This window comes from Pleuronectes platessa, chromosome 14 (genome assembly GCF_947347685.1).
Source record: "Pleuronectes platessa chromosome 14, fPlePla1.1, whole genome shotgun sequence".
In the NCBI taxonomy this organism is placed as follows: domain Eukaryota; kingdom Metazoa; phylum Chordata; class Actinopteri; order Pleuronectiformes; family Pleuronectidae; genus Pleuronectes; species Pleuronectes platessa.
In genome coordinates this window covers 9,926,309-10,214,666 of record NC_070639.1, presented here as the reverse complement: position 1 = coordinate 10,214,666, position 288,358 = coordinate 9,926,309, and the positions used below count along the sequence as shown (strand labels likewise).

General features: G+C 42.2%; 9 protein-coding genes across 17 annotated transcripts; 4 read left to right on the top strand and 5 right to left on the bottom strand.

Annotated features, from left to right (window-relative positions):
- The first annotated feature begins 13,230 nt into the window (after window positions 1-13,230).
- On the top strand, window positions 13,231-92,825 carry myo16 (myosin XVI). The gene is made up of 35 exons (XM_053439400.1): window positions 13,231-13,648; window positions 17,850-18,119; window positions 28,478-28,548; window positions 28,925-29,068; window positions 34,754-34,862; window positions 36,893-37,017; window positions 37,199-37,324; window positions 40,443-40,518; window positions 42,415-42,565; window positions 42,667-42,817; window positions 42,991-43,101; window positions 45,355-45,420; window positions 46,632-46,759; window positions 48,437-48,542; window positions 49,775-49,892; window positions 51,316-51,463; window positions 52,159-52,276; window positions 54,206-54,323; window positions 54,977-55,048; window positions 56,660-56,801; window positions 57,438-57,510; window positions 61,924-62,076; window positions 62,564-62,764; window positions 63,490-63,565; window positions 64,475-64,671; window positions 65,638-65,718; window positions 67,965-68,170; window positions 75,957-76,059; window positions 76,918-77,014; window positions 77,094-77,367; window positions 79,320-79,702; window positions 79,818-81,074; window positions 83,384-83,536; window positions 84,769-84,854; window positions 91,476-92,825. The coding sequence occupies exons 1-35, from the start codon at window positions 13,621-13,623 to the stop codon at window positions 91,644-91,646; spliced, it is 5,889 nt and encodes a 1,962-aa protein (XP_053295375.1). The 5' UTR covers window positions 13,231-13,620; the 3' UTR covers window positions 91,647-92,825.
- Window positions 92,826-117,454: 24,629 nt separating this feature from the next.
- irs2b (insulin receptor substrate 2b) lies at window positions 117,455-131,929 on the bottom strand. The gene is made up of 2 exons (XM_053439706.1): window positions 128,107-131,929; window positions 117,455-120,358 (listed from the first exon to the last, which is right to left on the bottom strand). Exons 1-2 carry the CDS (start codon window positions 131,471-131,473, stop codon window positions 120,354-120,356), a joined length of 3,372 nt encoding a protein of 1,123 aa, XP_053295681.1. The 5' UTR covers window positions 131,474-131,929; the 3' UTR covers window positions 117,455-120,353.
- Window positions 131,930-156,181: 24,252 nt separating this feature from the next.
- On the bottom strand, window positions 156,182-195,143 carry col4a1 (collagen, type IV, alpha 1). The gene is made up of 52 exons (XM_053439695.1): window positions 194,886-195,143; window positions 176,465-176,518; window positions 173,546-173,635; window positions 173,202-173,246; window positions 173,035-173,079; window positions 172,778-172,840; window positions 172,624-172,677; window positions 172,296-172,322; window positions 172,116-172,190; window positions 171,945-172,007; window positions 171,734-171,769; window positions 171,608-171,646; window positions 171,398-171,490; window positions 171,239-171,274; window positions 171,072-171,131; window positions 170,779-170,814; window positions 170,627-170,671; window positions 170,481-170,513; window positions 169,636-169,696; window positions 169,495-169,530; window positions 169,259-169,405; window positions 169,062-169,145; window positions 168,818-168,901; window positions 168,587-168,657; window positions 168,253-168,444; window positions 167,801-167,969; window positions 167,560-167,652; window positions 167,226-167,330; window positions 166,994-167,091; window positions 166,622-166,772; window positions 166,398-166,511; window positions 166,096-166,263; window positions 165,302-165,391; window positions 165,051-165,203; window positions 164,127-164,225; window positions 163,852-163,941; window positions 163,574-163,713; window positions 162,674-162,800; window positions 162,474-162,554; window positions 161,778-161,876; window positions 161,249-161,299; window positions 160,979-161,164; window positions 160,683-160,816; window positions 160,485-160,557; window positions 160,242-160,313; window positions 159,767-159,895; window positions 159,547-159,645; window positions 159,253-159,465; window positions 158,939-159,116; window positions 158,692-158,806; window positions 158,077-158,249; window positions 156,182-157,824 (listed from the first exon to the last, which is right to left on the bottom strand). The coding sequence occupies exons 1-52, from the start codon at window positions 194,955-194,957 to the stop codon at window positions 157,743-157,745; spliced, it is 4,923 nt and encodes a 1,640-aa protein (XP_053295670.1). The 5' UTR covers window positions 194,958-195,143; the 3' UTR covers window positions 156,182-157,742.
- On the top strand, window positions 195,111-250,108 carry col4a2 (collagen, type IV, alpha 2). 2 transcript variants are annotated; one of them, XM_053439693.1, is made up of 48 exons: window positions 195,111-195,384; window positions 195,631-195,729; window positions 195,824-195,875; window positions 215,486-215,566; window positions 233,839-233,973; window positions 234,068-234,112; window positions 234,214-234,330; window positions 234,416-234,484; window positions 234,617-234,652; window positions 234,741-234,794; window positions 234,884-234,919; window positions 235,056-235,097; window positions 235,962-236,039; window positions 236,183-236,227; window positions 236,342-236,383; window positions 236,478-236,513; window positions 236,606-236,650; window positions 237,610-237,673; window positions 238,407-238,520; window positions 238,607-238,756; window positions 238,882-238,953; window positions 239,035-239,186; window positions 239,315-239,387; window positions 239,491-239,597; window positions 239,737-239,920; window positions 240,329-240,373; window positions 240,672-240,746; window positions 240,826-240,924; window positions 241,047-241,268; window positions 241,406-241,567; window positions 241,671-241,841; window positions 241,961-242,104; window positions 242,224-242,349; window positions 242,444-242,625; window positions 243,021-243,084; window positions 243,194-243,268; window positions 243,361-243,468; window positions 243,599-243,706; window positions 243,807-243,878; window positions 244,525-244,650; window positions 244,777-244,893; window positions 245,120-245,281; window positions 245,749-245,847; window positions 245,947-246,093; window positions 246,185-246,301; window positions 246,699-246,890; window positions 247,832-248,118; window positions 248,864-250,108. In XM_053439693.1, the coding sequence occupies exons 2-48, from the start codon at window positions 195,692-195,694 to the stop codon at window positions 249,116-249,118; spliced, it is 5,022 nt and encodes a 1,673-aa protein (XP_053295668.1). In that variant the 5' UTR covers window positions 195,111-195,384; window positions 195,631-195,691; the 3' UTR covers window positions 249,119-250,108. The 2 variants fall into 2 exon arrangements, with proteins under 2 accessions (XP_053295668.1, XP_053295669.1); XM_053439694.1 differs by lacking the exon at window positions 240,329-240,373.
- Window positions 250,109-250,420: 312 nt separating this feature from the next.
- Window positions 250,421-254,744, bottom strand: rab20 (RAB20, member RAS oncogene family). Its single transcript, XM_053439704.1, has 2 exons — window positions 254,312-254,744; window positions 250,421-251,615 (listed from the first exon to the last, which is right to left on the bottom strand). The coding sequence occupies exons 1-2, from the start codon at window positions 254,499-254,501 to the stop codon at window positions 251,014-251,016; spliced, it is 792 nt and encodes a 263-aa protein (XP_053295679.1). The 5' UTR covers window positions 254,502-254,744; the 3' UTR covers window positions 250,421-251,013.
- On the top strand, window positions 254,273-262,586 carry naxd (NAD(P)HX dehydratase). 8 transcript variants are annotated; one of them, XM_053439702.1, is made up of 11 exons: window positions 254,273-254,727; window positions 256,159-256,292; window positions 258,321-258,471; window positions 258,567-258,612; window positions 258,714-258,802; window positions 259,476-259,584; window positions 260,294-260,344; window positions 260,456-260,560; window positions 260,662-260,782; window positions 260,938-261,061; window positions 262,082-262,586. In XM_053439702.1, exons 2-11 carry the CDS (start codon window positions 256,238-256,240, stop codon window positions 262,230-262,232), a joined length of 1,002 nt encoding a protein of 333 aa, XP_053295677.1. In that variant the 5' UTR covers window positions 254,273-254,727; window positions 256,159-256,237; the 3' UTR covers window positions 262,233-262,586. The 8 variants fall into 8 exon arrangements, with proteins under 8 accessions (XP_053295677.1, XP_053295676.1, XP_053295675.1 ...); XM_053439701.1 differs by having other exon boundaries at window positions 254,273-254,780; XM_053439700.1 differs by having other exon boundaries at window positions 254,273-254,816.
- Window positions 262,587-262,705: 119 nt separating this feature from the next.
- ing1 (inhibitor of growth family, member 1) lies at window positions 262,706-266,588 on the top strand. Its single transcript, XM_053439926.1, has 4 exons — window positions 262,706-263,060; window positions 264,370-264,540; window positions 264,984-265,132; window positions 265,555-266,588. The coding sequence occupies exons 2-4, from the start codon at window positions 264,402-264,404 to the stop codon at window positions 266,185-266,187; spliced, it is 921 nt and encodes a 306-aa protein (XP_053295901.1). The 5' UTR covers window positions 262,706-263,060; window positions 264,370-264,401; the 3' UTR covers window positions 266,188-266,588.
- Window positions 266,586-271,354, bottom strand: ube2al (ubiquitin conjugating enzyme E2 A, like). Its single transcript, XM_053439927.1, has 6 exons — window positions 271,154-271,354; window positions 269,820-269,900; window positions 269,667-269,692; window positions 268,664-268,753; window positions 268,495-268,583; window positions 266,586-267,374 (listed from the first exon to the last, which is right to left on the bottom strand). The coding sequence occupies exons 1-6, from the start codon at window positions 271,195-271,197 to the stop codon at window positions 267,246-267,248; spliced, it is 459 nt and encodes a 152-aa protein (XP_053295902.1). The 5' UTR covers window positions 271,198-271,354; the 3' UTR covers window positions 266,586-267,245.
- A 1,187-nt stretch (window positions 271,355-272,541) lies between these two features.
- ankrd10b (ankyrin repeat domain 10b) lies at window positions 272,542-288,037 on the bottom strand. Its single transcript, XM_053439137.1, has 6 exons — window positions 287,647-288,037; window positions 286,647-286,799; window positions 285,082-285,173; window positions 275,880-276,133; window positions 275,320-275,427; window positions 272,542-273,152 (listed from the first exon to the last, which is right to left on the bottom strand). The coding sequence occupies exons 1-6, from the start codon at window positions 287,842-287,844 to the stop codon at window positions 272,935-272,937; spliced, it is 1,023 nt and encodes a 340-aa protein (XP_053295112.1). The 5' UTR covers window positions 287,845-288,037; the 3' UTR covers window positions 272,542-272,934.
- Window positions 288,038-288,358: the final 321 nt, after the last annotated feature.

The following is a 288,358-nucleotide window of genomic DNA, read 5'->3' as shown; positions in this document are numbered from 1 at the left end:
TCTGTCCCTTTGCTCAAAGTGCAATCCTGAGCAGCGAGGTAATGCCTGGTTAAAGAGACACCTCAGAGCATACTTTGTCGTAAATTACTCGGGCTTCAGATCGTAGGCTCCCTCCTAAGGTGTGTGTGCGTAGTCAGTGCGAGTGTGAGCCTGTGTGATTCAAACTACTACATGCTGGTAATTTCATGCCCCTGATGGACCTCAATTCCAAGATTTAATACTCACAGTACTTACTCTGTCTCCATCTCCCACCTCCCTTCACCTTCTTACATTTTCCAATTGACCTTATACCGGAGTCGAGGGCTTTTAGCTCAACTGGAGCTCTGACCACACGCTCACCTCTGGGACTGGGACTGGGGGTGGGGGGGGTAATAAATAAATGAGAGCAATAAGGACTTGTGGGAGGAAAGTGTGATAACTTGAAGGGTTCATGCCGTACCAGTGAAGTGCTAATAGATTAAGGGACATTATGACAGATTCTGAGAACAGGCAGTTCCACTCTGTCACAGACAGTTAGGATGGGAGGATCATTAACCTACTTATTGTGCGGCTGTTAAATAATCCACCAGGACTAATAATTAAGTTCATTAATTAATTCAATTAGTCAGTTCTGATTGGTTCTGATGTGTTTCTAGCACTGCACTGAGCCAGAAGGGGAAGGAAAGGGTGGAGTCAAATCCCTGCAGGGGAAACAGAATAAAACCCAGAAGGTGCATATGTTGTTGAGGTAAACCAACTTCTACACAACACCTGCTCCAGCAGCCTGCTCATGGGGCAAAGTGATTGAGTTAAAGGAGAGGACACAGGTAAAGGCTACGAGCTGGATGGATGGAGGGATGGAGGGATGAGGGATGAAAGCAACACAGCTTTCAACTCTCACAGAGGTAAAAAAAACTGTTAACCTAGCTCCACTATGCTAACACTCCTGCGACATCACAATACCAAATACAAACTAGTTGGATGCTAGCTAGATGTTTATGCTAATTATAACTAGTTACATCCTTGTTTGAAGCTAAAGGAGGCTACATAGGGATAGTAGAGACCATTCAGAATCGTTATGCTAGTTAGAAGCTAGTTGCATCCTACTTAGACGCTAGACAGGGCTACGTAGAAGCTAATGGAAGCTAATTGGAGGTTTATACAGTTAGAAGCTAATTACATCCTAGCTAGAATCTAGTAGAGACTTATTAGTAGTTTATACCAGATCGAAGCAAGTAGATGCTATTATGAAGATAGTAGACACTTATTAGAAATATATATGTTAAGTGCTAGTTAGAAGCTAGTAAATGCTATTTTGAAGTTAGAATGGGCTAGTTTTAAGCTTATGCTAGTTAGATGCTAGTCAGAAGTTAATAAGAATGAGTTAAAGTCTAGTCAGGCACTAGTTAGCAGCTAATTAGATGTTAGTCTGAATTTAATTATAAGCTTTTTCGAAGCTAGTAAAGGCTAGTTAGAAGCTAGTGAGGTTGGATAGAAGATTATAATCCATAATGTACAATGAATGAATAGTAAGTGGAGAAAGGTGTATGGCTGTCTAAAATATAGTTTTGAGCTCTAATAATAATGATACAAAGAGAGCTACATAGATTTTGGAGAACATGGTGTTAATAGTGGACAGTTGAAATAAACTATGAATTATGATGCATGCAGAAATAGGCTGAGAAGTTAGACCGTGCTCTTTTTTAGTAGGATAAATCCCCTATTAATTATGCGAGAGGGAACCATGAGATTAAAAAATGTAAGGGATTTGTGCAGATGGAGCGATTTTCTCCCATTATAATAAACCAGATAAAGTATGTAGAGACTTGACACAAAGGAGATGCATCTTTTTCCAAAATATCCTCCTCTGTCTCTCTGTCTTCCATAAGCACTCTGTAGTTTACTTGGAACAGACGGACACATACCGTTTATGCGTCTATCTGTTCCTCTTTGCGTGAGTGTGGTTAAAAGGCAGAGCAGAGATTTTCATATATAAGAAAGGCTAGTGTGTGATAAGTGAACAGGTTGAAGGGGTTGAAGTAAGGTAGTCATGAGCATCTTAAGCCTGTGGAAGTTATGAAAACAGGGACTAGCCTCAAGAAGAAATCTGTTCGGAGGGAGAAGGCAGCTGGTAATTGAATGGGGGGGGTGTATCTTTGTTGGATTTGTCTCTCGAAGAGACAGGTTTCCTCCTGCTTTATCAAGGTCAACGTGAGGATTATTAGTGGATGTTCTGTAGTAATGACAGCAGTGGTCATTAACTATTCATCGCCTCACACTGTACCCCACTGCAGTGTTGAGCGTTTTGGGTTTGTGTGGGCGTGTGGGCATTAGGGAATTTCAAAACACATCTGTGCAACAGCTCTCCGGCTCCATTGCATGTTGTGTTTTTGCTGTATGTCTGTGTGCAAACGGGACAGCTGGCTCATGTCTAAACAAGAGATTCCAGGCAAACGGTCTCTGTTGTGTCTCCCTTGTCTGGCAGTTGTCTTTGTCTGCCTTGAATAAAAGTGCGTCTGTTTGACCACAAACTCTGCAGGGCGTGCACGCTACATGAGGTGAATCTGGGCCACTCCCCTTTTTGTGTTTTGGACCATCCTACTCATTGTTTTTTTTTACACCAGCTCCACGGTGTGATCTTGAGGGGGTGGGCGTGGGGGGGTGGTTAATGATGCAAGTGAGGCTGGGGGTGTAACTGTTCCCCTCAGATGGAGTAAGTGGGCTGGCTTCACTGGGGTCTGGAGAGGGGGAGGTATGTAGAAAGAGAGAGAGAGGGGGAGAGAGAGAGAGAGGCAGATGTAGAAGAATGAACAGCTACAAGCGGCAGAGTTGCCATGGCTACGGAGAAGCGAATGAATGAGTGACATCACAGTGGCGGGGAGGTGAGAGAGTGTGAAATTGATTTGGTGGCGGAGCACGGGGTGGTTGCGTTTTCCTCGCGCAGACACATTTCTTTTTCGTCTGTACCCTGGTGTCTCCTGTGGTTGGGCTCTCACCGGTAAGGCTCTTGCTTTTTCTCCACTCCCTTCCTCCCTCCTCTGTAGAGTAAATGCTGGTTTTGGGATACGACGGCGGGTGCAGGTGTCAGTGTGGCTCCGGTAACTATCTGCATGGTCTTGACAACATGTGAGACGAACCTCGAACGTATAGAACATAATTTGCATTAGATGGCATGTGCTGCTCCCGGCGTTCCACAGGGAATGAAGTGAAGGCAGATGTGCTGTGCAGTTGTCATCGGTCTAAATATATCATCAGATGCCTAAGGTGGAAGAATGTGTGCGTTTCTGATTGGGAATGAACAGCTGATTGAGCGGGGCTGATTCAAGTGTGCCGTGAGAAATACAGTGTGCCCATAGGTTGTCACACCAGAGCTGTAGTTGAGTTTATGTGTGAGAGACACATGCTGTCTTGTTGGGCGGTTGTTGTCAAGCAGCATGGTGTGCTGATACTTCCAGTTATCATGTGATTGTGCTCGGAACACTTGTCCCTCTCCACAGATTCTGGATGGCAGCTTTGGAGCTGGTGTAGCCTTACTAAAAACACTTGTGCAGAGCAGCTGCTTGTCCAGCACTGGGAGTGGTACCCAGGCTCCTATTATTTAAGGGTGGGCTTCCTTTTTTGCAGTGTCCCCCCCTTCTATGAGTTCATTGGCAAAGACTATGTCAGTCATCTGGATGAGTGATTAATGATAAAGTTGACCCGCATTGACCTCTGAGGGACAAACGCCCAGAGCTGAAGGGTTGGGGCTGGAGATCACAGCAAAGCCAATCAGAATCCTTAGCTCAGTGTATCTTCTCTTTGGCTGGCATCCTGAATGGGCAAATAGATTACTTAAGGGATCAGAGGATCAACATTAAGTCTAGATTTGCAAATCCATTGCTAGGACGATCAGTTAGCCTACGTATTTGGTGTTGTTGAATGCATCATGTCTAACGTTGCTGAGGTGAATTTGGGGTGGTGTTTTGTTTCACATGTCTTTTAGTGGCTACCATCCAGGCCACATTGTAGTTAAGAAGAGCTCCAAGATCGCTGTACTAGGCAATCTAGTACATTAGCATCCGTTGACAGGCATTTGTGAACCATGCTGTGTGTTTGTATCTAGAGAGGAAATGCAAAGAGACATTTGAATTAGCATATAGTAATTAAGCTGCTGTTTCTAACCAGGCAACCAAGGACTCTGTGCAAGGGTTCAGGCTTTGTGTCCTAACACATGTAACACATTCACATGTACTCTTACAGCAGAGAGGTCAAGATCACACACAGAATGTGTATTTGCAAACACAATCGTGTTTGATGGGGAGGGACATTGAGCCGGGGTTTGGGGTCAAGTGAAAGTAAAAAAAGAAAAGAAAAAGAAAAGTAAAGAGACTCTCATTACAGTTCAAGAAACACAAAGGAAATGAAAAAAACACACAATACAAACATATAATACATCTTATACATGTATTACTTCTCGGTAATAATGAAAAGCATGGGCACTTTCATTATTGCCACTGGCAGAATATTACCATATATAACATAAACAGAATAAACAGATAACAGAATATAAAAATAAACTGAGACATATAGATTTTTTATTATTTGGTCTGCTCTCCCTAACTCTTTTTTCTTCTCACACTGAAACCCACACAAATACATTAACAGACACGTTAAATGGCACAAAACAACACTATTTGGTTTTTCATAATAGAACTTACAAATCCATGTATTTTCATATAGATTCGAGAACAACAGACACACATTTTATTGTCAGTTGTGAACAGACAAATTTAGAGCTTTCAACATGTGCTTGGATCTCTATGGATGGAAGTGAATGCCAGGTTGTAGGTTGCAAGTACAAATTTGGCAGTGAGAACGTGGGAGATGCCAAAAACCTCTCAGTCCATCCTGAGCGGTGCTGTTAGGCTCTGGGCATCATTATGAATAGAGAGGGGATGAATACACTTATTCAGACAGTCAAATGTGAAACTGAAGAAATGTGTCCTTTGGTTTTTCGCTTGTGCATAGTCTTTGGGCAGAGTATGTATTGAGTGACAAAATCATAGGGATGTTAAAGAACTCCAGTACTATAGCATATAGCAGTTCTGACAAGTGTTTTAAGGCACATTAAAAGCTCAGCTGAGTGAATGACTGTGACTCTGCCAGATTTTTGGGATCCCATGGTTGGTGGCACAAGTGGGTCAGTAGTGAGATTGCTCTCTGTTGGTCTCTCTCCATTCTGAGAACAAAACTGCCCTGTAGCAAAAAAACAGTGTTTTTTTCAGTGCTGTTAGTAAATAATCTGAATTTGTCTGGAAGCCATTCCACTCTGGGCTTCTCATACTTGCATCCTTTCTTATGTGATTTGGTTTAGTGTTTGTTTGGTTCCTTTGATCTTTCAGTTCACTCCAAGCTGCTCATGTGTGTGTCTGGTGTTGTGAATCTGTCAGTGTCTGTGTGCAGTCAGTCGTTGTGATGTCAGCTGTTTGGCCAGGCTCTGGTCAGATAGTAACTGGACCTTCACACCAGCACTGTCATGTTTCAACATGCCCACAGACCGTGTGGAGGGGTTAATAATATAGCTCTACCTTGTTATGTATGTGCTCACTGAAAGCAAGTGTTAAGAGTGGGAAAGCAACAAGTTTCATCATGATTACTGTTGCATGGCTGTATGTGGCCAATCTGACCTATTAACTCAGTGACATGGATGACTCTCTTACAAGCTAATAATGCACTCCCTACCTCATTCTTTTTCAATTTTTCTCTCTTTGACTTTTTTCTAGGAAAAGAGTAATTTATTTCTTAGGAAATTATAATTTACAACCCTTTAGCCTTATTTAAAAGCTGAGTATGTACAGTGAAAATTTGTTGCTGGGTTTGACCTTGTCACTTTTTGCAGGACTACACCAAACTTGGCACAGAGACTGAAGATCGATAATAACTCGTCCCAGGGGAAATGTAAAACCTAAAGAATGCTGAGATCAATGCGAAGCTGGTGATATTATATTTGAACTCATGCAAAAGCAGCAGTAATCGTTCTCAGATCATTAGCGCAACAGCATCTCTTGGCAACAAGAAAAATACAAACACTGGGCTTAAATACACTGCCACGTGCCCTTGAGTGTATCAGTTAACTCACATAGACTGCCATACCTTTCAAGGTAGGGTTTAAAGCAAGGCCTGGTTTTTAATAGTATTCATGATAGAATTTCAGATGTAAATGTAAGGTTAGTGTTACTGATGAGCTGTGGTGTGAGAGGGAGACTTGAGTGAGACATAATCAGAACAGCGGACTAGAGCAGAAATAACAGATAATTACTGGGAACTGTAGTACTAGCCTTGCTGCCTTTTACCATCTCCTTTCTCACCTCAGTACAGCTGCCCTCTTGTAACAGATAAAACGATACACAGTCATGTAACATAAAATTATGAAGATAAACTTAACTTTATAAGATACATAAGGATGGGCTGTTGTCTAATCCTGTACAAAAATTATACCTGCATCAAGTACTGTATGTCGCTGTTGAATCTTTTATTTGTTTATTACTGCTCCCGTCAGTGATCCAAATCTCTGAACCCAGAACATCCAGTTTTTTGGGGCTTCCTGTGAAGTAATGGATACCCGCCCAAAGACTCAGAACACAGTGATACTTTTTGTAGGTGTTAAATGTCCAGACAACATTTCGGGTAATCCCCAAAATAGCTATCTGCATTTAAATTTAGAAATATAAAAAAGCTGATAGCCGATGTATTTTGGTCAACGTGCGTCTTTTGCTGTCCACATGGACTGTTAACCTGCAACCAAAGGCTACTCAAATGTGATCGGTCAAACTAGTAATGGAAACCAACGATTTCTCACAGTCGCTTTTCTCTTTCACCTCTTTCTGTTTACTTTTCTGCTTTTGTGATGCGGTGACTCCTCTTCTCCAGTCTGCAAAATGGCAAAAATGATGCTGAACTTGCATGAATTGAAATGAACTGTTGTCGATGGCACTGTGGCCAAATATCTGTGTGTACTTGTGGTGTTTACCTTGATATCAGCTTTTTTGATGATACTGGATGGGATAACTTCTCACAGCTTAAGCAAGTCAAGCCACAAACTTGAAACAAGCCCATCCCACCTAATCCAACTTCTAGACCTGCAGTCAGTAAATAAGCAAGGTCTGCATACATTTCAATATTTAATTTCATATTTAATTTCTTCATATCTGTCTGATTAACATATGGTCCTGATTGTCTTCTCTAAGTAATTACAGAAATGCTTAAGTTGTATAAGTTTATCATGATAACATGAGCAGAATGTTTATGTGGGTTAGTATCCAACTGTTCATGAGTCAGAGTACAGTGTGTGTCAGGCAGTGGTCATGGTTTTCACTCTGTCATTGGGGACCATAATAAGGTAAGAGTAGGACGCAGTCTCTTTAGTCTGGAGCTGCTCACAAGCAGGGTTGTGCTGTTCTTTTGTTTGTCTGGTTATTGAGTGTGTTTTGCTGAATGTTGCAGGCATACTTAATGTTCCCGTAATGTCCATTGCATGCCAGCTGCTTTGAGCTGGGAGCTAGGGGTGACAAAGGATAGACAAAGGCACAAAGAGATGGATGCTTCCAGTTTAAGAGATTTTGGAGTAGATGAGGGGAGGGGAGGTAATTTAGAGAGAGAAAAGGAAACACAATTATTGGCATAAACTCAGGCATTCAGCCAGAGAATGCGAAAGAGGAGAGAACGGGCTGATTAGTTATTAATTGTTAATTCTCTCCTCAGCCTCTTATTGCCTTGCTCATCTACTAATTTACTTTGGCTTTATGTTTAACTGCGCCTCTCTCATGATTCCATATTGTTCCTTTCTTTTTTTACCCTCGTTCAGTGGTGATAATTAGCTTGATCAGCCCACCAGACTTCCATTTGATCCGATGTGCAGTGTGGTATTGCTGTTTATAGTATTGCTTCACGTGACATTTGTTGTTTGTACTTTGTTTATCTTTTATGTATCAAACGTATCAAACAGATCTGCAGCCGTATCTGTTTGATGGGGGCCTGTGAGCTGTTCAAAGCAACACTCTGATCTCTGTCAACTGGCTGCAATTGCGTCACAGTGGCTGTTTTTACACCGATGCCATTCTTACCTTAATCTGTTCAGTTTTGTCCATCATGTAAATGGCCAATGGACTGTATTCATATAGTGATCTTTTCCAGTCTTACTGACCACTCAAAGTGCTTTACAGTATAAGCTGCATCCATGGCATTTTTTCCAGCTTTGGTGGTTTGATTAATGAAACATACCAAAAACTAAAGAGGACTCCAGTGGGATGAATGTTGCTTTTTATATTTTTGGGATTTATAAGTGGTCAGTTGTATCTTATCCATGAGCACTTCATTAAGTATTAATGTATCAGGGCATGTTGCTATTGGTTGCTTGTGCGTCTGTCTTCCTCCAAATGATCGTAAATTGCATAATGCAGCATTAATTGCCTTCTGTGGACTTGAGCAAGGCACATAAAGCTCTATTTGATTCAGTGGAGTGTGTCAGTGCTCTACAGCATCACGCTGAGAGGCATTTAAGTCCTCTCGCAGACAACGATCCACCCCGGAATTGACCAATATTGCTGTTGGCTATTACCTAGTATTATGAATATTAGAGAGTAGTGCCTGTTGTTGAGTTGGAATGAGCGGTTTATCTGGAGGAAAAGTGGTCACCCATTCAAGGAGAGGTCTGGAAACTGTATATGTCATGATCTATTTAAGGATTTCGTCAATTATTAAGCATTTCATCAAAAAAACGTAGAGCATTGCAATTTCATTCGTGCTGTTTTCAGTCTGTGCACTGAAAATTTAAAGACTGTGATCTAGAGATCTAGAAATGTGTAATTTATTTTGTAGCTCTAATCTTTTGCTTCAGTTTTTTACACTTAAATATATTGTTTTTGGATGTTGTTGTTTTGATGGCTTGTTCCTGTGCAGCTGTTTGTCAATCAAGTTTGTAATTCTGGCTCAAGAAAATATTAGTGTAGAGGCTGCTTTGCTTTTTATTCATTTATGAATAAAGTTTATTGTATTTATACTTTATGTGGTATACTTTTATATTATAAAAGTCCATTAGTACAACAATCGTAAGAAAAGGAAAAATCATATCAAGAACTTAATATTCAGTTGTTTAATATACAGCAAATATATAAATAAAAACACTTTAATACCCACTTGGAGTTGTAAACTATGTCTAAGAACAGCAAGGGAAGCAACGATAAAGTATCAAAGGATATGTGCAAACCAGGTGTGACAGCAGCTGCTGCAGAATCATATCCTTGTATTTTTGCATTGCCAAAGGATATTTGTTCAGTTTCGTCGCCTACAACTTCAGTTGTAGTTGGTCATAAATATTTTATTCTTACATTTTGTTCTTGCACATTTTTATGTCTCTAGCCCGGAGTATTTAACAAATATCTACCAGGGTGTAACAGCATTATGTAGACCGTCTGTCTGCACCTTTGTTGTTGTAAAATCTAGATATTACATAGTCTAACTTATGTTAAAACAACAGCAGACAAAACTTTTATGTGCACTGTGTGCGTACGGTCATAATACTAATCATAGTGTTTAGGTCTGAAAATACTTGAGTCAGTTGTCAGATTAACTGAGTCTGAAATGACTCACAGTTTTCTGTTTGGTACCGTATGTTATGGAGGTGTAATGATTCGGTGTATTGCCTAAGAGTGTGTCTCACTGTTCCATTTTCAGTCAGTTAAAACCTAATAAAGACAGAATGTCTCACGTAAAGAAACACTTGAAAATAAACGGTGGACCATTTTAGAGTGTTTTGTAAGCAATAAAATGTAATGAAGTGACGACAACACAAGCTGTCATCTCAGCTTGAAAAACCACAACAATTGTATTGCAACAGATTTCAGACAAAACACACAGTAAATTAGGAAATTCAATGCATATTTAATGGTGAACCTTGTGTGTAACAGCAATATACTATAGTACAAAGTAGTGTTTGGTGGTCAAGGACAATGGAATTATTGTGACAAATAACACTGGTTAATTTGGAAGCGATATTCATCAGATTAATTTAAGAGCTGATAAAGACTGAAAGAAGCCGGCAGTTAACTTGATTTAGTGCATAGTAATCGACTGGATTGACTGTGTAATCATACTTGAAATGGTCCATTTGGGCTTGTTTCAGGAGTGTTTTTTTCAATGTGGATACAGGTGCACATGTCCAGCTTGTGGACAAGGTACACAACACACGAGACGCTGTAAGCAATCAATAACGCATGGAAATATTCAAAATTTTAATAAATAAATATTTATTCATGCAAATCATACATGATGAAAAATTCATCCTAAGAGATCTCTTTTCATGTATAATGCATCACCCCAACACTTACAGAGTGCCTGTGGCTTTCCTGTATAACCTGCAACATTTCCTGCATCAAACACATTCATCATTTGTGTCATCCAAATATATTGCATGCAAGCATGGACATTTAGACCCAGTGAGGTGATAGACATTGATTTAAAAACAAAGCAAGATGGTGAATATCCATTGTATGTTTAAAGGTCTTGATGATGAGTTGCCAACTACCAGTAGATGTTAGGGATCACCAGCAGATGTTAGCAACCATCAGTTGTACCCATTATCATTGGTATTTCAGCCTTTTTATCACGAGATACCCTCTGCCAAGGCAAGCCCACCACAGGCTGAGCAAACCTTGGTTTTTGTCCCTAACATTTTAGAGCCTAGTTGAGGTCTGTCATCCTGATCCATAACCATTAGCGGCAGTGTTCTGCAGTACCTAACGTTTCTTCATAGTCTGTTGCAGAGCTTGTCCGTGGGCTCCTAGCTCTTTTTGCAACCCGATGTCGGATGTTGCAATAAAGCCTTTGCAGTCAACCTCCACTGGGCAAACTATTGCCCTCTAGCGTTGTTGTTTTGCTCAGATTCCCTCTCCACACAGAGCCGCCTCTTCGTCTTTGTCACTTCATCGACAGCATCCTCCTTAGGTGTACGGTCGACTGACGAAAGGCAGGGTACCCGAGTACCAGGTCTGGTTTTAGGGTGGTGGTGACAATTTGAGATTGAACTGTAAGCACAAATCAGGGTAGTAACACAGTCACGGTATTGATCGACACCTAAACGTGTTGAGGACAGTGCGAAAGCTGTGGCATCAAAGCTGCTGCAGGGAGATTGAGTCACTGCTCCGAGAAAGCAGAGAGACACAGTGTCAACATAGTTAAATATAACATGCGCTACAGCATGAGCTACCATTCATCACATTGGTTCTGATTCTGTACAGATGTACACAGAGTGAAAACGGTGAGGTTATTTTTTGGCACATTCACAACAATTTTTTCTGTACTTGGAATTAGAGAGGATTATTAAACTGACGTTGATGCATGTTATAACAGAGCGATATCATTTATCTCCCCCTCTATTTTCTTCACTTTGCGTACCTGTGCACCACCTAATTGTGGCAATAAAGTGGTAGAAACTAGGACATGACAGCAACCCTTAATCCTGTCGCTGTTGTGCCGCAGATTAGTTGAATTGGCTTCTAGCAGGATGTCTCACAGTGAGACCTTGTGTTACCTTTGTCCCCGAGGTTCCAGCACGTCTCTGTTCCCTGATACTGCTCGTACGTGTCCATCATTGCAGGCACGGGTCGAAAGATTTAACATGAGCCGATAAGCTTCATGACATTTGGATGGAAAAACATCAACATTTTGTGTCGTATCCACTCTGAGATCTATATTTTTCACAGGTAAAGTGTTGTGGGACAGTCAATGTGTTATCCATGACCAAAAATACGACTGCCTGACTATTGAGGTCAGCCGAGGTGTGACTGTGTGTAGTGTCTGGTGTTCAGCAATGTGACTTGTTTAGTATTCACTGTAGTGGAATCTTTGCAGACAGGGGCGTACAAGAATGCATATGCACACACACAAATCTGCCAGATTATCTTACTCAGGTAGACGTTAGAGTTGTTGCCCCGGCAGCGTTTTGCAGAAGATGCAGCAAGTTGCTTCCCTGACCTGATTTCCTATGACAGAAATTACTCGAGCTTCGAGTCTGACACACGCACACACATCCGTCTCCCAGTCTCTGTCTTCCTCTCCTTCTCTTTCAAGCTCGCTCTGCAGCTCCTCTCCCTTCGCTGCCATCAGAAAATGAACCTTACCTGCTTCTCACGGTCTTTTATCGCATCTACACATGCCCATGTATGACAGTAATGAGAAGTAACAGCACAAACTCTCCCAGGGAAAATGCAGCATGCTATCCAACCTGCAGATGTTCCACCGCTGTGGCACAGATATCCTAGATATGTGTCACAACTCTACTTATTCATTCAGTGCACACACTGTTAAGTTGTTTTAGGCTCAACCATGTCTTGTGTGTGTGCCTGCCGTCGCCCTGGTTTCTCGCATCTCTTTCTCCCTCTCTCCTCCTTTGTTCATCCTCACCCTCAGCCACCTTGTGCAAATCCTGTTTTTAAGGCAAAACTTAGGTATTCATATATGCAAATCAGCCTTAAAGCACAATGTCATAGAGATTGCCCTACAAACACACAGTGCACATTCTGTCACTTCACACTCTATGTATGTGTGTGTGTGTGTGTGAGTCTCGGAGCATGATAAACGCATGATGAGTGAGTGTTAATGTACTGGTCTCGAGCTCCATCATTTTAGTAAACTACACTTATGTGTCGTTAATTTGTGGCCAGTTCAAGCCCGATGATGAGCACTTAACCTGTCACCGCACCAAAAGCCGCACTGCAGCAGCATCTCTCTCTCTTTAGCTGCCCCTCTATCCAATTTAACGCCCCCCTCTCTGTCTCCTACCAGCTCTTGCTTATTCCTCTTTCTCTTGCTCCCCCTGCTGTATCTGCATTTCCTCCATTTTTCCTTCCTATCCCCATCTTTTTTCTCCAGTGACCTCCCTTGCTCTCGTCTCTCTGTCTCAATGATTTATCTACAGTATAGGGAGGAACAATTACTCCCCCCATCCCCTTTCTTATTCTTTTAGCTGAGAAGGTAGAGGATATTCCAAAAAAGTGTGCATCTGCGTGAGTCACTGCTTGTGTGTGTGTGTGTGTGTTTGTGTGGCAGGAGGAAATCAGGAGGGGTGTGTAAGGAGGTGAAGAGCATTGCGTCATTGGGGGTGTGTTGAGCGGTAGGTGGGTTGAGCCGGCTGTCAGTCAGTGACGCGAGTGGAGCACGTGCGTCGGTCATGGGAAGACGTTGTGCGGCGATTATCTGGCTGTAGGCGAGGAGTGCTCGAGCCAGCCGCAGCTCCACTGACTAACAGTTGGATCGAGGGAGTGCATGTCTGTGTGTGTGTGTGTGTGTGTGTGTGTGTGTATGAGGAGGGGGGGGCGGCTGCGTTTGTAAGTCTGGGTTTATGTAGATGCTACTTGGGCTGCAACTGGAGCTGCTGCTGATGCTGGTGAATAATGCAGACAGGGGGACGGAGTTTGGATAGCATGCAGGGAGCCAGATTAATAATGCATCCTGCCGGGTTACAGGCTCTGCAATAGTTAGTTTTGCGGGAACCTGTAGCTGCCTACTGTCTGCCTGCCTTCTTGACTTAACTGACTCACCACCTACGTTTCCGCCTGCCTGCCAGGCTTTCTACTTTACTGGTGGACTGTCTGACATACTCAGAAAATGTCTCACTACCATTTCATCAAATGTTGTAAGTAGCCAGTCAGCATCTCTTCATATGTGCATGCAAGTGAGTCTGCAAGTATACTTGTGTGTGCCTCAGCTATGGGTGTGTGCCTGTAGATTATCACTTACTATATATGTAGGGTGTCATGAACGTATGAGTTTACATGCATGAGAATTCTTGTCTGCAGCTGTCGACACAGCCGCACAATTTCAACTTCAAATGTATGTTTGTGTGTGTGTGTGTATGTGTGTGCGTGCAGTAAGTGGGTGTACGAGCTTGCTGCAGAGAGCTGCTGCAGATGTGTGAAGTTGACCAGTGAATGCGGCAGGTAGCAGCAGAGGGAGAGAAAGAGGAAATTGAGCCACATAAGATGCAGTTCCCATGAGCGTCTGGCACATTTGTAACATACTGACAGAGTGACAAAGAGAGAAAGTCATTTGACTGAGAGAAGGACAGATGGAGGAAAACTGAGGGTGATTCAGAGGAGTGCTGGAGGGAAGGGGAGAGCAGGTCTGGAAAATGGAAAGAAGGGGAGGATGGGATGAGTGACATGTGAAGAACATGGCCAAGTCGTATGAAGAGTGATGTAGAGTTGAGGAGGAATGAGGCACAGACATGTGGAGGTTGTGTCAAGGATGAAAGTAAAGAGTGATTAATAATAACATACGTGAACTGTATGTCTGAGGTGACGGAGGATGTCATAAAACACCTCCTTTTTTCCACTAACTTTCCACCTGTCACATGCATCCTGCATAGACATGCTATCTACATATTGCAGTCCATGTGTGTGTTTCTGCATGTATGTGTGCTGTTTTCTAATTTAGAGGCTTCTGCTGTGTTTCAATGTTATTATCTGGAGCCTGCGTGGGATATTCCACATGCAATCAATAACTGATATAACGGAGATGAGATGGCAGGAGGGGAAAGCTGCTTCTTTCTATCCCTCTATCATACTGTCTCTCTATCCCTCTCTCCACCAGCTCCTCCTCTCCTCAGATCCATTCAGCCCCATTTCCCATCAGACTCTGTCCTATACTGTCCTTTCCCATCCTCATTCACATTCCGTCTCTTTGCAGTGCTGTCCATCGCACAGCAGCATATGTCAGCTTCATGTGTGTATTTCTATTCAGTGCAGTCTGAATGTCATTCTGTCATAATGTCATACATTTTTCAATCACACCAAGTACATTTGAATTTTGTCTTTTGTTAAATGAAATAGGAATGATGTGTGCTGTCTTCAGATACAGACGACAGCAGACTGTGACAAACCATTCACAGATTCCTTTTAGCTGTGCAACTAACGTGACCCTTTTATCACACCGACCCTGTTGTTTACACAAGTATCCCTTTATGTAAATATCTTAATGTTATTTTACTCATCTGTTTTGTGATAAAAATCATTTTCGTTATCTAATGCACCGTATATCCACTGACGACATGCCGTGTATATGAGTGATGTCTGCACCAATATGCCATTTTATGTGACATCTGCCACAGGCTGGGACTTTATGGGCGGATGTTCCTGCAGCCTTGAATGTATGCTTCATAGATGTTGTGTGAGGGTGACAGAGAGTGTGAAGGATATAAGTGGCCAAACCGAGAAGGATAAGTCATTGAGGTTTTGTGTGGTTGAACCGACGACTATAGTTCCCTATACTGTTGCTGATAGTTGTTTGGAGCCAAAAATAGAAAGGGAACAAGATGAAAATCTACTTTCTCTATAATATTTTTTTAGATTGGTAAATCTTTCCATCGGTGTGGGATCTGTTTAGAGCTGAAATAATACGTTGATTAATCATTGACTTGATATAGGGCAATAATTGGCCACTGCCTTGCAGCTAATGTTACACAAACACTATTCTAGTCTCTTGAAGCATAGTGATTTACTTGATTGACTTACTTAGGGAAGTTTAGTGCAGTTTGGTGCAGGATCCTCCCAACTAAAACAGAACACACAGTGAAAGACCCTTATTGCTCTGCTGAAATGTGAATATGGCTTCAGTCAGGCTCAACTAGCAACTAATATCGCCAAATGTCTACAAACTGACCAAACACCGCAACAACTACTACAAGTCACGTATCTTAAAAGGCTGAGAAGAAGAGATGGTGAAGGGTCGAAATATGTGAGAGTAGAAATACAAAAGGAGGCAATAACAGGGGTAAACTAAACTGGACGGTCGAGAGATGGAGTGGCATGATATTGGAAGAGGCAGTGGGCTGAGTAGGTTTTTGTTTTCGTATGTGTACTGTATGTGCGTATGTGTGTATCTGCCCAACCTGTGGCCAAGTTCCAAGAATGAATACAGCAGACACCTGGCATGAACTGTATAATACACCCCCCCCCCCCCCCTTATCTGGAACCTGAACACAAAAGAACCTTCTTTACATATCTAAACAGAGCAGATGGCATTGGTGTATTGTGCCCGAGGTGTGTGTTTTTTGTGTGTCTGCGTGACAAAAGAAGGGTGGAGTGGGCAGGTGTTTTAATGAATGTGTCGATATACAGTACATCAAAAAGAAAGAACACAGCAGCCTGCCTTGATGACTTTATTTCTGGTAGATAAAGATCTAGTCCAAACACGCCTCAGCCCTTATACTATGTAAAGTAGACACAAAGTACAACAGTCCATTCATATCTGTTGGACGCTATTTTTTGTCCCTTCTGGATGTTAACACTGTTCAAACACCTAATGTACGCCACAATAGACAAAAAGATGAAGAGAGATGATAAAGTAGAGCGAAATACAAAGAGGGGGATGGGAAACCATGGTTATAACATAAAGTACTTCAAAGGTGTACGACTAACAATTCTTTCCATCTGACGAACGGTTAGATGTGTACGCAATCACCCCAACAGCAGAGAGAGAGATGAAATACATAGACAGGGACAAAAAAAGCCACATTCAAACAGATCAATTGGAGAGATAAACTGGAAGAGAAACTGAGAGAATTAAAACAAAATGGGCCCAAAAGAACGAGAATAGCAAACTTGAGTTTGACAAAAGAATGTGTGACGTATGAAGACGGCAGGGCCATGAGGAGTTGGTGAGTCAGAAAGAGAACCACGTTATTTCTGTAAATAAGACATTCTTTAGCTTGTCTTCTGGGCTATTGGTGACCTGGATTTGTCAAATTCATGATGCCACCAATGCCAGATTGCAAACGCATAACATGCACACTGAATTCATCAGCTGGTGCATGTATGCCTGCTTTTCAACTACCTTGTGTCATGGTTTCTTTTAGTGTTTACTGCCTGTGATTTAAAGCCATTTTCAGGAACTTTTAAAGCCATTTTCCTGCTAAAGTCCCACATGGGCTCACTTCACTTTCTGGACATTTTACGAGGGAGCTGGCAAGAAAAGTTCAGCAAAATAAAATATCTGCAGCAACTGATAAGTGTGCCTGTGTTTTCACTCTGACATTTATTACGAAAATGTCCGGAGTTCATGGCATGTGGAAATCTAATTCGGAGCATACCTACTATATAAACAATGGATTTGACAATGGACAGCAGCTGTCTTGTGATGTGATTTGTTTGGCAAAGTTCCACTGAGAGGCAGACAGTTTATGCAGAGTCAGGAGAATCACCACACTCTGTTGGGATAAGACAAACAACACAAAACTGCTTCTTTCGAATCACCTCAGGGCTAAACAGACACAAAATGTTTCTAGTGGCCTGCCGCAAACTGACATGTCAGCATACATGTATTCACACAGAACAACAACAACAGAGATGTTTAAATACAGATCTGTCAGGAGGTGAAGGAAACAGCATTTGTGTTATTAGTGCAGTATCAGAGTAAACACGATGTTCACAGATTCACTAGTTTGTCTTCCACACTCATTCCACCACATAGATTGTAGATAGCAGACCTAAGCTGGTTTCAGACAAAAGTTTGGAAATGATAATCGGGTTCGGTTTGGGTTTGGTCATGTTGGTTACACTGTTATGTGATTTTAACGCTGTACATACCTGTTATCAGGCAAAGCATTGGGCTCAGGTCAGATTCGGACACGAAAACAGATTATTGAGTTTGGCTTTCTAAGTTTTCTCTCTGATTCGGGCGAGTTCGAAAATTGCAGCCTGAGCTGCGCTCTACACCACCACCACACCTGCCACCACGTCTTAAATGCTAACAAACAATTCCTGAAAACTGTATATTGCATTTGCCTTTAATTTTATGTTTATATAATTGTATCTTGATCCGTCTCTCTGTCTCGATAGGTTGTTTCCAGCTATGTAATGTCTTTCGTCAGAACATGGAGATAGACCAGTGTCTACTGGAGTCTCTCCCCATTGGCCAGCGCCAGCGGCTGGTCAGGAGGATGCGCTGTGACCAAATACGGGCCTACTATGAGCGGGAAAAGAGTGTTCAGCGTCAGCAAGGTGCAATCAAGGTTCGATCATGGTCCACCCACCGCAAGAAGTACCATGTCCGCTTCAGCCCCACCGATGTCCTGCAGGATGCTATCATTCGCCATGACGATAAAGAAGGTGTGTATGCAAATGAATATACAAGTGTGTCTGTGGTGGAGTGAAAAGCAGTAGTGTGTTTTGATGTGTAGACAGTAAACATTTGATGAAGAGGACTTGCTATTCGATTTTCCTTGCTTGCTAGTCACATGCACACACTGAGAGCACTTGCTGGAACTAAACAGTGCTGCTGACTGCAGGTAACACAATGTGTTCTGCTGGAAGCCGTCCACTTGACTGAGGGGAACACAGTGGAGCTTTTATCCCGATACAAACAGATCTGAAAGATATAAATACCCCAGCAGCGAGGATAATGTCTGCTGTTGAGAGCACACTCAGCCTGTTCACTTTTGTTTTCTACATAGTTCAGCAGCAGTGATAAGGGTATCTGAAGTATTCTCCAAAGATAAACATGTGAAAGTAACAAGAGCACATATGACATAGCTGCTTGTTTGGTTGTTTGGTAGCTTTGCAAAGAAAACAGCTGGTTTATAAGATTAATGTTGCATTGTTTACAGCGTCATGGTCATTTTGACATTCCTAATCCAAGCACAAAGGAAATACGTCAACACAAACATTAGCTTGTTGAAATATCAGCTCAGGAACAATGAATACTGGGCATTTTTTCAACCATTCAAACATTTGTTTCAATCAAATCGCCTGCCAATACTGGTGTACATGAATGGTTGTTAGTATCTATAAATTAAGATGACTGAAGAAATTAACATAAAAATACAGTCTGCAGAGCAATACAAAATATGATTTGATAAACTGTCCTTTTTATTCCATTTTCAGCAGTTGTGTTATTTTAACTGCCTTTAGTGAACATCTAAAATATCATTGTATGCCCTTCTGTGTTTGTATTTGTGACTGAAAATGTTGATTTGTTTCTGTGGGTTTGTTTCTATTTGTGTTCAGTGCTCATTTGCACATTTATCAGGCAAATGGACAATGAGAGCTTGTGTTGGACAAACAGTAAATTATATCTGGCCTCAGGCCTTTAGTTTAAGTAGGACTGCAGCCTTGTTCCCACTAAAAACACAAACACATTTTCAGACTGTTTTTATGTGATCAGATAGTCAATGAACTCATATGATTCCAAAAGAGGTCTTTACACTTTGCTCTAAAGGGCTCTGATATTCGTTCCAGCCGCACTGTCTTACTTTTGGTCTATGCCAGTCATTTGTCAGTCATTTACCCAGCTGTCTGGTGCATCTGTGTCAGTAATACAAGCAGTCTTTGCAGGTCACTGTGTTAATCTCTGCTCGCTGGCTGCCAAGGAGGTTCAGCTGGGGTCTGTGGAAGCAGCTGGTGCTCCAATGCAACAGCCAGACTAAAACCGGGGTTCCTTGGCTTGGAATGAATAAAATGTGATACCCCTCTGCCGAATGTCTACCTATCCCCCCATCTCCACCATGTCCCACTAAACTGATACCAGACCACTGCTTTGCTTTGTGAGGCCTTCTGACCTTTTGATGGTGTTCAAGGCAAGAACTGGCTCAAGATTAAACAAAAGAAATAGACTCATGCAAAGAATCCCCTGTGTGAGGGGCAGATTCACTTCTAACGGACTCCTTGAGTCAAGGGACTGTTTGAGAGCTTTATGGTCTATTCATGTCATGTTGGCCTGTCCTGTTCTGCTGACTTACTTTCTGCATGTCTCTTTGTGGGGGCCTAGGGGTCTGTCCAAACCACTCTGATCCCTTTTGATGGTGGTTCTTGAGCATTCCTCAGTGGTGTTGGTGCACTGAGTGGTAACAGTTATTTTCACCATTGCTACTTGAGTTTGCTCTTTACTTTTTTTGTACTGAGTGATACGATTCGCCTCAGGGTAGGACCCTCCCCAGAGTAATGTGTGAACATTTCTGGATCCCCTAACTACAGAAGCATTTGAAGAGAAAAGAGAATGTGTTTAAGCACATGTTACACCCAGAGCATATGGGTTAATCTGTTGAATGAGAGTAAAAGAAAAAGGAAGTTGAATTGACATTGCAAGAGTAACCGAGTCGTTTTGCCTAGAGAGCAGACTGCAACAGAAATATTTCTAAGGATATGCAATGGTTGATTTCCTTTTTTATGATTGCAGTGGCTTCATCATATCTATATCAGATTTGATTTCCAGAAAAATATTATAAAGTCATAGTCTTATTGTTTAACCTTGTTAACCTGATTTTATAAACTCCTTCAAGGATTAATTGCAAATGGAGATTTAAACTGTTAAAACATAATATTCATGCCATCTTTAATGAACTGTGCACGACTCAACCTAAGTTGAGCCCGACCAAATAATAAAATGGCCCATACTTGCTCCCTAACCCTTACCCTAACCTAAACCTAAACCATATCCTAACTCCGACCCTAGAACCAAGTCTTAACCCTCAGAATGAAAAAGTGAGGACCGGTAGAAATGTCCTCACATTCCAGAAATGTCTTCCCCCTGTAGGGTCTATGCTTAAAACGGTCCACGGATATACTAGTAAAGGAATACACACAAACACACACACACACACACACACACACACACACACACACACACACACACACACACACACACACACACAAACACACACACACACACACACACACACAATCACACAATCACACACACAATCACAAAGGTTTTTTTTCTTATCAGTTGTCCTCTACAGGAAATGCAGAGAAACAATGAGATAAAGTGAATTAGGGTGAATAAAAGAGGAGAAAGGTGAACACAGTGAATAAATAAAAAATTGGACATAACAATAAATTGAAAATGAGAGGGAAAATATTGTAAGGTGAAGGTGAAACAATTGTTATAGTACACTGCCTATAGGTGGATAGGAGAACACTATACCTCATCTCGCGTCTTCATCACTATCGGCCATATGCAAACAACTGGCTCGCTTGCGTTTTGACATTTGGTGAAATTGTTTTCCCAAACCAATATCCTAACTTCATCAAAGCCAGACACCATGGAAAGTCTGCAGCTGGTGTCCTTGTAGCTGCGAAACCTAGAACCAATTTTCAACAGAATATTGATATTATCTGACATCTCGGTGTCAGCTGTTTATACTGAGATGATCATTCCTGGTAAAACAAACTATTAGAAACATGAGTTGTCAATGATTAAGTCTTGGGTGAGGTGAGCAAACAGGTGAGCAGCAAGTAGGACAATATTACATTCAAATTGACAATGGAGATGATTTTCTCAAGATAATTTTAACCTACACAACCTGCCCCGGAGAGTCAATATCTTTGCAAGCTTTGGAAGGAAGCTGTGAAAGACATTCATGTTAACCAGAGAAGGAATCCTGCTCTCTGAAATTAAGTTAAAGTTTATTTAGATCCCAATCAGTCACTATATTATAACTATTGTAACTTACTACTTTTCTTGGGGTCCCTACATGTTTTTTGGCAATACCGCAAAAACAGAAGATGCACAACCATATCTATACAAAAAAGAAAATACGTAACAACCATCATCAAATCAAAACCTTTTAACACAAAGGAAAATATATGTCTTTGTAACTTAAACCACAGGATTACAAATAGGAAAATGTAGTTCTCTACATTTACATCAAGTCTTCAAGATCAACAAACAAGGAAATTATATAAACAAGAAAACCATTTGTTCCCCTGATTTCTTATTTACCACAGTCTGTATGTTAAATATCATTCGAATAACCCATAACCACTTCCAATTCTCTTCAATGGGGATGTCAAAACCAAGCCAGGAAAGTTTCTGGTGTTGATGGTAGAGGTCTCTGCATTAATGGACATATGCTTGCCCCCTGTGCTTATACCATGTGAGCGTTTGGTGTATGTGTGTGCCAGCATACATGTTTGTGCATGCAGAGGTCTATAAAGTCTGAGATATTCTGAAAAGTGTAATTATTGTTGTACAATAACTGTTCTTGTGTATGTGCATGTGCAGGCATGAAGAGTTGTCTGAATACCTACGTTCCATTATTGATCAGGGTGCATAGATCCTTCCCGCAGGCACAACACAGTCAGGGACTCACAGACTCCAATCAGAGAGAGTGAATCGAGCAGAGGTAACAGTAATAGCTTTAATTCCCGAGTGGTGTTTTGGAGCATGGTTTTAGACACAGTTCATAAAATTGAATTATACAGTAGCAGAACAAATATCAGAATGCTGTGTGCACCACGCCACATTACTTGTGTTGATTCAGACTCCAGATCAGTGCAGCAAAGCTTAGTAAAAGTACCCGTTGATTCTCTGCAATTTTAAACAGGCCTTGTCCAGTCGTATCTAGCTCCTAAATACCTAGATGAATTCTTCTACATCGTGGCACCGCTGCTCTCAGTCTTTCTCAGTCCTCAGTAGTGAATGCAGATCGATATTTTAATGATGAAACAGTAGATTTAGATCAATTTCATTTATCTCAATCTCACGCAAAGACATTCATGCAGTTTAACAATACATACATTTAAATGTATCTTTGTCTTTTTTCTTTAATAGGTTGTGTGTTTTGTCAAAAGAAGTCATATTCTCCAGACTTGCATTCTTAATTGTGATGGATGTGCTGGACATCAGTGCAGCTGAAGCTGAAAATCAATGTACCACCTAGAGAAGTAGTGCTGTAGTAGGAAACTGCAGACATTAGGCTGCATGTCTTATAATAATCAGTCAGCTTGCCGTCACCACATCTCATCGACCCAACTCTCAAGTGTCTTGTTCAGTGGAGGAAACGTGTCACACTATTAAAACTAGCCACTGAGATTATATATATATATATAATTCTCCCCAGATGGTAAACGTGAAGCAGACAGAGACGAGGACAGAAGGAGGAAGAGATGAATGTGGATGTTAGTGGAATACATTGCTATTTTTTTCCAGTAGACTAGGCTGGGACTAAAAGCTCTTGTCAAACACCTGTCACATTTTTGACAGAACGGGGTCTAGGCCCTCAGAGTCGGTAAAGAAGGACGTTGGGATTTCACTGGAATCCAATTTTAAAAAACGTACAACCTTCAGCTTAATACAGCAGGGATCTCTTTTTATGTCAACTGCACCATCAGGCAGCATATTGAAAGTTTTCACTGGCAGTGGGGTTAATCTGGGCGCCTGATATTAAACCTTTGGTTCACTCGATGACTCATCATTGTTGCTAGGGGTTCAGGCTTAGAGGTTCATATAAAGCCTTTTTCAGACATGAGTTTGCCGTCCTGCATGTGAGGAATGCAGCAGGAGACTGTGCAGGTCAGACGCGTTCATAAAACCAGGAAAATGTGGAAGGCAGGACATGTAGTATAAATTCCTTGGCGGAAATCACGCATTTCTATTTAAGGCAGATCAACACAAGTTTTGGTCCTTTTCACCCAAAAGTCTAAAATCGCATTGTTTTTTCAAGTTGACCTCTGTTCAGCATCTTCCTCATTAATTTCCATTCTTAAATACGTGTCTTCCTTTTGTTTGTTTTTCGAGATTTCAATTTATCCCTTTGAGAAGCTGGTAGGAAAATGTCTAGATCGGAAATTTTGTTCTCACACATATAGCCCCTCTAGAAAAATGCATTATGTGCACTATTGTTCTTATAGAGGTTAACATTCTATTACTTCTTTGTTCGAGTGTTGAAATAGACACTTATTCCCTAAATATCATCAGCCCATAAACTAATTAAAACACATTCACTTGTTTTTACTCCCTGTAGTGTTTCTCGCCACTGCTCACAAATAAGCAATTGCACTTTCCTAGTCAATCTGTGCTCGATCTCCTCAGGAGATTTCCCAAGTACTAATTTCCAAATAACGGGAAGCATAGAGAGGACCTTATTTTGTATAAGTATATTTATTTGTCTTTATCATGAGGCCAATTAACACAATGATGAGATTAAATGGCGAACCACCAATATCATAGTGGTTGCAGATAAGTCACTAGAAATGCTTGGCATTACATGTGAAAATGCATTTTCACCCTGGGGTATTCGCTGTAAAATGATGGCATCGTCATATCGACTTTTAACACCTGAAATACATTAAATCATCTTGTCACTGAATAAGTAGACTGGAGATTCCCGATCCGTCCCATATAACTCATCAAAAGATAATCTGCATTTAGAGTTAAACATTATTCGAAAGCCGTACAGTACCTTTATTTTCATCAGGATTGAAACACAGGAAACATGTCAAAGCTCATTTTAGAAACATGGGGCAGTGAGGTAAGACGGTCCCTCTTGTGGCTATGACTGCGTGATAAGGACAAACGAGACAGATGCATTTATAACGCTGAGGGACTTGAACAGAATCTCATATGGGGCTGCCAAGGAATGATGCTGCACAGAGGGGGAGAGTATGTGTGGTTGGTAGATGAAGAAAATTGGCAATTCATCTGTAAGTGGCATATTATGGAAGCTGCATTACAGGGACTGTATCAAATGCATGGAATATCATAGGCCTGTAAGATAAAGAAGGGCAGAATCGAAAAGAGAGTGAAGAAAAGTGCAGTTTCTAAAGAAGATGCTTGTTCAGCGTGTGCATCACATCTACTCCAAGCAGCTCAAGTTCAAATAAGAATTGTCTTGTTGTCACTGGCTCGACATGCTGTGGATGTTTGTCATGTCGTTTCTTAGCATAGCAAGGAAGTAAAATAAGGTCTGAGAACATTTAGAATTGTGGGCTTACCAGGTCATAAGGGTGGGGGGTTTGTCTGGATACATCGTCAGTAGGGCGGCCTGGTAACATTTAGCATGCATTGACCTTATTTAGGATTTCCCCTCATCTTCTCTGGTTCTGCCTCTTCTACTCTTTATACCAGTTCCTAGCTGGTTGCCATGGTAACTCCACATATGTGTCAAACAGCTGTTTTGTAATTTTCCACAAAATGACAGCCGACTTTGCCTCGTGCCCACTCTCCTTTTCCCTACCATCGACCTTACGATGGCGAAAAACAAGCACACGTATGCACACACACATACCAACACACACACGACCGAAGCTTGAGATCAGCATATAATCAAACACAAACTGACATATAAAGATTTCCCATAAAGACAAAATGACTGTGGTTGCTGTGGGACAAAATCATATTTTTGTTCTTCTGTGCCTGTGTAAATCACTCTGGCTATAAATCTTCATTATGACCAGGGTTGCTTTTCCCTTTCAGCTAAATTACAACACAGGTATATGTGGTCATTCTTCACTTTAAACCTTCTACCTCTGAACAGTCACCTTAACCAATGTAAATGCTTTTACCATTTGCTTTATAATATTACTGTCTCTAATTCACTGCTGAATAAAATGAGTGTGCACAGCTGGACATCACCTGGATAACTAAATGTACATTTTGCCATTTTCAGTCGCTTAAGTGCTTAAATGCCAGATAACCATTTGATCCATTCTGATGCTGACATACAGTATGGCTGTCTGTCTCTGTTGGTAAAATCCAATACACCAATATTAGAAGAGATCACTTAAAGGAAAGTTGTTTGGTATTAATACCTGACATTTCTGGTTTTCTGGTCCAAAACCAATACTAAATTGATGCAGTGGCTTACAGTGGTTGGTCGTGATACAACTGACAATGGTACAACAGTGGTATTGATTCCTGTTGTTTATACTGCTATACTGCTTTTTTTTAAAGCCTGAGGGTCAATATATATCGCTCTTGACCTTCTGCCCCTATTTAGACACAGTCATTAATATGTCATACAACTCACACTGTCTGTAAAGATTGCCAGTTTTTCACAGACCCCAAATCCTTAGCGCTGGCAATTGCCAAACTTCAAATCGTACAGTAATTTGTTTTTGTTTATAGGCAAATTATATCACACTATCCATGCTTTAAAATTGTCTAAAAGATGAGACAAAATAAAAGTCCCGGACTCCAAAAAGTGAATGTTTGTTTCTGTGGCTCTTGTTTCAACCCTCCACGAAATTGTATGGAGAACAGTTCAGAAATGTATGTGCAATCCTGCTAATAGACAGACAAACAATTGGCAATGAAAACATCCTTAGTGGAGGTAATGAGCAGCTCTGTCAGATACCGTCTGGTAGACAAGAGGGCGAGAGCATCCTCTATTCCCTAGCAACTACTTAAGCGTTATATGTGCATTAATTGTTGGCTTAGAGTCCTGAGCCCCCACAGTGTTTTGAGGAGTCGGGAGATAATTGTGCTGATTGACTCTAATGTTGGTCAGTTTGTTTCTCATCAACCATTTAAAGACCATTAAGCACTGAAGGCCATTAGAGATCTGGAAAAACAGTCTGTGTACAGTGTATGTTGGGCCTGTCTGATTCGGGAACACGCACAGAACTTCTAAAATGGTTAAAGGATTAGTCAACTGAGAGAAAATGAACAAATCAATGCATAGACTTTTTTATTAATTTCTCAAATTGAAATAATAAGCAAAATAATAAGAAATAATATTTGCTGGTTACGTCTTCTTTAATATGACAATATATTGCTCTGTTTTATTCATTTCTTTGTGACTTGATCACCTTTGGCTGTGCAACTAACAATTTGTCGAGGGAATTCACCCAGACACGTAACAATGCTGTAAGAACTGAATCAAACACCACACATACACGAGTACTCAGTTTTTACTTGCAAGGGAAGTCCGCACCTCTGAATAGGTCGCAGCCAACTTCAACGGACCTTCCCTAACACAGTGTATTTGTTCACATAGCTCAGTATTACAACACATCGTGGGTGGGGTATTATAATTTCTTGATAATTCCTTATTCTTCAGGGTTTTGCCTAATTTGGCAATACCACATTCAGCACATCGCGAAAATAACATTTATGGTTTCATAACAATAACAGACAGTTCCTCAAAGACAACTTCAGGCGAGGCACATTAGTGGTTAGTCCTTCTACCTCTGGTGTAAGAATGTCGCCACACAGCCCAGAAGCTTGTTTCAGCATACTCCAGTCATCATTGCATAACAACTCCAACGCAGGGTCATATTCAGTTCATGATAACTTATTTTACAATTATTCCAACCCAAGTTCTCACTATGCCAGTATTAATAGGAATGTCTCCTGGAAAATATATCCTGGAATTAAGAAAACTTATAGCATACATTTTTTTTCTTGATAAGTATTTTAGTGTCCTTAAATAAGTAAATGAGTGGGGGGTGTCAGTGCATGGGTATCAATTTGTACATTAGCCATGATTTTCTAGTGCTTTTGTGCAGTCTCAGCAAAAACAGAATATTAAAAGGTCAGGTGTATTGCTGAGCTGCTGTAGAACTGATAAGTTTGACCATGGTGTTCCTGATAAATTAAATTATGCTCATGAGTATGTGCTCATGAATCAGAGAGTTTGGGAGTTGGCCCGTGGGGAGAGGTTAGTTTATCATCTGAAGCCTGTTAATGAAGGTTAGAGTCATAAATAGAGGCACACACATTCAGTTATTATTGAGATTGTGTCAAAGAGGTCATCATTTGAATATATATATATATATATATACTAGTGTCTGAGACAATATTTTGATTTTGTTGTATTTAATTAGTGAGTATTGTGATGTGTTATACCTCTGTGTGTGTGTGTGTGTGTGTGTGTGTGTGTGTGTGTGTGTGTGTGTGTGTGCTTATTTAAGCATGTCTGCTTAGATAATAACCCTTTCAGTGAAATTACCTCTCGGGGGTCATCAACAGGGTTCATTAATTGGAAAATATCACCATGCACATTGCCATGGTTACTATCCTTCCGAGCCATTGGGTAACAGCTCGAGTGTGTCTCCAGTTGGACAGTGTGACATTGTTGTTGTTTTTATTCTTACATGGTCATACAGGGTTTAGTCAGTATTCATGTGAGGCTCTTATTGAAATGGAATATGTCCACACCATAGCACTCCACCTCCCTCCCTCTGTCCAGCCCACTCTATTTATCTGTCAAACACTCCAGTACACTCCCTTGCTCCTTCTCCCCCTGTCTCCAGCTGTGCCCTGTTTTATTTTTCATACATGTTGTATTACATGTTGTATTAAGCAATCTGTCTGTGGTTTGGTATAATCACTGTGATCTTGTACCGTTTACTACTCTGTGTTTTCTTCAGTAGATCTGTGTCAGTGTGTGAGCGGGTTGTGTGGCTCACTGGAGCTCAAAGGGTGTGATGTGAATCTGTGTAACCCAGAGGGTTTGTGACCTGCTGCTGAAACAAGGAGCTAACACGCACACACACACACACACACACACACACACACACACACACACACACACACACACACACACACCCTCTGTAACACTTAGCTGCACTGATACGTCAAGGACATTTAAAGGACACTTCACATATATTGGTTTTGGCAGGGAATGTCACAGATCAGTATGCGTGCTATATGCTTGTTTGTATGTTTCTGTTTCTCGTGGCCTTAGTGTCATGTCTGTGCTCACATGCTCGCAGGTGTTAACATACAGATGTTTATTCCTTTGCAGTGTTGCGTCTCCTGAAGGAAGGAGCAGACCCCAGCAGTCCCATTTCTTCTGGGGGATCCTTGCTACACTTGGTAAGTTACAACTCATCAGATAATGATCACTGAATGTAAGAAATTCCTTTATTTATGCCAAAGAAAGAAGATTGACATTATGCTGCAAATAACTATGCTGAGTAATATCAAGAAGAGAGAGGTTGTCATTCTTCTCACACAGCGGTATACCACTAACCATTCTTTGTGCCTTTATTTTGTAAATGTACGCACTCAAGGCACCCCTGTACCAATACAAAAATGTGATAATTCAATTGTTGCGCATTATATATTCCACATTTATTTGTTATTATGCATTGGACCACTCATGTGTGCTATTTACTGTTTGCGATGCATCGGAAAATATATATTTCTGCAAACTAATATTAAAGAAATCTACTGTCCTTGCCCTTTGCAGTGTGCTCGCCATGACAATGTCTTCGTGGCCGAGCTTCTGATTGATCGAGGCCTGAATGTCAACCTGCAGGACGAGGACCAGTGGACAGCTCTGCATGTAGCGTGTGTGTGTGACCATGCCGATGTCGTGCTATTGCTACTGCTGGTGAGAAACACATGCACACACGGGCATCCTGCATTTTGGGGTGGCTAATTTATACTGTACCACACAGTCGTAGCATGAATGTACTTTTTGGACGTGGCTAGTATAATTTTCTTGTTGATCCTTGGAATCCCAAGCGTTTTTGGATCAGTGTTTTGGAAAGGCTTGGCATGCAAGCTTCATATTTTGAATTAGCTTTGAACCATAGGCTCTATTCACATTAGTCATCCATAATTTGCTGTCCAAGTGGAGCATATTCCATTGCTGACGGGTTTTGGATTATTAAAGGTCCAAAGTGTGACTTTGCTTCTCTCTTACAAGCCATGCCGAATCACTGAAAATGACAGTGCTTAGATATTTGGTATTTGCCTGATATCAAAGAGAGAGCCCATTCTGTGGAGAACGTCTTGACAAGAGCTGCGGTTTTACTGATTAGGTCCATAACGAGAGCCCGGCCAGCTGCAGGGGCGGGTATGCATATCCAGCCCAATCGCTCAGTGGGCTGGGTCCACTCTGCTGGTGTTGATTAGACCAAGGGTGGGCTGACTACAGTCTGGAGCGTGGTCGAGTCCTGCACAGTCTGGCTCTGTTGATTGGGTCCTGGGTGACTGGTGCCTGTCTGCAGGGCAGGAAAGAGATGTTCCTGTGAGGAAAGGAAATGTTTGAAGAGCTGCCAGGCAAAGGGTGTGCAGAGGGAATCTGTCAGCCTGTGCTGGCTACGTCACTATTGGATTCATGTACTGTGTGCATTTAGAGTTTGCAATATTTCCTCGAAACATTCATGCAGACTGCAGCTTATATAGCAGGGTGTGATATAGATATGCCATATGCAATTTTTCCAGTAAATTGGGGCTGGGCAATATGACCACAAATCAATATCATGGTTATTTCAAACTTTTACCTCGAGTTCACTACAGAACTAGAACATACCTCTGTTGGAAGAGATCGGGGATGAGGGCCTAAGATAATGTTTTTAAGAAAAAATTGATTTTTCAACTGTGATAGTATGAATGTCCTTTTACAAACATATTTGTGCTGGCATCTACATCATCATTGGTTTTGAGGAGAGCTAACAATTAAATTAGAAAACTTCAAGTGTCTTTAATTTCTAGAACTGTGCATGTTTTTTCCTTCAGGTATGACAAACACTTGTATTCCTTTTTCTGGTCCAATCAGCTGGGTCGATGGGTTCTGAAAAGAGAGCCCAAGTCTGTTCTTGTCTGCCAGGCTAAAAATAGCTCAAGTCATGACTTATTTCCAATAGAGATGCAATGGTTCTTTTCTTCTGTTTATTAATTTTGACAGCAATGTCAAAATTAATGCCCACAGTCCGTCTGTTCTGTTCTCAAGCTGCTCCCTTATCAGAGCTGTAAGTGGGAGATCTTCCCTCTAAGTACAGAGTAACAGGTTTACACTTTAATGAGAAATGGAACAGTGGTCTCGCAAGAGCAGCTTGAGTGGCAGCCTTATCTTTGATTGGCACAGGAAGGAATAGTCCTGCACATATATACTAATCTATTATGTCCTATTCCACCATCTCTACCTCTGTTTCCCCTCCCCTCACTCTCGACTTTCCGTACCTGATTTCCCGTCTCCAGTTCCTACTCAGAGAAGCAGAGTGGTTTTCTGCTGACAGAGATGTTACCAAGCTCATCTTGTGGGGAAAGTAGAGGGGTTGGTGAGAAGTCTGGGTGCATTGTCGCGCTGTGTCCGGATTGGCAGTAATGTTAATTCTCTTATCTCCTGCCTCCAAACAGCAGGAGAGCGAGTAAGCCATTTCTAAACACTCTCATTCCCAGCCCATTTCCAAACCCATTTCTAAACCTATTCCTAGCTCTAGCTGTGGTTAATATTCATCACTGCGACTCTTGCAGGATTAACTGGAGGAGCAGAGACACAGTGGCTCGTCACTTATAGAAAATAACAACATGACAGGGTGTGTAGTCTTAGTAAATAATTACACAAAAACCGTACAATCTCGGTATAATATAATTGGGGCGTGAAAACAGTCAGTGATCAAACAAAACCAGACGGAACTCTGTTTACATTTCCAGTATTAAATACATGTGCATGCATCAGGATGCCTTTATAGAGGTTCATGATCTCCATCTGTTATATCTGAAATGGCCCTCTATTCAAACCACAGCCCACAGGATACTTATCAAATCGTATTTCTTCTACAGGCTCAATTATTTCTATCCAATTTAATTTCTTGTGAAATCCCCAAAAGCATGTGGTGAGTGATTAGGGTGACTTACATACTTGCACTCATTTTGCTTCAGTATATGCCAGAGTGAGTTTCTGACACAGTGTTGAATATCTTGACTCTTGGAGAACATAAGAAGAATTCTGATCTCTTAAATTGTTAAACACTACTTCACTTAAACTATTTAATAACTGATGGTTGACTTTCCTCTTTTTTCCAGACATTGCGTAGCTCCACAGGAGATAATGACTTCTAACTTGTGCAGCTGAATATGTACCTACGTAGTCATGTGATGGACTGGAAACAGGTTCTGCTCCTTCGTAAAGTTAACAACACGTCTAGGTTTGTAGTTGCAGGATTGACCCACTTTCCGTTCTTGTAAATGATGAGTTTAAAACTTCTGAACTCTGAGTTGTTTGAAGTCAAACGATTTCCAGCAAGCCCCTGGCAGCGCTGAACTCCACTTCATCCCAGTAGATTTTTTTTTGTGGGGGGTGGTGTATCTACTGATAATGTAGCCCTCACTCCTTAAGACATGATAATGGTTAAACACACTGCAGCAGTTTTTTAATAATTTATGGATCAAAATATTTTCAGCCAATGCAATTTATTTATTTTTCACAGACACATACTACTACTGCAAGAAATAAAAGACAAAAAAAAATAGTCTGGTAATAACCATTCATTACCAAACGCCATTTATAGTATCGTAATCAATATAAAACTTGTATAAACACAAACAGGCATAAAACTTATTTAGAAAAAACAACCATCAAATAGTACACACTTCCATATAGAAAAGGAAATGCAAGTATTGTTAACAGACTACTGATTTTTGTGTTGATGCACATGTTACAGAATTGCACTTTATCTGTTGAAACGATATGAATACATTGTCCTGTATCAGTATCTGTCAAATCGTTTGTGCAACAAAAATTTTGGGTAATTTTGATCCTTCACACACATGCGATTGCAGAAAGTTAAATGATCTGAGATATAATAGATCCAAAGGAGAATTGATCTTTGAAAAACGTGTGTGGGGACTCTATGTGTTGGGTACATGTCCACTGTGCCATGACGGTGTCCAGCTCAGCACTAACTGCCTCTGGGAGTGCTCTCCGCACACAGCTTGTTGTTTTTATTGATTCTGTGGCAGTCACTGCATACAACAATTGCCATTATGATCCACAGGCAGCATGGTGTTAACAGATTTCCATCTCTGGGACGTCCACAGTGGATCCATCATATTTTGGCGGGGAGTGCGTCTGGGTCAGAAGTCAACTTGTTAACCCCCTTGTATCCTGCATGGCTGGTAGCCGGCACTAACTCGTTTATATCTGTCAACCCTTATCATGTGAACTCACACTCATGATTTATGTCTCCTGATCAATTGCCTACACATCATATCATGCTTACCTCGGCGTAATACATGCGTGTCTGTTGGTGGTGGAGCTTTGTGTGGCACACAAGGAACTCTTGATTTAATTATTTCTGTAGTCACAGTTTTCTGTTATTGTCAGAGTGTATTTAACAAGGCTCAGGAGAGCAAGCATAACATTTCTACATTTATTTAGCACATTTTCACAGTGGATTGTTATGTTCAACAATGTCACTGGAGGATAATGACATCTGTTTCTATCAGGCTGTCACAAAATTACATCCCAGGGTGGAATGCAAAATTAGACTGTATTCATAGTTCAGAATTCTCGAGGCACTAAATACGTTTTGAGTTTTGTCCAGCTGGTTATTGTGCAGCCGCGAGTGACATTGGTCAGTGGTGAGAGTGACAGAGCAGTATGTATGTTTCAGTCAGCTGATAACTTTATCCATCCAGACTCCTATTGACTTTTACTGGACCTTGAAGTGAATCCTCTGGGTTGGCACACATCTATCCCACGACACACACGCACGCACAAAAGCTCTCACATTAGCAGATGCACCCTGAGAGGAGCCTTCAGGTTTATGAGGTGATCTGATTCGGGGGTGAAGCACAAATCAAAAGTGCTTAAATGGTGGTTCAAATTTGGCAGGAGTTGTATAGAGAGGATTCAAGGTTGGAGTGTGTGTGTGTGTGTCTGTGTGTGTGTGTGGTGATAGGCAGAGGCGGTATAATTTTATGCTGTCTCTCTCCGACTCACTCATCACCTCTCCTCTTGCTCCTCAAGCCGTGCTCCACATTGCGATAAGGTCTCCAGTTTTCTCATGAATATTCACAAAGCAGCTGCAGATAGTTGTTAATGTTAATTAATTCTCTTTGCTAACCCCCAATAAACCCTTGTAAGTGAGGGAAATCGGCTCTAGACGACGCAGATGGTCGCACAATGAAACTGCAAACCTCAACAGAAAAGATTCCCTGATAACTCAAATTGACAGCATTGTAGGCTGCCTTCATCACGCCGTAATTGCTTGGCATTTCTTGGCTGTAAAATATTTCCTCTGAATATGTACAAAACACATAGCGGAAGTGAAAAACAAAATCCAGTTGCCTAGTCCACTGCATCAAACACTGTAAGGTTGTTTGAGGTTATTTGTGGCTCAGTGTCCTTCTGGTGTTGCTGATTGGTTTTTCGAGCACTGAGGTTAACCACTTTCGTGTTGATCCCTCAACTGGCTCCCTCCTGGCATTTTAACCCATTTTCCTTCCATTTCTCCACTTTCCGTACCCCTTCGCTCTCCGGCTGCCTAAGGACACGGCCATAAATCTCTTTTCCGCACTGCAACTGGGTCGTTGGAATTCTATTAGCTGTAAATATTCAATAAGGATCCTCAATCAGAGTCTTCTGTCCCTGTTATCAGACTTGGTCCAGCTTCGATCGTTACCCCGGCTTGTTTTTTATGGTTTAGTCAAACAAAAAGATGCGATTTACAGCTGGATGCTGACAATTGCCCCTTTAAAGGATGTAGGTTACTTTTATTGCCTGATGATAAAAATGAGAAGGACAGGATAAAGTCCACATCAGTAACTAAAGGAAGATTTTGCAGGGCTTGTACACATTTCTGCTCTACGGCTAAAGCTCTGTTAGAAATAATAACTGCAGTAGCAGTTTGTTTCCCCACAGAGAAGCAATCAATCATAACCATTGTGACCAATGACTGTTCTGTAGTCAGAGTAACAGTCATTAAAGGACCCCGAGGCAAGGTCCCCCCATGTTATCTCATGCTTTAGCAGGGTCCTTGCTGAGTAAACACACATTTATCTTGTCACATGCACACATGCGGTCCCCCCCACCCCCAATGATCCCAGGTAATGGTAACCAACGCCCTTGCTCTTCACTGCCTCCCCTGACGTTATTTAATGAGTTCTTTATTTCAATGTATTGTCTGTTAATGTCTTCTTGTATCTGCTCAGAGATGCGTCTCTGGAAAGCCAAGATAATTGTTTCTACTTTATCATTTATTCAAGTCTGATGAATGGGCCCGGCTAAAACTCGCGTTTGCGTTTCTCTTCTCTTCTTCTTTTTTTTCCGCCCTGCGTCTGGAAGACCGGAGTGAATGTTATGCTGCAGGACGTCAACGGAAACATTCCTCTGGACTACGCCTCCGAGGGAACAGAGAGCAGCTACATCCTCAGAAAACACCTGGAGGAAAATGGTAGAGTTCACCACACATCTTATTAAAAGAGAAATATTTACCATGAGCTCTTTTTAAGTGGATCTCTGCCAAGTTTACATGTCAAAGTCCGGTTACAGGTCATAATAATCTTTATCTCGGTATCACTCCAGTATCAGTTGGTTTGTTTTGAAGACAAAACATTTGAAACTTGAAAAAGAGAAAAAGAGTTTACCGAACTCCCTCTCATCATCTTAGCTTAAGGCAAATATCCACATTAGCCACTACTAGCATAGACATAAACATACATGCAAGTTCTTTGAAATCAGTGTTTTTATTTCATATTTGCCATAGGAAGAAGAAACATTTAAATACTAATTTCACTATGCTGGTACATTGACATTTTTTTGGCCAATTTCAATGTTATTATGCCCCTATCAGAGACAGTAAAATCAATGCAATGAGTAAAAGTTAATATTTATTGCCTACGCTTAAAAAGTACTGAAAATGTCAATTCTGCAGTTAAAATTAAGGGGTTTCGTGTGTGTGTGTGTAAAAGTGAAGGACACTCACACACCTAATGATGGTGGATTGCAAGCGGGGCAGTCGTCGCCCATTGAGGATGGAGAAGGTCAATGGGGGAGCTGCAAATAACAGAGTTTAAGGCAGAGGAGCGTTGGAGTCACACAGAGACAAAAGTGTTAGAGGCACAGACATAGAATGACAGATGGAGGGCTGGGAAATATGTCAGAGAAATATAGAGAGACAAGCAGAAAGGAGGTAACTGGAATCGTGCTGACAATGTTAGACAGATACAGACAATGATGGAGGGTCCACATCCATCTGTGCTTGGCCACACATGAGGCTTCACAGGATCACATGACAAATGCGAGCCTTTAGAGACAATAACTCATCATAGCTTGGACAATCCTACAAACACACACACACACACACACACACACACACACACACACACACACACACACACACACACACACACACACACACACACAGACACACTCTCTAATGCTAACCACATCATTAGTTTGAGACTTTTCTCTGCTTCGGTATGCCAGTCCCTGTGGTGATATCTATCCTCCTGCATACCTTCAGCTTTCTTGATACCACCCCCCCCCGCGCTGGGCTTTGCCACCATGAAGCACACTCTTACTCACACAGGCCTGCTCAACCTCTGTTGCTATAGCAACTTGGTTGCATGCACTCTATCCCCATAAAATTTGTGTGGTTGTGGGTAAGACATGCTGTCCATGTGTCTCTACATCAGGGAAAGAGGAGCCGAAAGAGAAATAGTTTTTTTTCCCTCTCAGTGCTGTTGCTTGGTGGCTTATATTTCATGTATTACTTGATTCTTACATGTATTGGTGCCTAAGAGAATAACATTCTCATGTCTCAAAAACTCACGAACCTTGAGGCACTTGTGTTAGCAAAGATAAACTTATTGATTAGTTGATACAACCACTCTATTTGGAAAAGTCCCATTAGTTATTGGCCCAGAGCTCATCCCAGTGAAATAAAGATTGATTGATAATCAATTACAGCAACTGAAATCAGGTCCATGGTATTAATGTGACTGTGGAGCAGTGCATAGCTCTTGATTGAGATGCCCTTTTAGATCTCTGTCGGCCCACAAGAAAAGCTACAATGGCCTTTAGAGATTGGGGCTTTGTTCGAGTGTAGGATGACCTTCTGATTTGTATTCAAGTGTCATCGGATCCATGGCTGCGTACCTCACGTGTGTGGCTTTGGTATTTTGCATGATGGTGTTTCCTGTTAAACATCAGTTAGTGCTCTACGGACACTGCACTACTTCTGTAGAATCTAGGGAATCCTTGCTCCTCAATGTAACTTCTTCCAAGTCAACTTGACATGTTTTGTACAGATTAAATGAATGACACGTTAATAGTGCTTTTTAACTTATTTATAGTATATATATATATATATATATATATATATAGTATCATAGTATCACCCACACCTTCTGACTATTCTTTTCTGTGTAACAACTAAGGGCATATTGAAGCATTATCATGCTAACTGGTTTTTTTTCATAGGTGTGGATGTGTCCTCCATGCATACCATGAAGACACAGAGACCCAATACCATGTTGTCTGATGTTAGACAGCTTGTAGCCACAGGCGTTAGCCTCAGCCAGCCCAACAAAGAGGGGGTCACTCTGGTGAGTAAGGTCTTGTGTATTCCTCAGTTGACCTTGTTTGTCTCTCTCGCCTTCTGTCTTCTGTTTGTTCTATTCTCTAGACTCTTTCAGGCCAGATGCAACATATGCATATATCACCAATTAATGATGGGTGCCTGCTTACATTTCCTTCCAAATGTGTGCTTCCTCTCTCTCTCTACAGCTCCACATAGCATGTGCCAGTGGTTACAGAGAGGTGGTGTCTGTGCTGCTGGGGAGTGGAGCGGACCCCCATCCTGCTGACGACAACTTTTGGACCCCTCTTCACCTGGCTGCTAAATATGGACAGGTACATCACAGCTCAGAATGTTTTTAGGATTTAATGATGCATAGTCCCCTCATTTCAACTCATCTAGCTGTATTGATCCAATGTGATTGCAGTCATTAGTTAAATAATGAGAAAATTATTGATGGATTGCTCCTCAGAGCAACTTGCCCCAAGATATCCTGCACACACTCTGATAAACTGCTCTTTTTGGACGTATTGATCTGAAATAGTCAAACTGTTGGCACACACTAGCACTACATATTCATCTGTTACAGCATTTTAGATGAGCAATGTAATGGTCTCTCTTAGAGGGAAGGAGATTGATTTCCAGAAGGGGGGAGGTGTGTTGTTGGAGTGATGGGAGCTGGTGGTTTGGAAGTCGTCCAACTATGAGGGATGGGAAGTGATCACGTTCAGAACTTGCTGACCCAACTGGATATTTAATTACATTTCTGGGCTGTGTGCTTTTCTGCCGAGAGGAGGAATTTATTCATTTGGTATTTAGAGACACTCCTTTGGTTCATTCATCTTTTATGTGTTTAAAAATGATTTATTCCCTTATATTACCTCACAGCCTATCTCTATTTCATTCATACAAATCTGTTCCTTTCTTTATTTTTCCTTACACAATCCCTTCATCCAGTTATTAGTCGATCAGATGATAGTTAATCAGTAGAACAGACAGCACTCCCCTTATAACTTCCTCATGGCGCCTTTCTTGCTTTTCAGACATTGTGCCTATGCAATTACTCTGTATATGACTCTGTGTGACTGTGTGTGTGTTCTTGTGTTTATGTGTGTGAGTGTCTATAAAATGTAAGTGCATTTGACTTAAGAGTGGCAGTTTAGAGGATTGTAGAATCGATTAGGCTTCCCTTGCAGTGCTAAATCACCACAGCCATCAACTCTTTTCTGGTACCAGTGCTTTGCCTCCTGCATACCAACTACTCCATGAGTCCTCCTAACACTCACCTCCTGCCACCCTTCCCGTATAACTACTCTGACAATGACACGTCAGTTACACAGGATATTAGGGGTTCAAGATGTGCACATGTATTCAGCCAAGTAAATCACTTGTACCCTTAATTAAAATGCATTTGCTGCTATGAGGCAGAAGCAAGCTGTTGGCTGGCAACTGGCACACTAGCCGGTACACTAAACCCAAAGACACCTTCTGCAGCGTGGCACACGTACTATGCTGACCCTTTAAGAAGATGTATGACCCTATTACTGCAGCTAATTAAGCTTCCCTGCTTGCTCTCGAGATAAGCTAGACCCCGACTCTCGGCTTCCCTTGTTTGAGTTAGTGGTTTTTAAGATGTGGTCTCCCGAGGAAAGACTTTTTAAATAGTGCTCTGCTGGATTTTCAAACAGAAGTGACCGGGTGTTCAAATTAAACACTTCAGGGATCGGATTAATTCAGTCAATTCAAAGAGTGAAGGTACACATGGAAGCTGTGGCAATAGAGCAACCACAAGATTAGTAAAACAGTAACATATTTTAAAGCACTTTAATTTTAATCCCAGGATTAATTTTCACGTCTGACAAATATTGTTAAAGGAAATTTACTAAAGTTCCTCACAAAATAAATCTACATTAGCTTCAGTTACTTTGGTTAGGTGAGGTCACTTTGAACCCAGCGATCCCTGTGTTATGATGACCTTTTCTTGGTCCCCGCGTAAAGTTGGACTCATTAAATACTTCAGATCGTGTGGTGCTACTGACGTGGTGTCAGTATTTATAGGGTGTGAGTGCAGCTGAAAGGGGGCAGTAGAGATGCTGTAGACTCATGAGTGAACAGCTGTCAGTATGGGTCAGCCAGTCCGCTGAATGTGTGTCAAGTTCCTCCGTCCTGCAAACAATGTCTTATCACTCTGCTGTGGAACAAAGACACTCTGCTACTTCCTGAACTGTTTGAACTGTGACTTAGAGCTCGGATATAAAACAGTATCATTTATTATGACAATATAATTTGTATCAATGGCAATGTAGCTAAAGTCCAATATTTGACGACATCATGCTTATACATTATGTAAGTGAGGAGGTACAACACATTGATCTGTTTGAGATGTTTTGCTGTTCATCAGGTGTCATTCTCTGCTTATAAAGAAAAGTTTAATTGATAAAGATAATTGTGGATATTGACTGATATGAAAATGTTGTCTTGATATAATTTGGGGATTTATTGCCCAGCTCTGTGCCTAATGGTAAAGTACTGATATTTTCTTCGTTGAACTTCCATAAACTACTCAGAGGTTGTATTAAAACAGAAAATAACCTGATTTATAGTCTTTGGAACCTACATTCCCAGCTATGATAATCTGAGATAACGTGAAAATATCCTCCGGAGCTACAGACAACATTTAAGTAGAAGTACTCCCCATAACGAACAAAATTCATTTGAAATTATGCATTCATATTTATTGAGCTGCTGAGATAACTCAACTGAGTCATGCCATCAATCTTACATTATAACAAAAAATGATGTAGAAGACCCTTCAGATATGTCAACCCATCACAGATCAGCACTCACAAATCACGCTGTGCACTACACTTCTTGGATTCAATACAGATGTAAATCTACAGAGGCAGAGTGGGTTGGTGAAAGAGGCGGAGCAAAAAGACGAGAAAATGAAGGAGTAATGAGAGGGAAAGGAGCAAAAGTCAGAATGTAGCCTGTGTGAGACGAGGACAAACTGAGAGAACAATAGAAGACAGGGGTGACAGCCATCACATGTCACCGTGTGCAGAATTGAGACTGGGTGACTACAGGGGTCTTTGACTGTGATGTTTGATGGAAGATGGGCCCATTGTTAAAGGATCTCCTCAGTCTGGGGTAACACTTGTGTAGCCCTTTCATATCTGTTATACACTGTATATGTTATCTGCTTAGTGTGGGCATTCTAGGTCAGGTTGACAGTCTATCTTACATCATATACTGTATCTACACCTGCACTGTAGCAATACACACAGGTTTAACCACCTTAACTCCTCTGACTTTTAAAAGAATGATATTCAAAAAAACATCACAATTCTGCTGTTAACTGTTTTTAGTGTTTGGTTAATAGTGCATTGGAAATGTTTGAATTTTTCTCGGATCTGAAAAAATGGATCTGGGTGTTTCTTCCATCACTTACAGACAAGCATCGTTAGCCAGCTCCTGAGACACGGGGCGAACCCGACTCTGTTGAACTGCAACCAAGACAAGCCCTCAGGTAACACATTTACACATCCACACAAATATACACAGTTGCACACACACACACAAATATTGCAGTCGAAACGAGAAAGGGTGTTTTAGAGATGAGGAAGTAATGAAGCAAAGAAAAATGGATTTTGACTTGAGCTGAGCCTTTGCAAAATGCATTAATAATCACTTTGGTGATATGAAACAAGCTCATAAACTCACACTCATACCCACGCACACAGCGCGCACAGTGAATGAGACTCCCTCATAATCAGTCTCTGATGAGCCTATCTGTGCACATCTGAGTTTATCTCCTAGAAAAAACTAATTTCTTAATGAATGGAAACATTAACTCCTTGCTCTTGCCTGTATACACATTGGGATTTGCTAAATGTGGGTGTTAGCAGGGATCATAAGGGGCTGGTTGGATTCATTTGCTAGTGGGCATAATGGTGTAATGTATTTTCTTTAATAATGAAAGCATATAAGACTAACAGGGGAGGGCTAAATTAAGCTAATTTGCACCAATTCATTTCGCAGGGAGATGTGTGTTTACGGATGTCTGATTAAGAGGTTCCTGTTTTGACTGGTAGACAACAAATATCAGGAAGGACATGAATAAATAATGATATCCAAATAGCAGAAATACATCTGTCATCTGGAAAACGATGGCCGCTTGTGCAGTGATAATGTTTTTATCTCTTTATCTACTTTTGTTTTTTTCTCCCTCTGTAAGACTATCTGTAAAGGTAAATTGAAAGTGGCAGGATTTCCACACATATTTTATTCACTCTGAAGGAATCTGATGCGACTAAAATGTGACTCCAAAGCTTTCAGACATGCACGAAAGTCTAAAAAAATTTTAAATGACAACATTAATGTCAGAGTACATGTTTCTCTGTAAAAGTTTAGTGTTTAGATAAGGCTACAATTCTAAAATTGGAGACTCTAAGTGGACTGCATTTTGAAGAGAAACACTGAAGTACACACGGGACCTTTAAGTGTGAGTTGGCATTTCTATATGTAAGTTTACTGAAAGACAACAATCCACCCTCAGCTTCTCAGAACAATACGTATTCTCTCTGTGGGTGTGTTAGGGTAAGTCAACATATTTTTATTAGATGTAATTAGAATATTGTAGAAGTAGAAACTGTATGCCATGGTCTAATGATCTTGATAAGTAATTTCTCAATTCCCGTCCTCCTATTAATATACATGGACCTAGCAGGGGTGGAAATCCCCTTTGTCTCAAGCCCTAACAAAACCAAGCCACTATAGGTTTCATTGTAATTGTGTGTGAGTAATGAGATGCGTCATAGAGAGCATCCGTCTATACTATCATAGCTGCCTCCCACCAGTTCTCCCGATGTCTTCATCACACTTCTCTGACTGCCTCGCTCCAGCCTAATCAATAGTCCCGTCCAGCATGAAGGCTTAGAAAAGATGCAAGACAAGCCCCTAGAGACTCACAACACCCCCCTTTCCGAATGGAACCACACACCCCTCTCTTTCTGCAGCCACATGACGAAAGAAAGACAAGGCAAGATATGGGGGTCTGGGGGGTTGTCAGTCTCCAGGAAATAAAAAGACAGGATGAAGCCATTCCCCTCCCTGGAGTCCTGTTAAACCTCATTACAGACAGGGAGGATCTTTACCCCCCCCCCCCCCCCCCCTTCCTCTTAAGCACAGATGGATTGATCAACAGTGGGGTCTGCACCAGCACTGGCTCGTCCACACGGATTGCGAGTGCGAGTGTTGACATGGCAGACAAATAGAAAAGACAAATGTTCCTGGTTGTTTCACAGCATAGTATAATGATCTTGTTTTATTAATTGAATCACATTCTATATTCTATATTTCTTGTGCTTTATTTCAAATGAAACCAGTACTCTGATTAGCCTAAACTATGTTTTCCCGTCTCCAGGCATCGCTGCATCAAAGCCTATAGCTGACATGCTTCTGAACGCAGAGGAGAGCTGGCTGCAGAGACTGAAGGACCCCTCCGCTCCTCTACCCCCCACAGACCAACGCTACGATGGGGGATCACACGACCTCACCACACCTGTCAAAAACCTGTGGGTTAACAGTCTATCATTCACAACTTTTCCCCAAACCTTCTTCCTTTCCTTCTACCTGCTGTTTTTTCCGTATCCTTGACTATCCACTTTATATATAGGAACCCCTTGGGTCTCTCTATCTCTAAGCGGGACAGTCTGCTTGAGAAATCTGCCATGTTCAGAGAGGCAGGTGGAACGCTGTGCGGACAGCAGTCCCAGGATAATTGCCTAGATGGCCCCTTTAGCTCTGGAGGCAGCAAACTGGAACAGGTACCTACTTTCTTTCAGCTCCGGCATCCCAATAAACAGTTAGATAACAAGGACATTGATAAGCCAGGCTGGTTATACAAGTAACAAGAAATTTCACGTTTTGTTTACATTTGTGTTTTTGTCAATTTATTATTGCATGTTCGTTTTAAAGTTTGCATTGTATTTTTCTTCAGGTCAAGCTGATGCCTCCGGCCCCTAATGATGACTTGGCCTCACTCAGTGAGCTGACTGACAGCAGCCTGCTCTATGAGATGCAGAAGCGCTTCGGCAATGATCAAATTTATGTAAGGCCCTACAGTCCTTCTCTCCTGTTCTTTTCTCCAGTTCCACTTTTACAACATCTTACACATTTAACAGTTGACCAATTTAAGGATGCAAAGGATTCGAATCGTCCATTTCCCTTGGAAAGGTGTCACCAAACTTTTGATTTGTCACATTTCAGTGTAGTGAGTTGTAGCTCTTCCTCCTGCATGACAATGTGTTTACAGGAATGCAATTATTTAAAGATTCAATATTAATGGTCACATTTTTAAATGATAAAGCCATAGGGCCTTTTGATCAATGTTTATCGTATAAATCAGATTTTAATGATTCCAAGTTAAGACTTCCTCCTAAAAAGTATATTGTGTTTTTTCTTTTTTATCGGGTCAATGTAACTGTGAAATTATTTTCTTGTGCAATGATGCAAATCTGTAAATCTTACCATCCCTAGTCTGCACACCAGGTTTTTTCATGAGCAGACACATGCACTCACACTCAGATACACATACTTAGACTGGTGACAATTGCAAAATCAATACATTTTAGATCACTTTTAAAGATAGATCTATTCCGATATTCAGGAGAAAAATACCTTCAGCTCAAACAATTGGCCATTTTTATATTCCTGGCATATTCTGCTTTCCTTTAAAACTGTGGCCCATCATTTTCCATCGGGACTCAGACTCCATAGAGACTGGAACTAGATCAATATGGAGCTATCCGGTGAGCTCCTTTGTGAACAGGCAGTAATAGACTGTTTTTATGGAAACCCAGATGGGCGACAGACATTCGGGTTAGCCACAGCAGGGGGCACACACAAAGGGAGGACATTAAAAGAAAGAAGAGTGGTGGCTGAAAAAAAAGAAACAACCACGGTTCAGATTAATTCATTTATTTATATAGAAGTAAAGTCCCTTTGGAAGAAGTGCTGAAAAGAAAGAAAAGGACGCCTGATCTGATATAATTCCTTGGTCATGCAGGTGGACAGGACAAAGTAATGCATTATACTCTAGTTCGTTATGTCAAAGATAAAAGTAAACAAAACCAGGTAAACTGATGATGGCCTGACTTTAAGTAACTTCATATCATCCCTTCTTATCGTTCTTGTTTCTATATCTAATGTAGAATATCGTAACAACTTATTAAAAAGGTAAACGAAGCAGATCTGGTAAAGGAAAGAAACGGTGAGTGGACAAAGGCAGTGAACGCTCCATATGTTCCCAGCATGGTGGTCAGGGACGTGCTTTTGATGAGTGATCTGCTGCCTTCTGCCAGGGTAGAGGGACCAGTGCTCCACGAAACCCCCGAGGAGAGCAGCAAGAAACTGGGGATGGATATGAGAGAAGACAGTGATGAAGGCTGGATTACTGACAAGCATGTCATGAGATTAAATGAAAGAGTTAGTCTGGGAAAAAGTGGCTTTCCATTGTACCCAAGTTTACCCAGTTAAATAACAAAATAGTTGGAAAGTTGGGAGTATTTCTGTTTGTGTCTGCAAGCAGAATAATTCATTAACCTTGAGCCAGGGCCTAAGGACAGAGCAGCATGTTACAGAATGTTAGCAACGCCTGCACTTTCCCAAGGGACAGTGTTAGCTTTCAAATAGCCCCCAGGACTATTTGTAAGAAACAGTGTTAGCAGTTTAATGGAAAGGGTCAGAAATTGCGAGTGGGTTATTTTTATATAAAGTGCCTGTAGGTCTGTGTGGGAGGGCAGGTCTGTTGTCTGTTTAGGAAAAAGGTCATTACGGAGGTTATCACTAGGAGTCCCTTCCCGACCTGTATGTAAACCATTCTGAAGGTAATAGAGATGTGCAGCACCACCGATGATAAGGAAAGAGTTGGATAGTATCTTTGTTTTAAGTCTGTGTTAACATAAGCCCATTTAGAATACAAAATTCAACTCAACTCTTTTGTCTGCAATGGGGATGGATGCAATCGAAACTCACTCCTGGGGCAAATGACTAAGCAGAACACATGGGTCTTTTAAGATCCAGTACCGATCTGCATTCATGGAAACGAGAGACCAAAGTGAATGCGTTGATTTGGCGAGACAGCAAGTTGGGAGGGGTTCTCCGTTTTTGGGTCATTTTTGACGTTGAACATGACGCACCAGAGGAAAAAACAGAGAGATAAACTCCTCTACCGGAATTGGGAAAGGAGTTAATCCTCACATCACATCCAGAAGATAAATATTTTAGGAAGTAGGCTGAACTTCTTATTTTTCAACAGTTCCTGAGTTAAAGACAACTCGTGTGTTTTTGTGCTCTTTTGCAGACGTTCATTGGACACATCCTTCTGCTGGTCAATCCAAATAAAGAGCTGCCCATCTATTCCACTTTGGTAAGCATGTATTTTTAACTACCTTTTCTTAACACAGCTTTAAAGTATTATGCAGTGCTGAGCTAACCTAGTGTTGAATTTGCAGGTTTAAATATGTCTTTCTAAATTATGCGCGTTTACACTGTAAAAGGTTATGCATTGTACATGGAAAATCATACTGTCAAGGAGTGTTTGCTGTATAATAAGCAGGATGTGAACAGATGAAATGGACCTTGTGGTTGATAAATAATGCAGCTTTCCTGTCAGTGATACACAGCATAAGGCTGACTCTGCATCAGCCAGGAAATAGAAGGATCCAGTTTAGGTAGACACACACACACACACTCACGCTCAGAGTCACATAGAGTTCATTACACTACCTGTCCTCTATGAAGAGAACATGATCACTGAAGATGAAAAGCATTATATTAAACACCTCCAACAAACACCCCGTAGACAGTTGATGACAGAGAGTCACTGATTCTTTAAACAAATTCACGTGTTTCACATTATTTTGAATATTAGATTTGTCATGTTTGAAATAGCAGAACTAATGCCAGTCTGGAGTGTGCCCATCTTGGTCCAGAAGGTGTTGAATGGAGGAGTAGATGTCTTGTATTGCCATGACACATTGAAGCCCCCCCCCCCCCCCCCCCCCCCTTTGGTTGTCCTATTCCTGCCTGTGTCTGGATTCACTCCAGGCATCTAAACCCAACTGAGAGAGAGGCTGTGTGGACGAGCAGGGAGGAGCCAGACTCAGGAGGGCATATGTCATAACATGTGTGATCTGCTGGCCGTCTGTCACCCCCTCTGGTCTGGTGGTCCACAGCCCATCCATCTTCACTTTTCTAAAGCCACGACCAGCACTGGTACACACCTGCTGGCCTGGTTAGAGACAGAGGTGTTAACAGCACATATAGCTCACAGTTCAGTATGATAAACCGTCTCTGCTGGCCTTATGCATACCTTATTTGACTGTCCTTATTTAAGGCATGCATTGTGCAACATATTGAAGTTTCACTATTTTAAAAAGCAATATTTTTGAAGCAAATCAAACTCCTTGGTGAACAAGGAATCACTTGACACAGGGATGTAAAGTGATATGCAGCATGGTTTCACTGTTAGGTTGTAACCTAACCGTCTGTTACTCAGCCCATGTTTGTATCCGTGTTACGTAAGGTTGTAATCCAATGTCTTAATTGACTGTGTCTACTACTCTCTCTCTCCCTCAGGTGAGTCAGTTGTACCTGAGCTCCACAGGTCGTCTCTGCTCCTCTTTGCCCCCTCACATCTTCTCCTCAGCAGAGAGAGCTTACCACATGATGCTGCAGGAGAGACGCCCGCAGTGTTTCATCTTAAGGTACCCCCCCCTGAACTTTGTGCTTTGGGATGCTGAGACAAAACAGTTAACTACTTCAGTTTGCCCCCTGGTTTGTCCACACACCTGTTAAACGCTCCCTGAGAGATTAATCGCTCACACTCTGAGCCGAGCTGCAGACGTGTGTAGTGTTCACATGGAGATGAATGTTTGCTCGGAGCATCACAGCGTCTTGCTCTTTGTCCTTGGCTGGACCGAGATAACTCCCTGATTGCAATTAAATCCCGTTCCGGCTCTCCAGTGACATTCCCGCTGAGTTATAACCAATCTGGCAGAGAGTTAACGTGCCCTGGCCACGGGCTATCCATCTCACTCAAACACACAATCACACACAAACATACAGGCATTCATGGACATTGTACAGTGCTTTTGCACGTACACCCACTCTGGTTTCTTTGATTCTTTCCCAACTATACTTATCACTACTTTTCCTATTTCTCTTCCATTCAAGCTTTCTGTTTAACTCTGTGTCTCCTCACACACACACACACACACACACACACACACACACACACACACACACACACACACACACACACACGTTGAAGAACACACATACACACAAGCTCCTGCACGTAAAGAGGCAATCAGCAGCCATGGATCCCAAGAGGCTCGTGCGCTAACAAAATGCCCTTGAAATCTAATAAAAACTGTTAAATGAAAAGACAGTGAAAAGGCCTGTAGACTGCGCACTCAGCAGGGCCATTAGTAAGAGATATAGCAACACACATACTCACAGACAAACAGGGTACCACAGCACAGTGCCGTCATTAGCAAGGGCTTCTGACCTTCTGAAGCCATCTGCTTGGTGCTACTATGACGGTCTCAGCTCTCTGCATGACGGTAAGTGTCAGAGCGTGTACTGTAGAGTTACCCTATGTCAGGTTTAATATCCACTCCATGCCAAATTAAAAACAGGCCTCCAGTGTCAGATCATTTGTGGCAGTAGCAGCATGTGGAAATTGCAGGTCAACAGAGAAACGTTAGTTTTAGTGTTGCAAAGAGACACATATTGGAGGTTTAGTGTAAAGAGTCTCTGAAGGCATCATGTCAGGAGGGTGGAAACATGTCACTGAGGTGACGTGTAGGAAACACCCTGATGACTAAAGCATCACACCTATTCTTCTGAGACACACACAGCAGTGGAACACACGAAGTTGCATGATTTTTGATTTCCTTTAATGCTTTTAATGAAATGTGTCTTTATTTTGAACGAAAAGCACGTATCAAGATATAAGTAGTTTATTTCTTTCTTTTTTTATATCATATGGAATCAGATTAGAGCCAAACTGTATATTGGTTGGCCGATGATATCAATCAATATATCAGTATCAGATTGTTTCCAGATATTTACTGATATAAAACTTTTTATTTTACACAATAAACAAATAAACAATGCAGAACATAATGTGAATTTAGGTTCACATTTTATGCAAAAGAAATAACGTTTATGTTTTTAATTGAAGTTCTGTCACTTAATTAAAACTCCGGGATTTTTGTAATACCTGATATCAGCATAGCCCCCCAAAATGTGTATATTATATTATACAATATGGTACAACTTAAGTGTTCTCATCTCAGCAGTATAAAGAGTGCAATATTAAGACATGTAACAATGCCTTAAATATCAATTACATTTTTATGTCTTTGTGTCTTTAGTGGTGAAAGTGGATCTGGAAAATCAGAGGCATGCAAACACATAGTGAGACACCTGACAGCCCGCTCCAGCGCCAAAGGCTTTGCACTGGATCCCAGAATGAGACACGTAAGTCCAGACCTGTCTGTGTGTAGGATACTCTTCTATTTGACACTTCAAGCAGTCTTCAGCTGGGTTTTCCTGGAGGCTTATATGGATGAAGAACATGTGATGTAACTGCAGAGTCCTGGGCAACGAGTTTTGAATCCTTTATTATGACCTTGTTTCTTTACTTCGACTTTGCATAAGAGGCAAAGTGCTAGAGAATACTGTTATTGTATTATTCATTAAATTTGTTTCTATGCTATGTGGTACCCAATGAATGAGCATTTTTTATGCTCTTCAAAACGGGGTACTGGCTGAATCTTACATCCTCTTGTGCTTATTGTTCCTTCCCTCATATTACCCCTGCTATGAAAGAGCCATATAGCACTCTGCTGTTTCTCGTTGCTGTAGTAGGGGGAACAATAGATGTATGGATTAGCACAGCACATTATGAGCTATCGCTTGGGGTCTACTCCTTACTGGTCAATAGCTGATTATTTGTCATACACATAATTTTAACACTCACACCAACTCTGATGTTTGATTGCATCATTATAAATATCTATCTCTGTGATGCTGGCTCTTTATGACAGAACAATTTTCTCTGCAGCGAAGGTTCAGAGATATTCTGAGATGGGAGGTCATTTTTTTTTACTTCCTTTCAGCCAATAGTGAGAGAATTGATTGTGGAGTGCAAAGAATAACAAAGTAGGACTCGATTCATTTTGTTAGAATCGATAATAAGCATGAAATGTTTGGAGAGACAACAAGGGCTTAGAGTTTAGTGTCCTTCCTCTGTCTGTATCTGAAAAATGGAAAGAAAGAAAAGATTAATCTGTAATCTAGGGCAGCACTTTTGTCACTGCCTCTTCTTGCATTCATTGTTGGTGCTTAACACATGATTCACCTGCTCTGCACTCAGGCTGTCAGTTGGGTAAAAAATCAGTTTATAGCCTGGAAACACAAGTGCTGTTTTCTGATGAAGTCATCGTTATGTCTTCGATATCTGGGTCAGCTCATTCTCTGATCATCCTGGGACAGAATTAACACAGAGAACCAAGATTATGGATGCATATTGACATCTAGTGGTAAAAAGTGGAATGGGAGTACAACGAATTTTGTTCAAATCTGTGGAAACCTTTGTAAGAGATACTAAAGATAAATTGATTAATATAAAAACAGAGAAAATATCTATTCTGTTCTAAAATATGTCATAAACGCTGTTAAGTTTTCTTTTGCTTTGACATGATACACAGGTGAACTGTATTCTGGAGGCCTTTGGTCATGCAAAAACCCAAAGGAACATCAGCTCAAGCCGCTTTATCAAGTTGTTGACCATTCAATACTGTGACAAGAGGAGGACACCGCTCAGAGGTAAACTACATTTCTGTCACTGCAGCAGTGAACTAGTTACAAGCATGTTCAGTGGCTTACCAGAAAGTGTTCTTACTCCTTTACTGACTGCACATTTTAGTGTGTTCTAGATTAAAATATATAAAATTGCCAATCAATTTGCACTCAATAATCTGTTATGACAAATCAAATATATGTTTTTAGTTTTTTTTCACCGAAATGCTGTTCAAGTGACTTTGTGAGTCTAAGGAGACAGATTCTCGGGTGTGCGATGAGACAAAAATTGTAACTCCTCATCACCCAGCGATTTCTGTGGTGAATCATGGTGGTTGCAGCATCAAGCCAACGGGTAATTCTGAGCAGCGGAAACAACAAGACTGGTTAGAAATGAGTGATAGAATGAGGCCAAAATGTGCCCACGACCTGAGACTGAGGAAATAGTTTCCCGTTCAGCATGACAACAACATGAAGCTGAAGCCAAGACCATGCAGGAATGGCTTTGGGACAAGGGTGACAGTCCTTGAATGGTCCAACCAAATCCCAGATTTACACACCATAGATCAAGATCTGAAGAGAGACTTGAAGATGGCAGGTCAGACACCTTAAAAGGATGTGCAAGGGGAAGTGGGATAACCTGCACAAAACCAGGTGTTCAAAAGTTGAAGAATTATACTTAAAAGACCTGAAATTTTAAATGTTACCAAAAGGGAATCTACAAAGTCCTGCATGAAGGGGCTGATTAATTAGTTTTAGTTTTATTTTGATTTATAAGTTTCTAAAAACATGTCTTCACTTGCAGATGATCAAAATGGCATTTTTAACCATCTGGATTTAAATGTACATCAAAATAAAGTGTGCAAAATGTAAAGCAGTCTATATTCTCCCTGTAGCCACTTTAGAGATAATTTTATTCCACATGAGAGACAGGAGAAGAATGGAAAGTTAAGGGTGTCCCAACATTGTAATTAATTCTCAAATTTGACTCATCATAGTTTTGTTATGTTTTTTATATACAGAAAATCTATAGTTTCTGTAGATATTTTATCCCATTTATTTCAGATTATTTGAAAGCAATTATATATTGTTAGCCAAGTGAGGATCCCTAACTTTATGATTATTGTGTAGTGGCTGTGAATATAAACCATATAACATTCATAGTTTTACTCAGGCTCAGATAGAGTAAAGGTGTAGTTTTAGTTTTGAATCAGGTGCAATGCTATGTTATCACCAGCAGGGGGAAGCACAGTCTTATGTTTTGTACCAGCGTTCCATTTTTACAACCATGCTGACCTTAAATTACCTCAGTGAATTTGATCAGAGAGCCCTTGATGTTGAACATTGGACACAAATGTAATGCTCAGGGCTGACAATTAGAGTTAACACTGCTGAAGACTTGCATTTGCACCTTCTGTTATTGAAGTCTGCGTCTTCTTTGGTGTTAAAGCCCGTGTGTACACGTACATGTTGGAGAAGTCTCGTCTGGTCCAGCCGGCTCCACACCAGCACAACTTCAACATCTTCTATCTGATGGCTGAAGGCCTGTCCCCTGAGGAGAAGAGCACACTTTACCTCAACAATGTCCTGGCTCATAGGTATGTTGCTGTCAGGTGCCACATGCATGTCACTAGTTCCTAAAATCATTAATGAAAGAAGTGTATTGGTTAGAGCTGGTCATTTTGTCATCAGGAGCACCTCAGTTTAATCATGTGTTTGGACTCTAAAAATAATCAGAAACCTCACTTTTCACATGAAGAGCAGAAGCTGCAGAATCCAATTTAGTACCCTCATATTTGATAACATCAAGGATAGTGTGAAAGGTACAGATACAATCAATGTACTTTTTAATCAATTTCTCTTCATGCATCTAGGAATGTACAGCCTTGTGTGTGTTTGTGTCCTAATTCATACAAATGTGCTTGTCTGCTGATATATGATTTTTATTCTGCTACTGTACCAAGAATCCAATAATCCATCAATCCTGAATGGAGCTTAAGAAGCGCAGTAGACCCTCTGGCATCATACCAACCTATTCTGTGTCCGTATATCTTTGCTCTGTTTGTGTAATCTAGTCCTGCAGATTAATAATGCTCTTCGCCTCTCCACAATATGACAGACTAAATATAGTCCTGCACAAATATATTTCATAAATCTTTTGGTTGTAGGTCTCTTCTGTCAAACCTGTGCACATGTCACTTTTCACTCACCTTAGCACAAGGCCTCACATGCTTCTTCTGTATTTGTTTGAAGGCTTGGTCCTTGTTGCCTCAGCTTTCTGTCTTTACTTCAGGTATCTTAGTGGAGGATTTCCAGGGGAGAGCCCTCCAGTAGCTAAAGCCTCTACCCAGAGCAGGGAACGCTTCGCAGCAGTCATACAAGCCCTGCGAGCCCTGGGCTTCAACAAGCAGGTATCAATTTGCACTGCATAAACCTTGTGTTGAGCATCTTTATTCAAACACTATGGAGAGCTGGGATTATTTAAGTGTTAAAATTAGATATTCTGAGATATCCAATTATTGTGTCACTGATGAGATTTCACCCCATATTTTGCTGCACAAACAACTTTTTAATTAGTAAGTTTTTGACAATTTTTTAAGTCAAATATTTCAAATTTCATGGCCAAAATGTTACTGTCCCAGTAATCAAACCCTGCAAAACGATATGGATATGGCGGGCTACAAGAAGGACACTACGTTGTGTCCTAACAGGTCAGACTCAAGAAGCATTTAAAATGAGAAAGGCTTCATCTTTTAAAAGTTAGTTTCCACAGATAGGGGGGGTTCTTAGGATTCACATCCTGAAGTAACTAATCATGTGTTATAACTATTTATTTTAAGGCCCTCTAAAACTACTGACCAAATACAGAGGACAGGACACTGATTCTTGCATAAAGTGTGCATGTAGTGGGCCATGATAGCACAGTCTGTCCTATACCCGACCAGCTTTGTTCCCAGCTCATTATCAGGTTCTATTCTTAGATTTCCAGTCAGCATCTGTCAGCAGTGAGTGACCACTATCTCACCTTTTAATCCAGCAGCAGTCAATACACGCAAGCAGGCAAGGGACAGAGGAGTAGAGTGGTAGATGGTGTTATTATCAGAGGGCACTAGCGTCCACTCTATAAGAGCGAGCGGGAGAGAGAGAGACCAAGGGGCAGAAGAAGGAGTGGGGGAGTGGAAGTGCAAGTGGTGGACCCAATGACAATGGCACCCATTGGTCTATGTCTAAGCTCTCATCAGGGGACGACTCCCAGTCCAGACCCAAAGGTCAATCGTCATTAGTGCTCCCTATCGTTCCTTTTCTCTGCCTCGTTCCCTTTCTTCTCCTCCCTAACAGGAAGGGGGGTCTATCTCTGGATAGAGTGTCAGACAGAGACTAATGCTTGTGTTTATCTCCCAGATATCAGCTCCAATATCCTGCCTTGAGAGAGTGCACACGCAGACATATTCACATACACTCACATGCACTCACATGCACACACACACACCCTCAAACTCAAACATCCCCCTCTCAGAGCAGTTGGTAATGGGGTATTCCATTAAGCGTCCTCTACTCAAGGGCACAGAGGAAGGGAGAGTGGGAAGTGTGAATGGAGGGAAGAGGGTTGATGTGCTAGTGTTAAATTCACATTACATTTACAATTTTGTATTACATGGAACAATAATGCCGGTTATTCTTTATTTCTGTTATTGTCAAGAAATCCCATCAAAATTCCAAACAAATAATGCTTATGTCAGTCGATCAATATGGTCGTCTATCACTCTCAGTCCAAGGCCCATTTATTCCTACTGAAAATGGAAATAGGCTTAAAAAACATAGGATTTGTTCAATAAGAGTTGAGCAGCATTAAGACAATAGTACTATTGCATTTCCTGGGGACTATTTTGAGTTAAGGATAATCACACAGTTAGTCTTAAATGAGTATTTTCCATGTGGGATTGGTTCGAAATAAACTCAAAAGGTCACGGTATACAAGGAGTTTAGTTATTGTTTTTTTCGAGAGGAATTTCGTTTTTTGCTCTCATTAGATCTGTTGGCATTAATACGAATCTGAATAAGGCTGTGTCATGTGGTGCAAAGTACCGAAGGCGCATTAGGGGCCATGTGAAGACAATTTATACTGAGGTTTCAACAATAATTTTGTGATTTAACAATCACACGTTGCAAAAGTGGCCTTAATATTCCATTGTATAAATTGATATTAAATATTAAATGGTAAAAAAAAAGAAATGAATTGCACCAAGATTTTGCCAGTTTCCAAAGTAAGCTATTATTTTACTCTAATGTCCTTCTCTCTCTCTCTGTCTGTGTGTTTCTCTTCTCTTTCTCTCTGTCAGGAGGTTGACTCAGTGTTCACGCTGCTATCCGCTGTGCTCCATATTGGGGACATACGTTTCACCGCATTGACAGAAGCCGATACAGCCTTCCCTTCTGACCTGCAGCTGTTGGAGAGAGGTCAGTGCCCTGGTCACAACTGGGGCCACATTTCCAGTCTAAGTGGAGGTGGTGGGGAGGAGGGCTGCATCATCATAGCTCCTCCTCTCGCTGTTTCTCTGCTTGGCAGCTAACCAGCATGAGCTAAACACCAGACAGTCACCTGTTTTATAAGCTGCCTTTCTGCCAAAACGTAACCTTGGTGAGGACAGAACACTTCATGCACTTTCTCACTATTGGGACAGTGATTTCTCTCTGTCTGGCTCTTTAATTCTACAGCCACCACATGAGGAGCCTCTGACCCCTGACCTTTCTTGAGATGGTAAACAAATGACATCAGCGCTCGAATGGGAAAGAGCCAGGCGTTGTCAGGGTGATGCGATGTTGAGGCTAGTGATATCAGCAAAGGGGTTCCTGGGTTGCTGTCACCTCCCGCTGCTTGTTTATGGGCTCTGCTCAGAAATCCATTGATGACTAACTGCTTCCAGCTCGGCCGATAGATTAAACAGGCATGAGCCGTCGTAGCACTCAGCTGATTTCACTGTCAGAGCTGCACGGACCTGATTGTGTTCCGGGATGGCATCAGCACCACGTCCCTGATGCTCGGTTTCATCCTGTCATCGTGTCAGTGTCATTTACTCTGCCATTATCTCTCTTTGTCCGTCTCGCCACAGTTGCTGGATTGTTGCAGGTGTCCGCCAACGACTTAAGCACCGCCCTCACATCTGATGTCCAGTACTTTAAAGGTAAGGCCTCACCAGCTTCCACCATCACTTGGCCCTTCCTGTGTTTTTGCCTGCAAAGACATAATGAGAAAGAACATTAGCAAGATATTGATAGAGACTTTAAGAAAGTGCAGCAACTTACATTTCATCGAGCCTCAGGATGACTCTTAAAAGTTATTTACAGCCGGTTAACAACAAATAATATCGCAGCCATAAAGATATAGTAGAGCATTAGCATATTGAGGATCTAGTCACACCCCCTCTGTGTGTGTTGTTATCCCTGCTTCTGTTTTTTTGTGTTGGGATCCAGTTCAAGCACAAACTGTTGGCCCTCCCCACATCTATAAGGTTAAAAAAAGCGAGATGCCCCCTGCTCAGGTTAGCAGTGACGTAGACATGACAGCTGGTTGGACACCCTTATTTTCACCTGTCAGACCACAAAAAAACAAAATAGACACACCAATCATCACGGTGCTGTTAAGCCACAAACACCACAGCTACATCTTGTGTTTATAGAGTCTGTGGGCTAAAAACAGAACAAGACAGCAATGCTAACGGTGCTAGCAATGCTATCTACCTGCTTGTCACCGTGCATGATCGCTGAGAGTATGCTGCACTCGGGGATCCCTTCTGACCTGCAGCTTGTGGAAAGGGGACAGTGCCACGAACACAGCTGGGGCCATATCTCCAGTGTGTAGGTGGTAAGGAGGAGGAGGAGGAGGAGGAGGTATCACATTATCTCTTCTTGTTTACCTCATCATAGCTCCTCCTGCTCTCGCTCCCTTGGAGTACTACGGTATTTGGCAGCTTACCAGCATGAGCTGAACACCAGACAGTCACCTGTTTTATAAGCTGCCTTTCTGCCAAAACGTAACCTTGGTGACGAGGGAACACTTCTATACATACACACTTTCCCACTACTGGGGCAGCATTTCCTCTAACCTATAGACAAAAATAAGGTGAAGCCATAGTGTTTAGAGTTCAACAGCACAGTTGGGAGCAGGTGATGTATTCAGTGTTTATGTCCTCTGCAGCATTGAGCACAGTCGTGACATTTGTTTTAAAAACACAAGGTGACGGATCAAAGCGTCTCAAGAATAAGACATTGCTGATCCCTTGTGTTTTTGATCTATTTGCACTGGTTTTTGTTGGCTCTCCAGTATACAAAGTGAATTTAATCAGTTGGGCTTCTGGTTGTGTGTTTAGAGGCTGCGTTCACTGTATAGACACCACCTTTCTGAGAGGATGCAGAGGGGTGTAAAGTGTGGCCCATGAAGCATTTGTTTTGACCTGCTAGTACGGCATCTGGCAATGACTATGTTTGTATGCTTGTGTGTGTGTATATATATTTTTTTTTTTATCACATAATATTAACATGAAACAACAGGGCTCTCTGGTGGACTTGTGAGATATTTATAAATTTTGTCAGAAATATATTTCTATCACCAACATAGATGCGGATAACAAAATAAATGTGATAAGCTAAAATCAGTCTCATCCAATCTCTATCAAGAATATGTCTCTTGAAGCAGAAAACAACACTTGGCTGCAATGGAAATGATCAAAAACCTTTAAAAGAAACTTAACAAATTGTCAGATGCTAACACTTTGGTGTTTTCCTCTTTGTATCAGGTGATGTGATCACTCGCCGCCACACTGTAGAGATGTCAGAACAGTACAGAGACCAACTTGCCAAGGCCATCTATGGACGCCTCTTCAGCTATCTGGTCAACAGTATCAACCACGACCTTCAGGGACAGAATGACCACATTGGGTATAACTCTTGAGTGTGTTTGTGCACACTTACCTGCTTGTTTGTTTATGCCCATGTCTGCCTAGGGGTGTTTATACTGTAACCACCAGAAAAAAAATATTTCGAAACCCAGACCGTTGATATCTGTTATCACAAACGCCACTAATAAAGTTTATCTGTCATCAGACACAAGCACTAACTCTTGTGGTGTCGAAACTCATATCGTAGCTTGACACATATATTTAGAGTGGAGGTTAGTAATAGTTTACATTGCATGACACACACAAATAAGTTTGTACACTGAAATGGAATAACAGTGCAGAGGTGGAGGACACACCCAAGGTTTATGTGGAGGTCTCAAACACACACACACACACCCAGGTGGAGGCCATAGGATCCTTGGCTTTGTTGATGTTGGGAGGTCTTATCTCACCGTCAGAAAACCCAAACCACTTCTTCTGGAATGTGTTTGTCCTTGTTTACACACCAACCATAGAAAGTGATAAACACATTAGTTATGGCACATCTCCTTCAGATGCACAAACACACACTACTACATGATCATTCTTGATGCGATAAAACAAGCAAGCAGCGAAGTTGTGATGTAACAAAAGTTGTGTCATCTAAATATCCTTTGTAAACATTTATCTCTTCCAGCGATCCTGCCCTGGAAATTGGGATCTTGGACATATTTGGGTTTGAAGAATTTCAGAGGAATGGATTTGAGCAGGTGGGATATTGCTTACTTTAATTGATATTGGTCAACTCTTCCCCCAAAGACACCACGTGTTCCTGTTGTCCCCAAGCTGACTGATTTCTCCTAATAAAACCAAATGCATTTATGACATTCCTTGAATAATATGATTGGCATGGATGGCCTTCCAGACCTATAAATATCTCCATGAATAGTATGTGCTATTGTAATTTTCAAACAGATCCTAATCAAATTGTTAAAATATTTGGGGCCGCAATCTGTTTTCGCCCAAACATTTAAGTATATAATTGTAATGAATGAGGTGAGGTCTGTGGCTGACTGTGGCGTGATTTTCAGATGTCCCCAGTTGAACTGATAGTTGATACAATGAATGCCTGTGTGTGACAACATGGGGTAATACACAGCCGTGTGTGTGTGTCTAAAAACATGAGAAAATCCATTGTGTAATAGTTCTCAGTACGTTACATGAAAGTAACACACCAGGTAACAAAGTAACACACTTCTAGGGGAGATTATTAGATTGTATATTAAGCAAAGATCAGACAAGTTTGTGTATTTTTCTTTCTCCACTGCATCCTGTGGCAGCTTCATCTGACTGCACAATGCAGACCTACTGTATTAAGTGAGGAGAGGCAATGATCTTGTCTAATGTACAGAAATCGATTTTTGGAATGGGAATTTAATCACTTGTCCTCTTCTCCACCTCTAGTATGTTTGTGTACCTGTTGTGCAGTTTAGTAAGTGTGCCTCTACACACACCCTGTACAAATGGAGCAGCATGTCACCACTGCTTGTTGTCAGTAGATCAGTGTAATTATATTGCATCGTGTACTGAGTACAGCGTGTGCAGCTCTATGCTGCTCACCTGTTATCACTGTAAATCAGTCATGTGCTCATCAAGCACCCACTGTTAATAGAATATATTGTCAAATGATTCAGACATCTTTTGCACAATACCTTCATCGCAAACTTATTATAGCTAAAGTAATTGTATATATGTGGATACATGATCTTTGGCAAGCTGGAGCGAATGCGACATCAAAACAACATCTTTCAGTTTGATAGATAGCTTCAGTGTTTCCTCTGCGATAGAGTTGTAAAAGCGGGCGGTAAAGCACTCGCGCACCCAATCCCCCCCCCCCCCCCAGTACAGTCATAACAATCATAAATAAATAAATTAGGTGAAAAAACAGGAAATTGTAGTATATAGAAAGAAAATTTGTTCAATCAATCAATGACCTATAAATATTTTTTTTTTAAACTTGATGAGCCCATATACACATGTTGCAATTGTTTGATATGGTCATTTCATGTCTCTAAAATGTTCCCATTTGCCCCCGGCACTTGGGTTGTGCCATAGCAATCGCCGCCAAATGTCTGATACTGCTTTATCATGTTATGAAGTGTTACTGACCATTTTGTGCAGGTCATTGATGACCAGGCTCATTGCATGGCATGAACACCAAACCTTCACTCATTACTAAGCATATTCAGTAGATAACGTGGTTCTTTTACACCATCTTCATCTATGTGTGATGAGCAGAGAAATGAGGACAACACCTACGACACATGGGTCTAACGTCTGTGTCACTGTGTCTATATGCACATTGGTTTGTGTTACAAGGTTTGGTCAGATCATAGTTGACTTCCTTCATGGCTAAGAGGTATCTGACATTTGTGTGATGTTAGTTTGACGTTAGTTTGATGTTAGTTTAGTACTTGTTCCTGCTACTCAAAGCTTCCATGCCCTCGCTTTTCCGTTTCCCAGCCTTTGTTAAAGCTGCTGTGTGTTTGTCTTAGCTTTTCCCAGTGTGTGTGACTAGGATGTGTGTGTGTGTATGTGTGTGGGGGGGGGGGCGCTAAAATGTCAGCTGCCTTACTCTACCACTGGCTCTTCTCTGACCCAAATGGATGTGATGGATAACATAACCTCTCTTCAGGTCACGAATAGAGCGAGAGCAAGTATGAGAAGAGAAGAGAGAAAAGGAGATTTAGAACAAAATGAGCAAAAACAGAGGAGCTATGTCTGCCAGATGGCTGCGGTGCCCACTTCTTCTCCCTCATACATTTTCTCAGTTGTTGCTGCTGAGCTGCCTATTAATATATCCGCCTGCTCATAGCACACACATTAGCCACCACCCACGGAGAACAGAAGAGAACAGGAGGAGTAAGTTCTGGATAAACAAACATAATGACCTCTAACAGTAGATATTACGGTGGCCCTGAGAGCTCAACAAACAGCAACTTAAGAAAACACATGCAAGTTGACAAAACACATGCAAGTTGACAAAACACAAGTAAAGTAAGAAAACATCTTCATCAATTTCACAACACAACACAACACATTACAGAAACGCGCTGCAAATAGACAAACGCGCTGCAAATAGACAAACGCGTATGCACAACACTTTACTGTACAGCCACTGCAGAGGGGCTGAAGTGCCGCATTCGGCTCCAGAGCCGCGGGTTCCCGACCCCTGTGCGGAACCGAATTTGTATGGTGTATTGGACGTTTTTGTGTCTCCTGTGGCAGCAGTGTCCATCCCTTTTAGCTGTCCTCTGGAAACACTTCCGTTGTGTTTTCCCCTCTATTTGCAGCGCGTTTGTCTATTTGCAGCGCGTTTCTGTAATGTGTTGTGTTGGGAAATTGATGAAGATGTTTTCTAACTTTGCTTGTGTTTTGTCAACTTGCATGTGTTTTGTCAACTTGCATGTGTTTTCTTAAGTTGCTGTTCGTTGAGCTCTCAGGGCCACCGTAAGATATGACATAAGTGACAAACAAGTCCTGACATGTTTGTACACACATGTATCCGCACACATGCAGACACATAGACAGGCACGCTCCACATGCGCAGCATGATCAGGGTCATTAGTGCTTGTTAATTAGAGCTGTGTTTGTCAGGGCTGTGTTGTATCTGCTCAGCACTTTGCTAATGAGCTAACTCAATCAACCACCTGCTGGGACTGAGCCTTTAGTGGACTAGACTAACCTGAAGACGACGAATAGGCGAACGTTGTGGAAAGAAAAACAGGACTTTAGCCGTCTGCAGTACAGAACAACACAACTCTAAATCAGCACTTCTCAATCAAGCCGCCTACGAGACTAAATGTAGGTCGTAGTACTGTTCTGAAGCAATCACTGGCAAAAAAAAAAAGTCATGTAAATGTCACCTTAAAGCTAACAAATGCAATTGAATACAGCATCAGTATTTTGATTTTTTCTTCATTTTTTGCCATATTTTTTGTAAGTCTTGCTTGGTCTAGCATCTGCACCAGTGACAGCTGCAGCTGGAGGCATTATGTGTTCAGTTTGTCTGTCTGTATATCCGGGTGCTTGTAAACCCAATATCTTAGGAACACCATGGGGGAACTACTTAATATTTTTTACAAAGGTTTACCTGGCCTCATTGATGAAATTTGATTTATGGTGGTCAGAGGTCGAATTTTAAGTTCACTGTGACCTCACATTTTTCACTTGTAGATGAAATATCACTTAAATCTTTAGGAAACCCCTTAAAATTCAGCATAAATGTTCGCTAGGGCTTCCAGAAATACTGATTCAATTTTGTTGGAAAGGATTATGAGTTCAGATCAATGTCACCTCATGTCTTTGGGCATGATTTATCAGGTTTGTCCTCAGAACAATTCCATTGTATCTGGTGCAAACATTCACTTAAACTCAAGGATGACCTGATCAGAATTTGGTGGTCAAAGGTCAAGGTATCTGTGACCGCACATAACACGCATGACATCAAACTTGGTTCAAATGTTCACTTAGACTCAAGGATGAACTGATAAGATTTAGTCACAACGCAACATATATTTTGGCCATAATCATTAATACACATATGATGTAAGAAACTCACTCAAACTCAACTTGACTGGTTGGCAGGGCATTCAATAGCAAGGATGTTATTATTGTTTTCATGTTAGATGTGAAAAGTGTACAAAGGAAACATGCACGAGATCCTGGGTTGAAAAAGGGGTCAGCTCACTAAACCACAAGTGTGACAAGCACACACATCAGACAAAACCCATTTGATTGACTCCTCCCTGTGCTGTGGTTGGTTGACTGCCGGGTGAGGAAGAGTTCATATGTCTCGGCAGGAAGATGCTTCATATTATTGTGGGTTAGCAGAAATGCCGTACAGAGGGGTACCTATTGCTGTGGGCCCCATGCAGGAGATGTCCCTGTAAACAGTTCTCATGCTTTCTGGGTCAGGTGTGTTGTCAGGCAGTCCATTTATGCCCAATTGACTTCCCTGTTTGTGCCACAGCAGGTTCTGTTTGAGAAGGTATTCATGCGTTTGTTTGCTTTAAAAACAAACATTCAGCCGCATGTCCCTGAGGAACTTCACAGTGTACATTGAAGAGTGTGTTTACAGGTCGATGTGCGTGCGACTTAAGTGTGTGTTGTGTGCATTCCAGCTGTGTGTGAACATGACCAATGAACGGCTGAGGCAGTACGTCTCTGAGGTGCTATTCCAGCAGGAGCAGGCTGAGTGTCTGCAGGAGGGCATCGCCATGGAGACCCCATGCTCCCACAGCAACCAGTCAGCCGTTCTGGACTTCTTTCTTCAGGTACTGTATGTTCCTGGTTTGGACCAGTCCAGGCCAGTTTGGTCTCTCACGATGTAATTTGACATTTTGATTCCACCCAGAGTTTTGAAAAAAGTTTACAAATCACATGGGTAACTTCAATTCACAGCAAATTCCATCACTTAATAAAAATGGGTTTAGTCTGGGACTTTTTTTAATCTTTTTTTTCCCTCTAATTCTGGGAATGTTTTAAGCAAATTTCACTTTTTCCTTTTTCCCTGAATGAAATTGTATTCGGAAATCAGATGTTACGAAAAAAGTAAGATGTTTTGTAAGAAATAAAAATATAAATCAAATTGGATTATAACTGGCCTTTTGTGGTTAAGATGCTTATAACATAATTGTAACATTTAAACTAATATGATAATAATATGCAGTTTGATGTCAGGGGGACACACTAAAAGTATCAATGAAAAGATTCTGAGAATGACATATTTTTCATTTGATCATTTGTTTGTTCCTCTTCCAGAGGCCTCAGGGACTTCTGTGTGTGCTGGATGAGGAGAGCCAGAGCCTGCGGCCAGTAGAGCAGACCCTGTATAAGAGGCTTTCCATCCAGCTGGACTCCAGTCCCGTTCACGGCCTTTCTCTCACCACCAAGGATGGCAATGGAAACCCCCCACCTCAAGATCAGGGCCCAGCCTTCATTGTCTGCCACTATGCTGGACAGGTCCGTCTGTGTTGCACTCATGCATGTATGTAGTAATAGGCAGTACAATATGTCTTTTACACCAAAATTAGCGAGTATATGCAGGTTTGTCTATTTCTGGTAAAGCCACCACGACACAAAATTCTCACACCTCACTGTTTTGCCAGTGTTTTTCCACATTCCTCCCAAGATGTACAATACATACACAAAGATCATGGATATTTATGCATCTGCAAACATGCCCAGATCAATGTACTTCATGACGTTGTTCAGAAAAGTGCAGTGTCTAGACTGCCATATGAAAGTAGAAGAATAAGACGTCATTATTGCGCATCCCCGGGTGTCAGATTTGTGCTGATTGGATCCGGAGCCGATTAAAAAAAACTAAAAACTACTGCAGAGTCATTTGACCAAGGAGTGAATGATGATTGTATCCATCTTCATAGCAGACAAAAGCCAGATGTGACCTGGTTTCTTGACCAGTGGAAAAGGGGCTTTAGATGCAAACTAAATCACAATTCACTGTTTTTGCTTCCAAATAACCCTCCTACTAGAAGCTGTAGTTTTCCACAAAACATTTTTTAGTACCACATCTCACAGTAGATTGAAATTCAAATTGGTGCTTTTACAACGATATGGATTAGTCTAAATTAGTAAATTGATTGGTATATTTTATGTTCTATATAAAAGTAAATGCACTGCATGAGTAGTTAATGTGAATGTCCATTAATATGTTTTTCCACCAGATTTCATATGATCTCACGGGATCAATCACAAGAAACAAAGACCTCCTTCCTCAGAATCTGTTGTTTACGATGAAGTGTAAGTACCCCATTAATAACACACATGTAAGCACATTGTGGCGTCAGAGCACACTCCAGCACAAAGATGCACTCTTGTGCAAACTAACAACACACAAAACCACTCTTTGTGTGTCTGTGTATATATTGTCTATAGAAGGTGCCAGATGTGGGGTGTTGTGGTTAGCGCGACACAGGCAGCCGTTGTGTTACTGCCAGGCGAGTCTTGCGTCCAGCAGCCAAATTGCAATAATTTCCATGATGAGGCTAATCTTCTCAAAGCTCGCCCTTCACTCACACTTGGCCGGTATCCCCCCGTCTGACTGCGGAGATGCCTCTCTGCCTTTCATCCGTGCACGCTGAAACACACAATGTGGTTTCTTCTTATCCATCCACTCCTTCATCCCCTCCTTCCTACTCTGAGTTTAAGTCAATATTCAGATGGTTCAGATGATTGCTTTAAATGAAAAGATAGTTGCTCTTCGAGCTGTTTGTAATTAAGTCCTTAAATGTGTCCAACTTGTGTTTGTTTTACTTGGTTAGTACGCCTACCCCTCATCCTTTCCTCCTCTCTTTCTTTCTCTGTCTCTTTTCCTCAGCACGCCTTTCACATGCCCACGTTCTCACACATGTTGTTTGCCTTTCTGAATGAGCTCATTGTTTTTGTGGACCACTCCACGTGTTGTCGAGTGGCGTAGTCCACCCCCTCTCGTTGCCTGACTTATTGTTTATGTGGTGCCTAACTTTATATGTCCTCGCCAGCCTCTTCCCTTCCTCCTCTTTCTTACTTTCTGTCTTTCCATGTCTTTCTCTTCATCCAATCTGTTCTTTTTCTCTCCTCCACCCCCTTATTTCCACCAATGCTGTTGCCTCTTTTCGCTTGTATTTTCCTCCCTTATTTTCCTCTCTCTATGTGCTTTGTGCCCGGCAGCTAGTGAGAGTGTGTTATTGCAGCAGCTCTTCCAGTCCAAACTGACTCAGACCGGGTCGTTGGTGCCAGCCTCTCAGGGCCGCATGGGACAGAGGGGGCCTAAAGCTGCCCTGTTACTCGACAGGATGCCATCAGCCTCACTTTTTACTGCCAACTCCGTCCCCCAACAGCCTCGGCGGTACCATGACCTTACCAAGGTACAGTATACTGCTCACAGTGTAATGAGCCTGGAGTTACACTGATTTGTTGCCAATAATTGCCATTTAAAATTAGGGTAAACATTGGGAATTTGCTACAGGGAACACAGTCTTTCATAAAGTGACACAATCACAAAGTATATTTTTGTTTCAACTGGAAACTGACTATTATACCGATGAGTGAAAAAGCAGGGATAGTATTCTGGGGAGAAAACAGTCTAATTTAAGATACTTCCCACCACTGTGCTATTTATCCACTTTTGGGAATTGGAGAAATACAAAATCCACAAGCATGCAGACACATGCAAACAATCAGAGCACCAGTGTCGTTCACTTTTCTCATGACTTTTAATTTGAAAAGCTTAACTGACAGACCTGGTAACATCATTCTGTATATGTTGATTATATATTGAGTCTCCTTCAGTCTATCCTTCCCATCTCTGAGCCTCTCTATATATTGTATCTCCTTTAATGTAAGTTTTATGTGAATTCAAGTCCAGTTCTTTAGTGTTTTTGTCTCTACTGTTCCAAATGTTGATGTTTATAAAATGTCCCCCCTGCTTTTTGTTATTCACCCACGACACCCCCTCTCACAAAAATAATTTGAGATATTCGCAGAACCATGGATTTAGACTAGTATTGTTCCAGCCCTACTCAATAGACATCTCCAAAATACATATACCTCTTTCACTTTTTTGTTCTGCCCCTGCAACCTTATACAGTAACATAAGGCAATGAGATGGTATAAATCAAGTCAATTGTATTTAAATAGTCCAATATAACATTTATACCTCATGGGACCTAATAACCTGTGCAGCATGGACAGTAGCATCTGTCCTGAGATATTTGAAAAAGAAAAAAGTGCCCTAAATAACAGCAGACAGACTAATTTGATGATCTTCACATGAAATTTGTAGGAAGATGCACATAATATTTGTTCTCCCTATTATCTACTTCCATTGTCAGATCTTGAAGAAGAAAGGCTCGAGCTCATTCCTCCAGAGGCTCGAGCGATGTGGGCCCATCACAGTTGCCGTCCAGCTGAGGGTAAGAACTGTTATTTCATACAGGTCTTCTCCCACAGTTCAGGTCAGGTGACGGGACACTAAGCTACCTGCAGTTGTGAATGCGCTTGTCTGTTTGTGCAATTAATTAGTGACCTGACGACATTGCACTGACTTTTTCCCAGTGCATGCTGGGACAGGCTTGAGCTACTTCTGATACCCATTAAGCATATACTGCAAAATAAAAAATATGTTAAAAGTAGCTGCAACTGAACAAGCCTTCAACTGACCAATTGTCTGGAGAACCAAGTTTTCTTTTCTGTCTTATACTTATTTAATTAATTACTGCTCAGAGCAATAGAGCATATCCTTGTTTAAGCATCTGCTAATTGGTACTGTACCACATGTACAACAACGATTAAGTAGCGGTAAATCAAAGGAAATTTTTAATTGGTCGTTTTACTGATGCAAATCACATGAAACCAGCCTGTTCACTTTATCTTAATGTTTTTTTTAGGTTATATTTTTACTGAACTTCTTAATGAAGCTGTTTGAATTTTGTCCTCATGTTAAGCAATCAGTGCTGTTGAGGCATCCTCGCACACCCACCCCTTCACATTACTCATCATAACACTGAACATTAGTCTTACTCATTAACAGAATACAGCTGTTTCAACAGTACAACTCCAAGATCTGCTTAATGTAGAGTACTGTGATTTTATAACTTTGTGAAGCAACAATAACAATAAGTTCGAGAAGAGCAGTTCAGTGTCTGCTGGTGACGCAAGGAGGCTGAAATGTGCTCCGAGAGGCAGTACCTTTGGTTTGAAAGAGGCCAGTGTGTTGCACAATCAGAGTTGTGGGCTTGTGGTCGATGAGTCCCTCAGGGAATGGCAGGAAAGGAGAAAGTGGGCTGAAAAATGATGTTGTATCAAGCCGAACATGAAACCCGCCACATGAATGAATGAACAATGAACAACAACCACTGTGTGCCATGCACACGCATTTGTGTGCGCATGTTTGGAGGGAATGTGAATGCTGGTAGTGACGTTCAAGATGAGGGATGAGGTGTAATCATTGTACATAAGGGTAGACAGACTGCAGACTGACGTCAGGTTGAGAAGTGGCAAAAACACAGATGTAAGTGTTTACTTGTATGTGCATGTGGGTCTGTGGATGTTTAGGGCTGATCCAATAACAAGTGGACAGCTCTGCCTACAGGGATGTCCCGATACCAAACATTTTCTAGTTGATACCAATACAATTCTCGATACCCAATTCTATAACACGTCCAAAAAACTAAAATTACACAATAAATCCAATTTACTTCAACACACAATCCCACAAAAACATTTGAATACTCTAAAAACACAATTCCTAAGTAGTCTTCAAGTAATTCATAAAAAGAAAATACTAATATCATTATAAAAACAGTAGCATGTAGAAAAAACTGGTAGAGCTCAATGACTGTAAGAAAACAGTAATAGCTGCACACGCAATGTACTAACACACACACATACAGCTATATATTTGAGTGCAAGGCTGCAGGTCCAATCACACAGATCACATATTGAGGTGGTCTGGAACGCAAATTCATAATGAAACAAAAGAAATAATGTAATTTCTCAGAATTTGTCATACTTTGATTATTTTGTGCCTGCCTGCCACAATATAAGCATTGATAGACTCATTGATTTCCTATTTTATAAATATTTACAATTCAGTGCATGTACTCACAAACACGTACGTGCACCGACCTGTCTGTCATACTCAGGCTAAAAACAAAAAAAGACAATTGGACTTTAGAATGGTCTCAGAAGTGATGCACTAGTTGATTTTCATAGAAGTGAAGTAAAATCAGATCACAAGTGGTCACTGGAGAGACGTGGAGATGTTTTCTAATAACAGGTTGGAACTGATGCACATAGAGAACACAACAGAGCCTGTGTGACCTTGAAATGGGCATCTTTGAATTCAGGGTTTCTCGAAAACCTCCCTCGCTCCCACACACTCAGAGGAAAAGCAAAGAGCTCTATGTGTTTTCTTCCAGGGAAAAAAAAAGATGCGTGATTTCACTCAGATCGCTGTGGCTCGCAAATCAAGTTACGACATCAAAAGAAAGTGTGAGGGAGCCCTTTCACTCACTTACTGTACAAGCACAGTCACAGTGCTCTCCCAACCCAAACACTCATAAATATTGTTGACCAGGGAAAGTTCTTCATTCTGTTTTCTGATTGTAAAATTTACCGGTGCCTTCGACTGTATCCTCTCTCCTTTTCCCTTTTTCAGAACTCGCTGTCAGAGGTGATCAGCAAACTGCAGGCCTGCACGCCTCACTTTGTGGAGTGTGTCCGCCCCAACGCCTGCAGTCAGCCAGACAGTTTTGACAGCCTCCATGTGTCGACCCAGCTGCAGTACATTGGGGTGCTTGAGATGGTGCGCATGATCCGTTATGGATACCCCGTCCGCTTGTCCTTCCCAGGCTTCCTCAGCAGGTCAGTGCCAGAGCAAGTTGTGTAATACAAAATGCTGCAGAAGTCATTTCCTGCAGTTCTGTCTTTAAATGATGATTCATTCACCCCATATCCTGTTCTTCTTTAAGGCAATGCTGAGGGTTGTTCTACTGTTCCTTTCTATCTCATTGATGTCACTTGTTTGAATACATCAAACTCACAGACACTTTGATCTCGGTCATTTTATAAACACCTGGTCCAAAATGTTTCAGCACCTGAAAAGGTTAGAGGTTAGATGCCCCCAAAAAGTCACCAAAAACGTAATAATCATGTTTACTTTTTGCACAAGCACAACCACTGGTCTGAGCACATTCATGTAGCAAGGGCTGTGGAGAAACACCCACATTTTATTTGATTGCACACACAGAATTAACTGGTAGTGAGCCTGAGAAGATTTTTGCTGAATTTGACAAAAGAAACGGGATAATTTGATAATATTGAATTGATAACCTTTAACAGACATATCCTAAAACCTTAGAGGAAAATAAATAAATAGTGGCTTCACATTATTGAAGACAAGCTCAGTCTCCAGAGGTAAACCACTATGGAACTGATTTGGAGTGAACTTTACAGATGGTCAAAGCAATCCAATCTAAAAGCACAGCACAATTGTGGGAATTTATATTTTAAGAAGAACTTGTTCGGTTGCTGAATCGAGGATTTTGATTTTATTTGGTTCATTAGATCTTGCAACTCCTGGTTTTTCAATTCTCCAATTGTTTATTTAGTACAGTATATGAATTTATTAAAAAAATATTTAAAAAATTGATTCATGTAAATCTTAAACAATATTTGAAAAAAATTGATGTATTCTATATCCTTTGACCACTGGTTTATATAAAGGGTTGATCAGGAAACTGACAGCAAGTCCCTTCGCTACATCTGTAAATGAATAGAGGGACATATACTATGGAGGCTTACACACTCACATGCCGGCTGACACATTAACAAAGACAAGTCACAGCAACCTCATTGTTAGAAGTATAATTTAACCTCAAATGGCTTGTTTTTTGTTTCATGGGAGTGCACTGCAGCTGATGAATGTCACTATAACATTTCCCGTGTCAGGCCGACACACATCACTCAGTCTGTTGTGTGTGAGGTCACTTTGTCCCACACTTAACCAGCATCATTGCTTTCATACCTATTATACCATGTTCCTGGCTTTCCCTGTCTTGCAGTTGATTCACTCCTAGACTCCCCCCCCCCCCCCCCCCCCTCTTGGTTGAGAAGCAGAGAGCCCTCACTTTCAGTCTCTTGGTCTTCTGATTCTGAGAAATTGTGGAATACTGAGAGGATTTAGCTCTCTCTCTCTCTCTCTCTCTCTCTCTCTCTCTCTCTCTCTCTCTCTCTCTCTCTCTCTCTCTCTGTCTCTCTCTCAGCCCCTCTCTCTGTTTTTCAGGATAAAGGGATTAACACAAACATTCCTGCCAAATAATAAGAGAGGACAAAGCTGGTCACATGACCCCCCCCCCTCCCAAAAAGTTTCCACTACTCTGCTGTAAACATCTTCACATCACACACACACACACACACACACGCACACACACACAAAACCCTAACATCCAGGCATCTCATGTCCTAGTTTTTAATTAAGAGAAAACAGGATGAATCAAAATCCCATTTGTTATTATCACTAATACGGCGCACTAAGCAGCTAGATTTGTCTTAATTGTCCAAATTAAATAAGAGCTAATAAAGATTTTTAATGCTAAGGTATTCAAAAAGCTATGGCTCGAACTCTTATTTTGGACAAAATGAACTGAAAGGCTTCTGGTCAGATCCGTGGTTCCAAATTAATAGAAGTAATTATGCGAAAATATATAATATATAGGTAACAGGATGTGACTGTTTAGTTTTGGTCACCTTTGAATTGCGTCTTAAGCTGATAACTTGATTGTCTTTGCGATAACTTCAGAGGCAAACGGCATGACGAAGGCAAAAACACACTGCTAGTCAGTTAGACAGTTTTTTTTTTGTTTTTTTAATTTATTCCTCTGTTTTTATTGGTCAGTCGTAATGGATCACGACTATTCATTACTGCTTGCTGAGCAACGTGAATGAAACTTTAATATGTTGGCTCCTCCATGAACATGATCTGCAGCTGAGTCACGTCAGGCAGATTTTCATCGGCAATTGTGGTAGAGATGACAACCGATCCCACGTTTCTTTGTGATATCATCAAACTAAGTCTTTTGTGAGCCGATGTACACACATTGTACATTTAAAGGGATTTATAGTAAATAAGGAAAGGCTGCAATCCAAAAGCTGTACAATATATTGTGCAGATGGTAGTTGTGTGTACAGTTAATAGTAGGTGCAATCCACAAGTACATTTTTTTTTTGCTCAAACTCGCTCACAAAGTAAAAAAGACGCTTTTAGGTTTGCCCACATATAGGTTTTCATGTGGGAAAACCTGATTATTGAATCAGGAGAAGTAGGCCCATGTCAAATGCTGAAGTGAATTCAACAGATTGTAGAACCATCACTCATTGTTCAAGCTGTGATTGAAAGATTCCTGTTGAGGCTTTAGTGAATGATGTTTTTTGACAACCATTTGTGTGTCGGAGCATATGTATGTGTTAGTCTGTGAGTGCCTTTCATATATGTTTTAGGCGGCCATGTGTTGTGGGATAATCTGTGTGTGAGCAACGGGTGTGACCAGCAGATAACTGAGCATCACAAGAGCCAGCTGCCTGACAAAAAACGGAAACTGCACTGCTGCTGGACTGGGCATAAACCAGAGCATGTGAGGTCAATAGACTGAGATTATTTTCAGACACACAATAGTTTCAAATTATTTTGGATTGAACATCACTCTTGTCTGAGATTGCAGGCTGGCTTCCGGTACTCCGGTTACACATTTCTATTGTCCCTCTTTTTGTATCAGAGGTTGATTTCAAATGGTAGAAATGGTAGCAGTCCAGAGGTGCTGGAATCTGAAGGCAACAGTTCGGTGATCATAGATAGAGGTCAGTGTTTAGTATATGAGCAGAGGGAGACATCATTTTAAAAAACAAAGCAGAAACCTGCTCCAGCTGGTGCAGTGGATGGATCCCTAAACCCCACCCCGAGGGCCTTGTTGATGTTTTCCTTCATGGCTGCTGTGTGTGGAGTGGAGAGGTGACAGAGATGACTCAGAGGTGGACAGGCAGTGTAATGGTAAGGTGGTAACTCATGTATTGCCACACACTTTCTAAAGGATGAATCTATAAAAAACTTAATCCCCCCCTCTTGATCTAGCTTGAAACTGAATCACACACTTGATTTGCAGAGACAGGATTGGTGAGCTGTTGGTTGACTGGCAGAGCTTCTACGAGAATTGGCAAACACGATTTGGAACTCAGTGTACACAGTTTAGCTATGAGTCTAATTAGTCATGGCAAATTACTGGCCATAAAACCACTCCAGCATGAGACTTGCCGTCTGGTATAAATTACCAAATACTGGGCTCAGACAAAAAATCCTGCTTTATGTGATAGCCCTTATATTACATTCTCTAAGTCAGCCTACCTCCATCATGGGCTCCTTACAGCCACACCACAGCCGCCGCATCCTCATGTCCCATCCTTCCACTGTATAGGATGGAAGACGCATCTCCTCTTCCTCCCACGATCCAGACATGAAGCCAAAATATTCTGCCATAATGCGAATTTGGACCCAGAGTGTGTAAAGTTGTGATGGAGCCAAGGAAGCAACATCCTATTGATACACGCACTCCACTGATTGTGAGTCAGTGTCGCCTGACAATAATGACATTTCACCCTGTTCTTATAATATTGAATAACTAATTAAAACCAAACTTACTGTAAAAGTATAATTTGGACAAACATCATTATGATTTGAACTTCCTATTGGTTTGGTCCATGTCCCATCCACCGAAATGGAGACAGGATTTATGACCTTTACTGAGGCCAGCCACCAGGTGTCAATCAAGATACTTTGGCTTCACTTTGGGCTGCTGTCGTGTCGTCCTTCTTTATCACCATGGTCTCTCGTCTCAGGAATTGAACTTAACTGTAGAAATGGAGCAGTTCTCTTTTAACAAGCAGTCGGACAGTGTTTTGCATATTTACCATATTAACCATAAACAGCTAGCTCAGGCCCGCTGACAGCCCACAGTGCTCAAGAGGTCACATTCTCCCAATAAAGCCACAGGGGTTTAACTCTCAACAGAGCTTGACACAACTTGTCAAGTTATTTCTTCCAGCCCTTGCACCGAGCTAATATGACCCAGACCAGTGTGTCAACTTAGGTAATTGAGATGAAACTGATATTAATAATCTGGTCTACCCCTTCGTAAATCAGCAAAGTGAATCCTAAAAATATTGAAGTAACATAATGTTATTGGGACTGGAAACTGCTATTTGATTAAAGAATTTTAAATTATTATCCTGTTTATTACTGAAAAATGAATCATACAAAGTGTTCATACAAATGGACCTTTTGTGTGTCTGACGTCTGTCCCTTTTGTACTGCTCACACATTAAGGCCGGGCTTAATTTAAGTGGCGGCCACTCACAAAGACACCAGTCAGCTCAGCCCAACTGCCATTCATATCTTTCTCTTTTTCCTGCTCGGGTCTCAGCACAGACAGGACCAATGAATGAACCCAGAGGAGCGAGCTGCAGCAGAGCGGGGGTGGACTACACTGCTGTCCTCACTGAACTCTGTCTCACTCGATTTCTCACATGCTGTCTATGCTAAACCGCCATTTTCTTTTGATTCTTTCATCTCTATTCTTCCTTCCAGATCCCAATATTTTCTTTCTTTTTTTCACTGACCCTCCTCGTTTACGTCGATATCATTCCCTTTTTTCTCTGCCTGTTTCTCTCATTTACACACACTGTCTTCATTTTGTTCTGTTTCTTATCCCCTTTATCTCTTTCCATTTGTCACTCTTCTTAAAACAGGCCCAGTCCCTTCTCGAATCAAAATGACAGGCCAATAAATCAGCCATTAATCTGGAGGTTGCTATATTCTCATGAACACAAACACGGTAGTGTGTACACACAAATACACACATGCACTCTGGAACCATGCAGACCACTTCGCTAAGTCACAGAGGCCGCCTGCAGCGAATTACATTAGTGTCCTGGTAACCAGAATGATTTACGAGGAAATCTATTTTATTGTTGTTTTTATTTGTCTTTTATGATACACTATGTGTTTTGTGGCCAGGTTTATTTTCTAGCAATGTGTAAGGTCAACCGCTCCCACTTGAACCTAGTTTCTTTTAATCCCAGCCCTCCATGTGCAGTGCTTCCCTCAATTCCACGTTTATTGTTAGAAAGTGGCTGCGCTAAGCCTCTGTATTCATAGAACATGTCATTAAATGTCATTTTAGCTGCTGACGCTTTTATCCAAAGGGACTTCCAATTCATGCATTCAACATCTATAAGGGGCCACTCCGGGCTCAGCATCTTGCCTTAAGGACACTTCGGCCACCGGCCTCGTGGTTGGAGGACAACTGCTCTACTCCTCAGCCTGTCATCAAGCTCCCAAGCATATAGGTCATATTTCCTAAATTGCTACCTTCAAGTGGGTCTTCATCCTCTCCTTCCTCTGATGTATAAACACACACATTTGCAGGCTATTAAGTTACAGACAGATGCATATCCATCATTTCAGTCTGACCCTTTGAGGGGATTATCCATGACAGAACAAAGCCAATATTCTTTGAAGATATGGCAACAGAAAGTTTGTCAGATGGATAAGAACAGGGCCACAGACTAAATGAGTTGTTTCATTTCTAGTTGTCTTCTACCTTGCCTTTATCCCCTTAATGGAGCTCCATAACAGTGGTCAGTGATGGCCCTTTGGTCCCAGGGAAGTCCGTTAGCGCCCCGCAGGCCTCCATTTCAACTCTTATCGAAGGGGTAATTTCACTTCTCTGACTCCACGTGAAGCTCCCTTGGGTCTTGTAAATGCAGGGACCATCGATGGTTTTCATATCCTCATAGGGAAGGTCATGGGTTTACAGAGTTCCTTTGTGTTTTATGGGCTCAGGGGGACAGCGTGTGTTGTCTGCGGGGCTGGTATTACCATACAGAGAGAGGGTTAGGGAGAGTTCAGACAGACCCCTCTCCTGCAAATCAAATACATCCCATATTCACCCGTACTCACTTACTCATCATTGACAATACAGGTGGTTTATGCCCCCAGCCATCTGCTGGTTAGGTTAGTATCATCAGATGTGGGACATTATCAGCTGGCTCTACCCGTCATTGCTAACAAAAGAGATACAGCACTGACTGATAAAATGCACTGAGCTCTTGACATTTTGGGGATTTGTTGGTTTACTATTTGTTATTGTTTTTTTATTATTATGAAGTACAGATACATTATTCACTCTTACATATCCATCAATAAATTTCAAGTTGAACGCTTATTAAAACTGAATGCATGACTACAATATGACACCTATAATCCTGAATTATTTACAGATTTACATTAGCTATAGGTCACATCCATAGTCTATTTTTAACTGTGCCTGACATCCTTTTCTAACTTCTTTGGGACTTCTTCGTAATGTCACTTTAGTGTTTCCCATAAATTACCATTGACTGTAGGGGCCCTTCCATAGTCTTATTTGTCCCTCCACAGTGGCACAGTGATACGAAGTTATTTTCGCACAACATGAAAGATCTCCAACAAAGTGTTTTGCACCATTCCCCCATCGTAGAGCTGAGTGCTTGCACTTGCTGCACCACTGTTGTCGGTATGTAGGCAGGATTCGGCATAAAACCTTGTAGAGACTGATTTCATGCTCTCGAGACAAGCATACCGTTCTCAACACCGGCTCTGCTATGTGAGCGTTCTGTGTGTTGTGTATTGAAATCCCAATCCTGAGATTAGTAGACAACTCTCTCCATCTCCTGAGCCACAGCTGCCCATTAATATTGACGAGGCAATTTTCACATTAGACATTTAGCTTGCTACAGCAGAAAAAGCACAGGTGTTTGTGTATAATGAAAGGAACAATGTCTGAATTCTGCTCTGCTGCTTCAGGTTCAGGGTCCTGTCACTGTCACAGTGTCATGGTGAATTGGGACTTATTGGGAATATCCGAAAGACAGCATTATTGTTTTGTTTTGTCTCATGATGAGTCAACATATTTGAAGATTCGGTTGTATTTACCATATGGCTCGTGATTCCACCTTCACTTTAGGGTTAGGGTTAGGGTAGTTTAAATGAATAACTTAAAATCATAACTCATATTATCAGGGATATGTTCATTCATGTTCATTCAGAATGGATGGAATATTTATAACACACTCACCTAGTGTCATTACAAACATAGAGAACACTCACTGGTGGCTGTTTGCATCCAGTTCGGTATTTTATTTGACCCCCATTGTACTTTCTTTAAATCAGAGAAAAGGATGTTTTAATGTTTTAATTCTTGAAAAAAAACCTTCCTTGTTCTTCTTTTGTACTATTATGTTTTAACGTAAAAAACTGTGTGGTGGTCAAGTTATACAAAAAGAACGGGACTCATAACTGCACTTTGGAAGTTACAGCTTATGAAGTAGAGAATATTTTGTGTTTATTTTTATCCATCCAGCTGACCATTCACAGCAACGGTTGCCCAGGGCAACTCCAATAGGAACAGATGCTGTTTGGCTGAGCTGCTGTATGACCCCACTGACCTTTGAACCCATTGTTTCTGAAAAGAGGCGGTGTCACCTTGTCTCGTCAAAGTTGTTCGATTTGGCCCTGTAAGATCTGTTGCAGCTCTGATGTCCTCTGTTTTATTTGTTGTAGATATAAAGACCTTGTGATCCCAGCTTTGGCAGACAAGAAGAAATTGTCACCAGAGGAGAAATGTCGCGCAGTTCTGCAACAGTCCAAACTCCAGGGATGGCAGGTAGGCGTGTGTGTGTGTGCTAGCGTGCGTTCATGCTTGCGTTCATGCTTGCTTGCTTGCGTCTATGTGTGTGTCTGTGTATGTCTTGTGTCCTGTGTCTTTTCAAGCCTCCATCAACAACAAAAGATTTGCCAAATTACTTAATCCCTGACCCTCTATTTGAAAGATCCCATGGAATCTTTGACAGCTCGTTCCAGCTGTCCCACCTCATCATAATTCTTCTCACACACACACACACACAGACACACACACAGGGAGTAGCATGGATCCCTCCACCCCCTCTCTGTCCTGTCTGCCAGACTGCTGTTGTGTCTGAGAGTGTGACCCTACAGGTCACATCAGCTCCTGCCTCAAACAAATACACACTCTTTCAACAATGCTCTATAGCCACCTTTTCATACAGCCCTGCTTTAAACACACACACAGGCACACCACATATGCGAGTAGAGTGTGTTGACTTGAATAGTGTCTGTCTGTGGAAGTATGTTACCCCCACAGAGTGCTGTGCATCTGGTGTAGAGTGACCTTGGCATCCCCCAAATCCTCCCTAAATTCAGGAAGTGAATGCAGTATCAACAAACAAACCCCACACCCACCTATTACCAATGCTACATCACAAGTCACACTCTTTGTAACTCACATTCTGCTAAGGTTTCCAACAGAAAACAAGCCTCACAGGGTCTGCTGGCTTCTTCCAGAGAATAAGCATGAATGGTGGTGTGTTACGGTACTTTTGCGAATATATTTGATTGAATACTTATTTTGGTTGTGTGTCTGTGTGTGTGTATGTGTGTGTGTGTGTGTGTGTGTGTGTGTGTGTGTGTGTGTGTCTGTGTGTGTGTGTCTGTGTGTGTGTAGATGGGCAGCAGTAAAGTCTTTCTCAGATACTGGCAGGCAGACCAGCTTAACGATCGCTGCTACCAGCTTCATAAAAAGATCATCACCTGTCAGCGAGGTAATTATATCAAAATAATAAACCAACAACCAAGTTGTCTTCTCCATGTCTCTAACTTGATCTCCTTGTTGTGTCTCAGTGGTGCGTGGCTGGCTGGCCAGGCAGCAGGTTCATCGCATGCTGTCGTTACAGCAGAAAGACGAGAGCAGTTTGCAGCGTTTCCTGCAGGGAGCTGAGGACAAGGGGCTGCGAACCTATGACCAGCTGGTCATTCAAAATGCATCCGACATTGCACGAGAGAGCGACCGTTTGCGCTGCCACAGCAACAGCCTTCGCAATACCATTGGCAACAGTCCACCACTTGGTGAGAGGCCGGAGCCAGTGGGGAAGGAAGAGGATCAGCCTGTTAGGAGGTAAAATAGCAAACACCTTCACAATTTACACACCTTCATTCAGTTATTGGAATATTAAAGCTATGTTGATGAGTGGAGGGAAGGTTCAGTGGTTACTTCCTAACACAGTCCACAGACATGCATATTGGAGCTGGGTTTAATAGAGACTTTATGTTTTGTTTGTCTTATATGCAATGGTGCCCTGTCCCGGGTATAGTCCCGCCTCTCGCCCCAAGATCTCGGCTGAGATTGGCTCCAGCCACCCACAGCTCTCAAAGGATAAGCAGTATAGCTAATGGTCGGTTAATAGATGAGCAGTTATTCATTTTTATGTTAAATGTTATTGTATCCGGAGGATACACTTGCTACCGGTTACTTCACACTAATGCAGCCAATCAATACTGTGGTCACTCTCAAATAAGGCTCTTATCAATCTCTACAATGTAATTTATAATACTAAATGGGAGGAACTCCTTGTGACTGCAGCATCATTTAGCCTGCACAATAACAAACTATCTGCAGTTACCAGGATTTATGACTCCACGACGGGGAAAATGATTGTCTGTAAAAGTGTGTTGTTATTTATGCGTGTGCCTGCGTGGCATGTGTTTTCTTGATTAATGATGTGACGGTATCCCTGTGCACGGTAGGCTTTTAATTGCGAGTTTCATGATGGATAGCCAGATAATGATCTGCGTTATCAGATTGTATTAGTGTTGTGTTGCACCTATGGAACGCTATCCTTATCTCCTCCTCACCTCATTCTGATATAACATATCAAGCCTGCAGAAAAGGGAAGAGCAAGAAGGTGTTCAATAAGAGACTCTTTAGGGGAAATGCTAAATGAACAGTCACTTTCCTGCTTTAAAAAAATAATAAACCTCTAAATATGTTGTATTTTTTTAGCTGAATAGCTGAATTATTTTATTTCAAAAGTAACTTTCCATCTCGGCAGAGGAGGCAATGTCATTTGTCTAGCTTGTTGCCGCTGTTTTAATTCTGAATTTTACATCAGGCTGATGGTGAGTGGTGACTAATGTGTTAATAGCTCAAGGCTTTTTGACAAAATGGAAAATAAGTGTATGCTTTGTTTAATTTTGAAAGATTTCTTGCCACAAATCTTCGAAAATACAGATTTTTCCCTATAGAGCATAATCTGAAAAATAATTTGAAGCTATAAATGTGCTGAAATACATTCAAATATAAACCAATACAGAGGAAAAGAACTACAATTATTCATTTATTTTTATTGAGCAATGGCCACAATTGGAACCTGAAAATGTCTAAAGGCATCACACTTTTTTTAATACATTTTGATATATTTTAAAACTTAAACCAAGGGTTAACATTAGGTCAAAGCAATACATCCTAAAAGATAAAAATAAATATACACTCACATGATTTCTGTATCCTCTTTACGTCCTTGTATGTAACATCTGCTACTGGGACGGGAGACAGGTGGGCAGCCAGGCCTGGAGCAGGGGTTTCAGGCTGCAGGCACAGAGAGGCATTATAGTAGCTCTATTATAGAGGGGATTCATTGTCACATAAACACTTTTGCACACTAACTTACAAATGCGCTCACATGCACACCTACAGGTTTTTAAATGCCTTCCCCTGTCACCTGCACACATGCTCAGCCACTTCCTGCCTGCAATCATGGAACCAACAGATGGCTCACTCAGATTAGTGAAGGAAATATCAAACTGTTATCAAATTACTGTCAAGAGATTTGATTTGAAGCATAATCGCTTAGGTCTTTACTCTCCAATTGGCCTCCTTATCTCATATTTGTATATTGAGTATACTGCTGATGAAACGATATATATTTAACTGAATTAAAGAAAATAACTACATTGGAAGATACTGGAATCATCCACAAATTGTGTAGACAATGTAAATGGTTTAACATTATAAATTCAAAATGTTTCATTTAAACATGAATCCTGTTATTCCTTATACCCAATTTTTAGGGTTGTTGAGAAAGGTGGGAAAGTCCACGAGGGCCTCATCAATGGGGGCGGTCGAGTCATTCGCCACTTTCGGTCCAGCTCAGTACCCATCCCCCTCGCCATGGAGATTATGGTCCCTTTATCTGCCAGTCCACCCATCAAACCAGTCCTGCAGCAGGTCACTCATGCCAATGAGGATGGGGCAGGCGGGGGGAGCCTCTCATCTCCTCGGAAGCAACCTCCTCCCAAACCAAAGAGGGACCCCAACACACGTCTGAGTGCATCTTATGAAGCGGTTAGTGCTGGGCTGATGATGGCAGCTAAAGAGTGCCACACTCCAGAGGGCTACTGTTCACCAGCTGGAAGCCCCCCTAAGTCCCAGCTGTCCCCCACAGACCCTGCAGGTATATCACCTCCTCTGGTCTTTAGACAATATGACAGATGGTGTTTTGTCAACCACAGTGCTACTGCTGCTGCTTTCTCCCAGTATTAAATTGATTTTTTTCCTAATTTCCCCAGCCTTGTCCAAGCCCCGCCCCCACAGTGATGACTACACCACCATGAGGAAGGTACCACCCCCCAAACCAAAGCGCAGTCCCAACACTAAGCTGACCGGCTCGTACGAAGATATCACTGCTGTGGCGCCCAGACTCAGCCAGCTGCGTCCTGCTGATGTAAAGCTGGCCTTACTGTCCCGTGGTGGTGGATTTGGAGGGTTTGGGGGTTTTATGCAGAGAGCAGCCTCCATTGATGCTCCACAAGGGGTGGCGCTGAGCCTGTTCCAGGGTCATGATGAGGAGGATGTGTACATAGAAATGTTGGGCTCCCAGCCACGGGCTCGGAGCCTCCAGGAGCCGCCTGACAGTCCAGAACAGGCTTCTGACTCAGAAGCTGTCTACGAGGAGATGAAGTATTTCCCTCATGAAGATGGTGGACCTCTTGCCACTGTGATTACCAAGGCAGCGAAACTGGAGGCTTTAGGCTTGGGCTTGGTGGGATTAGTGACGTCTCCTCCTCAGAGTGGGGAGACTAAACGTGTGGCAGGAGGGCTGGCTGCTTCCATGGACATAGCTTACTCACACAGCACATCTAGTAGTGTCGCTAACAAAGGTCAACATGGCAAAGATGGCAGCTGTGACATCCCCGCTCCCTTTCCCAACTTGCTGCCGCACCGCCCACCTCTCCTGGTGTTTCCCCCTTCCCCCGTCACCTGTTCCCCTGCTTCAGACGAGTCACCCCTCACCCCACTAGAGGTAAAAAAGCTGCCAGTGTTTGAGACAAACCTGAACTATGCTACTGGCCCAGACAGCCCTTTGTCTCCTCAGTATGCCCGCCAGAGGGCTGACTCCTCCCCTAGCCTCACTGTCCTGATGCCAGAGAAGAAGCCTACACCTCCACTCACCCCTCCACCTCCACCTCCTCCACCCAGTGCACCCCCTCCTCCCTACAGACCCCCTTCACACTTCCCCTTCCCCCCTGAGGCCAACTTCCTGTCTCTGACACGAGCAGCATCTGTCACTGGGGGCTCGGACTCTGCCAAAACGTCTTCACAAAGGGCAGTGGGGGAACCCCTTGGGAAGCCACCTCCCTACTCCCCAGTGAAGATGTCTCGTCCCGAGCCTCGGAGAGCCCACTCGTGCTCCTCCTCTCCACTGCTGTTCAACCCAGCCAATGGCAGACCCTTGACCAGTCCCCTGGATGAGCTCAACACCCTGTTCAGCTCTGGACGCAGCCTACTGAGGAAGTCCACATCTGGCCGGAAAAAGAGAGATGGAGGTCTGTCAGTAATGCTCATAAACACACAGTTACACACATCTTAAACACAGCGGATTAAAGAACATTAACATAGAGCATTTCTAGAATCTAAAATAAGCTTTTATCCTTCAAACCTTTCTTCAGACATATCATCGGTTAATTGTTGACCATAAGTTGGGATAATCTGAGTCAGATCAAACCACAAACAAATATGTGAACCTGTTGGGCAGAAGTTCATGTGTCTGTTTTGTGTTTCATCTCCTTTGATGATTTCATGATAAAATTCTCAGTTTTGTCTGTGCCAGATGATTTATTGGGTACTGAGTGATAACCTTCAGTACAACAGGAGGAGTGCAGGCCTGTCCTGTAGGTAAGTAATAACCCATTGTATTTGTGTGTGGGTCCGTAACACATGTCCTCACATGAGCTGAGATGAACCAGCATCCAAAAGCCTTCCTCATAAATCCCCTTTCTCTACATTGGAAACGCCTTACATTAATTCAGGTGTTGTTTACAGCCACCCTCTCTGGTCCCTCTGAGGCAGCCCATTTGTTACCGTCTCCAGTGCAGTGCCCTTTGGCTGCTGCCACTGAATTCTATCATTTTAGCAAATGAGCTTATCATCACACTGCACTGTAGCAATGATGTAGCTGTGTAGATTAGTGCAAAAAATGCAGAGCACATACAGACTCTGTGACACTGATGTAACGGTGGACCTTGGCTAAAAGAAGGCAAACGTATTTGTATCATATGATACAAGAAATCGGTGGCTCCTCAGGTCAGTTGTTTCAAACCTTCAAGAAATTTCTCTTGTGTTGTTATTACGGCAGTGAATTTCCCATTGAAAGTCATTTTGAGAAAGTACAGGCGTCAGAGAAGGTAGAAACTGTGTTGTCCCTTTCTGAGTCTCTGTTTCCTTCAAGTGTATTAGTTGTGGCTGGGTAAATAATACATTAGCAGCAGCATGATGAGGATGAGCATCAAATATTTAACAGCTCACTCATGTTCTGCTGAAGGGAGTGTGACTGCTCGGTAACAACTGACAAAACGTCCTGGACAATTATCTAGGAGACAAGTTAGAAAAATTACAACCTAGTGAAAGTATTAGCTCCAGTTGTCAGGAGTCAGTCATCTTCCCCGAGGCTTGTTGTTGTGGAGCTGCTGGATTTGTCTGAGAGACAGTTGTGTCATACTTCTATAATTGTAACAAGTTCAAAGGGCAGGTAGCTGAACTCCTTATATGAGACGGTATGAAAGCAAGTGCACATGCTGACACAAATGCCTCACATGACATCTTGCACTTGACTCTTCATCTGCACCTGGACCTGCGCAGGAAAAGTGCTGGCGTCACGGAAACAGCGTGTGTGGCACGGGAACCTGGAGCTGGGGTATTTTGAGTGGGCAAAGCTGAGGCGGTCCGCTTAGATCAGAGCACACAGGGATGCCGATGGGCTTAACAGGATGGCCTACTTCCGTTCCCTCTCGGCCGTTAAATGACTGAGTGTGATACCTGACGCTCTGGGAGTGGCCAGGGGTTACAGTTGCTATCCCAGACATCTCTGTGAAGAGCAGCTGCCTATCCTTCCTCCTCCACCCACAGGGAATGAGAAAACCACAGGAATGACAGGGTAGGCTTTAGGAAATCACTGTCACAAGACATCTAATGCTTCAGCGACAACATAGAGAATTTAATAAAAGTCAAATCATGTCTCACTTATGTCATAATTTCACAAATACTCACTGTGACTCACAAACATGTGACCCTCACATCAGCTCTGTTTCTCTACCTGGACTTTTGTCCCTCTAATTCACACACCTACCCCGCTGGACCTCAACTACAATTTGCTAAGTTTATATTTAGACATCTTGTGACTGTGGAGGACCAGGAGGCACACATTCCCACGGTGGGACAGCAGCTGACCAATTCCCATTCACACTTCCACACACATACTGTTTGTAGCCAAAGTCATTTACTCATTCGGTGTGTGAGAGCATGTGAGCCCTGAGGTGCAGAAGCAGGGGCAGAGGCAGGTCATGTGGAATCACCTTCCCACCAGACAAAGCTGAATGAACACATTTTTAAAACATTAAGATAAATGTACAAGGAAGGAGTGGGAGTAAGAAGAAAGTGCTCGTTATTAATTTGTAATATTTTATCAAAGTTGATATCAATATTATCAGTTACAGCAGGAAGCTTCCTCGGATCTTTGGGGATTTGCTGAACCCCACAATTCCTCTAATGACTCTGCATGATGGAATCTAATGTCTTATGTGGATTGTAAATAGCATGCACTGACTGTCAATGTGTTTTCTTCTGATTATTTTCCCAGGATACAATTCTAATATAAACCTGCCAGGGAGGGAAGAATGTGGCTCCGCCCCTAACTCGCCATCCCTGCCCCTACAGGACAAGAATGCCAACAACCACCATCCCCACTCCTCAAGCTCCGCCCCATTGGAGAACGGCAACCAGATTTCCAACGGTAACAGCGCAGGATTTGCATATTTACAACACAGTGTCACAGTATTTCATACCAAAGACTTCCTATATCGATGAAGAAGAGATATTTTAAATAGTAGAAATTATATAGACATAGAGAATATCATGTCTAGATTGAATGTATACTTAAATTACTCCAAAATCATACAATGTACAGCTGAGCCTCAGTAAACAAAGAGATACTCCTGACTACAATTGATGGGTCCGCCTCATGTACTGAGACTACAGTTTCAACCACCTCAGCCAAGGCTGATTGGCTACTTTATCAACATTTTGCATATACATGTATTTACATCCATCTGGATCCTTATTTGGATTCATACCAAGTTTTACTTGTTCATAGGTTTTGGCATTTTTACATAAAGATATCTAAATTATTGCCTGAGAAACTCACAAAAATTTAGGGGAAAAAACCCTGATTACGGACCCAGGATTTCTATGTCCCCAATGTATAGAGACATATATAAAATACAATATATAAAAAAATATTAAATGCTAAGTTGCCTGGTAAGTCCGTCTGAGCGTCCCTTATTATTACAGCAAACATTGGTGCAGTAGTCTGTGAGTTTTTTTAATTAACTTAAATATAAACCTAGTAGAGCTTATTTAGTTATGAATGCGTATTGTCATAAACAACTACTAATTATTGACTTTAAGTCAAATTTTATATTATCTGTTATCTGCACTCTATTTAAGAGCTCTGGTTTTCTATTTCAAAACAGTGTGCTGCAACATATGATGAAGCCCCTTCCAGCTACAGCACTGTTGAAACTTGTTGGTGTGTTTCTAAATATGCAGAGAGCAGAACTAAATGACACAGAGTCTGACTCCAGCTGAGTCACATAAGGACTTAAATGCATCTGTGAGATGCCTAAAATATATATGTGGTGCACAGGCAGGGAAAAAGAGGGAAGGGTTACAAAGACTGAGAGACAAACAACACAAGAAAATTAAGTGACCTCTGAAGTAAGGTAGAGGGACTACAGATATAAAAAAAGATGACCATGAGTTCTTTATCTGCAGTTACGAGTGTGATTAAAATCAGAGATTGGCAGAATTAACATTTCATTCCGTGTGTGGAAAGGATGGTAACCTCCCCTGCCACATGGCAGGGGAGTTAATAGTTAGGTGTCCTTCAGTCTGTACCTGTCAGTGTGTGGGAGGACTTCCAGTCGATGCCTTTGCTTCATAGCGTCCTTTTGATATTGTGTTCAGGGTCGCTGGAGGATGAGAGTCACAGCAAGTTAAACTCTTCCAGTTCCAGCTCCATGCACAGACACATGGACAGCCATCACACTCAGGTAAACACACAAGGGTGGGGACTTAGCATGTGTCAGATGTTTTATGTTGATGGCAATAGAGAGCCTTAATTTTTATTTGTAGCCCTATATTCTAACACTGTATGTTACCCTGGGACTGTCTGTTTAAATTTCGAATGAGAGTGGCGTGTGCATACACATGCGTACACACTTCCACCCGCACAAACACAATTACAGCACAACCATATCAGGCATGTATATTGTTTTGGGTTTCTTGACGTTGTGAGTGGACCGGAAAGTGGCCCTCCTTGAACAACACGTATCACTCATGACATGTGAGCTTTCTCTGGCTTTGCAGACAGGTGCACGGTTACAGGGATGAATTTACTGTCCTGTATCTATGTGCAAACACACTCTCTCTCTCTTTTTTTCTCTCAAACAGGAACACACACACACACAGCGTCATTATTGAAAACAGTAGAATCAACCAAAAGAGCCTAATCACACTCACAAGTTGGATGTAGCATAACAGACATCCACAGGGAGAACCAGTCAGGAAATGAAAGACAGGAAGCTCTTATGACAATTGTCATGTGCTGTACCTTCACCTCAGGCAGGAACATACTATAACAATAAGATCTTTTATCCACAAAGACCAGACTCAAATCTCTTTTGATCTGCTTTCTCTTATCTTAATAATCTAACATCCAACTGAAAAATGTCTACACTTGCCCTTTAAGATTAAAATAAAGCAAATATAACTCAAGCACAACAGCATTCTTAGAACACTCTTAATTCACTTTGTGAACACTCTCCTGAACAATAAACCTGATTGCTGTTACATTAATTCATCCTGCTCTCAAAAGAACGCTTCGACTCATGGAAACTGATTGAGATTCTGCTCAGTGATAGAGTTTCACTGCCAGTAGTGCATGAAACACAAGAATGAGCAAAGTACGTAGTGTCCCACTTTGGGAGCAGCTCAGGACACATCGTTCGCAAGACGCCACCACTCGAGATGTGAAGGCACACCGTGTACACAATCCTCAGGTCAGCTGAGTGTTGTGCTGCTGCTCCCACAGCTGGGGTGAACTCACTTAATGCATCTATTCAACACTCTTCTATGGGTGTGAGATGTAATGATGAAGTGTCAGCACAGGCTGTTTAAGGCTGCCGTCTATAAAAAAACAATGAGGTCCATTCTAATATTAAAGAATATGTACTGGACGGACAGTTTTGGGGTTATCCATCTGTATTTCCTTTTGTCTGTTCCATTCTTGTAAACGAAATATCTGAAGAACACCTTGAGGATATTTCTTCAAATTTGGTCAAGGATGAAGTGATAAGATCGTTGTGGTCAAAGGTCAAGGTCGCTGTGACTTTACAAAACTTTCTTCTTTACCTAGTGAATGCAATATCTAAGAAACAACACATTTGATACAAATGTTGACTTAGACTTACGGATGAACTGATGAATCTTTGACCACTACTGAATTTGGTGGTCAAAAGTCAAGGACACTCTGACCTTTCAAATCCAAAGCCATGGAGATTATGGTTTTGTGGTGGACATGTGTTTGGTCTTGAAAATACAACAACTCAAGGACATGTCTTTAAATTTTGAACAAATATTCAGTGGGACATAAGGATGAACTGATTTGATTTGGAGGTCAAAGATGACAGGTCAAAGTCATGGTGGCCTCACAAACTCGTTTTGTCCTCTTGAACATGATATCTCAATATATTCTTCAAAGTTTGCTCAGTTGTCCACTGGATTGAAAGATGAACTGATTAAATTGCAGTTGTCAAAGGTCACACTGACCTCATATTACTATGAATGCAATATGTTAGGACTGAAACTGCACTGGTAAGTGAAGACATACAACTGCAGGGTGGTAGTTCTAGTGGAAACTACATTTTTTCAGAATATATGAATTATTGTGCCGTTCTCTTATGCCCAGGTATCTCTCTTTCTCTCTCTCTGTCTGATTCTAATGAGATTGGCTGTTCCTCTCACTCCCTCCTTTATCTTCCAGAGGGGACATCTCAACTTTTCTCCGTTTGGTGCCGGGGCTGCCCTCTAAAACAGCGAGGGGGGGCATGGGGGGTTCACAGGAGTCACCGTTCACATGTAGAGATGTGGTGAGTGTATGTCACGCCTCCACCCTTAATGTCAGTGTTTTTCATAGACCCAGTAATGATATTAAAAACTGCCTCAAAGGTTTCGGCTAAGTTGACCCAAAGTCTATTTTTGGTTTTAAGATTTACTTCCTTTAGACTAAAAAGATTTTCTTGTTAATAATTGCATTGGATTGAACAGATTTGTGCCCAAAAAAAAAAGATTGTGATCAAATCTTCTGAAAACATGGGTCTTAGGAGGAATAACCTTGAAAACCACTGCTTTTGCAGGACATCATCTCAGCTTTACCTGCTCACCTTGTTTATTGTGCTCGTTGTCCTTTGTCAGAGTCGGGCAGCAAAAAAAGCTCATCCTAGAATCAGCGACACTGAATCACTTTCCAACGTCCCACTCCTTTTTTTACCCTTTATTTTTGGAAAGAAACTGCAGCTCTTAGGTTCAGAAATACTCTCTGCAACAGTATTCCTGCAGTCTTGCCTCCTCATTTGAGGCATCAGCATTTACACCGATTTCAAAACTATTGTCAGTTTAGCTCGATGCTGTGTGTATCAGCTCTATGTAGAAAATAGGATTTTCGGAAGGTACGTTTTTATGTACATATTATATACAGATTTTCTACATTTAAGACAGCAATGAGACAGTGAGCATCTTACACGTTACATTTTACAAGCAATAAGAGAGAATCAATTGGTGGTGTATGCTAACACCAACATTGATACGAGTGGATTTACCTCTAACAAATACCTGAGTGTCCTCAACAAAGCAGAGCTGCAGTTTTTATCGGTACTTGTTCATCTGCTGGCATTTTATGTTGCTGAATCCATCACATGAACCCCTTTATATTCCTTTCTCAGACTCTTTTTTCTCCGCACCACTGGTGGTGATACATTTTACTGAGTGTTGTAGAGATCACATGATCTTCATCCATTTGTGTCTGACATTATCTCCTTGAAGTAACCAGATAAACTGTTGCCTTCTGTGTACAATTGGAAACATGGAGACACTTTAATCTTGGATCCTTACTTCATTCATTATTTTCGTTATCATATGTTCAATCAAGAGATGAGAACAACTGTGACCCAGAATACCTTTCAATTAAATGCATTCCAGGCAGTGTTTATGCAGGATTATCAGATCTAATGAGATAAATAAAAAGGAAAGGATAAAGGAAGTGGAAGGGGGAGGATAATTCAGTTAGGAATGAATGGGCTGGTTTGTTTTTGTTCCTGAAGTTAGTAATCAAGAACAGCAGTCTACACTAATCACATAAGGGCTAAACTGGCTGCTAAATGCTTGAACGATGCAGATATGGATATTCTTCAGATGATGTCTAAGCAGAAGTTAAAAAGGTGAAATTTTCAGGAAAGGATCTGACAAAGAGAAGTCATCAGTGAGCACCAACATCTCTCCCTCCCTGCAGTCTCTCTCTTTTTCTGCCCATTGCACTCGCTTGTCTGATCCAATAACACGAGCAAGATTATTCTCGAGAAACAAGATGTTCAGTGATGCTTTGTTTTAACTAATTTAAAAGAAGCACTGCAACATGTACTGATCTTTCTCCTTCTCTTCTTGTGATAATAATGAAAGCTATGTTTATCAGAAGCAATGTTATGTTTTCATGTCACTGGGTGAGATTAATCAGAGAGTTTGACAATTAACAACATTGTAGCCTGACAAATCCAAGTTTACATGCTTGGATGTATATATACAGGGTGTGTTTGTGTTTGTGTATGTACAGTTTATGTGTGTGTGTGTGGGTGTGTGTTAGTGTGGGTGGGTGGTTGTCTGTGTCTGTGTGTGTGAGAGTGTGTCTTCTGAGTGGATACCGTTACACTCTTGCCTCAGGAAACCCGGTCTGTGAGTGACAGTTTTAAATGACCACTAGTCGTCTTACATTATCATATTATTACCATAACATTACCAATTCATTAACATGTACATGTGGCTTCAGATAGTGGCCCCCACCCTCTTGCTCACACTTCCAGAGGTCAGAGGGTGTTTCAACAGAGGAAGGGAGTGTCCTTGAGTGTCCTCAGTCAGAAAATCTTGTATTTAGGCTACTGCAATCTTATTTTCCTTCAAATCATCCATTAGTTTTGAAACACAAGATCTTAATGGCAGTCATGTGTTAATAATACAGACGAGACTGCATTGGTTTGGAGTTTTTCATATCTGGTACCAGTGAGACAAAAAATACTGTCAGGAAATCCATTTTGAGTTAGTCCTATAAAAAAACCTGTAAATAACCTTCCAGGAGTTTACACTTGCACTTATGTAAGTGTCCAGCACATACAACACCCTGCTCGAGGACATTAAATTAAGCCGGGCTCAGAGTTCTATCAGACAAACCTGTGTTTTGACTGGCAAACTCCTTTGTATCCCTCCACTGTCGATATAGTGGTCCCATTCAAATGAATGAGGCCGGAGGACATAAAACTTGATAGTTTCCTATAGTCTCCATTCTCTGTTTGAAACATAAATTCTGTAACTGTAAGGTACACTATATGTTCCAAAGACAACCCTGTACTCTGTGTGTGTGTGTGTGTGTGTGTGTGTGTGTGTGTGTGTGTGTGTGTGTGTGTGTGTGTGTGTGTGTGTGTGTGTGTGTGTGTGTGTGTGTGTGTGTGTGTGTGTGTGTGTGTGTGTGTCCATGTGTGTGAGTGTGTCCATGTGTCCATGTAAAGGCACGTGTTGTAGAAGGACATGGTGTTCCTACTCTTCCAGTAGCTGGTCTTCCAGGCTGGCGCCAGAGCAGAGAATAGCCTGGCAGGGAGGTGTAAATTATGGATTAGGTCAGTCAGTATTGGGCTTGTGCAGGCAGTCAATCTGAGAGAGGGTGGGGGGGTGTGAGTTTGTGTCTGTACAGTATGTGTGGAAAAGTTGCATTATACTGTATGTACCACTGAAACTCCAATAAACATGAAATATGTAGGGGGGGGGGGGGGGGGCAGCATTAAAACTGGTCATTGGTTTTACTGTTATGGCTGGTGTGTGTATATTTTTTTAACATTTTTTCTTGCCAACAGGCCCCATTAAAAGACGGGGGGGGGGGGGGGGATTAAAATATCCAAATAACAGCTACTGCAGATATAGTCAAAGTCTATCATTTGACCGAATGAGCCCATGTGAGAATACAGCAAGAGATGACAAAATCCTGAGCGAATGCGTGTGTGTGTGTGCTGGGGACGTTTCTAACACGTGACAGATGCATTAGTGGAAAATGACAAATTGATTACAAATATATCAGGAAAAATAGTTGCCATACGCGTAGAAGACGCAGACGAAAGCTTCAACTTGGAGAGAAAAAAAAAATTGAGAGCTTTTCAGAATGGCTGGAAAATGGCTGGACCCAATTTTCAAGACACTTCATAACAGATATGTGGACATTCTCTAATTGATTGTTAGTCAATCCAAAATTTATCTATAAATTCTCACTATGCAGTGAATTAATGAGCAGCTGTTTTGGGAGAGTATTGAGCCTTTAAAAATAAACTACAGGCAGTATTTGTGAGCAGGTCTTTTCCAGATTTACACCTCTGGAAGGAACCAGGGTGAGAGTTACAGAAAGGGTAGGGAAGTCAGAAAGCATTTTTCACTTGTTAGTTTCATGGGATTTGTTGACAGTAGTAAAAAAATCGGGTACACGGTGGAGTAATGTCTGCCTCATCCTTTAAATCTCATCTTAGACCATGAGGGAACAGTTTTTTCCCTTTAACAGGCCATCACCTGCCACCATTATAACCTCCAGCACCTAATCTGATCTGGATCATCAGGGCCCCATCCTGTTGCTGGTATTACTGACTGAGGGAGATTGCAGTTCCCTTCTGATTGATTTACCTGGGTATTGACTGGCAGATGATGGATGATGCGCTCTGCACAGACAATTGTGTGCGGGCCTGCGTGTGTGTGTGTGTGCGTGTGTGTGAGAAAGTAGGAGAGTCGCTCAGAGGGTCCCCACTGTAATTCAAAAGATGGTCTTGCAGTTGATGTACACTACGCGGGCTCCAGAGATAGAATATGGAAATGAGGCACCGTTAAGGCTGTCAGTCAAAGACGGGATTTCCCCCCCCGTGCTTCCTGTTGTATCTCCGGTCTCATGAGATGGCTCGGCGCCCGCCCCAGATTCATCTCTGTGTTGTTCATTAGGATGATTCATGAGGAAAAATGTCCCACTTTAAGAAGAGAAATTCAGCCCCTGATCACTGACGCTTTCAAGATGATGAATCAGACGAGCCTGTCCTGTTCCTCTGGCTCCGCATGTGGTCTCTAATCTCTAATGGAGACGTGTTGAGGAGATGAAACTTGACATTTCTCTCATCTGCGTGTAGCCTAGCGCTGCAGTGACAGGGACATAAGCCTTTTTTGTTCTTAAACCACTGCTTCTCATGCACACTCTCTTTCCTTTGCTACTTCCCGTCATGGCCCGGTCATTTCAGCTTGTCATCAGCTCTTCTGTCCATTCAGTAGAAAGACTTCACGCTGTTTGATTTGGCTGTAAACCTGATTTATTCCTCCATCCTCCCCAGGTGTTCCAGAGGCTACGTTTGTCCAATGGCAATGACAGCTCCGCCCTGGGAGAGCTTCTGCGATGGCGGCGAGGGCAGTGTGAGGGGCGGGGCAACTGGAAGCATCGTCCACCTCAGTCCCCGCCCCTGCCCCCCACGCTGCTCTGGACCAATAGGAAGGCCTCTCCGTGACAGAGGCTGTGTCTCTTTCTCTTCAACCACCCTCGCACATGCTCTTTACGTTTTTTTTTCTGTGGACCAAGTAACCTGAACACCCAGAGACTGGGCTGAAGCTCCGAGCCCCAGGGCATGAGCCGAGTCTCTGGGCTGAAGGTCCTGCCTCTTCGCCTTTGACATTGACTGTGGAGAACGCCCCAACCTATGAAATAGAAGCTCAGCACTGTGTGACACTGAGAGGTGTAATCCATGAGAACTGAGTGGAGCGCACACACGGTAGAGGTTCACTGGGAGCTTGGGGTTATTTTATGATCAAATATTTTACTAACAAAAATTATACAGATGATATTATTTACCTCAGGTCTTCTGAGATAAAACCTATGATGTCCTTCGATGGATGTAAGAGCAGAGCAGCAGCGTTTTTGTGGTCACATATGAAATGAGCTATATCTTCAGTCATGATTCACTGCTGCACATGAAGGAGCTTCACCCAAAAACATGGTGCTGATTATACTTAATGCTGTTGTGTAATATTCCCATGATGTGTGTGTGTGCACCCCCTGAGTCTCCGACCTCTCTAACGTTTACAAGTCAGCAGACACCGTCGGACTCTTCCGGTTTTTAGCATCAGAGTACTGGCTTCGACGAGGCACCGTTTTCAGGTACACAGATCTCACTTAGCCTCTCACGTCCAGGCTCGAAGTGAATACTACAGCCCTGGCAACGTGTGACCAGGGGTCAGGGTAACCTCAGTAATATCCCATGGTGCACTTCTCCTCCCCATTGTTACCACCAGCCTTTGAGGAACAAAGTGCAAAGGACTGCACTTACCTTTCTATGAGAATGGATCCATCATAAACACCTGAAGGTAAAATAACAGAAGTTAAGCAGTGAGGTATATAGTTCATGTTGTGAACATGAAACTTTGTGCCAAAGTGAAACAACTAATGAAAGATATGTCTAAAATAACAAGTAATTTAAAACCTGATGTGTACAGTTGCCCCCATATATGTACAGACTGACATAAATGACCAAATCACAGGTATTCAGTGACGACAGTTTCTAATTAGAAACAAATGAAATGTTGAAAAGACGGGACAGAAAAAATTCTGCTCTTGAAAAGTAGCAGCTCAAATCTCGTGTGTCATCAGCATCTGAGCAGTCCACTGTGTCGGGTGTTGTTCAGGAGACTGTGACGAGCTCAGGAACTCACGCACAGACGAACTGGATCATTGTACAGCCCCCCCCCCCCCCTCCGTGTCCTCTATCAACCTTTCCACACTTGACCCAAACAAACTGACCCGCTCCTCTGAGCTCCTGCCCCCCCCCCCCCCACCTCCCTAATGGATCAAACCGGCTCTATGGGTGTTTCCATGGTAACAGCTATGTAAACTGTGACTAGTTGGTTGTAGCTTTTCCCTTTGGCAGAAAAGCACAGAGATCGAAGTGAAGGACGAGGAGGAGATGAAACTTTGTACGAAGGTGAAACTGGGATGTAAGAATGTCTTGGGTTCGATGCAATGACTAAGGTAAAGAGAAGAGGTTTATTTTAAAATGTGAATATCTTTTTTTTTCAGAATGATGATTGTCTATGGCTACGAAATCCTTTATACTCTATTTAATATTATTTGTTGCCCCCTCCTGAACCCGTTGTTCTGTTCCTATGATGCAAGGCGGATGTTTTCGTTGTATATGGATGTTTTATTGCACAGTGTTTATGTGGTGTGGTGTTGACTCCGGTAATGGGCTGGGTGTGTCTCGACAGGGTGGTTGATATTTGCAGGTCGGTTCGGGATTGTTAGAGCCGCAGAGTATCAGTAGCTCTGATGGATTTCTCATTCCCACTGATCACCCGCGATGTGTCTGATTGATTCAGCCTCACAAATTAGCAGCACCATCACAGGATCGATCTCGGGCTGCTGTCGATGTGCGAAGGCGCACAAATCTTCGAGAGGACAAAGAAACCAGTGACGATCACAACAGAGACGGAGAATCACACCTTTTTTTCGACTGGCTGGCTGAATGTATAAATGCGCATTTTAATTTCTCTGCCTGCGCACATCAATAAGACCCTCTGTAACTTATTACTGGAACATGCGCTTGTATCTAACAAGTGTACCTGACTGCTTGATGTGATTATTATCTTCAAAAAAGTTATGTATGCACTTGGTTTGATTTAAAAACAAATCAAGTTAAGGATGATGAGTTATTTAGTTGCTCCATGATTCACACGTCGTTCACTGCGACTGGGGCTGCATGTGCTGCAGAACTGTGTCGGACGTTTTCATCGTGGTGCGATTCAGCTCATTCACACATGGATTTAAACTCATCAAACACAACAGACAGGAACTAGGATCAAGCCAGTCGACAACATCAGTGCCAGTGAAGGAGCCTCTGTATCTGTCCATCATTATCATCAGGCTTCTGGTTTTCATGTGGGAACATTTGACAGTTTACTGACATGTGATGAGGAGAGTTTTTATTGTCTATTAAAGCGTATCATTACTGTTTACCTTGCATGGCCACGTGCTGGACCCATCCCAGTACAACATGCTCGTGCTAAAGGGATTTATATACAAGCAGGCTGTCTAATGTGAAGAACTGCTTCCCCCTGCACTGTGAATCACTGGCACTGTTCCCGTCTCTGACCGCTCCATGCTCGTATCTCCTCCATCACATCCGACCTCTTGTGACCAACCTCCTGTCAAACCCCGGCAGCCAGATTACTGCCAGTCATCTCTGTCAGTCAGGACTCAGATCAGCTCTGTGGTGCTACAGCCAGCGCACAACGGCCATTCTGTTGTTCCCCAGTCCATGTGTATTTGTCCAGAGCGACACGATGTCTCGGCACCTGAAGAGCAGTATCTCACTGCCTTTCATAGTGTGCGTTTGTTTTTGTTTTTTATTGTACATAACATACGGTTTATATGTTTTAAACCTGCATACATACGTGTTTGTGGAAAGAAAAAGATTGTATGTGATATTTCATAATTATTATGTTCCCAATGTTTTATAAGAACTGTACCTGTACAGCAATAAAGCACAATTGTGTCAATGCCAGTGTGTGTGTGTGTGTGTCTACACGCTAGGAGCAGCTTTTAAATATATTTTCTTATCCTGTCATATGCAAAATGGCCCTTATCAGTTTTATTTTATTATATATCAGATCGACTGGGCACGGTAACAACCTAACTGGTCAAGGTGACAGACTGTAAGGTATCATATTTTATCCCAGTATCCAAAAAGCAAGCTTTAATATCCAGTCTGCAAAGTAGCGATGGGGGGGTGGTCCAATACACGCACTTGACCAATCACGAGTCAGTCTCAGCTGTTACTCATGACGCTTCACAAAAATGTTTACCTCATCAAAAATAAACGAATCAACGTCAATGTGATTAGAACTAGCTGTTAACATGGAGGAGGCAGGATTTTTAACCCATATCGTATTCCATCACCAGGTGGTCCACGTTGCATTGTGGGTAAGGCAGGCAGCAGGGAGAAAATAAAGGAAAACGTATTGACTAACAAAGATCGTATCTCGGTGCCAGTTTCTGCTGCAAACGAGATTCTGACTGTTCCATGATCAGTGGAGCTGAACAAGTATATGAAGGTGATTAAAGGTGTGGCTGATAAACCACAGTTAACTAGTTCACTCATCTCCTGAGTTGAAAGACATGCTGCTGTTGATTTTTAAATGTGTGCATTACTTTCAGGATAAAGGAAAACTCTAATTACTCGAGGTGGGAGATGTTTCATGTGAGCCAGCCCCTTGAAGAGGTGGAACATGTTTGCAGTGACATTACGATGAATGATGAGCGGTGACATTTCCCAGAGCGACAGGCCGCCCTTCCAGGTATTTGAACCTGTGGTGGTTTTCTGTTCACAATCAGGTCAAGACAAGTAGCAGCTCCGCCAACTCAACAACCCAACTGTATCTTCCCACATAAATAATCCACTGAGGTAATTCCGAGGAATCCTAGAGTGTGGGAGAGTGCTGATTCATTCTCTACCCGGTGTGTGGAGCAACCCAGGATCAGAACAGCAGAGGAGAAGGAGCAGAACATGAACTCTTCTAATCTGTATCTGCTCTGTTGCTCGAGTTTATATTAAACTGCAGCAGGCACCTGTTCGATATATTTTGACTCAACCAGCTCCTAGTTAGTTTAGTTTAGTTTAAAAAAAGATTTATCATATTGATAATTTCTTAACTTCAAATAAAATGTTCCATCTTTTATCTTAGTACATGGACATTTAGGTATTTTCCAAAAGACAAAAAGACTAGAAGGTTCTGACGAAGACTCGAGAGGTGCTCAAGATAAATGCTGGTAGTGATGTGCTGTGAACAAACACATTTGATTCCTGCAGCAGACTATATTCATCATGTCCTGCCTCTTTCATGTTCTACTCAAACTGAAACAGTGTTTGGCTCCCTTCAAAGTGAAACTTTTCCAAACTGCCACTGCTATGGCCATGGAGATCACATGGAGATCACATGGAAATCACATGGAGATCACATGGAGATCAGAATCCAGCTCACAGGTTCCCCAGCTCATCGGAAGCAATGGGATCGACTGAGACCTCCCTGGCTGGGAGGGTATATAAGGAGGTTTCACGTCCTAAGTTAATGTCAGAGGGTCAACACCTTCAGTTGTCTCTCTGGGTTTGTGTTGTTGGTTTTAATTGTTATTATTATTTACAGCTCCCTTTCTCTGTGACTCCCACTGTCATTAGGTCAAATTTTTCTGTTCTATCAGTTTGATAGATTTAGTGGATGACGGTTGGAAACTTCATTTCCCAACGTTACCTTTTAGAACCCAAGGACCCATCGTGTTTGTTTTGTTCATGTGTTAAATGAATAATGTAATGTCATGTTATCATTATTGATACAGAGGCCTCCATGTCGTCCCAACCGGACAAGCTAAAGTACCTTCTGCGTTTTATGACGACTGAATGCTTCCACAGGTTCATGAGATGAAAAGAGATGACATGAGCCAGTTGGGGATGTTTGCTAGTTAAGTTAAGAAATCTTTTCACTTTGCCTGTGATTGATCATTTCAATGTCAGCTGTTATCGACGTGTTTCTTTTACCAGCCTATTATAAATGAATGACGTTATCTCTGCACCTCAGCATCTTGGGAATAGTGGAGGTCAACGTGTTGTGTTAAAGAGCTGAGATCTATATTTTGAATCCCTCCATTTAAAAATCTGTATAAGTGATCATACTGGATAGAGTCAATGAAATTCAAATTAAATTTTGTATTTAAGTGAAAGGCTTTATACGACTCCTTTAAATTGAGATAATGAATTTACCATATACAGAGACAAATATAGTTGAAGGAAGGAAGAAATGTACGTATAAATGATATCTGGGAAGGATAGATGCAACATCAGGCTGAGGTAGTTGTGCTGTTCAGAGAGTAATAAATATGATAGATTGGAATATAAAGAAATGTAGGGACAACAACTGATAATCTGTGTTGATTATTAACTGTTTTGTGGTTTGTCTAAAAGAAAAAAATGACGAGGAAGAAGAGATGTGGCCGTTGTTTGTTGTTCAGGTCACTGCGAGCAACTGTTAATTTATCCCCGCCGCTCTGAAAGTGGCAGCGGGGCCATGTTGTCATCTATTCCGGGTTGAAAAGGTCCACCATTACACAGAGGGGGTAAATGGCCAAGAGGTAATTTGGACCAAACCGCCCCTGATGCTAAACCAATAAGCCCTTAATCAAACACACAGCCCCTTCCTCGCAGCCTCTCATCTGGGCCACTGGATGTGGTCACCTTGGCCATATATCTTCTGTTTCCCCTGATTGTCTTCAGTCTCCATCGCCCCTGTAGTCATTTATGAGGTTGCTGAGGTCTGGACCTCGCTCATTTCTTTTCTGAGATGTGGGTTTTATTATGAAAGTCATTAAATAACCACATTAACCTTTTAGTGCTGCAGAGATATGGCGCAAGATCAACTTTCTCATGTGACTTTATGGCATCATTGCTTGTATATGAGTGGTTTGAGTAAGAGACAATGTCGCAGCTACAAAAATCTCAGTGGTTTTTGATTATGTCCGTACACTGGGCAGAATCCACTTCACCATGATGTAGCTCACTAGACATTTTCATCTACAGACAGTTCTTGGTTTGGCGCCATCAATGCTAACTAGTTAAAATAAATTATACCGATGAAATACATGCTGAAGAAATGCCGATCTTTCAATACAGTCGTTGTAAGGGGTTGAAATGCAAATTAAAAAAATTACACACACCCTTACTATTCATTATCACATTTTTATCTCTTTTCCAAAACGGTTTGATTACACTTTTCAGATCTCTCCCTCCCTGCCGCCCACTCATGATCATCATTTTAGATAAAAACCATAATGATAGTTTTCTAATGATGAGAATAAATGACCAACTTCCTACTTAGCCTAATTGTAAACTAATTTGTAGAACAACATTCGGTTTACTCACTTCATTAGCTTCTATCAAGCTGCAACAAATTGCGCACACACACACACATCAGTCCTTTTAAATATGACAGATTTTCTTCATTAGGATCCTATACTATTCTATTATATCACACATATATATATATAATTTATTAAAATGAAAAAAACTGTTAATGGTGTATCCTCTTTTACACAAACTGCACAGATACACATTCAAAATGCTCATCTTTAATCTACTTACTTAATCTAATATATATATATATAATGTATATATTTTGAACCCTTGTAGTTTAGACCCTAAGTATTAAAAAGGACTCTATATCCTACACACTCTTTTTCTTTGATTTTGATTTAATATGCATTTATACTTTCAGCCTGTACAGTGAATCCTCTGCTGTAATGCTCATTAAACAAAACAATGAGGGTTGGTTATTTTTTTTTAATGGTTCTCCCATTTACAATGTTCAGACAAACAAAAATACTGTTTCCAAAATGTTTGCATCCCCTCATGATGGCGCTGACCAGATGATTGTTGCTCCAGCACTGAATGTTTGCTGCAGGGATGTTGAGGAAGAGGGAACCATTGCATGTGTTATGGATGATGAGCGGCAGGGTATCGATCCTGAGTCGTTGTTTCGGTCGACAAACCACCTCTACACATCCACCAGAGACACGGACATACTGTACTGTTTGTCTTTTGTGTTTGTTTGTGAGAGACGAGGCAAATGAAAGCTGTAAGATTTCCCTCCATGTGAGACATTTAAAGGCCATGAACCACGGGAGTAAACACAATTCCCACCTCTATTGATTACCTGAGCTGTGGTTGGAGGGTTTGTAGGTTTTATGTTGTTTATAAACAGCCTGGGGACTGACATGCTCCAGTCTGATCGATGCTGTAAAGAAAAGGCAGAGGCTGGAAGGGTTACTCCTCGAGCTCTGGGTCTGCACCAGCTTTATGATAGCCAAAGGTTTAGGGTTATACTTGTAACCCACATGAAGGATGGCAGCTCTTAAAGGCCCCATAACGTCCACGTTTCAGCCCCCACTTTACTCCTCGCCCTAACCTCGTAATCCCCTCCTCTCCCCTTCCTGCCTTCTCTGCTCTCCCTCCTCCCTCCGTCCAGTTTTCTTTATCCTGCTTTGACCCTCGCTGTTGTTTCCTCTTCCCCCCCGTCTCTCAACAGCGTCGCAGACTTCCACACACCATGCTCGCTGTCGGCGGGAAAATCAATAACATCATCTCAACACTGTCTCAAATTTCAATTAAGGACTCTGAGCTCTGTCTCCTCAGACACATCCGTCGCATCAGATCAGCCCTAGAAACATCAGATAAGACACAGAGCCGCACAGGAGGAGACACTGGCACAACACACATTCACACACACACACACACGATATGTCCACAACAACAACACCGCTGCCTTTAATAATGTTTTGGATCAACAATGGATCACGGCTTGCAGTGGAAAAACCTTCAGTGAATGATATCCAACACAACAGTTCCTCATCTGTAAAGAGCATTTTAGTACCAGAGACCTCCTTTCTCTGGGGGGGGGGGGTTGGCATCAGGGTTCTGTCTCGGTACTCACACGTTTTTGTTTAGGTTATGTCGACACCGCTGTTGATTCTTATCTCCTTAACAACTTGACATCTTCCTCTGGGTCTTCTTTGTGTAGGACTTGTCTTTTCTGTCCGGAGATATTTGTAGTATTGTCTTCAGCTTTTTGCATTCGTTAGAAATGTCATTGACACTTTCCTGCTCTATTCTCACATGGGCTCACTCTGACATTTTCCTAATGTCTTATTAGAGGGCTGGCAGAAAATAAACCTTAAACTCCATCGAAGGCAACTGACATTTGCCGTCTCACATGCAGCCGCTCTGGTAAAATCAGGAATATGTTTATAGTTTAGTTTATTTCTGGAAGTAGCTCAACAAAATCTCTGAAATTAAGCAACTAACCAGTAAAAAACAGTGGGTAAATTAGCTTCAGCTGCTAATTTTTCTCTTAAGAGTTGGTGGAGACCAAAAACGGAGCTAAAAGGAAAGTGAGTGTTAGTATTATACTATTCTCATTAACCCACATAGCGAGGTAAGTAGTGTTTGTAAATCTAAACTCGATCATTATCCAGCGAACTCTCGTGTTATCTGCGTCTTGATGTAGAATCACAATGACTCTATAGGAAATGAAAACAAAGTGATAAATCACTGACGGCAGATCAGTAACAGAAGATGAATCCTGTCTGCTCCACCCTCCCTGAACAGAGGCAGCCGCCCCCGAAATCGTCCTGCGTCCCTTCTGCTTTTTTTTCCTCAGCAATCAGCAGATTGTCAAACTGTCTCTGATGATAAAACTAATTAACAAGGCAATTACCAGAGCTCTGTGCTGCTGACGAAGTCGCACAGACACAGACACACTGTTTTGTTCCTATAGACACAGACATGCACGTTAACACATAGATGTGCGTCGGGCGAGGTGCTCAGGAGGACTCATAAGGGAACAATTAGCTGTAATTAATGTGGCTACACACTCATTTAGGGCACATTTCATAAATTGAAAAGGGAATCAACAGAAATTTGACCTCAGCACCCAATTGAACACCTGCTCTCATGTGTATAACATTAGAACAGTTTGTATAACACCACGCGCCTTGTGTGTCCGTTTCTCGACCACTGATGCATTAAGGAAATTTATGAAATATTGCAACGGTGGGATTCCGAGGAACTAGGAAATTATGTTGATAACCTCTATGGTTTCCATGGCAACGGGAGGCCCTGTCAGTGTTGTGCTGCTTCTCTCCGCTGAGTCGTCTCTCCTAGGAACTCTCTTTGCCGTGTGTCATATTTACATTAACCTCCAACAAGCAAACTGCCTTCTATGAGCCGGCGAGGAGCAGCAGGGGGGGAGGGGGGGGGGAATTCCTCTAAAGTGCACCCAGCAGGGGTTTGCACACCCTCCACTCCATGGCCGCCGCACGTTTAGGCATGTGATGAATTGAGCAGTATGCAAATTCAGAAGAGACACGTTTAATGCGGTACGAGATTCCACCCGTGTGCAAACTGCTCGGCAGCTCGGTCAAGGGGGGAAATGTCAGATGTTTCTGTGCTTTGTGCTGCGGGCCACGCCTCTGTGCGGTGGCCGAGCCTCCTTCCTTCATTTGTCTCTGCTGACAGCGGTAAAATGACAGATTAGAGAAAACCCCAGACCATTTATACCCTGAACATCTGGAGAAGATACAGTGAGAAACGTAGGGAGGAAAATGCCCAGACATTTTTATTTGATCCCACATGAACGCACGTGTGTTTCCATAAAATAATCCAAGTTCCCATTGTGCCTATAGACCCCCCCCCCCCCCTCCCCCGACTGTAAATGACGGTCAGCGCTGTAGCATTTTTAATCAAGCATTAGTTAACTATCCAATCAGCCATTCAAGAGCTAATTAAAGCTCATAATTGCCCTGCTTAAGAGCTATAAGTAATTTCATTAGCATGGCTGGTTCCTCTTTACGGCTGAGAGAGGACTTGAATGGTACCACAGTGAACTGCTGGCTCCACTCTAATTTACCTTTTGGAGGCATCAACAGCCCATCTGCATTTATTGTCTGTCAAGAAAATTAAGTGTTGACACCTGATAAGCACACAATGACACGTGTGTGTGTGTGTGTGTGTGTGTGTGTGTGTGTGTGTGTGTGTGTGTGTGTGTGTGTGTGCGCACACTCTCAGCAGGGTTCTGGTTTACGTGTGAAAAAGAAACGGGGAGAAACTGTGTATTCATCCATCTATTATCTACACCGCTTACCCTTTGAGGGTCTCGAGGGGGGAGGCTGGAGCCAAACCTGGCTGATAATGAGTGGGAGGCGGGCTACACTCGGACGAGTCGCCAGCCTATCACTGGAGGCGACTCACGCAAACCACGCTCGCACCTCGAGGCGCTAACTGACCTCAGCTACGTGTCTCTGGAATGTGGGAGAAAGTCGAGCAACGGGGAAAAAACTCACCTCCATCCCACGGTCACTACTGCGCAGAATCTGGTACCAAATGTACAAGATGGTGGATATTTTTAATTCAATTTTTTGGATTGTGGGAGGAGCAGATGCTTTGAGCATTTTTAAATAGCCTGTGATGACCAGGTGCTAACCCCTGTGTCACTGTGCCGACAGCTGACACAGTGGAAATCAGAAAATGTCCAAACTAAGGGGCTCGAGCTCAGTCAAGGTCTTGTGACAAACCTGTTTCGGTGTTTTGCGTTTGTTTTTTGGCCGCTGAGCGTCTCGTGGTAAAGATGGCACCATCATGCTATTGGTTAATGTTTACAACACAAAACAGAAGTAAAGGGATCATGACAGTTAGGAAACCTGAACTGTGCAAATGCTAACGTCACATTAGCTATTCTGTTCCTGTTTTTCACACAGATGCCCAACAAGTCCATGTTAAGGATTGAGGCAGGGCCGCTGCAACAGGGTGGGCGAGGCAGGTGATGATAAAAGGGTTACAGGAATGAACCCCCTTCAATTTCCAGGAAGCGGCACTAACACCATTGTTGGAAACCCTACTATTGTCCCTTTTACCTGGGAGCCACAACGCATAAAAACTACATAGTTAAAGTTATGGAAAGGTCATGCTTTAAGGTGATACAATAACATAAAGAAAATATTTAATTGCAAAGCTGTTGCTGTGTGGTGATGGACCGTTCCTTAACGCTGTCTTTACTTGGTCATCAAGGTCTTGTGATGTTTGCAAAAAGCTGTTTCAGAACATTAACATAACAGACGTGTTTGAAAACCTGAAGCTTCTACAGATACAAGATACATTTATTGATCCCAAACACATGCACAGTCACACCACATGCAGATGAGGGAAATTTGTCCTCTGCTTTTGACCCATCTGGTGAACATCACAGGACACACAGAGCAGTGAGCAACCATGTACGGCGAGCAGATGTTGGGGGAGTAAGGTGCCTTGCTCAGGGGCAGTTAGACAGTGGGGGTAGGCTCTTTGGACTTTGGAACAGATCCAGGTGTTGTCCATCCAGGTATGTTGGTTTTTTTTTGTCACTGCGAGGAGTCAAACCAGAGACCTTCCAGTCCGATGTCCGTGGCTTTCTGCCCATAGCCCAAAGTACTACTACTCTTGACTCCCTCCCGCTGCCCAAACGGCTGACATGACACCAGTAGGTCACCTTGCTCTCTTCGGATGAGGTGTTGAGAAGCACTCCAGCGTGTGCTTGACACTGAGCCAGGGGGCTCCTCGTTCCCAGGGCCGGGAACAGAACGTTATGCAGCCAAAGTGGATCTAATTTGGACTGCTTAGCACCCGGCATTCTGCAGAGCTGTCAGAGCAGCGTGGAGAACAACTCTTTCTCTCAGTCATCTGAGGTACACGGAGTGAAGCATTTACAACACACACACACACACACACACTCACACACACACACACACACACACACACACACACACACACACACACACAGGAAGATTAAACATAGAGCAAGACAGAGTGTTCCACCCTCAGAACAAATACCAGGGCATTCTCGACAGGAACATTTTTGATAAGTGAAGAGTTGTTTTTCATATACACTTAAAGATTGCTCCACAGAGCATGAGCTCAGCGATGAAGTTCGGGGATTGTGATTCTCATGCAGTGAACGTCCCCTTTTCGTTTTCCTCAAGAATTCCGTTCACGCAGACGCTGGCACATTTCCCCCCCGTCTGCGTGTGTGCTCTCGTAAGACAAGTGCCCATAGTCAAATACATGTGCGCAAACACACACATAAACCAATTGTGCTTCGGGTTCACGGTCATGTGCTTTCCATCGCTGAAGAGAGTGATAACGCAACAGCCTTATCTGTAACCATGACGACGCTCTGGATCCACTGGGGCCCCTCTGACGCTTGTTCTGATTCGGCAAAGTGTCTGAGCGGTGTGAGAGAGGAACAGAAGGACTGTGGGGGGGGGGGGGGGGGGGAAGGGAGATAGCAGGACCTCTGATAACTCGTGTTAAAATCTGGAGGGATATTTATAAGGAGGGGGGGGGGGGGGACTTCACCACCTGATGACCTGGATTGTAAAGGTTTGCGTTCACCTCGAAACTTTTCACCCATTTGCCCAAGTTGGGCGTGCAGCGAGCGTTTGTCTGTCTGCTGTTAATATTCATCTCTTTACACAACATCTAGTGTTTGGACCCAAAACAGGCCTGTGCTTTTTTGAGTTAGCCATAACAAGAGGCAGCGGCCACCCAGCCCCTCCCCCCACTGTCTGTCGTCCTCCACCGACTGAAAGGTCACCCGGAGAGCACCATAAAGAGGAGGAGAACTTGGTCATTGAGTTCCTCTAAAGTTCAATTAAATTCAGCTGCCCCCTCCCCCCCCCCCCCTCATGTGTGTGTGTGTCTGTGTGCGTGGTTAAGAGGGAGAGAGAGCGAGCTAATAGAGACTTAGATTTTCAGATTGTGTTTTAATAAGCAAACGGCAGGATACGCTGACCCCTCCCCGAGGCAGCGCGACCCCGGGGGTCAAAACAACAGGAAGGAAGTCACATGAGCCATTCAGACGAGAAACACAGAAAAACAGTGAGGGAGACACCGAGCGCTGGAGTGAAAGGTCAGAGGGGTGGAAGGATTTGTTCTTTGTTGTTCAGTCTTGTTTTTCTCAGGCGGCCCGGAGCAGGTGTCGACACGCTTGGCGCCCGGCCAGGTGTGGATTACAACATCAAGACCACGACAAAGAAAAGAGGAAGTGGCGTGAGGCAGCGGAGGAGAGAGCGACAGAGCGACACACTCAGAGAGAAACAGAGCGACAGGAATGAATCTATTAACTTTCCCTTTTTTTTTGCTTTGTGTCTATGAAATCGCCAAGTTTGTGACAAAACAAAGCTCTACACACGATTGTCTAGTATAGAGATAAATATAAATGAAAAACTGAAGTATTCTGATGAGATCAATTATTTGCTTGTAAATAGATCATGATTCATAAAAACAGTCAAAGAAAGTGTAAAAAAAAAAAAATCCTGCGTGCACCAAAATATAATGTGCCAGGGAAAAGAATCCAGAAGTGAATGGGTTCTTCCCTGACAGACATCACATCCTTCCACCAAGATTCATGATCATTTTATGTAAAACTGAAAAACCAACAAAGCTCCATGAAAACAAAACGTCCCTGGTGGAGCTGATGAAACAAAGTGATGAAGCTGCCTAGCGTCATTTTGCTCAGTATGGTCTCACGTGCTGTTCTCGTGAATAAGATATGAATTTGTTTGTAGAGACTCGAACGTTGGAAACTGCCCCCCGCTGTCTTCTCTACTCCTCGTCTTTTAACAGGACATGTCCAGGTCAAGAGGAAGGATTAGCAGCGGTCATTAATGACACACGTTATTGGTCCCTGAAGTCCTCACAGAGTGCTCGTGTGATATTGGGTCATATAAAAGCAGGTTGTAAGAACTGCTGGTTTATTGGTGGGTTGTTAAACTCTGGCCTCCTGATGTTTCCTGTGCGGGACATCTCTGTGAGATCACTTATACCATCGGACATGGAGAGTGACCCCGCGCTCACCGTTACCACCAAGTGGACATCACAGCTGGTATCAGGGAGATACAGGATGTTGTTCTGGTCATGAACGTGTAAAAAAACAGTCATTTTCTGAAAGAGCGACTTTAATAAATGATGTGTATTCTATTTCTCACTGATGATCATTGTTCAGTGAAATCGCACTTGTTTACATCATGTATACTTCAGATTAGGCATACAGACCCTTTTCATAAGCCAACAGAGGGTAATAGAATAAAGTGGAGATGGAAAAACTGGTTGAGAGACAGAACACAGTAACAAAACGGTTGCCGTTGCCAGCACTTTGTTTTTCTCCATATTTTCATCGAGCAAACAGTTTAAGATATGAACCTTCATGACTGTGGCCTTCAGGCTTTGTACTTTTAAAGCAAACGTTAATAATACATGAATAACTCATATTTCTGTCACAGATCCTTTTTAGCTGCGGATTATTTATCTTTTGTGCAGAAGCAGGTTTAGAGTAAGTGTAATGAGTTCCAAAGTAGATATGCAAAACAGTGGCACAGAGGAAAATGGTGTGGCTACACAGGCAGAGTCAAATTGGATTAATTCGTTGTTGATTTTGGAATTTCAAAGGATTTGGCTAACTGAAGGTTCTCAGTGGAACCCAGCGCTCCGCCAAGGCCAAACAACCCTGCACACGTCAGCGGCTGTGATGCAGGAGCGAGAGCGGATCATCCACTCATCAGAAGGTTGGTGGTTCGATACCGGGTACCTCAGAATTCCAAAGTGTCCATGGGCAAGAAGGATGGGCCGACAGTGTATGAAAGGTGGTTGACAAGAAAGAAAAAAGCGCATTTAAAAATACTTTATGAATGAATGGGTGAATACAACTTGTACTGTAAAGCACTTTGAGTGGTTGCGAAACAAATACTTCTGTCTAGCTCTTATAACACAGATAAATCATTTGCAACAAATTTATAGATTTCTGCCCAAAATCCGAAGAACAAATGGACACAAATGAAAACAGACCATGACACTGAAGGTGACACTTTGCCAATTTATTACAGTCGATTTAAAGCAACAGAACTTCATAGGTTTATATGCTCACCTCAAATCGGTTGAATCTCATATGGAACTTTCGGTATGTTACATATGTCACGTAGAATATGTACAATGAGACTCAACGCCATCACATTTTAAACCAGTGTAATGGAAAATTTCACTGATCAATGTCTTACTACTGTGAAGAATGTCTTACTAATGTTTTGACTGTTTTCTGTGCACTGAGCTGATACAACATCAATGTCTTCCACCTCCTGATGACCTTTATTTGTGCAACTGTGCGCTGGATTTGATTCCTCTTTTTGTAACAGTGATGCCAGACAGCATCCTGTCTGCTTTCTGTTTTTTATTTCCTGTTTATCTTATTGTATAAAAACCTTCCTTTTTAACTTCTCGTTGTTGCACTCTGAGCCATGCTGCTGGCTCTGCAGAGCTAATATTTAAAACTCTAAGGCAGAGAAACTCATTATTTCAAATCTCATGATAAATTTCCACGACACCAGTTTCCCAGAAGACATTGCAAAACGCTGCGTCTCCGCATCTTGTCTTTAATCCTCTAACCGCAAACTATTTGGCAGCTTAACGGCAGCAGCGCACTAGAACATATTTCCAGTGAATAAAACTCGTATGTCAGGGTGATGCTGTCATTCAATCACATCTCTGTCATGCAACTGTAAAACATACTTTTACATTAGTGTGGTACAACCACATCGTCCAACTGACACCGCCTGGCATTCAGTGACATTTAGAAATAATGGGAGTGGTTAGTGGAATCTCCCGCCCTCTCAGGCAGCAGCTTTGTTTGGGTGTCAGTGCAGCTCGGCTCCAGTGTTTCACACACACACCCCGTGGCTGTATTATCTCTCCACTCCCTCTGTCTACACTGATAGCGATCAGCGGAAGTCTTTATGACTTCCGTTATGGCTGAATAATCAGTGTGCTCGTGCGTACACACATACACTCGCGCAGCCCTCGAACACACGGGCTCTGCATGCTGCCACGGCCTGTGTCAGATACAGGAAGGAGATTATTAGCTTCCTGAGCTACTGATGGGGCTGGTAGCCGGGGAGCAGCGGACACCGAGGAGAACAGGATGAGGTCAGCGGGGCACTGGATTGGTCGGTCGGAAGCTCTGAGTATCCGTTACTTCCGCGACGTGAAGACGTGGAGAACTCGAGGAGCTGGGAGGGCTGTGGTCAATGTAGTGGACTGGATGGATTCAAAAGACAAAAATGGGGCTGTATGATGGGAAATGTCCAAACCCGGGGCTTATCCACCAAAATCAATTATGGTCCCGCTCAGAGTGATGAGAGGACGGGGAGTGAAAGTGATATCTTTCCGGGCAGGATGTAGAGGTCAAGAGATTCTCTGAGCACCAGGATACACCTCAGCTCCGACCGGCCTGACCTTCAACCTGCCGCCTCTGTCAGGGAGACTGTTGTTTGCACGGATAATTATCAAAGTGCAAGCACACACAAATGAAAGGCCGTCTCCACAACAAACAAGCGCCGACTGGGACAGCGCCAAAAGGTCCGGCTCCTCTTATCAGCTGTCCTATGCTAATGACTGTGTGTGCACTGTGCAGCCATGTGCATGTGTCTGTCCGTCTCTGTGTGTTTGTGCGGCAGAGACCTGAGAGGGCAGGTACAGTCCAGACAAGGTCACAGTGTACCCGGGGATTTCAAAGGGATCTGGAGCGCGGAAGACAAACGAGACAAGATGGACAGAATGCCAATAACAGGGGGAGGAGGAGAGGAATGATAGGAAAGCATATGATATGATATGATACAAGCTCCTCCGCACGTTTGGGTTTCAGGTGGTGCAGCCGGGCAGAGGCCGAGCGGTGGGAGAGTATAAACTCATCGTCACCACAGAGAGAAAAAGCGAACGCACATCCTCGTAAACACAAACACATCCCATCTCAATCTCTCTTTCTCTTACGCGCAAACACATTTCTGCCCGATCCTGCCCTCAGCGCGCCTTTGTTCCAGCGAGCAAAGTGGGTTTAAAAACAAATGACGTGCTTGGCCTTTTATTATGTTCCGGACACTGTTTTTCCTGAGGCTGGAATGTGGACAGGAATGTGTTGTTGCCCTGCTAGCGCTCAAAGGGAGAAAAACCTATCGCGCTCGAGGAGAGAAAGTGAGTGAGACGAAAAGAGAGAGGGAGAGCAAAGAGAAACAGAGTGACGCAACCATGGAGGGGAAAAAAAAGATTTAAAAAAAAGGAGCAAAGTGGCCAAAAGACAAATAGGCCGTTCACGAGTAAAGTGGAGAGTAGTGAACTGTCCTCGGTGTTGTTGGGGAGCTTTGCTGCTTTTCATTGGCCGATGCTCTCTCTGTCTCTGGTTTTCATTAAAGCTGTTATGATGCTGGGAGCTCGGGTCGGGCCAACGCTTGCATAACTCCGGCCTGTTATTGGTCTGCTAGTCTAAACCTCGCCCCTGCCAGCCTCTGTCTGTTTTAATGTACCTGTGCTTCATTGGGCCTGTAGCTTTTGGGGGGGGGGGGGGGGGGGGGGGGGGGGGGGGGGGGGGGGGTGGGGGGGGGGGGGGGGGGGGGGGGATGCATTACTCGTACAAATATGGTGGAAGGAGCGAGCGCTTTCAGAACCTCCTCCCCCGGAGGCATTTGTAGCCGTTGCACTCGAAGAACCTCTCAGGAGCACAATCTGATTACTGATGAAAAAAAAAGAAATCACAAATCTTATCTACAACTCCCGGTTTGACCTACAAGATAAAGCAGACATTGATAGTGCAAATAATAAGTACATTGAGGAAAGTGCTTACGCAGTTGCCGGGATAACAAAGTTTTAAAAAACTAAAAAAAAATGTTCAGCTTTCACCTTCTTCGAGAGAACAGCTAATGTGGTGTGAGGGTGACTGGGGGGGGGGGGAAGACTTATCTGGCAGGAGAGTTTGGGTTTGAACACTGATGAGGAATCCTGGATTAAGTTAATGTCCAATGAATCGAATTACGAGAGATGCTCTGGGAAAATTCTAAGGAGAAAATATGTCATCCATATTATTTTACATCATCTCTCAAGATAACATTTTAGATTTTACGTGAAAATAATGAGAAAATGTAAAGCAGGTGAATTCTCCTTTATTCGTGCAGCATGGGTCTGTGTCTTGGGGACAGATAATGTTTACATAGGATAACAAATCTGTGTGTGCCCACCAAGCACTTGAGCTGAAGCATGCTCATGACACATACTCCTCAGGTGTAAAACCAGGTGATTTGGTTGCTTCGGGTGTTTGCAGGTCGTCCACTCCATGGATCCATTTGGGTTCATTCTCAAGCCGGTGCAGAATGTTCATACATGCAGAATTTCTACAGCACACGACACTATGTCAAGACAAAAATGTAAACATGCGTCAAATATGATGTAAGTAGCCACTGAGTCGGGTCCTGGAACACTCACACAGAAACACTGTCACTGTTATTGCGTTGTTTATTTCTCATAAGTTCTTCAACTGTCTGTCACACTCTGTCTTCACAGCTCAAACACCTCTCAGCGCTGTACTCTGTGTTTTCTATCATGAACAGACAGTATGCACAAATATAGTGGGAGCCCTGGGCAAGGTAAGACAGTGGAAGACTGAACTAATGCATTTTTAAAGGATATCCCTCATTTAATTCAGAGAAAATGAAATGTGCATATGTCACATCTCCATTTTCATATTAAAACGCTGTCTACTGTAGAAAATCAATTCCATAGACATTACACAAGCAATCATGAGTCGTACAACATTTCACACACATCGACGGAGAACTCGGACATGACACATATTTTACTTAACAGCAATAAGGTCCTGGTTGAAACCGTTTGAACTTTGTGTAGATGTGTACACACCGCAGATGGAACCAGTATGAAGAACATCTCACTACATCTCTGACAAATCCCTTAATAATGGAGCGGAGGCATTTGTATGGAAAACGGGAGCTGTGTTCCATGTATCTGGATGTATCTTACATGCGTGCGATCTCATACGTCAGAGACACGGGAAATATTAACAAAAAGAAAAAAAGATAAAGAAAATGGTTGTGCGTTTTAAACAGGCTCATCTTTCACCAGGGGCGCTCAGGGACCCATTTGTCCCCACAGAGAAAGCCGGGTGAGGGATGGCGTCCAGAGAGCCTCGGCCCGTCTGGAGCTCGGAGCGGGGCAGGAACACCCAAGATGGATGACACCGAAGCTAAACAAGAAAAAGTGGATCAAAGAGAGCGGCGGTGGAGGAGAGGATAGCTGGGGGGGGGGGGGGGGTGAGGGGAGGAGAAGATGAGCAATGGGCGGACGGTCTTTCTCTTTATCCATCATTGAGTGACGCTCCATTCAATGTGTTGACTGAGACCACCTGGGGGACTCCGAGGGAGGAGACCACCTGGGGGACTCCGAGGGAGGCTGTGTGTTTGTTTATTAGCGTTCGGGGGGGGTGGGGGGGGTATCACTCGGCTGGGGACGGCTGTCAGCGGCTCGCCACGTCGCGGTGATTGAAGGAAACGGATGGCCCACTTCCAGACGGTGTCAGTCTCTCCAGAGCGCTCGGTAGAACCTGCTGTGAGACCCGACTGATACAAGAGAAGCCAACCAGGGAAACCTTTTGTATCTCGAGCTCCATTTTGTGATCGTTGTCAGAGAGATGAATACTCACGAGTGGGGGAATCAATCAATGCCTCTGTTTTATGAATGATTTAACCGGCCCTCGGTTTTTTGCCTGGAAAAGAAGAGGCCTCGTATTGTTCGGCCGTGTGTTTCCCTAATTATTTATTTATCCTCCTCCCTTCACCACTGCCGGCCTCCATCATTCATATAATAATGTGATCATTCCCAAATGAGACGTCCCCATCCCCCCCCCCCCCCATCACTCCTCCACCCCCTCTCTGCAGGCTGCCCCTCATGTTTATCGCTTGTACTTTTCAATGAGAATTTCTCACAGACGCAAATGACCTCATCTCGGGGTCACTGCACAGGCTGAATATGGCTTTTGTGACCCGAGATGTTAAAGATGTAAACGGTGTTAATGTAAATGTAAAAGAGCGGCACCGTTGTCCGTCAGCGCTCTTTTACTGTCCGTCGCTCTTCCTCTCCATCATCCTCCATGATGGCCACTGTGGATGAGAGGTAGAGCGGTCGTCCTCCAACCAAAAGGTCGGCAGTTCGAGCCCAGTTTTCCCCGATCTGCGTGTTGAAGTGTCCTTGGGCAAGAGGCTGAACCCCGAATCGCATCTAAAAGAAAAAAAGCTTCGCTGATAGATGCACCGTGTGAAGGTGAGTGTGAATGGCAAACTGTAAAGCGCTTCAAGTGCTCATCAAGACTAGAAAAGCGCTTTATACACACAGAACATTTACCATTCTCCAGCATGGAAACGTTTTGAAAACAGCGTGGGACCGCTGTGAGTTCAGACGCCAAGAGGGAAACTGAATAGAAAGCGTGCGTCCTTGCTGAGCTCTGTGCGTCACAGAGAGCGGCCCGAGATAAGACCTGAGCCATGAGAATTCAGAACATTATCAGAAGAAAAGGTGAATGTAGATGAAGGTGACACAGAGATTAGAGGAAGTGAAACATGTGGGGTCCTCACTAAAGATGACAGATGAATATCAAGAGCAGGTTCCAGAGAGAAAGTAATAAATATACGTATATATAAAGAGGGAGAGAGAGGAGAGATATAGAGGAACTAAGAGATGCTTGTGTTATATATTAAAAATTCATGTCTAAAGATGTATTGTCTCATTTTCTGTATGAATAGATGTATTATTCACATAACATGAGCTGCATCAGTGTGTGCTCCTCAAAACATTTCAACGCTTTTAACTGACGACCTTGTGTGTGTGTGTGTGTGTGTGTGTGTGTGTGTGTGTGTGTGTGTGTGTGTGTGTGTTTGTGTGTGTGCGTGTGTGTGTGTGTGTGTGTGTGTGTGTGTTTGTGTGTGTTTGTGTGTGTGCGTGTGCCATGATGAAGTCAGTATCTGATGTTATATAGTGAAGCCATGCATTCGATTTTGAAGCCAATAAGATTAAAGAAGCATGCATTTTCTAAATTGAAACCATTACTTAAATCGTGGATTATCAAATCTTTTATCAATGAAAAATGGCCAGAGGAGGCCTAAGCATCATTGGTTACTAGTTGAGGCTTTTAAAAATGTTATATTTCAAAAGGAATCTGACAAGTCAATGCATGAACAAGTTCCATTTCTCCACGTGCTTGACTATAGACAGCTCAGGTAGTACGTTTATTGTTTATTATTATTTATTGATCAACTTTCATGTTACCGAAGACAAAATAATTGTTTTGTTGTCTTGGATATGTGTATCACAAGCATTTGTGCAATATGTGATGTCCTTGCCATGCTCCAGATCAGAATCCTCCACCACTCCAATGAAAAAATGTGTTGGAATTGTTGTAATAACCACAATATCATACAAGAGGAATTTCATCAATGTCGACCTTGTGCCGAGGGTAAATTGATGGCAGATGACCGAATGTATTTCTTTTGGGTAACAAAGATGCTCCAACACATCAGGATTTCTTCTCCAAATAGAAACATCAGTTGACCCAATGAGAGCGATGCATTCATATTTGCCTCAGGTGATAGAGTGACAATTAATTTCACCTAATCCAAACCTCTGGGTTCACGTGTCATCGTCATAAATTCCACACACAGACCCGTTTGAAAATGAAACACACACCCATGCGTCATAGACACTCAGCAGCTGAAGAAGCAGATGGCGTTTCCTTCTAAGGAGCTTTTGGCCGTGTGCTGACTGCAGGTCGTGTGCCGTCTCCTCCAGCCACATCCATCACTCTGAGGCGAAGGCAGGGAGGGGAGCACAGGACGTGTAGTCGGGGCCCGCTCCGAAAAAAGGAACCCTCACACTGCTCTCTCCAGGGGGATGTGGTCACTTTCAAAGCGCTGCATACTCGAGGGTTTCCAAATTTGCCGTCCTTACACCACACACTCTTCAGGCTTCTGTTTTCGGAATCATCTTGCAGAAACTGCCATCTTTCTGTGGCCGATCCTCACGTACGCCATGAACTGTGGAAAATGTCGGGAAAATTGAGAGAGGACATTTCCCGGAGTTTGCTTTTCACATATGGAGAAGGCCGCAGGAGATTGGGCTAGAGATGCGTTCACAACAACAGGAACGTGTGCGTATCTTGCGATCTTCTCCAGTAATCCTCTACGTGTATTTCTCCTCTTTTTTCAACCTGAGATCTTTGCATTCTTTTAGTTTTGTTGAGTTTTGCATCTGTCATGTGTTAGAAACTGGCTCTGGATCATTTCTCCTGCTGCATTCACACATGACCTCTCTCTGACTTGAGTGTATATACCTAAAGGGGGCGGGCGGGAGAACTCCAGGAGTATGTCCAGACAGCAGCTATAGGTTTGACCCGCTGGTGAGTGCGGTAACACCGAAGGGAAGCCGTTGGAACGCTGGTGTGATGAATGGCTCCACTTGTGCTTGAGGAAACATGTTCCACAGTCGTGTAGCGAGGACACACCCTGCGCTGACCTGCAGCTGCAAACACACCTGCCAAGCATGAGTCACGCAAGGTGGGCAGGGGCAGGGCCGTGAGAGAGCATGAGCTCATCCCGTTGGTTCCTGCACATTCCCACATCTCACCTCCACCTCCCCTCCACCTCCCCTCCGTGCGGCCTTTGTCTCCCCACCCCTCTTACGCAGATCTACCTGTTTTCCCTTGTGTGTGTGTGTGTGTGTGTGTGTGTGTGTTTGTGTGTGTGACCCTGTTGTCTTTGTTTTGGTAGCTTCTCTGTCATAAGAGACAGGAAAGGGGGTGTGTGTGTGTGTGAGGTGGGTTTTTGTTCACCTGGTGGCCAAGTAAAGAGGCGGAGTACTGTGTGTGTGTGTGTGTGTGTGTGTGTGTGTATGTGGCCAACCAGCGTGAGAAAAAGGAGATGCACAAGAAGCGTGAGAACACTACCTGGAATGTCGGTTTAATAGGCCGACCAACCATGCATATACACTACGGATAGATACACACTCATACATGCAAGGAAGAAAAGTCCTCATGATACACGTGTGTCAATAGTTGTGGGTCCCCACAACACGAGTAATACCTGGACCACACACACATTCCTGTAAAATACATGTTGGGTCAGACCCAACTGGGGCGACCACACTGACTCATTTTTTAAGAATCCTTCTTTCAGTGGTTACAGAGGAAAGAGTTTTCCTAACAGCCTGGAAAACCGCCACTTTTAACTTCAAACTAGGTTCCTGATTCCTCCCATCCTTCTACTTTCTTTCTCTATATATAGAGATATATATTCCCTCTTTAAATGCACCCTCTCCTGTGGTTAGCTTGTTTGAACACAGCCCTGACAGAGGTTCACACAGTGTTTTTGTTTGTGTGATTTTGCGTGCATGTGTGTGTTTGTGTGTAAAAGTGGATGGGAAGAGACAGTTTCTTCCTTCTCACGTTTCACTGGAAAGAGGAAGTTAACCCTTGTTTACTGCAGCTCTGCAGGCACATTATGCAACACAGACGAGAGTGTGTGTCCTCACGGCACTCAACGTGTCCTGTATGTGTGTGATGGACACAGAAAGAGAGAGAGAGAGAGAGAGAGAGAGAGAGAGAGAGAGAGAGAGAGAGAGAGAGAGAGAGAGAGAGAGAGAGAGAGAGAGAGAGCGAGAGAGAGAGATAAGGTGTTGATAGTCACTGTAGTCATATATACAAATAGGAAGTGTTAATTCAATAGGTGGCCACTGCTCAGTTAGAGACACACACCCACACACACACACACGTTGCCTCCCTAGCAGGACACAGTATACACACATATGGTGAAAACATGGCTGCATGCCGATGTGTTTGCATTCCTGCTCGTTGGATCTGTGGGAAATATCTGGGAAGCTGGATATAGATGCAGCAGAAATAGTCGGGCTGTCCCATACATGTTGACAGATGCAGGATAAATGTGTTGAAATCTCTGGACTGGTCCCCCACACAGGGTCCACCAATGATTTCCCTATACTTTAGATATATATATCAGATCAGATAAGAAACACATGTTTTACTAAACTCCATGAATGAAATGTTTTTGGATCTTGAAATAGTCAGTAGCAGTTTATCCATCCCTTCCTCTGGTATAGCATTTGTTTTTGTACGTGTTTTCACATTGGTTGCATGTCTGGATTTTTGGGTGTGTTGTCCTTGTGCTTCCTGTTTTGTGTGTGTTGTGTCCTCAGGGGCTACTGTCGTAAACCTCTCTCTGCTCTGTAATGGACACGTGCACTGTAATGCAGGAAATGCGTTAAAACGGGTTGTTGTGGGAGACACCAACAAATGGCCAGAGAGCATGTTTGCTTTTTAAAGTGCACAGACAAACACACACACACACACACGATCACACACACACACACACACACAAACCCAGGACAGCTTTTCTGGAATTTCCTGCAAAGCTTGTGCAGGTCTCTGTCCATAAGGCCGATGACTCCTCGGGGCAATTGGTTATTTTTTACGCTGCTCATAAGGTCGTATCCGGTGTTGCACAACAAACCCCCGAAAACTCATTCACTGGTTTTTCCATTAGATTACTGTAAGAGTGATTTGCAGGGGGTTGTTTTGAGTGGTTCACTGTCACAATAGGTCAGCGTTAAGGCACAAGTCTGAACGCGACACATCTGTCCACGCTGCGTCCTAAGATCAGACCACTCGTGGTTCGTTCAAACATGTGCTGACCACTCAGGGCGGATGTGAATTCCGGGTCTGAACGAGGTCTTCGGGTGGTTGTGTGCTCAGGTTTCTTTGTTTTGACAGTTTTGTGTCTCGGTTTTCCTCCCAGCTACCAAGAGCATTATATAATATATAATATCAGACAAATCCAGACTCCGTGTTCTGCCGCTGACACTCTGTCCCCTCTCTGAGTCTCTGAGTCTCGTCTTTAATTAAACTTTAGGAGCGAGACGTGTCAGAGGCTGAACAGGAGCGATGAGCGGAGCAGTGATGGATGAGATTTGGTTTGCAGACACTGTCACACTTTGCTCTCTCATTAGCCTCCTAGCTCCCACATATGCTGCAGGGACAAATCTGCCTAATGGAAGAGCTCTGCCTCCAGGCTGCCCCCCCCACCCCCCCTGCCCTTCCTCAGTCAGTCTAACCTGCACATTTCTCTGCACATTTTTCTTCTTTCCAGCTGTTCTCCACCACTTTACCGCTCACATGCCGCTGCTAAGGTTTAAGTACAAGCATGTCGTGTCCCTCGACCAGCACAGACACACACAGACTCACACATACACACACACGCACACACACGACCCCTCCTCCCATCCCAAACACACACCACCACCCATAGCAGGACAATTAGACCTATCTCTCAGCATTAATTACCATTTTAATTAGCAGGGCTGTGAGAACGAATAATCTGACAGCATATGGCTAAGGGTGCAAAATCATAATCCTATCACAGTGTTATTTATTCCCTCCCAGTTCGACGGGCTGTTTCAACACGCCGGTCTAATTACTATTGGCTGGGGGTGGGGCCTGGGAGGCAGGCAGAGAAAAACAATAACAATGTTAATGCTGGAGGCAACGCTAGTTTAGGCCTACACCCAATCCTTGATTCATGCCTGCTTAATGGGATGAAGGTCTATCATACAATAAAAGAAATGGAAGATTCAAGATATGTCCTCTCCTCCCTTTTTTTATTCCTAATTGGAGGATACCTAATGAAAGGGAGGAATCTGAACCAGAGCAGCTGCTCCACTGAGCATCCATTCAAATGAGAGATGAGAAGCTCCTGCTTGTTTGTGTTGTGACGGCGAGGAGGAGAAAGAAAACAGAGGCGAATGGCTCTCTTAAATAACAGCATTATTTATTGCATGTGTCTATAAAGAATCAATACATACTAAAGCAATGAACTGTTTAAATTATCATCTCTTAGTAGCGTCACAATATGCAAGATATGAAATATTTACAATGAAAGACACAGCAGGATAAGCCGGGGCCCATATTGTAACTTTAGATGCTGAATAAAAACTTGAAATATTATCCAAATGCAAAAAACACTGCTCAAAAAACAAACAAAGTTTCCATTTCAAATTTGAAGAAAAAAATATGTACAAACAGCAAAAGTCCGATTTAAGGTTTTAACAAACATTATTAACAGTATTTATACATTTGGTACATCTTTGTAAACTAATTTTTAAAAGTGTAAATATTGCATATATGCCATTTGTGTTGTACCGTGGTAGCGAGAATTAATTATGTCAAGTATTAATGATTTCTCTTAAAATCGTTTTGTTATCAGAATTACAGCATTAGAAAATGTCCTCATAGTGGCATCCGTTTCACAAGATTATCCCATGACAGTTTAAAAAAAAAGAGAAAATCAAAGCCAAACCATACTATTTAGCATATAACTTAATTAGTGCTTTTATTGTATCAGAAATTTCAATCAAAAACATACTATATACAATACAAACAACATAAGTTATTTAAGTTAACATCTCTCAAAGTCTTGCAGAGTTTGCTTGGATGTAATTCTCTGTAACATTGTGTTATTTACAGTATAGAAGCAAAGGTTAGGTACCAGTGAATTCAGATAAATAACAAGATACTTCCCCTGGTTTGTCTCTTTTCATTCGGCTTGTGTCTGTGGTACAGTCTCCATTCTCTACCTCTGCATGTTTCACTACTGTTGTCGCAGATGCTGTGGTGTTTTGTTAGGGTCGTGTGTTCCCAAACTTGGAACACAGCGTGTACTACATTCAACGTGTCTTGTGTTACAATCTTGAAAGTTTGTAAGTGCAAGACCATGCAGTGGAGGCCGTGAATTCGAGCTATGGAGCGGCTCGTTGGACCGACTGCGTCCGGCGTCCGCCACATTGCTCAGTGTTGTCTGGTGTGGTGTGACAAGACGCCCACAGCGAGGCATCAGGTGAGAAAATGTACAATACTGGGCTGTCCAGTTGCTCCGTACAAATAACTTCAAACATTCGTGTGCCCATCCCTTGTCTTGACAGGTCATATACTTCCTGCAGGCTGTGCAGGATATCACAAGTGAACAGTGAGTTGGTAAAGTCTATAAAGATGCTGAGACTTGGCCCTCGTCTACACGACTGCAGATATTTTTTTTTAACAGAAATGTTTCCCTCCATTTAAACAAAAGAACAAAAAAAATCTCCATCCGGATGACCGCCCAGACTTGAACGCAAAATGTTCAAATGCTCACACAAGCATGCCGGGCCAGTAGGTGGCGATATAGTCTACATTCACGATCCGTCTCGCAAGAGAAAACCCTGTGAATGCCGACGCAGTGATGCTAAATTTTGCTGCATTGCTGCCATTGATGTTGCCGTTTCTGGTGCATGCTCATTAAACAAAACAAAATGGGTTTGCGCCAGGTAAGCTGTGATGTCATCAAACGTTTTACATGCACACACCAATACACACAAACATGCACTTTGGAAGACGTTTGTAAAAAAAAATCGTTTTATTGACTTAACGTCATTTCGTGTTGGCGAGTGGCCCAAACGTAGAGGGTAAAGTTTGTTTTGCAAAATATCCGTATTTGTGTGGACAGGGCATCGGGCTCAGACAGGCCACAGATCCGGTGCTCAGGACCAGGCGGACCTGGTCGGTGTTGCATCGCTCGGACACTTGCGTACACATGTAATGCAATGCAGTATCAAGAGTTCCACTGTATGTATTCTTTTAGTGTGTATAAATCCTCCATCTCAGGCATATTGATAAATATATTACTATGGATTTTTTTTTATACATTATATTGTCATAGATGTGTGTGGGGAGAGAAGGAGCTCTCGGAGAGGCCATCTCTCTCTCACTCTGCTCTGATGCACATTCAGTCTCTAAGAAGTAAATCTTTGATATACTGCGTGTTTTATAGGTCCAAACTAAAAAAAGGTCCATCATACAAGGGCTGATGGTAAGAGTAAGGCTTTGGATTGGTGATTTCTAAAAAACATTCACCTCCAAAAAATAAATATTTGATATATATTTCTACTGTGAGAATTGGTACCAACCTGGTTTTTGCTGAGGTAGGGTTTTTTAGTTTTTTTAAGCAAATGTTAAATCTGATTTTAAATATGTTCATAAATGCCACCTCTTTGCAGTACAATCTGTATAAAAATTGACACACTCATTTCATTTACAGCATACAGACATGATAGATAAATAGATAAATACATGTGCTCTGTATGCATGTAAGGTTCTTTGTGTGTGTGCCCAGGTGCTCTCCAGGTTTGGTTCACAGGTTTTCAGGTGAGATTTTCTGGCGACGATTGGCTGAAGCCAAAGGGAAGCCAGTTGAAAGTGTGAGAATGGTCACACTTTCACAACAACAAATAACAAACATTTGACTGCAGAATCATTTTGCAGGCCTACGTACAGAGATAAATAGATAAATAGTTACCTATCTATGGTTAGAGTTAGTAGTCCATTTAAGCTCTTGTCATTTTCTCTTTAAAAGTAATCTAATACTACAGCAGCGATGGCGCCTGAATGTTTCGGTGCCAAGAGAAGCGGAGGGAAGATTTGGGGCAAGGGTCAAGTGTCCATGTTTCCATGGTGATGGCAGTCCCTGTGAACCTTGAAGGCAGCGAAGAGGTCAAAGTTCATCAGCTGCAGCGCATGGTCCAACTGTCGCTGGGATGACCTCGTCACTCGGCTGCAGCCAAATCCGACATTCACAGGACAGGGAGGCAGGTGGGGGGAGGGGGATCCATCGACCTTCATTCTGAAAGAAGGAGGAAAAAAACACGAGTGAGTTTCTTTTCATGTGACTACAGACACAAACCTGCATGTAATGGCATTTCCCCAATCGATACTACCGTCAGAAACTGAATTTAAGTGTGTGTATAGAATAGTATATATATATATATGTTTCATTACATAGGTCAAAGCATTAGAATGAAGGAAGAGGTCAAACGGATGCCCCCACTCTGTTACCAAGTAAGGAAGCAGTGCTCTTGGGGCCTGCCGGTGTGTGTGTGTTAGATGTGTGTCTACGTGTGTGTATGTGTGTTCCTCAGCTGGTAGACACTGAGGTGGCAGGTGCTTTCACGATAGCGGAAAAACCGAGTGGCATTTAGCACTGTGCAGCTGACACAGGGCCGCCACAAAGTACAGCAGAAGAGACAGTGACAACACTCCCACACACCAACACGATAGTAAACCTGATTGCATATCCACTGGAGCAAATAAACAAAGATTTATTCCCACACACTAAAGCTGTGTATTTTCACCTACTATAAACTCGAGAGCTTTTCTCCTATAGCGGAAAACTGCCCTGACCCTTTCCCCTGTGTACTTGTTTGTGAGGTTTCATCTGCATGCAGAGCTATCGAATGGGAGCGGAAGTCTTGTCTGACACACACACACACACACACACCCACACACACACTCAAACACACAGAGCCCTTCTCCCGGCTGCATTTCTTCCCTCGCTCGCCGTCTCCTCTCCCTCTTCCCCAGCCGTGAACAAGAGCTGTTTTCACAAAGCTGGATGTGATCGTTATTCTCTAAAACAAACCTTTCTTTCAGTCCTCAGTGTCCCCCCCCCCCCCCCCTCAGCTACTCCCACCGTAAACACACACGCATGTCTGTTCTCTCTCTCTCTCTCTCTCTCTCTCCCCCTGCCCTATACATTTTCGCTTTAAATGAAAATCAGATGTTGAAGTCAAAGCTCTACGCTTTATCGACGCAGGCTTCATTGACGACCGAAACCTTAGAAAACGCCTCACATCACAGAGGCTGAAGCATTTCTAAAGATGCTCAGGAATGCAAAAATACAGACCTAGTGACGTAAAGAGAGACCGTTTAGAATCTAAAACTTGAACAGCAGTGAGTAGAGCGCAAACCTCTGCCAAGGACCAACAGTTCCCTTAAAGCCAATGAAGCGTCACATGTGCATCCTTCCACCAAGTGCAAACATTTTCAAACTCACAGACAAACAGACAAGGTTGAAAACATAACCTCCATGGCAGAGGTAATAATTGATTTCACTCCTGAGGACACCTGGGGTTGGTGGGCTGTGTCCCCTCACAGCCATAGGTGTCAGGGACCGAAACAAATGGAAACGATGGTGTGGGAAATGCTGGAAAAACCACAGTAACGGAATCAACCTGACAGAGAAGAACGGGAATGCGGTGAGGTCATGGGACCGGCGGTCCGCAACAATCTGAATGTGTGTGCATGTGTGTTTTTTTTTTTCTTTTTCTGGAGGGGCCGGGCTAGTCTGCCGACACTCGGGTGGGAATGACTGAGATCTACCGGGAAGGAACGCTGAATCACGAACAGCTCCGATTAGCAACCAGGTGGAGACGCGAACGTTGACACTGTGAAACATTACGATCAGCCTATGAACAATGGTGCACGCGGGCAATGTGACATGCAGGGACTCGCCCCACACACACACACACACACACACACACGCTGCTACTGAAACACATGCTGAGCGGAGAAAAGTGTGGGTGGGCGGGCAGATTTTTTTGGGGGGGTGGGGGATTGGGGGGTGTTACTGAGAGACCGGGGGACAGAAGTCTGCTGGGGGGAATGAACCCAATGGCTCCTGCCCCTCCTCTTTTTGTGAGCACATATGCATTTCCCTCTACCCCTGCCAAGCCATGTCTGTGCCCCCCTGACTGACACTCACACAGTCTCTCTCTTACGCGCACACACACACACACACACACACACACACACACACACACACACACACACACACACACACACACACACACACACACACACACACACACACACACACACACACACACACACACACACACACACACACACACACACACACACACACACACACACACACACACACACACACACACACACACACACACACAGGCGCTGTTCATTATTTATTTAGTTCCCACATGCTAAATTTAGCCGTGCTCCATTCACGGCTAGGACACACACATGCATTAGCAGCCTCCTCTCTAGTGCTTCGGAGTCAGTGTAAACAAGTGCCTGTGTCTGTTGATACATCGCCTGCTTGAGTAGTTTCACGCTGTGGCAGAGCTAAGTTAATGGGTTGTAGGTGAACTTGTCCAACCGTATTTGTATAAAGCATCGGCACAACAGGAAGGAGTAACTTTGATTTTGTTTTTATCATACAGACGCTGGAAATGGAGCTTCATGCGAACAACAAGGCTGATGTTGAGAGCTGGTTTTCCTATGACAGATAGGCAGAGATGAGCAGGCTCAAAAATGCTGTTTACATTCCTGCCCTGCTCGCTCCTCCCTGATCTACAGCAGCGCTCCACCAAACAAACAGACTGACTCCTGACCTCTGACCTCAAACATCCCTGTCCGGCCAACAAAACAACAACAACCACTACCAGTAACACTGTCCTCCTGCTGACTCATTGTTACATATTACAAAACATCTGTGTTTTTAAATCATGTCTTATTTAAAAAAAACACTACTAGTCTGGTCATAAAATAAAAAACAGTCATTTTCATTATTCATGAATCTTCCAAATATTTTCATGTATCATTTGGTCGATAAAATGACAAAAACAAAGTTTCCCACAGTCCAAGTTGCTATATTCAAATGTGTTGTTTATTCTATCCAATATGCAAATATATTCAGTTATATAAGAGAGATAAATGAGCCTACTTTCCTAGCTGACCATCTGGAACTATAGATGTTTTTTTGTGATAGAAATTACTTTAAGAATTACCTCCTTGTCGGAAGGAGCTCCTGATTACGGTTCTAAAAGTAAATATTTAAATACATGCATACAAAATTACATAACTGTAACTCTAAAAACCCTGTATGGAGAATCAATAATAAAGCCCCATGCAAAGACTTCAGGAGAGTTTAAGCTGAGCTGCTCCATTTATGAATAAATCCACCTGTCACCACTACACTAGGCCAAACTTACTCAGTGTAAGTGTGTGAGTACTGTGTGACATGCGCACTCATGTCACACACAGAGACGCTCTATCTCTTCCTCTACCTCTGGAAAAACAAGCTAATCAACAATGTCTAATCCTGAAGTGAATGTAATCCTTCTTACCTCCAAGCTAAATTGAGGATACGCTAGGTTAACTTTGTTTTTATGTGGCCCTGGAACATCCCGCCCTACTTTGCTCAAAGAGTTATGAATCAAGCGGCCAGGAGTGCTGCATGTGCACGTCTGCAGGGGAGGCGTGCACGGGACAGGTTAGGACAGAGAATAAAGGTTCCTACACAGTACCTTATTCAAGCAGCCATGTGGTGCGATTGTTTATAGAGTTAAATCTTCCTGAAACTGGTTCTTTCAGTATTATATATATATATATATATATATATATTGTGATTAACTATTAAACAGCAGTTTCTACAGTGCGCAATCTCACTATGAGCAGTGCTGTATATAAAAACAATGCAGATGGATACTGATATTCAAATTTCCGACTTTCCCACTAGCTCATGAACTCATCTTAACAGGACATTTCTAGGTTAACAATCAGTATCATTGTTCACGATTGATTTTTCCTTATCTGTGATTTACTTTTAATGAATGTTATTTCCCAGACTTACCAACTACAAGCCCAAAGGAATCAATTTTAAATAATAAAAACACAACAACAAACAGCATAAAAACTACAGACAGGAAGCTAGTCAAATTTTTTCAAATAGGACTCAATATCAATAGTTCACAGCAGATGGCTGTTATCTTGCTTGGCGGTGTGAGATAAACCAAGCAGCAAGAGGAGTGAGTCTTGTTAGTAGCTCTGATCAGATATGATTAGCTAATTGTTTAATGCACTGTTAGACAATCCTCTATGGCCTCTGGTGTCAAAAGCCAATAAGAACCGATCTGCTGAGGTCAGATAATAACAGATACACAGCTCCAATGCGCCTGTGTGTTTGTGTGCATAGAGGGGTGTGTTTGTGTGTGTTTGTGTCTATTGGGAGGTGGGGGCTGAATCACATGATTTCTGAAAAAAAGAAACCAATGCCTGGAGAGAGGAGGCGGAGAAACAAGGGGGGTTGGTGCAAGGCTCCTTGAAACTGCTTGGCCACACCCCCACCTTCTCCTGGTTGTTGTTGTGGCAGATGGTGGCCAGTCATTAGCGTATTGTCACTCTCCTCTGTATGGCCAGTGAGCACTGCTTGGCAGGGCAGGTGCAAAACCCCTGACCCCACTACCCCTCCACCATCTGCTGATGGTTGTGTACGCACACAGGAGAAGACGAGACAGGAGACGAAGACTCACAGACTAAATGGAAATAATGTGTGTGTCTGTGTTAGTGTGTGTGTGTTAGTGTCTGAGTGGTGCTTGGGGGGGGGGGGGGGGGGGGGGGGGGGGGGGTGCGGTCTGAGCCCAAAAATGGAGAGTGTGAGTCAGTTTTCCCTCACTTGCCCCCTCCCGTGCAGGATCATTTTCAGCCAGAGCCAAACATAAGATAAGTGAGGACAGAAGTGGAAAAAGAAGATGAAATGAGGATGATAAAGAAGCTTTTGTAGACGAGGAAAAGAAGCGTCAACGCAAATGTACTCTAAAAGGAGAGGTTCAAACACAAGCGTGTAAAAAGTTGTAAAAAATAGCACACATACACTAAACTTACTCTTTACCATAGCTGAGTCGGGGGTGTGGGGCTTCCGGGAAATGTCTCTCTCTCTCCCCGAAGAGCCTCTCAAACACACACAGTGCGGGTTCAAAGGTCAAGAAACTGACATTGGCGGCAGGGCCAGAAAGCGTGCACTGAAAGCTAAAAAAACCCCAACTCCTATGGTCCTGTTGCCTCCCCTCTCCCCTCTCCCCTGCTCGTAATGTCAGGGCCGAAACCCAAACAACAACGGCAGTGCGACCTACAAACTAATGGTATGGAGCATTCCTCACTGTGACAGAAACCTCCGTAAAGAGACAGGTAGGACCTGCTTACATATTTGCATGTTTGTCGAGTTGTGAAGCCCCCCCCCTCACACTGCAAGGCCAAATGAGGACAAGTGATTTGTTTTCCTAATCTACAAGTTTCAGAATGATACAGTGCAGGGGATATGAACTATGGCTCCCTCAGCGATAACAAGAGAATGCGGTTAAGCCTGTCATCTTGTAGTAAACGGGTGTGCATGTTTTGTATTTTGATGTTAGTATCAATGACTTGCTGCCCTGGACACATGTCTAATCGGAGTGGAAAGGTTCACTATAATTAATATAAATATATATATATATATATATATATATATATATATATATATATATATATATATATATACGAAGACATCTGTTTGGAAAAGGTTGCATAACAAATATACAGCAGCACAGATCAACACTTACCGGAACAATACTGATCTCTATGTCTTTGTATTTTCTTTCTTACTCCCTCTTTCTTCCCCCTCACTCACTCTGTCCCTCCCTCACTCTGTCCCTCCCCACCTCCCTGAAGCCAAAAGCCCGATTGTCTATTTGGTTGGACATGAAAAACAAAACAAGTCTTTCCACCCCTCCATCCATCACCATTGTTCTTTCAGATCCCTCTTTGCTCCTCCTCCGCTTTCACAACCCACTGAGGGTCAAAATTCAATATCTGGTGTCCTGAGACCAGGATGAAATAAACTGATGACTTCCCAATACATGGGAGGCTCTAAGCAGCTGTGAGGGTTCACAAGTGTGTGTACATATTTTGATGATGTCATGAAGCAGTGGGGGATTATGGGAGATGCTGATGAAAATCTACCTGATGCAACTAAGGCCCGGATCATTGTTCATGGATGAGTTGCGCAGCCAACGGCAATAAATAATTGTGATGCATTAGGAGTGACCAAGACCATCAGTGGAATGTAAAAACAACCGACTGTCTATCTATCTAGATGTTGTTTTTTCTTCGTCATACCTCGTTTGTCCTGGAAGTTATACCAGAGATGGGCAAAGCCAGGGGTTAATATAAGTACACAAGTCAATCAAAATATAAAACAGGTCTGGTAGTCTTTCGACATTTTAAAGAAGAATTGTGACATATTACCCTTATTCAAATCTGCTGCTATGTAAAAATGTTTCATTTGCATGTTTATGAAGTTGCTCATAGTGAGAAAAAAAAGAATATCCTCCCATCCCCCCTCTGACTCCATCCCACCAGGTCAGAAAAACAAGTGAGCATTCACCTCTCCCAGCAACCTTTGCACACTGCCCGCATTCCAGTCCTGAAACCCAGTACCTGACAACTGATAAACAACTGACTCACTTGTTTTTCTGGGGAACCTGATGACTTCCACCAAGCCTCACACTGGCTGCGCTCGCAGCATGAGAGCCAACAGAGACAGAGACAAAGCGAGACAACTCGGTTGTGAAACCACAAACGGCAATTAAACTCTTGAATTTCACCATCAGGAACACAGACTCCTGACTCACGATTATCCTGACATAGTGTGTTTTCTTTTCAAACAACAGCAACTTCTGACATGCCCAAGTCAGGTCATCTATCTTGGTAAATAATCCCTTCCTCTTAGATGTGCATGAAAATCCACTGATGCTACAGAAAATGAATGAGGTGAAATATAATATTTTGAAGGCAACCGTTCTTTCCCACAAAGACAGCTAGTCATAAGGAGCTCACAACCACAACACTGACTCACTCAGATTAGATGTTTTTTAAAATATTGACGTGGCATTTTTGAAAGCCCTCTTCGAGGGAGACAGACCATTCACACAAAGATAAAAGGAGCATCAAGCCAAACAGAATAAGACATGACAAAAAGTCATAGCCAAAGTTTTTTATTTCATTATTTTTAGTTGGACAACAACATCCAATTTCAATAATTCTATTCTGAATTGAAAGAGTAAATTTATTTCAATTCAATTAAACTTTCTAATTCTAAGCTCTTATTTATGTATAGGAACCATATTCTTTTTCCAGTCCTGCCTCCTTTACATCTCTGTGCAGTTCCACACAGATCAAGAACCAGGCAAAAAGTCCTCAGCATTGCAGAGCTTCAATATTTGTCCATGTGTCATGGGTGTGACGAGTAAATGACTAATGCTATCTAAACAACACAGCCTACACCCAACAGCAGTGTGCAGAGCAACTTCACTCCCCACGCTCCTGTAGCCTGTGTTTACAGACTGAAAACAGCTTTCATAATGCACAACATTTATCAGTATGTAATCACTGTTACTGAAAACGAAAAGGACAACAATCGATTACATAAAAGTTAAGGTTATCATTTGTCAGGGGTGTTTCTGATACGTTTAAAAGCAGAGACAAAAAACTAAAAGAAACAGTGTGATGGCAGTCAGTGGATTAAATCCACTCGGTTTTAAACATGCAGTTTAAAAAATGTCAGCCCTTTGTTTTAGGATATAGTCGCTCATTTAACATACTCTTAACTTTGGAATGAAAAGCCTCTAGTAGCCTATCAGTGAAGAGTAAACCGGGCCCATGAGGTGGATCTCTTGTGTACTCAAGCCCTGACATCACTGCCTTCATGAATGAAAACCCAGTGAATGGGTGAGTGTGACATGTTTGAAAAACACTCACCTTTCACAGCAGTAGCAGTCTCCTTGAATCCCATGCTTGCGTAGGGGCTGGTGTTGAAACAGGTCATGCCTCCCTTGCAGCCACAGGCGGTCTTGAAGCTCAGGAGTCCATCACAGCCCCCTAACCGGCATCCTCCAAAGTTTCCCTCCATCAAGTTTAAGGCAATGTAGTTAAGTCCATTTTGATAACCAGCTGACATCTCTCTGCACATGGGGCTGTTGTTGCCACAGTCCTCATCAGGCGCCTCAGAGCTTTGAACAGTCCGAGATACATTCTCCACAGAGGCTGAGCTGTGACGTTTGGTGTCGTGCGCAAAGGATGGGCACACAGGTGTGACAGTGGTGGTGGAGGAAAAGGTCTCTGAACTGTGCCGCCGGCGACCCTGAGGGTCAGCCCTGATCACTTTGGCCCCCCTGTGTGGATCCACAAGCGGGACAGATAATGAAGGACCTCCTATGAGAAATGAGTCCTCTGGGACATGGGGCACCCCGTCCACAATGCTGCTCCCAAGGTTAAGTCTCTGGACAGAGGAAGTAGGGCTGGTAGGGAGGGGAGCAGCATCAGTGCTGCAAAGAGCAGGGAGAGGGGCAAGAGGACTGAACGTCATCTCAGTGTAGTCATCCTTGACTGATGGAGGCTGACACACCAGACTCACCTGCTGTTGGAGAGGATATTCCTCTACCATCCCCCTCTCCTCTGCCTGTCCCCCTATGCCTTTTTCCTTTTCTTCCTCCTCACCACCCTGCATGCCCTGCTGTTTGTTCACTAGAGGACAAGTCAAGGCTTCAGGCGTATGGTTTAGGCACCCTGGCGGGGGGGAACCCGTAGCTTTGTGTGAGCCAAGGTGACCTGGGGAAGTGACCTCAACATTGGTATAGTCTGAAAGTTGTAGGGCTTCCCTCTTTCCTGACATTAAACTCACTGAGGTCTCGGAGCTCTCTGACACAGTGGATGCCTGAGGGTTATGGCTTGCACTATTAAAGTCTATGTTGATGTATTCTCCAGGGCTGCGAGGCTCTGAGGGAAGGGGGTGTTCACTCATACATGGTAATGTTCTGAGGGATTCCAGAGCCAGGCGGGTAGGTCGACACGCCCTGCTTCGGTGTTGCATGCCTCCATCTACACGAGCCAATCGGAGAGGCGAGACAACAGAGGACACCGTGCCTGGTTTCCCTGGACAGCTGTTGGCCACACGGTCTCCTGGTGAGATAGGACAATAGTTGGACTCCTCTTCTATCCGCTGTCTCTGTAAGCTCATCACAACATACTGGTCTGTGTCTGTGGACCCATTGCGCTGCAACGGAGCTTTAAGTGAGCGTGGTAGAGAGCTGTAAAAATAAGGCTGTCTGTGAAGCTGTTGGGGGTTGGGATCTCCTCCTGATGGACTAAGGATGTAGTCCGGGGGTGTAAAAGACACAAGAGGGTCAACAGGAGACATATTCAAGTACTCTCCATTTGTGAGCTTTCCGTCAGAACTCTCCATTGACATCTTGGTTCCGCACCACATGCGCATATAACCACTGTCCTCCAGAGAAACACTCCCGGGGGAGTCTGTGTGCGGGGCCAGCCCTGCTGAGGAGGAGTGTGAACGGGGGTTGATGATCTGCTTTGGAGCAGAAACACACATGGGGCTCATTGGCATGTAGGGATCATTCTTGGACCTCGGTGTCTGGGGTGCCACACCTGGCGTCATTGGCATATAACCACTGTCAGCTTGAACACCGTTCGATGCGATCTGGACATCCCTGTAATCCTCGGGAAAGGTCCCTTTAGGAGAGGCAGTGTGACACCTGCGGGAAGACTGGTTACCGCTGGTGTATGTGGCCCTCATGAGAGTGTACTCATCCAGTGAGGTTGAAGATACTTGTGGAGGGGCCCTCTGTCGGCGGGGGGTGGTGAGGGAGTAGGTGCGCTTCCTATAAGCCTTGTCCAGCTCTGGTAACCGACGGTAACCATTCAGATGTTGCCGCTCCATCACCATGTAGCCACCTAGCTCACTGCCATCCCGGGAGGGGGGGGTCTCTGCTCTGAGAGACTCGGGAGTGTTGCTACGGAGGGTGAGCGACAGCTTAAGGTCCCGTACATCTGCAGGGCTGGAGCCATACTCCTCACATGATATGAAACCAGCATCACTGGGTGAGCCTGAGAAAGAGGCACTGCAACTGGAGGGGCGAGGAGCACTGGTGTCTTGGCAGGAGGACAGGCTCACTAGGCTAGGGGCGCCCATAGTGGGGGAATGGGACAGGGGCATAGACATGGACTTACTGTGCTGCAGGGAAGAGGATTCAAATGTCCTAAACGGGTGGGTTGTAATGGTGTGGGATCTGCTCAGGAGGGTCCTGTGGATCCCGGGGCTAAGCGGGCTCCCGGTTACTGACATGGGGCGTGTCATGGTGCCGTCTCCCTCGCTGGCCGTGCGTATTCGACAGGAGGAAAACTTGCTCACGGGGGAAGTCGCGGCCATGCTGTCAGTGCGCGACCGCCGGGTGAGCCCGGTCTGGCTGGGGGGGAGATTGTTCAGGTGCCTCCTTGTGGGCACGGAGATCGGGTTCGTACCGGACGACTGGCTCTTGCTGCGCGGGCGGAACTCCGACAGCTCCTTCATGGCTTTCATCGCCTCCAGGATGGTTTCGTGGATGTTTTGCGCCACCACGGAGTCGTCAGCCTGCATCCACAGCTCCCCGGGACCCGTGGCTGCAGAGCGTCCAACCTCGATGAAGAAGAAGCTGTCCGAGTGGCCGCACCGCCGGATGTTCATCAGCTGCAAGACGACGGAGGCGACCTCCGAGTTGAGCTTGACGAAGCCGATGGTCCGGCTGGAGAGACACAGCCTGTACACCCCGGTCAGATTCCTGCTCTGCCCCAGGCCCTTGGATTTCAGAACCACTTGCCATACCTCCTTGTAGGCGGCGGCGACCGGCGTGATCACGCCGTAGCTCTCCTCGTCGAAGCCAACCAGCGAGGACGCCGAGTTGGACGTGGAGCCGTCGTTGACTTTCCCCTCGGCCATTAAATCCGCGAGCAGCCGGTACCAGCTCTCCTGCTCCGGCTCGCTCTCCGCCGCCACCGCGAAATACTCGTCCTTGGTGTAAAGAGCGATGAGGAATTTGTGTTTGGCGTCGGCTCTCTTGTTGACGTTGAGGCAGCAGTCGAGGGGGATCACTCTCTTCGCCGCCGATTTGTTTCTCCATTTCTTCTCGCTCTCGTAGTACTCCAGCCGCGCCGGGCAGCCGTCGCTCGGCTCCCTCAGCACGAAGAAGCGCTTGTGTCCGTGTTTCTGCTTCTTCAGGTATCCGCTCTTCTTCACGTCGCTGCTCGCCCCGCCGGCCACCGACGGCTGCTCACCGGTGTGAAGCGGACTCGCCATCTCTCGTCCTCGGCGCTCAGACACAAAAGCCGCCGCTGCTCGTTCCTCGGGGTGCCGGGGAAACGCTCGAGCCGGTTGTTTTTGTTTTTAATCCTGCGGAGTTTCCAGAGCCGCTCGCGCGTCCGTTCGTCCCGTGGCACAGCTGAGCGATAAATAACACATGTCTCCCGGTGTCCGGACTGAGGAGGAGGAGGAAGAGGAGGAGGAGGAGGGCGAACAACATGTGACGGTCTACACATCCAGCTCTGCTCGGAAAAAAAACAGAAGGGGAACGGAGGAGGAGAAAAAAAACTACACACACACACGGATAGTGGGTGGTGCGCAGTCAGCTCATTGGGCCTATTGGTGGAAACGGCATGAATGCTGGAGTGAGATGGCTCAGGTTCATAGGAGAGAGAGAGGGAGGGAGGGAGAGAGAGAGGGCCCTCCTACTATCACTCTGCCCTCTTCCGACTCTTTTGCGCGTAGCCAGTCAGCACTGAAGCTTTATTTATAGCAGCTCCGCTCCTGTGAATGATCCAGCACTTACTTGGCTATTGCGAGGATATTTTTTCTACTTGTGTATGAAAAAAAAAAGAGGTTCTTGACCCATAAAGACGTCATCTGCGTCATTGTCCCTCTGTCCCATCCCATGTGCAATTACCTCTGACAATGTGTTATAACATGTTTACTTTGGTTTCACCCATATCACTTTTGCTTTTCATATTTGTCAAATTTAGCCCTATGGGATTTTGTTTATTTGTGGAGGTCCTATCTGACAATCCGTCCGTCTGCCTATTCCTCTATCCATCTATCAATCCATATATACGGTATATATGGACTAAAATGCTGAACCAGTGCCTAATAGAAAGAGAACTAGACATTAACACGAAAAAGGTTGGCTCCATTTATTTGTTTTTTATTTGTTTGGGCCTAAAGAAAACTTCCTGACCTGTAAAGACTATATCTGAGTCATTCAGACTCAATGTGAAACATCTTCTATTTCCACTTGTCAGATAGGTTTTGAATTCTCACACTTTCGATCTATTATTCATATATAACACATTCATATATAACACTTACTCCACATCATATGTGATATGCGTTAATATAAACCATATTGATACTATATATCATTTTATACAATAATACTGTCTTTTGCACACTCTGTCTACATATTCTTACACTCATAGTATATTATATTATCTATTGTATCGTCAAATACTTATATTTATACCCGTACTATATATCATGTATTATATCATACTCTTTGTATATTCTTTGTATATATAAGTCTATATACACATATTTATACATGTGTACATGTTATTATTATTATTATTATTATATTTACTATTATTATTATATATACTGTTGCTGCCATTATTACTATATACTGCAATTATATTGGTATAATTACTATCATATATAAATATATATTATGTTACATTATATACTATATATACTGTACTATTTTTTATATACTGTCTAACAATAACATTACCATCATATCATCAGTACTATTACCATCATCCGCCACTGAACCTTATCTACCTATTTATCTTGTGTTTCTGTTTTTCATTCTTTCTGCCTCAATATTTTTTATTTTATTGTATTGTATTGTATTGTATTGTATTCAAATGTACCGGCTGCTATGACGACTTAATTTCTCATTATTTGTCATTATTTGTATTTTCCTACATGTAATTACTATTTTTGCTGAGTTTGCTCGTTCAAACACTTTTCGTCGTTGACCATGTGGAAACCTACATAATACTAAACTTGAACTTACTTGAAACAGCGCACGGCGACCTGCAGCATAATGAACAAACATATTGACAAAAGTCGTGTTCTGTGTTATTGTGTCTATTCTCACTGCCCTTATCTCTCCGTGTTGTTTTTGCGCCGCCCCCTGTTATTTCAACGTGACTGTAGAGGGAGTCATTCCAGTCTCTCGCTCTCTCCAGCTGGTAAACAAGCACCAGTACACACAGCTTCACTGGAATCTAATATTCACCCAACCGGTTGTACGCGTTCACCAACGGGATTCTCTCGCCCGTGCGTCTCCCTCCATATGTCCCCGTGTGTTCGCGATAAACAAGCAGACACAGACTCACACACCGGGCTGATTTATTATTGCATAACGCGCTGCTGCTTTATTCACGTTCGCCCGGAGCTGAGCGGAGTCCGGTTCTGTCCTCTGCGTCTCCATATCTGTCCTCCATTCACAAATACTGTGTGCGCAGGGATTTAATTAAACGGGGGATATCGAATCCCTGTGTCCCAAGTGTTTAAGGTTACAGCAGGTCAAAGCGTAATCGTCCCAAAAAACCGCCCTCCTTCTGAGAGTGGAAACAGGGGAGTGACCCATATATGGTAATATTATAAAAATAAATATCAGTGATCCTGATGACGCAAAAAAAATTCTCGTGATCTTGATGCGTCAATGCTGGTGATGTGCGTAATGATGAAATGCTGCAGCCAGCTGGGTACCGCGCAGTGAGGTGGTGGTGATGCGAGCGCATAGCCAATAGTGTGTCTGTGACTTGAGGGGAAGGGATCCATGCACCTCATTCTGCCCAAAAGAGGCACTGACGAAAACAGGCTGAGCAGAGTAGATCAAGAAGAACAGAAAAATTAAAAGACAATACAACATCATTTATCCACAAGGCATGGTTCCGGGCAATTAAAATAAAAAACAAGATACAGACATGCACTAAACAATAACACAATAAAGCACCACAAAATAGTTATTCAGTTGTGTGGAGCCTAACAATTCTTTAAAAAATACCAATAATATCTTTTAAAATAACAAAATCTAGGATTAATAAAGAGAATAATTCACAATATTTCTTCATGTGTGAAAGGTAACCTCCGGGGGAAAGTCTGGACCAAATTCTGCGGACATTCTCCGGTGTTTGTGTTTGAAAGTGGCTAATGATGCCCTGTGCCGGTGTGTTGATCACCTGGGGAGGAAAGACGCCGTGTGAGAATCTGGAACTGGGTGTGCAGAAGATGTGTTGTGTCTCACCGGCCTGCTGAGACCATGCAGGCTACGTGGGGCACTCCAGTGAAATCACACTTTATACTTTACTACTATTACATTACCGATCAATAATCAGCTCCTTGCTATAGTGCCACTTTTTTAATCGTCAGTTGTCCTATGATGAGAAGATGGTGAAGAGCCCCCCCCCCCCCCCCCCCCCCCCCCCACACACACACACCGACCCAGTCTCATGCACCTTCAACAGCCCCCTTCTCCTTTCACATCCCACAGTGCTGGCTCAGCACAACACCATCTTGTCTCTCGGCGGCAAGGTCAATTACCATGCCCCTGTGCAGGTCAGTTATGCCACCTGAAGCAATGATTTGATGACTGCCGCCATTGGAAAAAGAAATCAAGCAGCAGCCCCTTTGCGATCCATACCTCAAACAACATTTAAATGAAACGATTGGCTCCAAGGGTATAGGGATGCATATTTCCATGTCTGGTGCTGTGTCCTTTCTCATTATTTTAGCTGTCGTCCGTTTACCTTCGCCATGCCTAAAGTGCTATGGATGCATACTGGTATAAATAGATGTAGCGAAGTTGGCTGCCTAATGCCCCTTGGCTCAGATATCTCCCTCTAGGATAGGAAGGGTTCCCTCAGTTTATATTAGGTTTCCTACATGACGAACGCAAGCTGAGACCTGACCTTTAATAATCTGATATAACAGCAACTGCGGACCTGCTGTATTGTGGGTGCACTGCTTTAAATATGCAGTGCCAACACTTGGCCAACAGTTTTGCTCAAACCTCTGATAAACTATGAGTAGACTGTCCCTTTCGGAAAATGTCCATGACAAACCGCATTTTATAATGCCATGACCTGACACTGGCAAGATAACCGGAAAACTGAGTGGGGGTAGTGTGGAGTGAAGAGCAAGGGCAGAGGGAGTGACGGTTTCTTTTTGCATAACCCATGAAGCATAAGAAATGCAAATCAGCTGTCTATAAAATACCAATAAGGTGGGCGATTGTCCCTTAAAGTGTGCTGCCTGCAAACCCAATCTGGTTACGTCTGTGATATGTCCTTGCCCTTTCTTAGGTAATAACATGAATATTTATCACCCTCCAATTTACACCGCATGGTGCATTAATTTACAAGTTAATTAAAGGGCCAACCGAACCTGATTTACAAGGCTTTAGATTGGCTCTCTCATAATCTCCTGGTATGAACCCATTAGGTCTTTATAGGTTTATTTATGTCCAGATGGAGAGGGCTGTGACTTTAAGGGGGCATCCTCTCAAGAGAAATAGGCCTTTTCTCAATCTCTGGATTTCCTTTTCACTCACAGTCCAAGAAAACAACCAAACAGGGTTAAACAAAGTCGACTTGATTGTCTTTAACTTTCACTAAGGCCGTAGCGTTGAGGACTTAATCTCATTTAGTCCGTTCGGGCTGGCCTTCAAATATAAACAACCGCGGTTGCCCCATTTGCTGAGTCACAAGCACATAATGTCTCACAGTCACCCACTGCACTGTCACTGCGCGCAACGATTCGTTTCATAAGCTTTCATAAAGCAGATTAGAAAAGCCAATCTGATGAGATAAGATTAAGGATGAGCCGGAGCAGGGGGGGGGGGCAAAGATTAGGTCCAGTCATACCCCGCTCGCTGCCTCATAAGGCCATCAAATGAACAGCATAAACATGGATTGTTGGCATCCAAACATGACACGTACTCGTCACCCAGCCGCTGCCTCATCTCATTAGTCAACGTCAAAACAGATTACAGCCGTAGCCTGGGGTGTCTGATTCATATTGTTGTGGTAGTGATGTTTTGATGTTTTTGTTATTTATTATCTGGTGTCCGAGGATATTTTTATGTTTTCTGTTAGGTCACAGACCGAATTGGATCTGTTAACCTTTGTTCCAATGGTGGATAACTTAAGTCTGATGATCCTAATGTTCAGTTGGGGATCCAGGACACAACAGGGTATTAACAGCACTAAAAAATATAATATTTTCGAATCAATTTATTAGGATTTCCGAACCAAGAAAACAGGGTGTAAAGAAATTAGATAACATAAATCCCTCTAAAGCCAAATCAAATTAGAGGCTAGAATAAAATTAATAAAGGTATATTGTTGAAAAGAAGAGACGTAGTGTGGTGATACTGATTAGCCTGGATGCCAGACGAATTTAGCCCCGCCCACAACATTTTTGGTCGGGCAGTTCGGTCTGGAGTCGCTCCATTGGGAAAAAATTATGGCCCGACCGGGCCAATCAGATTGTCAGGGCGGGCTTTATACGATGATTGACAGATGATCAACGGTGACGTAATCAACCACGTCATCAAAGTGCCCTTGGGTTGAATTCGTTTTCAACAAACATGCCTGCCGCTGGCGAGCTGAGATGTGTAGATGCTGCCATTGAGTCTGTTTTAGAAGACATCGACAGCGCATTCATTTTGAAAGAGGAACACAGAACGTGGAGGCTACGCCAAAGCACCGCGCTAATCCCTATCGCCCCGGCGCTTGGCTGTTCACAACGGACACTGAAGCGACGCTGAACCGCCGGGCAGCGCTAATAATATCACCCGTTGATCCAGTAGATCGCTGCACGGCTTTGTGCCAGTCACACCGGAGGCTGAAGCACCGCGCTGCGCCAAGGCTGCCTCGCGGTGCTTCAGCCTCCGGTGTGACCGGCACAAAGTTTTAACATGGGAGTGGATGGGAGCCAGCTGTTATTTAAGGCTTGGCGCTGCGCTGAAGCGTCCGGTGTGAACCCGGCGTTAGTAAATAACTCACAATGCGTTGCTTAGCATACGTCACATACTACGTTGCTCTGATTGGTTGTAGGTCTATCCAATTGAGCGAAGAGGAATTTTACTTCCTGGTCAGTTGAAACACGCCCCATAATTTTTTCCCAATGGAGCGACTCCAGACCGAACTGCCCGACCAAAAATGTTGTGGGCGGGGCTAAGTTCGTCTGGCATCCAGGCTAGTAGATCGCTGCACGGCTTTGTGCCAGTCACACCGGAGGCTGAAGCACCGCGCTGCGCCAAGGCTGCCTCGCGGTGCTTCAGCCTCCGGTGTGACCGGCACAAAGTTTTAACATGGGAGTGGATGGGAGCCAGCTGTTATTTAAGGCTTGGCGCTGTGCTGAAGCGTCCGGTGTGAACCCGGTAAATAACTCACAATGCGTTGCTTAGCATACGTCACATACTACGTTGCTCTGATTGGTTGTAGGTCTATCCAATTGAGCAAAGAAGAATTTTACTTCCTGGTCAGTTGAAACACGCCCCATAATCACAGCCCAATGGAGCGGTCTCAGACTCACATTCTGACTAGAATTGTGAGTCTGACAACGTCAGGCTAGATACTGATATGAGGATTCTCAAAATGTTTTTTGGGGGAAAATGGATTTTGGGAGATGGTTCAGACATCTCAGGTTAGAAATAAATGAGACAAAAGAAAAAAATAGAAGAAAAAATAAAAAATAAAAAAGGGATTTGGAGAGCGATTCCTTCTGCCAAATCTAAAGCACTCGTTATTCCCCCTGTGAAACTTAATTTCAATCCACTAGATCAATGGATCAGTGAAATCAACGAAAATGTAAAAAGTGTCTCGCCATGTTAAAGAGACAACAATAAAAGAATGGATGCCTGTTTATCGATTCTAAGTACATCCAATACGTTTTCTTAAAGGGTTGTCTTTGTTAAAATGTCTTTATTTATTTTTCGGGGTTATTACTCCCCTCAAAAAGTCAGTATGTCAATATGTAGGGAACCATATTGTGTATGTTTTATCAGTGCATTAATACGTATTTGTTCATGGAGTGCCTTTAACAAATTTAACATGAATTATTTCCACATTTGAGATTAAACAATATTTTATGTTAATTTCTGAATTTTGTTCCTTCATCAAATATGTAAACCAAGTCTGTAGAAAAGGAAAGGATAACTATTTTTTATGCTTTCCATTAAAATGCGAAAATTTGCCAGGAAAACTTTATTGCATTATTACAAGGAGGCAGCATGGTCACCATTTAGGCTCACCTCATTTATTTTTTCTTTAAACATCTGTTCCCTCCCACCCCTGTAATTTCCTTAATCCAATATTGTAACCAGTAAATGGTAATGAAAGCTGTTTTCCGTGCTCTTGAGCAAATACGATATAGATTGCTCTGTTCAATCTCAGGTTGTCAGCCGTAATTGACTCAATTCCCTGATCAATACAGCCGAGGAAAATTGACATTTCTCTTCTGGTAAATTTTTGTGCTGATTGATCACCTGGCTGACCTGAAGGAAAGACGGCATGTGCCAATGGAGATCCTCGTGCTATTGGACACGGTCGCCCGCGGCTCTATTGACCCACAGCATAAGTGATTAGAGTTTTGATTCCTTCAGTTAACCAACTCATTGGCATTGACTTAATATATATTTTTTGATTAATCTGCAAATTGGGGACAGTTGTTGTAGAACGGTCCCAGAAAGTCAATTATAGCTGTTTGTGATGGTGTGCTCAAGGCCTCACCTACATTGTGTAGTAATGGCTTTGCAGGGGTTTGCGTGTTGTTTGTTGCCCTGTGCAAGCTTCTCGTTTTTACACATTTTACGCCTTTCTGAGCCATGAAAATCTGACTCTTTCAGAGGATCCCCGGCTTATCTCCTCACATTATTACCAACCCCTTTTAGGAATCCATTGTACAGAGAATGACTCGGGTTTTCTCATTTCACAGGTCAGTGAGACAGATATTTATTTGATAAGCTCATTAGAAGGGACGGGAGACATATCAGTCAGACACGGTCGCAGCGTGCTTATGTGGCCAGGGGAGAAACCAATGATAATATGTTTATGTAGGCTGAAGACATACATAGACAACACACTTATTCATGAGCACGTTTCACCCCCCAACAAATTACTCTCCTGGCCACACGGAGGGACATAACAGCAGCCTGCCAGCTGAAATCTTAGCTCCCTGTAGCCTTGATTAAACGGATATGAACCCATGTGATATTCAGGCTCCATAATACCGTCATCAGTCATTTGTCACAATTATGCCTTATCTGGAGTCACATGGTTAGATATAAATGACAGTGATACATGAGCCCCAATCCCTGCTTCAATCAAAAAAGGGGGGGGAACATGTCTGGGAAAGAAAGAGTGTATAAAAATCACTCTTATGTGTCTGTGATCATAGAGAAATAATATATAATCAACTTTTAAATGACATTTGTTTTGGTCTCTATTTGAACAACTGAGTCTGAAATACAGATTCCATGACGGAAGTGAGATTGCTGATATTTGCCAGTTTATTCATGGTGGAGGAAATTGGGGGCAGTGTTTGGATCGGGGCCGTGATATTTGTTGCCCGATGCAGCATCATGACAAATCAGTTTGTGAATGTTTTTTCCTTGGGGTCAGTCCCAGGCCACACATAGATTAGAGGAAGAAAGATTAGAGGAATGTAGGTGGCCTGTACAGTACTTACAGGAGAAAAAAAACAAACACAACTGATCCGAGTGGGAGTGTGTAGGAAGTTACCCACTCATGTGTGTTTGTGTGTTTTCATGCGGTGACTTAGCATCAGCTGATCCACTGATCTAATGTTCTGTTCTGTTCTCTGAAAAACATCCCGTCTCTCACACCAACAAGTTCACACATTCATACTGTGGACACACACACACACAAACACACACACACACACAAACACAAACACACACAAGTTTGTACATATATCGTGATTAGGACTTTGCATTGACCTCCATTTATTTTGAACAGCCTAATCAAAGCCTTATCCTGACCACAATTCAGATCTTGCCCTAAGACTCAGAAATGATACTTCCCTCATTAGGACTGAGCTTTGGTCCCAATGAGGTCTACTGGTCATGAAAAGGTCAGTGTTAATGCTGTAAAAGGTCTTAAAGAGGCCACTAAAACCAGAACCACACGTACAGTGTCGACTTTAGTCTCTTAGAACTATTTTGAGCGGATCACATCAAACAAAGACAGATCTGTATTTAACCTAAAGGTAAACCACAAGGTCTTTAAAAGTTGTTTTAATGGTTGTTTTCAGTCACAACTCAACTAACTGTCAGTGACAGTTCCATCTTGTTGTCGGTCTAAGAGAGGAAATCAATGGTTTTATTTTCATCAGTGCTGCTGTTCAGAAGCATGAATGTGAGCATATTTCAACAGTTGGGGACCTTCAACTTTGAGGCATAAAAAAATATCAATCTCAACAACTCCACAACAAACACCGAATCCCAACCAACACCTTCTCTTCCTGAATGGTGTGCAGTTTTTTTTCTCTTTAGCAGTAATTGTCCCAGTTTCCCATGGATAAAATGGAACGAGGGCAGGGAAGCAGTAACAATCCAGTTACTGATGCTCCCTTGAGACACACGATGATTATAATCCACTTTAACTGGCTGTAGAAAACAATCTGAATGTGAAGGACACAATCTGAATGTGTAGGACACAATGCCCAAAGGATTCGGCCACTATGGTTCAACAATGACGACAGCAAGGAACATAGCAAATATATTACCTTTCTTTCCACTGCCGACCATTCCACTTTCCATATATCTGCCAGACACAAAACATAATAAAATTATGAACTTTGCAAGGTTCTCATGCTGTTGTACATGGAATATATGATTCAGCAGTTGCTTCACGTAACAGACAGTCACAGGCCGAATTCAAGTTTAACTGTGTCAGAGGATGATTTTGAAAATACACAAATAGCGTATTTCTGATCCTGTAAGACCCGCACAGCTTGCTTAAAAAAGACACAATGACAATCTGCTGGGTTAAACATAACTACTGGTTGAGGATGATCTCAGCTGTCGGGATCACATGATGTTAAAGGTCAAGTTTTTTAACGATAGTACCAGGTGCCTCGGAAAGACTGCTGAAGGCTGAATGCTACTGTTGCAAGTCCCTTCTTGACAAATTCTTAAATATAATTTAAAAAGCAGATTCACATTCGTATTAAGAGAAAGTATCTCAAATAAAGACCTTATTTGTTTTTTGTTTGTTAAAATTATGAGGAATAAGGCTCTACACTCGATCTGCATAGTCCGGAAAGTGGTGGTAAAACTAGTAGGTGTGGTGTGTGTTTGTGTATGCGTGTGTGTGTGTGTGTGTGTGTGTGTGGGTGTGTGTGCCCGTGCGTTTGTGTCTCACATGTTCTAATGAAGAGAGAAAAGAGAGCGAGGGAGGTCACAGAGTTAAATTATGCATGTAGTGTAATTAGCCAATCAAGTGTTTAAATTAGACGTTGATTACTTTTTGCCACAAATGAGGGGGTGACACTCGAACAGGGTTTCCCCCAACAAAAAGAAAATCACCCTCTCAAATGTTTTAATTACCTCTCACAAAAATAACTTATTAAATTTACTAAATTTATTATGACGATAGAGCGCAGGATGGTTGTTTGAGTGTTAATCTAAAATTAGCTCTTGTTTTTATTTGTTTTCTTATGGTGCCATTAATAGTTTATTGGCTTATCCAATATATGTTTTTAATTACTTTCTCATTACATATGCATCATTTTACTGTATACTCCCATTAATGTCAAGTCAATCACCGATGTCCCAATTAAAGTTTTACTGATTTCACCTGAAACTAATAAACAACACATATGGCAAACTCCCATTGCTGAAATAATTAATTTTAATTATACTTAACTTTCTTATCCCATCATTTCATTTCAGGTGTAGTAACATGGGTGAGATGTAATCATATATTTTTTTACCTATAAATTATTTTTTTTATTTTACTTATAATTAAGTGCATTTTCTCATTCATCAGCGCTGAATACATAATGGCAATGAAGGTTAAAACTTTTGCTGGCTATGCAGTTATTACCTCCACCAGGGAGGTTATGTTTTGTCTGTTGGTTTGTCTGTTGGTTTGTTGGTTTGTTTGTCAACTACTGAATCCAAAAGCTCGGTGAGAGGAAGTGACTTGGACAAAAAAAGAACCCATTCAATTTCGGAACAAATCCGGACAAAGGAGCAGGACTTTCTTTGCAGTAATTCAGGATGTTTCTTTCACATTTTCATTAATTTCCCAGTGAATAGCACAGGGGTTATGATGGAAGCGGGCATGATCAGGGGACTGAAATCTATGAGTATGTGTAATTTGGTGCAGCTTGATTGAGTTTCAAGGACTGTTTGGCCTTGGCGTCGGGTATGGGCTCTGTCCCAGTGTCATTCTGTTTGACTAGCAGGAATACTGAAACTACTGAGCTGATTACCATGAGTTCTGTGGAGGAGTGGAACACGACCATAGGAAGCACTCGTTCCGTTCGCTTTCTTTAACATTGCGAAATAGGGCTCTTTAGACATTTTCACCATTTTCCCAGGGAATAACTAATGGATTTGTACAATTTTTTAAAAAATAAACAAGGCCAATTTTGAGGACAGATGTTTATGAGTGTGTGAAGATTGAAATAAAAATCTGGATCTATGGATTTCAACGTGGTTTCTAAAGGCGACTGCTGGGCCTTGGCAGAGTCGTGCACTCTACTAGACTTTGTTCCGAGAGGAATCATTCTTGTTTTGGAATGTCATTAAATGTTATTAGTCAGGGCAGATAAACTTCAAATTATTATAAATAATTTGTTGAGTGCCACCCACGTGCACACACAATTTGAATCATAATCAAATTTCTTTGAAGTGAAACATGGTACAAGTTCAACGCGATATCTAATAAATTGGACGCTGATAGGGGTTGTAATGAAAATCTATATGGAGACAGAGGGGCCCACATGGACACATGCACGCGCAAACACACACAGCGTACACAGCCACATACACAGTCATGTATAAATCCATGCTACCACAAGAGGCTTTGCTAATGAAGGAATCAGTCATAATAGCATATTCTAGACGCAGTTACATACATAAATACATTCATCTAACACTCCAGAGAGCACGTTCAAGCAAATCATTTGAAAAATGAGAATTTGCTTTTAAGGTATCATTAGAATTATTGATATGAGTGCCCCATCTCTTGCAATTAAAGTGGAAGTGATAGGTAATATGTATCATCACTGGCTGCACAGTACACACACAAACTCCCACACGCATGTAATGGCTGCGCTGTCACATGAATATGTAATGAGGTCTACATTGAAATTAGAAGGCCGGAGTTTTATATCATTCTACCCTCTTTTCGCTCATATTTCTCACTTTCATTCCTCCTCCCCCATCTCTCAACCCTCCTTCCCCCTCTCCTCTTTACCCGCCCCTCCATTGCTCCGTGGCCTGCAGCTGTTAAATATTTAACATTTCAGAATGATCCCCGTCCGTCTCTCTCTTTTACATTGAATCACACTGGTTGGCTTTAAAACAGACTCAAGCTACATATTTCTCTCATCATGTTAGAGCTGGTGGTGGGTGAATATCACATACAATGTGTAGTAGGGTAAACTGTCAGCCTGTGCATTCATCAGTCACAGGCTGCCTGTGTGGGTAGAGGAGTAATATAGTGTTTTTTGCAACCACAGGGACAGGAGGATGTGAGGAGGTGGACCGATTGCCAGAGCTACACAGGAAATATCCTCCTCAGTCACTGGACACCCCCTGCGGGACAGACAACTACAACTGTCTGCATCCTGAATCACCAAAAATGCTACAAAACATCAATAAGCAGCTCAATGCACCTAAATCTGAATGAATCCACCTACAGACACTGAAACATTGAAAATATAAATCTAAAACCAACAAATCATTCATTCAAAAAAACACAAAAACAAGTATTGTCAGCTTATCCTGGTCCTAACCATGATATAACACATATCTCTTAGTTTATTAAGACTGAGATCCAGTTATGCTTTTGGCTGTGTGAAGTTCAGCAGGTGTTTACAATGTTTTCCAGCTTAAGCCTATTTAAAAAAAAAAAAAAAAAAAAAAAAACCAACAACCATTAACATCTGGATCTTTGTCCCGAGCGTCAAAGGGGACAATCAGAACTCAAAATCTCAGGTCACATGATCCAGTGGTCAGGGATTTGTATCGGCTCTAGCTCTGATCAGCAGACTAGCCCGCTCTCCACGTAGCAATGTTTTTTCAGAGACCTCAAACAATGGAAACTGTCACCTACCCACCAAGTTGCTGTTAAACCAGAACCACCTGCACCATATTTTTATACAGACTATCTGATGCCTGGTGTGCAGCTGTCAGGGCTACACCAATAAGCCAGTTGAATGCCATCCAAAGCTTTTCAGACTGAGTCGCGGACTTTGATGGGCAAAACCAGTCAGCGGATGAGACTCATTGATCCATTTACCAGTCGGCAGCTCACATCCTGCTCTGACTCCCAAAACAAAGGTAAACTACCATTTTTTTTCTTACGTGCTATTAACGATTTTGACGATTAACTCATATAACTAATTAATGTAACTCAACACAAAGGTAATGTGACACAGATTTGAGTTTTGTGGGTGTAAACCAAAGAATTTGACAAATAAAATGTTTTGACCAATTTATGACTCTAGTTGAAATGCGAATCACTAAAGTTGTTTCAAGTCATCGTGAGGATATCATGAATGTCAATAAAACAAATATGGTAAAAAATGGCAATATATCCCGTGGTTGTCGAGATACAGGATTTATCGTTCAGAACCACAGACGTAAGTGTTTTTACAATTTCATGACAATCCATCCAATGCTTGCAAATCTCAATCTGGACCAAAGTGGTGCATTGTTCAATTAAAGACCGGCAGTCAGTCATGTCATTGTGCAGCTTGATGTGTTCTTTTGTTACGGTGAAAATGGGCACTGCAATTTATTTTGAGTCAATCCCAGTTGAATACACTCAGATACTATTTTTATACATAAAAATCAAACTGCAAATTTGTGACCTATTTTCTTTTTCGTCTTTGGTTGGAACAACTGGGGATGGAGTCTGAAGTCACAGACGGGTATAGGAAAGTGTTGACAGACACATTAATGCATCGTTGGTTTAGATCTTTTCATTTGATTTTACTGAAAAGGACAATAATATGTGCAGCTTCATCCTGTATTGACACTGTCTTCAACATGAAAGTGTGTAGGCCTTTGCAAAGTCTAAATCAAACTTGTGAAAAAGACGACTGGGCTAATGATAATTATTTTTTTTCTTATTAAGAACATTATACATTCGGCAGCACGGGGGCTATAGGAACAGACAAAAGAGAAGCATTAAGATCTTGATCACTTACTCAATAGTGAATCCATTGTTTAATTAAGATTAACACAATTGATTCAGACAAGGCCTAATTGTGCATATATTAAGCACAATTCTACATTTCAGTTGTAATGATTTTGTAGAATTAAGAGAATGCATGGAATAATGAGATGAAGTCAGAGGGTTCTACTCGAGGGGGGCAGGGAACCTTCGGGCCGTGGCATCCAGGTTTTCTTCCTGCAGCCAGCGCAGCACTGCCAGTGTGTCTGACGCTGCAGCACAGCTCTTCATTTACATACATTTACATACACACATTTTATTCGTCCCATTCTCCGTTTAATGTGGTATCGACAAGATGGCAAGAGTGAGGCCTCTTTAATGAATATCAAGGCACAAACATTATGTGCATGTGGAAAAGTTCATGTATGTGTGGATGGTAAAATGTAACAGTAAATGCACATATGTGTACTAAAGCGATAGGGGGATGTTTAAATACCTTATATGACAGTAAATTCCACCCCAAGAATAATCAGAAGATCAACAGCAGGAATGGAAAAAGCTTTGTGTGGAAAAACAGTGTCGAGAAGAGGCAGCGGGTTTACGCATGGCTGCTCTTGTGTACAGAATAAATTATATATCGTATTGAAAGGATATATAGGAGAAAGTCATTAGATATATACATTTGCATTTGTAGGCATTTGGGATGTGAGTAATGGCGGTCCTGCAGGTTGCGGCCTCCTGAGATGGGCCTTGACAGCGATACTGTGTGGGAGGAGCTTTGATATGCAAGAAACGATCAGAGCCTTCATGTGTGACAGCGTTGAAATGGAAGGATTTACTGCCGCCTTTCACGCTTTCACTCTTCTCCATCAGCAGCAATGCCTTTTCTTTAGTTACACACTGTCAACCTTTAATAAATGTACACCAGACACAGCATGACTCTGTCAGCTGCAATTCAGATCATTTGGGAAGTTTCAGTCTGGATAAGCTCCCAGCCAGTAACAAGGCCTCACATGCATTAATTGCAATAAACCTGAGTCCTGCTGCATAAATTAATTTGATCCACCGATTGAAATGAAAGCGTCACACATCCCCTCCACACCTCCATCTATAAAGAAGAAAGATTAAAAGATGATTAAGATTAGAACGTTATTACGAGCTTGAACTAAAGTAGTGCAGAGCACAGAAGACGCGAGACAAAGGACATGAACAGAGACAAAATCAAATGGGCAGAAATGATCATATGACAGCACGAGGAGAGATGAAATAAATGCAAGGAGAAATATTAGATGAATAATTTATTCAACCTAGAGTATTAGTCACGGATTAGCTTGGAAAATAGTCATAGCATCACTTCTGAAACCAAAAAATCTACATTTTGAAAATGTGCATCATACGTCTAAGACCTAGTTTGCTTGACCACAGACTTTTTATAAAGGAAGTATACAAGCCTGTTTGGTGCAAGAGCTATGAAACCTTTGAATGGCTGATAAGCTCTAAACAGACTATATATAGAGATGTACGACACCTCCCCATATCCCGCTGTTGTTAAAAAATGAAGCCAAAAATATCCTGGCGGTTCAGCCATCTTGCACTGATGATGCCATTTGGAGCCAGCATCTGTGCAGTAGTTGTCTTGATGAACAGCGGCAGCATTTAGGTCCCACCAATAAATGCCCTCAGCCTATTATGAGTCAGTCTCAGTTGTTTTTATAGCGTCAATAATAATTCAAATGTAGAAAAAAAAGAAAAATTAACGCTTGAAGAAACATCTTTGTATCTAAAATGACATAAACCATTTTTGAGAAAAATTTATTTGGCTGACTTTTAGTTCGACCTATGTCCCTCATGACCTATACTGCAGGCAGCCATAAGGGGGCGATCAAGATGATATGTCTTCACTTTTTGGGCCGTCATGTCGTCAATCTTTATACAGAGTCTTTGAGAGTAATACAACAATGAAACTCTTTTTTTAATGTTTGCTCTTCATTAGTCGGTTGTGAGGCTGTTTGGCCTGAAGCTTGTAGCTTTAACCTCAGTCTTTCATTTATGTATAATGCATGTAGCCCTCAGGGGTATATACAAGTCCTACTTTGAGGGTCTGTGTGCATGTGGGAAAGTGAAATGGTAAGGGTGACCAGGTCAGTGAGCAAAGCACATAGTGGCCATATTGTTGCCACTATGTCGCCTTATGTAACAGTTTGTCAGCTGATGGAGGAGCAGGGGGAGTCCGTGGTGGAGGCTGCAAACAAGGAAGTTTCCACAGAGCTCAGTGAAAGGTCAAAGGCGTCCCTTATCTCTCTGGAGGGGATCGCAGTTACCGGCCTCTTTATAGCTTTGCCCTCATTGCCCATGATGATGGAAAAGACCCATGCCAGACAAATATAAAAAGGTCAGAAACACACATGCGTACACACACAGAAAATAACCCCGGAAAGGTGAAGTCTTTAGGGGTCTGTAACATCCTTCATACATGTTGTCGCCACAGGGCTCCTGCATGTGATTGTGTGTTTAATCTGAAGTCTGCTGAGACACTGAAGGACAGCTACGTTCCATAATACTGTTGAGCCAGCATGTGTTGCCATGGTGTAAGCACATTTTCTGACATGCGCCCGACCACTGCTGAAAAACAACTGAATCCCATGAGGGTACAGCCCCCCCCCCCCCCCCCCTTGCAACAAATCAATCAATCAATCAATCACATTTTATTTGTATAGCCCATATTCACAAATTACAATTCATCTCATAGGGCTTTAACAGGGTGTGACATCCTCTGTCCTTAACCCTCAGCAAGAGTAAGGAAAAACTACTAAAAACCCTTTTAACAGGGTAAAAATACGTAGAAACCTCAGAGAGAGCCACATGTGAGGGATCCCTCTCCCAGGACGGACAGAAGTGCGATATATGCCACGTGTAGGAAACCCATTACATCATCACATTCAGATCTCTTTAAGACATTCTAATAGGGGTAAAGAATTAACCAAGGACAAAAAAACTAAATGAAGACTTCCTTGATTTCTTGTCTTTGAAGACTTACTTCGAACTTGTAGTAAAAACAAAAGGAAACGATTGTTCATAGGACTACAACTAAATGCATAGCATCCTTAGGTGAAATCTTTTTTCTACAAATCTGTGACAACGTTTGTGTCTGCAAGCGTGTGTGCACGTGAGTGTGTTTTTGTTGATGCAGGTGTTACTCTGGCCTTCAGAAAAGCTTTTGGAAGTGTCCATTAACACCACAACACGCCTAATGGTACTGTAAATACTTGGTCTGCTGGTGTGATGATGGCTTTGCTCAATAATTCAGCACCTGCTGGGAAAATCAACAATGCAGCTTTCTGAGAGAGCAAACAACATTGCAGACAATGTAATCGGCTAGCCACGGTTTGCACAACACAAACAGGGAACGGCAGATGATGCTCTGTGACCATAGACTGTACCGTATACAAAGATGGACGACACGTTTCCACCCCTCGTCCATTGTGCAATAATGAAGCTACAATATCCCAGGGCGTCGTATTAAAAACAGTGCACAGGGTTATATTTGGTTAAATTTGAATGGCGAACATTTACACCAGCTTTAGATAATTTTACTCAACAATTTATCTGTATCTCGTAAGTTGGTAACATTAGTTGGTAAGCTTTTTTTTACCCTACAGTTATAGATCTTCACCAGTAGGGGAGGCTGCAGCCCATTTAGCACACTTGCTTCTGGAGTTCCTGCCACCATCTTGAACTTTTGATGTCATTTGGAGCTACAATGTGCAGAGTAATGGTCAAGGTGGGGCCAGGTAGTCCCGCCATTCGTGAGTCGGTCTCAGCTGTCAATCCTGATGTTTCAGCTTTATCAGTTTTTGTAGAATCCAATTAATAATTAAAACCAAGAAACCAATCAGTGTGAGAATAACCATGAATGACAAAAACGATCTTTGAGAAAAAATTATTAAATGTGTGATTTTTTTTTTGAAGGTGGTGGGCTAATCTGCAGCCAGTCACCAGGGGGTGATAAAGATGATTTGGCCTCACTTTTGGGAAGGAGTCATGTGATCCATCTTTATATACAACCTTTGGCTGAGAGATTCAGTGCAGCCTGTGATGCAGTGTATAAAAGTGAAATTAAATATCCAATGGTTTAGTTTGACCCTCTCCTCTAAAGGTTACATTTTATAAAACAATTCGTTGAGTTCAGTCTATTTTGAACGTTCCACTGAGTGGTTGAAGATTGTCAGTGTTAGTAAGCTGATGGAGCCTCAGCCTGAATGGCCTTTTAATTTGTCGTAATTGGACATCTTTTAGTAGGAGCACATTTGTTAATGGTGCTTGAGGTAAGTGATGACTTCACCCAGCATGTAAATGAAGCAGCCAAGTTGTTAAGAGATTCCTGCATCCAGCTTGTAATATTAACTGAGGTAATTTAGCATGAAACACGTTAAAAGGTTATTTACTAAGTATGATACGCTGCTGCAGGCTCGTCTGTCCAGGAAATTGAAACGTAGGTTGCGATGTAGTCTTTAAAACACCCCCAACGAACACTGTGCAGTGAGCCAAGAGCTCCCCCCCCCCAACCTTTAACACGAAGAAGTGACATTAAGACTGATGGCAGTGTCATGCATAATCAATTGTACATTTTGTCTCAACACATAGTTTAAAAATCATTAGTTGGTAATTTAAATCATGATGTGACAAGAGTATGTAGCTTAAGACAGTGTTGCCATCACTTTGGGTCATCATGACGGAAATATTGGTCGGTCATGGGCGAAGTGTCTCAGTGGCCATGTTGATCTTCATGTACAATGATACAAATCACTTTCAACGAATCACGTCTGTTCTTTATTGATGTATCTGGTTTAGGAAAAGTGGTGTTCTCATGAAAATGTATTTTTTAACTATGAGTCTACACACCCTTAGCTGCTGTTGTTCACACAACACCCACAGTCCTCCCTCCTACTCTGGAAGAGCAGTACTCACCACTCCTTGTTGGTGTGAAGACTGGACCGTACAGAGTCTACCTTGTTTTCCATAGTGCAACACTTAAATTGTGAACTATATTTACAACCAAGAAGACATGCATACATCCAGTGTCATGTCAAAGAACATCCTGTGCGCAGATAAATAAACTACTGTATATTCTATAAATATTAGTCAACATTAAATAATTGAAGGAGACATGATGTTCATATTCAGGTTCATAATTTGGGATACTACTTGAAAGGCTTTACATGCTCTAATGTTCAGAAAATACTGTCCATTGCTGAAGGTCCTCTTATCAGCCTCTGTCTCTAACACTCTGTTCTTTCTTCTTTTTTTTTCTGGTTTATTGGCGAGTGGCAACCAACGTCAAGGTGCATTTCCATCACATGTAACACTTTGTCTTAGCTTCTATCTCTCTAAGGCCCCCCACCCCCTCCCAATAAAGCCCAGTCCGCCCTGATTGACCAGCCGGCCAACTCTGTTGTGATTGGTCAAGTGCTCGGAGGAAATGTCGGCCTCTGCTCTTGCTTTGCGTGGCTTTTTTTTGCTGCATTATGCAAATGTTGGGAAAGTGATCGCATGTGACATCACAATGGTATGGAAGTGTCTGTCGGACTAATAACCAGGCATTTCAGGAGCTTCACTCTAACGCAGCTCATTTTTTACCTTCTCTCTTCCATCTAGCAGATTTGTCTCAAAGGACGGTGTTTCCATGGTTCCCATTTTTTGTCTGACTTCCACAAACATCACGTCCCATGTTCGCTCTCTGTTCCCAGGCCGAGACTTGAACGATCCACGACTGCCAACCATCTGATCACGCTGACGGTCCAGAAGGGCCAAACAGACCGTCCTGTGCTCACTGCCAGTCATTGTGCCACAGAGCGGCCGTCCTTAATGCTTCACTTCCCCCTGAATCTGAATCCAGAAACAAAAGTTAAACAGAAATACACTTATTGAGTGTTAAATGAGAAGGTACATTTACTGCATTAACTGCTTAGCCTAACTCAGCATTATGTTGAGAGCATAACAGGGAGATTCAGCAGTTATTTCCGGAAGTCCCTGCTAAAATCCCCCTAAAAACCCAACATGACCGGTTTACACTTTCACATTTGTAAAGATTAAACCTACAAGATATAACATGTATATTTCAGAGCTCTGTCGGTAATGCCAGGCAGATTTTGTTCTCTTTGGACAGAATAGCAGTCTCTTCCTGTTTCAAGCTAAGCCCACCATCTGCCGACTTGAGCCCTCACCTATGTATTTTCGCATGAATTAAGACGATGACACTGAGAGACGTATGAAGAGATCCTTACAAAAATTTCAATTATTTAATTGAGAGGAACAGAGAGCAAAGACAGATTGAGAGCTACACTGACATGTACTCCCACAGACGCACTCCCACTCTTCCCCTCTCACCCACGCACTCTCTGTTACTGTGACGTCCACTCATCCTTTTTACTCCTCCGCTCGGCTTGCGGAGGCGCTCTTTTCTCCTCTCATTCATGTGCTGCCATTGCTATTTCCATATTTTTGAGTGGACACTGTGCATTGACTTGAAATTTCTGTGGAGGAAGAGGAGGCAGATGAGGAGGATGGAGGAAGCACCATGTTTGGCTTCATCCGAGCAAATCGGAGTAATGATCCTGCTGAAATCCTGATCAGAGCCAAACTCTGCTGACGGGCTAATTTCCTCTGTGTTTGAAAGACTGAGGCTGGGAACATAAACAGTTAACACAAACTAGCACAGTTTTATTGTTTTATTTATCCTTCCTCCTCCATGTTAGTGGATTGGACATTTTATACTCTGTTGTTCTTTTATGTTTATGTTCTTTTTTTCCTGGTATGTTGGGGTTTAATTAGTTGTTTTATGCAATACAAATAGGGGGAAACGTAATGATAGTATTTGCTCTTCTAAATTCTATTCTTTAAGACGGCAAACATTCATGCTCCACATTCGCTGGTGTTTTCACAGAGATAACCTGATAAGACGTCTCTAGATGTGGTCATGTCGATCCCCATTTATCTCAACAAGCATCAGGGTGAGACATGTTCACTGCAAACTGACCATCACTTCGTGAAATCCGACAGACTGACACTCAGGATTGCAGCACTCACCCACGTACAGGAAAATCTATTTGTCTAAATACAAGAGGCAGAGATGGGAAAAGCTGATTGGCTGCAGTGATAAAGTTTGAACACATTAAAGACGACTGTTTGAATGTGCACAAACTGCAATTGATCGTCATCTGCCTCCTAACTTTTTATTAGGTTTGGTGACTTTACACAATCGTCACACTGGAAAACGTTTCACTCACCGTCCAACTGACTTTGACTTTCAAATTTATGTGTAGTTTTTAATCTGCCAGAATAACTAAAGACAACTGGGAAGCTGTGCAGAACTTTAAAATACACCAAAACACTGAATACAAACAAACTAGAAACATAAATAATACAAATGCTGTCCAACCTATTAAAATGTAATTGTTAAGTTTAATAGCAGCTGTAGTAAAAGGACTTATACATAAAAGCCACTTAAATCCAACTAAAAACAGAGTTCTTACTGGCAACTTTCAGCTTACCAGTAAACAATGTGATTGGTGGAGGTGTTGACCTACTCGGCTTTAAATTGCACTTCCCAGTCACAGTCCATTTTTACTTTGTGTGTGTGCGGACTCGTGCACATTCGTGAGCCTGTTTGTTTGTGTATTCGCCCTGCATGGCTTCTGTTGCGTTTAGGGTTGCGTGCTGTGCTGCAAGCTAATCTGTATTAGGCAGAGCTCAGGTCAGAGGGGGGGGGGGGGGGGGGGGCGGTGTAGGTGGTGACCTCTGCGCATGATCCATTGAGGGGAAAGGTCAACCTAACCTCCTGACACATTCCCAACCTGTATCGTAAACATGTTCTGGAAGAACACGCAGTAAATTGTAGGAATGACATATTCTAATTTAATGCATGCAAGAGGCAAGGCCAGTGTTTAAGAAGCAGTTGTTTTTTTCATTTCAACGTCGTGTGAGCGAAAAAACAGTCATTACCCATTTAAATTCAGTCTTATTATTATGCGTTCAAATCCCCTTCAGTCGATTATTTACTTTTGTCCACTTGCAACTTCCCGGGCATATTATTGCAGTGGAGTTTTACCAGCGTAAATCCCAGCTCTATCACGGTGATCCCTGCTCTAACTCGGGTCTCAATTTAGCAGTATCATTAAAAAGCCGATAGATTAAAACACTTACATGAGGTTAAGGTGTTGAACTCTGAAGCCCCTGAGCATTGCTGAGCGCTGACTCTATAACACCTGGCATTGATGTGTTTATTTACATGTGAATTCCCGTTATTTATGGGCTCCAGATGTCATATCTGTATTATATATGACATTCTATTTCATCCGTCCACGGCGGTTGTGCTTTCAGCTCTGTCTGTGGTTTGTTTGTTTGTTTGTTTGTTTGTTGTCAGCAGGATTACACAAAAGCGGCTAAGAGGTTTTACACATAACTTGGTGTGAGGATTAAACATGAGCTGAAAACGAACTCATGACAATTCGGATCAACACAGAGAGATACAGAAAACACTTTAACACAATTTAACATCTATGCAACATAGATTTTTGACTCGTGTGTAGTTAATATGATTTGGATTCAAAAGGGAATGAACAGTTGTACAAATCTTCAAAACTTTCAGAACTGTTCAAACAGTAAATATAGTGAACCAATTCCACAAAACTTGGGTGAAGTGATAAAGCCTGTGCCTGAAGAAAACCTATCAAAGTTTGGCATGGATGTGGATGAAGGGTCGGATCCAGGAATTATTTTTTATTTTTTTAAACTATGTTTCATGACAAACAAATCAATGAGATTATCAGACCACTTTACTTTTACTTTTCTAAAATAAGAACAAAACACCATGTGTTGCATTGTTCGACCTTGGTGAAGGTTGGCACTCCTCTGACTGCCACTCTATATTCACCATAAAGTAATACATGCGTTTGTTGAGCGTACAGCGTGCAGCACATTTCATGGTTGAATGACTTCATGTTTTAAATTGTTTTTAAATGAATTACTTCACTTACTATAACAGTCACTTTTCTTAATTTTTTTTCCAACCGCGTATTTGCTTATCTGTTCCTTTTAACTGACGTATTTTAACTCCTATGTTAAAAAGACTGCATAAAATGTATAAATCAATATTTCACTCCTAATAATCGCATTGATCTGCAGTTATTTTCAACAATGATGACTAAATCCTACTTCAACAAAATCTAGATGCATTTTTAATCACATCTTGACCGAAACAATGTATAATACTGATTTGGATTTGAAAATAAAAGTATATATTGTCTCTTGAGTTACATTTGACCACTTATTGGTGAAAATGACCTTCTCATAAGTGCAAACACTTACAGTAAGTATTGCAACAATGGTCTTGATCGTGGTCATAAGGCCTTTGCTCTCAGTTGTATCTGTCATTTGACCACTTGACCTTTCTAGTTCGGTGCACCATGCTGTGTGACTCCGACCTGAGTGACCCTGTACTGGCCATTTGGAGGTCAAGGCCTTGTTAGTCGTGTTTATGAAGATAGTCAGGGGTCAAGGCCCTTGTTTCCCCGTCGAATGACAAGAGAGGAAACAAGGGATAGGATTCCGGTAATAGATGAAAGACGAGAGTGGAGATGAAAGGAGGGGTTATCTGTTTCTCTGCGGAGTGTATCGATCTGTTTATGTTTTCATGGGGGGTGAGCGGGTTTGTTGGCCACCGTCCCAGTAGAAGTGCTGAGGTAGTGGCTGCATTGCCCTATGGAAGTGTTGCTGCAGAGGCTTGAGTTCGAGTTAGATCCAGGCTCGGCTCGCGCTGTGTTTTAGAGAAATAATGGCCAGTGACAGTAAAACCCATAAACACTGTGGGCTGGTGAATCAGCCGGATGGAAAGCAGTGACACCATGAACAGTCAGCAACTTATTTACTAATCGTGCTTGTGCTGCACTCTGGTGGCCATTTTTAGGTACTTTTAGAGAAACCTTCATATTTACAGACCCAGTAAAACTAGAAGGGCACTTAAACGGCACATACCTCCGCAGAGGCACAACAGTCCCGTAAAACCATATATCAAACACTCATATCTACCATCATCCAAAACATGCCTCACTTTCATCATCAAGATCCATGAACTATATCCTCTAAGAAATTAAGGGAAATGTTGAAAAACGTGTCTGTTAAAGAAAGACTAAATCCAAGATTTAATGGATTCTTCCCTGACACATTCTGGTATTTGGTATGGTAATTTGTGCCTAGTCCTGCTCAGTAACGGACGAAAAAAGAATCTGCTTGGTACACAGTTTTGTGTGCACCAAATTGCACTTAATTTAATTAATTGAATCCATAAATTATGCCCATGGAAAATGGTAAAAAAAAAGATTTGTATGAATTCCCCCAAAACTTCAGTTGGATCTTTCTGGGCCAATGTCCCATCTTTCAACCAAGCTTCTTGGAATTTTTTTTGTAGTTTTTTCACCTAATCCTGCTGAAAAACAGGAAATAAGTGGAAACCACGGAACAAAAGGAATAAAAAAGGAAAAAACATTTGGCGAAGGAATTAATACAATTATTCTACAAATCACTTTATTGCAGGAATTACACAGTATGAGATCCGGAAAATATAAAAAGTTGATGATGTGTGTTTGGTTGTGTTTTATATGAAGATCATCCCCACTGTTTGTTCTATGACGGCCAAACATGCTGATACTGTGATCAGTACTTCATGGAGCCTTTTATCATAAACAAGCACAACAAATATAGACAGGTTATGGTCAGCGTAGGGTAATTACTTCACCAGTAGAAAACGTTGCATCTTGTCCGTTGCTCTGAAAGGGGGACACAGAAACTAAGTTCTCGCATGACACTGTCGACAAAACACAAACCTATGTTAAGACCTTTTTAAAACACGGCAGCCTGCAGAGACACTTATAAATACAATCCTCCTCATCTGTACGACTTTGACTTGAATGTGCAGCCGTGACATGAAAACCCTTTCCTACTCATCAAAAATAATTCCTGCGTAAAATTCAACAGGGATAGAAACAGTCATTCACAGACGGGAACAGTCAAGTACATGAGCAGAATAGCGTGTTATGTGTAAGTATACTGTGTATATATATATACATGTGCATTTCTTTGGGATCGGAGATCATAAAGATTTGGTTCATTTAATGTGGGAGGAGTAGATTCTTAAACACACAGCTGTTACATACAATGTTCTGACAGAGAAAAGGCAATTTTCAATTTTTTTGGTCTATTTCATTGCTTTTGAAACAATTAGCTGTGTATGCAAACACACGCTTCACTTGCAAGCAGCTCAAAGACACTCATGCCTATACATGTACGTACACACACACACCTGCTAATGCTATTTCAGTGCTGTTTTGTAAGTTAGTAAGGCGTCGGTTGTCGGATGTCAGAAGCACGGTTTTTCGGATCAATGAAATCTCAGATACTCTCAGATACACTCAGATATATTCTCATAAATCTTATAAATAAAAATGGAGCTAATAGCACACAAAGGAATTCAATAATAACCTGAGGAGAGTATGTTGAATGTTAGAGAGGAATGCATCATATTTACAACAGATTGTGATTGTCTGTGGGGGCAACACGTTGTGATTTAGAGCTTCAGTAACCAGTGGTGAGTCCCATCCTTTACATTACATTAGTTATAAGGTGTGAAAATCTATAATATGAATGCAGCTATATCTTTTAACGCTGTGGCACTTGTAGTGAAGGAAACTTTAAGAGGAACAAACTGGAATAAGGCAGATAAGTACGATTCAATAGCACCTGACTTACACTAACAACCCTTTCCAAATGAACACTCATTTACCAGTTTAGTGGGCATGTACTCAGTGCAGTGGTAAACTGGGCGCCATTCTTTAAAGAAGCATTGTGATCATGTTAGTTTTTTCTGCATGGAGCAAAAGGCCGCTCAGGTCTCTGTGTTCTGGTTTGTAAAAGTTTGATCTCTGGATTTCTGCAAACCACGTCTCCGTCCCTCTCTCGTCTCACACACGCAGGGAAGTAGCACCATCCTTTCAAAACAGGAAGTTGAGGAACATCGGTGTACACTGTGTCACTCGCACGTCAGGATGGAGGACTCGGGCCTGGGGGGGGGCTTATGTCCTCTTCATGCACACCTGACAGCGGCTGATGTGTGTTCTGAGGCTGCCTGCTTTTAGCGTCGTCGGGACGGGTTTCCTGGAAAAGAGGAAGAGAGAAAAACATCAGAGCTCCATCCTGCACTGCAAAGTTCCTCTCGCTATAAATTTGGGAATCTCTGTCTCTTTGTTTTTACGATTTCCACAGCAGCCACTCGTCTGCTCCACCTCAAACTTTACAAGTGTCCAAAAAATGAGGTGGTTTGGTCGAGCAGTCGATAGGAAATTGATACTCAGCTTCTACCTTTACATTATTGGTTACAATGTGTAGGTGCGAGTGTCTCTGCCTTACGTAAACATCTCATTGTCTTCGATGGTGGCGAGCCAGAAGCTGTAGGAGTTGGCGTAGTAGTTGCAGGTTCCGCGACCGTGACACTCGATGAACGGAGCACTGCGGAACTCCTCCAGACAGGAGCCTGGAGAGGCCAGAGCCTGACCAGAACCCTCAGCACCGGCGCTGGTGTGCTACACAGACACACACAATAAAAAACATCAGCAGGACATTTTTTTCTATAACTCAATTTGAAAGATAGCCTATCAGTCGGATTGGGTCTAGATTGGATTTTTTTCTTTTTTTTTTTCTTTAAGAGCTTTTTCTGCCAAATCTAACTGTATAGGAATTATTTGTTGTCTCCTGCCTGCTCTGATTGAATTGAATCAATTCCCCTTGTTTTTAAACTACTTTTAAAAACAATACAAACTTGTTTGTTTACATATACATTTATATATATATATATATATCAGACATTTGCTCACGGTGGAGTAAAGGTGAAGAGAAATATATTTAAATTAAGTACAGATACATGAAAAAATTTACTTAAGTACAGTCACTACGTAAAAGTACTTTGTTACAACCAACCACTGCAAATAGTTGACGTGCAGTCAGACCTAATCCTGGGAGTCTTACCATGACAAAGGAGTAGCCAATCCACAGAGAGTCCCAGCCCAGAGGGCACTGGGGGATCATGATGGATTGACTGTGAACTGCTATCACCATGGCTGGAGCCTCACACACAGAACACCTGTATACACACACACACACACAAACACACACACACACACACACACACACACACACAGTAATTTATGTTGAGTGTCACACAGGTATTGAACAAATCTTGCACAGAGCAGTGGGGACAGAAATATGAACGTACCTGCTGATGAAGGGTTTGATGCCTTCACCCGTGATAGGAGCCATGCTCATGGGCATGGGCTCGGGGGAGGTGAGCCAGTAGGAGTAGTCGTTACGTGAGGCAAAGTTGCACACATTGTTGATGTTACAGAACAGGAAGGGCATGGGGCTGAACTTTCTTAAACAGCTGCCTGCCGTACCTAAAATAAAAACATAGCACCATGAGAAAGACAAATTATCTCACAAAACTCCCCCTTTGTGCGTGGTAGATCATTTCAATCTTGTATCAGTGCTTATTTGATTTTTTTTCCTGTCATTTTATGTTATGTTTCTTACCTAAGTCCTGTCCATGAGACCGCTCATTGCCTTGTACGTAGAGCAAGGAGTAGCCCTCATATATGAGCGATGTTCCCTCAGGACAATATGGCACCTCCACCGTTTGGCTGTGACGGGTTACCAGAAACCCATGCTCCATGGAGGAGGGGCCAGGATGACCCACTTGACCTGGAACACCGTCGGGTCCTGGGGGGCCCGGATATCCCCTGGGTCCTAAAGATATTGAGTAATTAATAAGTTGTAAAAATTAAAGCACAACAAAACAACATCTTTATCCATGCGAGCCTCTCTCACCTTGTGGCCCTGACAGACCAATCTCTCCTTTGGCTCCATTCTGACCATTGTATCCAGGAAGGCCGTCTTCACCTTTCGGTCCAGCAATGCCTGTCATACCTGAGAGGAAAAAACGAGCACGAGGAAGCGATTAGAAAACTGGATGTGGAGCACAGCTGAGCAGAACAGTTGGATCACAGGGAAATTATATGAAGGGACGTGTTTGAAATCAAAAAGTCACCTTGCAGTCCTTTCTGTCCAGGGAACCCAGATGGCCCCTGTGGTCCTGGGTGACCTTGAATACCTGGGAAGCCAATGTCTCCTTTGACGAAGGTGTGGGGCCCAGGGGGACCAGGGGGGCCTTCACTACCTGAAATATACAACATCAACCCACTTGTTATCTTCAACTTTACCAACATCTTTTACCCTACTGGTCAAACACCAGTAATCTATTCCATCACTTCAAACACTGAAGAGCATTAATGCATACAAAATGTGTACAGGACATTGAAAACATTACATCATGTTAGTTTAATGTTTATCTAGTCAGTGCATTTTATTAGAATAATCAAATAATAAGAAAAGAAAATTCATTCAATCAGTCATTGAGAAAAGTTTGAGAATTATGGAGTACAACATGTTGATATCGATATATGTTGGTTTATATGTTGATATATGTTGGTTTACACATTTTGAATATACACATCCTGAATTACCTTTTTCTCCAGTGAATCCTCTGTCTCCAAACTCTCCTTTGAATCCAAGTTCCCCGAAGTTCCCCTTTACACCTAGAGTTAATTTAAACATTGAGTGTGTTTTATCTGTTAATTATCACCATTGACACACACCCTTACAGACATACTGTAATTTATTCACACACACACACACACACACACACACACACATACACACACACACACACAAACACACACACACTATATCACACTGTGTATAGTCACCTGGGAACCCTGGGACACCATGTAGTCCCATCTCTCCTTTCTGTCCATCGATACCTGGGAGTCCAGGTTGTCCCTGTTAGAGACACATGTGTCAGTCTCTGCAGCATTAAAGATGATCTTACTGCACATGCATCAGCTATCTCTCATCAGAAAGCACATTGATTGATAAGTATAGTAAAAAAAAGCCTTTTGACCTACAGGATTTCCAGTAAGTCCGGGGTCACCCTTCGTTCCTGTCTCTCCCTGGTAACCAGAGGAACCCTGATTTCCTCTATCTCCCTTTGGTCCATCTCTGCCTGGCAAACCACCAGGTCCCGGTGCTCCTGGGGATCCTGTGTGATAAAGACATTCAGATGATGAGGAGATATTTAAAAAAATATATTTTCATGCAATTGTGACGGCAGCTATGTTTTGTGACATCTATCTTATGCATATTTAGGAAGCAGGCTCTCATGTAATGCAGTTTATTAGCATGTCAAGTATTCCACAAATACCTGCTTCTCCAGGTTGTCCTGGCTCTCCCCTAACTCCCTTGGGGCCCTCGAGAGAGATACCTGGGAGTCCCGTCTCTCCTGTCTCACCATGTGGTCCCTGTGATCCTGAAAGTCCCTTATCACCTTTGATACCAGGGACTCCAGGGTGACCTGGAGTACCAGGGAAGCCAGGACCACCTTTGTCACCTGGAAAAGGAAAGAGAAGAGGGTCACATAATGAAATTCTGTTAAGCTCCAGTGATGAATGAGTTATCAGATCAGGACTCTTACCTTTGCCACCAAATTCTCCAGATGGCCCAGGGAAACCTCGGCCAGGGAAACCTGCAGAAGATAAATAAAAAATATATAAATTACAGGCAGTTTTTTTGTGATATCTTTGTGATGATGTCTACAGGTGCAAGAGCTGCCCAAGTTACTCATATCATCAAATATTTAAGCCTACGGTTAGTGTTCGACAAATTTCTAAACCCTTTTTGTCTTCCATTATTTTATTCCAAAACACAGTCAGAAAATAGATAAAATTCTTTAAATTTGTGTGATGTGTTTATATCTTTGAAAGGATTTAATTTAAGGGTTTCTATCGCACCTCTTAAAGGGGCTTCACAAAATGAAATACAACTGCAAAGTGATGCAACGTGAGATCATCATCAGAAATCCAATAAAACAAAATAGATAAAAGAACAATAATAAAAACAATAAAAGAACATCATGAGAAAAAATGTACAAATATATCATTTAGTCAGCACACTAACAGCTGATCAACAATTCAGTCATGCAATTAACTTCCTCTGACACTAACCTGGCTCTCCTCTCTCCCCTGAGGATCCTGGGATGCCATCCACTCCATGCTCTCCCTTCTCTCCAGGAGCACCGGGGGGTCCCTGCAAGCCGCCTTCACCTGGAGGAGAACAATCACACACTAACTGTCAGTGTGTGTTGGGCCGACACAGGCACAACATTAGGGCGTTCCTTCGGACAGTTATATGACTGGAAATCTGGGCAAACATGGCAGATGATCTTAAAAGTTTCTGAGAAATGTTCATATCTCACTGATTAGTTTCTAGTAATTTCTCAGACTGAATAATCTTAAAGGTTCAGTGTGTAGAATTTAGGGCCATCTAGTGGTGAAGTTGCATGTTGCAGCTGAATGCCCCTCAACTCAACCTCCACTACCCAACATGGAAGAGAACCTGTGATAGCCTTGTGTCATAGAAACTGCTCCTGATGAAAATATGTGAGTATTTGAGTGTAAAGGGCACATTGATAAATTTAGATGAAACACACAGTGAAAACATCACTAGGATTATTTTATATTTAATGTCAGCCAATAGATCCTTTTGACCTAAATCTTACACACTGGACATTTACCCAAAACATATCTCTCAAGGTTAACACTGGGGGAAGCTCACGTTATAAAAAACCTTGAACACATGAATTAAATCTTTGCTGTGGCTAAATTGTGAGCAGTTGTCTGACGAGCTAATTAAATACGTACCAGGACGGCCTTCACGACCGTGCTCTCCTGCTGACCCAGGGAGCCCAGGGGTACCCTTCTCGCCTGGTCTACCTTGCTGACCTGTACAACACAGACACACATACAGACACACCACTATGAGAACTACATGAGGTATGATTATAATATCTATAGCTCTGCTTGTAGACAAACAGGATGAATGTGACAGAGGGAAATCCGACCTGGGTAACCGATGCTTCCATTATCTCCTTTCGAGCCTTGCAGTCCTGGTTTGCCGGGCATACCCTCATGACCCTGCTGACCCTTTTCTCCTGGTGATCCTGGAAATCCTGGATGACCTGAGAGACCCTGTGAGGGGATAGGAGGAATGCTGAGTAAAGACTAATGATTATCGAGTGGAACAAGTCAGCAGTAGATGTTGAAATAGCACTGGGCCTTATGCAAATTATAAATAATAAAAGACTATCAACAACTATCACATCATAATTCTCTTCAATTTCAATATGACAAAAGCTTATTATTTATATCAATATGATATTTATGCATTGTGCGAGCACAGTGAGGATTAGTAAGAAATAATTGTTAATTTATCAAGTATTCTTCAATGTTTGCTCATGAAGAAGAGCTTTAACCTTTTAACTTTTTAAACTTCTAAAGTGTAAACTTGAAAATGTAATGATGCATCATTGATCCGATGGTTATTGATATGAATTTGGGCCATATTGTCCTGCCCTATGTCGAAAGAGCAAACACAGTATCAGGAATTATTACGTTTCCTGCTCTGTCCCTCTTGGGCATAAATTTATATTAACCTAATAACTCGCTATTTTCAATATGTTCTGTTTGACCAAATTTTCAGTGGATACTTTTTGTGGAGACTTGTCTGTGTTGGTCTCCCAAAAAAGTTATAAACATGAAGTCTGTACATTTACATGTTTGACAAATACTGAATCAAACTGAACTTTTAAGAGACTATAACTTAAAAACACCCTTTGTAATGATGTGACATTTTAAGGGTGTTTGATGTTACTTACTGAAAGCTGTTTGGAAATCTTATCTAAGTACAAATTCCTGGTGTTTTTACTGTTACTAATAATTATCTTTTGGACAGTGAGTATTACCTTTTCTCCTGGAGGTCCGGGGAGCCCAATACCTGGATCACCGTCTGCTCCTCTGTCTCCTTTCTGTCCATCAGTGCCTCTGAATCCAGGATGTCCAGTCGTGCCAAAGTCTCCTTTAGAACCTTTAGGACCCGACACACCTGTACAAACATACACACAAGCAGACAGCATGCAGCCATTTATAATGATATACATTAAACTTGCATTCAACATAATGTTTCATACAAATGAATGGTCAACTTCAGCTATTGTACAATACACATGAGAGATATTTTTACCTGGTATTCCCATCTCTCCTACAGTGCCCTTCTGTCCAGGTTGTCCCATACTGCCAGGCTCGCCAGGAAATCCAGGGTCTCCTTTGTCACCTAAGACATATCATTGAAATTGAAAAAATTATATTTTTTTACTTAATTCAATTCGGGGAGAATGAAGGTAGAATTGATCAAAATAAGTTTAAAATAAAACTAAATTAAACTAAAAAGTAGGGTGAAGAGATATGAAGTCGACACAGTTTAAATATAGGTTTTTTGCATGTGGTCACAAATGTCACCTGGTTGTCCAGGTAATCCAGCCTCTCCATCTTTGCCTGGCATACCAGGGTCTCCAGGCATGCCACGGTGGCCCTTGTCTCCGGTGACACCAGGGTTACCTGATGGAAAGATGTTGTTACTTAAACTAAAAAAATATATAAATAAACAGAATGAACCATTGGATTTAGGGTTTGAGCCGAATACTTGGATGAAACAAGTATCCGGTACGGATAGGGAACTTTTACGAGCCTGAGTACCAATCAGAGTAAAATTTCTCAATATCCGTACTCGTAATGAATGAAAAAGTACACAGCTACTCTGTCCAGAGGGAAACTAACGTGTAACATCATTATCTATGATCATATATTCTCAGCGTCCAATCTGGCAAAGCCCCTCAGGACAGAGGGCCAGACGCACAAGGAGCGAGCGCTTCTCTTTCTCAATCACTCACACTCACACACACCACATAAAGAACTACAACATGTATTAAGAAACCCTGTGTTCAGTGACACACACAAACATATCACTGTTTAGATTTTTTTTTAAAAGTTGAGTAAGACTCCTGGAGTTGAGTATGTCTATGAAAACCTGCATTTTACTTAATACTTTTTGATACTGCATGTGTTGTGTTCATTGATTCACTGAAGTGCATTCACTGAAGTTTATAAAAAACTTGTTGGGAATAGTTCTCTTACTCTTGTGATCAAAAACATTGATATGAGCTCAATTCTAAGGCTTTTCTGTAAATAACGTTCTAATAAGCAATAAAAAAAAAAACTTCCGGTTGAAGTCCTGCTCCTTCCGAGTACGGATACAGATAAATTAGTTTGTTGAACATATACAGATAGAGATAATGGTGTATTCGCTCATCCCTAATTGGCCTCTAATATATCTCTATGATGATGTACCCGCATAGATCTAAAGTACAGTATTTAGTTTTGTACCAAAGTCTCCGAGGTCTCCCTTCTCTCCCTTCATGTGCTCCATTTCAACTTCGGTCATGTTCCCCGGAGGTCCCTGAAGACCTGGCTCTCCCCTTTCTCCTTTAGGTCCAGACTGTCCAATACCACCTCTTGGTCCAGTGATACCAGGATCACCTGAGATGAAAAAGAAACAAATATTTCAGCTGCTAAATCTGAGAAAAAGAAAAAAAAATCCCTTTCACTCCAGGACTTAGACATTTGGTCTACCTCACCTCTCAGACCAGGAGAACCAGGTGTACCAGCTTTTCCGGGAAATCCTTGTATTCCAGGTGTCCCAATGACCCCCATTTCACCCTTAAGACCTAACAATGAAAAACAGACATGGTTCTTTATCACCATAAATTAAATGAAAAAAACAATGCAGCCTCCACAGGAGTGTTTTTTTTCACCTAAAAGTCAACTCTTCCTTTTCTTCATGTCAAACTGAATGGTGAGCTCAACACTCAACATTATGTATTACTGCCGATTAGTGGTGAGAGTGATGCCTGTATTAAAGAAAGGAAATTGACGGTAACAATAAAACTTCTCTTCTTCAATAAATTATTCTCAATACTTCTACTTTGCCATGCTTCTGTTCTATTTAAAATGTCTGACGCTTAAACCCTCTGCACAGATGTTTCACAATAAAAGCCTGCAAGCAGGTCAAAGGACATAATACCACGCTTACTTTGAAAGTTTTTAATGTGAAAAATGTGCAGGAACTACATAGTTTTGTAGTTCAACACTGATCACAAGCCAAGCAAAGTAAATGCATTGAAAAGATTTCAGGTGAAAAGTATCTTATCCCGGTTTTAACAACTCAGACTGACACTAGATTGATGAAATGACTGCTTAATAATTGAACAAGAAATGTTAATTATGCTGATTTTATTAGGGAATTTAATTATTTACAAGGCAAAATAGAACAAAGAAAAAGTCACAGTTAAGATTACAAATCACTCAATAGGTGTTTAGATTTTTTTCTTCTTCTTTTCTTGTGTATGTGTTTGCTATTTGTCCGTCTTACCTTGGTTTCCTATCAGCCCGTCCCTGCCTGGTAATCCTGTTCGCCCCGGCAGTCCTTTGGAGCCCGAGGGTCCTGGGAATCCGGAGGCTCCCTTCTCTCCCTGAAGTCCCGGCATGTCCAGACCAGGAGGTCCAGGGTAGCCTTTATCTCCCTTTACACCTACGCCACCTGTTCAATAAATATAAATAGGTTTAGGGACTTGCACAACGCAAACTGACAGTCATATAAAGAAAATCAATAATTTCACAGTCTGAAAGACAGACATTTTGTTTGGAATGATTGGATTTTATGTTTGTGCTCACCGTGTGGTCCGGGCACTCCAGGTTGTCCCTGTGTTCCAGGCGCTCCAGGTGAGCCTTTTCCTGGTTCACCTGGTAAGCCAACGAGTCCAGAAGATCCGGGGGGTCCCGCGTCACCTAATTTTAAAGACCAAAGGAAGATAATATAGTGCTTGGTACTGGAGATAGGCCTTTTAAATCTGCAGGACCAACAATAACGAAGCAGGCTTCACAGTCGCCTACAGTACCTGTGATTCCCTGAGGTCCAGGAGGTCCCGTCTGTCCTTCTTGCCCAGGAATACCATGTAGTCCAATGCTACCCTTCTCTCCCGGGAAACCAGAAACTCCCGGAAGGCCCTGCAGACCTTTTGGACCAGGAAGACCCCGCCCTGGTTCACCCTGCAAGGTGTACAAACAAATACTGGCTTGCATCATTACCATCTCTGGCCACAGTGTCTTTGACATTGACATTTTGGTCTTTTAATGTTTGAATTTGAATGTTATTGTACAACGATAAAACTGTAAGACCGATGTATTTGTTCTGAAGTAACACATTTTCCATGGTAAAAGATTGTAAACAATTATTGGATAAAACATGCAACAAAACAATAACTGCACACTTTTTGTCCAGGTGAACCAGGTTGTCCACTGAAACCATCCTGTCCTGTTCTTCCTGGCTCTCCTGGTGATCCTGAATCTCCTGGAACTCCACTGATTCCTAGAAACATAGATAAACATTTCCATTTCCCATGTACGTATTCTGTATCATGTACAGTTTGTTTACATTTTCTGTGTGTATGAAATGTTTGTGATGCATGAAGTGATGAATGGGGTTAACATGGAATAACAAACCTTTTGGACCTGATGGCCCTGGAAAACCGATTCCATAGGGTCCTTGTTCACCTTTCGGCCCAGGGAAACCTGGCAACCCTGCATCTCCCGTCAAACCTCTGTCGCCTGCAAAAAACAATATGTTTAACAGTAAACAGGACTTACTGCCATCAATTGTTACAAATATCTGAGCATGTTATTTTGTGATTTAATAATTACACTCTGCTCCTCCATCACAGTGACATTTACATTTGCCTTAACAAAGACAATATTTAGTTCACTGACATATCCTCAGATTTTTTTATAATTTTATGCAGAGGAGTACAACTACAGTACAATAAATGGTGTTTCTCACCTTGACCTCCAGGTATGCCAGTTTCTCCTCGTGGTCCAGTTACTCCCTGAAGTCCTGGAGAGCTCACACCAACACCTGGCTCCCCTTTTGCACCTGGGGGGATGCAAAGTGTGCTTTAATAATAAACCCATCTGTAGTAGCTGTGTGAGTATGTGTGTTTCATGTGCAATGTTGACATACGGTCTAATATGAGTTCTCTTTAACTCTTTATTTTTAAAGAATGTGTATATCCCACACATACCTAGTGCTCCAGGAGCTCCAGGAATTCCTGGTCTCCCTGAACTGCCTTTCTCTCCAGGCTCTCCTGGTTGCCCGATGCCTGGAAGACCAGGAGGACCTCTTTCTCCTGGGGTTCCAATACGACCAGGGTCCCCATCAAATCCTCGCTCACCCTTAAGGCCCTCTTTCGCCTGAAAGCGAGATTAGAGAAAGGGGAGGTCAGATCTAGTTTTGCTCTTGATCTCCTTTATGTTCACCAGGTGGTTGTTAACTTAATGTTCTTATGAAAAGTTGTGTGTGAAAGTAGTGGATGTTACACCCAAAACAGTTAGTTGTTAAAAAGTGGTGTAGAGTTGAGGTCCAAAAGTTGAATCTCCTGTTTTTTTTGTTTGTTTTGTCAGTTATGACTAGGGGTGGTCATGTTGTCCGGATATCCTCAGTAACTACTCACTGAAACCACAAACACAAACTTACAGGTTCTCCTTTGAGGCCAGGTACACCGGGGAGGCCGTCTATCCCTGAGTGTCCGTTTTCTCCTGGCTTCCCCTGTGAACCAGCAAAACCAGGAAGACCCTTTTCTCCCTTCAGACCAGGAGCTAAGGAAATGTCGCCAGGCTCACCAACAGCACCAGGATCTCCTCGCAACCCAGGATAACCTATAGTACCCTGCACAGGTCAAAAGGATGTATCATTTACCGAAGGAAAAATATCAGCGACATATTCTGATATCTTTGACGTTCTCAAGTTTCTTCAGTGAAACATTCAGCTTGAACGTCATGTGAAGTGTCATAGATACTGTTTCACTCACAGATCGTCCATGTTGTCCGGGAGTGCCTGACTGACCCTTTTCTCCTTTGCTTCCAACTGGACCGGGTGGTCCTGCCAGATGAAGATGGATGAATTGGAAAGGAGAAGATTAAGACAGAAGTGAAATGGTTGTCGAACATTTTCAAACACTCACATATTTAAAAGGCAAGCTACAAATTCGGAGTGCCCTGACTTTTAGGCTACGTCAACTGATCGTATCAGTTTCACTCACCATGCCCTCCCTTAGGCCCCTGGGGACCAGGTAATCCAGGTGGGCCGATAGCCTCACACTGAACACAGGTATCTCCTCGGTCACCTGATGGCACAGAAACGCATGTGTTAATCAAGTGGCGTCATAGTAGACTGCACATTTGAGACTGTAGACTGTCCGCTGGAAGACCCTGGTCCATTGCATCTGTTGTCAATGTGTCCATAATCGAGTTTCGTTAATCAGCAGCAATTGTGTTTTTTCTTACCTTTTTGTCCAACTTCCCCTTGTAACCCTAGAGGTCCAGCTGGGCCAGGAGCACCTCTCGGGATGTCACATCTACTCGAATTATCTGTGCGTCCATGTCATAGCGCACACACACAAACACATAAAATAAGTTTACATTTAATGGAGGCATCAACGTGGATTCAAATATTCACATGCTTGTGGTACGATGAGACATACTTGGGAGTCCGGGGGGTCCAGGGGGGCCAGAGAGACCTGGTTGTCCTGGAGGACCGACCAGAGACTCTCCTTCTCTACCCTTCTCTCCTTTCTCTCCCACGTCTCCCTTCTGACCCCTCTCTCCTCGAGGCCCTTCGATGTTTCGGCCTAAGGTACAATCAGAGAGCCAGCGTTAGTGTGTTATTCAGATTAGCATATGTCATATGTATTACATTGAGTAGACTGTGCTATTTTACCTGGTTGACCTGCTTCTCCCTGAGGGCCAGGGAAGCCTGTAGATTAAGAGGAAAGCCAAAAGTGAAGGAAACAGTGTTATTGTGGGATCCAACTATGGTGTTAGTTTGAACATATGACAGCTTACTGAGACCTCATTTTACCTTTTTCTCCTTGTAACCCAGGAAGACCATGCGGACCAGGAGGGCCAGGGGCACCGTTACCCTAAAATGATAATTGTATAGATTAAAGATTCATGTCCACTTTTGTTTGAAGATGTTTCAATTTCACTTCACTGATCTACCTGAACCCAGATCAGTTGACTGCATAATTGTTCTCCACATAATGTTACCCTAGCTTTTGTTCTGGTGAAAAATATATGATATATTGAATTGAATTAATATAACTCTCTGGGATCACATCATGTACCTCAGTGATTATATAGAATAGGTTTTGCCATTATCCATTCTAAGGGAAACAAGTTAGAACAGTGCTGCCTTTATGTTAGGCGGCTTGTGAGAGACAGTTTGAGAAAATGGAGCCCACATTCGCTACAGTAGCATTTCTTTTGTAAAATGATCCCTTCCAACTTATTTCCTACTTCTATTTAAAATAGCTTATTGTGCCAAACCTCTGCTTTTTCTCTGGCATGAGATTAAGTCTGAGAATAGAAAGAGTTTACAGAGAGGTCAGAATCGTTTTCTTAAGTTAATTGAATCAAAATTATATATAATTGGTCAAGAGAAATTCTGAAACCATCATGTGTAATTTATATGCTGATGCAGTGCATTTTACTGTGTGCAAAATCCTCCTCAAGTTGTCACTCAGGTGATGTGATGTAATTTTGTTTTCTCTGTCCGAAGAAGATGTTACACAATAGTAAAGTAAGTAAATCAGTTGTAACTAAATGAATATGTGCTGACATCTGCTGGTAGTTTTTAGGCCTGATCCTCTTTGTAACCAGTTCTAGTTGCATTTTCAGAGAAGAGGAAGGAGTGAGATCACTTACAAAACCTGGTGGTCCTCGTTCTCCTTTTTCACCCTGAAAAAAAAGGGAGAACATTTTTAGTTTACATTTTTTGACTCAACAAAAAATTGGAATATATTTTAATGAAATTTAAATTTGCAGATTAAAAAAATTACAAATAATTTTACCTGGGAACCAGTGTATCCGGGACCTCCTGGAAATCCTTTTTCTCCCTGTGTGAATATATGTAGCACTTTAGCTTTTAAGAATGTATAATAATAAAGAAAAAAACTGTTGGACAGTAGAGTAGATGGATAACACAATAAGTTATTGTATTTACCTTCAACCCATATTCTCCATCTTTGCCAGGTTTACCCTAAAGTCACAGAAACAAACTCACATTAATTAACTGCATGGGAATGGGAATGTCAATAGCAAAGACAGAGGAGATGACAAACTATGAATAAGAGACAAATAAAACATTTTTATTTTATTTTATTGCTGGAGTTACTTTCCCTTCTTTAATCAATCTCTATAAAAACATTGATGACTAACACTGAGCTTTCATCTTTATTTATCAAACTATTATACTGTATGGAACTTTTTCTACAGGTACATATTTTGGTCACTTACTCTGGGTCCAGGTGGTCCAGGTTCACCTTTAAAACCACTGAGATGAGGGACACAGATGCCCTGCAAAAGATATCAAGCGTTTAAAATAAGTAGAGTGATTAAATATAAGACTGTGTGCACAGTAATATCAGTCAGACACCTAAACGCTTTAAATGCAAAATACTAACTTTCTCTCCTTTATCTCCTTGAGGTCCTCGATCTCCCTGCAGGAATAAAAACACAATCACATTCAGGAAATAACCCACAATATTAATATCTTTATAAACTGATACGTAGTGATTGGTTTGTTAATTTTCTTTTAAGTTTATAAAGAGCTGAGAGAGTACCGCATGTCCAGGTACGTAGACTGTGGTTTGTCCTCCCACTTCCTGTGATGGAGGTCCTGGGGGACCGGGGGGGCCCCGAAATCCTTGATCACCCTGCAGAGAGAACGCCAACATTAAACAACAGAATTAAGATGAGACCACAAGACCTTTTCTTAATGAAGTTTTTCTCTCTTATTGTAAGAAAGAGTGAATGAAATCTAAAGTTCGCACCTTTTCTCCTTTTTCACTCACAAAAGCCAGCTTGTCACCCTGCAGGGAAGTTAAAATAGGAACTGTTACAATGCTCAAGACATTGTTTATAAATTAAAAATTCATTGTATGTAGGATGACTCATACCTTCTCTCCAGAAGGGCCTGGGGCGCCTATATCTCCCTGTGAAATACAGATATCCAATCAGTTAAACAAACTGTTGTAAAATGTGATTATCTACAGAGATTCTTTTAAATTTAGTTTTTTTTTTCTAGTATTTCCAGATGCTTTGACTCATAGAAAGTTAACAAAGACTGTGTAGGATGATAAACTGCTCATCACTGTGGGAGAAACTTACTTTGGGTCCTTGGTAGCCACGAGTTCCTGGAGGTCCAGTGGGTCCAGAAGGTCCGATCGATCCCTGCAAGAGAAAGACGTTTGGAAAGAACCTTGAATTACATCGTCTCTGTTTAAACACAAAAACACAAGAGCGGACAGACTCATGCACGCAAACAAACACACAACGTACAGGTAATCCAGGTGTGCCAGGGAATCCTCTGTCTCCTTTCAGGGGAACAATCCCGATCACACCACCAGCATCACCCTGTCAGAGGCAAAATAAAGAACACGCGTCTCATCAAATTGGAAGATTGTTCCATACTTGTAGTGTAAGACAAAGACATTTACATATTAAGACAAAACAACTGACCTTCATTCCAGGAAATCCTGGGATGCCCTGAGGAGCGGGGATGAAGGAAAGAGATGAATAAATGCTGCATATACAGGTAGGATGAATATTTCTATTGTAAATTACTGATCAGTTGCTATTCCTAGCTTATGTAAAAATTAAACTCCAATCTTACAGTTTTTATGTTTAATACAAATCAACTTTTTTCAAATGTACAAATATTTTCCCAGTGGCTGTTAAAACAAAGCAGTCTTTCTGGATTTTTTTTATTTCACTGTAACTTGCTGTAGCAGTAACTGAATGTGAGCTGGTTATTGAGGTAGTTGTCATGGGAGCGGAGCTTGTTTACCGGAGGTCCTTGAAGACCAGGAAAACCAGAGGTGCCATCCAGTCCTCTTCCTCCCTGAAACACACACACACAGTCAGAAGGGTTAAACACCAGGGATGGACACAAAACCCGGGGAAGCAAATCTAATTTTAAAACCGTTTTAGAAATGGCTTACTTTAGTCCCATTGCATCCTGGGATACCTGGTGAACCTGGTGGGCCATCGTTTCCATTGATGCCCTGAGAGTCGGAGAGAGCAAATAATCAGCAGCTACTCACTGAGAGAATCTCTGCAGCGTCCTGAAGATTCTGAGCCGCTACAAACACTGCATGACACATGTGCCACATAAAATGACCTAAATTGTGTTATTTTGAGGATGTTACTGTTTAGATGGTGATTAGATGATAGGTAACGGGGGGGTAAAATAACTTACTGGTAGTCCTGGGTTTCCTGGGAAACCGTGCAGACCAGGAGGACCCTGTAACGTCAAAAACCAAATCAACATCACTGTCTCCAGATAATACAACAACCTAAACATGTGCAATACAAAAATAGTGCATATAATAAAATTTCCATCATATCCTAACTCATGATACTTACCCTCACTCCTTTCATTCCAGAAGCCCCTGGTTCACCAAGACCTCCCTAAGAAGAGACAGATGATCCCATGATCACCAAAATCCACAGAAATTGCAGATTCAATAGAACAATTCAACAAACTTTATTGTTGTACTAAACTTGATTAACCCTGCTGCAGTCACGTGTGATAGTGTGTGTGCGTGTGTGTGTGTGTGTGTGTGTGTGTGTGTGTGTGTGTGTGTTATGTTAGGGCAAATAAAATCAGTCGACCGTCACATGTCTGGATCATGGGACAAATATCAGTTCCACCCAAAGTCATTTCAGGTTATTCATTTTAATGTGTGAGTTTGTGACTGTGTACTGACCGCGGGACCCATTGCTCCTGGAGGCCCCTCAGGGCCCTGCATCCCAGGAAATCCCATATTGCCTTGAAGACCAGGAAAACCCCGCTCACCCTGTGACACACAGATTGTTAGGTTCATGAGAGAAAAGACCATACTTGCTTATACAAGAAGAAACTTTGTAATCCAACAATGTTAAAATAGTTCTCAAAATAGATTTCAAGACATTTTATCAATTATTATCAAAAAATGTTAAGGTCAATAAATGATTTGGAAAATTATTTATTTCACCCAGTTGAAATATTTTACCCAATAACTTACAAAATTACACTTAATTCCTGTAAATATGGTAAATGGTTTTGTATTTATATAGTGCTTTTCTATTCTTGATGACCACTCAAAGCGCTTTACAGTACAGTTTTACATTCACTCATTTGCATCTATTCGCAGCACTTTATTATTCTATGGGGGGCCATTCGGGCTTCAGCATCTTGCCCAAGGACACTTCGGCATGCAGATGGGTCAGACTGGGGATCGAACCGCCGACCTTCAGGTTGGAGGACGACCACTCTACCCCTCAGCCACAGCCGCCAGGTAATAAAAACCCAATGTTTCAACATACATACTTCTTACTTTAAAAAGTACATCACTATATTTTGATTCATTATAAAGGCTTGTATATCTCTAGTACTCAATCAAGTTTACTTTAATGATTTGAAAACAATAAGCACAGATACTGGTGAAAACAAATCTCCCACTGTGACCTTCACGGTGACCTTAAACGAAACCTGAATGAAATGATTATAGTTCCATTATCAGCCACTAGATGGAGGCATTGCTTCACAAGCTGTCCATTAGTCGTTCTGGATTTATTTAAGGTCTATAACCACAACACATCTGATTGCTCTTAGTGGAGAAAATATGATGTGTTTTTTACCATGGGAATTGTCCCGAGGTAACCATGGCAACCCCATGTTATGAAACTCCAGGAAGTGACATCATAAGACATAAAACTCACAGGGGAGTTTGGGTAGAAGCTGCTTTAGAGCATTGCAGCAGGTTAGAAAACACAAAGGTGATTTGGGACAACAGTTAATTGACTGAGCTCAACTGAACACAGACAGTAGATGTATTGTTGTTGTTGTTGTGGTTTTTAGGTGAGTTAATGTTGCTTTAAGAATGAGCCACAAAAGGCAAGACTGTGGCCCTAAGTTAAGGGCCCTGCATTCGTCTGATATAACTGAGCCTTTTATACAGATTACACACAAACAGCACAATACAAAGTAATTGGACATGTTGCAACAGCTTAAAGCAGTGGTTCCTAACATTTTCACCTGTGACAAATTAAAAAAAAGGAATCTTGTGACTGCATGTTACATGTTGCATAATATCAACTAGCTGTCACCAGTTTAAACAAAATATTATTCTGTGAGCCTGAGATGCTTTCTGGTCTTTCCTGGTTCCTGTTCTGATAATAATGGACTCCTAGTTGCCGTCCCTTAGACTACAGATAAAGATGAATGATGTGTCTCCACTTCCTCCCACTATCCATAAATGAAGCCATAATATCCTGGATACAAACGATGCCATCTTGGGCATTTTGAGTCAGAGTGTACGCAGCAGCGAGGTCCTGTCGATACATTGGCTCAACGATCAATGAGTCATGAAACTTACTGTTGAAATAAAGATGTGAACTTACATCAGTGTGATAAACTAAATTGACAGAAACCATCTTTGAGAAAAAAGTGTTTCATGTGTACCTTGACTTTTGAGCTTGGTCCCATCCAATAACAGTAGGAGGAGGAGGAGGCATGTTTATGACTTATACTACAGTCAGCCACCAGGGGGCGATCGAGACACTGGGGCTTCACTTTCGGGGAGAAGTCATATCATGCATCTGTATTAGCAGTCTAAGAGCAGCCCTGATGTCCAGGTTGGGAACCTCTGCTTAAGAGTGAGTGAGTGAGAGTTTTTTTTTTTTTTTGCATTTTATAAAATAGAATATAATTTATAAACAATTATAGTATCAACAAATTCCATTTAAAGACTAAAACCAACATTGTCATTCAAGTCTCTAAATACTTGACAATAATGAAATATCTGCCCTCTATGTGGCACTTGGCACATTCATTCCTGCTGGAGCCACATTCTTTCAAAATGGGTCACAGATATAAAGTAGAATTTTATTAAGAGCTAAGTATTTTATCTCAAACAGGAGTTAATAGTGAATTCATGAGGGATGATTTTCCTCTGTGGATTTGATTCACTGGCAGTTAGACGGTGGGCATAGGACTAACTCACAGTAAACTACAGTGCCCATGTTCCTTGTAATAAAGGAACATAATACCCAGTCTAATGTGGCACGCTGGTGTATTTTTAATGGTTTTGGGACAACAACCAACGTCCTGACACAGAGGAACAAGTTATATCAGGTTGTGGCTATTCAGACAACACACAAGAACAATGTAGATATTTTTTGGTATTTATACCATTACTGCTACCATTGTCGTCCTTAAGGATAAAAAAAAGTTTAAAAAAAAGTTATTAAAAAAATTATCTTTGTCTGACACCAAGTTCCAGGTCATTGAATGAAAGTCATGGTGGGGTGCTGACAGGCCGAGGGCTCGTAGCCAGTTTGTGGTTTGTGTATCCTCCACGTTTTCATCTTCATCTGAGAGTTTCCCTCCATCTGATGGGAACGGAGCCGTCAGCCCAGCTGTGTTTGCGGACATGCTCTAATTCAGACTGATCTTTGATCTTGTCCTGGTCCCTGTTCTGTGACTGAGCCTCGTCCAGACATAGCGAGCATCGTGACAGCTGCTTCAGCCTCATGTGAGCCTACAAAGTCTGGTCTTAGAATCAGTTAATACACCTACTGAACTATTGGGCTATTATAAAAAAAAAAGTGAAAAGGGAAATTAAATCAGGAAATATAAATCTCACCTTTGCTCCTTTCACGCCGCTGCAGTCACATTTCCCACATGATGTCCCACAACCCTGAGGAAGAGGAGAGACATAAAAATAAATGATCCATCACTTGCACGAAGAAAAGAGAAAGAGCATCAGTGTGTTTGAAAAGAGAGATAATAAACATGGAGAGAAAGGCACAAATGAAAATACTGTGTACCAGCTGGGCCCTATAACAGACACCTTGTGAGGGTCACTGGGTGTCATCCAGCAGATGTGAAATAATGTGCTACAATCCTATCATTCTTTTATAGCATGTAAGGGTCTTAACCTGTCAGAGGGTTCAGAGATATTCCACTGACACTGTAACTCTCAGCTTGACGGACTCCTGCAGTGTTCTCGTGCAAGCCTGACTGTGTCGTGCAAGTCTTCCACTGATCTGTGCCACAGATGATCATTTTTAAACCAGAGACAGTGAAATGTCAAAGGATGATTCGCGAGTTCTCCGCCTCAGCTGCACCTTATACACGCACCTTAAACGTGAATTTACCTGTGTTTTTGGCCACTTGGTGGCAGCAGAAACAATCTGTAGACACAACAGTCACAATAGCATTTAGGGATTTCAATTGGCAAATATGGAATATAGTAAGTCCTGTATGTTGCACCACCATGTTTCTACAGTGGCCCAGAACAGGAAAAAACAAACACTAGCTCTAGAGAGGGCCTCTCACATTTCATCTCTCAGTTTCTCTGTTTGGCGAATGTGAGGTAAGAACATTATTCCACTAGTTGCAATATATAATTGAATCAGTAGATGTCACTGCATCCCCACTTGTTGCCAACGTAGCAGGTTTATTTGGCCGAAAACAGATATCAGCTATGTCTGAAAATGAAGCTGATGGAAGAAGCTTAAAAACAAATTAGAAGTAAAGAGAAATGTGGATTTGGGTGATAATCATCTTTGGTTCCACTACATGGACCATGTTCATATGCACTTATATCATTTTATCCATTGCTAATATCACCATATTAACTATGTAGCTTTAATTTCACGGGTTATACTGTTGGAAACAAAGAAAGTCTTTATATCCTGTGATCAAGTTACTATTAAACCATATCAAGGGGCCTCTGATTAACTTTGAAGCAGGATTTTCAGGCAGAAGAACATCACCACAGCTGCTTTGGCCCTTTTAGCCCCCCCCCCCCCTACATCCCTCCGCCTGTTTCCTCTCCTCTGGGGTCTCCAGGGGCTGGAGCCTGGGAACTGGCCTCAATTGCCTTGGCTCTTTCTTTCACTGCTCCTCTCCTCCTTCTCCCCTCCATCCTCCAGCTGTTGCTCAACTCACGTGCACGGCGTCCGGCCAAGATGCTGTCAGGGCTTTGGAAGGGCTCTTGCAGACTTGGGCAGAGAATGCAGAGCTCCGCCGACCACAAAGATTTCTCTCTGCCCGTCTCTCACGATCTCACAGCAAATGGCCCCCTTACGATTCATCTGGATCCGTGCCAAACCGTTTAAACCTTACATCTCATATAAGTCAATCTATGGTCTATAACTTATTATCCCCTCCAAACACATCCCATGCTTTCCTTGTAAGACACCATCCTCTGCAACATACCTGATAACTGAATCAATATGTGGACCTAAGACCATGGGAAACCACGGTGAAGGCACTTCACTCAGGGTCTGGGGCCCAAGCTGCCCACACCCTGTCCCACCGCACTTGTTCTCCTCTATTTGCACTGAATTACGCACATGTGGCCTGACGCACACTATGTCATTTCCCATTCCTGCTCTCTCACACGTCACTCCAACTCACTTCTACACCTCTGGATTCCTTAATTGTTTTTCTCAGGAAAACTTGAGGAACACCTGCTTCAGATCAGATTAGTGTCGCAAGACAAACAGCAGAGGAGGAGTATGGATTCCGACGATTAGGCACATGTGTGTTTTATTACAACGAACCCGCAGGCTCACAGAGAGAAGAGCTCCTGGTGCTGGATTGTCGTGATTTATTGTTGCCAAATCATTGAGGCAGTTAAGGCCCGTCAAAACCATGTTTGCATATTGTCATCACCACTGAAGTAAATCCCAGCTGCTCTAGGGTGAAGTGTTCCCTCATTCACCTGTCGATCTGTGTCCGTATACCTTTTTTGTTTTTACTATCTTTGTCTGCCGTTTAAGACACAGCTTGACAGAGTAGACATTCCTTCATGCCGGTGGCCATGCAGCCTCAAAATGAGACGAAACGACGCCGTGTGCCTAGTGATGACAGGCCACTATACCCTGTGGTGTCTGCCGCCGGATCTCCAAACACAGCGCCGCAATCTGCAAATAGATCAAAGTGGCTTTGCTTTGATGTCGCCCGTTTGTTTCTCCTTCTACGTCCGTTCCGCACCGTCACAAACCCAAACACCAGATGGGAGCGATGGAACAAAGACCCAACTGTCATCTGCACAAAAAGAGCGTCTTGCTAATGGGTCTTGAAGCCATGAAGCGGATGACTGCCCGATTTGGTAGCTGGGCTCTTTGCAGGACAGAGGCATCTTAAGAGGAGCTTATCATACAGATCCTCGGGTATATAGCTTGATGAGGGACATCACTATCTTCCTATACCACCAGTGATGCCGGTAACGCGCTACTTAGTAACGCGTTACTCTAATCTGACCGCTTTTTTCAGTAACGAGTAATCTAACGCGTTACTATTTCCAAACCAGTAATCAGATTAAAGTTACTTGTCCAAGTCACCTTGCGTTACTATTTCGGTATTTGTGGTTAGCCCGCTGGGCACGTCCTGCGGCTGGGGGAGCAGTCGCCCCATCGCCCTCCTCACCACGCCGCCGGAGGCTCGGTGTGCGGCACTCCTCGACGTTTTTTTAGGGGGGGAGGTGCTCGTCCGCGGTGCGGGGGCTTTCCTTATAGTATCACGCGGGGCGGTGTCCGTCGGCGCTGCGGAAGGCGGGGACCGGTTGTAGGGGACCGGGTACGACGGTCGGCGACAGCGACTCTGGACGTGTGTCGGGCTCTTCTCGCGGATCACCTCAGCTACAGCGCCCGTTAGGGGAACCCTCCGATCGCGCGGGGGGGGGGCCTCCGGCGGTGTCTAATAAAGTTAGTGTTGGCCAAACCGGTTGTCATTTTTATGTTGAGGCGGCGGGGGTGTTGTCGGCAGCTGCTGAATGTAACTAATAAAGTAACTTGTAATCTAACTTAGTTACTTTTAAAATCAAGTAACTTGTAATCTAACTTAGTTACTTTTAAAATCAAGTAACTTGTAAAGTAACTAAGTTACTTTTTCAAAGTAACTATGGCAACACTGTATACCACAAGCTCTACAGTCTATTAAGGCCTCATCAGGAGAGAAAAACCTGATTCATTTCATCCTTAACTAAAAGCTTTGTATACTTTACTGATCGATACTTTACTTAAAATATGCATTGACCTTAATAGTATATGATGCATTGTTATTAAACTGCCCAAAAGCATATTCTGAAATCTTTGAGATTTTATGCAGGTGATGTTTTAAACTGTCTATATCTGTAGGGGAGTATTCTACTCTGTGGTTAGTTACCAGCCCAGTATACAGGCTGTGCACACGTGGGATTTTTCTGGATCCAGACTGTGAGAAAATAAATAGATGAAGATGATGTTACTCAGCCCAAACAGTGTGATCGTCCGCAGAGCAAACAGAGAGAGCAGAACCCTTGAGGCTCTGCAGTGATGAGTGTGTGCGTCCACTGTGAATATACAGTTGCTGGTGAGTCACTGAGCTCTGAAGAAAAACTGCACCAGAGCCAGTAAACCTCTGTGGCCTGACGTGTCTCCGGATGTGTGTTTATAAGCCTGGATGGCAGGTCTGGATTTCACCAATCGCAATGCATTAAATCCACTGGGAGCTGTGCAAAAAAACTGCCTTATCATGCTTGTGTGTACAGTGTGTTTGTAGTTGTATACAGAGGCTGGAGTGGACAGAGAAACACAAAAAGGCCGTGGCCCACAGAGGCCCGTTCGCAGGCCATCATAGACTGATACAGTATGTGAGCGCTGTGTGCTGTGGCCGAGGTTTCTAGGGTAACGTCAGTTGAAGCCTCATCCCAAAAGGCCCCATGTTTAAACAACACTTGCTCGATATGTCTGACGTAGTTGGATACGTGACTCCGGCAGTGAGATGAGCTCAGGAGAGAGGAAGTGATGAGTAATGTCTGCTCTCGAGATTACGGAGCTCGACGCAGAGCAAGAGATCTTTTTACACTTTTAATGTAAACAAAGTGTATAGAGCTGTTACACAACTGGATCCACATATGAGCCATATAGCGATGGCAGCACCATCATGGCTGAGGCCTGTTTAACCGGTTCCAGAACAGTTTAGTTAGGATCTGGCATTATAAATCTCTATGTTCTACGTTGATTTCAACATTTAGTCACTGACTTCACATCATGGCAGAGATATAAAATAAATACAATAATACTGATAAAAGAAACTCACAACAAAGTAAATTTTCTATGTTAGTTAATGAGCTTTCACTGATATCACGCATTTTTCCCTAAAGGTCCGGTGTGTAAGATTTATTAGAAAGGGACTTATTGGCATTCAGTAGCTTTTCTTGAGCTTTACTGAAATGTTATTCATTTTATAATAATATATCTATTATTTAAAAATAACATACTTAAAATACTTCTAAATAAAGATATTTATGGGTGCAAACTTGATGGAAGATACACCGCAAACATTGATTCAGTGATAATCTTGTTGATGCATCAACATTGATTCAATGCTGATTCAGTGTTGGTCTGCTCTCTGGGTTCTGATCAGTGAATGACATATCACTCAGGCCTTTGTGCTAAATAACTTTTCTACAACCAATCAATTCAGCCCCATATCTGTAGCCATTCAGAATCGGACTGCATTCCTGACCTCGCTTTTCTCATGAAACATCCTGTTACAGACGTGAGGCATCTTAACTACATTTTGCACAAAGGCGAAACAATTGAGGGGAAAGGAGAAAAGAGTAATTAGCTAACTAATTAGAACTGGTAATTCCCAAACCAGCAGGGGGTCTCTTTCTTTGCAGCCTGCAGAATAAAGTCTCAGTTTGTCCTTCAGCTTTCTGTGGCTGCATGACTCACTGCATCTGTTCTTCTTGGCAAAGTGGGCAAATCCACTCCTCATGTGTTCCAGCTAATCTCTAAAGATGACAAGGGTACTTCAGTGTCTCCTCAAGATCCTCAACTGCTTTCCCTTGCGTGAAACACTCATACACACATATTGACCACAGGTTTCAGTAATAGCATTGCAGCAGTACCGATTACTACCACACAGGGGCAGAAATGTCACCTAAGCTGTAGTGCTCCACAAATGCTGTACATGTACAGCTGTAGGTGTTTCACTGGGTATTCCTTCTGTGCTTAGGGAAAATGAAGATCGCACAAACATCTGCTCAATGTCATCTACAGACGTTTTCTCAGAACGACATCGCATTCCTGCCATAACCTCCCACCACTGCTGAGCCAGTATCTCATAAATCCCTGTGGTGAGTGTGGGAGGATTTGTTCATTCACATCCCTCTCCGCATTTTTTTTGCACATGTATATTCATAGTCCATACACACAGTTGAATAATAGCCAATAAAAGCCTTAAGACAACACAACGGCTATCAGAAAAAAGAAGAATCATGGGATCAAGCTGGGGAATTGCAAGAATGCTGTTTTTTTTCTGTACTAACTTGATTGTGTCCTTATTGGAAAACAAACAAACAACGTGAGGCGTTCAGTCAAAAAGGCTTTAGGAAGTCAGGTGACAGTGAAATGATCCTTAGGAGGAGAAGAGAAGAAGAACAACGAAGAGAAGAAAAAGAACAAGAACAAGAACAAGAACAAGAGCAAGGACAGGAACAAGAATAAATAACCCCCCACTTTAATTGGTCTCTCAGGGCTTCTGTACATCTTTAACTACAGTCATGAGTCAAAGTTGTGACTCTTATCAGGAATCCGAGCAGACGATCATTTGCTGACATCAGAAAAAAAAGCACAAGGTTTTACAAAATAGTGTGAAAATCTATGTCGCCAGAGAAAAGGTTTTTGTTGGAGAGTTTTCTCCCAGTTTTATCTTCAGCGGTGGGGAAGTGGAGGAGGTTCCTTCCTTCCACATTGATAATGGATTTTACTGAGTGAAATGCCAACATCTTGTTGTTTGTAGTTTTGGAGTTTGTATTTTGGAGTTTGGTTAAAGGTGCAATATGTAACTTCAGCTAAGTGTCCCAAACAAAACAATAAGAAATGACCTAGTTTGATGAAGCAGTGTGGGATCATGGGATGAAAGTTTCCCCAACGCGACTGAGGCACAAATCCTATTAACAGATGATTTAATGTATCAAGTAACCAATGCTAACAGAAAAAACAGCCGACAGGCTAACTGGCCAACAGTGTGTTATTCCTTTGTCAAAGTTTGTTTGAGGTCGAGAGTGTGACGCACTAAAAAGACGACTAAAATAAAACGTCCTATTACCTTGAATAAGTTTTGGGATTCCTTTGGGTTTGGAAACATTTTGGATAATGTCGGTACAAAAGTCGCTAAAATATGTAACATAGGTCGAGTTGTTTTTTAAACATTTTAATCAAGAATGGTTAAATTATTGCTTCTTCTGATCAGTACATATGAAGTTCATCAGTGTGGCTAAAGAATAGGTTATACATTATTTTCCCAATGATGTGCAAACTGACACTGGGAGAGTTTCTGTTTCGGTTCTGCTCTTTCATTCTATGACCATCACAATACAAATCAGATGTTAAACGTTACTTTTATGTTCATTTACTGCATGTCTCTCCCCCCCCCCCCCCCCCCCCCCACACAAATCACACACACACACTCTCTGATCCCGTTTCCTTTCTTTGTTTAATAAAGCCAAAAATTAAATTTGTTATTTCTGCCCCTAAATGGAAAAAGAAATTGACTCTGCTTTCCAGAAGTCAGGCTTTTACACCAACAAGTGCCAGCACATTGTTTTATAGTGAGCCACAAAGCTGGGAAGATAATTTCTAAATCTGCTCCCTGGATTTCTCATTGGACTTTTCATCCACAAAAGCTCAGAACTGTCTCAGAGTCTGAGTCATTACATCCGTGTACACAATACAACCAAATTGTTGCATCACTTCACTTTGTGTTTACTTTTGTCTTTTGGGTTTTGGGCAGTCTTCTATCTGTGTTGAATTTAAGTTGGCTGATTTAGTTTCTCTCTGTGACGTCTGATGAGATACTGAGCTTTCGTGTCCCGTCAGTAAACACTGTGCAGCTCCGCTAAATGGATCACATCCCCGTCAACATCTGGATTCTTGTGTAGATTGAGTGAGCCTCATTGCAATAACAAGAGGAGTCAAACACCTCACATGCTTCTGTGCCTCTTTAAAGTCAATCTCATGTCCTGCACAGATAGGTAATGTTTCAAGGCCGTATCTACAGCACCGACATTAATAGCCATCAAACTGGATCCTGCTCCGTTCAAGTCAATTTATCACATCACCGTGGACGTTTAAACTCGTGCAAGTCACTTCATAGAGACACAGCACAGATCACGACTTCCATATGGAGACAATCAGGATAGTTTTACCCCATAAACGTCACGGTGATCTCACTTGGCTCATTAAGCAGCACTAAAAGAGCCAGTTACAAAGCACATGGAGATACAGGCAACACAGTGTCCTGTTGTAGATAAACCAGCAACAGCATAAATACAAGCACATGTGCACAAACAAGGTAACGCACAAACCTGCACAAGTCATATGCTCATTTAAATATAACTGGAATAAGGTCATAAGTCAGTGTCTCTGTGAATATTTATTTGGGCTTTTCCCTTTCCTTTAATCAGGTGCTACTGACCACAGAGCTGTCAACAGTCCTCAGCTACAGACTGAAACAGGAGCGAGACATAAGCATATAAAAAAAGAAATGATGAAAGATAAGTGGAGGAGGAGAGATAATTGTATTGAGAATGTGCGGGGTGGAACTGCTCTGGCATTCCTGGCCTTCTCTGGTCCTGAGAGGCTGGGATGAAAGAACGGAGGTGGAGGAGGAGAGGAGAATAGTTCTGGTCAGACTGCCTTACTTGGAAGACGAGGATCCTGGTGCAACTTGCTCTGTAAACAAGCATGAGTGTGTGTCTGTGTGAGAATGAGCGGCACGTGCACAAACTGGAACAGCACGATGGGAAGCGGCGTGTTTCAGATTCCGAGACAAGCCAAACCCAGTTTTCATATTAACAACTCCTGTGAGCTATAAATATATTTCACATTCTCTTCCTTTCCGTGCATTAAGTCATGTTTAACACAGATATATTATTAATTTAGTGAAGACTCCTGCCTTCCATCAACGTGTAACAGGTAACAGTTTTCCAGTTTTTGAGATAAGTTAAGTCAGCCTGCAGAAGTTTCCTATTAAAAAAATATGATCTCTCTTCTCCTTTAACTCAGGGCAAAAAAGCAAATTCCTGTAATTTCCCAAAATTTTTGAACTTTCCATTAACAAATGCCAAAAACATCCAGAGGACACAAAGTTGTGTAGTTTCACATGAGTTCTCCAGAGGAATCCAAGGCCAGATTCAAAGCCCTCTATACCTGCTGATGTATTATATGTACATGTTACAATGAAACAGGGATGTGTTTAGTGTTTCCTTTATTTAAGTAGTCCTGTAGCACTTATTTGCTGAGACCAACGTGATGTAAAACATGTCCTGGTCTAGCTGCAGGCAGCAGGTATTCATTTGCAAAATAGAAATAATTTAGGGTTTCTGTAACCAAAAGCAGATGCATCGGCTGAGAGCTTTACACATGCACACACACACATACACACACACATGCAATGGATATAAACACAAACATAAAAATGAAAACCAGACACTGAGAAACTCCTAGTGGGATTCATAGAGGCAGAACCTACACTTTTTTATCCGTGAGAAAATCTAAGATTGGAAGAAAATATATGTGAAGTGCGTGGGAGTTTTAGAGCACACGCACACACACACACACACACACACACACACACACACACACACAGACACACACACACAAATGAACAAATGCACTAATCAGTCACCAGTGTGCTCATGCATGACCAAGCGGGACCAGGTTAATGTGTCCTGGGGCTCCAAGGAGGAAAGTTTGTAAAGCAACACTGCATCAGATACATCATCCACAATCAACGTGATGCAGGTCTCCACTAAACGTTTGCCTCACCGGGATCAAACATGAACATGAGCCTACAGTCATTCTGCTGTGAAGCCAAACATGTCCATCTGTTGACACAGCGGCGAACACACGGCCCGTCCACTGGGACTGCGGGAGATGCTGAACGTGTCAGCAGACATGCGACAGGGGGCAGGAACATTGCACAGGCATGTTTGTGCGGCGAGATGTTCACAGTCCACTCAGGAATTCTCACACGTAAAATTAACTCAGGAAATGGGAAAAGAGTTTTTTAAAGAGTTTCTCAGGCCCTGCTGGTTGGCACAGTGTTATAACTGGCTGAGCTTCAAGTGCCGGCGGAGCAAGTCAGGCTGACGGAGGAAAACTGCTGAGCGCTCAATGTCCCCGTCAGAAGACACGCCCAACAGTCCCCTTGAAGTCAGTCAAGTCGCAACATATTTCACAAATTCATAGATATGTTCAGCAAATGTTTCAGATTTGATTAAATCAAAACCCAAGAACGATTTCTGGCAATTCTGTGAAAATGTAGAAGAGAAAAACAACTCCTCAATCCGCCCCCTGATTTGGATTTGAACCAGAACTCCACGGATTCATCCCTGACCCGTACTGGATCCCTCCAACGAGCTTTGTGGACAACCGCTCAGCAGAGTTAAGAAATCAGACTGAAGCCAAAAAATAAAAAGTTAAAGGAAACTTCACTCAACTGCATTCAAGCAAATTCCACATTGCCTCTAACTGATCCTATACAACACCCCTGCCTTAGATTATAGAGGTCCGTGACCTGTCTTGATCAACCAGTCTGTCAGCATCCCGGTTACATGACCCCCGCTGGCTCATCCTGTTGACCTGCGACCTCTGGACAGGTCATTAGAGGGGATTTAGACCTTCAAACAGAGCTTTCAATTTAGGGGTCATCTTGATAACTCGGCTCTTCCTCAGCGTTCATGTATGTGGACAAAATGCCACCTTGTTAACAAATTAAGCCTGATTCCCGCTAATCTTTTGGTCTTAGATGGATTTTTACGGCTCCAATTACAGCGCAAGCAGACGTGCACATGTCTCTTCCTGAGGCTCTGTGCTGAGGATGAAACACACTTTTTAGCTCTAAAATGCAGAAGATGCGCAAAACTGAAAATCTAACGAGACGAATCTGGTGCTGTAAGATTTATCTCACTGCAGCAGTTAATTATGGGCTTTCTTGATTTGTGTGCCGAGCGCTGTTCACTTGCCCACACATCAGTGGTCTGGGCGGTTATTGTTCTACAATATAAAAACAGTGAATCAGTGAACAAACAGTTGAAAAAGAAAAACATTCCTCAACAATCCCACAGGAACAGGATCGGTCCGAGTCCGACTAATAAACACAAACGTCAAATCCGAAGCTCCCAATACCTCTGCCCTTCTTTCTCTTGTTTGCAGCTGCAATAGGGTTTTGGCTTAGGAATAAAATATGATAGTAAAAATACTTTTTCTCGGAGAACAAATCAGGTATTGGGGCAGTGAGGGGGGAAATCAGCGGCTGGTGGAAACACAGAGACGAGAGACGTTTTTTTTCTCTGAGAAAGAGCCAGCTCAGCTCACGTGTGCGTCTGCAGAGCTCTAAGTGCCTCACCGCGGCCCGTGGCTCCTCTGTGAATATGCTGCACTGTGCCACAGGATGTGGGACAGAGGAAGCCATTCTTTCTACGAGGAGGAAGGCCTCTTCCTTGCCTTTTATGCTCACAAAGACAAGAAGGGGTTGGGTCAGCCTCCCCGTCTCTCTCAAGAGTGCTCTGGTATCTGGGAATAACGTCAGCACGTGAAGACAAGCAGCAGTGACCTCTGTGACACGAGCACCAACCGAATATGGAACCTGGAATTCTCTCACGCAAACTCGGAGAAGACATTTTTTTTTTTTTACCTCTGTCTCTAACATTCACACGTTACATGGAAGCGCCTGGTATGCGAGTGAGTCATCGACATAAAGACCATCACTGTTATATGAGGTGACACTAGTCTTCTGGGAGTTTACATATGCAGGAAGTGTGTGTGCATGTTTTAACAAAGGCTTTTCCATGTATGTATGCTGCACATAGGATGATGTTGTTGGCTCAGAGGAGGAATTCCCCTGATATTCATATCATCACTGCTTGAAAAGATTACAGCGTCGTGGATCTCTCCCGAAATTAAAGCTTTTATTTAGCAAAATAAACAACACAGAAAAGACTGGCATTCAAAAAAATTATATTTTCTTGTCAAGCTCTATATGTTGGTTGTATTAAATAATTCTTTCTATTTATAGTTCTTACCTCGACCAAGGAAGCTATGGTTTTACTACTGTCCATTAATTTGTTTGGTGAATTTTCAGGCTTGTAAACAGTATTATGCAAAAATTACAAACCAGATTTCCACATAACTTGGTGGAAGGATTCCGTATCGGTCAGGGAAAAGGTGTGGATCCGGATCAGGGGGTATACACAGGACTATTTTACTTTGATTTATATAAGGAGATCTGCATTTGTCAAGGGGATTAATATCTATGGGTGTTTGGCATATGTTGTCAAATATATAAGCGGATCGGTATTGGCCTCCACAATTCCATATAGACTATATTAAGAATGAATGTGAGAAAGAGGAAATCCCAGGGACCAGAGTAACACAGCTGTTAGCTCCGCCTTCCACTTCCAAGAAAACGAATGGATAATTGAACCCTTTGGCCCCATTAACAGAGCACACACTTAAGCTTATATCCAATGGACAGAGCTGCCCTCTATTGTTCTCCTGTTTCCACATCAGGCCTTATCTCCAACACCGCCATGACATCACTACCGTCTGAACATATAGAGTGACTGTAACTAACGTATTTCCCCGCCCTGAGGCTTTAGAGACGCTGACAAAAGAGTATCAGCTGAAAATAACATAATCTACCCCTATAGACCCCGCTACGCATTGAGTGATTTCCTCTTCTCCTGGTGTGAGTCGCATCACGTGACCGGCGTAGCTTAGTTCCTACTCAAACTTATCTGATGAGGACTTTTTCTTTCTTACTTGGGAATTAAGTAAAAGAACAGCTTCGTAAATGAACAATTGTCATTGTGCTGCGTGTGAACAGAGCACAGACGAATAAAGAGCAACACAGGAGGAGATGAATAAAGCATCTGTTCCTCCTGGAAAGTGGATCAAGGGTCCAGGTTTGGATGCACAGGCACTCTCAGCTCCTCTGAATTACAGGAGGGTCTGACTCACGATCTGCTATTTCTATCAGTCCACCTCCGCTGTTCATTTAGTGCAATAACACTCCAGTACAACCATGTCTGGTACAAATTAAAAAAAGGAACTCTAGCTCAGGTTGATGAAGAGGAATAAGGAAGGTCAGCAGTGAGATGAACATCGAGTCCAGGTGGAAAGTTAGCGAAATTCCCCTTTAACCATTGATCGGATGTGATGTGAATAAACAGTTTCCTGGTTTAGCTTGAAGAAGAATAACCAAATATTTACAGACGGGACATCATTTAAGGGACCAAAGTTTCACTGGGGTCTGACTCACTTCCTGCTATTTCTATTATTCCACCGCCGCTGTTAATTAAGTGCAATAACAGTCCAGTCCTGCCATGTCTGGTACAAATTACAAAATAACTCTATAGCTGAGGTAAAATGAAGAGGAAGGTTAGAAACCAGACTACTTTAGTTAAGACATTTATGGTTGCCTGAGAGAAAAAGGAATTGTCTCCTTTCATCTGAAGCTATGACACCACATATGACACATTCACCTTTTAATTGGACATATATGAAACATCAGACCGGCTCATATCTAAGATCATTCCCTGCATTCATCATGGCTCAATCTGCCATCACTAAAACCATCGGTCACCCTCTCCACACATAAACCCACCTTCACCTTTACTCTATCTCCTTATCATCTCATCTTGACTGAGATAAATCTGTGTGACCGAGGATCACATAAGCGATTGTAGGAGCATCTTAACAGATGTGTAGCATGTGAGGCCTTATTTTTCTGATCTAGTCTTGTGATGTGAGAATGCTTGTTATTTACAACCAGAGGAAGTTTATCCTAAAATCTGGGATTCCAAGTGAGGCCACATTTAAAGAGGGAATTCCAGTATTTCTCAACTTGGAGCGAGATGTGTGTAATGTTGCCAAACTCTTAGCAAAGTCCCAGAATAACAACTTGAGTCTTTTATCGTGTCTTTTCTTGTTGTTTATAGTTTCCCCATAAGATACAATTGGAGCCACTGTCACCGGGTCATGGATCCACTGGACCAATTCCAAAGGTTTTTTCAAGTGCCATTCACTCACACACCGACATTCATAAAACAACGTATAAAAAAACTCAATCTTAGGTAAGAGGAGTAAAGACAATCTGCAGTGAGAGAGACATAGGGCCCAGGTGGAAAGAAACCAGAGTTCCCTGTTAAACCTGTTGAGAGCCAGGGAACCCCATATGTTTGGAGAAGCTTACGTTGTCAACACATAGATCAAACCTGATTGGTTGAGGACAGTTTCCAGGCTTAGCTTAAGGAAAAATAATCAAAGATTTACAGAAAGGCTCAACTGTAAAGACTTAATGTAATGACTTGTTTTAATAAGAGACTAACTGAAACCTTCTCCAGATCTCGGAAGCCAGCAATGTATCTACTAATCTTAACAAAGGGAACACAAACACAGACACACACAGTAACCACAGAAGTCAAATATAATAAATAAGAGGGTTTCAGTAAACCAATCAAGCATTCGCATTCGGCGGAAACGTTGATGAAATACGATTCAAGAAGTATCGCACACGTTCTTTTAAAAAGCTTTTTAAACTGACAGAGAACAGCTGAGGGAAAAAGAAGCCAGAACTTCACTCTTCACTTTACAGGCCCAATAAAAGCTGTTAATCTATTGACACCATCATCACTGTCTTCATTATCCTCCGTGGCAGCAGCAGGTGGAAGTACACGGGACCAGGACCAGAGCGTGAGACTTAAAGATTTGTTACGGGGTGTCATCTCTGGCTCCGACACACATTCTTCCACTTCTGGGGTTCCTAACCTCATCACCTCCCCCTCATCCTCTCCCCTCTCGCGCAGCCTCCCATCTCCATCATTCCCCACTTCCCACCTCCCACCTCCGCGTAAGAGAGACGTATCTATTACACCATCTCTCTGTCCAAAGCGCAGATGACATTTATGACTCACCAATTTCCCAGTTAAATGGCCAAATCGCACTTTCTCCCATAACACTACACCCCCGGGGGGAAACCGATATCGAGGGTAACACTCAAGTTAATTTCGGAGTGAAAGCTTTTTGGTGGGAAAATGTTTGATGTGTAAAAAAAATAAAGTGTGATGCAATTCTGAATGAAATGATGCTTGGACCACAGGGAATCCGAAAGGGGCTTTACCGTGTTTAATAAGCATTTAATCCTCTCCTTACTTGGCACACACAGTGAAAACACATACAGGAGGAAAGTGGGGCATACCTGCCACACCACTTGAGTGTCAAGGTCAGAGAAGACTTAAGAGATGCCTGTCAAAATACAGAGACACACACAATCCCATCTCTTCCAAATGTAGGCATTTTTACGACGCTGGGGACCAGGGGTCAGGGCAGGTTGTGTCTTCCCAGGGTGCCCGCTTGGTTGGTGGCCAGCGACAGAGTGATAGGGTCAGCTGTTGTCTCTGTGGGAGGTGTCAGGGAAGAGGTCGTGGACAACAGGATCAGGCCTAGACCAAACAACAAGCCTTGTCTGCACTTTGGGCCGCAGCACCAACAGGGCCAAGTCTCCATCATGATTCTCAGCTTTCAACCAACAATACACACACATTCCTCTGTGCGAATGAGGATTAAGGGCTCTCGGAGTTGCGCTCATCCTCCCTGGGGGGTTCATCCCGTCCTGGAACAGCATGGCCGAGTCAGTGGGCAGGAACCTGGCAGCACGGAGAGGTTCTTCTCTCCCACCAGTGACCGCGTCTCCCATACGATTTGTCCAACATCCCACACACAAACTCTCACTCCAGGAATCTGCTAATCTGGCCTTCTTCCCCCCCCCCTCCTCCTCCTCCTCCTCCTCCTCCTCCTCCTCCTCCTCCTCCTCCTCCTCATGTTCCTCTAAGAATTACAGATGACTCACTCCAGATTAAATTGCCATCAAGGGAGAACAACTCCAAACAGTGGAGAAACTCACTCAGGCTCAAATGATGAGGAGAAAAAAAATCAGGAGCAAAGGTCCACGTGAATATTAACATGTTGCTTCGGCCTTAAATAAAGTTGTTCTGACCCGTTCTATACACTTTGGTTATCACAGTTGGGTCGCTTGAATTATCGTTTGACCATGAGTTGTTTATACTGTCTATTCACTCCTGACCCTTGTTAGGCTCCACTGATTATGAAGGAACCCAAACAGGAGGTTGTGATACTCCATCAACATCACATCTCTGTGTACACAGAGATAAAGAATACATAAACACAGGGACATGAGCTAAACATACATCTCGGAGCCCAGCTTCAAATGTATGAATGAGCAGGTCACAGAAGCAAGGAGATATCAAATAAAGCTACAAATAAGACTGAATTTCAGCCAATAATATATCTGTGTTCCTGCTCTGGATGTAAGTGATGAGGGCGTGACTGTGCCGCTTTGGACGGATGAAAGCTCCAAGCAGGTTCTCAAACATCCTGTTCTGAACCTCCCATGGGTGGATGGGAAAACAGGAGGGAACTACTGGAATTCAAATATCAGGACGACGTTTCTCGATTATTCTCTGGTAGCTGGCTGCAGTACAGGTCATAAACCCTGCCTCCACCATGTTAGTGCACAGGACACGGGCCAAACTAAAAAGTTTAATGTCAAGTAATATCCTCTCAAAGATGGTTTCTGTCAGTATAGCGTGTTTGTATGTATTTTTATGTTTAAATACTCTAATGTTTCTCTGTCAAGAAAGTTACATTTTTACCCCCCTCCCTTTGCTTTTTGTTTTTAGTGTTTGTAAGTAGGATTTCAAAAATTACCATCATTTCCCAAGGGAAATAATAGAAAATAAACGTGATCAGTGATGAGATGTTCTCCAGATATACACCCCCTCTGATCTCCTCAATCCAGATGTCCTGTGTCTGTCTCGTGTTTGTGTTTCGAAATCCAGCAAGGATGAAAGATGCTGCCCTGTTTAACCTGATATGTTGGATCCTACACCTCCATGCCAACCACCTCCCTGAATCAAAGCTCACAAGGGCGGAAATCATTGTGAGCAATGAAGTGAATAATGATTGTTTGGATATAAAACATCTGGGGAAAGGGAACTCGAAGCCACTTGTATAGATCCCATTCTTGAGTCGACACGTGCAGCCATTATCCGGATCTGTCTCAAAGTTTTTTTGTTTGCTGCTTAATGAGGACATCTAGCAGCTAGAACCCATTGCAGCTGAAAACATATCCTTCAGATGGAAAAACTCAGGGTCCCTAGTGAGGTGTTCATTTTCTCTGAAACATCACACATAGTGCAATAGTACGAAATGATGAACCCTCAATGTCTTCACACTTCATAGGGTCCAGCGATGTTTGCTCCAGTGTGAGTGGCTCTGGTGCAAGAGATGTTTCCACTGGAAAACTCCACCCACACTTTTAGAATAAGCACCACATGCAACGACGAGCTGCTCGGAGGAATCTGAACGCTTCAGTACATTTCTACAGAATGTCCAACAAGGCTGAATCTCAACAGTCGGGATCGTACACTTTGTTGAGTATCTACATTGTGTCAGTTCTCAGGTGAGACTTGGGACTGAAGCTTGTTTTCTCCACTTTCAACTATTTAACTGCAAGATTTTTCAACAAGGTTTGGGTAACAGTGAAGTTCGTGTAACATATTAAAATATAGCTGAGTTATCCCAATGAGCACTAAGTACCCTAACATTGAATTAAGTTGCTGTGAGCTGTAAATTCACCACATCTAATATGAAGGATGAAGATAATCTTTCTCTGAGCCTATCTGGGCAGCTGCCTCTGTTTCCTCACACCCTGGGTCAAAGTTCATAGCTACCTGTACCTGTCACAGACACCTTCACCAACCGGACAGGGCGACTTAATAAGGTGGAAGGATTTAACTGTGTTTACTCTTTAGTTAACTGACATGTTCCCAGATCTACATTGTCATGGCTCACTAAAGAAAACTAAAGAACCTGAAGGCTTTGCCTTGAACAATCTCAGTAGATGAAGAGGTCTCAGACTGATGCTTCAAATCGTGCTTCAAATTCCTGTTGAGAAACAGGAATTTGTATTGAAACAGAAACTAGAGGATCGGCACAGTCCTATCTGTTGGATGAATCCTAATCAAGCTAATCAGCATTACAAATGTCTGTTTCGTCATTACTCCACAACAATCTGATTTTCATTCTCACTAATAATAAAAGTACAATTTTAACGAAAGAGGGGTAGGTATTTGTTCAACTTCTCCCAGACTGAATCAGAAGTGGACATTCTTTTAAATGTCAACAGTAAACTTAAATATGTTTTTTATCATTGAATCTTTGTGATAAAGTTAGATAAAGTAAATAGAGGTAAGTATTCTGTCTGTACAGTGAAAGCATGGTAGTTTGTGTCTATTCTAAAGGGAAACATTCATGAAACGTTTTGAATTAAACTGAATTATCTAAACATACCAGTGATTAACCACACACACCGTATCATTCCTGTGTCATGTACAAACACACACACACACACACACACACACACACACACACACACACACACACACACACAGACTCACCCACACACACACACACACTTCAGCTACTGTGAGCTCTCTGCCCCACCCTCTCCCTCCTCTGTGTGTCTCCCTCTGCTCCTCTCCAGCAGAAGTGAAAGAGGTTGTACTGAGAAGAGACTCAACTCTAAAGTTTTCAGAGCAACATGACAGAGCTCAACCACAGTGAAAAAGATTATCCAACCTCCCGACCCACACACACACACACACTCGCACACACACGCACACACACACCCACACACAATAATACATTCAAAACTATAAACATCTGGAATAAAGTGTTTTCCTCTGAGTGATGCTAAAACACGTGTTTGGTCACTAGGCACCAGCACAAATATAATAAATAAACTGTAATATATATTAGAAAAAGAGTTGGCAGCAAATACAAGTGAAGGACTTTTTGCGCATGAGGACAGACTAGAAGAATCTTCAACCAAGTTTGAAAGTTAAATAAAGTTTAAAATTGAACTTTTTTCCACAATAAAAACAAGCTGAAACTATCTGAATTCCTTCGTCCACTCACCTCAGCCTGTGTCAGGTCTACGCTGCAGCAGAAAGCCGCCAGCAGGAACAGGGCGCCGGACGGTAACAGCATCTTGACGGTGCGTAACGTTGCCGAGTGCCCACAAACCACCACCTGGTGACCGCTTCTGGTCCTCTTTCTCCTGGTGCGTCTCTGGCTTATCGTCGGAGCTCAGGCAGCACGTTTGGCTGCATCTTAGTCCGAGACGATGTGAGGTTCTGATCAGTGCAACTTGGTTGCTTGTTGGTGCAGCACCACACCCCCCTCCCAAAAAACGACCACCCTCACCCTCATGCAAAGAGACCCGACCCTGCAGATACAAACACTCTGACTTCTCTCGGTAACGTTCAGGGACTACGCTGCACACTTTGGCTGATTTTGTGACAATATTTGAGAAGCGGCGCTTTTTGTTTGGTGCCACGGTTGATCCCGTTACCTGGAAGTTTTCAGTCCGGGAGCCCGCGCATCTCTTCCCCTTGAGATTTCGACAGGGGTGACTGTAAGTAATGCGTTTTTATTAAGATGATACGAAGTTACTGATTTATCACCGCTTCACGTGCGTGTTAACCGAGGGTGAATCCATGCGAGGCAGGTGTTGAATAACTTCTTGATAAGAAAAAAAAAATGAAAATATGTATGTTTATTTATATATAATTTATATTTATTATGCTCTAATAACGCAGTTCAGACGTGTGGGCTCATGATTCAGTTTATTGGTGACATTGGGGGTGTTGTTGTGCCTCAGGTCATGCTGTAGAAGAATCTGCGGCGTGGGACTAACGTTTGCGGTGCGCGTAAAAGGAACCATGCAGAGCCAACACACCGGAGGACCGAAGAACCTGAGGTACACAGAACACGAGCGCACTTCACTGCACAGCATAAACCGATCAGGATCTACTGATCAGCATTATTGATCATCTCGTTTCCATTGATTCCAGGCTGCTGCTTCTGTGCCTCTTCTGCGCCATCCTGGTCTCAGGAGCGCACGCGGTAAGTTTCCTCTCCCCACTTTGTTTTGAGTTTTATTTGTGCGTAAAAACCTGTTGACAATTAACGTGTGGAATGAAAACGAAACTTTTGGATAATTTTTTTGACTCGGAGCTGCTTTGCGCACACATTATCACACACATTAACACACACTTACACACACACACACACACACACACACGCAGACCTGCTGATTGTGGGAGTGTCTGTTTGGGGAGTTCCTTCAGTAGGAGGGTGTTTTTTTATTCTGGCTTGGCATGCTGGTAGATCGCAGTCAAACTCAGAGCAGCAGTTTCTTGAGCAATACATCATGTTGCAATGTTTCTGTTTGAAATTAGCACATTCCCAATGTTTTGTGTGTCGCAAAAGGAGCTAAAACAGCAGTAGAGCACATTCCTAGAGACCACACACTTCTTTTCATCAAATCTGGTTTCTAATGTGGATTTGAACATAGCGTCATAGACTCAACACAACACATGTGTTTGTCGCTCTCCATCAATATCCACATTATTTCATGAGAAACTGACTAAACTGGGAAAATTACTCATAGTGTTTGGAAGAGTGATAAAAAGTGCACGGCTCTGCAACTTTAACCAGATCCACATGGAAACGCAATGGGTTCAAATTAGTTCAGGGTTGTTTATGCCTCGACAAACAAACAAACAAACATACATGGGTGAAAACATCACCTCTTGCCTGAGGTAATAAACAGATATGTGACGCCGTTGGCTTCATGTTGTGTTTCCCTCGACCCATTGACCTGACAGGGGGTTACGTTAAGAGGTGAGGTCATGGAGTGGACATGATGATCTGTTTGAGTATACATGTGTCAATGTCTCTGTGCTTGTAATGTTTTATCTCCGTGTGTCGGTCAGTCTGAAAGATCCCAAATGACCGGAACATTATCACAAGACCAGTCCAAATGTACTGTATCCATGATTTTTATCTCAAGGCTAAATTCTGACTTTTCCTCTACTGTAAATTTGGTATTGCCGAGGTTTGGCACTTGGGAAGAGGACATGAAGCAATCGCTGTGTTTTGTTTGCATGATGGACAGCTGATTAATACCAGTCCTTGACTTGAGTCTGAAGATTTCATCATCAGCCTTTACCAGCAGAAGTTCTTGAGTTTTGTCATCTCTCCATTTTGTTATTGTTCTTTAAATGATGTTTGTATTTCTGTGGTTTCATGCCAGTTGTGTCATAGAGACGTCATCAACGTACCTGGTTGTTCGCTGCTTGTAAACTATCCTGCTCTATTGGCACATGGGCTCAGTCGGTTCATTTAAGTTCATTTGGTGGGATATCATAGGTGTGTCATCCTTTAGAAGATTGTGAATGTTTGTGTCACAGTTTCAAAATCGTCACAACCTTAATTTATCCATCAACTTTTCCACCTCAGCCAAGTTGACCTTTTTGCGATATTTGTTCTCGTGAGCTAATTGAAAATGTACCAACCCTATGGGCCTGAGCTACTAAGGGTCTGCACTGAGGATTGCGTGCTGCTCTTGTTAGCATGTTTGGATTAACAGAAGCAAAAATAATCCAGACTTTTCCGAGGCATCTCCTCCGCAGGCCCCCCAACCTGTTTCATTTCTTATGGGCCAATTATCCCTCATATGTTCTGCCATCTTCTCTTAATTTCATCGGTTGTTGTTTTGTCTTACCCACAGCGTTTACTTTCTCGCAGATACTCTCCCATATCGCATGGTTGAGCTATGTTAATATTTCTTTGCTGTAGCTCAACAACAAGTTTGTTTGCCTCTTTCACTAGCACCACCAAATCAATGCCATTAAATTTCGCTCTGCGTGAGCGGTCCCTCTGCTCTCCATAATGCTCCATGCCGGAAACCAGTAACGCACGCAAAACACGTCTTTAAATACTACTGCCCCTACTATGTTTGCACCTGTTATCATTTACGCAATTTTTTTTTCTAGATCACCCGCAACATGCCCACCAACCAAACTTGCAATCTATTATAATGCTAATTATTTGGGATCTTAGTAGATCAAGCCCTGAGTGTGGAAAAGTCTTTGGGGGAATGGACCCATGGTGCACGTCCTGTTGTTGGACAAAATACAGATTCATTATCAGCGGAGCAGCTCTGTGTTTGCTGACTTTACACTTCACTGTTCCCACTTTGGAAATGACCCTCCTACTCATGTAAATGGAGATGTTGTTTTTGTACGCTTACATGTGTAAAAGGCCTCCTGGATTTTACCTTAGTCCCACAAGTCGTCACAAACGTTTTTACAGATGTTCCGTTAAATGATGATGAGGTTCGACTGCAACAAACTGAAAATGGTCGTTGTGAGTTTGTTTTCATCTCCTATTAGGAGACCAAACGCTCATGTGACACTGACTCTGCACACTGTGTTTTTGCATGTTTGTTTTTTTTGGTAAGTTGCGGCTTGTGCTGGATGTCAGATGTTCAGTGACTCAGTCCGAGATGTAATATCATACACAAGACTGTCAGATGAAAAGTTATTTATCGCGTGTGATGAAAAGGCCCCGTTGTGTCTCTCGCTTTATCAGATTTTGCCGGGGCTCGATTAAAAGCGTGTGACCCAGCGCGGCTCCTCTGTTAATTGTGCAGCTTCGCTCCAAGATGGTGACACTCGGAGGCTGGAGGCAAGTTTTAGTTTGGGCAGCATCCATGTGCTAAGTGCAGGCAAATTAACTCTCCAGTGAAGAATCGGCTCACAGTGATTCCACAAAAAACAAGACAGCTTCAGTTTCTGACTTTTCAGAAAATATCTCCCTGTGTCTGCGGTAAAGAAGTGGTTGAAAGAAGAACACGTTTGAGTCGTGAGCTGGAGGTTTTGGAGATGGTTAGAGGCCTGATTTGACGTGTAAAATGGTGCAGGAAGTTGTAACAGATCCAGTGTCACTGTATGATGTTTCCCATCTGACACAGACTCTCTCAATCTTCGCCGTGTCTGTTTCTGTTTAATATCAAACCCAAATCGAACCCTCGGGAATGATTTACTTCTTTGAAGCAGACCCCCGCCTCCGTGCTGCACAACTCTTTCCCACCATCTTGACTCCGCGTGACGTTCTTACATTTGGAATTCCCCCTGATCATTGAAAATGTAATTCTCAAGATATTCTGCATGTTAGATTCAATTTAGTTGTTTTCCAGATTTTAACGTCCAAGGGAGGGGGACTCAGCCCTGTCATGTTTGGGGGAGGGGGGGGGGGGGCACTGAGAGTCAGTGTTGAGCCACAAAGGTCAAAGTTTTATTACTTTCTCACTTTCACGCAGTCAACCAGTCGCGACGTGACCGTCCAATTGTCTGAAAAGTCGGGGGGGGGGGGGGGGGGGGGGGGGGGGGGGGCGGTTCTGATGCTGTTTGACCCTTCGACAGGAAGAGGGCAACACCTTAAAGGCCTCATTGCCTCAAGGATCATTGAACAGCATCTGAAACCTTCTCCCAACACACAGATTTTTCAGGTCACTTTCAAATCCTTAATGAATTAATTGGGACCAGACTTTTCATGACTCTTCATGTGTACAAGCGAATGCGACACGACGAATGCCTTGAAGAAGACGGACTGACGTTATCCCCGTTTGAACTTTGGTTCAGTCTTTCCTCTCTATGGTGGAAGGATTGTCACCGCTCCTTCAGAACATCCTGGATCCCATAGAGCATCTTTCGGAGGTTGTTGGGGTTAGGGGGGGGTGCGACTGCATCCAACAATCTATCAAATCTACCTAATGTTTTATTGATTACTGTGTCAGAAAATAGTTACGTCTCCTCACACTTTCCCAGAGTCCAGTGTGAACATATTGAAGGGCGTTTTCACACCTACCTTGTTTTGTTTGGACCTCCGAACGTGTTAGTTAAGTCTGAACCTAAATAACAGGTGTGGAAGGTTTCTCACTCCCGATCAAACCGAACAATTACTGGCTTGCGGTGAAAACAGTAACTTTTTGGACAGTAATGACTTGCGCGCCAGTTGCAGGAAGTTGAGACAACATTAGAAGTTAGAATAAAATAATTAAATGAAGCAGAAGTGGCTCCGTGGATTACTTGTGGTCTTCTCTTCCGATGATTTAACAACGAGGAAGTTCATTTTGCTCGGAAACGATGATGACATTACAGTAACAAAGCGAATCGGTTCATCCATTGTCTCCATTCAAACAAAACATGCCGGTGTCATACGCTAGCCCATGTACAAACCAAACAAAGTCAAGTGAAGGTAGATGCAGCCCACACAGGGATCGAGGACGTACGTATGTCATTCATATTAGTTTTAGTGCACTCTCTCAATGTTTAACCAAAATTATCAGGTGTGAGACACCAAATATTTTAGACCTCTGCTTGGCGATAAGTGATTATCAAATTAGCTTCTTGTTCAAGCTGTGCTAGATAGTTTATTTTACTTTTTGATCTCCATCTCTTTTTACGAGTGCAGCCCAGTGCAACACCACAGAACTAACAACGTCAGATTTATTGGTCAAAGCTCCCTTGACTCCACTGTGACACATCGCAGGACAGTTTTTGCGACTCATCAGATTATCCTGTTTTCTGTATCTCCTCCTTTGAAGATATAGTCTCAAACTTTTGTGAGGCAAATAAACCCTGTGGCTCATGATGGCCAAAACATTACTCTGCACATGGATGCAGGTACACCCCCCCCCCCCCCCCCCCTCCTTCTGCATACGCACACAAATACCATTCATCAGTGTCCGCTGGCGGAGGAAGGAAGGCTCTTGAAGCAGAAATGTTAACAGGATGTTTCGTGAAGGACCCTTTGAGAGGCTTTGATTCTCCTGTTTGAGAATATATTTCAAGATGTGTGCGAGCGCGATGGAATGAGGGGATGATGCGGCGGATGTGTGAGTTGTGGGAATTTCGTCCGCGCCCAGGGATGACAAGTTGTTGGCTTCACATCCCGACTGTATCTGGAAGCCCTGCAGCAACGACTGCTTTACAAATTACCCTCTTTTCAGCTCCGTGGATTGATTGTGATAAATGTTTCTGCTGCATGTGCCTTTCTGGTGTTGTATTCCACAAGGTCAAACTACACTCCAGTTTTTCTTAATATCCACAGGAGAATAGGGATGGAAATGCAGTTCACACTAGTTAAAAGGTGTAAGAAGATGCGTGGTGCAGTTCACTTTGGAAACCCTGCCTCACGAGCCTGCTTTTTCAGATGTGGATGAGCGGCGGGTGGTGGGGGTCGCCGAATGGAAAGCAGACACGTGACCGAGCGCTCAAATGTGATTGTTTTATGGGGGAGGAAGGCGTGTGTCCGGGGCGAGGGGGGAAGATGTCTGACGGTGATAAGGGCAGAAAAATGGCGAGCACGTCCCCTCCCGAAATGGTGGCTGTGATATCGAGATCGCGCGGCTGTAACAATCAGGGGAAGAGCCCCATTGTGCGCTGCTGCAGGAAACCACAGGCTCGGATGAGAAGCCTACGTGTGGGGCTTCCCTGCGTGTGTGTGTGTGTGTGTGTGTGTGTGTGTGTGTGTGTGTGTGTGTGTGTGTATGTATGGTGATTAAGAGACTGAAGCAGGGGAGCCATGCACTGAGGTGTTGCCGTCACCCCTCTGACCTCCCTGCGTTTGTTCTGCGTTACGTCTGTGTAATGTGCACAGCTGCTCACATGTATTTTATGTGTGTGTGTGTGTGTTCTTTTCTTTTCTTTTCTTTCCTCCTTTTTTTGTTACATTTTGGTGCTGATTATTTTATTAGTCTTTGATTCTTCATTGTAACAGCGAGGAAAGGCCCTGGTGAGCTCGGATGTTTGTCCCACTGGCACAGAAATCCCAGTTTAAACAAGCATCGCCTGCATTATTACAAGACCTGTTGAAATCAGAGCATTAGTATACCTCTGGACCTTTGGTGAGAGATTTGTTTGGGTGGTTCTTGCAGACCCTGAGAGGTGTCTTCAATTAGTCGGCCAATTTTGCCCCCACCAACAGCACGTGCCTAATTTTCTGCTCTGTTGCACGCACAGAGTGTGGGGGATGTGTTTATCTCTGGACTCAGCGAAGTTTGACTTTATGGGAAACATCCTGCGAGCAGAATTGTGTGAAGAGAAAATAGGTTATCCAGAGAAGCTCTCTAAACAGGAAAAAGGAAACGGGTTGGAGTTAAATGTGTCAGGAGTTGCTTTACAGCCCTGCCGGACCCCACATAGTTAGACTCCTCCAGAGAGCGTTTACTGGGATGTATGTTCACTGTGTGAACCCCGGCCTGCTCATACGTTACAGCAGCAATACCAGACAGGCCAGGGGAAGAGTATGTGATGTGTAAGGCTGCATGATGGCTGTTTTATTTGTCTGATGTGACAAATTGTTCTGTAGCATGAAATTTATAAAATTTTAGACGTTAAATGAAATCAATTGAATTTCGCTGCCTGTTTAAAATGTGCTCTGGACATTCCTGAAAGTGTTCACACTTGTTTACAGTATGTGGGATAAACCACCCAGGCCCAGGATCTTAGGGGGCCGCTAACGACTTTATGGAGTAAAAATTGTCCAACATATACAGATCGGCCATAAACATTATTTAAATAACTATAATATAAATAAAAATGCAAATACAACCACATATATATATAACTTGAGTAATGAAAGTAGATTTTTCAAATGTAAACATATCCGGCAGAACCCCGCCCTTCCCACATTCAGGGCACCATCACACATGAAAACAATGGTGGCTATAGACTTTTAACAGGAGAAAAATTCTTTAAAGAAAATCTGCAGTATTGTAGACAAGCCCTTATCGTTTTCATAACATAAACATCACTACAAATACATCTGTGAAAGACTCATATCTGCCAACTTTTATTGGCCAAGAAATAAATCGCTTGGGTTTTACCATCTATGTTTTTTCTGCAAAATGGGTTAATTATGTTCATGTCATTGTACATTTGATGTAACCTGGTGCTTTGTGGTCTCATGATTTGATCCTTTTTCTGAACATGGCTCCATGTTCTATACTTTAATGTGCTGCCTTCCATCCCAGTACAAGAGCACTGCACCCTGTCAGCTTGTTCAGCAGATCCTTTCCCCATGCCTCCTCTTGGCTGCCTGGCATAAAGACGTTTGAATTATGTATTAGTATTATTCTTATGTTATAATGATGAGAAAGTATGTAAAAGTTCAGGAGAAAGGGCAGCAGGAAAGGGGTTTGATTCCGTGGATAATCCGTTCATGCTTCATTTTCATTCCCAGTCATGTGTGACAGCCTGTGGTCACACGCCATGAGCCTCTTCCCTGGTTCAACACAGGCTACAGTAAAAGAGCAGACTCACAAACTTTCTGACTTGTACTTATTTCTGAGAAGTGTTTATCTTTACTGTATGTATACAAACAGACGAATCAACATCTTTAAACATTTAAATACTTTATATATCCTCTGGCGCAGGTTCTGTCAGTTCTTGATGGCAGATTTGCATGCTTGCTCATTAGAGTTTTTGTTTGTGATGTTGTTAAGAGCTAATTGACAGCAAGATTTTTATAAGATAGACCTAAGAGCAATTCTACCTGTGTAATTGCTGTTGACTGTGTACATACAACATTTACAGATGTTTGAGGGTCTAAGTTCCTCGTCCAAACCAAAGTAAAAGCCCTTTTTCATTTGTTATTACCATATAAACATGAAGAGCATGACAGCTCTCCAAAATGAACCCAAAGTGTCTTGATCGCCCCTCTGGTGGCAGGCTGCAGTATAGTTCATAACTGCCATCTCCTCCATGTTAGTGGGTGAGTAAGTTTGTGAGTAACTTAACTTATAAACATAGGGTGAAAGCGCAGGACCTCGCTACTGTGGCTCCACCCCCCCCCCCCCCCATTACTGTGCAGACTCTGGCTTCACCTACACAAGATGGCAGCGTTCTTATGGGATATTTTGGCTTCATTTCTGGATAGTTAGAGAAAGTGGAGATGCACCTACACTGTACATATAGGTCTACATATGTTCTGTATTGCTGTCATCTGTTGGGATAACTCTAAGATGGAAGGACCTTGTACACTTTTCTTCCTCTCCAACAAAACGTTGTGTCCCCTTTTGAATTGAGTCGGCAAAATGTGTAATCTTTGACATTCACTTAAAAATATAAAGACTTGTCATCACCTCTCTGGTCTGTGTCTATGTAACCTGCATTTGTAAACTCCATCAGTTTCATCTGACTTTTATTTGACTTGGAATTGAGTTCGGAAGTGAAGTTCATTCTGGAAGTTGTCTTTGGAAAATCCCCCATTTACTGTATATTTATAAATATATATCCGCCCCTGTCCTTTGACCTCTATCCATCTTACAGTGATTAATGGTGGGACACACAGGGGTCCCATCACGCTGAGCTGAAAGAATTCCAAAGGCTCCGTCCTCCCAGTCATCTGAGGGTTCAGTCTCTCACTTCCTTTTATAGCCTCGTTCTGCCCCTGGTCTCTGTCTGCCCTGTCTTCTGTCCCCTCGCTCTCTCTCCATCTATCTGTGAAAGGGACACTTGGCAGAGAGTCTGTCCTGCCTCAGCTTGTCTCCTTCACGTTTCAGCTCTCTCCCCATTTTTCCCCCCTCGCCTCCCCCCCCCGCGCGGCCCTCGGACATGTGCGTCTGTCTGTCTTCAGTCGAGGTGAGTCTTCCCAGTGAGCTCATGTGGAAGGATTGTGTCAGCTGTGTTTACCTAAAGACCATACATGCTCCTTTCTCACAGCATCAGTCTGGGCTTTGAGCTGTTTGGTCCGACAGGTGCCTGCTGAGGGCCATTCACTGATCTCCCTGCTGGGAGACTTGGACCATTCACCCCCATCCCAGCTGTGCTCTAATTGATTAAAGTGAATAATTTCTTGTGATGGGAAAAATGTTAACAAAGTTAAATGCACACTTTGCGATAACAAGGCTGTGTCCAACTTCTCTCACTCTTGCTCATCCTCCAGCTGATGTCCCCCCCCCCCCCCCCCCCCCCCCCCCCGTTTTCGCTGTAATAGTGAAGTGACGCCATACATGGCAACGTTTGCTTGTCGGCCTGCAACTACTTTGGTCCAGACTGAATCATCTCAGAAAGTATTTGATAGATTGCCTCCAAATTTATATACACAGACGGTGCCCAGAGTAACAAGCTTGAGCTGTTTTTAGAAAAAACTGGAGGGTCTGTGTATGAGAACGCAAACGTGGAGGAGTGGGCGTGTCAATGATGTTTCTGACGCGCAACAGACGCAAAACAGAAAAAAAGAAAAAGAAGCATCGTACATGTAGAAAACACAGACAAAGATGTCAACCTGAAAATAAATCAGATTCGAGAGCTTTAGCAGTAAGAGGTGTTGATGTGGTGTAAACAAAAACATGTGAATTCCGCAGCTCTACTGAGACGCCTCATCTCGTCGGTTTGTTCCAGATATTTTTTCCGGTTGTTTTGAACGCATCACACCCAGATAATGTCCCTCTGTGTTCTTCAAGTGGAAAAGTCAAGTGAATGTCCGGACCTCATTATCCAGACATTTTACGGAGTTTATGTATGAAACTATTTAAATGACTTTGGCTCCTGACTTTTCCTCTCCATGAATTCTTCATGAATGCATTTATGTTTGTGAATTTGAGTAGAAATTCTTTAAAACTATGGAATGGGTTGCAATTGATGGCTCACACAATAATTTCCGTTTTAGGACGAATTATCCCATATTATCCTGCCATCCAAACCGCTTTAGTGTGTGGAACTTTATGTACACGACTAATTAAGTTAAAGCTTCTATCCCATCCCTCATTCTGGATGATGTTCATCACATGTGAGTTCCAGGTGAGGACGTTATCTTGTCATACACAGAAAACAAACAGATGTATATTCAGGTGCCCGTGTGTTATTGAATATGTCGTCACATCTGGATGTCATTAATCAAAGAGGTGAGCAGAAGTGATCACCATTAACAGATCTGACAAGTCGACCCTTCGGCACCAAAGACCAGATCAGCTTCATTCAGTTCACTCTGTAGCAGGAAGCCCTCATTAGGAGCACGGCCCTCTGGGAAATGGAGTCAAGTCCCTTGGTGACCTGAGGCCGGTTAAAGGAGGAGGAAGGTCCAGCTGTGTCAGGCCTGGGGCAGAAACCGGAGCTTTGTTTACACTAGAGCTGAACCAGAGGATAAGGTGGGAGTCTCTGCTCCGTCCTGCTTCTTCCAGGTCCCTCTGCTCGAGTTCATGTTCTCCTTCAAAGTCATGTCCTGCTCTCTGCAGAGTGACCCTGTCCCCCGTCTCTGCAGGTCGCTCTCTGTACTCCCCCTGCTTTATTCTGAATTGTAAAGCCTACTTTTAGCACACCTTGTTGTGTCATATCCATAATGAAATAACAATGGAGTTAAAAAGGTTATTTACATTAAATACTGGTTTAAAATTAGAAATGAATTAACGCTCATGAGTCCAAATTCTTTTTTTAAATGTAAAGTCTGGTCATACAGGCATCATTGTGCTGGAAGAAGACTTCAAACATTGGCATAGGGAAACTTTTTTATGTGGTGTATAAAGGCAAAATCCAAAATAGTCCAGGACTCCTAAGGGTTCAAAATGTGAAATGCTAGAGGTGCAGTCTGTGAATAAAAAGTTGAGCCTTGTTAAAAGAACGTGAGACAGAGCCAGATTTGATATAGAAAAGCAGCTGGATGTAATGTAAATGTTGAGGTGTTTTGGCTCCACACTTTTTGTAACGTATCACCTCACAAATCCAGCCAATGTTTTTATGCTGCTCCTTTCAGTCCAAGAACTGGAGTTGTTGTGTGGGTGTGAAGTAACTGCGCAGTGAAAGATTTCCTTTCAAAATATGTGTGTTTATAATGTATCTGCAACACTAGCAGGCTCAGGAGGTAGAGCGGATTGTCCACCAACCACAGGGTTAATCCCAGTCTCTCCCATCCCATGTTTCAAAGTGTCCTTGGCCAAGATACTGAACTGAAGACTAGAAAAGTGCTATATACAATACACACTAATCAACATTGGTGTATTTATGAAGGAAATTATGACATTGGTTTCATTTAACTGATAATGATCCTTTAAATATGTTCAGATTGACCCTGTACTGGTCCTCATCAGCTCATGAATTCTCTAATTCCTGTGTCAATAATTTGTAAATTTCAAGATATTACACACAGTGTTAAGTTGGTTTCTACAGCTGCTCTACCCTGACTCACAGAATCACGTCATGTGTTAAATCTCATAGTTTTTTCATTCACTCCTCCTTCTCTTCTTTTCTTTCTCTTTCCTCTTTTTTCTGTATTTCTTTTGATTTTCACGCTATGTGAACATTCGTCTCTCTGGGTGTTAAATGAATGTCGCTGTGACTTTAGCCCTTTAACTCTTGAACAGGAAGTTGATGGTGGTGTGGCAGGAAGCAGAATGAGGTATAAAGAAGCAATGGTGCAGACAAGCATTACTGTTTATCACGCATAGAATCTGTAGAATCCATTATAGCTGCCATGAGAATTCTCCTTATCACCTTAATGGAGGCCTTTGGGACATTTGTTTCTACACTAAGACATGGCTCAATACAAACTGCACCAGTGCCTGGGATTTGTTTGATGTTTTTCTTCTGCGTGTGTGTCTGTGTGTTTGTGTCGGACCATTTTGTTTGTTAAAGAGTTGTAAAGTGATTATTTGCAGCAATATTATATCGCACTATTGCCGGAAGGCGAAGCTGCTCAGGAAGTACAAACCCCTGTTTGGACATGTTGCCCTACTTTTTAAGCAACTAGAGCATTTTTGGAAAAACAGGTACTTATGCTGATAAATTAAGTACAGACATAATCTGCATTCATCAAATTAACATATGACTTGAAATCTCTTCAGTGGGAAAGCTCCCAGATTTCCAGACTTACATTGTGAGGATAACATTTCCTATAACCCACATGTTAGTTACACAGCCAGACAGCAACAATCACCAGCATGATGTGGTCACCAACTCCTTTCAGTCCTCATCTTCATCTATGATTTAATGTTTGTAACTTCCCACACAAAGTCACAGGGCTCATTTAGAGAAGCTACTTTACTCTTTTATATCCAACAAAACAAGAAAGGTTTCACCCAAATTCCCCCTCATTTTGTCCTGAATTCACAGAGGCTACATGGAGCCACACCGCTAGCATGGATAAAAATGTTCCTTGTGAAGTTCCCTGATGATTTAGAAGTGAACTCTGGCTTCCAGGTTACAGGGAGTCCTTCCCAGAGATGCTTCTCAGCTGGCAAAGGGAGTATCCCACACCCAGTATTGAATTGCTCTCGACCTGACACTGTGATATGGCACAGATATGCATCAAGTTATATCCCGTCTGTTTCCATCACATACGAAACCCTTCACCAGAGATTCTCGTTGAAAGGGGCCAGGTGTTTCAACTTCGGCAAGTTTTGTACATTCTCTTTGACGTGTACATCATTAGTGTGAATAAGAGCAGCTGTAACCTTGGTAGTTTCTCTTCCTGGATAATTTATTACATCGCATTTCTAAATACATTCTCGTAACGTTCCAAAAGAAAATACTACATATTGTATTCTCACTTCATTTCAGCCTCAAACTTGTGTTCTCTCAAAAGAAATCAGTTTCTGTCTAAGCCAATGGGAAAATAATTGTATTTCTCACTTGATTTATAACATCAGTGAACGATTTCCTAAGGAGTTGATTGGCATTTAGAGTAAAGATGATGCAGCCAACGGGCATGATACCTTCTGATTGACAGCTAGTACTGACCAATTTCTGCAATCAGACAAGATCTGTTTGGACAAAAAACGCCAAACTTGGGCTTGAAAGCAACTTTTTTTAATTACTATTTTAGTAGTTAGGTTTATAGTTAGTTTTAAGTAACTGAATTCCTATATTGCATTCTCTGAGAATATTAAACGTAGCTCTGAATAAGCTTCGTGGGTCGTGGTTAAACTGAATCTGTAATCTTTTTGATTTATACACGATAACCTGCTAACAGGCTTCTCCTTAGTGGATGGGTCATGTTCAAACACATGAACACTAACCAATGCAGGAGGGAAGATAGTTACACCAGTATTGACTGGACATCGTTTGATCGCTGCTTGACCGGAGACGGAGGGAACTTTTGGCCGAAAGACGCAGAAGTTAATGGAAGTTAGTTAATTTCCTTCTGTCCAAGCTATGATAACTCACTAGGCAGGATAATAAGAGTGTTGGGTGAGGGTTAGTTTGGTGGCACTTCTCTGAGTCCTCTGAGGATCCACTATTTCTGATTAGTAACTGCAGAAGGGAGATGGTCCCCCTCAGATTGAATAGTGGGATCAGACATTCCTCTGGGTCATTGGGAAGGCAGCAGGTCAAATCCTTCATTCAGGATGAGTAACAGCCCCTGACAAACAGCCCATAGATTAACCACTTAAGGTTTTCTTGTAGTGGGATTTAGTTTCTGTCTCATCGTCTCAAGAGTCTTCATTACCGTTATCACAGCAGCCATCTCTCTCCTCATTGTGAGAGTGAGTGAAGGGAAACAACTGTGTCACCACCAGCCTCAGATCAAACGCATGCTGACCTGTGATAGTCTGTGATCTAGGCTCATGTGATACCTCAAACACAGGAGGGGTCCCTCACAAACAGTGGTTACACTCCACTTTGCCGTTTCATGTGTGAAAACTGAGAAACCGGCGCAAAGTGGCAGTTTGTCATTTCAATCACCTGAGCCTCAGAGGGATCTGTGTTACGTGGATCTGTCTGTGGCACCAAGGTGGATCTGTGAATGTTTGAACAGCAAATCCAAACGATGAAATTATATATATAAGTTTTCTTTTTAATGAAATAAGTAAGGAACCTTTTTGGTATCTTTGGATTTTTGGTGAACGATTTGCAGGGGGAGATGTGGAATGTACATATATGTGTCAACACCAAGGACTCACATCTGTCTCCTCCTGCTTCTGCTTGTGTGTGTATGTGTGTGGTGCGTGTGTGTGTGTGTGGTGCGTGTGCGCTCGCATGTGCATGTTTTATGTCTTGTTTTCTGTTTCATTTCACAGGGGAGAGGCTTCACAATGCATTTTCTGAATTCCATTAATGGGTGTTTTGTGCACTGCTCTCCATTAACCTACATTTTTGAGATTTTTTCTAAATCAATTTCTCTCCCCCCATTTGTCTTAAAGTGACATTTGTACTATGGAAGCATGCAGGGATTATCATTGTAGTCGTCATTATGTGGGTCCCTGATTCCTCTAATTTACCATAATCCTCCTGAAAGCCTCTGTTTTTTGTCTCCAGCTGGAGGCCAGAGCCCAACACGACTCTTTCAGTTGTAGCTGAAATTATTCCTCTGGAACTGTATTTATAATTTGCCTTCAGTTTGTTTGGTCTGCGTTTGTTGTGTATTTTTGTCTGGTCAATGTTTATTTTGGCTGCTTGACATTGACAGGAAGTGGTTATGTCTATGGTAAAACTACTGTAAAGTGTTCACAAAAAGAAAAACAATACTATAGTGACTCAAGCTGACCACAGACAAATCACACAAACCAACGATCATCACATCTGAATATACTCTGGTACGATGGTGGTACACTATAAAAGACTGGGGAGTAAGATGAAGATAAAAATGGGCAATTATAATTCAAGAAACTATAAGGCAGGGGAAGACGCCTATCCAAAGGTTTTGCTTTGCCTCTAATTAAAGCGGTTATGTTTTCTCCCCTGTCCATGTTTGTTGGTCTGTTTTTTAGCAGGATAATGCCAAATATACTGAATAGGTTTCCATGAAACTTGGTGGAACGATGGGACATGGGCCATGAATCAACATATAAGTTTGATGTTGATCTGGCCTCAGGGACAGATCCAGCATTTTCTTATAACCTTCTTTAGCATTGTGATCTTATGGATATTTTCCCTGATTTCACAGAGAATGATTCATGGATTTTGATGGAAAAACCGGCAAATTTAGGGGACGGATATTTATGAGATTGCACAATTTGGTGCTGCTTGATTTGATTTAAGGGCCTTTGCAGAGGTGTAACATTATAACCTATGGGAGAGGCTCATATCCTATAAAATGATGGCGTAGGTCAAACATAACATAAGTCAAAAATAACCCAAGTCAACAGTTAAACCACTTTTCACATGACACCAGATAAACTGCAGGAAACCATAGCAACAAAACATATAGATGTTGTTAAACTTATTAGTAAATCACTTATTATTTGAGACTCTGTGCAACTGCCTCCATTTTACCTTTATTAGACACCTGGTAGGAGTGTTATACTCTCGTCCAAACTAATCCTCACATTCATAGACAATAATAAAGTAATAGATGAGTGGAAAGCAATGTGTTTAACTCCATTACGTCTTATTCCATAGTGCTTACTGATGGCTTGTAACAGCATCTGTCGCCGCTCTTTCTTTACGGATGAGAAATGTAATTCAAATCCAACGCTCACTGGATCACCTGCTTTGCAAATCCAAATAAACCCTCCGTATTTCATTTTAATAGCATTGATCACAATGATTTGTTAATGTGTGTGTCGGCAGGAAGGAGGAGGGAGAGTGAGAAGCTGAGCGTGAGAAAGAGTCGCTGTTGACCCAGCTGCTTTTATTTCATTCACTGTACATTACACTGAAGGAGTCGTTGTACATTCAGAGTGAAGCTCCAGCTCAGCCATAAGGAGCAGGGAGGAAACAAAAACAACATTGCTCGGTCAGGGAGGCATTAATCAGACCACTGTAGCGTGGCGAACATGTACAGTTCATCTTTATACAGCAGTGTGTCAGTGTTTCATTAGTTATTCAAGGAAACACTTTCAAAAACAGGTAGCGACAGATGAGTTAATATCAAAGATGTGATATAGCCCGCATACGGACCGTAGACTGTATAATTGCGTGTATGGTGGTAATGCACCTTAATGCAAATTTACGCCCACCATAGAAGATACACTGTAAATGAAGATGGACGACACGTCTCAGGCCCCTCCCACTATCCAGAAATGAAGCCAAAATATCCCGGATATGAAAACTGCCGTCTCGCACCAAAGATCAGAGTTTCACCTGTTTTTTTTATCGACAAATATCTAATTGAAACTAAACTTAAAAGAAAAATTAACACTTGGACATATAACATTTGAATTTGTTCCATGTCCCATTCATTTATCTGGAGGTGGTGAGATTTATGACCTATACTGCAGCCAGCCAACAGGGGGCAAATGAGTCACTTTGGCTTCACTTTTGGGGAGTTGTCATGTTTTCCATCTTTATTTCTTATTCCAAACACATATGGCAGAGGAATATATTATTTTTCCTCAGGGGACGCCCCTGTTGGCTCTGAGAGAGAAAACTGCATGTTGTTACTTTGACAGACTCAACCTATTTCCCTGCGTCAACCGTTATAAAATGTTTTATTGCGCTGTCACGTGTGTTTGGTCTGAGCGATAGACCCAGATGCACAGGCTGATGTATGGATATGAATCTGTGTAGAAAGCGTGTTTACATCGGTGCCACTGACAGCGGTTCATAGGACATAAAAGATGATCAACACCGAAGGGCTGTTCTGTAAACAAGAGGCCCTGGATGAATGATCACAACAATCCAGATCCCAGGAACTGCTCTGTGCGTATGGGCAGTGTTTCATGTCGTATACACTGTTGTTTGACAGCCCTCATGTCAAAGATAAAGGAAGTTGCTTATTACACTCTCAAATCTGTCTAGATTAAAGAAAGGAGATATTAATGGGTTCTTTTATAAATATGGGAAACACTGCAGCTCATGGGCACGTGTCGAGCCGAAATCACCATTCACTGCTAGACAAATAGCAATAGCCTGATAAAGTATTCTCTACTGAGACTGGGAGCCTGACCTCTCTCACTACAGCTTATAGGTGTCAGATTTATGGTAATGGACTGTATGACCCCCTGCTGTGGTGCTGGGTGGTCTGGATTCATGTCATTCTTTCTACCGGTTACAGCTTCTGGGCATGTAGTTTTGATCTGATACAGAACATGGTTAAAAAGGCCCCTCTGACCATTTTTCTTTAACCTGAACACACTGTCTTTGTCACATCTGTTGTTCAGTTTTCTCAGACCCAACAAGGCAGACAGAAGGCTCTGTCCATTTGCGTATAAATATCTAACATTGAGCGAAAATCAGCTCTAACGATTCCAACCTGGGATTTTTATCTATAATTTTTTTATCGTCCTTTTGGTGACGTTGTCTGATAGAAGACGTGTAGTTGAAGTCTGCGATCAGACAGGATGGTGAATTAGTGGTTCCCTCGTGTGTGTATTAGTGAAAAGGCACTTATGAGAAAGCACCCTGAGAAAGACAGGGAATAGAAAATTGTTGGTGGACTATTTGCAAAAAGTTTTTGAACCTCTTCTTTTTCCATAAAAACATACATTTTTTATTGTTCAGTGCTTCATTGAAAATGCACCCCCACATTATCATCCAATTACTTTCCAGTGTGTTATTAAGTCGTCGGGTGGAGAAAACAGGATGCTGCAGCACAATCCTATTGTCTGCTGAAACAGCCACCAGCTATTTCCAACCTGTAAATGGTTGAAAGTTGAATTGATGGTACATTGCTGCACGATGTGTCAACGCCTTTATGGGGAGCTGCTCCTTTGTGGGTCTGTTCGGAGATGACGCCGTCCATTGTCCATGTTCTGGATTTCCACCTCACTGTGGAGAAAGGTCATGTCGTGAATTTTTCGTCCACTCCAGAGGATAACATTTTGCCAAGGTGTTCACAGAGACGTGTTGTTGTTTGTGGACAGAGTGAGTCTGTCACCATCGTATTTCAGGCTGAAACTGAGCTCATCACAGCTTGTCTTAACTAGATCCAACAGCAGTTTGAAAGGAACCCCACAGATCCACCGATAGTTAGCAAAGAAATGCAGCCTTGTGCATTCCATGATGGCGGGGAAGAGGGTCTTTTTGTTGAGCCGATAGGGGATCATTAAAGGACGACGTCTGCACATTAAAAGATGGTCTTTGTGTGTGACGAGGGTCTCAATGCGGCCTTTGTCTTCGGGGGCGCTGGGATCTGCTGTCAAAATGCGGAGGGAGAAATCTTCTGATTCTTTATCAGCCACTTTGTTACCATTGTGGGCATAATGTGTCCATTTTCTCGGCAAGGGAGAAGGGAGGGTATCGAGGCATTTGCTGCCTAAGCAGGCTACGGTATGGCTGTGTGGGTGGAGGATGTGGGCCGACACAGAGACGTCAGCAACACGGAGCGTCTCTGCATGTCTGTATAGACAGTTTTACTCACACTGTACTAATACGCTTAGACAAAGCAACTGAAAAGCCTTGTATACCTTAATGGAGTAAATGCTAAATTTGTTCGTGTTACATCTGGATTCAAAGCAGGGAAAAGTTCCGTGGAATAATTCAACTATCATAAAGCTTTGTTTTCCAGCCAGGCATTTAAATGGAAACAGTGCTGCACGGTTTAGTCACTGATTGACCCACACGTCCATTAAAAGAACATTTGGATCAGTGATTCATTGATTCCAGCAACAAATTAGAACTAAAGTCTTGATGTTTTGCAGCAGTGGAGGTGAAGATGTGGCTCTGAGCATGCCATGTAAACTGCTTTCACACATGCACTGAACTCTGGACATTTTCCAGGAAATGTCGGACTGAGCCCATGTGTGAATATAGCTGGAAAATTTCCAGTGGTCGTGTTGGTGATGTTTCTTATAGGCGAAACTGGAAGTATATGTTAGGGTGGAGATACAGACGTAGATGTCAACTTAGAAAGACAATGAGATTCAAGAGTGTTCTTCGAAAGGCAAACTCCACAAACTATATACACAATATTCCTGTATTTTCTGGAGTTCAAATCTGAAAGCGGCTGCAGTTTGTACAGTTTTGCTAAGGTTTCGAACTATTTTGCCTTTGCTTCTGATGAGTAAGAAATGTGCTCATGCAAAGGATGTAAAGCTAATTCTTTTCAGCTTGAATTTTACAAGGTATTTTCCTATAAAACACAACATAAAAGCAAAGGTTCTCAAAGTCTCCATTCTGTCGTCATGAACGTCTCCAGATATCTCAGCGGGCTCAGGACACCTCTGACCTGTGGGTTGGGAAATCCCGCTTGTGTTCCCGCTCTCTTTGATCGAGTCATGTCCACGCTGACCTCATGGGCTTTGTGTGTGTGTGTGTGTGTGCTCGTGTCATTTCTAGCACAGATCAGCCTGTGATAGTGGGTGGTTTGAGTTGGTATGCAGACATCCAAAGACAAATTGTGGCAGACCAGTGGCGGGACGCAGCCTCTCTGATGAATAGGACTTTCATGGCTGTCCATTATGTCTGGATGTCCATCATGAGTCACTGGAAAAGCATTCTAAACATCCTATCTTCACAGTGGACCAATTTACTCAACCGCTCAGACAGGACAGCAACAACTTTCAACACTTGTGCAACAGCACTGCATGCACGTGTCACAAACCACATTGTAAACAAACAAAGGCGGTCACACCTACACAACAATTTAATCCACACTGTGACCCATGTAATGCATCAAGAGGATGGCAAGCAACACAACATGGAAGCATAACTCCCCTTGTGTTTATGCAAATGAAGCAGACAGCAATATATGTTGCTGCTTTACAGTTTTGAGTATGTTTGACCTCTGCACTCTGACCTCTCATAGTTCATCCCTGACCTCCATGTTGTGTGTTTTGTGTGTGACAGGGTGGGAAGAAGCACAGCGGCCCCTGCGGAGGAAGAGACTGCAGCGGAGATTGTAAATGTTTCCCAGAGAAGGGTGCCAGGGTAAGCCCTAAACTCCAACTACTGTTCTAACTAGCACCGTAAACGTGCCGCTCTATTTCTCTCTCCTTCTCTCTTCCTCTGTGTTAACCAGCTCTTGGTTTTCTCTCTGGAATATACCAAAAAAGGCCATGATCACACATGATGCTTCTTAAAACCGCCTGCAAACTGTATCAATATCAATAACATGGAGACTTTTTCCAAATTTCTCTGAAAGGATCATCCTTTAAACCCAAGGAGAGCAGCCAAGCTGCTTTGATTTATAGCATTCATTACTCCAGATTGGCTAAAGCTGAGACCAAGAGGATGTTGTATAACTATCAGAATGAACGTAATGGTCTGTGCCTCATGTGAGCATTGTCTCTGTTACCAACACATCATAGAAGCATCATGTCTTATCCAGGCTCTTTCGTGGAAAATCAAAGCATCACAACAATGAACTATTAACCTGTTGGTTAATGGGACTTTATGAGACCGAAGTGGGCATTCAGCCATGTGGAAGACTGCTGCCGAGACTCATTATTCTGAAACCCTTATCAGACGATGCTACAGCTAAAGTGATGAGGTTCAAACCATTAACCTCAGTGTAAGAGGAGGCCCCAGTGGAGGGAGTGTGTGGAGTGTGGGAGACACATCAGCCGGAGCAAAGACGGACAGAAAAAAGAGACGGACCTGACGCCGGAGGGTTTTTATATCGGAGAGAGGCAGACGTAGACTAAACACTCTGAGATAGCAAATGTTGAGTGAGGGACGGAGGTTCTGCATGAATGAAACTGCTTTTGGTCTCACATGTGCTGTGGAGATCGTCTGATAGCGTTCTAATCGCTGGACTCAGGTTCCTCACACTTAAATTTTTGTTATTTTCAGAATCAGGCAGCAAACACTATACTCAACACAAGCTTTAAATCGGGAAGTAGAAAGTTGGTTTATGGGTAATCTTAGCTCACACATGGTTGTAGAGTGCAGGAATAAAAATGTCTTCAAAAACTGAGCTACAAACTGGGCTTAGTTCTGACCATTTTCTGCAGGTTGAGCTACAGAATATGTAATAAACCGTTTTGGGGTCAACTTCCAAAATAGATCTGACAGCCTGGTATTCATAATTAATGCTCGGTTTTTTAAAATGTTATTAGTAAGATTTGTATTTTTATTATAACCAAACTGATTGTGGGAGACCGATGCCGATACATCTATTTTTGCAGATATAGATATATATTTAAAAAGATGTTGTTTGTAATTGAGGCTTGATAGTATACAGTTTAATCATAAACCTTAATATAAATAACTATAAATAAGGTAGAGAAAAAGAAAGACACACAAATAACTGAAACAAATATATAGAACTCGAAATAAAAAAATAGCATATATATTTTATACGTAAAATGTAAACATAATGCAGAGCTTTTCTGTGTAGTTCATTCAGTCAAAAAGAGTTTCATATGAAAACATATCAGCAAAAACAAATGCCAACAACAACATATTTGCAGATTTGATCCTTCAACAGATCGTTTTCACATATTTTTACTTTCCGGGCAAAAAAATGCAACAACAGCTGGTAATTAACATGTAAATGTTGCATATACACATCCTTTGTTTCTATGTGCATATAGAACATATGCAAATAAACTATGTTTATGTAAAAATAAATAGTAAACGTACCTGCTGAAGAAGAGAACTGAATTTCACTATAAAGTCATCATTAGTCACTTAATCTGCTGTGAATAAAACCACAGTGATATATATATAAATATATACACAGAACATTTAGTTTAATCTATTGTAAGTTTTAAAGACAAATGTTCCACTGCAGATTTGACCTATTTCCTCGGTTTCTGTACCTAAACTGCACATAGGAGCTATTAACATCTCAGTTTAATCTGTGGGATGTGGTAAAGGACTGACATTTTCTCTCAGAAATGTCTCGCCGACCAGAAGAACGGCTCCTGAGGGGACCATTCTTTAAAAGAAAATACTGAGGTGAAGACGGGATCAGTCTAGCAACTGCACTGTTGGCACGCAACAAGAATTCACCCGATCCACTTTACAGTAGCCTGACCTTTGACCTGCACGCCTGCTATGGGTACAGGAAACCCCACAAGGAGGCACGGAGAGAGGAAGTTCCACATTCCACATCTGAAGAACACAAAGGTCCGATGACAGGGTCAGCGGACCACCTCTCTCTTCCTCTTTCTCTGCATTAACCAGATGTGAGGGAAAGAGTTTTGATAGTTCAGTGAAGACGTGATAATGACTGTGTGGGGAGAGTGAAGAGCTTTTTATTTGGCAGTCAGACCTCGACATCACTTGTGGTTTATCTATGAAAAAAAGAGCTAAAAGTACAAAATGACTCTGGCCATAGTTCAAACATTTCTACTCATCCAATGCAAGTTTGTTTATTTAGCACAGTTCAACAGCAAGGCAATCCAAAGTGCTTTGGAAATATCTGTTGTGTTAAATACGAATTATACACACATTTCTCTCCCACTACACATTGCTATTTTTCTAACTAATAGATACGATTTTTCCAAGAATCCAGGAAATATACATTTGACTTTGTGTTAGGCTTAAGTTGTGGTTTCCGATGTATTTCATTGCATCTAGTAAATCCCCCCCCCCCCCCCCTCAAATGCATTACCCAACAGATGTGCTTGTTTGTTAATGCAATGGAAACCAAGACGGCTTTTATCACAGATGTGTTCATCCCTCCGTCTCTCTTGCTTCTTGACTGTCTCCGGTCAGTCCAAATCTCTTCCCCCCAGAGGAGAGTCATGACGACGAACGCCTCCCTGGACGGATCAAACTGATCCTTCACAGCTGCCTGGATCTGCTGGGGCTTGCAGCTGTGGAGATTAGGTGATGGTTGTTAATGGGTGTCTGTGGTCATGTCAGCATCTTGGTTTGGCTGCTCTGTGAGGTCGTAGGATTCAGTTGCTGGCCCAGAATCACCACCATGTCCACCAGTGGGAGATGGGAGAAGTCCAGTTGGAATCAGTATTTTTTTTAAGCTGAAATGAATCAAACCTTTATTTGAATGGTGTTTCCTGTTGTGATGAACTCAGTATTTCAGTGGCTTAAATCCCCGAAAAAAACCCTGTACACTGCCGGTTTAGTACCAAACAGCCATTCAGATCTTTTGTAAACAGCTCTAATAGACAACGTTAGTGGCTCGCTGGTGAACATAGAGCCAGATATTTCCCTTTTTGGGTGGCGGACACCAACAGGGCTAAAATGAGGGTTAACATCGGACTTCCATTCATGAAATGGCCAGAAACATGACTCCAAGTGAACGTTCATTTTGTTTTGGATTGAAAATCAAAGACACCAGCATATTCACAAACTGCATGTCGTATCAAATTCATTTGAACTTTTCCAAATTTTTGGAAAACGTGGACAGCTTTAGATGAAACACATATTGCCTAGCTGGTGAACATTCCTAGAGCCAAATATTTCCCTCTATGGTTGGTGGAGACCAAAAACTGGCAAAAATGAGCATGAACATTGGTCTTCCATTTATTTAAGGTGCAAGAAGCATGAGCTACTGTTGCTTTGTGTCTGCTCGATGTTTAAATAAACTTCTACTTGGCGACTTATTCTCTATAACTTTAAAAGGGGATAATATGTCAGTGTTGTGTTTCGTCATGTGGCCCCCCAGTGGCCACAAAATAATTTAATGCCAAGAGTTTTTTTTCCATGCAAGATCAAAATGTAATACATGATGGAAAGGAACATGAATTATGTCTCAGTGGACAGAGGGTCACACAAGGTACTTTGTGAATGAATGCCAGAGTTCATGTTGTAGAACAGGCATCATGATACAGACAGTGAGACTTAGAGTGGATTCAAATGACAGAGACAGACGGAGAGAGCGTGAGAGAGACAGGAAGAATGAATTGGATTGTTTGGTGGGGGCTAAACATGTTAATTCCACTGGTTTTCTGCTTTGGAGGGAGGGCAGAGATTTGGCAGGCCGACTCGCTGGCCCTACCACCCACTGCCCCTGACAGAGAAGGCGCACAGAAAAAAAATCAAGCTGCCTATACTTCATAAAGTCCTCATTGTTCTCCTGCATTAGTGGTGGACTGGACTCCTCAGATTGGAAATGAAAAGGCCGAACAATCAAGATGAAATTGAATAACGACTAAATCAATGAGGCATACAAAGCATCTGAAGTATAGTTCACCAAAATGCCATTTATAGCTGAAAGGAAAGGGCAGAGTTTTAATCGCGCAATGGCGTTGGCTCCTTTATGAAGAAACTGAAGAGCGGTCAAAGATAGAGAGGATGATCTCAGGTGCTGTAAAAATAGCCGACTTAAGCATGAAAAATCAATGAGAGCACGAGAAACTGAACACAAGCTTCCCCTTGCCTCACCAGAAAACACGTTTAGGAGATCAATGCTGTCTTTTGTTGTCGGGAGTCTCTCTGTCCTCTGTTCTCAGAAACGGGGAGTGGCGCTCGGGTCGTACTGAGAAATAGAAACTTTGGATTAACGAACAGAAGCGTCCATCCGCATGAGCTCACTGTCCCACAGAGTGGACAAGCAGAGATAACAACGCATTGAGAGACAGTCGATGTGTTCGGGGGAGAAAGATAACGTGGGTGTGTGTGTGAAAGTGACGATTTTAATCACCATCGCAGACACTGTGCAGATGGAGATACGCTGGCCTTTCCACCCTGGGAAAAGCTGCGACAGCTGATGAAGAGCAGGAAGTGACACACGTCTTAGGAAGCTGAACACAATGACGCTCTATTGATCTTTTTTTTAATATGGACAGTCCCTGTTTTTGTGGGAAACAAGATTGTCTGTGTTTGGCTGAAGCTATAAATGGCAAAGATTTCCTTGTTCCACGAAAAACAAGCCAGGCATACCTACATTCTGAATCCAGTACCCATGACTGTAATGTGATGTACTTTCCTGTCTGCTCAAGGACAGGATAGCGGCACAGAGAGGAATGCTGTTCGTTCATCATGAAAGACATCAAAGAGTTGAATATATGGTGTTTGCACAAGGATGTAAACTCTGTATCTGTGTTTTTTTTTAGTTTTTACTGTGCTTGCACGACCGTGACCTCTTCACAGTGAGAACATTTTACAACCCCTATATGTATTAAACCTTTTCAAAGCAAATCCTAAAACTCGCAAATATGTGACATCTATCGAATATTTCCATAAACCTCTCCATCTGTTTGCATGTGACTCATTTAGGTAAAAAACTGTTCATCTTATCTGCTTCACACTTGAAACGAGTATTGTTAAGGGCCCAAGGAAGTGTTGAGTTAAGTGTGATTTGGACACACGATACGTTCAATATTAATACAATTTGAATGAATAGGTGACCAGTGCTCGGGAAGCTTTACCGATCTTTTGAACAAACACGTAAACAGCTCTTTGTGCGGTGGTTGTGCAGATTCAGCGGATGAGTCCCGCAATCAGACATTACTCAACCCAGCTCAATTACCACAGGCCACTTTTACAGTTTCCAAATGAAAGCTGCAACGAGCATCACCACAGGTCAAGTAAACAGCCCATTTTAAACAGGAAAGTTTAGAGCGGGACGGCAACAGTCCGTGGAAAAGCAGGAATTTTTCCTCCGTCCCTGGTGAGTTTCTCAGCTGACAGTAGTGATATGCATGTGAAACCGACATCATGGCCCCTGCATACCCTCTGGAAACTGTCTCAGTGTGCCCAACTCTGTGTATTAAATAAACTCCCTATAACTCTTGACCTTAAATCAGGGTTGCGCTCCTCTGATTAAAGCTGCTTCTCCGTCAGCGGCCGGTCATGATTCATCTCCTCAGATATAGAGTTTTAGTCTGACAGCAGAGGAGGACTTATACGTTTTTGATCTGATTTGTTCGCGGTATCGTGGCATGTCAGTTTGCATTAGGGGCGTGTTGTAGCTTCACATGTCAGTGATAAATGATTCATAATGACAGCTATAAGTCCCTCATCTCAAAACATGCAAACCTGAGCTCTACCCTGACCTAGACCTTGACTGGGCCTGTCAAGGAACAACTATCAACTGTGGAGTAAAACTTTAGAATAAAAAAAGATGGTGCACGTGAGTGTGAGTGTACGGGAGGGTGGGAGGTTACAACCCTGCTGCTTTCACTAAAACTCTCAGGCAGAAGGATTTTCTTTCATTAGGATGTTGGAAAGAGGAATTCAGCGGGGATCGTGAGCTGGCTTTGTCCTGTGTGAAAATTAAGGCTGTGGAGCAGTAGGACATGTCTTGAGAGGAGCTTAGACAAACAGACTCTCAGCAGCTGTTTGTGTGTGTTAACGCAGCCCAGTGATGATGATATACAGTAACACACACAAGATGGAGGGAAGCATCATTGGTGGCTGTTGCTACAGGTCAGAGGTTTTAAAGACGTCTCAGCCACTGTGTGAACCTGTTAAAAGTTATGGTTAAAGACATTAAAGTCAAGCTTGGGAGAAAGTCTTTAATAGCCTGTTAAATGTTCACACCTCACACATTCCTCATGTGGTTTGTGTGGCTTCACTCCTCCACTCAGAACTATCTGCTTACTGAACACACAGATCAATGAGCAAAGAAATAATAAGCACCATAATCCCAAAAATAAATTTTGGACAAGGGTGCAAAGAACTTTTTTTAATTGTTCTAAAAACAGCAAGTAAAAGCAACACTAAGCAACTTTTTTACCTTAAATTACACACTGACCTGGATAAGAGAGAACGGTGCCACTTTAATTTCCACTCTGTAACTTTGCTGAGTAGGTAGTGTGTTCAACTGACCAATAGTAGCAGCTTGAATCGACAGAATCAGGTCCAGCAAGTTCAAGTGTGATGCTGAACTCTAGATCAGTTAAAAAGACTTAGAGGCCTCAACACATTGATAGACTTTGTCTTTTAATTTACATGAGAACCACTGCAAGTCGCTGTTGCTCTGTAAAAGTTGCATAGTGTAGCTTTAAAAGTAGGCTTTAAACAATTTTACGATTTTTACAAGATTGATAAACTGTTACCTCATGAGTAAAATAATCAATATATCAACTTTTTTGACAACCTTTAAACACAGCATTGTGGTCCATTTAAGTATCGTAAAGTTGTTCACCAGCAGTTATATGTATTCACACATCCAGCTGACACACAGCGACATTTACATTTATTCTGAGTCATGTTTCTGACCTCCTGACAGATCCAAGTCAGATTTCCATGTTGCTTTTAGCTCTGCTTTGGTATCCACCAGTTCCTGAGAAAAAGATCTGGCTCTTCAGCTGTTAAATGCTCCAACAACCAGCCACAGAATCTGTCTGCCTGCTGATTGGGGCTGTGTTGGAGTTTATCGAGTTGGTTTTAGCTAAAAAGCTGCCTGCTGCATCTGGAGACAACATCGCTGAACATAGTGAGAGGAGAGAAACCCGACGAAAACCCAAAATTCACAGAGGGTAGTTCTGCAGAGTAGGTGATAATTTGCTGTTATTTCATCACTAGAGTAACTTTTCCACATTTTCAACCAGCATAAAGGTTTTGATTATTGCAGTTTGCAATTTCGCTTTCTTATGTGAGAAACAAACCTTGCTTGAAAGTCAACAAACTATCAAACTTACTCTACAGTGCAGCTCCACTTAACTCAGAAAACTGAATGCAAAGATCACATCATATTTCTCCACTGACATTTTCATCAGAAAGGAATTCTTTACTCCATCCCACACTCTTTTTATTCCATAACAGTGAAAGCGGGGTTTGACCCTCCGTACGGCACCCATCTGTGGTCGGACTTTAAGAGCCTATTTAAAGGGCTCGCTCTCACATTTTAAGACGATGGTAGCGGTTTGGGAACAAGATGACTATTGTTGGTGTGGACAAAGGGGCATCTCTTTTTAAAATACACGATAACACACACACACACACACACACACACAAACACAGGGTAACATGCACACAAAAGTCATGTATTATAACTAAAGATGAAGTAATTTTCAACTGCTTCAGAATATTAATCATTTGCTAAAATAATCGTAGCTTAGCAAACTAAACCAGGAATAGCAGGTCTGTCAAGTTTTGGATTTCTTGGATTGTGTGGCACTGTGACAGGAGCCAAACTCAACAGTTTGAGGGTTTGCATCTTTTCATTTAGCCGGCACAATACCAAAGACAGGGTCTCATCCTCTTGGTCTGCTGAAACGTAATCTACAAATGTCAGCATGTCTGGCTGATAAGCTTAACGTAGTAATGTAATCCAGTTATATGTGATATTTCCAAGGCCAGGGAGCATTTTATTAGCCAACAAAAGTTATTGTGGGGTTACATGTTTTATAAAATAAAATAAAACATCCAGTAGTGATACAGCCTCTGGGTTGATGTGCTGTGGAACCCAGCTCTGGGCCTTATTACCTTGTCCAAGGACATTTGGAATGAGACAGGCATCAAACCTCAAACCGCTCTTCCTCCTGAGCCATAAGTAGCATAGTTTATACTTGTCTTGCCTGAGAGACATTTGTCGAAAACAAGAGGAAATCTTGATTTTGATTATTACATTAGATATCCCAGAATGCCATTTTGTCACCTCGACACTGTCATCATCATGTTATCCATCTGACAGCAGGAAAACTGATGATGACATCCAAGTTCTTCAGTCGACCTTGTGTGTATTTTGGCCGTAGACACTGGCCTTGTTGTAGTCTGACTGTTATCGTCAGGCAGAGAACATGGCGTGAGGGCAAGTTTGTTCTCTGCCACATGCTGGTTACATTCTTGCCTCATGGCTCTCTGAACTTAACCACACTTTGTCACATTTTGGTCACAGAGAAATATGGCTGCGAACACCCTTTAAAGAAACAAGCTGGGACTGTTTCATCTGCTCAATCCATCTCCCTGTCAAGGACAAACACACACAAACACCCAGCATGTTTTCCATATCTATCACATGTGTCTCAGTCTGTATTCTCACAATAGGAAAATTGGGTAAACAAGGTGTTCACGCTGATCCTCCTCTGGGAGGTTTGGATTTGATTTGTAGGCTGCACTCAGGAAATGTTGTGCTCCACAAAGACGATCCTCAGAGTGGGAAAAATGTGACCAGAGCTTTGGGTCACCACAGCAACGGCATGTGTTCCCCATCAGGCCTCGTTGTGAAATCTACATCGGGGGGGGGGGGCCGGCTGCAGAGGAAACAATTAGATCTCCTTTAAATCCTTTCATTTTTGTTCCACTTATATGGAAGACATGTTTTCAGTGCAGAAGTTTTTTCTCAGGAGCAGGGACGAGGTCTCTGGGAGCAATTGTTTCCAATTTTGGTAAAACACCATACCCAACCGACACCATCTGCTGCTTACTCAAATTAGGAATAACAACTTGATGTAACTTATGTCCTCAAGATAATCAACTCATTCATTTGCTCAGTAAACCATACAAATACTTGGACCACTGCCCTGATTTGCTCCCTTGCAAACGATCAAGGAATGTGTATTGCAGCTGGAGGGACAGTGGGTGCTGCATCGCCATGTGGGAAAATGTCTTCCAGATTGGCAAAAATTGGACCATGGGCCGGGGCCAGCTGGGTGGGTTAGAGGGTGCAGAAAGAGACCGTGAGGATTATGGGTATCCCTGACACTAATGTGACTGGCTGAAGTCCATGGCAAGAAGCACCAATGTCACAGCTGGGTATTTGACTCTCACTTTCCAAACATGGGTTTTCCCCATTGCTGTGCATTGTTTTATTTTTTTTTTAAACCATTTATAAAAGAAAAGGTTGTAAAGAGCAATGTTGGCAATCACAGTTTTTACAGGTTATCCATTGATAAGTCGTTTAAGTCGTGAAGGTAAACTGCGTGGCTGCAGGGATAACAGTGTCGATCGAGACATAGATCTAGAAACAACAGATGAATGGACGACCATGGGATTTGGTTGAGATCAGGATCATTTCAAGCCGAGGAGCTCGGGGGATTTTGACCAGTCTCCTGGGCACAATTGATAAACTGTCCATGTGGAGACTAAAAGAGGCAGAACACATTAACTGAAATGCATCTGTTATCTGCCTTTGCAAATATCTGTTAATACAGATTAGCCTAATTGTTTTCTGGACCTAAAACACCTACGTATCACAGTAAGTGTTTTGTGACTTGTGTGATAAAAGGAACTAATCAGACTATAGACAGTTTAAATCTGCTGTCAACACCAGAAGCCCCAAAATATTGGACGTGGCCCTCAAAGGCTACTCGCCATCCGACAATATAGCCAATGGGCTGCCAGATTGATTATCTGCTAATAAACTCGAGCTATTAATTACTTCAACACTAAAGTTATTATTGTTCTATTTGCCGACAATTAGTGATCAAAATGTTTTTAAGGTAACTTTTATCGGTGAAACCATCTTTGGGTCACACCTAATGTAAAATACAAAAAAACTACATTCTCTCATCTGCCCATTGCTGCTGCGTCCGCTCAAACAGTTTCACACCATATATCATTTACTGCACATATTTCCGTGCCCTGGGGTGTGATGTTCAATGTCCGAGAACAGTCTGTTTAGGAAACGGAGTTTTCCTCTGTGGGCCTTTATAAACACAAAGACACACAGCGCTCTGGGCGATCCACTGTATGGAAAGTGTAATGTCATTATATCGCAGTGATAAATGTAACACTGGGATTATATTAGAGGCTGCACGCCCATGATGGAGCTCATTACACACAGACATACGCTCAGACTCACGCCGACACCCGACACAAGCTCACAGGTGGCTGGTCTCTGAGGTGAGGGCGACACCTCGTTTGGGACCTTGCGGCATGTCTCCCTCTTTCTCACACAGACACACACGCACACACACACACAGACACACACGCGCAAGCTGCAGCTGTGACCTGTTTAGACACACATGTGCTCGGACCACAGACGCCTCGTTCCTCCGCCATGAGGCAATAGCACAGGTGTCGGACCCCAGAGACCTGTGGGATAGCTGGAGGTGCAAGCTGTTCTGTTCTCAGCCTGGGATCCCCCCCTCGAGTCTTTATCCTCAACACACACCCTCAAGACACACACACTCTCTCTTTCTTTCACACACACACACACACACACACGTCAGTCTAACCACTGGTCATTATCAGGCCCCCACGCTCTGATCCAAAATGCCGTCGGATCTCTGGCACAAACGTCTGCACGTGCTCGGCGGGGAAACGACACGTGCATGCAGAAATGAGTTCAGAGCCTAAACACATTAATGCTGATGTAAACTGGGCCAAACCACTGTGCGGTGAGGGTTTAAACAAAGAGCAGGAGATCTCCATGAGAAACAAAGCGAGGGGACAAACAAATCACTTTGTCGGAACGTCATCTGTTTTTATCCCCGTACTTCATCTCCCTTGCCTTCCCCATGAGACATTTCAAGCAGATGAGTCAGAGGATTTTTTGTCATTGTGCAGCTGGAATAAGTTCAAGTGATGTTTCAAAAGAATATGGCATCGAGGTTTGTCTCCATGGCAGCAGAGACCGTTTTTCATAACTTCCTGTCCCACCTGTTGCCTGTACGGCCTCATCCTCTAGGATTTTTTGAAGCAGGACATTTTCTTCCGTCAAGGCGTTCCAGAAAGTTGACCCCCCTGACCACAGCCAGGAGATCTAAACACACTCTAATAGATATCTAAACATCATCTGCACATGTTTATTTGGTCTGCCTGACTCCTCCTCAGGGGCTTCCAGTTGAGGACCCTCTCAGTGCTTTACCCTAACCCCTTATTGCCCCTAAGCATCCAGGGGAGCTGATTCTCTGTTTCCCCCTCGGGGCTTCGGATGCAGATCCTCAGGAAATGAGTCCAAGAGAAATGTGTCCAAGAAAAATATTTGAGCAGGGTCGCAGAGCAGTGGGACCCAATCCACCGAAGCGTCTGAGGCCTGATGTGCGAGTTAGGAAGCGATATTTAGTGTTTCTGTGCTGCAATTCTCCGTCCTGGCCTCTTCTTTCCCAATCCTGGTTTCCTTTATATCCTACTTCATATTCTTCTTATCTACGTTCCTTCCTCTCTTCTTTCTTTCCTTAGGTTCAGTCATTCCCTTTTGTTCTATCCATTTCCTCCTTTCTTAAATCATTCTGTAACACTTCCTCTATTACGTCCCCCTTCCACACCAACTTTTCCTTCCTTCATTTGTTCTTTTCTACTTTGCTTCCTTCCCTCCATTCCAATACAATGAAGCAGTTCAGAGTAGTAATTGGCTTTTATGTAGTGTCTTAGAAATGAAACAATTTTATGGTTAGTCAATTATTTTATTGACCAATTTAAAACAGTTTTTAAAACATTTTACAACAGTTTTATTAGAAAACATTTTCACATCTCAGTGTCTGCGACTGGTCTTGTGAGTTTCCTTTAGACTTACAACGTTCAGTTGTCTCAAGGATGAACTGCTCGAAGGTCAAGTTCACTGTGATCTCGCCGATCTTGTTTGCCTTGTGAACAGGTTTCCTTAAGAACACCTTGAGAGAGGCTTTTCATATTTGGTAAACATGTCCATTTAGACTCACAGATTAACTGATACGATTTTGGTGGTGACGGGTCAAAGGAATTTGGCTTCTTGAGAATAATATCTCAAGTCTGGTTAGATTTTGGTGGTGAAAAGTTACAGTGACCTGAATGAGTCTAGAAAATATGTATTTGGACTGAAACTTCACTGGTTGTTATAGGTAAACACCACATAGCATTGGTACTATCTCACCACAACCCTTTGTGTTTGGATTCTATGTTATTTCTGAGGAGATGCAGTATATACAACTACTGGAAGGGCAGGACATGTGGAACAGGAGGAATTAGCTTTGTTTGCAACAGAGTAAATACAGGGTTGAGGTTTTGTTCTTTTATTTATGATGCCACTGTTACGGTTGCAGCCAACATTGATATTTTTTTCTTCGTATTCATCATTCAACCTTCCTCTGTTGACCTCCCACCTTTGAATCAAAGTTTGAATCTGTATCTGTTTCCATTTCAGAGTCAAAATGTCATCTATATTTTTTTGTTTTTGGCAGAGAGATGGAATAATGGAGGAGGTTTCCGGACAGTTGTTTGTTGATTTATTTTATTCCACTCTGAGGTCAGAGGTTTGTTGTGTTCCCATCCTGTTCTTAGTGGGTCGTTCCCAAATCTGTTCACCCAAGGGACAGTCTGATCAAATTTATGGCGTCAGACAGGGGAAACTTTTAATAGATCTGTAATTTAGGAATGAGAAATGCAAACACACCCCCACGTACGCACAATGAGAGGAATATGCTTTCTGCATTTTATGTTGTGAAAAGCTGGGATTTTCTCAGAGATGTCTTGATAAGGGTGAGATGTCACGAGGACTCTTGGTCGGGTTAATGCTGAAAGGAAACTGCGTTGGCGTGTGTTTGTTTTAGATTCAGATTTTAGATTTATAATCCACATCTCACAGGGAGAACTTGTGTTTCTATTGAAACTGTTCTGTGCTGAAAAGTTATATAACAAACTGCTAAACATGTTGATGAATTTTTTACTTAAAATGTCCTTAATTCCTTTGAGCACTACAAACTAAATCCAATTTTATATTTTCTAGGCTATTCAGGTGAACTGACTCGCTAATCTTGTTTGTTCAACATAACCTAATATATAAAACCTGAACCTCTGGGTTTTCACATTCAGTTGTAAGATGTCAACCTCTCGGGACCTTTCTTACTTTCAAGATTTTGGTTGAAATAAACTTTGAACCTCAGACGGTTGATGGGCACCAGCTTTCTCCACACTGGAATCTCCCATGTCAAAATTAATGTCCAACATTCTCCGCACACCTTCCTACAGCTGCAAAACGTGCAGCTGGATCATGTTGTCAGTGACATGTAAGACATACGAAAGAGGGGGTTAATCCTTTAATATATTTAAAGGATGCCTTTGAAAAGGAATATTTAGGAAAGACAGTAGGGGAGAGCGGGGTAATGTGGGACATCGGGTGATGTAAAACACCCCCTGTATCTAGGCAACGGAACACATTTGTGGTCATGTGACTATTATGTTTAAAAGCCCCTCCCATTCCCCCCATGCAATGAAGGATAAGTTGGTGCAGGTGCTGTGGAAAGTATGTTCTTTTCACAAAAATGTGATTGATGCTAGCTGAAGATTAGCCTGAATTGATAAGAAATATTGTTTTTCTAAAATTGTGGCTTCGGGGTAAAGTGGGACAAATGCTGTGGGGTAAAGTGGGACAGTGTCTCACTTTACCCCACCATGAAGCACAAGTTAAGTTTAGTCTTAAACATATTCTAGTGTTATATTACATTATATATGTTTTATTTTTAATGTCATAAACATTGTAGAAAAGCCATCATGCCAAGAAACTATACACCAGGAAGACAACCTGGGGCCAAACACCCCTCGCAGAGATGGAGAGTGCAGCCGCTGAGGTCATGCAAGGAAATTAGTCCTTAAGAAAAGCTGGAAGGGATAGAAATATTGATAAGACAACCCTCAAAAGATTCATAAAGAAAAAAGAGAAAGGGAAAGTAAAATCAGTAGCCTGGGGTGCAGTAGCTGAGGCAAAGAGAATATTCACGTGGTCTTGTGTCCCACTTTACCCCGGCTCAAGACCACTTTTTTTTAAACAATCACATTTTCACTGCCCTTTGTCCTGAAGACATTCTGATCATTTCCATTGCTAGAAAACAACCTGAATTAATGGGAAATGTGTAAATTTGACTGATATATCAGTTTAGCTCGCCTAGAGGGGAGCAAATGTAAAAAATTCCCACATTACCCCGCTCTCCCTTATCTATAGTTTTTAAGATCTTACATTCACCTGACGTGAAAAACGGGCAACATTTTGCCATTTCAGCGTCTCATCATACAAAACCTAGTGTGTGTGTGTCTGTGAGTGTGTGTGCGAGCATTTATGTGCAGTGTTTAAAAGACCTATGATGAGGTGAGAAGTGATCAGCTAAAAAGCAGACACCAGATTTCAGAGTGCTGGTGTTTCTATTTTTAAAAATCCACTTTCTCTTGTATATTCAGAGACTAAAATTGGCTTGACTTCATGACCTGCATAACCAAGTCGGAAGCCAGAAGCTGAACTTGCGGAGAAGCCGGTCAGCTGTGATCTTCTAGCCTCTCCCCCCCTCACTTCCTTCTCCTGCCCCGGTGACTTTAGTAGATCTGACTGCTGATTGACGGCTCACCGCTCGCCATTACCGAGCTCACGAGACATGAGGCTGAAGCGGTGACATGAGCCGACTGGGACGGGAAGGAAAATAAAAGAGCCCAGACAGATATAGTTACAGAATTAAGCCAGAGGGAAGCACATGTCTGAGCTTCATTACCTGGTAAAGTCATGACCGGCCTTCGAAAGACTCCCAGAGAAGAACTCAGACCTGAACAGACACACATGTATGTGTGAGTAGCTCCCTTCTAGTAACTCTGAATCGTGTTTGTTTGAAGATCATTCAACTTCCAATCATCTAGATGTCATGTTCTGAATCTCATGGTTTCTGCTCCACTACACGACCATCCACCCACTGCTATACTTCACTATAAAGCTGCTTTCAGACGTGCACTGAGCTCTGGATATTCTCGGAGGGGCTGTATGTGAGAATGCAAATGTCCGACTCGTTCACGTTCACATCATCCTCGGTTCCTCCTGCTAGCCCCCTTGTCAAAACTGTGGAGAATGTCCGAGTGAGCCCATGTGAGGATACAGCAGGACATCGGCCGGAGAAGTCTCTGTGAGAAAAATAATACAAATATCAGGATGAAAACAATACACGATGCAAGATGCTGATGAAGATGACAACTTAGAAAGACAATGAGTTCAATCGTTTTTTGCGATATAGGCTGAGTCGTTGTCGATGTGCTGTAAATAAAATAAAAAACTTTTAACACGTCTAACCCGTACAATCTCCAGTTGGATAACGGCTTTAAAGTATTTATCTTTCACATGTGCCGTTAGAGCCCTGATATGACAATTGTCGTGCTTTTCATACTTCTTCCTGAACTACTTGTCATCTCCTGTGACTTTTTCATAGAATTTTGGTTTCCACTTTATCTCCCTCCCCCTCCCCCAACATAATCTGTCTCTGGAGGTTAACGTGTTGATTAGTCTTTGCCCGGCCGAGACGGGACAAGTAAAGAATACAGACTGACAAAGGAGGGTTTGAATAGATGCGAAGAGTTTAGGGAGGGCAAGGAAATGCTTAGTGGAAGTAGTTTGAGCAGATAAGAGACGGGAGTATGGAGGGAAGTAGGAAGTGAAGCTGCGGAGGACTGGTGATTAAAGTGAGGGGAGGACTGGCTCAGGAGAGAATGGAGGAAAAAAGGAAATGATGAGTTGGATAAGGAACCTGGTATTTATCAGACCCCGTGTTCAAGCCATGCAGAAAGTCAGCAGTTGTACATACTGAACCATGAAGTGCTCTAGACTAGGATCTCTTATGGAGTTCACAAACACACACACACACAGACGCACACACACACAAACAAACACACACACACACACACATATACACACACACACACACAAACGGTTTCTTTCTTTTGAAAAACATCACTCCACCTCGCTCCTCTCTATCACTGTATATTTAGCTTCTCCCTCCATGTGAATTATCATCAAACTATTAATTTGACAGAACCATTTGTCTCTTAAAAAGTGAGTCCACTTGATTATTATCCTTTCAATGAGAATGATATGTTTGGGCAGATACTTCACGTGTCTTTTTGTTATGATTAGCGTTTAGCTGAAAGAAGAACGGCTCAGTGCAGCTGCACAGAGCTCAACTGCAGTTTCATCTCAGGTGGCTTTAAAGCTCTGTCATACTGGAAATCCTCGATAATATTCTGAAAAATTCCAGATTGTGATGTCATTACTGCCTAATGTAAACATATTAAGTGGTTTTTTCGTAATATTTTTATTAATGGTAAAATGACTATAGCCAGGGTCGTGATACCATCTCCATTATGGGCAAGATATATTGTTCGAGGCAGATGGCCGCCCACACTAAGTCTGTTTGTGGGAACTGTTGTGTTTCTCTGTCATTTTTAAGGTCTCGACCTTCTTTGTTAAGTGCCTTGAGATTATGTATGTTATGATTTGACACTATACTAATATATATAATATACAGGGGTCTCTCTAGTTGTTTTAATTTCTAAATATACAAAAGATGACACAGACTATAAAGCACTGACGTTGTTCATGTGGCGTTTTTGTTGTTTTCACAGGACTGGTGTGTGTCTGTTGTCGGTTCTATAGGCAGCAGCTGCACAGACACAACACACACCTCCTGTTAATAAGCTATATGGGTGGCTTTTGGGCCCGAATTGCACCCTCACACACACACAGGACGCACAAGCTGCCGAAGTGCAAACTCATCATTTGTATTTATCTCACACTATCTGCATCATAATTTGCCTGTGAGATTGTTTGAATTGTTATTTGACATTGTTTAGGCTCCCTGCAGTTTTATTAATTCCCTTGGGACCCCTTGGCTCAAGCTCCATATCACAAGGCCCAGAGAGCATCTCTGTCTGGGGACGTATAACCTCGCTGTGTTTGTTGGTTCTCACAGGAACATGGTCAGGCCCCCAAACCTCGAAGGTCACCACTATTTGACCCCATCAACCCTCATACCATGAAAACACACCAAATTCCCATAGTATCTTTATCCTCATAGTATCCTTACCCTTGTCTGTCCTGTCCATATTCTGTTTCCATCCCACCAGCCCTTATTTGCTTTCTGCCCCTCGAGCACCCCCCCCCCCCCCCCCCTCATTTTCTACTTGTTGTCTTTTCTTAGTTAAATCAAATCAAGTTAAATCAAACAAGTTCAGTGACACTGAAAATGTATTTTGTGGAGTTTAGATGCTTCTCTGACTTTTTACACAGGTAACACTTGCAAGTACACTAAGTGACCACTGGGTGGCTGTATAGAGCGAGGAGCGCTGATGGAGAGAAAAAGAAAAGTGTTTGTCTCCCCCTTGTGACGGAAACAGAAAATCACATGAAAGCGATCCATGAAAACGTGTGAAATGAATGATTGCATTTCTTTTGTATCATTGTTGTGATGCTTTGCTTCTAAACCCTCAATAAACACTGTTCCTATTTTCAAATCTTCTAATTCATCAAAAGGTAAGGTAACATTGTTTTTTTTACCAGGGATCTCTCCACTGTCATAACATTGTTGATAGAGAAAAATGACAATGGAATTGATTAATTAATTAAACTTTTCCTTCAGATTAAAGTTAACATCAAATGAATATGTTAGTCATGTACAGAAGGTGTCTTTCTTTGAAATGAAGTTAATCAACTCTTCTTTTTAACCTCCCAACATAAGGGTCACCCTGGGCCTGTTGGTCCCCAGGGTCCACACGGGCCTCCTGGACGACCAGGTGATTATGGCATCCAGGGACAAAAGGGCCACAAAGGCGACAGTGGCCGTAGCGGCATCATAGGTCCTAAAGGAAGCGTGGTAAAATATCATTGTCTCTTTTTTTAGAAGAATAATTAAAAAATCGACTTCACTGAAAACTTTTTTAAAAAGCTTGATTTGTGTTGCTCCACAGGGACAAACCGGCGTTCCTGGGTTTTCTGGAAGCAATGGCATACCTGTAAGTCCATCCACCAGTCTGGATGAAAGCAGAATCATGTCGTTGTATTTTCTCATTTATTCTTCTGGATTGTGACTGTTTTGATTTGACGTTCGCTGCAGGGACACCCAGGACAAGCTGGGCCCAGAGGGAGGCCGGGAGCAGACGGTTGCAACGGGACAAAGGGAGACTCAGGTTCATCGGGACAACCTGGTTATGATGGCTCACCTGGTTTTCCTGTAAGTGCGACTCTAACCCTGTCTAGATTTTGATGTATATAACACGTAGAGTTTGACTTCCTGACCGTTGCTCTTCATCTCCAAGGGACAATCGGGCAGGAAGGGAGAGAAGGGAGACTCGCTGGAGCTGAGTGTGTACATGCAGCGTTTCAGGGTGAGTTCACAACACATATTACTTTACTACTGAAGGACACCTGGCTCCATAAAATGGCATTTATACCTTTACATTGCTGCAAAGTCGTACAGATGTAGCTTACATCGTAACTCTTTAATCGTCCATCTGCAGGGAGATGCCGGAACACCAGGGATGCACGGAATATTTGTAAGATAAGTTCAATCCAATGAATTATCTAAAACATTCATTGCAACTTCTCCCATTTGACTTCGTCTTTCATGTGTTTTTTTGTCAGGGGCCTACTGGAAAGCCAGGATGGCAGGGCAACAGAGGGTTACCAGGACCAAAGGTAAAACTTATGAATTTTTTTAGACTGTGAAACCTTATCTATTATGATATCAAGTGCTTATTAGGATCCTGTTGTTTGTCTTCTGAAAGGGTCCCCCAGGGTCTCCAGGTCCACGTGGACCAAAGGTAACGTAACAACTCCGGGAATATGACACGACAAAATTCTAACTCGTTGCACGACTCGGTAAATACTGCATGGAGTCAGTGAACTGTAGCCAATGTAAGAAGACAACCTCACATGTGTTTTTGTTTTTCTGAGCAGGGCACTATGACCAAAGTGTTTAAAGGAATCAGAGGAGACTATGTGAGTGGCCATGTTTGTACAAATGCATCACGAATGTCGGATCAGTCACTGGTTACATGAAAACAACATGAAGTCATTTATACGACTTTTAGTAGTTCATCGCAACAAAGTACTTTTACTCAATTACTGTACTTAAGTACAATTTTATATGCTCTTATGCATTACTTTATTTATTTAACCACACTAATTATGATAAATTTTACATTAAAAAACTCATAAGCTCATGAAATACATCACACTGTTAAAAATAAAGTCGTTGTTTTCCAACCATCTTCACCACCTCAACAAATTACTAAACTACAGTGGCACTAAGTCTTTTTTAATTTAAATTCACTAGATCCAAAGTTGTATTGGTTTGATTCTGCACCAAATTGCACACACTCATAAATACCAGTCCCCTAAACATGTGTGATTCTTTTCATCAGGATCAATGAATTAACCCTAAATGTTGAAAAACACCATATCTTGCAACGATACAAAAATGTAACGTCCTCGTTAACAGTATCACTAAAGTTAGTTGCCTGCTAAAAATGTCAGTATCCAATATTGTACAATCGGAGATATCCCAAATATAAAATATTTTTACTTTGTTGCTATTTTCTATACTTACAATCATGTCACGTTCCCTTAAGTTCCCCAAATGCAGATTCTGCATCAGAATTTACAATCTAGTAATTTGATTTATGATAATATGTCAGTCACAGTAGACATCTTTCTGCAGATTACCTACTATATTTCTGTTACTCTACCAGTAGCGTTTTAACAAGAGTTATTTTGACTTGAGGTTAGTACTTGTTGACCGATGATGATTTGTTTCTCTCTGAGTTTGCTGACTTTTGTGGCAATTCCTACTTCCCACCACAGGGGGACATAGGACCTCCAGGCGAGCCAGGGAACTCCACTCATCCTTATTCTGAGCCCCCTGACTACTATGGAATCAAGGTCTGTTCATCAGCAACATGTGCTGCTTTAGTCATTACCCTGCGGTAACCACACTGAAATGTGGCCTCCTAAAATAACAATTATAGATAGAAGTGACGCAAACAGTGATGTTCCACAAAAACACTCAACTGTCTTTATTGTAGGGAAGTCCTGGAGAAAAAGGTCTGAAAGGAGAAAGCGGAGATGTGGTATGTCATCGGCTCATTGGCGATTTTACCCATTTATATGTATTCATACTCACGTGCACTAATAGATTCACACGTCACCATGGCCCTGACGTTTGCTTTTTGGTTTGATCTCAGAACCGAGGAGAAACGGGTGTAATGGGATTCATTGGATCACGGGTCAGCAAACCTTAATTTCTTCACATCTAAGCAAAACTCAGTCTTCTATCCACATGTTACGTGCTGTTAATGCTGTTTTTGAATGCTGTTCCAGGGTGAACCTGGCGCTGATGGCAGACCTGGACCAAGGGTATGTCTGCGTGAACGATTTTGTTATTATTCTATCATCAAATTTGAATAAAATTTCATTTTATAACCTGATGAATGAAAACTCTGGTTCAGGGGGATACTGGCGATTTAGGACCAAGAGGCAGAGATGGATATAAGGTGAGAAAAGCAACTGATTGTGATTTTACGTCTCAAACCTTTTTCCAACTTGATGAGACAAATAAGTGCATTTAAAATAGTAATTGGATTATCATTGAAAGACAATAATGACAATGTAAATTCGTACATTTACACAAGTGCTTCAATAGACAAATCTGAGATATTTCCATTGTAAAGTTTCATGTAACTTTCCTCTTCGTTACCATTCAATTATAAATCATGATGCTACAAATCAAACTACCTATAAACGATATGAATTACTAACGGTTACCTCCACCTCAACCATTTACAACAGTAAAATGCTACTTCTACATTAATGTATCAGTGATAATAATCCAGTTTTTTACTTTTATAATTACAGGAGCCATTTTTCTGAATTAAACATAATTAACTCTTAATACTTTATGTTGCTGATATGGCTTAATGCAGGACTGTTGTTCGTAGAGTAATTTTTACTTGAGTAACTGGACGTTTTTAAAAATTCGTGGCGGCTTTGTTAAAACCTACATAAGTTTATTTTACACCTGATAATTTTAAATTTTCACAGATGTCAAGTGTTTGTGTTTAATGACGCACAAGATACCAAAAATAGTCCAATGTAAAGTTGAGGTTGCAACATCGTGCGTGCCGTTTGAATATTTCATTATTATCAGACATTTTTGAAGAAGCACCTGTTAAATATATACATGTGATTCTGTCACAAGAATTTGTGTATAAATAAAAAAGTAAAAAATTAAGTTTAATTTCCACCACTAGATTTCCACCACAAATGTTTCCAGTGAATCCAGTAAAACATACCCCGAAGAAGTGAGACAACAACACACAGAGATTAAAAAAGGAAAAACAGGATAGTGATTCAACGCTTTGCAGCAGCAGGAAATGTGTGTTGGTCAATTTCAAACAGTCACCGTTGTGCTCACACACAGTCTAATGACACAGACGTTAACTTTGTGACTCAGGGAGTCCGAGGTGAACCAGGAGAGCTGATCTCATCTGGATCCTTATGGCCTTGGTCTCCAGCAGGTATGTGGATTAATACACAAAAACAATGAGCCAACAGAAAAGAGGAAACAGATAGAAACACACACGCACACGCACACGCACGCACGCACGCACGCACGCACGCACGCACGCACGCACGCACGCACGCACGCACGCACACACACACACACACACACACACACACACACACACAGTCCGACAGTGTTAAAAGCTATTTTAACAAAGTTGTTACTGACATGAAGTGAAACTCTTGGAGGGAAATTTGGGGTATTACTGAAGTTCAGCTGTGACCGACCACACTGAGTCAGGTGCTCGAGATAAATATGGACTTGCTGAAGGTTATTCAAATTCATAGCAGAGACTCCGTGATCCTGAGGAACAATAGAGCATCTTGTCCTACAGGGGCATCACCTGACAGTACGCAGACCAGGTGGTGTAGGGGGGCAGCTGGATGAAGTGAACATAACAATGTATGACTTAAAAGTTATTGTTTTTTGTATAAATTAAGGGTATTTTTCAGAGAAACCTAGTGACAGATGAAGAGAAGAAATCTGGTATTATAATAACCACAACAGTTATTATTATTTGTGTTGTTATTTTTATTACAGCATCCTCAAATAAAGCTACATTGGCTTAGAAACCCTTTATCATCTATAATCTGATAGAGAGCTATGGGTTAAATAATGGATTCATGCAGTTGATGTTACCTGTTGCAGTTAACAAATATTTATTCCATTTGCTTTGATTTGAAAAGCTGGACCTCCGGGTCCCCTTGGTGAGCAGGGTCCACATGGAGAGAGGGGCCCAATAGGAGATCAAGGCCTCCCTGGACCACCAGGACGTCCTGCCTCTGACACACAACAACAAGGTCATTCAGCTAAAGCTAAACAAAGAGATTCCTTCACACTTGGATCCACATAATACACTGAACCTTCTTCCATTTGTTCCTCTCAGTGTGGGACTTTTTCGGGCCATTTGGCATAAAGGGGGAACAAGGAGCGATGGGCCCAGATGGGGAACCAGGGAGCCCGGCAGTCAGTGTAGGACCCCCAGGAGCCAAGGGGCGACCAGGGTCTATGGGCTCTCCCGGACCCACACACACATGTGAGAGATTGGTTTACTGTGCATTTGTGTTGATACACTCATAGTAAATTTTATATATATTGTATCTTTTGTTGTTTTCTCCTTTTTCCTGAAATTGATTTAACTGTATTTCTGTTTGTTTCCAGGGGAAGAGCACTTTAAGGGTGCTCCAGGCGGGAGAGGGAGGCCCGGCAACGCAGGCTATAAAGGAGGGAAAGGTGCTGTAGCCATACTGTCCTAACTAATGATGATTGTTCATATCATGAGGAATTATTGATAATATCTGACGGTCCCTGTAGGTGACCATGGAGTATGTGAGTGCAGTGTTGTAAACTCTCCATCGGGACCACCTGGCCCTGCTGGGGATCGAGGTGATCCTGGGATGACGGGAGAGTTTGGTCAGGAGGGTGATTCAGGAGACCCAGGTCCCCAGGGCGAGGACGGGTCCAATGTAAGAGAAAAATCATGAAAATCATATTTTAAAAACGAATATGAAAATCACATATCCTCATAATAATTTCCCATTTTTAATTTTCCATTCTTCTTTGTTCCCTCACTCTTTAATATGATGTCTTACAGGGCGCTAGGGGGCTCAATGGTGAACCGGGGCCAAAAGGCCAAAAAGGAATAGCAAGTGTGGCCACACAGAAAGGTGCAGTCTATATGTTATGTGTGTGTCAACTGTATGTACGTGTGTTGATGCAGGATTGTATGGATTATATATATCTTTGTGTATTTGTGTCTGATCTACGCAGGATATCCTGGAGATCTGGGGGATCCTGGAAGAGACGGTGAGCTGGGAGCACAAGGTGTTCCAGGCCTAAACGGTTTCCCTGGTTTCCCTGGTAGCCGGGGTCCTCCGGTGAGTCCATCAGTCATGTTCATAATGAAAGTGTAACATCAAACATACTCATCATATTTAAAATCATTATCAATTGCCTTATAATGTGCATAGGGTCAGAGTCAGAAACAGACACAGTATAACTGGTTCATGTGAACAGGGAGAAGGTCCCTGGGGAGAACGTGGAGACAAAGGTTTCCTAGGTCTACCTGGTGAACCCGGTGTAGCCGGGCCGAGGGGAAAGCCAGGTGCCGTCCTTGGTGCCCTCAAAGGCCAGCGTGGTTTACCTGGCGATGACGGTCTTGCAGGCTATCATGGAGTTCCTGGAACACCTGGCAGTCCAGGTAAGAGTCAGCTGACCGCTGCCTTCTTCCTTTTCATCAAGTCTTAAACATGTTGCATATTTTCTCCTTCAAGGCTTTTACCACTTTACAGTGATTTTTAACTGTTTTCAATCTAAATATTTGATTTTACTATGACTGTCTAAAAGTTCTCTCTTTTGTAATACGATGCAAAGTAGTGAAATGCAAATGACCATTAATGGATTGTGATCAAATAAGGAGGAAGCATGAGGAGGATATGTTGCCATCTAATTGACTTCTCTCTCTTCGCCCCCTGTTGTCTCCTCGATGCAGGGGCTGCATCCCTCAAACCAGCTGCAGCTGAGCTGGTTTGAGATAATGCTTGTGCTTTTGATTAACTCTGGTTCCGAATGCCTCTCTCTTTCATTCTCTCTCTTTTGCAACTGAAAGGCAGCTGTAGTCCGACAGAAGATGGAGGACAGGTGGATGTAACAGGTAGCTGGTCTAATAAGGTTTTCACCTTATTGCTTCCTTTTTAACAGCTCTCTGATAACAGCTTTGCCTTTTTGTTATTTGACTTGTGTGCCTGATGATTTAATTGTTAACAATTTTAGATTGAGTGTGTTGACATACAAGCTAATGTAATCGTAATATCATGTTCTGAAAAACAACCCACGCTGGGCAGCAGACGACCATCAAAATAGTTTTATATAAAACAGTCACACATAATCAGTCACTTTTACCAAGATGTTGCCCTGAAGACTCTGTTTCTGTTATGTTATGTTATTTTCAGGTCCTTGTAATGCACTTCCAGGACCTCCTGGGCAGCCTGGACTTCCAGGGCCCCCTGGATTACCAGGTTTCCAAGGTAACTCAACAACAAAATATTCTTCTGTTTTTCCTGCATTTGAATATCTATGAATCATTTTTTATGTTTTGTGAACCAGGTCTTCAAGGCCAAAAAGGACCACGGGGTATACTTGGAGTTCACGGAGAGAAAGGAGAAACAGGAGAGCCAGGCGTAGGTGGCCGTACCGGACCACCAGGTACAAAATGACAAGAAGACACTGGCCAATCATTGGATAGAGAGAATCACATCTGAACTTTGACTTGAATTTTATCCTTCATCCTGATTGTTTACTTTCGTTTTAATGGTTTTCCATTAAAGGTTTTGCCGGCCCACGTGGTGACCCGGGATTTCCTGGCAGCAAAGGTTCACCTGGTGTCCCTGGTTCACCCGGTATGCCCGGGCGACACGGTGGACAGGGTGAGAAGGGTTTTCATGGAGAGATCTTCGGGGCTTCCTCTGGAGGCCAAGGTGATTCTGGGCTGCCTGGGCTTCAAGGAAATAAGGGCGAGACTGGGAATCAAGGAGATCCCGGATATCCAGGTTAGTGATGTTCAAACTCAACAGTTTATTTCACCTACCTGTATTAGTTTGACTTCTTGCCTTATCTTCAGTAATTGTGGGATAGTTAAGGATTTGAGAGCTGTTGTCTCTTGTTCTTGTTCTTCCATTCAAACCAGGAATGGGTGGCATGCCTGGAATGATTGGCTTCAAAGGAGAGAGTGGACCTAGAGGACTACAGGGGGAGCAAGGAAGGCCTGGGCCTGCTGGCAAGTATGGCTACCCCGGTGACCCTGGGCAACGAGGTCTACCTGGGCCTCGAGGTGCTACTGGACAGCCAGGTGAGGCAAAGATGGCAACCGCACAGTACCCTCTCTCAGAAATGCTCCTTTTCACTTCTCACCGTCTTTTTCGTGTGTTATCATGGTTCATCATCCTGCTCAGGATTCCCTGGAGAGAGGGGAAGTGAAGGAGAATCAGGCCCTCCAGGTCCAATCGGATTAAAAGGAATGCCTGGGGGGTACGGTGATGACGGTGTCCTTGGAGAGTATGGCCCCTCTGGTAATCTTGGAGAGCCAGGTGCAGATGGACGCCCAGGACTCCCAGGAATGAAGGGTGTGCTCCTCATATTTGAATTGATAATCTAGACATTACCACGTCGAGTAATATTGAAAATCAAATATCATGACGATTTTTATGTTTAGTTTTTTACTTGTGGTCCTTTTCTTTCCCAGGTTATAAAGGATCTTCTGGCATGTCAGGCTTCGAAGGGAGCAGGGGTTATTCCGGGGTGAAGGGCTTCGGGGGGGTTAAAGGAGAACCTGGAGTATCAGGCCAGGTCGGCCTAAAAGGAGTGTCAGGTCAAAGTGGACTGAAGGGTGAGACTGATATTTAATTACATAATATTTCTGATTCAAGAAAAGTATTAGTCTGCTGAGTTCTGTTGAGACCTTCATATAAACTTAGCATCTCTTTCTTCCTCACCCTCGTGTTCCAGGTGAACGTGGTGTGAGTGGTCCATCAGGGGAAAAGCCTCAGATCCCGGCCAAGATGATTGTTGACATGAAAGGTATCAAGGGAGACCGCGGACAGCGAGGAAATCAAGGTTTCATCGGGCCAAGAGGTGCGGAGCTACAGCCTGACATCAGCAACTCCTTCCTTCTCAGCATCTCTGTCATCCCAGGCTTCTCTTCCTCACATCTTACTCTGTCCTCCAGGTCTTAAGGGTTTTCACGGTTTCCCTGGCAGTGGGGGAACTCATGGTTTACCTGGAGATCCTAGCAATGACAAAGGATACTACGGTGATCCAGGTGCACAGGGGCTCCCGGGGATAAAGGGAATGCCAGGCCCTACTGGGAATCGAGGAATCTCTGGTTTTCAAGGAATGTCGGGAAACAGGGTGAGCGGAACAATGCTGAGAAAATGCATGCAAGTGGCCGCCAGTGCTGATTAATATGTCCCAAACAGAAACCCACAATTTTAAAGTTCAGTTCACTAAATATTCCCTGTGGCTCTGGAGGGAGTTGTAAAATCAATGAATCAGTAAAATGGGAAAAATGTATGATGCAGTGTTTTTGGACCAATGCTGGAGGATACAACTCTCAGTATATCTCATTCGTTTTGAAATCTGTCCCCTCCCATAATAAGTTCCTGGAGTAAACCATCTGATCTTCTGACTTGTGGCAGCAAAAACATGTCCAATGTATTTCTTTCCCCACCGCATCTCAGGTAAAGTGATGTATTGACACATTTGTCATTATGCTTTTTATTTCATATTCATGTATTCCTTCTCAGGGAATTAAAGGAAGTCCTGGTGCCTATGGTGCAACAGGAGAAGAAGGCAGGAAGGGGGTCAAAGGTGGAACCTCAATTTTAAACCCTTCTCCATCTGGGATTTAGCTTTCAATTTTAAAATCACTGTGACGAAAATAGTTGAAGTGTTAGTAAATGTTTGAACACTATTACAGGTACTAATGGTCTTCAAATAGACCTTCCAGGACCCACCGGCCTGAGAGGAGAGGATGGCTTCCAAGGAGTTCTCGGTACATTCTTATGCAGCTTAATTACTTCTCCTCTGTTGTTAATCAGCAGCTGTTTGCATTCTCATACTTAATGTTTGATACCTTCCTTACAGGCCAAAAAGGACTGATTGGATACACTGGGGACAGGGGGGTTCCTGGTTTTGATGGTATTGAAGGGAGAAAGGGCTATTCAGGTGTTCCAGGAATATCAGGACAAGGAGGTAAGAGTTTTTATGCATTCTTTTATTAAGCACATTTCCTTTTAGATATATCGTGGTAATTATATTGTATGCGTTAAAGCAGAATTCCATCGAAATCACTCTGACCCATGTGCATTTTGTTTTCTTGCAGGCTCAGATGGGCAGAGGGGAACTCCTGGTAACCAGGGTCAAAAAGGCTTTCCTGGAATTCCTGGAGAAGATGGCCGCCCGGGTTTTCCTGGGTTCAAAGGCAACAAAGGTAACCGGATCAGATCGGTGCTCAGTCTCTCTTTTCCCTTAAATCTAAATACTTGTCTCTCCACCATATTCCAACATCTGATCTGTGCAAACATGTGCAGGTTTCGTTGGCCTGAAGGGCCTGTATGGATTACATGGACTGAAAGGACAGAAGGGGGTCCCAGGAACACCAGGTATGACAAGAATTTATCAAAACAAACCCTTTGTGTATTTGTCATCACTATAATAGTTAAGTTCAAAATAATACTTTCATAGATTGCCTACAAACCTACATTTATTTAACTTTGACTGTTCCCTTTTTTAGTTATGAGTATTAAGTTTTATAGAGAAATACTTTAAGGAAACTTTTTTGGATTTTCTTTTCCTCAAGTGTGTTGTACAGGTTTTGTGAATTAAAAAGCCCAAAGTCCGCAGTAAGGGAGAAGCCCCTGTGACACCTCATCAGTAGTCTTGCTGATAATTCAGGAATTATGACCTAACCTAACGACAGTATGCTCCACATTTGCATGATGCATGCCTTGGGCTGGTCTCGCAGGCCCCTAAACAAAGCCAGGTTAAGCGAGATAGGAGGCCGACATTTCCTACGCACACAGGAAGCAAATTACCCTTCATAACAGAGTGGGCCAGCTGACCAATCAGAGCAGACTGGTCTTCATCAGGATGGGAGGGGCTTAAAGAGACATGACCTTAGACCAAGTGTTTCAGACAGAGGCTGAAAAGAGGTGCTGCAGCAGTGGACAATATGACGAACCTGAATATGAGCAAAATATTTCTTCCTCTAAGGGCAATGTGTATTTTTTCTGGTGATACTCTTATTAGGTCTGGATATCGTCGGACCAGCTGGCGAGCCCGGAATCAAAGGAGCAAAGGGAGAGAGCGGTGACCCTAACAGCCAACCGGGCTTTCCAGGACCTGCGGGTTTGAAAGGCTTCCAGGGAACTCTAGGTCAGCCCCTTCTCTGCTACATTCACATGCCCCCCCCCCCCCCCCCCCCCCCAGTTTCATAATGTATGCTGCAATGTGCTTGGACCACTTTGAGACTTGTAACCATCCCTTGTTTCATTTGTTCAGGGGACCAGGGTCATCCTGGGCCACCAGGATTCCGGGGCCCCATTGGACCAGATGGGATCCCAGAAGGGCCAGGAGAGAGAGGGGACCCTGGTTTTATAGGAAGGGAAGGATTACCAGGTAAGAAAATGAACAGGATTCTGTTGTCAAAGGAAACGTCAATCCAAGTGACCAGTGATCACTTTGGCACATCCGTTTTTTCTGCTTTTGCTGCAGAGAATTTTTTCATAATTAGTTTCATCATTGTGATTCAATATATAATATAATATTTGTTTGTTGAATCTGCCAAAATAGATCTTGGTCATTTTTTTGTGTATTTATCAAAACAAATTTATTTGTTTCTCAGGTTTCCCTGGACCAAGAGGATTTCCCGGCCTGGACGCTCCACCTGGAGAAAAGGGCATATCAGGAAATAATGGGTTTCCTGGAGTTAATGGTTTAAAAGGATCCAAAGGAAATCAAGGTTCAGTTGGATTCAGGGGGCCTAATGGTGTTTCTGGGAAGAAAGGTATGGATGAAATATTGAATATTTTTCTGAAATACATTATAGTCTATGCCATTTGGATGTTATATGATATGACTATATGACTAGAATAAATAATCAGTAAAATATATATATATAAACTGAACAATAATGTATCACTGATTGTATGACTACTTGATGGCAGTAGGCAAGTGTTTTTGCAGTTTACCTATGAGATGAGTTTCTTGACATTCTAACAAACCTTAAGATCTCAGAACTTGCTTTTGTTGAGTTCATGGTGCACGACGGACAGGGATGCTAACATTATATATACATACTAATACATTAAACACAGTTATTAAAACATAATCATTTACAATATGATAATTATAATATGGTTAAAAGACAATTAGTTGCAGTGTCAATGTTTTACAATTCATGAGTCAAGTAGCCTGCAAATATTGAAATTTACAATCTTCTCTGCAAAGTCTTGATGTGCTTTTTTCTTGCAGGTGTGAAAGGAGAGCAAGGGATGATGGGAGTTCCTGGTCATATTGGAGTGAAGGGAGAAAGAGGACCAGTTGGTCCAAAAGGAAACACTGGGGAACCAGGTAAATTAGGCACTACTGTATACTGCTCAATTGATATCATATATCTGCAGTATATGTGCACATTTGTCTTTGTCTTTACACAATCCATCCCTGCTGCAGGTTACCGTGGGTACCCAGGAAGCCAGGGTCCTGCTCCCACTCCCATCAGAGTCCCAGGAGAGAGGGGCCCTGCGGGACCACAGGGTTTCAATGGACCAGTGGGGGTGAGAGGGGAAATAGGGCCACATGGTCCTCCTGGTGATGCAGGTCAGTTATTCTCATTAAACACTTGCTGTTGAGCATCTCTGTGTGACAAATGTCCTGCTCAGCGACATCCACATCACTGCTTACTCTACAGGTTTCATGGGACCCATTGGGCAGAAGGGCATGCCTGGGATCAGTGGAACACCAGGAACATCTGGATTCCGTGGAGAGGTCGGACAAATGGGCCACCCCGGTCTGCAGGGCATGGAAGGTGCGTCTGACGCTGTGGGGCAGTTTAGGATTAGGTTGATAAGCCTGGATTAAAGGATTTAAAGTAGGTGAAGAATTAAGCAGCGAACCAGTCACCACGAGAGTTGTGTCGATATTTTTTGTGAGAGTTGTTTCAGGGAATGAACCATTGAGCACTGAAGTGAAAATGATTCGGAGGGAGCTAATGACTTGAATGTTCCTCAAGGCCGAGATGATTTATTATACAACATCTTTGGAGACGCGACATGCTTTTGTCATATAAGGAAAAGCTTACAAAGATAATATGTTCAAATTTTCAAATATCTATGATACAAATATGTTTTTGGATTGGATATTATTATTAAGGGTGATAAGTTCCCTCTGTGAAAAACACCTCTGAACTCCTCATTTCCCAACAGGTCGCCGTGGCAACCCTGGGATCTCCGGGTTACCTGGCATGGCGGGCCGCAGTGTCAGTGTCGGCTACTTACTGGTGAAGCACAGTCAGTCAGATCAGACGCCCATGTGTCCAGTGGGTATGGCCAAACTGTGGAACGGCTACAGTCTGCTGTACCTCGAGGGCCAGGAAAAAGCCCACAACCAGGACCTCGGTAAGTCGGGACGGACAATAAAATGATTTCATTTCAAAATTCTACAAAGTACAAACATGGTTCTGGAAGGATAAAACCCTGTGTTGTCATACACAGTGAGTCTGTTACAGTGCAGTCCTGTCAGAATGCATTAACTTCTGGAGAGTACCCCACATTAAACTCCTCTGACATTGTGATCCATTGAACCAGAAGACATACCAGAGCGGTCGGCCTCATCAGTTCGTCCTGCTGGTGGTTAGTTAATTAGTTAGTTTCAGGGCATGAAAATGTTTCACATTACAAGTTGCGCCAACTCAAAATCTAATAACAGTGCTTAGCCAGTACAAGCCTGCTCGTCGCTCTGTCACACCACACGGCTGGAAAATATCAGCAGCAGATGTCATTCCTACTTTAGTTTTCAGCACCTTTTATACAACACAGTTAGTTCTGATGGAAGAGATAAAACGTTAACAAGAGCTAAGTTATAAAAAGCATCAAGCATTTTCTGCTTAATCTTATGCTGCCACACTTGAAATAGTGTCATGATCAGCCTTGCATGAATATGCTGCACTTATTTACGTCTATCCCATTCTAACGATCTCAACATCCCAGGAACATCTTGCAGGAATGTCATTCAGCTTGGCACAAAGGTCAAAGGGCATTCAAACATTATCAGAACACATTTGTCGCAGTAACTCAAGAATTAATACGCTATAATGCATAAACTTTCACACAAATGTCTATTTGGATAAAATGAAGTGACATGAAATAACAACTTTTACATTATAATTGTGATCAAAAACTTTTGTTTAACACCATATCTCAAGAGCAGAATGGGAGATCCTGAAAATATTTCCTACAACCTCACTGGTTTGCGGAAGCATAAAATTAATTGTATAAAAATAATGAAATTAATTGAGTAATGTGTCATACCTCTAATTTGGCCCATTTGTCCTTTTCAGGTTTGGCCGGCTCCTGCCTCCCACGCTTCAGCACCATGCCTTTCCTCTACTGCAATCCTGGAGACCTATGTTACTACGCCAGCAGAAATGATAAGTCCTACTGGCTGTCGACAACGGCTCCCCTTCCCATGATGCCCGTGGAAGAGGGAGAAATTAAACCCTACATCAGCCGCTGCTCGGTGTGTGAAGCTCCGTCAGTTGCCATCGCAGTCCACAGCCAGGACATCACCATCCCACAGTGTCCGGCCGGCTGGCGCAGCCTGTGGATTGGCTACTCCTACCTCATGGTGAGTCCTGCTTCCATTTCTGGAGTTAGAAGAATAATCAGGTGCTTTGTGCAGCAGTTTAATATTCATTCATCATCCTGTTATTGTCAATTATTAGAGCATGATACTCTAACCTTAGGAAAAGTAAATATATGGCACTATTTTAGTTTTACTACAATGTTAGTGTGAAAGTATTTGGTTAGTCATCATTGGTGTTGAAGGTCAACAATTATTTTTATTGTAAACTTTAAGCGATTTTTTCCCAATTAAATCTCTATTTAAACCCTTCCCTCGTAATTCCTGCTGAAAACACAGAGCTTCAAAATGGCTCAATAACATTTCTGTAAAACTGGATTAATAATTTCCCAGAACATCTGACCACTGTCTAACAAACATCATGCAAGTAATGCAATTATTAGATTATTTTCTGCACTCGATGCACCAGTAAGTATTACTGGCAGCAGGTCCGTCTACGTGGAACTGACTTTCATGGAGACATATTCTGCTCATATTCAGGTTTAGGATTTTATTGATTATATGTGTTAATATTCAGAAAAAACATTGCTTTCCTCAAACTGTCCAGCTCCTCTTTTCACCCTCTGTCTGAAACACTTGGTTTTAGCTCCAGTCTCTTTTCCCAGTCTTTCACTGGAAGAAGGAAAACTTGTTTGTAAGATCAGCTCACTGTTATCTCCGTGATTTCCCATGTTACTTATTGAACGTTTGGCTTCTCCTCTCTCCCCCTCTCTCGCCTTTATCTCCACAGCACACAGCAGCAGGAAACGAGGGCGGAGGTCAGTCCCTGTCCTCGCCCGGCTCCTGCCTGGAGGACTTCCGCACGACACCGTTCATCGAGTGTAACGGAGCCAAGGGGACGTGCCACTACTTCGCAAACAAGCAGAGCTTCTGGCTCACCTCCATCGATCAGTCGTTCCATTCTAACCCAGCCTCAGAGACTCTGAAAGCAGGCCAGCTCCTGTCGCGCATCAGCCGCTGCCAGGTCTGCATGAAGAACTTGTGAGAGACTCCGCAGAGATGAAAAGAAATTGATCCGTCGACGGTGGTCATGTGTTATCTCTCTATCCACGATATTCAAAAACTAAAGTGAGGGATCTGAAATATCGAATTGAGATCAATGCAAACGGAGCGAAACTCTCTCCCACAGAGCTCCGATATACAACGACTGTGTGATTCCTTGAGCTTTGAGTGAAACGTCCCACTGTAGATAAATCAGAAGCCACATTACGAAGCCAACAACATTATGAGAGAAATATTTTATATTAAATGTGGATTGGTGCTTACTGTTTTAACTTATTACCTCAGCTACTATGACACAGGTCAGACCCCGTACAGCTGAACCAAAGAGGCTTGTGTGTATGCACTGCTTCAGTTTATCTAGATTTTTTTTATTGTTCATAGGGTATACGGCCCACCATAAAACCACTGACCCCGCTTCTCAGCCATATGATGAGTGTCATCTGAGGTCTCACTATATCGCCTTTATTCCAATGCTCTTACAAAACCTATTTTTATAATACGGCACTTGTTTTATGCATTTACTTTATCCGACTACTGCAAAAGTAGCCCGCAGCTCTTTTATTTTTCTTGCACCGAATGTTCATGCAACGCACTGATTCTCTTTGTATTTAAATCAGCTGAACCAACTTGACCCAGGTCCCTGAGAGATTTAAATGTATGCTTTATCTAACATGACTCATGCCACACTCCCTTTTCCTTTACAAACGTACTAATTATTTAACCGCTGCCAACAGAACGCGAACAGCCTCGATCAAAGGTCTGACTGCAGCAAATCCTCGGTCTGGTCTCTGATCCGGGGTTGTTAGTGTTTCACCCAATTTAGAAAAGTAGGTCAAATGTTCCACTTCATCTACATTCACTTGGAAATTAACAGTTTGATGTGAATGGAAAATACTGACATTTGCTTTAACTGCAATGTAATTATGTTAATTTCATTTCATTTGACTGTAAAAAATAAATATTGTTTGTTATATTTCTGTGTCGCTTAACTCACGGAAGCTTCTGTTCTGTTCACATAACTTCCAGAAATTCTCCGGGGGGGAGATGTATGTGAGAGCGCAAATGTCTGAGTCAGTTGCTCCACACATTTTTGCTGACAATTTTTGCTCAAAAGAGAGATGACGCAAACAGAGACCTAGAAAAATGGGATTAGAGAGCCTTTGGCGATAAGGATTAGGGCCGATGCTGGTATTTGTATAAACACGTAGTTCCAGCAGCGGATTTTATATATTTAACAGAGTTTGTATCTGAATACTGAATTCGAAATCTGACAGATCAGGCAACCTGCAAAATAAAACATTTTATTACGACAGCATAGGTAAAAATTCAACAGGGATTTTTACTATTTACACTCATTGAAAAAGTTCCAAAAGTGGCTATAAAATATAAAGATCAGTAAATAAAAGACTTTGTGATTTATCAAAAACCCAAACAGCTCAACTCTAACAAACACAGTGAAATGTGCCACCCAACTAACAATTAGTGCTGTTAAATTTCAATTTTAATTAAAATAGCAGTGATTGACTCATGTGCATTATTTGCCCAAAGGCACATCTTTGGGATACAAGTGCAGTTTCAGTCGTTAGTGTGGAATGTTTCAAAAAGCACAGAGTGATGAAGAAATGCTTTAATTTCCAATATTTACAAAGGAAATGTCTCAGGACACTGAACTTCTCGGACCATCTTCATAGCACCAAAGTGTGTGTGTGTGTGTGTTTAAGTGTTGGTGGGAGGTGATTCATGCATTTGGGTCTTAATCAAGGCAAATCATTGGTACCATCACAGTAAGTATTTGGTGCTTAGACCAACATGTTGATTGTCTTTTGCTAAAAACAAGTCTCTGCATCTGGCAGCCTCTCCGCCTCTTCCAGGCAAATTCTAGCAGCAGGTCGATCTGGCCCGCCTGCCGCCTGCCCCCCTGCACACCTCCAGGTCGACAGTGGGAGACTCCTGGTTCTCGTTTCTCTTCCTCAGGATGGAGGGCAGCACCAGATCGAACAGTGTCTCGAACAATGCATCCACATTGTAGCCTGTCTTGGCACTCGTCTCAAAGCACATCTTCTCTGGAGGCAGGCTGCTCTTGTCCTCCAGGCCCTTGTAGCGCAGTATTCTCCCATAGAAAGCCACCGCGTCCTCGTGGGCGACCTGTTTGTGTAGGATCAGCCCGGAGAGGGATTCAGGAGAGGCCGGGGGTGTCGGGCACGCGGACAGAATCTGTGGTTCTGTCATTTCCTCCTCACACTGGGTTTGATCCTCCGACACTCCGATTGAGTCGTGGGACAACTGGGCTTTAGGGTCTGTGAGGTCAGCCTTGTTGCCCACTATGGCGTAAATGCAGTCCTGGTTAGCGGTGTCGGTCAGGGACAGGAAGCGCTCCTCCAGCTCAGCCAAGCTTTGCCAGTTGGTGACATCGTAAGTGAGGATGACAGCCGACGCGCCTCTGCAGTACATGGAGCCCAACCCGTGGAACTGTTCACGACCTGTGGAGGCAAAGTCCCATAAACAAATAGTTGTTACGGCAAGAGCTGCAAGAGGAGCAGTGGAGAAAAGACACAGAGAGAGATTGTGCAACCAGTCAGCAGTTTGAGCACAGAAACAACCTTTGTTGTTGAAATATTTAGGATCCCTGAAAGGCCACATTGTGTGAAAACGTTTTTGCACTGGGGGCAACTGTTGGTTACTGGTTATTAGGCACGCTGAACTAAAACTAATGGAGTCTAATCTGCCTTTCTCAAAGAAGATACGTCAACATGTCACAGCGTGAAAAGCACAGGTGTAAATACACTGGCAAAGCAGCGGATTTCCATTTAGCTGCTTCAGTTTCAGGTATTTTTCACGCCAAGACACTTAAACTGATCAAAGCCATTGTTAATGTTATCAGTAACACCCATGTTTTCTCTGATCAGACATCTTAAAATGTCATCTGAGTTAAAGGCCAATACAACAGTCCTGCAGTAAATCTGATTGTTTCAGTCCCCTAAATATCCAAAGTTTAATATCCTATTTTTCACCAAGATCCGTGCATTATTTCCTGGGAAAGCTGTGAAATGCTTAAAAAAAAGCAACAACAAAAAAAGCCTATATGTCACAATGTTAAAGAAAAGAAAATACAAAATCCTGTATCTGCCGACTGGTCCGGATCTGCTCACAAAATGTATGAGTTATTTCTTGGCCCATGTCCCGTCTTTGCAGCAAGTTTCCTTGAATTCTATTCAGCAGTTTTTGCGTAATCTAGCAGGCAAACAAACACACAAACGGACAGGGGCAAAAACATAACCTTCATGGAGACAGGATATATTGCAGGTCTGCTGTATTTGTCTATTTTAGTTCAAGCTGAATATACTTGATAGCAAATCAGATTAAACAGTATCCAAGGCTGCAGCCAGTTAATCATATATTTTCATCTGCAGATAGTTTGATAAACTAATCTATTCATCATTTTGATTTCTAAAGAATTGTAAATGATGCCTGAGGGTAAATCTTTTAAAATCCTTGATAGAAGAACAAAGATAGGGAGTTTACTATAATATATGATGGACAGGAATACCATCCAATGTTGATATTTGAGAAGATATTGTTCTGGAATTTTTATTCCAATATGAATATGAATGTTGTGTTTTAATTCATGCTGTGTCCAATGACAAAAATAACTCCTGGGATGCATCAGAGTAAAAAGAGTCAGTGGAAAGATACTCTGTATTGCATATTTGTACAACCCTAACTTCGTCATTCTCTTGCCTCTGGGAAAGTAGTATTGCACATAAATTTGGAAAGGGCAGGTTAAAGCATGGGGGCGTCAAAGTTTCCTGTCATCACCCGGTCATGTGACTATTAAGAGGAACAGGGTAGTCAGTTTTTAAGTCGGTGAACCCTCTTAATGTGTGTGAACTGTGCCCCATATGACCAGGTTTCAACATGACAGGCCAAACATCTGACTGATTCTAATACGACCCTGTGTCACAGCTTCGTTTTTGTTGAAGTTAGGGAACAGAGACAGGAAGTGGTTCACTGGTGGCAAGGGCGGCGTTTCCCTTATCTCTATGGCTCATCAATCATTCCAGTGACGCATGTATTTGCCTAAGAAGAGTAACAGTAATTTATCGTTACACAATAATGGAATGTAGAGCGGTTAGAAGTTTAATTCATCAGTGGTAATCTACAGTTATTCCAGTTACAGCTGACAGAAAGACCAAAAATGGGTTTACTTGAGATGCGAAACCAAAAACATCCGCGCTCTCGTGATCCTCGGGGTTGTTCATAGGACAGAAGTTCAGGAGAAGCACAAGTTCAAGTGCGAGTGACAAAACTTCGATCGCAGATGTCCAAAGCCAAGAGCTGGCGTCTTTAAAAAGTAAAATTCGCAGATAATTTAAAAGAAAATTTAAATTGTCAATTTAAATGTGACGTGAAACTAAATATATCATCGAATTGACTTGATGAGTAACGTGTGTTGGATCAACTGACAAACAGGTCTTTGTTTTTAAGAAAATGTTTCAACCTTTTGTTATGTGTTACACAATGTATTGTTCTGCAGCTGCTGTAGCAGAATAAAGTATATTTGATTTGTTTGATAAACATATATTGATTTCATTTTAGACTTAGCTTGACATGAAGCCAGATGTGCCCCATGTCTCAGTAACATTTACCCCATTATTAATTCTACCCAAATAATCTGGGTGGCTATAATAAATATGAAACAGTCAAACCTAAAGCGGACTATGTTAAGCATCTTATTAACAGTTAAATATCACTTTACACTGGAAAAGCCTGAATTTCAGAGAGTTTAAAACTTGAATCTGTTGCCAAATAAACAAATCAATCGGTTAACGTGACCTGGTGTTGCTGTAACAGTTGTGTGGCTGTGCACAGATTGAGAGATTAGATCTAAAGTTGTTTTTAAAGGTTGTTTCACATGAGTGAGCTGGATCCATGTGTTGTTTTGTGATGTTTTAACCTGAATAGTTGTCATTGAGCTGAACTTTATGTTGTTGTCACTAAAATCAAATAACACACGTCCAGCAGCAGAGCCACAGGTTCTCATGACGCAGCCCGAGCAGCGGTCACATGCCAGTGATTGCCTCAAGTGGATGGATCACGCGTTTTCAGGTGAGGAGAACGAGATAAGAGTTGAAAAACAGAATGTGGGAGAGAAAAGACGAAGAGGGGAGGTCATTACCGGCGGTGTCCCATATCGAGATGTTGTAGGGCCCCCACTGCTTGAGGAAGAACGCCCCTCCGACGGTGCTCACGGTGTCTTTAAACTTCCTCTCCGTGTACCTGTGGAGCAGCGACGTCTTCCCCACGTTCATGTCCCCCAGGAGGACCACCTTCACGTCGGGCTTCTTCATCTTCGACCCCTCGGGCATGGTGCGGGTGATGATGCGGGAGACCGGGCACAGGGGGCCGGGTACAGAGCTCCTGCTTTCCTGTGACTCGTCGGGAAATAAGTCCGGATCTAGTTCGTAAGCAGTATTCCTCGTTTCGCACAAGTTCCGCTGACTGACGCCATTTCCAGGAGCGACGGCTCAGTGTTGACTCCTCAGATCCGCTGCCTCAGTCTGGACTTCAGAAGTTACTGAGGTGAAACAGGAAGTAGGTGAACATGCGAGGGGGCGAGGGACGAGATTTCCCCCGTGTGTTGTCTGGTAGGCAGAAGTAAAGGAGTTTCTACGTGTTGTCTGGTAGGCAGGGTCATCACCACAGTTTCCTCCATATTTTATTTATAACAATGTGTTATTCAAATGTGTATTTCATGTCTCCCTTTTGCCCTATCTTTAATTTGTTTTTATTGCACAGCACCTTATGAAAATCGCCCTCAATGTAGTCTTGTAGGCAGGTTCATTTGTGACCGGTTCAACGTATTTGTATTGTTATCAATATGTTATTAAAATGTTCATACTACTGGGGGAGTTTAGATGAAATTAATGGTTCGCGGGTCATTTATGTTTCACAGAGAGACATTAGTTGAATTAGTAGGTTGATGTCTCTATTGCTTTTTATTTATTTTGATTGGATTCTAAATTATTTTGTGACATCTGATCAAACTGTGAAATTTTTAACTACAAGCCAAAGGAGAGGTCCACCTGCATAGTGTGACGATTATATTTATCCAGAGATATTATCAAGTTCATAATCAGAAAATAGTTTGTATTTTTGAAAATACTGTGTTCAAAAGAGAAGGACATTACTACTTTGGAGATACAAAATCGAATAGAATCTTCTTGTCCTGGCCACACTTCAGATGGCTATATTTATGCTTTTAGTTATTTACTGGTCTCCCAAGTTCAATAAAGGAGGAAAGATTTGTCCACAGTCAAGTTTCAGAGTCATGTTGTTCATGTATTACTTTATTTGCACCTGGAAGGCTAAACTGAGGGCAACATCTACTCAATAAGTTAGCCTGATTCGTCACATCAGGCTTGTGTTGTTTTTATACACGAGCTTTACCGTTAGTGATGACAGAGCTCCTGAACAAAGTTCATGTGACTTTGGAAATTCACAGGACAGGAAATTAAATAAGTCAAACAAGCTTTTCTGTTTGAGAGCTGTGGTCAATATAAGACAACATTATTATAGCTATTATTATTATTATTATTGTTAATGTGGGGCGTTATATTTTTTATTCTGCCTTTTCTATGCAGCTTTTTTCGATTTTAGATCCAAGCTTTAAACCTGTTTCGGCTCCATTAACTCATGTGTTGCGATCATGTCCTGTGGTAAAACGAAAAAACATTTACGATAAATATCTTATTTCCACTAGATAATTATCTTGTAAGGACAAGATGGAGCAATTGAAAGACCTTTGGGTCTTCAGGGGCTCCCGTAGAAAAATCTAGAGTGTTTTTAAAAATGACTGCACAGAACGGAGTTTTTGTTACTTGGAGTGCATTCAGTCTCATGTAAGTAATATAAATGGGTTAAAAAAGGAAGAGTATTGTATTGTGTTGCAGTCAGCGCACATGGAGGCCAGTAGAGGAACTGCAGCTTTAAGCGACTTCAGTTTGGCTTATCGTCTGTTGACAGATCTCAACACTGTGGGATCGTGGAGTGTCCGAGGAGGCTGTAAAGGCACCAAAAGTTTCCTCCTGTACCGTGGAGCCTCATGATCAGAGCCGTGTGTCTGCAGCTGTCAGCGGGGAGGCTCAGATCCAGGTTAGGTAAGAGGAGGAAGAGGAGGAAGAGGAGCTAGAGATGACAACATGCCACAACACATCCAGATGTTCACCTTTACCCTCATCACACTCACACTGTCCATTATCGCCACATACGTCTGTTTGAACAGGAGAGGTAAACCTAGGGGGGCGAGACGACATGTTATGCCATAGCTTGTTAGCTTAGCGTCTGTTAGCTACATGTTGGTGGAGTCGGTGCGGGTCTCTAGGACCCCGCAGACACCGGGCATGGGCGGGGGGAGAAAGGTGAAGTGCGCCCCCCCCCCTCTCAGGACTGATCAGAGGTCAGTTTCTAAACCAACCCAGCCGGGGTGAAGGCAGCGATCAGCGCTCAGGAAGCCGATCCCCTGTCAGTTTATCTCCCAAGTACCGTGCGACGTATTTAGCTAACGTCGTAATAGGACACACACAGAGGAATAGGTGTTAGCTAGCGTACAAAGAGTTGATGTGTGCAGGTCAATGTGATGCTTTACAAGTTGTTAGCTGTATCTAGTCTCTGGGAGAAGACTAGCGAGCCGGTGGGTCGGTGTTGACGGGGCTCGGGACGGAAGCGCCCCGCGGCTTTGATGCGGCGCAGCGCCAGCATCCAGACGTCCGTCATAATCCGCAGTGTCAACACCTCCGTCCGGGCTGTGATAACTCGCGGGCTCCGCCATGCAAGCGAACACGACGCGGGGCTTCTTGTGGTCGGACGTGGAGACGAGGACCCTGCTCAACATCTGGGGGGAGCAGGACATCCAGGCGGCGCTGGACGGAAACTTCCGAAACAGCTTCGTGTACCGCGACGTCTCCCGGCGGCTCGGGGCGATGGGGTTCGAGAGGACGCCGGAGCAATGCCGGGTGCGCATCAAGAGCCTCAAGAGGCAGTACCTGCTGGCGAAGGAGGGCAATCTGCGCAACAACGGGCAGTATCACAAGATCTGCAAGTTCTACGACGCCATGGACGGCATCCTGAGCAACCGGCCCGCTCTTGACCCCCGGGAGTTCATGGACGGCGGGATGGGAGGAGAGGAGGCCGTGGATGGCCTGGAGGAGGATGGAGAGGATGGCCAGGATGTTTACTCCGAGTGCACAGGGGAGTGTCCTTACCCTGCGGAGGCTGAAGTGAAGCTGGAATACCCAACTATTCCCATCCCGATTCCAGTTAAAGTGACAGTGGGAAATAACAGTAAGTGATCCCTCCTTCTACTTCTCTGTTACATGGGTGCAGACAGTATGTTTCGAATCATTTATACCTCAACGTTCTGATGCATCACATAACCCCGTTCCCTCTCTCCACTTAAGGCACCTCAGTGAGACCCCACAACATGGCCCAGTCGACTACCAACGTGCCGCCCAGAGCACCCAAGAGGCAGAGGAAGAGGCGTGCGAACTTCCCCATGGAGAAACTGATGGAGCAGTTCCTGGAGCAGAGTGCCCAGGCCGAGGACAACTTCTACCGCATGGAGGAGCAGCGGTTGCAGGCAGAGGACCGCCGCAGAGAGGCCGAGCACGCCAGGGAGCTGCACATGCTACAGATGCTTGGCCAGATGTTCTCCAGCATCTCCTCCTCGTCTTCCTCCTCCTCCTCCTCCTCTGCCAGGCCCGGCTCTGCGAGCACTCCCTCCAAGAAGGCTTCCGTCCCTGCCCGCGCGCCTGTGTTCTCCAGTGCCTCCCCCTCGTGTGCACGTGGCCCGTCGGGACATCTCAGACGTCCTTTACCCCAGACAGACTGTTACATTCAACAGAGTCAACTGTTGGAACCAGATCCCCAGGCATTAGGTATTGGTGTCATGTGTGCAGCGGGGAGGTGGAATGTGTGAAGAGGAAATTAAAATTGCGGGCGTGTCAGCTGTCGTGTGAGCGCTAAGAGATGGAGCAGTCACGCCACATGTTAATTTATCGTTTATTGGTGCTATCGTTTTTTTTAAATTGTGTTTTCATTGTCTTTGCTGCCAAACTTTTGTCATCATGTGTCCATGGAAAGTAAAGACATGGCTTATCTGCTGACTCTTAATCGCTTTATGTCCTCAGTGTTTGAACGCTACTACGGCTTGGGGTCTACCTCACACAGCGGCATGGACGATGAACTCCTCGCCCTAGTAAAGAGTATAGTCCCTCCACTGACGTCCAAAAAGCACAAGGGACAAGCCGGACGAATCGGGATCATTGGAGGATGCCAAGAGTATGTGACACAAAGACCAAATCCTCCTCAATAGAAACATCCCTCATTTGTTATAGAACATTTGTCCCAACACTGTTTCTCTTCACCCCCTGAAGCTATACCGGAGCCCCATACTTTGCTGCGATCTCTGCATTGAAAGTGGTAAATACTCCTAAATACAGATTTGACATAAATATTTCACAAAGTCTTAAGTTATTGTGTGGTTCTGATGCTGTGACTGCATTTGCTTTTCTCGTCTCCAGGGGGCCGACTTGTCTCATGTGTTCTGCACCAAAGATGCTGCGACTGTTATCAAGTCATACAGCCCTGAGCTCATAGTTCATCCTGTTCTGTGAGTACAGGATCACTTCTGACAACAACGTGATCATTAGTAAAAGGAATAGTGTGTTATTTATTTTTTTACATCAGTGCTTTCCCGTTAGTTAGGAAATTAAAACTTTGGTTAAAAATAAAAGCGTGGTAACTATTTCTATGATGCCTATATTCATCATGAAGTATTGATACCCTTAAGTTGCTTTCGGAAATACATTATCAGAGTTGTTGTAAACGTTATTATTAATTATTTGCCATAACAACAGTCATAAGGAATAAGTAGGACTATTACACTGTAAAAGGTCGGCTTTTGCTGATCATAATGGTGTTTTCTCACCATAAGTTTATAATAGGTGGCTAATATGGTTATCACTTGTCTCAATGCCTACTGTATAAACTGTGTTTGCATTTCTGTCACACACACTCAATATGAGTTCTATTTTCAAGTGACTCAACACCTTGTTGTGAAAATCAATATGACTGTTGAGTCCGCAAAATGCATTGTGTACAATAGTTGTCATAGTAACGTTGATCCATCAGTGTTTGTTTTTACAAAAGCAGGTTATTTATACACAAAGGAAAGACGGAAAATGAATAACTTTTGGGAATAAGAACATAACCAGGTTAATACACAATAATGTCTTCTTTCAACCACATCTCATATTTGTGTGTTTGTGTATGTGTCTATCAAGGGGCAGTCCTAATGCAGTGGAGGAGATTGAAAAATGGCTCCCGAGACTGCATGGCCTTGTGGTGGGACCAGGTCTAGGGAGAGAAGACTTCTTACTGAAAACAGTTAAGGCACGTGGGAAATATTCACTCTTTCTTTTTCACTCAAAACAGCCTCTTATCTACTTTTGCATGTAACATGACATATCTTCAACTTGAATGGCACTCAGTAGAGCACATACCTCCACCAAGCAGCCTTACATGTAATCAGCCCTCATAGCTATGCCAACAAAACAATGCAGATCACGAAATCATTATCTTAGCCGATGATGAAACCAAATTTGCTAAATCTGGATTTTTGAGGATCCTCACCAAATTACACACACTCATAAATAACTGTCCCGAAAACATTCCTGAAGTTCATAAAATGTATGTATTATTCATTAAGTAAAAATGTAAAAAAAAGAAAAAATATTTAAAGATATGAAAGGAAGCATTTGAAAAATTCCTGCATCCTCCCCTTTTGTGGGAGACACGCCAAAATGCAATGGGTTCTTACTTGGCTCAAGTCCCGTCCGGGAATCAGCTTTCATGAATTTCAGCTCAGTTATTTTTGCATAATCCTACTGACAAATTCACAATTGAACTGGGGTGACAACTCAACTCCTTAAGAATTGTGAGAGAAATCAGTGATTACTTTAACCTGCACACAAACACAAACTCTGCTGCTGATATTTTTAGCTTTGACCCATCTGTCTGGTATATCTGTACATAAATATTTTGTTAAGCATAAGGGAAAAAGTTTGTGGTCTTGATATAACACTTTTTCTCACACTTTTAGGAGGTGATAGAGAAGTCTAAAGCGAGAGATATTCCTATAGTCATCGATGCGGTAAGTTGATCAAATCATGTTTCAGCTATTGAGCAGATGGGATTTACTGGATTCATGGGATGCAGTCACTGACTGAGTGTGTGTGCGTCTCGTGTTTATTTTTTTTTCCAGGATGGATTATGGCTTGTAACACAGCAACCATCTGTTATTCAAGGGTACACCAAGGGTATCCTCACACCCAACTTCATGGAGTTCACCCGACTATATGAGGCCCTGGTAGGTCTCTCAGCAGAGTATAGTCGGTCACTAGCAGACAATCAACACTTGATTCTGTATGTTAATGTGTGTGTGTGGCTTTCTGTGTGTCTCTGTCTCAGCACCATGAACCCATGGACAGTAGTGACCATCAACGCAGCGCCTTGCAGCTCAGTGTAGCCATGGGCAACCTCACTCTGGTGCTAAAAGGAGAACAGGACCTCATCACAGACGGCAGTAAAGGTTAGCATCAAGCACACCAGTACAAACACAACCACATCAGACAAGCTTTTAACTGTTCATTGTTCAAGCAGATCTTTAGATTTTCCATCACTACTTAGACGTGTGCTGAGACACTCTTGTTTTTCTCATCTCAAGTTGACACTTGTTGTTTGCAGTGATCTGGTGCAGTGCTGAGGGCAGTGGGAGAAGATGTGGCGGACAGGGCGACCTCCTGTCTGGATCTTTGGGAGTGCTGGCACACTGGGCTCATGCTGCCGCTGCAACTGGAGGGGTCAAAAGGTGCACACCTGTTTGGGCGTGTGTGCTCTGTGTTTTAAAGGTTCAGTGTGTAGAATCTAGTGAAATCTAGTGATGAAGCTGCATGTTGCGGCTGAATACCCCTCATCTCACCCTCTCCTTCCAAACACAACAGAGAACCTGTGGCAGTCTTCAGTTGTCATAAAAACTCTGAAGGTTTTGCGTTGGTACAGTTGGGACGACTGTAAAAAACAGGGCAGTCTCCGTAGAGAGGACCCACTCCTGATGTAATATGAAAGGCTCGTTCTGCACTAAAGAAAACAACAATTTGTACAATTTAGATGAAACTCACTAGTGAAAACCTCAATGGGATTTTTTCAAAATCAATTTCTGCTATCTTACAAACTGGACCTTTAATGGTAGAATATAACACATTTAAAGACCCATACCAGTGCCTGTACATGTTTCAGCACATGACCTTGTATCTGAACAAACTAAAATCTTATTGTAACTAATTCAAAATGGTTTGTTTACTACATACCTTCACAGCATCCATTAGTTTCGACTCCACTCGCTATCTTAAGAAACTCAAAAGGTTACGTCTTTAAACTTAACTGATCATCCTATATCATATTTTGTTTATTTTGCAACTGAGAATAAACTATTTATTTGTTGATCCACAAAGAGTTTATCTTCAACTGTTTTGATAAAAGATATTTTTCAAGCCAAAACAATTAGGATGATGCTTGTCCTTATTTATTCTTTTTTTCTTAAAGAAATACAAAACATTTGAAGAAGTCCCCGTGGGGAACTCTTTCACAATTTTCTTACATTTATAGATAAAATGATTACTAAAGAGCACTATGGAAAAAGCAACTGAAATCTCCAGTTTCAGTCCGAACACATTGCCATTGTCACGTAGGAATCTTGTTGAGTGGCAAATCGAGAGTTGGCGGCCGAAACATGCAAACTTTGCTTTCTGTTATATTGTAGAATTAAATACATTTTCCATATTTGTGTTGTTTTATGTTAAGTTAAACCATCATTTTTGTCTTCTTGCAGTATGAATCCTTCAGTGGTTGCAGCTTTCGGAGCCTGTTCACTCACCAGGCAGTGCAACAGTCAAGCATTCAAGCGACACGGCAGATCTACCACCACCTCGGACATGATCCCGGAGATTGGCCCGGCTTTTAAAAAGTTATTTGAAAGCTGAAAACAATCAATGTCAATGTTTATCCTATCAAACTTGTTAAAACGCTGAAGATCCATACACAGCTTTGCTTTGGTAGTAGAAACTGGTAGTAGAGCCTGTGGGTGGACTGGATGTTCTCATCTAGTTGAATGAGAATCACAGAGGCGTGGACTGTCTTCTTTAAAAGACAGCGCTGGAACTACAACACACACACTCACTTGTTGAAAGAGGTTCATTAATTATAGGAAACAAACAAACCAACAATGTCTCTTCCGTCCGTCACGTAGAATTATTAATGCATTCACCAAACATGCCCATCAAAGACACAGAGAACCCAGAAACCTGTTTGAACTTTGAAATAAATAATAAATTATATTGTGTGTTTTGAGTGGCTTTTTTGGAACAAATGTTTTCAACACAATCTACACCATAACAGTTCGTTGTTGTTGCCTCATGGTGGCGATGTTGACTTAAGGAAACACTTGTCACTATGAAACCAGAGGGAAGTCTCGTTAGGGGTAAAGCGGAGATAATTCTGTAACAACAATGATCCTATAAACAACAGTTTGTAATTCACTATCAGAGATCCGGAGGAACATTTGTTATTTCATGAATTCATTCAGCGTTGATCTATTGTAGCCGTCTATATTGGCAGTGATGGATATTTGTTCAGGCACTTTATCCAGCAGCTAACATTAGCCACTTTGGGGCTAGCATCACACACACACACACACACACACACACACACGAGCTAGCGCTAGCAACAGCAACTAGAGGAGCATCACGCAGTGTTCAGTGATCACGTCAGCGGCGGAGAAGCTGCAGGAAAAAACACTTAAAGACAAACCGGTGAGTTCTTACGTGAGTTTTTTTTTTCACCAACTACACGAGTGTGGCGTGTTTTAGTGTTTGTTTTTGTTGCTTTTAATAGAGTGGTGGGTTTTTATACGTCAACGGCTAGCATACGCTAATTTGGCTAGCAGTCACTTTGTAGTAAACATGGTAGAGATACGAGTCTAAAAGCTCATTACAGTATTTAAAATGAATCATGCTCTCATTTTGTGTGTGTGTGTGTGTGTGTGTAACATTAGCGTCTGGATTTAAGTTGTGTGTGGTTGTTTACGTTGTGTGTGAACGAAGCGGCTGTGGCATCGTTTTAAAAGGCGAGTGTTCGTAAATCTTTGTCAAATCTGTGTGTTGCTTGTGTGAACTCTTCGCTAACGTTGGCCTCCAAAACCACAACTGGATTCAAATAGTAAATCAAGGTTTGAATCTCAAACTCGCAGAGAGGAGAAAGTTGGCTGGCGTTTACGTGACGTTAGCGTAAACTCTACGGGCTAAGTTAGCCGCCGTTAGCATCCGTAATCATGAGTAATGGAGCTCCCTGCTGATACAGTCTCTCAATGATGGGAACGTGAAGCTGAGCACTCGGGCTGTTTGGGTGACTCTTCACGTTAGCATGTCGGGTTGCGATTCATCCGCATCCGCGTTAACGCCACAGCGAACCGGGAAATGTAGCTAGCTAACTGTGCAGCTAGTAGCTTCGCTGCCTTCTCAGAGCTCATTCATCACTTGCTGTGTATTTAAATTCTGCTCGAACTAGCTTTGCACTCTGTTTTATCGGTAGATTATTATTACCATTACATGCACAGGATGGCTGACTGCAGAACACTTGCTCTCTCAGACCTTCACATTTTCACCACACACCGTTTGTTCTAGACTGATCTCAGATAACTGCAAAACCATCTGTGAGAGTCCTGTCAAAAACATGAGATGCACCGCAGTATTACTTATATTCTATCTTATGTATTACCTACCTTCTATTTTATATTTATCTACTCTACTATTTTTGGTTTATAATTTATTGCATATTTATTACTTTAGTTCATTCATTTATTTTAGTTTTTATATTCTTTTTCCCCCCCCTTATTTTAGCTTGTATGGTTTTCTTTCTAAGTATTGTTGAGCATGGTTAGAGGGAGCCTGTGCTTCTGCCAGCAGCTGCTGTATGAACTCATGACAAATGAAGTCTCGAAGACATCTGATACAAGGGAATTAAGTTGAAGTTGCAAAGAAAATACACATTTGTGAAAAAGCTTGCAGAGGGACTTTACGTCGACAGCGCACGTTTTAATAACCATTTCTGTTTTATTAACAGGTGCATGTGTCCGAGAGTCCTGGGGATTCGCAATGTTGAACCCGACCAATGGTGACCCAGGCCACGTTGTTGTGAATTATGTTGAGGAGTATCTGGACCTGGTGGAATCGCTTCCCTTTGACCTGCAACGGAGTGTGTCGCTCATGAAGGAGATCGATGCCAGGTATCAAGGTAAAGAAGTCACACAGTGGATCACAGTACACCAAATACTAAATATTATACTGTAACATAGAAAAAGCCTCAAACATAGATGTTTTAAGGAGGTCACTCAGTATCTTCTCACCAGTATGCAGCTGGACGGGCTGGTGAAGTGTTTGAGTCCACAAAACACTTTTGGAGTTTCAGGGGTAAACAGTGTTGCAGCCAAATCTAATACGTTAAAACCCCACATAAAATGCGTCATTACTCCTCCTGTGGTGTCTTTCAAGTGTCTGTAAGCCCTGACATTCAAATTCCACTCGAAACAGTCATTTACACCATGTTTTTTAGCCTAAATGTCAATCAAGTAGTATCCATTATGTTAAGGAATAGGATACAGGGGCCGTATTCGTGTTTTTACCTTTTATGCTAATAGTTCAACTCAAGTATTCCTTCTCCCACATCTTTCCTGGCAGATGTTCTGAAGGAGCTCGATGATGCTTACGAACGGTATCGCAGGGAATCCGACTCAGTTCAGAGGCGCAAGCTCCAGTTATCGATTCAGAGGGCACTGATCCGGAGTCAAGAGCTCGGAGATGAAAAGATCCAGATTGCTGGTCAGATGGTGAGTAAGCAACAGCTTCTTCTTCAGCAGAGATATATTTTTTTTTTTTATTCGAATAGTATTGTGTTTTGTATTTTTCCCATTTGGATTTCACTTAAAATCATTATTAGGGAATAGTGAACACTGAATCCACTGTTAGATACCCACTAAAAACGTATCAGAAATACATTTCGTATTTAACCTTCTCCTCTGTGAAGTTGAAATGAGATTTGTGTTAAATGCTTACAATTAATATATACATTTTTCATTTTATTTTAACTTCTAACTTCATTTTATCTCACAAAGAACTGGTTAATGTATTATCCTCAAACTGGGATTGACCAACTATAAACCTTCTAATTTACATTCATAGGCATTAAGCTATGTTGTGTAAAATCAAAAGACAGACATTCACAGTAAAACCTCACCGTGCTTTGTTTCAGGTGGAGTTGGTTGAGAACCGAACACGACAAATCGACTGGCACTCTGAGCTTCTCGTCTCCTCTCAAGAAGTCCCCGAGAGCCACGTTCCCACAGCAACAGTCATGACAACCACTACAGCACCCATGACGCCCACTTCATCAGCCGCCATCACGCCAGGCAAACCCGGCCACCTCGACAAGAAGCGCGAGGAAGTGACACCGAGCTCTGGTAGTGTGGACAAATCTGGAGGGAAGCGCTCGAGGCGCCAGAAAAATGGAGAAACTCGCGAAAGCTACAGTGGTGTGGATCACGCTGAAGAGGCGGGAGCGGGGGCGTCTCGGGAAAAACGCGCCAAAACATCCTCCAAGAAGAAGAAACGGTCAAAAGGAAAGTCTGAGAGAGAAGTGTCACCTCCAGACCTGCCCATTGATCCAGATGAGCCGACATACTGCCTGTGTGAGCAGGTGTCCTACGGCGAAATGATTGGTTGTGACAACGACGAATGTCCCATTGAGTGGTTTCACTTCTCCTGCGTCGGGCTCCATCATAAGCCCAAGGGAAAGTGGTACTGCCCTAAGTGTAGAGGTGAGAATGAGAAGACCATGGACAAGGCCTTAGAACGGGCCAAAAAGGAGAGGGCATACAACAGGTAGCTCGTTCTGCCCGACCCTACGAACACTGCTGCGTTAAATTTTATTTGATGTCTCGTCTTGGTTTCCATTTACTGTTAACACTGTTTGAATATTGACGAGAGGGGTCTTGTACATAGTTATTTTTGTAGCTGCTGCCTAGCTGAGAAACATGATTGCTCTCTAAATTCTGTAAAGAATTGCCACAGTACAGTACAACTGCATGTTTGTAACCAACCCCTTGTTTTCACTTACCCCAATCCATTATATATACTCAACCAATAAAAGACTTCAAAAGAAATAAGTATGTCACGCTCTTCCACATTTCTCAGGATAAAGTGAATCTGATAAACTCACTACTCCCTGCACTGGGACTCTTTTGGGTCACATTTAAATGCAAAAAAATAAAACAAGTTAGCAAGTAAGGATGAAATTGCCTTTTTATTTACAAGTGCTGAAAAAAATGACATGGGAGACAACCAGTGCAAAATCTGTACATAATTGCAGGTTTCCTTATATACATGAGTACTGAACAGGAACGTGAATACACTCTTACTGTCATGCATGTAACAGAGTTCACAACACAGCAAAATACACGGTATTAAGATGTCTGATTTCGTCATAGTCCGTAACACTCAGGCTGCTCGTTCTCCCGAGGAAAGGTGGGGGGGGTGGGGATCACACTGGAGCCTTGTGAACACAAACAGATCAGGGGCACAACAAAAGACCACTCAACTGATGACACCCTCTGAGATGTTTCACATAATTAGTCACAAGTTACTACAGCATGTTAGAACACACCAGAATTTTTGGGTAAAGGCTCACATGTCCATATTGACAAAATATGAAGGCAAGATTCAGCACATTTCCCCTGATGGACTAGAAAAGGGGGAGAGAATAGAAAAAAAGAAATCCCTCCTGGTGAAGAAAACGCAAAAACATTCTATGAAGGGAGGTTGAAGGTAAAGTGCATAAAAGCTTTAAATCAGAGATGGAGGGGACCAGAAATTAAGAGGTACTCCACTAAAAATGGTTGCACACACAGCTTTACAATGGAGAGAGCAGCTATCAGGATTGGCAGGTCAACTGTCTCTCCAGCTTTGTTCTACAATGGCAGACACACGCTTCTCGTACTCCCGCTTGTTCTCTTGGTAGAGCTGAGCTGCCTGGCTGTTGGCCGGACTGTTGGGATTTGGTTCATCAAGCAGAGACTGAGGATGAGAAGATAAACACTGAAAATGAGAGTGTTTCAGGAGCAAACATCCAAACTTGCATCAACATGTTTGTCACACAAGTCATGCTTTCAGGTTCATTAAGCATAACAGCTCTTTGGTGACATTTTACAGCAGACTTTTGTGACTATCGAATCTCTGTTCAAAGTTCAACTCTGTGAAGGTTATTTCCAAAAATGTTCAACAAATGCTTAATATATCACCATTTTTACTACAACCATAGTACAGTCACAAAGTCTGTTCAATACTTCTTTTTTATTAAACAAAAGAAAAATACCAGCCTCTCAAATTCCTAGATTTAAAATGTGTAAAATTATGAGTTTCTATCCTGAAGCGCCTGTACAGTTGAAACAGGAAAGTGTGGTGGTCACCATTATTCTTAATGGTTACAAAAAAGAATGTCTAGTAACATTAGTCAGACAAATGATCAACAAATTGAAATACTCAATGTATTCGTAAATACAGTATTTACAAGAGCATAAGTTTGAAAATCTTGTTTTCCCAATTTCAAGTTGAGTAAATAAGCTAATTTTGTATTTTCTATCAAGTGGGAGCAAGTTTTTACAGCTGTGAAACAGGAGATTAATTTTCTTCATTCTTATTTCCCCTGAAATTGCGAGAATCTTTTGTCCCGGCAAATTTTTCTGATTTTCCATTTGAGAAAAAGAGCCAAGATATATTATTGTGTTTCTGTAGTATAAATTCTGGCCACTAGAGGCTGAAGTGCACCACTATCACAGTCTAAAAGCTTTCAAGTTTCTTCCAGGTGATTTGTTATTCTTACTTGTACGTCAAACACAAGGGACATGTATCTTGTGTTAGCAACTAATGTAAAATCTCACTGTCATGTCCTTCTTTGGCAACAAATGTATTTTTTATCAATGAAGGCATTCACAGAAATCAGTTTGGCATTATGAAGAACCACAGCGTCTGCATACTAAGCAGGTCACAGTGCTTGAATTGGTCAAGCACAGAATTCTCACCCAAGCAATTAGGGTTTGAATCCTTTTTAAAGCTCATTATTTAAAAGTATAAAACATCTTTGTATTCCTTCACTTTTGGTTATAAAACAGCAATAAGGCATAATGACACTTCTTACCTGGATAGATGTAAGAATAGAAGAAACATCATAGGTGGGACTCCAACGATTCTGTAGGATGTCCAAACATATACTTCCATCTGCATAGACTGAGGATAAAAACTGTTGGAAACTACCCACAAATAACACTAGAACATGAATGTGTCAGTCCATTAGTGAATATTCTTACCATTTGGATGAAACATCTTCGACACAAATCGTACTGTGGGGGGTTTGTTGGGGTATTCTTCCGTGAACTCTACAATTAGTTTAAATGTACCTGCGACATTGACAAAAGACAAGAAAACATGAACAATTAAACTTGTCTATTTGGTTCAGGAGAAATAAAATAATCTTTCGAGGCAGAAAAGGTGTATCGGGGGAGGGACTTGTCCGAACCTGAGTAAAACCCATCGACAGTTTTGTTTTAAAGGTTTAACTTTAATTACAGATGTTTGATTGTAGATCTCTGTCGAGTTACAATTTATGTCCATGTTTCATTAAGAAGAAGAAGGTATATAGTCAAAGTAGAGCTGGGAGATTAATCCAAAAATGTATCGAAACCAACATTTATAGCTTTTAACCAACCTAATTTTGCTCAAGTGGGTTATTCGGTTGATACTATATTCCACTATGCATCACCCTGCTGCATGTCCTTCTTCCTCACTCCCCCGCTGGCCTGCGCTCACTTTACACTAACAATAACCAACACCACTTTTCAGAAGTTATTAGAACATTTACTTTTTCTTTGTTTAATTCACTCAAAAGATTATGAGACACGTATTTAAACACATCAGGAAAAAAGTCTAACATTTTGGGCAGATCAAATCCAAGATGTAAATAAAGTAATTGTTCCTTTGAGACATTCATGAAAATCTACTGTCACAAGAATGAGATTAAAGGAAGGACAACCCGAAAACAATATTTCTCCAGCTTTGACTGCGACACGGAGGATTCAAAATGTTGTTCCCATCATCCAAATTTTATGGTGATTTTTACGAGATAAACTAAATTAGATTTGGGTTGAGTGCCACTTAAAAACAAGTACACATTAAACAAAAAATTACAACCTCAAAGTTGTGCCTCTGCCTCTGGAATTTAAGTTCCAGGAAATATATTCACTTCTCCCACTGTATCACTCACTTCATCATTTTAAATTAGCCAGCTATGTCTAACTACATTGAACTACTCACCATCCTCAAAGGGAGTTCCTTCAGGGCTGTGAGGATAGAGGGGAAATAAACACATTAATTAAATGTGTCACACACACTTGTTTGATTTGCATAAGTAATTAAACATTATGATTAAACTGAACTGATCATTAAGGCTGTGTTTCAATAACTTACCCAAAAATGACTGCATTCCACGCCATGATGTTGTTTTCAGATGGAGCACCACTAACACCAGCTGGAGGATCCTCTTGTAATCTTCATAACAAAAAACAAACCATTATCACAGGAGCTCTTAGTTTAATTATGATAAACTAGATTCCTTCAGACCGAATATGCTTATTTATTTTACATCCAAATTTCATATTTAAAACAGTCCTTGGTTATGCCATTTTTCAGATTAAATATTCTAATTATCTATGACCTAATATCTTTATAGTTTTATGATTGGAGATGTGCTGTACATTTATGTTATTATAACTTGCATCCCTAAACCCTTTGCAAAACACTGTAAAAGCCTATCTGCGTACTCATGACTGTCACTTGTCTCTTTTTTAGTTCTGTTCTAAATAACAATCATTTCCCACATGACGAGGTCTTGTCTACAGTAAATGGCTGCTATCCAAATACCTGCAGGTAAGAGTCCAGCCAAACTACTATGGAATCTGACAATAACGAAGTAAAAACACCTCAAAGTAATCAGGCTAATCTACATTTAGATATAATGAAATGTATTTCCTCATAGAGACACACTGTGGTTTGATTTTTTAGTAAAAAGCTAACTTCCTCTTTAAAGGCCAAAGTGTATTTGATGCTGAACTCAGAAGATATGTGGTAATAAAAACACCATATGGTGCAGTATTTAATGCTTCTATGGTGGAAATGTATTTCTCACAGTCAACACAATTGGTTCATATAAGATATAACGATACTACTTTGTGATATTCGTCTTTGTTTAAGAATAAATCCGCCCATAGTAACTTACACCTACCAAACTTTGACTGAATAACATGAGTGAAGACCGTGTGAATTTCAAATTTCTAGCCAACTTCGATGCTGGTTCGCATCTATCACCATCAAAGAGTGATGTTGTGTTACGTTAACATGAGAGAAGTGTAATTAACTGTGTCCTGACCAGGGATAATGTGGCCGATCGGTCAATCGTCACGGACATTCAAACACAAGCTGGTGTGAAGCAGTCGTAAACAGTGGCTACTACCTTCCTGTTAGCAACCTTAGCCTCTAGCTTCGGGCGAAGCGCTTCTCGCAGATTAACGCTGTTTCACCTAAAGGTTTCAGGTTCGTGAAAACAAACACGATAACTACGCGTTGTTCACGCTAAGAGTGTGGTTTGTTGTGGGGTCCGGAGAATTTGACAACTCAAAGTTAAAACAACATACATACTGGCTAGCTATGCCGAGCTAAGCTAATGCTAGCTGTGTTCTTCTTTTTTTTTGGGCCAATCATAGCTAGAGGAACAACATCGGCGTAATTTCTCAGCATCGACTCACCGTTTGAAATCTCTCATAAGTCTCCTTCTGGCCGGGGTGGACATGGTTTAACTTGTGAATAAATGTGGTGACAACACCGGTCCGTCGGCGGTTTGTCTTTTTTAAAGGAATTACGTGTTATTTGTTTGTTTTCGATTCTTCCTCTGCGGCCAAACTGTTTCTCTGGATTATCCTGAATCTCTGGTTAGCCCAGCTAGGTTTACCGGACCATACCATATCATGAGAGAAGGGGGGAGGTACAGAAGTTCCACGTTTCACAAAAAATACATAAAGGACTACCAGCGCATGCTCATAGTTCCGCTGCGAAAACATATTGGAAAAAAGTATTAAATCACGGACAAGAAAGATACAAATGAATGTATTATATTGTTTTTGTAATTTCCAGTATCCCCTCCTTCCCCCTCCCGGTTGAGGGCTTCGTGTGTCGCGGGGCGTGGACATAGTGACGTGGTGTTTGTGCAGCAGCGCAGAGATGAAGGTCGAACCCGGTGATAGTTGATTGACAGCTGGGTTCAGCCACAGCAGCTGTGCCCCGACACGTGAGGCTGCAGAGGGGGGGTCTGGTCAGAGCACTGGAGACAAACAGGCTGCGAGACACACCAGTGTGGAAACCAGTGGAGCCCAGTGAGAGAACATACCTGTTTTCTTTCCTACGCGGCCAATAACATACATAGAGGTATATGTATATTATAGATAGAGATAGAAACAGAGAACAGCGTTTCAGGTAAATCCAATCCAGTTCAAGTAAATGGTGACCACCTCTTCAAACGTAAATAAACAACAGAAAGAAAACATAAAATGCATCCATGCTGCTCCTGTGGTGTCATCCAAGTGACATCAGACGACATTTGGGCTAAAAACATGGTGTATTGAATATGAATGTCTGGGCTTGGAGGCATTTTCTGTTGTTTTTCTACGCTTTAAGAAGTGATCACCATTTACAATCTTATTGGATTTGGCTGCAACCCTGTTTACTCCTGAATCTCCAAAAGTGCATGTTTTGTGGACTCAAACACATCCTTCATTGTTCGGCGAACTATCCCTTGAAGTTACCTGTACATATGGAGCGGTTGAAAAAACAAGCAGTCCATAGTTCTGACTGCCCCACATATGAAATTGAATATCCACTCCAGTAGACTACCCTCAGCAGAAGGGACTGGGCAACACGACACAGAGCAAGGGCGATAGTAGGCAAAACCGGGGACAATCTACAAAAGTGGGGGGAATCAACACCAATGCTCGTTACCCAGTGGCAAGACTGATGCACCACGTCCACCCACTGGGTCCCATTTAAATACAGACCTGAAGGAGACAAACAACTCTGCCCTAGAATTGATCACTGGCTAGATAAAATATAAGAGTCATAGATGAAATGAAGAATGAGGACGTTTTTTAATTTTTTTAAACAGTTTTTATTATCAATGAGTAACATGGGATGCATTTGTTTCTGTTACCAAGAGAGGAATCACCCCACTTCTAGTTGAGGCCGAATAAGGAGACCTGGCAGTGGTTTAGATAGCAACTTTAGTGTAAATCAGAACATGGCTATTTACAGTTTAATTCAACTTTTAAAAACTTCGAAAACAAAAATCCACTTGCTAATCAACCTCATCACTTACACATTTCAGATCATTGCACAACGGGCCTGCCCTTTACAACAACAACAAATAAATGGATCAATTAATAATTGGACCACTCTGGCTTTTAAGGCAAATTAATTCTTGTTTAAGCTGACATGACATTCAAGCAACAAAAGGACAGCCAGCTAGCTCCTTTGTTCTTTATGATCCCGGGTGCAGGAGCATGGTGCTGAAGAAGACTTGGTCATACAGCTGCTGTACTTTAACTGACTTCAGGTGCTCCACCAGGCTGCCTGCGGAGCTGTTGATCTCGGGCGAGTCACCGTAGAGGATCGCTGCTGCCACGTCGAATCCGAAAGGAGTCTGCGGTTCATTGTGACCGTTTGAGCAAAGATCCTTGCAGGGTCCTTCACCTGCCACTGAAAATGAGACAAATTGTCAAAAGGCACAGATAATTAGCTTGTGACCATATTCCTGCTTCTGTAAAGACAATTTTGGAGCAGGAGCAGCAAAAAGATACTAGTGGATTGATTTTGTTTTGCACAACTATAAAGGTCCATTTGTGGCCAGATTTCAACACACTAGAAGTTTTAGATTAGATTAGATTTCTTTATTTATCCACACAATGGGGAAATTCACTTGTTACAGCAATAGTTACATATTAATCAATTAAAGGAACTGAAATCACTGCAGAGTGTAAAGTCGTATAACTATTGATCCGAGAACTAGTTCTAAATAGGTCATATTCTTATCTTTGGGTGCTTCAGCGTACAGTTAGTACTATATGAAACAGGGACCTAGTGCTTTATCCACAAAAATATTTCAGTTAAGAAAATCTTCAACAACCAAGCAAGGGGATTTATATTAAAACACATTATTTTCATGTTTATAATTATTCCTTTACATTAATTAGAAAAATTACTAAAAATGCCAACAGGTCTGGGTTTTACAGATGCATGAGAACACATCAAGAAAACAAAAGGCCGACCACAGTCACATTTATAAAATTGATCAACATTTAATAATTTCCTACAATCAAGTACAAAGCTTAACCTGCACATCACTAAGCACTGAATGCTCCAAGCGAATTCAACTATACACTCAAACCTGTCACGTTAAACAAAAAATAATCAGACACCACCTTGAACGTTGAGAATTACTACAAAATACAGAAAGAAATTCCCTCGCTATAAAAGTTGAAAATAACATACAGTAATTAACTGTTCTAACTGTTCTATACATCTCAAGAAATAAGGCTTTTTGCAAAGTTTAGAAATCCATGCAAATTTTCTTCTTGAGCAGAACTATTAAATCGCAACTACTGATTGTAAAATGGCCAAAAATCTGTTTCAAAATCAGACTGGGTATTATCATTAATATTATATAACATACGTATAATATAACACATGTGCAAGCCCTGCTAGCTCCTTAAAAAAAACGTTGCTAAAACGCACACAGTAAACTTACACCACTCTTTAGGATCGATAAAGCACAGGATGAATGGACGACAATCTCTTAGTACATGACATCGACAAACTACAAAAAAAAAAAGCTGCACAGTGAATAATTTAAAATTTACAGGCTACATTCATGTTGGGATATGCTTTGGCATAAGGTAATTCTGGAATATAAAACGGCATCAGCTAATACATGGTGGCAGTTTACATCAGGAGACGATCCCCAGTGTACATTAAAAGAGTGCAGAGGCACACATTGTTGTTCATGTAAATGTATTCAATCAAAACGTTCTTTGCAAATCAAGAGTATTAGAGCAATTAAACTCAGCAGGGGGAAAAGGAAGAGTCAACCTTCCACGCAACATTTAGGAATTCGATTTTATGTGAGTATTAATGGAGCTCTTTTGTGGCCATCTCTCTTAACAGAACTGTACGGAAACTTATCTTTTTCTAACCTTTGACATGAGAAATGCTGCTGAAAAAAACTTTTCAGCACAAGGCCCATGACAACATCTTTAGTTGACCCATTATTTAGCCCCTTTTCCTACACTGCAATGGAACATTGCACAATTTGAGAAGCAACAACAAAGACTTATTCTTTCTGTAGTGTCGAGGGAATGCAAATCACTGTAATATCTAGGATGTAATTGTGCAAAAAAAAGTTTTTATTCTAAATCTAAAAAAGAATGATCACACAATTATCTGTATAACTGGATAGATAAACCGTAAAACAAAGAAATCTTAATACCTTTAACGATCCAAGTATAATCAGTTACACAGAGAAGTAGAAAATACAGCACAGATAGCTATACATCTTTCAAATGTAGTTTAACACCAAATATTTTCCGTTTTTCATGTATAATAGAAAGAAATGCTAAGCGAAACCAAAAAGCCACCCTGAACTCTCAGGAGCATTAGAATGTGTGAATGGACACACATGCCCTCTACAGGTAGGCGTAGGAGTTGGTGCAGCGACACGGGGTCTGCATTGGTGCCACGGTGATGACCTCCAGCTCTTTAGTTGCGTGGCTCATCATGTCCAGTCCCCTCTGGCCCTCACACTGATCCATGGGCCCCGGCCCTAGAGGTGCAAACCCATTTAGCCCAAAAGCAAAGGGTCCCGGCCCACCTGAGGTTACAGTTGCCATCAGCTCCATGCTCACGCTCTCCATCTGGGTCTCTCCAGCACCACCCAGTGGCCCGCTCCCATTCAGCATCTCTGGTGGCATGCTCATACCTAAGAGAAAGAAAAGTATAAAATAAACCTATGTTACATATTTGAAAAGGACTTCACTTCTTGAAAAATTAAAAAAAAAATCAAAGCAAGTCTGCTGAAAGGTAGGTCACAGCGGCTTTAAATTCAACTATAGACCTTCCTGCATCCATTTTCTTACTTTACTGCACTTTACAGTCAATTTCTAATCCTAAAATAAGTATTACTTATTTAGAGAGCGTAAAGAGAGTACAACGATAATAGAACAATCGTTGTTTACCTGGACTGTGTTAAGCGGAGTTGCGTACTCTCATACCACTAATTTACTTTTAAGTCTACATAAAGGCTGCATAAAAATAAATTTTAAACCAAACTTGGTACATGTTTAAGCATCAACATACTTATATTATTCTGCTTTCAAAGACATGAAATTCGAAAATTAACTAAACAGACATTTGATTGGCTTAGTGACCCACCGTTAGGTCTTGCCTTCTTCCCTGGGTTTGCTTCCATGCCATCGAATGACCTCTTTCTGTTGGGGACGCCGTTCAAGAAGCTGCGGCCCTGGACGTGGCCACCATTCTGGCTCATGCCGTTCAGAATAGTCCCGTTATGGGACAGAACCATATTTTGTTGGAAGTTCTGGGCATTGGAGAGAATCTCCGCACACTCCTGGAATCCCTGGGCGTGGGCCAGGTCGGCAGCGGTCAGCCCACTGGCATTCCTCACACTGCACAACGGGAAGAGGGAGTGTTAGAATCTCCCACCGTACGTTTGATTCACACAAATCAAAAACAAACAAAACAAGACACATCCAATCACACACACAGACACACAGACTCATAAAACAAACATTCACAAATGAACAGACATACAGATGTATAGAAATAGCCTGTGCTGCTCTACCACCTCACATCCTCTTCGTCATCTTCGTGAGAGATGACGACTGATCCCTTTTGGATCATTTGGATCTTCCAAAGAACTACTCTTTCCAAATGATTGGGGAGTCGTCTGCTGCAAAAGGACATGACTAAGACATCTGTAGGTGCACCTGTTAATTTTAACCTGACACAACAACATGGAGAGGATGATTTCATCCAAAGAAGATCGATTCTCTAGGTGATGTAAAGAGATCAAGAAAGACAAGACCATTAAGGATTTGGAGTTGAAGTTCACGGTCCTCTCAGATTTCCAACAGTGATACTGTTAAAGAGTTTCTGCATCGAAGTTCCAGGTTATGGTTTTGACATTCACCAAATTTGTACTGCACAAAGAGAGCAAGATCACTTGTGCATATGACTGTACGATGTGTACAAAGACATTGGATGAAAGGGTTACACTCCAATATAACATGTATCTGTGAAAGAGTGACGCGACACAGCACGGCAAGATTTTTGAACTCTTCTAAACAAGTACAAGATCCAGATGTTCTTGATCCGAAGGAAGCCAGCATGAAACACACTTATATCTTCAGAAGAAGCACCACAGAGTTTGTGGTAATTATACAGCATGAAGAAAGCACTGACTGAAAACTTCAAGCATCAGGAATCCAGATGTGTCTCCAAAGAAGATGCAACTCCCAAGACACAGTCTTCATCTTGATTCAAGATAAATGAAGACAATGAAATGATAAGAGACGTTGCGCAACTGTTAGAGGCATCCATAACTCTAATTAGAGGCTGTGCAGACACAGTTGTGTTAATCGTATCCAGTTGCAGCAGGAATAGGTGGATTTTGTGCAATAATGAATGAGCGAACAATGCAGTGTCATCGGTTTTCAATGTTCAGGCCTGTACTTGTTACAACAGTATGGAAGGAACTCCACTGGATAATAAAACCAATTACTATCATATCAATGCAACTAAACCTACATAAGAATAATCTTATTAATTTATATATTATTACTGTAGCTATTTAGTAAATAAAGTGCTGGATAAAAACAACTTTGTTGTCGTTGTTGGAAAATCTGCTTGTCGGTGTTTGAGAGGGAAAATATCCCACAGCCAATAGATTCCTGTTAAGCTTAATGATGAGACCTCTTTCCATTGGTCAGTTACAAAACAATGCTTTGCTTGTTGTGAGCCTACAGGTCATCACACTGCAAAATGAGCTCTCAGAGCAAACAGCCAGGTCTTTGTTGAAGAAGTGGGACTCCTGGCCCATGTCCAAGCTTCTACTTAAAAAAAAAACTATTTTTTTTAAACCTGTCCATATTTCATAATAATTATTGAATATAAAAAGGCCAACCTGCAGTGAATAATTGCCATACTTGGTGGGCCCTGCATTATTCTGTTCTATTTTATTGAAATATTTTCTTTTAAGTTGCTGGAGCCATGTACATTGACGTCCACACAATGAGACAGTTCTGTTCAGATGCACTGTTGCTGTTCGATCATTCATTTTGCTGAGATTTAGTTCTTTCTCTGCAGTTTTTTCTCTAAACAATTGTGCATAAAGGAAACATTTCAAAAACTAGTGCACATGAAAAACATTTCATAAAGAATTGAAGATTTAAATGAAAAGGAACAAAAGTTAAAAGATAATCACACAATAACTTGTTGCACATTACCCGTCCCCTTCAAAATTAACGCTTCCAAGGGATTGTTTTTTCCAGGAAATTACATTTATACCGGTGAACCAGTTTGTAATAAGGTAGATGAATTGGTCTCACTTCAAGGAATAGAAATTCTCCTTTTAAAATTATATCAGCTACTTTTTTTTATCTTTGGTCAGTTCAACAACTTAGCAACACAAATTTCTCGCTCAATTAAGGCATTAATAAATAAAAACATTATCATAAGCAAAAAAGAGTTTGCTTAAAAAAGATTTGCTTCAGTATTTTATTATTATTTGAGCGGATACATTACTTATAATAATTTCTTTGTTAAATGAGGATTGTTGTGCATGTTGTCCACAGGAATTACAGTGGTAAAACAAGCAGCATCAACATGTGTTGACCTCGGAACGAAGCCCACCACAACCTTCCCATTGCTGTCACTTATATTTAATCTCATCATTTTGCAACACTTAGTAATTTTATATTGAAAATGGCAATTGAAGCCCCCATTCCTCCATTTTAGTAAATAAAATATGTCACCTAAAGTGACTAATTAGCCATTGTAGAAACTCAGACTCATTGCAGTCATAATGGTTTCCAACATTTTGGACTCCAGAGAGACAAACTGGACAATCTGAATTAAGATTTAAAAATGTCCATGAGTGTCTGAACCACCTTAAATCCCTGACAAATCATTATCTGTGGAAAAACTAATGCCTACAGATCTCACAGTTGCAAATCTTTCTTCACTCTCAGTACATTACTTCTGTAAATCCCCCAATTTCTCCATAATCTCCATTTTAATCTGCACCTTAAATTCCAATATTATTTTGTTAATTTCTCTCTTCCCAATTCACTTTTCTCTTGCAGTCTTTTAGCTTTAATAACTAGAAGACCGTTGCATAATTGAGATGCACCCATCTCTTTATGATAACTACAAAAAAAAGTAATGGCAATAATTACATTACATATTCCTTTAGTGAGACCTGACATCTACGGTATGAATTGATCCAATAATATGGATAACTGTGAATAACACCATTTAATCCAGATTTAACGTTTGAATGTATAAAGGAAGCGTTAATTCTTTGTAAATGCCTGATATGCTTTGCTTTTCCTCCCTATGCACACATTATGTATCTTCTCTAACTATCGTCTAACCTTCCAGAGGCAGCCTATTATCATGCTACATGTTGATATGGGACTCACGTGATTAAACCTGTCCATATAAAGGGCTCCTATGGTTAGTTCACAAAATAAAAAAGAAATCATAAAGTAAAAACAAAAATAAAAAAAGACTAGATACAGGAACAATTATGAATAATAAGCAAAGCATGCAGGTCTAAAACTTCAGTTTTGATTCATAAAAAAACCTAGCATTAAAACCAATCACCGCAAGAAATACCTCAACAGTTTGCCAGTGTGTAGATAGGAAGCGATAGTGAGAACACTCAATGCCACAACAGTGCGGCTATCCCAGGGAACGGGGCAGACTCAGCAGTGTCTATTCTCCCCCTTTCTAGGATTACTTGAAAAAACCAAGTCATTTCCAATTCAATGGCTGCAAAACATTAAGACGTACGGTTCTGTTTCTGTTAACAGTGTAGAAAACTTTTTTCGTGAATTATTGTCAAGGTGACAAAGATTAGATGTGCAAACAGACTATGATACTGTATAGGGTTAATAAATACTGTGACATACAAAACAAAACATTTCTAAGTAGAAAGTAAAAAATACTTGGTACAGTGAAATGACAGTGAATAACCATTGCAACAGGATGAGTGTTAGCATTAAACAGTTAATAGATCAGTTCATGCTGCTATGCAAATCTAACCCATCTCACTCAGCTGCCCTGAGCCTCTGTCTCTGCACTACTCTCATCACCAGCAGCCTCTATTCACTGTCCTACCTGCTGCTAGCTCTCTAGAGCGCCACCTTTACACTCTGAGGCTCATGACAAATACGTAGAATCTTTTTGTTCTGTTGTGACCAAATGTGGATATTTGGTGGAGTTCAAGAAATAGGTCATGTTTCTAATATCCACAATTGTATGAACCCAAGGATGGCTTATGAAGTGAGATCTATGGTTGCAAACAAAATTATTAGAGCTTTTTTTTAGATATTATTTTCAAATGTATATTATATTATTAGATATTGTTTTCAAATAACAGTGATGACTTAGATTTTGTATTTAAAATCACAAGATAATGTTAGGCTGATTTTTGTCCCATTTGACTCAAATGGATTTTAAGATTTCTCTGTTTTAGGGAAAGATTCCTTTAAGGTCTGTTAAAGATTTTATTTTAATTTAGTTTAGACAGAAGAACCAGAAACGTTGACTTTCGTTGATTTTCCAGCATGAGGATTTTGTGTCACTAAGACTAAATGAAGAAAAGATAAGAGGAAGTGGGCAAATGATACAAGTTTCTTTATGAAGGCCGGGAAAGACCACAAGTTGAGTTCCAGTCTCATCCAGCTAAAGATAATGCAGATGTGAAATACTTGTCCCAATGAAAAGCTGGACTCACTACTTAATAGGAGAAGGATGAGCATCGCATGGGGATGAGGAGACTCTTCTATTGTTGCCACTGCAGTGGAAGAGTGCAAGAAGATGGTTGGGCCATAGGAAATGACGATAATGGTCCACTCAAGAAAAAAGTCTCCAACCACGACACCACTTATTCATTTTGAAAGATGTTCAACAATTCTGTCGCTGACATTTCATTTCGATGTCTTAAAGTATCTGAGGGCGAGAGCTGTACTTCATACTTTAGATGATGAAATACATTCAAAATTTCCCACCAGATGAGGAATCAGATCCCTGATCTCAACAAACCTACGGTCAGCCATCAGGTGCTGTTGGAAAATAAAATGAATCCACAGTGAGTCTTTCTACACATATTCGGCCAACTGAGTGCGTTGAATCAGTGGCAGAGGCAGACGGCGAGAGAGGGGCGACGTGTTGTTCCGCCTTATAGATCAGAGATGAATCAAAATGGTTTGATCTCTCCTAACTTGGACTTGGCTTCTTCTTCTTTTCTTCCACCCACTTTGATGATTCGTAGAAGAACCGGAGGAGTCCCGGTGGCAAAGCCTCCTCAAATTCCAAGGAAACAGAAGATACTAGCAGGCATGTGGTTGCACAAGGCAGAGTATAGGAGATAGCTCTATACTCAAGAATCCTCACAAAGGGAATCAACGAGCTGAACCATGAGCAGAAGAATTCAAGTGATAACAAGGACTTAAATATTACTTGCGTTAAGTTTATATCGCTACTTTTTGATTCTGCAATTCAAACCTGTGTGCAGCAATATAAATAGTAATACCAGTTTTATTTGGTGACATAAGTTATGTAGGTTATATGATTTCAATTTGAAACATGACTGATATGATTGAAGCTAACGTTTCATTAAAGAAAACAAATATTTAACATTTAATAGCTGTAGAATTATAAATGGACATATTTCCTCAGACATTTTGGATAGCAAATAAATATTGTATTTGTTTGTCTGTGACTCAGCCACAGTGTAAGCCAGAAAGATTTTTACCTGGCATTCACTAACATTACAAGCAGAGATAAAGAATTTGGCAAAATGAGACTTAGCTCTTTCGTAGCTTTAGATATTAAAACAGTTTCCACCAAAAATTGTTCATCGTTTTTCATGTCAGAGATTTTTTGAAGTGGCAGAGACAAAGATCTTATGTTTCCAGTAAAATGTTAATGTCAACTTTAAAATTGACACTTTCAAAACCTGATCCAGGTTTTACTGACTGGCCAGGACAAAAATATACATGTAAGATATTAATGAAGCTAGTACAAACAGTAGATTATTATACTTATGTTGCTCTGCTGAAATGTTACGCCAATTTAAAATGAGTTGTAAAAGGTGGAAAGGTAAACTCGTATTAGTCAATTATCAATTACTTACTAAATTACTAAAAACTACAAAAAATTGCAATGCTATATAGGAAAGTACAGGTCCTGTACTTAGGATTATGACCTATGTGAAAGTATTGCTGTATCAACTTCACAGTTTTTTAAGGATTTATTTAAATGTAAATTTATTATAAAAAAGTTAAAAAAAAAAACATCTTTACTTTTTTCATTGAATATGGTATTTTTAACCATGAAAACCTGAATTTGCACACAAGCAATACAATATTGAGTCTCCAAATTGAATCTATATTAATTAATTTTTTTATTATATTGATAAAAAATGTATTAGGCAAACAATTTTATTTTTTTTAGATATCCAACATCATTAACAGACCTTTGACACCAATTAGATTTTTAAGCTAGGTCGTTAGATTGTTTTGTCATGAGCCTCATTCCCACTCGTGTTTCTTAGTTTCCTTACCAGTTCAGCTCCACTATTTCTGTGTCACAACAAAAAAAACTTAATGATAAACTAAACTAAATACAGTATCTGTAATCTGCAGGGAAAAGAAAATCACATATAATTTTTATCATAAATGTCACTCATCAGCTGATAACCAAATGCACATTACATGATGTCCATAAGAAAGTTTTTTGTAAGTAATTACAAAGAGATGTCTGCAAAAAGCATTGCAGTAAATTTGAAAAAGTCAAAGCAACCAGGGAGTTCATATGCTGGGGGAAATAAACTTTTAAACTAGAAGTATAAAGCAAATCACCCTGTTAAAGTTTGACTTGACTGACTCAGCCTTCAGGCTCATCCTTCATTCATAGCATATATATTTAGCATTCTTTGATTTCTGTGTAGCGTCTGTGGGACATGTGGTCTCTGAAACAATGAGGAAGAGATCATACGTGTCTCAACAACCTTTTAAAAGGTGCATTAGCTTTGGTTGCATTCTTTCTTGACTGCCAGAGGTAACCAGAGGTAAACTATACTATTTTACGATTTTATTTACTTTCATCCAATGCAAATACTTTTTCTCTCAATACTGACATAGAGCCATTCATGTTTTGTTTTTTTCAATGACATTATCTGGAAGACTGATGTCTTTGACAACATATTGACCATTTGGCTGACGATGGCACAAAAACTAACAAAAGCTACTCACAATAAACTTGGCATCTGTAATCACCCTGCTTGTTTTGACTTTCTCTACTTGAATGAGATCAGAAAGAAAAGGCATGAAGCTTGTTGTAAAAAATGAAACTGCAAGTAATGCGAGAAGGAAAAACTGGTTCATCAACCTCTAGAACTTTTATATATATCTATCTTTATATGTGCTGTATCTTTTAATATCTCATCATTACTGCATTGAAAAAACACTTTTTATTCTGGCAAAACCGAAGACAAATTTATTAATTAAACAATGCTTGAGTGTAATAAAGCAGTACAGATGTAATGTTTATTTATTAGTTAATTCTGATGAGGGTAAAAATGAAGTGCTTAGTTCATTGACTTGACTGACTTGTGTGGCCTTTGGGGAATAATAATTATCCCCTATATTTGTTTCATCTCCCTGCAGGTCTTGGATCTAAATTTAGGAAACAGGAAAGACGAGTCGTGTCTCTAATGCCTTTGTTCATGCCTCAGATGCACCAACAGTAGCAAAATCTTTTCCCATCTGGACAAAGCACAAAAGCAGTTGCCAATTGTAAAAGGTGTGGCTGACAATTACTACTGAGGCAAACTATTCATCCACAAACTAAATGTACCACTGATAACAAGATGATCTAGGTTGTTTAAAGTAATTTTGCTAATTTATCTTTGCTTATTATCTCAAAGTCCATATTTACTTATATTTATCTTAGAGTACTTGTTTAAAAGGGTAAGAATTAGCTGATCTTGCAGATCTCAAGCTATGTCCAATGTGAAATAAATACAGTTTCATTTTGTGCAACAGAAATATCCCTTTTTCTTCCTGGTGGTAAAAGGTTATATAAAAAAATGAGGCAATGTGCATTTGGTCATCTAGTCAGGCACTTTATTTAAGACAATAACCAAAACAAAGAAAATCACACTCTAGATTTAACAACGATCATGCAATAATCTACAATTCTAAAAACAGTTTATCAACTTTTACACTAGGTTGTCCTCATGTCTGAGTAATAATCGTGCTGAATTTACAGGCGCCAGTAAAGATCCAAGGCGCCGAGCCAAGTTAATTATTAAACTGTATCATAACACAGCCCTTCCTCAGATTACAAAGGAAATTCAAAAGGCGTTTAATGAGTAAATGAAAAGGAACTTTAGCATTCTCTATGAACTCAGTTTGATTGTTAACATTATTACACACAGAGGGCAACTTAATGTGAATTGTTGCAATGATAAACAACAATTTCAAGGATTAACTAAATCTATCACATTTTCAAGGGAGCACCATCAATTCTTTTACTATTTAACAACACATGTTAAGATCAGACTGTTCTGAGCTGAAGTGGTTGAACGATAAACACTGTTTGTTTTGCCTTTTATCAACAGTTTACCGTTCTGCAACAAAATGTCACAAAAGCAACTATTTAATGAAATGCACTTCCATCAGTTAATTACTTACACAGATGGGATATTATTTCATGTCCAATTTACTCTTTTATACGAATCTACAACCTGAAGATTTTTTATTATATATATATACGTTATATTAGGGTGTGGTTTTCATATAAGCCATTACTGGTTTCTATCACACCCTATACGTAATTTAACATTTCATCTATGTAACTTTGCATTTCACACAATGCTATGCAAAATAAAATAAACTAAATGTTAATGTTTCTTGGCTTTTTCCAGTGTCAAATTTTACCAACAGAAAAGCACATTATGCTTATTAAAAAAATGTGTCACTTAAAATTATGTATCGCATACTGCTTAAATGTACTTATGGTTAATTTACCATTTATAAAAGCAGCTTCTTTCTGGCTGAGTGAGTGAGACAGCCATGGCATCAAAGATATTAAGTTTATTTATATATTTAAACTTCTTCACTGTACAAATTTGCTCACTCCTGTAAAAGGTAATTCACAGGCATATTAACAACAGATAGAAGCTGCATGTAAGTACATTATTTAAATGTTGTTACTTGCTTGATTTGAGTTTGGTGGTGATCCCTTGTAAAGGTGTTAACTAAGTAGTTGGACAGTACAGAAGAAAAACAAATGTGGGTAAAGGACCCATCGCTGGACTTACTCAGCTTTCGCTCCCTGAATCAAGAGAGCGTTGATGCACTCCAGACTGCCCGCACGAGCAGCCTTGTGGATGGGCGTCTCGCCCACATAGTCCTGAGTGACGACAAAAGACTGCAGTTACACACAAAAAACATTAAGACTATGAGTATGAAGAAGTTTTTTTAATCCTCTTCAGTTTCCATAGTCATTGAAAAAATAAACATCATGAGCAATGACAGGGTGTAACACAGGCGGAACTTTTCAGAGACTTCACCACCACCACCCACGCACTTTTACAGTTACACATTAGTGCAGATGAAGGGGAGGGATGGAAGGGAGGGAGAGAACAAAGCACAAACCAAGAAGGCTGTATCCAACCACAAAGAAATATAGGCTGTGCTTTGTGCTCCCACACTCATCTCTGTCCCAACAGCCAGCTCAAAATATCATAAATCCAATAGAGGGAAATCCTAGAATTACACCAGGAGTTTCCACATATGCTGAGCAAATTCAAAGCCAAATCCCTAGCAATGTGTTTCAGTGACGACAACATGTTATGTCATTGTGACCTACTAATCGGATTTCTCTCAGCGGTGCAGCGCAGCATAAAATACACCCCCAGAGCCTGAGCAAGAAAATATATGAGGAGGCAAAGACGTCACAGGCAAAGGGCAGTCGAGCTGACACACATAATCGGAATATAGGTCAAGTGGGGGACCAAGTAGTAACAATACATGCTAAGGATCATGACCTCGAGTTAGAATGATCCTCTTTGATAGGATCAGCGTGAGCTCAGCCTCTCACACAGCTCTGCTCTTTTCCCTCCAGTATTTGTGCCACTGCCAGTATACAGTCGAGATTTGGCTCCGTTTTTAATGTATAAGTGATGTATTGTTAAAGTTTGTTCTGTTTATTGACGTTTTCATCGCAGATTAGTCAGAAAACCATGAGAAAGATCATGTTTACACGAGTCTCTCTGGGAAATGTCAACAAGGGAAATTCCTGTGAACTTTCTTGACTTGCTGAGTGATTTTGAAAGCAGCAGCCTGAACTATTAAATTCTCTGGCGTGTCACACGTGAACTCCAGATAATAGGGTCAGGACATTGTCCAGGGTTTTCCTTACAGAAATTAAGAGATTTTCTGGGTGAAGCTCACCCACAACAATAGGAAAATGTCCGTAACGTTCAGCCGAGGGTGGTGCATACATGACGGAAACATTTTGCTGCAGATATCCCATGTTTTTCTTCAAACATCAACATCAGCCTGCATCACCAAAAACCCTTGAAGCTTGGTGCCTCCCAAGTTGAGATCTTCGCCTGCGTCTTACGTGTATAGCAAATCTTTTCATCCTGAGATATTTGCATTGTTTTTCCAGTTTTGCATCTGTTTCAAGTCAGAAACATAACTCAATCAAAGTGAATTTTCTGGACAATAATCTTGCTGCACTCTCCCACAGCCTGACATTTCCTGGAAAGTTTAGCAAAACGTCCCAAGCAACTGGGAGCGAGTCCAAGAGTTTGATGCGTGTCTAAAACCTGCTCCTCAGTGTGCAGAACGTGTGTTGAGTGTGCGCCTGATGTCTTACCTGTCTGTTAATGTCTGCACCAGCTTGCAGCAGCCATAACAGGCACTTAGGGTGGCCCCCAAATGCAGCAATGTGCGTGGGCGTCTGCGCAAACCTGGAGGTCACTGAGTTAACGCCACATCCCACCTGAACCAGACGCATCACACACTCCAGCTGTGCGGAGACAGGGGAAGAATGAATGAATGATTGAATGAATGGGGAAGTCAGACACATAACAGCATGTTTGCAGGGATCCTCGTTAATGGTTATGTAAGGAGACGTGCCACTGGGCGGGTACAGACAAGTCAAGCAAAGTGTCTCTCTAAGAGGCACAGATGCAACATTACACTCAGTGTGTCTGCCTCGGTCTTATATTGCTTTAGGCATTGATCCAATTCCTGCAGAGTATAGCCCTGCCCTTTTTCCAGGGAGTAGTCAGGGTAAAACTAATCTTACTACGAGTCTCCGAGCGTGTTGAGCTGAGGTCCATTAACAGTTCGTTACAAATGTGTTATTAGCGTTGAAAGTTAGGATGGAAAGGACTTTTTTTGTCCGCCATGTTTTCTATAAAAAGCTCACGCACGTACATGAAAGTAATTACTCCATCTTTGTTCTCACTAGTTTTGTTTTTTTTAACTCTCCTAAGGTTAATTTTAAGTTCACTCGCATATTTAAGATAACTAGTGTTTTTTCCCGTGACGTTGTAATTCCATTGTTAACGTCTCATCTAACGGCCATTTAGTTCATGTTTAGGATTTTCCCGCTCATAATAATATTTTAGCTAGGTAGCCCTATGAGGCTAAAACACGGTGTTTTGTCTTGTTGTAATGTGAAAGCGAAGTGCCCGTGTTGATGGTCCATTGTCTGCCTCCAGAAAACCATGGCTGCTGCTTGGTCTCATCAGCGAACAGTTAACATCAGGAAATGGCCGAGACCAGGCTCAACGTCGCAAAGCTCCTCCGCTCATTGTGGACCGTTCCCCGGCGACGTTCATTAGAACAAAGACCAGAACCCGACCTACCTTCCCGAAGTGAGCGGCCCAGTGTACGGGCGTCCAGCCGTAGAAGCTGTCCTCCACGCCGAGGTCAGCCGGGTTGGAGGTGCACTGAAGCAGGGAGCACAAGGCGCCGACATCTCCATCCCTGCACGCCCGGTGCAGAGGGAAGCGGCTGTTCAGCACCTCCTCACTCGAGAATCCAGACTCCACTCCCGCCGACATGGTCGCAGCGCCGGGGCAGAGATGACCGACGACGGCTGACCGCGGTTTGAACAGACGACGGAACGAGAAGCGGACTGTTGTCGTGGATGGTGGAGTGCGAGTGTGGGTGTGTGTGTGTGTGTGTATGTATCAGGGCCACCCTGCCTGCTGTGTGGCTGTGAGTGTGAGCGTGTGTGTGTGCAGAATTTCTGCCTGACAACACAAAGCAGAGAGGGCAGAGCACGCGCCGGAGTGAAACTTGAGATACCCAGAGAGAGCAACAAACTCCGGACTGGGTTTGACAGTCAGGACTGGATTTGACACTCCGAACTGGATTTGACACCCAGGACTGGGTTTGACACTCAGGACTGGATTTGACACTCCGAACTGGGTTTGACAATCAGGACTGGATTTGACACTACGGACTGGGTTTGACAGTCGGGACTGGATTTGACACTACGGACTGGGTTAGACACTCAGGACTGGATTTGACACTCCGAACTGGATTTGACTGTCAGGCCTGGGTTTGACAGTC

Bases quoted from the DNA above. Each gene is read 5' to 3' on its own strand.
- myo16 (XM_053439400.1), top strand. From the start codon at position 13,621: ATGTCTCACTACCATTTCATCAAATGTT. The intron at 34,863-36,892 runs GTAGAGTTCACC...TTTTTTTCATAG, and splicing joins AAAACACCTGGAGGAAAATG to GTGTGGATGTGTCCTCCATG. The intron at 42,566-42,666 runs GTGGGTTAACAG...CTTTATATATAG, and splicing joins ACCACACCTGTCAAAAACCT to GAACCCCTTGGGTCTCTCTA.
- irs2b (XM_053439706.1), bottom strand. From the start codon at position 131,473: ATGGCGAGTCCGCTTCACACCGGTGAGCAGCCGTCGGTGGCCGGCGGG.
- col4a1 (XM_053439695.1), bottom strand. From the start codon at position 194,957: ATGCTGTTACCGTCCGGCGCCCTGTTCCTGCTGGCGGCTTTCTGCTGC. The intron at 171,491-171,607 runs GTGCGAACTTTA...TTCTCTCTGCAG, and splicing joins TGAGTGAAAAAGGAGAAAAG to GGTGATCAAGGATTTCGGGG. The intron at 161,877-162,473 runs GTACGTATTTAA...GTTCTCCTCCAG, and splicing joins CGGTCGTGAAGGCCGTCCTG to GTGAAGGCGGCTTGCAGGGA.
- col4a2 (XM_053439693.1), top strand. From the start codon at position 195,692: ATGCAGAGCCAACACACCGGAGGACCGAAGAACCTGAG. The intron at 236,384-236,477 runs GTCAGCAAACCT...ATGCTGTTCCAG, and splicing joins TGGGATTCATTGGATCACGG to GGTGAACCTGGCGCTGATGG. The intron at 242,350-242,443 runs GTGCGGAGCTAC...TCTGTCCTCCAG, and splicing joins AGGTTTCATCGGGCCAAGAG to GTCTTAAGGGTTTTCACGGT.
- rab20 (XM_053439704.1), bottom strand. From the start codon at position 254,501: ATGCCCGAGGGGTCGAAGATGAAGAAGCCCGACGTGAAGGTGGTCCTC. The intron at 251,616-254,311 runs GTAATGACCTCC...TTGCCTCCACAG, and splicing joins CTCGATATGGGACACCGCCG to GTCGTGAACAGTTCCACGGG.
- naxd (XM_053439696.1), top strand. From the start codon at position 256,962: ATGCAAGCGAACACGACGCGGGGCTTCTTGTGGTCGGACGTGGAGACG. The intron at 258,803-259,475 runs GTGAGTACAGGA...GTGTCTATCAAG, and splicing joins CTCATAGTTCATCCTGTTCT to GGGCAGTCCTAATGCAGTGG. The intron at 259,585-260,293 runs GCACGTGGGAAA...TCACACTTTTAG, and splicing joins TCTTACTGAAAACAGTTAAG to GAGGTGATAGAGAAGTCTAA.
- ing1 (XM_053439926.1), top strand. From the start codon at position 264,402: ATGTTGAACCCGACCAATGGTGACCCAGGCCACGTTGTTGTGAATTAT. The intron at 264,541-264,983 runs GTAAAGAAGTCA...CTTTCCTGGCAG, and splicing joins GATCGATGCCAGGTATCAAG to ATGTTCTGAAGGAGCTCGAT. The intron at 265,133-265,554 runs GTGAGTAAGCAA...GCTTTGTTTCAG, and splicing joins TCCAGATTGCTGGTCAGATG to GTGGAGTTGGTTGAGAACCG.
- ube2al (XM_053439927.1), bottom strand. From the start codon at position 271,197: ATGTCCACCCCGGCCAGAAGGAGACTTATGAGAGATTTCAAACG. The intron at 268,584-268,663 runs GTAAGAATATTC...TTTTATCCTCAG, and splicing joins GAAGATGTTTCATCCAAATG to TCTATGCAGATGGAAGTATA. The intron at 267,375-268,494 runs GTAAGAAGTGTC...TCTCATCCTCAG, and splicing joins CTATTCTTACATCTATCCAG to TCTCTGCTTGATGAACCAAA.
- ankrd10b (XM_053439137.1), bottom strand. From the start codon at position 287,844: ATGTCGGCGGGAGTGGAGTCTGGATTCTCGAGTGAGGAGGTGCTGAAC. The intron at 286,800-287,646 runs GTAGGTCGGGTT...GTCTCCGCACAG, and splicing joins GGGCCGCTCACTTCGGGAAG to CTGGAGTGTGTGATGCGTCT. The intron at 276,134-285,081 runs GTAAGTCCAGCG...CCCGTTGTGCAG, and splicing joins ATTCAGGGAGCGAAAGCTGA to TGTGAGGAATGCCAGTGGGC.